General features: G+C 47.0%; 10 protein-coding genes and 2 pseudogenes across 12 annotated transcripts; 4 read left to right on the plus strand and 8 right to left on the minus strand.

Moving 5' to 3' along the window:
* The first annotated feature begins 5,194 nt into the window (after nucleotides 1-5,194).
* On the plus strand, nucleotides 5,195-10,717 carry LOC147992285 (uncharacterized). 2 transcript variants are annotated; one of them, XM_087528943.1, is made up of 6 exons: nucleotides 5,195-5,524; nucleotides 8,495-8,864; nucleotides 8,954-9,106; nucleotides 9,200-9,262; nucleotides 9,353-9,432; nucleotides 10,503-10,717. In XM_087528943.1, the coding sequence occupies exons 2-5, from the start codon at nucleotides 8,553-8,555 to the stop codon at nucleotides 9,425-9,427; spliced, it is 603 nt and encodes a 200-aa protein (XP_087385069.1). In that variant the 5' UTR covers nucleotides 5,195-5,524; nucleotides 8,495-8,552; the 3' UTR covers nucleotides 9,428-9,432; nucleotides 10,503-10,717. The 2 variants fall into 2 exon arrangements, with proteins under 2 accessions (XP_087385069.1, XP_087385063.1); XM_087528937.1 differs by having other exon boundaries at nucleotides 5,196-5,524; nucleotides 6,807-8,864.
* A 32,813-nt stretch (nucleotides 10,718-43,530) lies between these two features.
* Nucleotides 43,531-45,729, minus strand: LOC125537667 (calcineurin B-like protein 4). The gene is made up of 8 exons (XM_087528946.1): nucleotides 45,554-45,729; nucleotides 45,311-45,463; nucleotides 45,145-45,227; nucleotides 44,854-45,022; nucleotides 44,684-44,736; nucleotides 44,489-44,569; nucleotides 44,272-44,384; nucleotides 43,531-44,020 (listed from the first exon to the last, which is right to left on the minus strand). Exons 2-8 carry the CDS (start codon nucleotides 45,405-45,407, stop codon nucleotides 43,948-43,950), a joined length of 669 nt encoding a protein of 222 aa, XP_087385072.1. The 5' UTR covers nucleotides 45,408-45,463; nucleotides 45,554-45,729; the 3' UTR covers nucleotides 43,531-43,947.
* Nucleotides 45,730-59,444: 13,715 nt separating this feature from the next.
* Nucleotides 59,445-60,474, minus strand: LOC125537675 (small ubiquitin-related modifier 2-like). Its single transcript, XM_048700995.2, has one exon. The coding sequence runs from the start codon at nucleotides 60,276-60,278 to the stop codon at nucleotides 59,961-59,963; it is 318 nt and encodes a 105-aa protein (XP_048556952.1). The 5' UTR covers nucleotides 60,279-60,474; the 3' UTR covers nucleotides 59,445-59,960.
* Nucleotides 60,475-60,905: 431 nt separating this feature from the next.
* Nucleotides 60,906-63,792, minus strand: LOC125525929 (Acid phosphatase/vanadium-dependent haloperoxidase-related protein). The gene is made up of 2 exons (XM_048690935.2): nucleotides 62,968-63,792; nucleotides 60,906-61,516 (listed from the first exon to the last, which is right to left on the minus strand). Exons 1-2 carry the CDS (start codon nucleotides 63,775-63,777, stop codon nucleotides 61,355-61,357), a joined length of 972 nt encoding a protein of 323 aa, XP_048546892.1. The 5' UTR covers nucleotides 63,778-63,792; the 3' UTR covers nucleotides 60,906-61,354.
* A 7,031-nt stretch (nucleotides 63,793-70,823) lies between these two features.
* On the plus strand, nucleotides 70,824-88,991 carry LOC125525973 (protein DETOXIFICATION 16). Its single transcript, XM_048690979.2, has 6 exons — nucleotides 70,824-70,925; nucleotides 87,327-88,006; nucleotides 88,089-88,456; nucleotides 88,528-88,646; nucleotides 88,763-88,852; nucleotides 88,932-88,991. Exons 1-6 carry the CDS (start codon nucleotides 70,824-70,826, stop codon nucleotides 88,989-88,991), a joined length of 1,419 nt encoding a protein of 472 aa, XP_048546936.2.
* A 2,395-nt stretch (nucleotides 88,992-91,386) lies between these two features.
* On the plus strand, nucleotides 91,387-93,758 carry LOC125525939 (pentatricopeptide repeat-containing protein At3g60980, mitochondrial-like). The gene has a single exon (XM_048690944.2). The coding sequence runs from the start codon at nucleotides 91,626-91,628 to the stop codon at nucleotides 93,543-93,545; it is 1,920 nt and encodes a 639-aa protein (XP_048546901.2). The 5' UTR covers nucleotides 91,387-91,625; the 3' UTR covers nucleotides 93,546-93,758.
* A 119-nt stretch (nucleotides 93,759-93,877) lies between these two features.
* Nucleotides 93,878-97,722, minus strand: LOC125525950 (CLP protease regulatory subunit CLPX1, mitochondrial). Of its 2 annotated transcripts, XM_048690953.2 has the most exons (14): nucleotides 97,221-97,702; nucleotides 97,010-97,071; nucleotides 96,810-96,889; nucleotides 96,646-96,725; nucleotides 96,452-96,502; nucleotides 96,006-96,080; nucleotides 95,833-95,910; nucleotides 95,534-95,590; nucleotides 95,144-95,214; nucleotides 94,952-95,051; nucleotides 94,756-94,860; nucleotides 94,524-94,586; nucleotides 94,300-94,422; nucleotides 93,878-94,219 (listed from the first exon to the last, which is right to left on the minus strand). In XM_048690953.2, exons 1-14 carry the CDS (start codon nucleotides 97,416-97,418, stop codon nucleotides 93,941-93,943), a joined length of 1,422 nt encoding a protein of 473 aa, XP_048546910.1. In that variant the 5' UTR covers nucleotides 97,419-97,702; the 3' UTR covers nucleotides 93,878-93,940. The 2 variants fall into 2 exon arrangements, 1 of the variants encoding a protein (XP_048546910.1); XR_015608998.1 differs by lacking the exon at nucleotides 93,878-94,219 and having other exon boundaries at nucleotides 94,756-94,820; nucleotides 97,221-97,722.
* A 172-nt stretch (nucleotides 97,723-97,894) lies between these two features.
* On the minus strand, nucleotides 97,895-100,256 carry LOC125525979 (uncharacterized). Its single transcript, XM_048690990.2, has 3 exons — nucleotides 100,061-100,256; nucleotides 99,755-99,973; nucleotides 97,895-98,437 (listed from the first exon to the last, which is right to left on the minus strand). Exons 2-3 carry the CDS (start codon nucleotides 99,943-99,945, stop codon nucleotides 98,251-98,253), a joined length of 378 nt encoding a protein of 125 aa, XP_048546947.1. The 5' UTR covers nucleotides 99,946-99,973; nucleotides 100,061-100,256; the 3' UTR covers nucleotides 97,895-98,250.
* Nucleotides 100,257-112,031: 11,775 nt separating this feature from the next.
* Nucleotides 112,032-190,710, minus strand: LOC125533056 (NADH dehydrogenase [ubiquinone] iron-sulfur protein 7, mitochondrial-like; annotated as a pseudogene).
* Nucleotides 127,771-128,361, plus strand: LOC147992286 (uncharacterized; annotated as a pseudogene).
* Nucleotides 188,468-193,089, minus strand: LOC125531631 (uncharacterized). The gene is made up of 3 exons (XM_048695958.2): nucleotides 191,937-193,089; nucleotides 191,059-191,159; nucleotides 188,468-188,916 (listed from the first exon to the last, which is right to left on the minus strand). The coding sequence occupies exons 1-2, from the start codon at nucleotides 193,042-193,044 to the stop codon at nucleotides 191,107-191,109; spliced, it is 1,161 nt and encodes a 386-aa protein (XP_048551915.2). The 5' UTR covers nucleotides 193,045-193,089; the 3' UTR covers nucleotides 188,468-188,916; nucleotides 191,059-191,106.
* Nucleotides 193,090-258,235: 65,146 nt separating this feature from the next.
* LOC125528229 (uncharacterized) lies at nucleotides 258,236-260,532 on the minus strand. The gene is made up of 2 exons (XM_048692725.2): nucleotides 259,994-260,532; nucleotides 258,236-258,787 (listed from the first exon to the last, which is right to left on the minus strand). The coding sequence occupies exons 1-2, from the start codon at nucleotides 260,374-260,376 to the stop codon at nucleotides 258,553-258,555; spliced, it is 618 nt and encodes a 205-aa protein (XP_048548682.2). The 5' UTR covers nucleotides 260,377-260,532; the 3' UTR covers nucleotides 258,236-258,552.
* Between the last annotated feature and the right edge of the window lie 27,826 nt (nucleotides 260,533-288,358).

Raw genomic sequence — 288,358 nt, forward strand, 5'->3', positions numbered from 1 at the left:
TCTTTCAGTATGCCATTGAGAATAATTAACCATAATATTATCTAGGAGTTTAGTAGCATCTCCTAAAGTGATTTCCATAAAAGTGCCTCCCGCGGCCGAATCTAAAAGATTTCTAGAAGCAAAATTCAATCCGGCATAAAAATTCTGTATAATCATCCACAAATTCAAACCATGAGTAGGGAAATTACGTATCATTAATTTCATTCTCTCCCAAGCTTGTGCAACATGTTCATGATCAAGTTGTTTAAAGTTCATAATATCGTTTCTAAGAGAGATGATCTTAGCGGGAGGAAAATACTTAGAGATAAAAGCATCTTTGCACTTGTTCCATGAATCAATACTATTCTTAGGCAAAGACGAAAACCAAGCTTTAGCATGATCTCTAAGCGAAAAAGGAAATAGCTTCAATTTAACGACATCATTCTCGACATCTTTTTTCTTTTGCATATCACATAAATCAACGAAGCTATTCAGATGAGTAGCGGCATCTTCACTAGGAAGGCCGGCGAATTGATCTTTCATAACAAGATTCAACAAAGCAGTATTAATTTCACAAGATTCAGCATTGGTAAGAGGAGCAATCGAAGTGCTAAGGAAATCATTATTATTGGTATTGGTGAAGTCACACAATTTAGTATTATCTTGAGCCATCGCGACAAACAAGCAATCTAACACACGAGCAAACAAGAGCAAACGGGTAAAATAGGCAAACAGAGAGGGAGGATAGGGAGAGAGAGGGCGAATAAAACGGAAAGGGTGAAGTGAGGGAGAGGAAAACGAGAGACAAATGGCAAATAATGCAATGCGAGAGATAGGGATTGTAATGGGTACTTGGTATGTTGACTTTTTGCGTAGACTCCCCAGCAATGGCGCCAGAAATCCTTCTTGCTACGTCTTGAGCTTGCGTTGGTTTCCCCGAAGAGGAAGGGATGATGCAGCATAGTAGCGTAAGTATTTCCCTCAGTTTTTGAGAACCAAGGTATCAATCCAGTAGGAGGCCACGCTCAAGTCCCTCGTACCTGCACAAAACGATAGCTACTCGCAACCAACGTGATTAGGGGTTGTCAATCCCTTCACGGTCTCTTACGAGAGTGAGATCTGATAGATATAATATTTTTGGTATTTTTGATATAAAGATACAAATTAAAAAGTAAAGGCAAAGTAAAAAAGCAAAACAATATTAAAGTGATGGAGATTGATATGATGAGAATAGACCCGGGGGCCATAGGTTTCACTAGTGGCTTCTCTCAAGAGCATAAGTATTCTATGGTGGGTGAATAAATTACTGTTGAGCAATTGACATAATTGAGCATAATTATGAGAATATCTAGGCATGATCATGTATATAGGCATCACTACCGTGACAAGTAGACCGAAACGATTCTGCATCTACTACTATTACTCCATTCATCGACTGCTATCCAGCATGCATCTAGAGTATTAAGTTAAAAACAGATTAACGCCTTAAGAAAGATGACATGATGTAGAGAGATAAATTCATGCAATATGAAATAAACCCCATCTTGTTATCCTCGATGGCAATGATACAATACGTGCCTTGCTGCCCCTTCTGTCACTGGGTAAGGACACCGCAAGATCGAACCCAAAGCTAAGCACTTCTCCCATGGCAAGAACTACCAATCTAGTTGGCCAAACCAAACGGATAATTCGAAGAGACTTGCAAAGATAACCAATCATACATAAAAGAATTCAGAGAAGATTCAAATATTATTCATAGATAGACTTGATCATAAACCCACAATTCATCGATCTCAACAAACACACCGCAAAAAGAAGATTACATCGAATAGATCTCCACAAGAGAGGGGGAGAACTTTGTATTGAGATTCAAAGAGAGAGAAGAAGCCATATAGCTACTAACTATGGACCCGAAGGTCTAAGGTAAACTGCTCACACTTCATCGGAGGGGCTAGGATGATGTAGAAGCCCTCCGTGATGACGGCCCTCTTCCGGCGGAGCTCCGGAATAGGCCCCAAGATGGGATCTTGTGGATACAGAAAGTTGCGGCGGTGGAATTAGGTTTTTGGCTCCTGTTCTGATCGTTTGGGGGTACGTAGGTATATATAGGAGGAAGGAGTACGTCGGTGGAGCACCGAGGGGCCCATGAGGCAGGGGGGTGCCCCCACCCTCGTGACCTCCTCTTTGATCCCTTGCAGTAGGGTCCAAGTCTCCTGGATCACGTTCGGTGAGAAAATCACGTTCCCGAAGATTTTATTCCGTTTGGACTCCGTTTGATATTCTGTTTCTCCGAAACACTGAAATAGGCAAAAAACAACAATTCTGGGCTGGGCCTCCGGTTAATAGGTTAGTCCCAAAAATAATATAAAAGTGGAAAATAAAGCCCAATATAGTCCAAAACAGGAGATAATATAGCATGGAGCAATCAAAAGTTATAGATACATTGGAGACGTATCACCAAACTAATCCAAATCTGAAAGGTTGGGATGTCGTTTATGAAGTGCCGCCACGTTCTAGACTTTCTCCCCCAAAGGAAGAGGATTATGAACCTCACATTAACCCATACACATATGAAGGAGAATTCTTCCAAGAGACACGTCTTTCCAAAAAGCGTTTCAAGAACCGCTATACTTCACCCCAAAACATTGAAGTAGACACCGACAGTGAATCCGAAATCACCCCAAGAGGAGGAACAAGAAGAGCCGGAACAAGAAGAGGTTACTGATGCGGATGACCTGTCAATGCTTGACCGATTACGTCAAGGTGGCCTTGCACATGTTGATGCCACTGAACCCTATGAGCCCGTCATTGATTATAGTGATGATGATGATTATGCATTTATTGATGATACTGATCGAGATTATTAGTAGTGTCAGGTATTCAATTTTTTATGTTGTACTTGATGATGATACACTTAAGTGATATACATATTATTATTCATGTCGGTATTTTTTATGTTGTACTAATTTCGTTTATTCTTTGTCATGACAGGTGTTGAAAGATGGTGGGCGCTGGTCAGGAGCGCGCCGAGGCCCCTTCTTCGTCGACGCGTGGTGTGAGGTCTTCCATTCCACACGCACCTCTCCGTCGTGCGTTACTGGACAGTATGGCGACACCACCGGGCCCTTCTTCGTAGACCGCGGTGCCCAGCAGGGGACGAGGTAAGAAGAAGAGAGGAGGTGGAGCACGTGGGCACGGGAGAGGAGGTAGGGTGACTGCTACGGTGCCTTCCTCGCCGCCACCCCCAGTTGTTTCACCCGAGCACGTGACTGCTAGGGTGGACTCATCCTAGGAGGAGGCTACACGGACTCCGGTCCACGAGCCTCTGGTCCATGGGTCTTCGGCCCATGAGCCTCGGGTCGACGGGCCTTCGGCCCACGAGACCCCGGAGGAGCACACGTCTGGATGGGGTATCTGGCCGGATCAGCCTGAGGAGCCGAGTGGCCATGCTGATGATGGCGGGGAGCCGACTGATATTGAGGAGGAGGGGGGCACCATCTACCAGCGTGGTTGTACACGGCTCCCGTCCGTGCCGGCGACCCGCGAGCAGAGGTGGTTGATTTTCCCTGATGGGGAGAGGTAAGTGCATTTAATATTTTTGTACCTTCTGCATTCATGTTTCTTCAAATAACTAATGTGTTGGCCTTGTCATGCTGCAGGGGTTGGGACCACCATCATAGTGTCCGCCAGCCCAACTCCGTCCTTGGAGTTCTTTGTCGGCAAAACTTCCCAGGGTTTGTCACATTGCCTGGTGAGGGTCGGCTTCCAGAGCTTGGATTGAGTTGGGAGCACTACTTGGCTGCCTCGGCCCCACCGGGTGAGATTATCGACGATGTCTTGTGCAAGACGAGGGCAGACGTGGTGATCAAAAAGTTCTGGGTAATTTCTCCTTTACACAATTAAAAATCTTCAACTGGCTAGTTATTAATTATACTAATCAATATTGTCTCATTTGATTGCAGACATTCTACAGTTGTGAGGAGGGATACGAGGAGGAAGCGGCAAATATTATCGATAACGTCTGCAAGCGCCTACTACAGAACTTACGGCACGAGGCTCGGGTGCAGGCTGTTCGAGACTACTACGCCTCGCGTGGTATCAAGAAGACCAAGACGGCGTGCCACGAGAAGTTCTTGAGTAAGGAGCAGTACATGAAGGTAATTCTTAAGGCCTTGTACTTACTTCCTTCATTTAGTAATTCATAGCCGTAGCGCTCAAGTTTCTATTTGCTAACTTAGGCCCCTCCGAGATGGTGTGCGGATCGGATGGATTGTTGGGAGGTGTTGGTAAATGAGTGGTGCTCAAATGAATGGATAGCCCTCCACAACGAGGCCAAGGACAAACGTGCCCAAATGAATGGTGTGCCACACCATCAAGGCAGCTCCAACTTATTTCAGTTCGGGCGGAACTGGGTATGTGGTTTGCTTCATGATTCATGCAATTCATTCATCATGCTAGCTTTAACCCTTTAATTACTAATTAACTTTGTTTCTCTCTTTCAGGCACGCTACAATAAGGCAGATAAGGTGCCAGAGGTGTATGACCTGTATGTCATGGCCCACACTGGCCCTTACAAGAAAGTCAAGGCATTCTCTGCGTTTGACCTCAATGATTGTAACAACCCGATAATCATGCTACAGTAACCTCCTGATTATGACTGTCAAGTCATCACAATTATTTAGTTAATCATCACTTTGTTCCAAATCAAAACCAATTTCAAATTTAAGTTGCAAGAAAAAAATTTATTTCTTCAAACAGTAAAACAAAAATGTTCACTGTGTTGCAAATATTCAATAAGAAATATTGATAAATTAACCAACCTCATTTTAATTATTAAAATTCCCTTAAGAAATTAATAAGTGGTCCGACAGCACATAACTTGACCATTTTGAATTCTAAAAATAATTATATTTTCCAAATATTGTAGAGACTTGTGTATGGCTCAAGAATATTGCCCTGGATTTTTGTGCAAAGTTTTACATTCGACTAAATTCATTTGGTCACTCAATTAAGATGAAGAGTAGTAAAGAAAACAAAAAGGAAGAACTGGACGCACTGTTGGACTGGGATCTAAGTGCATATAATGCAGCCCAGCCCAACAACGGAGGCCTTACGAGCTCCTCCTCTTGTCGCGCGCACGCACAGCACGTGCCGGAGTCTGGACGTCGTCCCCGCCGAGCCAACTCGTCGTCCGCGTCGCTACAGTCGCCGAGGTGGGGATAAGAACTCCACCGCACACCCCAGGGACAACCCCAAGATCTTTTCCCTCTTCCCTCGTGCTCCCTCTCTCGATCCAGTAGCCACCCGTCGCAGCCGTCTCCATGGCCGACCTCGTCACCACGGCCACCAAGTTCCCCGCCGCATGAGATGTTGTCCGGAAGCCTCGTCGTCCTCATGTCCTTCGTCTCCGCTGCTGAGTTCGTCGTCGAACTGCTGCCAAGCTCGCCATCGACCCCATCTTCTCGCCTCGGCCGCCGCACGCCATCGCCGGATCCGCACCACCACGACCACCTCACGCCTCCCCGAGCCTCTCCCCGTCAATGATGTGAGCTGGCGCGCTTTTCTCCCTCTACATCCCCCTCGATCTGCATCCTCTAGCCATCGTGCTCGTCGTTGCCGTCCCGCGCTAGAAGTCTCCATGGCCGGCGCCCCACTCACCTCGCCTTTGCCTTGCTCCCTCACGCACACGCCCGCCCCAGGTCACGCCTCGGCTTCCCGCTGTCGCACTCGGTCGCGCCCTTCACCAGCGCGCGCGCCCGCGCCTGTAGCCACCGTTGCGCACACTCCCGTGCACCCGTCCTCGCTCGGGCGCCTCCTCCCGCGTGGCCTGCAGCTCCCCACTGCTCGGCCGCGCCTCCCCGGTCGCTTGCGCGCCCGCTTTCCCCTGCGTTGCCCGCGCGCGGGCCGGGCCTTGGCCGCGTTCGCGTGCCTACCGCTGCTTGCTACCTGCTGTTGTTCTTGCCGCTGTTGTTGGCTACCACGTACTGCTGATGCTACCGCTTGCTTGCCGCTGCTACTTCCTCCTGCTGCCGCTAATTAGCTGCTACTCATTGCGCTGCTTTGCACTGTCGTTGCTTTGTACTGCTGCTAGATACTACATATTTGCTGCTGCTACCGCTTCTTGGGCATGGCCGCCAAGTCCTCTGTACATGGCCGTGTGACTAGGTGTTGCTATGCATGTGTATGCACAGCCAAGTGCACGTATGTGTTCAGGCACATGGAGCCAATCCAATTAATTAGTGCTAATAGCCAATGACATGTGTGTCCCATCACTATCCAAACCTGTGAAGCACTTTAGTTAAATTATCAGCCAATGACAAGTTGGCCCGACCTTCATTATTCACACTTTGACCCAGGTCAACTTCGACTATTGACCTACTGGCTAGATGTTGACTTTGACCCTAGCCCTACTGTCATACACTGTGGCCAGAATAGCACTAGGTGACAAAAGTATATTTTGTTTTTAATTTGGTTTAATAATAATTCCAGAAAATGCATTAAAACTTTGAATAATCATATAAATTAATCCGTAATTTAGATGAAAATACATTGTACATAAAAGTTGCTCAGAACGACGAAACAAATCTGAATACGCAGCCCGTTCGTCTGCCACGCATCCCTAGCATAGCGAACATGCAACTTCCCCCCTCCGGTTCATCTGTCCGAAAACGCGAAACACCGGGGATATTTTCCCGATGTTTCCCCCTTCACCGGTGCCACCTCTTACCGCATTAGGGCACCCCTAGCACCGCTACTTGTCATGTCATGCATCGCTATGCATTTGTTTGCATTATATTTATTGTTTCTCCCCCCTCTTCTCTCGCTAGACACCGAGACCGACGCCGCTGCTACCCAGTACGACTACGGTGTTGACGACGCCTCTCTCTTGCCAGAGCAACCAGGCAAGCCCCCCCCCCTTGATCACCAGATATCGCCTACTCTTCTCTATACTGCTTGCATTAGAGTAGTGTAGCATGTTACTTCTTTCCTTAATCCTATCCTGATGCATAGCCTGTCCTTGCTACTACTGTTGTTACCATTACCTGCAATCCTAATGCTTAGTATAGGATGCTAGTTTATCATCAGTGGCCATACATTCTTGTCCGTCTGCCATGTTATACTATCGGGCCGTGATCACTCGGGAGGTGATCACGGGTATATACTTATATACATAATATATGATACTTGTGGTGACTAAAGACGGGTCGACTCATAGGACTACCCGCGAGTGATTCACGGATTGGGTCCGAAAAGACGTTTGTCCCGACGGCCCTCTGAGTGGATCTTTGTGGCGGAGTGACAGGGTAGGTTGAGACCACCTAGGAGAGAGGTGGGCCTAGCCCTGGTCGGCGTTCGCGGTTATTTCAAGATAACACATTTAACGAGATCTTGGTATTTGATCTGAGTCTGGCTACTGGCCTATACGCACTAACCATCTACGCGGGGACAGTTATGGGCACTCGACGTCGTGGTATCAGCCGAAGCCTTCGTGACGTCAGCGACTAAGCGGCGCACGCCGGATTGGACTGGAACGCCTGCTAGGCTAGGTCTGCTTCCGGCCGCCCTCGCAACGTGCAGGTGTGCAATGGGCGATGGGCCCAGACCCCTGCGCCATAGGATTTAGACCGGCGTGCTGACCTCTCTGTTGTGCCTAGGTAGGGATGCGACGTGTTGATCTTCTGAGGCCGGGCATGACCCAGAAAAGTGTGTCCGGCCAAATGGGATCGAGCGTGTTGGGTTATGTGGTGCACCCCTGCAGGGAAGTTAATCTATTCGAATAGCCGTGATCTTCGGTAACAGGACGACTTGGAGTTGTACCTTGACCTTATGACAACTAGAACCAGATACTTAATAAAACACACCCTTCCAAGTGCCAGATACAACCCGGTGGTCTCTCTCTAACAGGGCGGCGAGGAGAGGATTGCCGGGTAGGTTTATGCTACACGATGCTACTTTGTGAACTTACCATCTACTCTCTTCTTCTGCTGCAAGATGGAGGTTACCAGAAGCGTAGTCTTCGAAAGGACTAGCTATCCCCCTCTTATTCCGACATTCTGCAGTTCAGCCCACATATAATAGCCTTATTCCATTTGATACCAATGCATAAATATGTAGTGTAGCTTCTTACTTGCGAGTACTTTGGATGAGTACTCGCGGTTGCTTTGCTCCCTATTTTCCCCCTTTCTATACTCGATTGCTGCGACCAGACGATGGAGCCCAGGAGCCAGACGCCATTGTCGATGACGACTACTACTACTCGGGAGGTGCCTACTACTACGTGCAGCCCGCTGACGACGACCAGGAGTAGTTTAGGAGGATCCCAGGCAGGAGGCCTGCGCCTCTTTCGATCTGTATCCCAGTTTGTGCTAGCCTTCTTAAGGCAAACTTGTTTAACTTATGTCTGTACTCAGATATTGCTGCTTCCGCTGACTCGTCTATGATCGAGCTCTTGTATTCGAGCCCTCGAGGCCCCTGGCTTGTAATATGATGCTTGTATGACTTATTTTATTTGTAGAGTTATGTTGTGATATCTTCCCGTGAGTCCCTGATCTTGATCGTACACATTTGCGTGTATGATTACTGTACGGTCAAATTGGGGGCGTCACAATGATCCAAAGAACTTCACCAACATCTCCTCCCACGACAAGCTCATGCAATATAGAGATCAGGGGAAGGCGAGGAAAGGGGAGGACTTTAACCCGAGCCAGGGTCCCATTGATACAGAGCTGCTGATGATATCTGGTGGTGAGAGGTCCCATGGCTCCATAGCCATGGGAGATGGAATTATCCGTTGTCCTAGCACTCTCCTGGAGATCAAGGCGCGCCAGTCGAGCTCCGCTCCTGAGATAAGTCCTCGTGAACGGTCAGTCCAACTCGCCTTCAAGGTTAGTTATACGTACTCAGCTATCTTTCTCCATTACATTGTGTGTGCTTCCATCAATGATTACAAATGGTCATGTGAGTGGTGTTGCAGGCTGCTATACAGAGTGAGAGAGATAGAACGGAGAAACTTCTGGCGGAGGCGGCGGAGAGGCAGCGGGAGTTGGAGGAGAGGACGACAAAGATGTTGGAGGAGGAGAGGGCACGAAATGACATGCAGGCAAGGGCCATGTACGAGCTCCTTGTGGTATGTTTCTTCTGCAGATTAGCCAAAACATTCATGTAGTGTTTGTCTCATTACTAACTAGTATGACTGTGTTTGTCAAAACCAAATGTGCAGTCTGTGTGTGAGAAGTTCGGTCAGACCGCTCCGCCGATGCCAGTGATTGCTCCTGGGACCACGGTGAGTTTAATTTGAATGGACATTACTTGCTAGTCTTAACATTTGAGTGTCATCATGGTAACGAGACATTGGTAATGATCATTGGTGCAGCGTAACTCCAGACAAGCATCGTACGATCCTTCTCCAGCTACCAGCACGAGCCAGCCCGCTCCTACACCTCCATGATCACGGTAAGTTTCTCTAGTGTTTTGCTTAACAAATGCATAAAGACCTAGACTTAGCTTTATTTCCTCCAATATGCTTACCATAATGACCTAGAGTTAGCTTCTTTTTCTCCAAAATGAGTTAATAAGCTTACTGACCTCCAAAACCATCCATTTTACCTAAGTTAGCTCTAAAACGATTTGTACTTAGCTTACTTATGTCAAAAATTGGATAATTAGCTTAGTTAGCTCATAAACGATCCATTTTACCTAAGTTAGCTCTAAAATGACCCATTTTACCTTAGTTAGCTTATAAATGATCCAGTTTATCCAAGTTAGCTCTAAAATGACCCATTTTACCTAGATTAGCTCCTAAATGATCCATTTTACCTACCTTAGCTTTAAAATGACCCATTTCACCTAGGTTAGCTCCAAAATGACCCACCTTACCTAGGTTAGCTCCAAAATGACCCATCACACTTAGGTTAGCTCTAAAATGATGCTTTTTACTAAGTTAGCTCATAAACGATCCATTTCAACTAAGTTAGCTCATAAACGATCAATTTCACCTAAATTAGCTAAAAATGATCCATTTCACCTAAATTGGCTCTTAAATGATCCATTTCACCTAAGTTAGCTAAAAACGATCCATTTCACCTTAGTTAGCTCAAAAACGATCCATTTCACCTTAGTTAGCTCATAAACGACCCATTTCAACTAAGTTAGCTCATAAATGATCCATTTCACCTAAGTTAGCTAAAAACGATCCATTTCACCTTAGTTAGCTCAAAAACGATCTATTTCACCTTAGTTAGCTCATAAACGACCCATTTCAACTAAGTTAGCTCATAAATGATCCATTTCACCTTAGTTAGCTCATAAACGACCCATTTCAACTAAGTTAGCTCATAAATGATCCATTTCACCTTAGTTAGCTCATAAACGACCCATTTCAACTTAGTTAGCTCATATATGATCCATTTCAACTAAGTTAGCTCATAAATGACATATACTTCTTGTTCTAGTCTTCTTCTTGTTCTAGTCTTCTTCTTCTAGTCACCTATATATTTCTAACTTTCTTATTTGCCATTTTGCAGATTTCATTCACTTCATGGAAGCTAGCTTGCTATGATGGAGTGCTTGTTTTTTCTTTGATGAAACTTTGCGTTGTATCTAGCTTGCTATGATGGAACTTGCTATCTTGATGAAACTTTGCATTGTAATATGTATATGGATGGAACAATGTGTATGGATGGAACTTGATGGAACTTGCTTATGTATGAATGGATGAAACTTAATTATGTGCTGGATATGTGATATGTTTGCTGTTAAATAGCCTTGTGAAATATATCTATATGTGTCATATATATTTGCTGTGAAAATTGTTGGATTCAAAAAAAAACAGAAAAAGAGCCAATATGCAGGCTCTTTGCCGTCTGCCACCGACGGCAACGGGCTCTTTGCCGTCAGCCGCGGACGGCAAAGAAGCCACGTGGCAGCCAACTGTGCTTCCTGGGAGCTGACCCATTTGGTCAGTTTGCCTACAGTGGCAGACGGCAAAGAGTAAACAATTTTGCCGTCAGCGGCGGACGGCAAAGGCCTTTCGTGTAGTGACGTCTAGCTGACATCATACGGTGGACGACAAAGGCAGGACAAATTTTGCCGTCAGCGGCGGACGGCAAAGGCCTGCCGTTAGCCACCTAACGGAATAACAGCGCAATTTTTGCCGTCTGCTTTCTTTGCCGTCTGCTACTGATGGCAAAGGCCCCTTTGTCGTCAGCCGCGTAAAGCAGACGGCAAAGTAGCTCTTTGCCGGACCTTACTTTGCCAGAGCCTTTTGCCGTCCGCGGCAGACGGCAAAGACCTTTGCCGTCCGCCGTTCATGCCTTTGCCGTCCGCTGTGGCAGACGGCAAAGTAGCTGATTCCTGTAGTGAAATTGCCCTTGGCGAAGGAATCCAGATTTCACAAGAGAACCAAGCACATCAAGAGACGCTTCAATTCCATCCGGGATCTAGTCCAGGTGGGAGACATAGAAATTTGCAAGATACATACGGATCTGAATGTTGCAGACCCGTTGACTAAGCCTCTTCCACGAGCAAAACATGATCAGCACCAAGGCTCCATGGGTGTTAGAATCATTACTGTCTAATCTAGATTATTGACTCTAGTGCAAGTGGGAGACTGAAGGAAATATGCCCTAGAGGAAATAATAAAGTTATTATTTATTTACTTATATCATGATAAATGTTTATTATTCATGCTAGAATTGTATTAACCGGAAACATAATACTTGTGTGAATACATAGACAAACAGAGTGTCACTAGTATGCATCTACTTGACTAGCTCGTTGATCAAAGATGGTTATGTTTCCTAGCCATTGACATGAGTTGTCATTTGATTAACGGGATCACATCATTAGGAGAATGATGTGATTGACTTTACCCATTCTGTTAGCTTAGCACTCGATCGTTTAGTATGCTGCTATTGCTTTCTTCATGACTTATACATGTTCCTATGACTATGAGATTATGCAACTCCCGTTTACTGGAGGAACGCTTTGTGTGCTACCAAACGTCACAACGTAACTGGGTGATTATAAAGGTGCTCTACAGGTGTCTCCAAAGGTACTTGTTGGGTTGGCGTATTTCGAGATTAGGATTTGTCACTCCGATTGTCGGAGAGGTATCTCTGGGCCCTCTCGGTAATGCACATCACTTAAGCCTTGCAAGCATTGCAACTAATGAGTTAGTTGCGGGATGATGTATTACAGAACGAGTAAAGAGACTTGCCGGTAATGAGATTGAACTAGGTATTGAGATACCAACGATCGAATCTCGGGCAAGTAACATACCGATGACAAATGGAACAACGTATGTTGTTATGCGGTCTGACCGATAAAGATCTTCGTAGAATATGTGGGAGCCAATATGAGCATCCAGGTTCCGCTATTGGTTATTGACCGGAGACGTGTCTCGGTCATGTCTACATAGTTCTCGAACCCGTAGGGTCCGCACGCTTAAAGTTTCGATGACGGTTATATTATGAGTTTATGAGTTTTGATGTACCAAAGGTTGTTCGGAGTTCCGGATGTGATCACGGACATGACGAGGAGTTTTGAAATGGTCGAGACATGAAGATTGATATATTAGAAACCTATATTTGGATATCGGAAGTGTTCCGGGTGAAATCGGGATTTTACCGGAGTACCGAGGGGTTACCGGAACCCCCCGGGAGCTTAATGGGCCATAGTGGGCCTTTGTGGAGAAGAGGAGAGGCGGCCAGGGCAGGGCGGCGTGCCCCTCCCCCTCTAGTCCGAATAGGACAAGGAGAGGGGGCGCCCCCCCCCCTTTCCTTCCTCTCTCCCTCCTCTTTCCCCCTCCACTCCTAATCCAACAAGGAAAAGATGGGAGTAGGACTCCTCCTAGCGCGCCCCTCCTAGCCGGCCGCACCTCCCCCTTGCTCCTTTATATACGGGGGCAGGGGGCACCCTAGAGACACAACAATTGATCGTTTGATCTTTTAGCCGTGTGCGGTGCCCCCCTGCACGATAGTCCACCTCGATAATACTGTAGCAGTGCTTAGGCGAAGCCCTGCGTTAGTAGAACAACATCATCGTCACCACGCCGTCGAAGCCCTACCAGGAGTAGGATTCCCCCCTTCCCTTTGTTGGTTCTAGGAGAGAAGGAAGGAGGAGGAAGAAGGAAGGAAAGGGGGGACGGCCCCCCTCCCAATTTGGATTGGGCTTGGGGGGCGCGCCCCCTCCTTTGCTCCTTTTCCCTCTCTTCAACTAAGGCCCAATAAGGCCCATATACCTCCCGGTGCTCCGGTATACTCCTGATTTCACCCGGAACTATTCCGATGTCCAAACATAGGCTTCCAATATATCGATCTTTACGTCTCGACCATTACGAGACTCCTCGTCATGTCTGTGATCAAATCCGGGAGTCCGAACTACCTTCGGTACATCAAAACACATAAACTCGTAATACCGATCGTCATTGAACGTTAAGCGTGCCGACCCTACAGGTTCGAGAACTATGTAGACATGACCGAGACATGTGTCCTGTCAATAACCAATAGCGGAACCTAGATGCTCATATTGGTTCCTACATATTCTACGAAGATCTTTATCGGTCAAACCGCATAACGGTATACGTTGTTCCCTTTGTCATCGGTATGTTACTTGCCCGAGATTCGATCGTCGGTATCTCAATACCTAGTTCAATCTCGTTACCGGCAAGTCTCTTTACTCGTTCCGTAACGATACATCCCGTAACTAACTCATTTGCTACATTGCTTGCAAGGCTTATTGTGATGTACACTACCGAGAGGGCCCAGAGATACCTCTCCGACAATCGGAGTGACAAATCCTAATCTTGATCCATGACAACTCAACAAACACCATCGGAGACACCTGGAGAGCACCTTTATAATCACCCAGTTACGTTATGACGTTTGGTAGCACACAAAGTGTTCCTCCAGTATTCGGGAGTTGCACGATCTCATAGTCATAGGAACATGTATAGTTATGGAGAAAGCAATAGCAACAAACTAAACGATCATCGTGCTATGCTAATGGATGGGTTAAGTCAATCACATCATTCTCTAATGATGTGATCCCATTAATCAAATGACAACTCATGTCTATGATTAGGAAACATAACCATCATTGATTCAACGAGCTAGTCAAGTAGAGGCAAACTAGTGACACTCTATTTGTCTATGTATTCACACATGTACTAAGTTTCCGGTTAATACAATTCTAGCATGAATAATAAACATTTATCATGATATAAGAAAATATAAATAACAACTTTATTATTGCCTCTAGGGCATATTTCCTTCACGAGGTCCAGGCGCTTGAGGCCCAGGCACGCGCAGGTCCTGGGCAGCGGGAGGGGATCACGATGGGAGGGGATAGCGGCGGCGCATTCCTGGGTGGCAGGAGGGATCACGACAGGAAGGGATAGCGGCGACACAACGCCCTTCAGTCGTGGAGCTGCCGCCCGTCGAGGTGGTCGCCACGGAGAAGTAGGTGGGCGGCGGCGCAGCTCGCCTCCGCGCGGGCGGCACGGGTGGGCAGGGGCAGCGAAGGGGTTCGCAGCGGCATCACAGGTTGGCCGTCATTGCGTGTTGGGCCCGACGGTGGCTTGGGCGACCATGGTGCGGGCAGGCGACGAAGGAAGGGGGAAGAAGTAGAGGGGGGCTGATTAGCACGAGTTTAAAAGGTTGAAGTTGTTTTTTGCAAAATTGCAAATGAACTAAGGTTTGGACATTCTTTTCTGGACGGAGGGAGTATATGTTATATAACTCACATTGGGTTTGGTAGCTAAATGGACCGAAATTACCGATACAAAAAATTACCCGTCTTTGAGAAAATATCCAAATAAACACTTTATTTATAGATAAACATGTATATGTCACCCTCCAAAAAAACATGTATATGCCAACAACTTAAATCATCTTGGAAAGTAAAATAATAATAAATAAGAGTTGACCTTACAATGATCTATGTATACCTTAGAAAACTTCAACATATGTTTGCTTGCATACACGAAGAACATATGCATGGTGTTTCTTAGAATGAAGCATAGGTAATTCCGGTCTATTCAATCAGGACAAATTATAATTAAATTAGTATTTTTCAAATAATCACTTTTTTTGTGACACCAATGAAAGGACATATCCTAAAATTCTCATCCTAATGTGCATCATTCTCATAAAAACTGAATTTTGTTTCTGGACGGGATTTTTAGTTAGTAAATCTTTAATGATCACAAATATATAGCAAGTCTTGTCAAGGAAGTTGCTTTAACAAAAAAGTTTATGAAAAATGACATGCCAAGAATATGCAAAGTTAGAATAAAAGACAAACAAACACGATGGGATGTGGCTTGAGATCATCACCACCGTCATCTATTGGGTATGTTTTGAAAACAAGTTCATGCTCAAAGTTACCATAGTGTTTCTACATAAGTTATCAACTCCGTCGTGCGTAAACCACCATGCTATTCACACCGAAGTTACTGAAGTATGTTTCAACAATTTTTTCACCGAATCAAAAGTTATCACAATGTCGTACGTTAGATTAAAAAAAATCTGAAAAAATCGTTTAAAAATAAATACAAAATTGAAAAAAATCTCATGGATTAGAAAAAAGCTCATAAATTTCCACAAAAGCTCATGAATATGAAAAAGTTTCTGAATTTATAAAAAAGTTCTTGGATATTGGAAATAAGTCATGGATTTTTCAAAAAAATCATCATGAATTTAAATATATTCATGCATTTGAAAAATGTTTGTGTTTCTGAAAGTTCATGGATTTGAAATAAGTTCACTTGTTTCCAAAAAAGTTTGATGATTTTTTTTAAAATTGCATTTGAAATAAGTTCACCAATCTGAAAAAGTTCATGAATTTGAAAAATAACCTCACAATAATTTTTTAAAATCTCGAATTTAATATAAAAAACTTCACGAATTGAAAAGAAAGTTCACGAGTTTTTGTATAAACATTACAAATTTGAAAAAAGAATTGAATTTGAAGAAAATACGGGTTTGAAGAAGAATTGGATTTTTTTAAAAGTTAAAAAAGTAAATGCAGAAAATAAAAAGGAAACAAATATAAAAAAGAAAAGGAAAAGGAAGAGAAATAGAAATTAAAATGAAAAGGGAAAAAAGAAAAAAGAGAAGGGAAAAAGGAAAAGGAAAAGAAGAAACGAAAAAAAAGAAAAAAAAACTGGACAAAAACCAAGTGAAAACCGGAAAACCAAACACATAAAAACTGTTTGGGAAGCGTCCCAAAACTGGAGGAGGATCTTGAAAAACAGAATAAGAAGGAGTCTTATTTGGGCCTGTCCGTTAGGGACGACGAAGTCAGCGAAGGGGGGGCTCTGCTTACTACCAAAACATATCAGCCCCTTTTTACCCGCCATTCTTACAAAATCTGCATTCTGTTCCTTTTCATGTGTTTTTTACCAGGGATAAAAACGAGAAATATCAATTAATATTGAAAAGTTTAACTACGAGCAAAAGTTGGTAAATATTCATCGGCTCCTAGATTTTCAATTTGTTTTATCGATCCAAATTGGATGTCGGCAGAGCGTGTGCGCACATGGTAAGAGCAAGTACAATAGTGGGCTTACATGGCATTTTTGCCTATGTAAAAGAGAGAGATGTGAAAAATAAGGGGAGTGGACTCTCATGCAAGAGCCTAACTATATAAGGATCCCTATGTAAATGCAATTAATGTAAAGAAAGAGATAGAGAGAAGATGAAAAAAAAGTATACTGATGTAATAGCCAACCTTATAACCCACACTATTGTATGAGTGCGTATAGATAATGGCTATAGATGACATGGCGATTTCGTATAGCCATCAGTTGGCTATATTATTAACCATGCTCTAAATGAGCTAAACCAACCAACCAACAACCTTTCTGCCCATGATGGAAATTTCCAGTGCACACAAGTAAAAAAAGGTGAAGTGATACTAACTACACAGCTTTCTTAAAGCGAATGAAACATGCCACCACCTTCCTAAAAATGGAGGAACGCGTGCGTGCGTGCGTCAGGGCATCTCGTAATAGAAATTCGCTGCACAAGTCCAGCCGGTCTGCTGCTGCGCACCACCATCGTCCCTTTCGGAACAGTTGGGTAAAGAGGCAAGAACACGAGCACAAAAATAAATCAAGTTTTCCATTTTGGATGCGGAATAGAGAATTTTGTCCATTTGTTTGTTGTCGCTGGATTTGATTCCACATTTCTTTTAATTTGTCGGAGCTGTAAAATTCAGATCGGGTCTCGCTTGTGTGCCCTTGGTTTGGTGGTGGTGCAGGCGTGATGTGGTTCGAGGTGGACCTGGAGCGTAAGAAGGTGGTGGTGACTGGTGACGTGACGCCGCTGGAGGTGCTGGAGAGCATCTCCAAGGTTTGGGTAAGAGCATCTCTAGAAGATCCAATAACTAAGCCACTAAGCAACATATCAACAGGTTTGGGTAACTATATATATATATATATATATACATATATATATATGTGTGTGTGTGTGTGTGTGTGTGTGTGTGTGTGTGTGTGTGTGTGTGTGTGTTTCTAGTTAGTTTGGTTGATTTTGAGCGAGTTAAGGTGAGGAATACACGACACTTACTTATGGGGAGGAATTGCACATTCGTCTGGAGATTGAACCATGATAAAACCACCGTGTACAAATTTCCTTGCAAATAATACGATTCTATTCTACTAAGTGTCGAGTATGCACACTGCATATCAAACTTAGAAAAACAAAACTGAAGGCATTCAATACAAGTTGAATGATGTTATATTTCTAGAACAAATGTATACAATGTCGACAGATTGTTGAACCCAGGAAAAAACCAATGAATAAGCAACCCCAACAAATGTGAGAATAGATGCTTGTAGATATTTTGTTTACTCTAACATTATCCTTTCTAATTATTAACAATTTAAACCATGCACTCTAGTAACCTCTATCAACTTTAGTACTTTCTACTATAGTATTTAACGATGCTAAAATAGACACAAACAAATACATATAGATACACTTCATCCAAGTTGAATAAATTAGTCTATAAAGACGTGTGATTTTATTATTTTCTCTTTTCCCCTCATCTAGGAAATCCGGTTTAAAAAAAGACAATGTGTCTAAATAAAATAAAAGGTGCCATTTTATTTGTAATGTATGCCTTAAATAAATATTAGTGCATTTTTCAATATTGGCAGTATGCATAATAAAAACATTATATCTTATGATATGGCCACATTGTTATGTTGTTAAATTAACTAATAAAATAAAAATATTATTTATTAAAATTTTATGTCAAAAAATAAATTATTAATAAATGCAAAAGTTTAGTATAAATAAATATATGTTATATAACTCACACTGGGTTTTCTAGCTTGATGAAACGAAGTAATCAATACAAAAAATTATCCGTCTTACAGAAAATATTGACATGAATAATTTATTTACAAATAAATTTGTATATGTCAGCAACTTGAAGCATGTAAATAAGTAAAATAAAAATAAGTAGGAACTGACTTTAAAATGATTTATGTAGACTTCAGAAAACTTCAACATATGTTTGCTTAAATAAATGACTAATATGTTCATAATATTTTTTAGAACCATGTATAGATAACTCCGGTATATTCAGTCAGAACACAATATAATTAAATTAGTATTCTTAAGGTAATTACTATTCTTTATAACACCAATGAAAAATATTTCCTAAAATTCCGATCCTAAGATGCACCAATCTTTTAAAACCTGATTTTTAGTTAATAAAGCTTGATGATCACAAATACATAATAAGTCTTATCGGGCAGTTATTTTAACCAAAAAGTTTACAAAAGATGACATTTCAAGAATATGCAAAGTTAGAATAAAAGACAAGTAAACACAATGGGGACGTGGCTTGAGATTATACCTGGCCATGGGCCGGGCCAGGCCGGGCTTGGGCCGGGCCTAAAAAGCCCATGGCAGAAAATTGAGGTCCAGGCCCTACCATAGGGCCTACTTTTCAAGCCCAAGCCCGGCCCATCTAGTAAAAAGCCCTGAAAATGCCCTTAGGTCTTAGGGTCGTGGGCCGGGCCTCTTCGATAAAATGCCAATATGCCGAGCCCAAGCCCGTCCAGGCCTTGCTGGTGGGCTCCAAACGTAGGCCCAATCCCGGTCCACGGGCAAGCCCATCGGGCCTAGGCCCTGGATTTTAGGGCCGGGCCTGGGTGGGCTGGAACGGCCGGGTCGGAGATGGCCAGGACTACTTGAGATCATCACCACGTTATCTATTGGGTATGTTTTAAACAAAAAATTTCCATGGGTCAAAATTAACATAATACTTGTACATAAGTAACAATGCTACTCACACAGAAGTTACCGAAGTAAGTTTCAATAAATTTTTCACCGAATCAAAAGTTAGCATGGTGTTGTACGTTAGCTCATAAATTTGTGAAAATACAAATTTGGAAAATATTGATTTTTTAAACAAAATACAAATTTGTAAAAAAATCTCATGGATTTTAAGAAAGCTCATAAATTTCCAGAAAAAGTTCATGAATTTATGAAAATCTTATGGATTTTGGAAATAAATCACGGATGTTTTATAGAAAGTTCATGGATTTAATACATTCATGCATTTGGAAATTTTCACGGTTTCAAAAGTTCATGAATTTTTAAAAAAGCTCATTTGTTTCCAAAAATGTTTGATGAATTTATAATTTTTTTGCGCATTTTGCAAAAGTTCACCAATTTGAAAAAGTGCATGAATTGGAAAAATAACTTCATGAATTTTTTAAAAACTTCATGAATTGAAAAGAAAGTTCATGATTTTTTGTGAAAACATTAAATTTTTGAAAAAGAGTATATTTAAAAATAATAATTTTAGAACAGGGAATGCAAAAAATAAAAAGGAAGCGAAATAAATTAAAATGAAAAGGAAAAAAAAGACAAACTGGATAAAAACCAAGTGAAAACCGGAAAAACAAACACATAAAAAAAATTTGGGAAGCTTCCCAAAATTGGAGGAGGATTTTGAAAAACAGAACATGAAGGAGTCTTATATGGGCCGGTCCGTTAGGAGCGATGTGAGCGAGGGGTTGGGGGGGGGGGGGGGGGGGGGCTCTGCTTACAACCAAAACATATCGGCCCCACCTTTTTACCTGCCATTCTTACAAAATCTGCATTCAGTTCCTTTTGCATGTGTTTTTCACCCGGGGATAAAAATGAGTTATCAAATTGTATTATAAAGTTTAACTAGGGGCGACAAGTTTGTAAGTATTCATCGACTCCTAGATTTTCGATTTGTTTTGTCTATCCAAATTGGATGTCGGCAGAGCGTGTGCGCACATGGTAAATGCGCTGAACCAACCAACCAACACCCTTTCCGCACATGATGGAAATTTCCAGTGCACGGAAGAAAGGTGGAGTGATGCAAAGTACACAACTTTCTTAAAAGTGAATGAAACATGCCACCACCTTCCTACAAACGGGGGAAACATGCCTGCATGCGTTGGGGCATCATGTCGTGGAAATTTGCTGCACAAGTCCAGCTAGTCTGCTGCTGCGCACCACCAATGTCACTTTCAGAACAGTTGGGTAAAGAGGCAAAAACACGAGCACAAAATCAAGTTTTCTTTTTATCTATAATATGCAATAGGCAATAGAAAAAGGTGTCCATTCATTTGTTGGCGTCGGCTTTGACTCCACACATTCTTTTAAAATTTGTCGGCTGGGTTATGGTGTCGTGGTAAAATTCAGGTCTCAGAGTGTGCGCTCTTGGTGATGCTGCTGCAGGCGTGGCATGGTTCGAGGTGGATCCGAAGCGCAAGAAGCAAGAAGGTGGTGGTGACCGGCGCCGCGACGCCGCTGGAGGTGCTGCAGAGCGTCTCCAAGGTCAAACTCGCCCAGCTCTGGATGCCACCACAACCATGCTAACGTACGGGCTAGTCGACCACCCAGCCTAGCCATGATATGCAGCAGCCAGAGACCATTTTCTCCGACAAACAACCCTCCATTACCCTAGCATCTATATATGTATTCTCCTATCACAAAGGTGGATACCGACATTTGCCGAAAATGATGCTAACATGAGATCGATCACAAAGTAAGCCCTGGCCGCCCGCGTGCATCGATTTCAGTATGCAGAGGCCGGGAGTTGATACCAACATCTGTTGCGAGGATCGGCATTTTGTCTATCTATATTATTGTCGGAGTAAGTGACCACAGGTAGCCTAGTCGGCACTTCCTGTCCTTTCTGAAAAAATCACGAACCGATTCGGCTCTCAAGGATCCAAGACATGGGGCCGCCTTCCCCTGGCCGGCTATCTCCCAGGCCGGCTATTGGAAGGCGGCCCGACTTCAGCCCTCATGAAGAAAGCCGCGGGAGGGCCGGCTCCTAAGAGCCGGCTGCGAGAAGGCCGCCTCCAAGGAGCCGGCTCCCATAAAGCGATCAAGACCGTACCCTCGAAGTCTGCATCCACCTAACGGCGATGTGACGGGGCGTGGCTACAGTGAAGCCTGCCACCCCCGAATCCCGGAGCGCGCCTGGCACAGTGCGCCGTACGGGTGGCCATGACCCGTCCGGCGCAGCACTGTTGCCACGTTGACCCTGATGTCATCCACGACGGGCTACCAGTACGGCCCACGAGCGGTGGGCCCCTTCGGGCAGAGAGACACCCGAAGGCGGCCTGGCCTCTCCCAGTCGGCCCAAGACGGAGCCGGCTCTCTCCAGCCGGCTTGCCATCCCCTCGAAGGAGACGCCCCATTAAGGAGACAAGACGCGGTGAGGCTACAGTGGTCACCCGCCGGACGGCAGCACTGTAGCCACGCTTACCTCGGCGAAGCCCTCGTCACCAAGATTGAGCAACAGTAACCAGCCACCGACAAGGCCCTGGACAGTGGGGCCTGCCTGTCGACCAAGGGGCCGGCAGCCGGTGGGACCCACTAGCCGGCGGGCCCCAGCAGCCGACGCAGAAGCCGGAGAGCGTAGACACAGACGGCTGGGCCCCGCGCCCAGCCGGATTACCGTTGTACCCCCGGGGGGTAGGCCTATATAAACCCCCCAGGACACCCATGCAAAGGGTTGATCCCTGCTAGTTTTAGACACCACGTAGGGAGGAGAAGAGAGCAAGCAGAGCCCTTCTTCCTCCTCTCGCCAAACAGCTCAAGGAGCACCGTGTAGCTACTTGTTCATCGAGTGATCATGCGGAGACCCCGCAGAGCAGCACTAGGGGTGTTATCTCCACGGAGAGCCCCGAAGCTGGGTAAGATTCGCCGGCGTGCATGTCTTCGCCTCATCCCGTTTCCAGGCACCGGCGATGTTTTACTGGCTCCCACAATGATAAGCCACCCGTTGACATATGTCGCACCTACCACCCGACATTTGGCGCCCACCGTGGGGCTAGGTGCACCGTCGTCCGGAGACCTGTTCTGAACGGGAACCTTCTTCCTCCCCCGCGAGCGTAGCCAGCCCGGCACGCCCGATGGCGCTTGCCACGACGCGCTGCAAGGCGTCACCAACGCCTGCGTAGCGAGCAGCCTCGCCGATCTCCTCGACAAGACCCTCATCTCCGACGAGCTCGCCTCCGACACGGGCACCGACCACCTCGTCAACCTCCTCGGCCGGCTCCATGTCTCCGGCGAGCCTGCTGTGGACTTGGAGTCGGTTGGCTCCACCGATCCGATGCCTGTCGACTCCGACACGGCCTCATTCGACACCTTCCCCACCAACGTCACGATCTACAACGACCCGCTTCCCCGAGCCGATGGCTGCGACGCTGTCACCACCGAGGTGATGGTCATCGGCCACGACGGCGCAGCCGACGGGAGCGCCCACGACGCCCCGCACGCGGCGGTCCACGACTTGTCCATCCCCCTCCCGGCCGACGCCGACGCTGAAGCACTGGAGGCTCGCCGCCTCGCCCTCCTCGTGGAGGGCCGGAAGTTGGTTTCCATAAGACGCCTCGCTGAGGCCCACCGACGCGAGGCCGACCGCGCCTCCTTTGGCACGCCGCCCCCAGGCGGGCCTAGCCGGGCCGGCGTTGTCAGACAGCGCGGCGCTGTCGTTGCCGACACGTTAGGGGTCGACCGCCCAGTCTACGCCACTCCACTCAAGAACCTGCGCGCCGCCCAGGCGGCCGTAGACGAGCTAGACGAACTGGGGGCCGAAGAACTCCCCCACATGACCCGACGCATCCAGCAGCCGCGCAGCGGCACGAAGCCGACGCCCGCGCGGAAAGCCCTCCCCCGCGCCGAGATCACGACGCGATGTCCCGGACGCTGACTGCGGGTAGAGACCGCGCGCGGCGCGAGAAAGAGCCGGCTACCAGCCGAAGCCAAACCCGGATCTCCATCGAGCGAGACGCAGAAGGCCACCCTCGGGCCGTGGAGTGGCGAGGCAACCTGCCTCCGCCTCGGCCCCGTGGAGAGAGATATCCCACCCCGCCGCCTGTTGCGCATCTGACTCTCAGCGGCCGGCTAGGTCACCGCGAAGGAGTCGGCGAGAACGACGCCCGCCATCGGATCGACCGCCTGGCGCGATCCCTGGCGCTGGAAGAAGAAGCCGATGTCGGTCCGCCTTGCTTCGGCCCCCGCATCCGCGACGAGCCCTTCCCCAAAGGGTTCTCGCTCCCAAGAGACACGCCCAAGTATAACGGTTCCGTGAAGCCGAAAGATTGGTTGATCGACTACTCCACGGCGGTTAGCATAGCCAACGGCAACCGGCGCATTGCCGTGAAGTACGTGCCCCTCATGCCGCAAGGCACGCCGCGGACCTGGCTCAACAGCCTCAAACCACACAGCATCAACAGCTGGCTGCATTTCACAGAAGCTTTCATCTGCAACTTCACCAGCACCTACAAGCGGGCTCCCAAGCCCAGACGGCTCTCCTTGTGCGTACAAGGCCCCGCCAAGTCAACTTGCGACTACCTCACACGTTGGGCCAAGCTCCGCAACTCTTGCGAAGGGGTGCACGAGGTGCAAGCCACAGAATACTTCACTGCCGAGTGCCGAGAGGGCACCCTCCTCAAGCACAAGCTCATCTGCAACGAGCCGACTACCCTTGACGAGCTTCTGGACATAGCGGACAAGTACGCTACCGCCGACTCCTCAATGAAGACCAAGCTCCGGGTAGACGCGTCCGGAAAAGTACTCAACCCGGCGCCCAAGACGCCGGCTGGGGATTCCGGCCGACGCCCACACTCGAACGACCACAAGCGCAAGGGCCCCGCGCCGCCTCCCGTCAGTCGGCAGGTGGCCACAGTCGAAGACGTGCCGCCCGAAGGGCGGCCCGCGCCCAAGAAACCCAAGGGCGGCAGGCCGGCTTGGCAGCCGGCCTTCTCCTACGAGCAAACTCTCGACGCCCCGTGCAAGTTCCACAGCGGCGCGAAGCCGTCCAACCACACAACCCGGAAGTGCCATTGGCTCACCCGAATCTCCAAAGGCGAAGGGCTCGCGCCGCCTCCGCCTGCCGGTCCGCCGCCTCCGGCTCCACAGCCGTCGGCCGCTCGGCCCGCAGTCGGAGCCGTGCATGATGAGTTCCCCGACGAGCATGCCGCCTATATCGTCTTTACAAGCCAGCCCGAAGACCGGCGCAGCAAACGCCGAGAGAACCAGGAAGTCAGCATGGTTGCTGCCAACCCCGCCAAGCACATGCACTGGTCAGAAAAACCTATCAGCTGGAGCCGGGCCGACCACCCAGAGGTGATGCCATCTCCCGGCTCTTATGCGTTGGTTCTGGATGCCACCCTTGCAACGGATAGACGCGCCGCTCGCTTCTCCCGTGTGTTGATAGACGGCGGGAGTAGCATCAACATCTTGTACCGCGACACCCTGGAGAAGTTGAACGTCAAGACAAAGCAACTCATACCTACTCGGACAGTGTTCCATGGCATCGTACCCGGCCTGTCCTGCGCCCCCATTGGCAAGATCAAGATTGATGTACTTTTGGGGGACAAGGAGCATTTCCGCCGGAAAGCGATCTGGTTTGAAGTGGTGGACCTAGAGAGCCCTTACCATGCATTGCTTGGCCGACCTGCCTTGGCCAAATTCATGGCAGTTCCCCACTATGCATACCTCAAGATGAAGATACCAAGCACCAAAGGCGTCATCACCGTAGCCGGCGATTACAAGAAGTCCTCCGAGTGCGCAGCAGCCAGCAGCCGGCTGGCCGAGTCCCTTGTGATTGCCGAAGAGAAGAAGATGTTGGACCGGGTCGTGGCCATGGCCGGCAAGCAGTTGGCCCTGTCCCCCGATCCCAAGGAGCATGATGCCCAAGGATCTTTCCAGCCGGCCAAGGAGACGAAGAAGATACCTCTTGACCCCGAGCACCCAGAGAGGTTTGCCGTCATCGGGTCAAACCTAAACAGCAAATAGGAAGGCGAGCTCGCCGACTTCCTCCGTGAGAATAGGGACATCTTTGCATGGTCCCCCAAGGACATGCCGGGTGTTCCGAAGGAATTCGCCGAGCACAAATTACACGTCCGAGAAGACGCCAAACCAGTCAAACAACCCCTCCACCGACTGTCGGAGGAGAAACGCAGGATTGTGGGAGAGGAGATAGCCCGGCTTCTGGCAGCCGGCTTCATTATGGAAGTTTTCTTTCCAGAGTGGCTCGCCAACCTGGTCCTCGTGCTAAAGAAGAACAACAAGTGGCGCATGTGTATAGACTACACGAGCCTCAACAAGGCCTGCCCCAAAGATCCCTTTGCCCTGCCAAGGATTGACCAAGTGATAGACTCCACGGCCGGATGTGAGCTGTTGAGTTTCTTGGATGCTTACTCAGGGTATCACCAGATAAAGTTAGATCTGGCTGACCGCCTGAAGACCGCCTTCATCACGCCATTCGGAGCCTTCTTCTACCTGACTATGACATTCGGCTTGAGAAATGCCGGTGCCACTTTTTAGCGTTGCATGCAGAAGTGCCTCCTCAAGCAACTCGGCAGAAATGCCCACGTCTACGTAGACGACATTGTGGTGAAGACGGAGAAGCACGGCACCTTGCTGGAAGACCTCAAGGAAACATTTGAGAACCTACGCCGGTTCCAAATCAAGCTTAACCCCGAGAAATGCATGTTCGGAGTGCCAGCCAGCCAGCTCCTAGGCTTCCTGGTCTCCGAACGCGGCATCGAATGCAACCCAGTAAAGATCAAGGCCATTAAGAGAATGGCGATTCCCACCAAACTTCGAGACGTCCAGAAGTTTACCGGATGCTTGGCCTCCCTGAACCGCTTCATCAGCCGGCTCGGAGAGAAAGCTCTTCCTCTCTACCACCTCATGAAGAAGACCAACCACTTCGAGTGGAATGACCAAGCCGATCAAGCTTTTCACGAGCTGAAGAAGATGCTGGCCACGCCGCCTGTCCTGGCGGCGCCGACTGAGAAAGAGCCCATGCTCCTCTACATTGCCGCAACCAGCCGGGTGGTCAGCACTGTCATCGTAGTCCAACGCCCAGAAGAAGGCCGAGCCCAGCCGGTCCAGAGGCCGGTGTACTATTTGAGCGAGGTGCTGTCTACCTCGAATTAGAACTACCCGCACTACCAGAAGATGTGCTACGGCGTGTACTTCGCCGCCAAGAAGCTGAAGCCCTACTTCCAAGAACATCCCATCACGGTTGTATGCACCGCCCCCGCTGGCCGAGATCATAGGCAGCCGGGATGCATCCGGCCGGGCGGCGAAATGGGCCATCGAGCTGGTCCCTTACGCGATCTTCTACCAGCCTCGTACCGCCATCAAATCCCAAGCATTGGCCGACTTCCTCGTCGACTGGGCCGAGACCCAGTACCTGCCGCCGGCTCCCGACTCTACTCATTGGCGCATGCACTTCGATGGGTCCAAGATGCGCACCGGCTTGGGAGCCGGCATCGTCCTCACCTCTCCCAAAGGCGACAAGCTCAGATACACGCTGCAAATCCACTTTGCCGCCTCCAACAATGTAGCTGAGTATGAGGCGCTCATACACGGGCTCCGGCTTGCCAAAGAGCTCGGCATTCGCCGGATCCTATGTTATGGCGACTCGGTCTTGGTGGTCCAGCAATCATCCGGCGACTGGGACGCCAAGGACGCAAATATGGCAAGCTACCGCTTCCTCGTTCAGCAGATCAGTGGGTATTTTGAAGGATGCGAGTTCCTCCACGTACCACGAGCCGACAACGAACGAGGTGATGCTCTGGCTCGAATAGGCTCCACCCGGCAAGCAATACCAACCGGCGTCTCTCTACAACGCCTCCTCAAGCCATCTATCAAGCCGTCTCCAGAGTCCGATTCCATCTTCGTGCCGCCTGACCCCGACGCGGCCGGGTCCGGCTCGAAGAGCCAAGCAGGTGGCTCGGCGACTTCGATAGTCGGCCAGGGGGTATCAGCAGGCGGCTCGGGGACTTTCGTAGTTACGCCCGACCCGGGGACTGCCTCACCCGGCTCGGGGATTGCGGTAGTCGGCCCGGAAACTACACCAACACAACAGGCGGCGGCCGACTCCAGCATTTCACCGCCCAGCCCGCCCGCCCTGGTCGCAGTAGCCGTTTTGGCAATAGAAGAAGTCGCAGCTCCGTCATGGGCTCAATCCATCCTCAACTTCCTAATAAACCAAGATCTGCCGGTTGACGAAGTAGAGGCAAGACAAGTCCAACGCCGAGCCGGAGCATACACAATCGTCAACAGAGAGCTCGTCAAGCGCAGTGTCACTGGAGTCCTCCAGCGATGCGTCGAGCAAGAGAAGGGCCTTGCAATTCTCAGAGACATCCACCAAGTGTTGGGTTTCGTAGTAATTTCAAAAAATTTCCTACGCACACGCAAGATCATGTGATGCATAGCAACGAGATGGGAGAGTGTTGTCTACGTACCCACGCAGACCGACTGCGGAAGCGTTGACGCAACGTAGAGGAAGTAGTCGTACGTCTTCCCGATCCGACCGATCAAGCACCGAAACTATGGCACCTCCGAGTTCGAGCACACGTTCAGCTCGATGACGATCCCCGGACTCCGATCCAGCAAAGTGTTGGGGAAGAGTTCCGTCAGCACGACGGTGTGGCGACGATCTTGATGTACTACAGCAGCAGGGCTTCGCCTAAACTCCGCTACAGTATTATCGAGGACTATGGTGGCTGGGGCGCCGCACACGGCTAAGGAATAGATCACGTGGATCAACTTGTGTCTTTCTGGGGTGCCCCTCCCTCTGTATATAAAGGACTAGAGGGGGGAGGCTGGCCAGCCAAGTGTGGCGCGCCAGGAGAGTCCTACTCCCTCTGGGAGTAGGATTCCCCCCCCCAATCCTAGTTGGAATAGGACTCCTTGAGGGGGAAAGAGAGAGGGGGGCCGGCCACCTCTTCTAGTCCTAATAGGACTAGGGGAAGGGGGGAGGCGCACAGCCACCTTGGGCTGCCCCTTTCTCCTTTCCACTAAAGCCCACTAAGGCCCATATAGCTCCCGGGGGGTTCCGGTAATCTCCCGGTACTCCGGTAAAATCCCGATTTCATCCGGAACACTTCCGATGTCCAAATATAGGCTTCCAATATATCAATATTTATGTCTCGACCATTTCGAGACTCCTCGTCATGTCCGTGATCTCATCCGGGACTCCGAACAACCTTCGGTACATCAAAATGCATAAACTCATAATATAACTGTCATCGTAACCTTAAGCGTGCGGACCCTATGGGTTCGAGAACAATGTAGACATGACCGAGACATGTCTCCGGTCAATAACCAATAGCGGGACCTGGATGCCCATATTGGCTCCTACATATTCTACGAAGATCTTTATCGGTCAGACCGCATAACAACATACGTTGTTCCCTTTGTCATCGGTATGTTACTTGCCCGAGATTCGATCGTCGGTATCCAATACCTAGTTCAATCTCGTTACCGGCAAGTCTCTTTACTCGTTCTGTAATACATCATCCCGCAACTAACTCATTAGTTGCAATGCTTGCAAGGCTTATGTGATGTGCATTACCGAGAGGGCCCAGAGATACCTCTCCGACAATCGGAGTGACAAATCCTAATCTCGAAATACGCCAACCCAACATCTACCTTTGGAGACACCTGTAATGCTCCTTTATAATCACCCAGTTATGTTGTGACGTTTGGTAGCACCCAAAGTGTTCCTCCGGCAAACGGGAGTTGCATAATCTCATAGTCATAGGAACATGTATAAGTCATGAAGAAAGCAATAGCAACATACTAAACGATCGGGTGCTAAGCTAATGGAATGGGTCATGTCAATCAGATCATTCAACTAATGATGTGATCCCGTTAATCAAATAACAACTTCCTTTGTCTATGGTTAGGAAACATAACCATCTTTGATTAACGAGCTAGTCAAGTAGAGGCATACTAGTGACACTCTGTTTGTCTATGTATTCACACATATATTATGTTTCCGGTTAATACAATTCTAGCATGAATAATAAACATTTATCATGAAATAAGGAAATAAATAATAACTTTATTATTGCCTCTGGGGCATATTTCCTTCAGTCTCCCACTTGCACTAGAGTCAATAATCTAGATCACATCACTATGTGATTAACATCGATAGTTCACATCATCATGTGATTAACACCCATAGTTCACATCGCCATGTGAGCAACACCCAAAGGGTTTACTAGATTCGGTAATCTAGTTCACATCGCTATGCGATTAACACCCAAAGAGTACTAAGGTGTGATCATGTTTTGCTTGTGGGAGAATCTTAGTCAACAGTCTTTCACATTCAGATCCGTTATGTATTTTGCAATTTTCTATGTCTACAATGCTCTGCATGGAGCTACTCTAGCTAATTGCTCCCACTTTCAATATGTATCTAGATCGAGACTTAGAGTCATCCAGATCAGTGTCAAAACTTGCATCGACGTAACCCTTTACGGCGAACCTTTTTGTCACGTCCATAATCGAGAAACATATCCTTATTTCACTAAGGATAATTCTGACCGTTGTCCAGTGATCTACTCTTAGATCACTATTGTACTCCCTTGCTTAAAACAGTGTAGGGTATACAATAGATCTGGTACACAGCATGGCATATTTTATAGAACCTATGGCTGAGGCATAGGGAATGACTTTCATTCTCTTTCTATCTTCTGCCGTGGTCGGGCTTTGAGTCTTACTCAACTTCACACCTTGTAATACAGGCAAGAACTCTTTCTTTGACTGCTCCATTTTGAACTACTTCAAAATCTTGTCAAGGTATGTACTTATTGAAAAAACTTATCAAGCGTCTTGATCTATCTCTATAGATCTTGATGCTCAATATGTAAGCAGCTTCACCGAAGTCTTTCTCTGAAAAACTCCTTTCAAACACTCCTTTATGCTTTACAGAATAATTCTACATTATTTCCGATCAAAAATATGTCATACACATATACTTATCAGAAATGCTGTAGTGCTCCCACTCACTTTCTTGTAAATACAGGCTTCACCGCAAGTCTGTATAAAACTATATGCTTTGATCAACTTATCAAAACGTATATTCCAACTCTGAGATGCTTGCACCAGTCCATAGATGGATCGCTGGAGCTTGCATATTTTGTTAGCACCTTTGGGATTGACAAAACCTTCTGGTTGCATCATATACAACTCTTCTTTAATAAATCCATTAAGGAATGCAGTTTTGTTTATCCTTTTGCCAGATTTCATAAAATGCGGTAATTACTAACATGATTCGGACAGACTCAAGCATAGATACGAGTGAGAAGCTCTCATTGTAATCAACACCTTGAACTTGTCGAAAAAACCTTTTGCGACAATTCTAGCTTTGTAGATAGTAACACTACTATCAGCGTCCGTCTTCCTCTTGAAGATCCATTTATTCTCAATTGCTTGCCAATCATCAGGCAAGTCAACCAAAGTCCAAACTTTGTTCTCATACATGGATCATATCTCAGACTTCATGGCCTCAAACCATTTCGCGGAATTTGGGCTCATCATTGCTTCCTCATAGTTCGCAAGTTCGTCATCGTCTAGTAACATGACTTCCAGAACAGGATTACCGTACCACTCTGGTGCGGGTCTCATTCTGGTTTACCTACGAGATTTGGTAGTAACTTGATCTGAAGTTACATGATCATCATCATTAGCTTCCTCACTAATTGGTGTAGTAGTCACAGGAACAGATTTCTGTGATGAACTACTTTCCAATAAGGGAGCAGGTACAGTTACCTCGTCAAGTTCTACTTTCCTCCCACTCACTTCTTTCGAGAGAAACTCCTTCTCCAGAAAGTTTTCGAATTTAGCAACAAAAGTCTTGCCTTCGGATCTGTGATAGAAGGTGTATCCAATAGTCTCCTTTGGATATCTTATGAAGACACATTTCTCCGATTTGGGTTCGAGCTTATCAGGTTGAAGCTTTTTCACATAAGCATCGCAGCCCCAAACTTTTAAGAAACGACAACTTTGGTTTCTTGCCAAACCACAGTTGTGTCATCTCAACGGACTTAGACGGTGCCCTATTTAACGTGAATGCAGTTGTCTCTAATGCATAACCCCAAAACGATAGTGGTAGATCGGTAAGAGACATCATAGATTGCACTATATCTAATAAAGTACGGTTATGACGTTCGGACACACCATTACACTATGGTGTTCCAAGTGGCGTGAGTAGTGAAACTATTTCACATTGTTTTAAACTGAAGGCCAAACTCGTAACTCAAATACTCTTCTCTACGATCAGATCGTAGAAGCTTTATTTTCTTGTTACGATGATTTTTCACTTCACTCTGAAATTCTTTGAACTTTTCAAATGTTTCAGACTTATGTTTTATCAAGTAGATATACTCATATCTGCTCAAATCATCTGTGAAGATCAGAAAATAATGATACTTATCGTGAGCCTCAATATTTATCGGACCACATACATCAGTATGTATGATTTCCAACAAATCTGTTGCTCGCTCCATTGTTCCGAAGAACAGAGTCTTAGTCATCTTGCCCATGAAGCATGGTTCGCAAGCATCAACTGATTCATAATCAATTGATTCCAAAAGCCCATCAGCATGGAGTTTCTTCATGCGCTTTACACCAATATGACCTAAACGGTAGTGCCACAAATAAGTTGCACTATCATTATTAACTTTGCATCTTTTGGTTTCAATATTATGATTATGTGTATCACTATGATCGAGATCCAATGAACTATTTTCATTGGGTGTGTAACCATATAAGGTTTTATTCATGTAAACAGAACAACAATTTATTCTCTTACTTAAATGAATAACCGTATTACAATAAACATGATCAAATCATATTCATGCTTAACGCAAACACCAAATAACACTTATTCAGGTTCAACACTAATCCCGAAAGTATAGGGAGTGTGCGATGATGATCATATCAATCTTGGAACCACTTCCAACACACATCGTCACTTCACCCTTAACTAGTCTCTGTTTGTTCTGCAACTCCCGTTTCGAGTTACTAATCTTAGCAACTGAACTAGTATCAAATACTGAGGGGTTGCTATAAACACTAGTAAAGTACACATTAATAACATGTATATCAAATATACTTATGTTCACTTTGCCATCCTTCTTATCTGCCAGTCACTTGGGGTAGTTCCGTTTCTAGTGACCAGTCCCTTTGCAGTAGAAACACTTAGTCTCAGGCTTAGGACCAGATTTGGGCTTCTTCACTTGAGCAGCAACTTGCTTGCTGTTCTTCTTGAAGTTCCCCTTCTTTCCTCTGCCCTTTTTTTGAAACTAGTGGTCTTGTCTATCATCAACACTTGATATTTTTCTCGATTTCTACCTTCGTCAATTTCCGCATTACGAAGAGCTTGGGAATCGTTTCCGTTATCCCTTGCATATCATAGTTCATCACGAAGTTCTAATAACTTGGTGATGGTGACTAGAGAATTCTGTCAATCACTATCTTATCTGGAAGATTAACTCCCACTTGATTCAAGCGATTGTAGTACTCTGACAATCTGAGCATATGCTCACTAGTTGAGCGATTCTCCTCCATCTTTTAGCTATAGAACTTGTTGGAGACTTCATATCTCCCAACTCGGGTATTTGCTTGAAATATTAACTTCAACTCCTGGAACATCTCATATGCTCCATGACGTTCAAAACGTCTTTGAAGTCCCGATTCTAAGCCATTAAGCATGGTGCACTAAACTATCAAGTAGTCATCATATTGAGCTAGCCAAACGTTCATAACGTCTGTATCTGCTCCTGCAATAGGTCCATCACCTAGCAGTGCATCAAGGACATAATTCTTCTATGCAGCAATGAGGATAAACCTCAGATCACGGATCCAATCCGCATCATTGCTACTAACATCTTTCAACATAATTTTCTCTAGGAACATATCAAAATAAACATATGAAAGCAACAACGCGAGCTATTGATCTATAACATAATTTGCAAAATACTACCAGGACTAAGTTCATGATAAATTTAAGTTCAATTAATCATATTACTTAAGAACTCCCACTTAGAAAGACATCCCTCTAATCTTCTAAGTGATCACGTGATCCAAATCAACTAAACCATAACCGATCATCACGTGAGATGGAGTAGTTTTCAATGGTGAACATCGTTATGTTGATCATATCTACTATATGATTCACGCTCGACCTTTCGGTCTCCGTGTTCCGAGGCCATATCTGTATATGCTTGGCTCGTCAAGTATAACCTGAGTATTCCGCGTGTGCAACTGTTTTGCACCCGTTGTATTTGAACGTAGAACCTATCACACCCGATCATCACGTGGTGTCTCAGCACGAAGAACTTTCGCAACGGTGCATACTCAGGGAGAACACTTCTTGATAATTTAGTGAGAGATCATCTTATAATGCTACCATCAATCAAAGCAAGATAAGATGCATAAAAGGATAAACATCACATGCAATCAATATAAGTGATATGATATGGCCATCATCATCTTGTGCTTGTGATCTCCATCTCCGAAGCACCGTCGTGATCACCATCGTCACCGGCGTGACACCTTGATTTCCATCGTAGCATCGTTGTCGTCTCGCCAAGCTTGTGCTTCCACGACTATCACTACCGCTTAGTAATAAAGTAAAGCATTACATCGCGATTGCATTGCATACAATAAAACGACAACCATAAGGCTCCTGCCAGTTGCCGATAACTCGGTTACAAAACATGATCATCTCATACAATAAAATTCAGCATCATGTCTTGACCATATCACATCACAACATGCCCTGCAAAAACAAGTTAGACGTCCTCTACTTTGTTGTTGCAAGTTTTACGTGGCTGCTACGGGCTTTAAGCAAGAACCAATCTTACCTACACATCAAAACCACAACGATAGTTTGTCAAATAGACTCCGTTTTAACCTTTGCAAGGACCGGGCGTAGCCATAGTTGGTTCAACTAAAGTTGGAGAGACAGTCGCCCGCAAGCCACCTATGTGCAAAGCACGTCGGGGGAACCGGTCTCGCGTAAGCGTACGCGTAATGTTGGTCCGGGTCGTCTCGTCCAACAATGCCGCCGAACCAAAGTATGACATGCTGGTAGGCAGTATGACTTATATCGCCCACAACTCACTTGTGTTCTACTCGTGCATATAACATCAACATAAATAACCTAGGCTCGGATGCCACTGTTGGATTTCGTAGTAATTTCAAAAAATTTCCTACGCACACGCAAGATCATGTGATGCATAGCAACGAGATGGGAGAGTGTTGTCTACGTACCCACGCAGACCGACTGCGGAAGCGTTGACGCAACATAGAGGAAGTAGTCGTACGTCTTCCCGATCCGACCGATCAAGCACCGAAACTACGGCACCTCCAAGTTCGAGCACACGTTCAGCTCGATGACGATCCCCGGACTCCGATCCAGCAAAGTGTTGGGGAAGAGTTCCGTCAGCACGACGGCGTGGTGATGATCTTGATGTACTACAGCAGCAGGGCTTCGCCTAAACTCCGCTACAGTATTATCGAGGACTATGGTGGCTGGGGCGCCGCACACGGCTAAGAAATAGATCACGTGGATCAACTTGTGTCTTTCTGGGGTGCCCCTGCCTCCGTATATAAAGGACTAGAGGGGGGAGTCTGGCCGGCCAAGTGTGGCGCGCCAAGAGAGTCCTACTCCCTCTCGGAGTAGGATTCCCCCCCCCCAATCCTAGTTGGAATAGGACTCCTTCAGGGGGGAAAGAGAGAGAGAGGGGGCCGGCCACCTCTCCTAGTCCTAATAGGACTAGGGGAAGGGGGGAGGCGCACAGCCACCTTGGGCTGCCCCTTTCTCCTTTCCACTAAAGCCCACTAAGGCCCATATAGCTCCCGGGGGGTTCCGGTAACCTCCCGGTACTCCGGTAAAATCCCGATTTCACCCGGAACACTTCCGATGTCCAAATATAGGCTTCCAATATATCAATCTTTATGTCTCAACCATTTCGAGACTCCTCGTCATGTCCGTGATCTCATCCGGGACTCCAAACAACCTTCGGTACATCAAAATGCATAAACTCATAATATAACTGTCATCGTAACCTTAAGCGTGCGGACCCTACGGGTTCGAGAACAATGTAGACATGACCGAGACATGTCTCCGGTCAATAACCAATAGCGGGACCTGGATGCCCATATTGGCTCCTACATATTCTACGAAGATCTTTATCGGTCAGACCGCAAAACAACATACGTTGTTCCCTTTGTCATCGGTATGTTACTTGCCCGAGATTCGATCATCGGTATCCAATACCTAGTTCAATCTCGTTACCGGCAAGTCTCTTTACTCGTTCTGTAATACATCATCCCGCAACTAACTCATTAGTTGCAATGCTTGCAAGGCTTATGTGATGTGCATTACCGAGAGGGCCCAGAGATACCTCTCCGACAATCGGAGTGACAAATCCTAATCTCGAAATACGCCAACCCAACATCTACCTTTGGAGACACTTGTAATGCTCCTTTATAATCACCCAGTTACGTTGTGACGTTTGGTAGCACCCAAAGTGTTCCTCCGACAAACGGGAGTTGCATAATCTCATAGTCATAGGAACATGTATAAGTCATGAAGAAAGCAATAGCAACATACTAAACGATCGGGTGCTAAGATAATGGAATGGGTCATGTCAATCAGATCATTCAACTAATGATGTGATCCCGTTAATCAAATAACAACTTCCTTTGTCTATGGTTAGGAAACATAACCATCTTTGATTAACGAGCTAGTCAAGTAGAGGCATACTAGTGACACTCTGTTTGTCTATGTATTCACACATGTATTATGTTTCCGGTTAATACAATTCTAGCATGAATAATAAACATTTATCATGAAATAAGGAAATAAATAATAACTTTATTATTGCCTCTAGGGCATATTTCCTTCACCAAGGAGAATGCGGCCACCATGCGGCCTCAAGATCACTCGTCGCCAAAGCCTTCCGCCATGGTTGTCAAACATTGCAAAGAGTGCCAACTCTTCAGCTCCAAGCAACACATGCCGGCTTCAGCACTCAAGACCATTCCCCTCACTTGGCCCTTCGCCGTTTGGGGACTGGACATGGTGGGCCCATTCAAGACGGCGCGCGGCGGCATGACACATCTGCTTGTTGCCGTGGACAAATTCACCAAATGGATTGAAGCAAAGCCGATCAAGAAGCTGAATGGGCCGACTGCCGTCACATTTATCGCAGATATAACAACTCGGTACGGCGTGCCACACAGCATCATCACTGACAATGGCACAAATTTCGCCAAGGGAGCCTTGGCACGTTTCTGCGCGACGCAAGGCATCTGGTTGGATCTAGCATCCGTCGCCCACCTGCAGTCAAACAGCTAGGTCGAGCGAGCCAACGGCCTCATCCTTTCCGGCATCAAGCCCCGACTGATCTACCACTGGAGCGTTCAGCCGGCTGTTGGCTCAATGAGCTGCCGGCTGTCCTCTGGAGTCTGCGCACTACACCAAACAAGTCAACCGGCTTCACCCCTTTCTTCCTCGTGTATGGTGCCGAGGCGGTCATCCCAACTGACATCGAGTTTGAATCGCCTCGAGTAACCATGTACACGGAAGCGGAGGCCAAGGAAGCACGAGAATACGGCTCGACCTGCTGGAAGAAAGCCGGCTGTTAGCCCTCAGCCGGTCCGCCATCTATCAGCAGGGCCTGCGCCGCTACCATAGCCGGAAGGTCAAGCCAAGATCCTTCCAAGAGGGCGATCTTGTGCTCCGGCTGATCCAGCGAACAGCCGGCCAGCACAAGCTCTCGGCCCCTTGGGAGGGCCCCTTCGTTATCAGCAGAGCCTTAGGCTACGACTCCTACTACTTGATCGACGCGCAGAAGCCGAAGGCACGAAAGAGAGACGACTCCGGCAAAGAGTCGGAACGACCATGGAACGCCAACCTCCTCCGAAGGTTTTACAGCTGAAATGCAGTATGTATCACGCTAACTTTTGTACTAAGTACGAGACAATAGGGCCCCCGAGGAGAGCTCGGGGACTGCCATCTTTTGTCTATAAATGAAAAGTATCATGCTTATGGCCTTGTCATTGCATTCACTTTTTTCCGTCCGGCACCGGGTTCGACTAGTCGGCCCGGGGACTGGCCGCCTGGAGTTATATTAGAAGTCCTACCCCCAGTCAGACAAGTAGTGTGCTGGCTCCCAAGCCTTCTCTTGCTAAAAGTCACAGTTCGAAGAACTGGCTGTCCGGCTGACAAGAGTTAAGGGCAGGAACGGGTGCCCACACGAAAAACGGCTAGGGACTAACGGACTAATATAACAAAAGCCGGTTTTTCTCCCACCGCCGACCGGCTACCAGAGTAGCCGGCCGGCCGGCTTCCATTCACTTCACCTCAATCCAAGAAAGCTCGAGTACTTGCCTCCCCAAAAGGGGAAGGCGGCAAAGGAAACAGCCTAAGGATAAAAAGCATACGTGAATGGAAACCAAACATGCACAAGTTAATATTTACATAAAAGACCTTCAAAAGGCCAGCATTCAATATAGTTTGGATACACCCCCAGTGGGTGGAACTGCAGAAGCTTAATAAAATTGTTCAGAAGGCAATAGGCAGGAAAAAATAAGGACGACAGATTAAGCCGGCGGAGCGACTGACGAGCCGGGCAGGTCGGTGGAGACGGCAGTGCCGGCTGGAGGAGCGGCCGGCTGGCGAACCTCGGCATGATCACCGCCTCCCGCAGAGGGCGTGCTTGCGCGCGCCCCGTTGCTGGAGGCACGGTCAGGCTGAGGCTGGCTGGCTGTTCCACCGGCCGGCTCGACGTCTTCGCTTTCCTCCCCTTCGTCGTCTTCGCCTTCGTCGCTGGAGGCGATTTCTTCTGCCGAGTCTTCACCCGCCGCCGGGTCCAGCCCGAACCACTCCTCCGGCTGGGCAACGCCGTCATCATTAATCTCGGAAGCAAAGACGCTGATGTCAGTACACTCGGCGATTGTCGATGCGCGCTGGGCGATAGCCGGCCGCACCTCCGCTAGCTCTTCGTCGGCCTCCAGCCGCCAGGTGCGCAGCTGGTCCAGGTTCAGCCCCGGATACCAAGCTCGGACGAACTCTAGCGCCCGCCCAGCTCCAAGCCAGGCCGCCGACGCCTTCCAGGCCTCGAAGCGGCCAACCGCAACCTCCAGCCAGTCGGTAGTCCGACTCGGGGTGCGGGGAATCGTCTCGCTTGGCCAGAGGGCGGCCAACACCTGCGCTCCGGCGCGCTGGAGGCGGCGGAGCATACGATGAGCCGGCTGCAGCCGCGCTTGGACCACCAAGAGTTGCTCTTCGAGCGACCGACTCGCGTCCGGCGCGACTTCAGCCCCCGCCTGCCGGCGCGCTTCGCGATGGGCCTCGATAGTTTGGGCGGTGAAGACGGAGTAGTCAGGAAAGTAGTCTGCACAGAGAATAAAAAGCAGCTCAAGTCAGAACACAAGTCAGGCGGCAAGGGGCAGGCAAGGAGCGAGAAAGGCGGCTTACCGTCGATTAAATCCTCAATACGGCCGAAGCCTTCATTCAGCGCTTGCCTGGTCTCAGCCCAACCCGCCGCTTCAGTCTCGAACTCGGCCTTCAGGGTGGCTTCGTTATCCTGCGCCTTCTTTAGAGCCGCCTTGTGGCTCTCCTCCTGGTCAGCCAGCTTCTTGGCCAGGCGGTCACGCTCCAGGACCAAGGCGTCGTACTCGGTTTCCTTGGGGCGAAGGGCGGCCTGCGCCTCGCTGAGCTGCCCCCTTAAGTCGGCATTGGCTTTTGCGAGCATGAAAGACAAAAGAAAAACCAGTAAGGTGAAGTCGTCAGGAAAGATCTGACCCGACTGCTCAGCAGTCGGCCCAAATCTCGGGGACTACACCCAGTGGGTGCGCTGACGCGCCCCCACACGAGATGAATGAAACCAAGTACATACTCCGGCTGCTGATCAGGTCTTCGGCTCTCCAACCCAGCTCCTGAGCCTGGGAGTTGAAGGCGGCAGCGCGGAGGTTATGATACTCCTGGAAGATTAGACAGGAGACGAGAATAAGGTAGTCGTCAAGGAAGATCCGACCCGACTGCTCAGCAGTCGGCCCGAATCTCGGGGACTACACCCAGTGGGTGCGCTGACGCGCCCCCACGGAAGAAATCAAGAAAACAAAACAACCAAAGATAGAAGACTCACCCGGATGACGGCCCGTGTCGCAAGGAACTCCTGGGTGTATTGCTGCAGCGAGGCGGCTTGGGCCTGAAGCCGGTTCCGAACCTCTTGGGCCGCCACATTCAGCTCGCCCGTCCCGCCGCTGGGAGTCCAGTCGGACGTGCCGGTGCTGGCCGCCTCCAAGGCCTTCGCCGTCTGGCTGGCACCCGTAGCTCGGTGCGGCTTTGGCGCAGCGGTGCCTCCCCCTGCGCGCCGGCGCATTGCCGGCTGCACCTCGAGGCCGGCTCCTGCTTCCGGCTCACCCCCGGTCGGCTGCTCTGGCGCCGCAGCCGACTGGCCGCCTTGGCCCGCTCCGGTTGGCGCTGCCGGCGGCGCCCCCTCCACGAAGATCACGGAGTCCTCCCTCCGCTCCATCACCGGCGGTTCTTGGTCGACCTCCTCCAGCGGAGGCACAGGAATGTTGGGGGCCACGGCGCGGAGGGCAATGGCTAGCAGCGGAGGCTGGTTGTGCAAAGCCTCCGCCTCCGTCTCCGCAGCTGCCGCCTCCGCCCGGGCCTTGGCTGCTGCATCGGCCCGCTCCTTCGTCGCCTGGGCGGCCCTTCGCTCCGCCGCCTCCCGCTCCTCCCGCACCTCCCGTGCGTTCCGCTCCGTGGCCTCCCTGAGGTCGGCGCGGGGATCCACGCGGCGGGAGCCCGAAGACCCTCCAGTCAGCCCGACTACAGAGCCGCCCGGACCCCGCTCAAGGAAAAGCGGCGCCCTGTCCGGCGAGCAAAGAAAGGTTTAGAAGAGTTTTCAATCGAAAAGAACAACAAAAAATATGTGGCCAAGCATTCGACGACTTACGCTGAGATCGCCTGCGGCTGCTTCACCGCCTTGCGGAAGCGGGCCGCCTTCGCGGCCGCCTCATCTCGCTTGGTCGCCGCTGCGGAAGCCTTGGACTTCTTCGGCCGGCTGCCGAAGAGGATCGACACGGCCCGGCGCTTCTGGGCGCCGCCGCCAGTAGCCGGCGCGGCGGACGAGCTCGCGCCTTGATGATCAGGCGCCGGCTGGCGGCGCGGGGCGACTTCGACCTCGGCATCATCCGGCCAGTCCTCGAAGCCGGCCGTGAGCCCCGTGCCTCCGGCCTCGTCGCTTTCCCCCACAATGGCGTCTTCCATGGCAGCCGCTCCCAAGTCCGGGTCGTCGGCGTCGTCCACCGTGCAGTTAGGGACGAGCTGGCACTCTATCCCTACGGCCCCGGTCGTCGGCGGAAGGAGAGGATTCTACTAGGGGCAAACCGACTGATCAGAGGCCGGCTATCATGAGGCCGGCTACCAAAGGAAGAAAAGAAGAAAGAACTTACGGCAGGCGGAGGGTTGGCGCGGGAATACGGCTCCTTGCCGTATCGCCAATCCTCGGCGAGCTTGCAGTTGGAGATATAGTTCACCATGTAGGAGACCTCCACATGAGGCATCTCCCTGGTGCTCAGCCGGCTTGGGTCGAAGCGGCCGCTCATCTGACAAACCATGTGAGGCCGGCTTTGGAGGGGAAGAACCCGGCGCTCCACGAAGGCGGCCACCAAGTCGGCTCCGGTCAGGCCCTCCGACTGGATCATCACCCGAAGTCGGGAGACGGCTGTGTTCCCAGCCTGAGACAACGACCTGACCCGGTAGCTCCACGAAGGTCGCCTCCCAGCCGGCGGGCCGGCTTCATAAGCCGGCAGGTTGACGTAGTCGCCTTGCTGCGCGACATTCTTCATGTAAAAGTATGACTTCTGCCAGAGCTTCACCGACTGGATCAGCGGGATGGGCGGGAACGGCTTGTTCTCACTCGCCCGTCTCATGGCAATAAAGGCTCCGCAAGGGGCGGGCACGCCCGCGATGACGGTGCCGAGCTTGCTTTGGAAGAATTCCGTCCAGAGCTCGAGCGTGGGGAGGACCCCAAGGAAGCCTTCGCACAGCATGACGAAGGCCGACAGCAGCATCACCGCGTTGGGCGTGAGGTGATGCGGCTGGAGGTTGTAGAATTCGAGGAAGGCTCGGAGGAACCCGCTCGCCGGAAGGCCGAAGCCGCGCAGGCAGTGCGAGCGGAAGATCACCTGCTCGCCCTCCTCCGGTGCCGGCGAAATCTCCTTCTCCGGCGCTAGACGAACCCGAACGAAGTCCTCGCCGGGCAGGCGTCGCGTCTGGCGGAGGAACGCGACGTGGTCCTCATGGATGTTGGAGCCATCCCACGAGCTTGACAGCGCCATGGGGCAGCGCGGCGAGAAGCAAGACGATGCGGCGGCGGAACGAAGCGACGGCGGAACGGCGCGGCAAAGAGCTGCTGCGGGGAAGAGAAGGAGAAGGAGGGCGAGAAGGGGTGGAGTGAGGGAGAGCGCGCGAGCCTCTGCCGCTCCCCCTCCTCCTCCTACTTATAGACCGCGCGGCGGAGCCGAGGAGGCGCGGCGTTGGGGAACGTGGGGATCAACTGCGCCCACTCCCCCACGTCCCGCGATTATTGTGCCTTGATGGCAGAATAAAACCATCGCGGGAAGGCGAGCGGTCCATGTGGGCCGCGGAAGATCCGCGCTCGGACCGAGGCCTACGAGTGGCGGGCCCGGGCCTGCGGCGGCGTCCCGTCGCGCGCGTGCGTTGGCAGGATTTCCTCGCCACGTGGCCCGCGTTCCCGCCTACGAGAAACGAAGCTTTTCCGAAGACGGCGTGCACAAGCAAAGCCGGCCCCTCAGGATAGGAAGCTGACCAAGCTTCTCGTCCCTTTATCAGCCTCGAAGCTCGCCCAGCTTCGGGGACTACTGTCGGAGTAAGTGACCACGGGTAGCCTGGCCGGCACCCCCTGGCCTTTCTGGAAAAATTACGAGCCGATCCGGCTCTCAAGGATCCAAGACATGGGGCCGCCTTCCCCTGGCCGGCTATCTCCCAGGCCGGCTATTGGAAGGCGGCCCGACTTCAGCCCTCATGAAGAAAGCCGCGGGAGGGCCGGCTCCTAAGAGCCGGCTGCGAGAAGGCCGCCTCCAAGGAGCCGGCTCCCATAAAACGATCAAGACCGTACCCTCGAAGTCTGCATCCACCTAACGGCGATGTGACGGGGCGTGGCTACAGTGAAGCTTGCCACCCCCGAATCCCGGAGCGCGCCTGGCACAGTGCGCCGTACGGGTGGCCATGACCCGTCCGGCGCAGCACTGTTGCCACGTTGACCCTGATGTCATCCACGACGGGCTACCAGTACGGCCCACGGGCGGTGGGCCCCTTCGGGCAGAGAGACACCCGAAGGCGGCCTGGCCTCCCCCAGTCGGCCCAAGACGGAGCCGGCTCTCTCCAGCCGACTTGCCATCCCCTCGAAGGAGACGCCCCATTAAGGAGACAAGACGCGGTGAGGCTACAGTGGTCCCCCGCCGGACGGCAGCACTGTAGCCACGCTTACCTCGGCGAAGCCCTCGTCACCAAGATTGAGCAACAGTAACCAGCCACCGACAAGGCCCTGTACAGTGGGGCCTGCCTGTCGACCAAGGGGCCGGCAGCCGGTGGGACCCACTAGCCGGCGGGCCCTAGCAGCCGGCGCAGAAGCCGGAGAGCGTAGACACAGACGGCTGGGCCCCGCGCCCAGCCGGATTACCGTTGTACCCCCGGGGGGTATGCCTATATAAACCCCCCGGGACACCCATGCAAAGGGTTGATCCCTGCTAGTTTTAGATACCACGTAGGGAGGAGAAGAGAGCAAGCAGAGTCCTTCTTCCTCCTCTCGCCAAACAGCTCAAGGAGCACCGTGTAGCTACTTGTTCATCGAGTGATCATGCGGAGACCCCGCAGAGCAGCAGTAGGGGTGTTATCTCCACGGAGAGCCCCGAAGTTGGGTAAGATTCGCCGGCGTGCATGTCTTCGCCTCATCCCGTTTCCAGGCACCGGCGATGTTTTACTGGCTCCCACAATGATAAGCCACCCGTTGGCATATGTCGCACCTACCACCCGACAATTATTATATTAAAAAAACCGAATTAGGGATGACGGTGTGCCTGCCATCGTGTAATATAGACCGTCAGATCTATATCTGGCAGATAGAAAGCAAACTATGGCAATTTTGCAAAAAGATACCCGCATCTCTCTCCACACTTGCAGATAAGGACTTCCCTTGTTCATCTTTTTCTCTCATAAGATAAACTAATCATACAAATGTATCTTGATGTTCCGTGCAACACATGGGCATCTTGCTATTGTCTATATATATGTATGTTTGCAGTCAACAAAGGAGAAATGGTGTCCTCCACATAACCTTCAACAAAAGAGGTCTGTCAGGCCATTACCAGTTGACTACTTAGCACAATGAATCTATGGCCACTCGCTGGTCACAGCTTCGGTGAACTGTGCATATATACTTCACGCACCGTCGGTCATCTTCAACCGGATTTCCGTCTCTTGTCCTCCTATTTGAGTTCCAGACATTTCTGCTGCAGCTCACTCTTGAATGCGCTGCCTCCCAGCTCAGGACCAACGGATCATATGACACCGAAAATAAGTGTTAATTGTGCCTTATTTGCTGATTCCACTGTAGTCTTCGACTTCGGAATGCATTACAAAGCTCGGAAATGTCGTCGTAATGTCCCTGAATAAACAACCACAACAACAATAAGATCACGTGAAATGGAATGGGCAAAAAAAATTAAAAAATAAAAAGATCTCTACTCTCTAGCATGGCATAACTGATGGCACTCATCTAAATGCCGCATTTTTGTATCAGAAGAAGATTAAACTAAGAAATCGCAGGTGAAGCTGAACTACCAATTCTGAGAAATTAAAAGGAAACATCAGCTGTGAGCAGTAATGGAAAGTAGAGCAGCAGATGATGGTACTCACTGGAGATAGGGCAGTGACATGTTCCTCAGCGACGCTGGGTTCTTCTTGACAAACTCCTCCCATTCCTTGGGGTCTATCCTGCCATCACCATCCGAGTCTGCTTGACTGAACGTCTGGCAGTCCAAAAGGAGCAGAACAGCACAGAACATGTTAAGAAGGAAAACGGGAAAATACCTCCCATACATGGAGGGAAGTATCAATGTTGTTGATTACATACATTATGGACAATCTCCTCGACGGCGCTATCGGAGAGACATAGGTCGGACTCATCAAGAAGCGCCACCACCATCTCCCGGAGCTGTGCAGGCAATGTGTTGATTATATAATTTTTTAGAATTCAGAAATAACGCGTCGACATTACAATAAAGTGCGCCATGTGCTAGGTTGGATGCGGAAATGATTTAGTACTTGCCTCTTCTTTCTCGATGTAGCCTGTCCCCCTCAGATCGTACAGCTTGAATGCAACTGCAGGGAGGACGATGATGGAGACAAACGAAAGATTTTTGATTGGTTTCATAGGGAGGAGAGGACAAGAAGATGAATGGACGGCAAACTAGGAGCGAACAATGGACAGGAGCGTACACGCGGTCTTTTCAGATTCAGGCGCTTTGGGGTGGAAGATGCTGAGCGAGCGCACGAACTCGCCGAACTCGATCACGCCGTTGCGCTTGAGATCGAAGAGGTCGAACACCCTGTCCGCGAACAGGTTCGCCCCTCTGCTGGTCCTGAACAGAGCCAGCCGGAACTCCTCCTGACATGAACGAAACAACCAGCCACAAGTTCAGAACCCAGGGGCGAGATCATCGGACAAGATGATCATGGAGCTCGTGAGATGGATGTAAGGAGAAGCTGAGCTTCTTGTAGAGCTCGTACCTTGTGGATGAGGCCGTCCTTGAAGATGGAGAAGCTGAGCTTCTTGTAGAGCTCGTACAGCGCCTCCACCTCGTTCACCGTGACTGCACGCAAAGTTCAGTTGAGTCGGTTGCAGAGGAAAGGCAGAGGCAAACTTCTGGAGCTGGGAATGGGGGTGCTCACGCACAGGAGGTCTCGGCGGCGAGGACGGCGGGCTCCTCGTACCCTTGGGCGCGCTGCTCACGCTTCCGTGGCGACGGCGACGACGAGAACGCGCAGCCCATCTGTGGATCCTTCCTACGCCGGCCGGCCGGCGCCGCGGGGGGCTCTGCGCGCTTCTCTGCAGGCAGGGCAGGCGTTGACCTTCAACCGAAAGCCCAGCAAGAAGGAAGGGGAGCACCATCGACCAAACCGAAACACACAATCTGACCTGAGAGGCTGAGACCACCTCGCCGGCGGGGCCTTCCGCGGCTCCGCACAGCTGGCTCTGCTCCGGTGACGCTCGGCACGGGCGGAGAAATCTCCGGCCGGGGCCTCGAGGACGGACGGACGGACGCGGCTGTCTCCTCTTTCCGCTGCCGGGTCTGCGTCAGTCCGGTCTGTCCCCTCGCTGGACTCCTCCTCCTCCTCGGGCTCGGGGGCGGGCGTGATTTAACGAGGCGGGGCGGGAGGTCAAACGGTGGCACTATTTCCCGCTGCCGCGCGACAGCGACTGCGAGGCCGCGAGGCCGAGCGCGTGGACCGCCGGGTGGGGGCTTCGTACGCCGTCGCTGTCCCCCCAGATTTCGCCGCCAGTCACGCCCTATCCTCTCTCCGGCGAAGATTCGGCCGCCGTCACTGGGGCAACCAGTTCCGGCCGTTGAATTCTGCGTCCTCTGCCAATAAACTACCGAGTACTGAGCAGCCGCCCAAATTGCATCACCGCCGTCAGCTCGCACGCGAACGCGGAAGCGTCCCGCCGGACTTTTTCTTTCTACTACTATCTGCTACTGCTCCAGATGGTTTGATTCCCGTTGTTTTTCACATCGACACCTGCGCGCGCGCGCACGCTCCCGTCGCGTAGGCTGCGCGCGGCGCGGCACGCGGCGGAGCACGGCAGCGTGAGCGCCGGCGGCGGCGTCACGTACGTCAGGCGCTTTTCTTTGCCGGTTAGAAAAATGGGGTTCGCTTCCCCGCGCGTGGGATGGGCCGGTGGACGTGGCGATCGGGGACGGGCGTCTGGCCAGGTGCACGGTACACGGAGTACCAGGACTCGTGTAGCGCTGACCATGCCCAGAATAATGCACTATTTTTTGTCAGTGAAGTGATAATTCACTATATTAACAGGCTGGTACAGCCGGGACCGCACGGTAACTCGTTATATGCATGTTTTGTACTTCCTCCGTTTTTATTTACTCTGCATATTAAAATTGACTGAAGTCAAATTTCACAAAGTTTGATCAAGTTTATAGAAAAAATATAGACATTTATGATAATAAATCTATACGACGTGAAAGTACATTTAATAATAAATCTAATGTTGTTGATTTGTTATTGTATATCTTAATATTTTTGTATATAAACTTGATCAAAGTTTGTAAAGCTTAACTTTGACCAAAGCTAATATGTGAATTAAATAAAAACGGAGAGAGTATAAGACAGATTGCTTCGCATTCTTGTTCTTGTTATTGGCATCACATTTTTTTATAGAGCTTTCATTATGGACCACATATGGTTATATGTAAATGCATTTTAGAATGCTTAGAGCATCTTCAACGGGCGGGCTAAACAAGCACCGCGTCACAAATTTAGCCAATTTAGTGCGCGCAATCCGGCGGATGGCTCCAGCGGGCACGCAATAACCGCGCGCGCGGTATAAGAAGTTGGGTGCGCGGTCAGAATCGCTATCTCGCGTGGTGTATTTGGGGCGCCCGCTTCCGCGCGCGGCACAGTCGAGCGCTCGCGCTGCACTTTGTCTTCTCCGCCTATAGCCGCGACCCCTCCACCGCCGCCGCCGCCGCCGCCGCGCCGCAAACCCTAGCCCAGGTGGTGTTGGCCTCGCCTCCGCCGGAGCTCCTCCGACCATCGGCCTCGCGCGCGGCCTCTTCATGCCGCCGTGGATGACCTCGGCGGCGGGTGGCGTCGCGCCGGCGCCGGCCCGAGCCGCCGCCCCCTCCTCATCAAAGCTTCCCAATGCGGCGCGGCCAAAGAAGGGCAAGATATCGGCGAAGAAAAACAAGGCGGCGGACGGCTCCGGCACCTACAAGGCGGCGAATTTGGTTGGATGAACTTGTGGGCATGATTTTGAACTTGTGGGCATGAACTTTTCTTCATCAACTTGTTTGTGTGAAATTTTATATGTCATGTTCATTGCATTTTGAATGTTTCAACTTCATTTCGTGTTCAAAATGTGACATATATGCAATGCTGCGGCGAGTCGCGCGCTGCATTTTTTGCGCACTGCTGGAGCCAGCGCGCGCGCTGCATTTTAGCGCGGCTGCTGGAGCCAGCGCTGCGCGCCGCGTCAAAACAGTTTCTTGCGCGCGGCGCGTTCGGCGTCTGTTGAAGATGCTCTTCGTATATTAGTCTATAGTAAAATATCTATAAAGACTTGTATTTATGAATGGAGAGAGTACACCGTACGGTTGTTCTTTTTCTGGTTGCCGGCACCACATTTGTGAAAGACGACTGCTAGGCGTCAGAATCCTGGGTAAGGATCATTCACCTAGACAGACGTCCGATTTGTCGCTAGGCTTGAGTAGAGCCGCTCGGTTCCCCCTCAATCACCGTCTTTATCCTCATCTTTTCTAACACCACATGTAACACATCCTCAAGCGAGCAGCGTCGGATGGGCTCGCACAGCCCGCATGTAGCAGTAGTACCGCTGGTCGGCTCGCCACACCCACCGGACCCCGTAGCAACCCCTCACAACAGTCATCTTCCGCTTGCCACAACCACCACCTCAAAACAGTCATCTCCACGCAGCAACTATTAGCCGCATTGCAGCTTCCCGTCATCTGCGAGAACCATGGGTCATAGCACGACACACGTTGTGTTGCGGCTCTGCCGCCGGTGAGACCCACGAGCCGCGGCAGCACTCACACGTTTTAGTGCAGCTCCTCCGCCGATGAGATTAGTGGGTCGTAACATCACACTCAATGCATCGCAACTCTGTTGCGGGCGAGTAGCACCATGGATGTTGTGTTGCAGCTCCCCGCCACCATTGAGATCCGGGGTCCCAACACCACGCAGGTTGCATTGCAGCTCTGTCGTCGCAACACCTGAGATGGCGCCCTCCATGCATCTAGATGGCACCTACGTTATGGCTGCTCGGACATCCGCAAACCTCCCCATATTTGATTCTAGTTTATGAAAATTCGAATATGTGGACTGGTCCGTGGACGTTTGATGCATCGCATTGGATGACAAAAAATGTCTGGGCCGCGTTGTCCAAACATTTTGACGCACAACCTTGGAGATGCCCTTACACGATAAGAATCTTACATGTTTCGTAGTGAGATTTATAATGGAAATGTCAAACGGTGACCGAGCTCCATGGAGGTCTTAACTTGAAAACTTCAAAATTCAAACATTTCAAATTCAAAAAATTCTGAAAAGAATTACAGATATACCTAGCAACATAGTGTACGTGTACGTAATTTTTCAATTTGAAATATGTTAAAATGAGAGCTACACAAAAAACCTAATATGGGGATTTTTAGCATATGTAATGTGCAACATCAATGTCCATGATTTTTTTTGTGCAGCTCGCAATTCAAGGTATTTTATTCTGAAATTTTGCACACATACACATTACATCCTCATATATATACCTCCTTCGTTTCAAAATAGATGACTCAACTTTGTACTAACTTTGGTTCAGAATTTCTGAAACGAGAATTTTGAATTTTAAAATTATGAAAATTAAGGCCTTCATGTAGGTCGGTCTTCAAAATGCCCTACTTCTACTTGTATTATAATTTGTTTGTATAAATGTATGTGCAGATGGGTCCCTTGGCGGGTTTGGCCTGAATATGTGTCACCCATGTCCAGTGTAATAGATTTTTTTTCCTTCCACCTATGGGTTGTTTCTGTTGTACTCGTACAGTTGACGGCAGGTCGGCAGCGCAGAAGTCAAACGTCTCACAGTGCTCCGGATTTTGACGTTTTTGGGCTTGGCGAACGGCGATCGCGGGCTGAGCGGACTGCGGCCTCCGGAGAGGGAGACGTACAGGTGCATATCGTCTCTGTTCTGTGTTGAGCAAAAGCCTCGGCTCGTCCGTGCGTCCACGCCACAAACCGGATGAACCAGCGACGGTACGTGCGTCCACCACGGCAGCCTGGTTGTAGCCAAAAGGAGAGGAAAACAAGGCGATCTTCTCCCCGCTTTTGGCCGGTAGCCCCGACGCCGACGGCGAGCTCAACAGAAAGAAAGAGCAACGGCACGGGGTCCCTGTCTGTCATGACGAGATATTATTGCTTGGCAAGCTGCTTCAGTTAAACGTGTATTGTATGTTATCCTGCTGCGACTCAATTAATCAGTATTCTTTTTATGTAATCATTTTGTTGTTGTCCTGCTTACGCTAAATCAAGCACCCCGGACGGCGTGACCATGCCACACCGGCGTTTGTGAGCCGGTCCAAAGCGTCCGCGCTCCGTTGAGCGCACAGAGACCGAGTCACCCGTGCCGACCCTGAAACCTTTTTTTTTCGATGGTAAAAGAGTTTTATTCCATAAACATAGGGTTACAATCAAGTGGCAAGAGCTCCTCCACACACGAGGTCCCCGTCCACGCCATACAGCAGTAGTACTCTCTGTACGCCTATACGTAGCCAATCGATCTGCTACCCTATTCTGCTCTCGTTTAATTTTCGATGGAATAAACTTTCTCTCACCCATGAGATGACGAATCTCAGCTACTAAGTGACCATAAGCCGAGTGGGAAAGGCTCTCCCCTGTCATAAGAGGAGTCGGATTGGACGATGATGGGAAGATCACAATGCTGAATTGATAGTGCCATTCCTTGCATTATTGCATGTAGCTCCGCCTCCACCGCATCATTGCAGTTGAAGATACATCGATATGCGGCAAAAATTACCGTGCCTTCGTATGATCTTAGTATCATGCCAGTAGCTGCAGACCCATCCGATGAAGAAAACAATCTGTCGACCGAAAGTGCAGCTTGGCCTTCTGCCGGTCGCGGCCATGGCAGCCGCGGCGTCTCACCACGCGGCCGGACCGGATCCTCGTTGTGAACCACCATCTTCCCCTTGATAATCTCCTCTGTCGAGTGCTTCCTCACCAACTGTAGTGAGTGCATGTAACTCTGGAGGTACTCAGCCGTCGCCGCCGGAGTCGGAACATCTTTACCATGCGCCATGTCCGACCGCAACGACTAGATTCGCCAAATTAACATGATAGTACAATCCCGCATTTCATCAGAGCAATTCATCAGAATATTCAGGAGCCATTCCTTTCCGATGTCTCGAAGCAGTTGATGATCAGGAAGGTTCCAAACTGACCGCATTTGCGTCCACACTGCTCGAGCATAATCACAGGTGACCAGCGCATGGAAACTGGTCTCCTTTTCTGTACCACAGAGCGGGCAAGTATCTCGAGTTGAGATATGCATATGTTTCTTACAGTAGTTCGTTGCTAAAGCCCCTGGCACGGCCTTCCGCGCCATTATTCTCATTTTGAGTGGAACCCGCGCATCCCATACGCGTCTCCATATGGTTCTGTGGCCACTCGGGTTACTGCTAGATGAGCCTGCAGCGTGTTCCACATGGCTCTCGGCTGCCAAATGATATGCACTCTTGACCGTGAACACTCCACTCTTTTCTGGAAACCATGCCAGGAAGTCCTGACCTTGCCTTGGCGACGTTCTGATCTTCACTATCTCCCGGACGTCCATATCCCAGAAATATTTCTGTAGCAATTCCATATTCCATGCACCTGATTCCTCAAGGAAGTCCGCTACCCAATTATATCTGCAATTTCCTTTCGGAGTGATTGGCTTGAAATCATCTCTCCTCGGGATCCATGGACCCCTCCACGTTCTGATTAGCGAGCCATCGCCCACACGCCATGTTAGCCCTTTCTTCAAAAGCTCGAGACCGTACATGATTCCCTTCCATACAGCCGACGAACCAGAGGGAAAGGCTGTATCAAGAAGATTCCCATTGGGAAAATATTTAGCTCGTAGCACCTGAGCACATAAACTATCAGGACTTTCAAGCAACCTCCAGGCTTGTTTTGCAAGAAGCGCCTGGTTAAACGCCCTCATATCTCTAAAACCCATGCCTCCCATATCCTTGGGCAAGATCATTTTCTCCCAGCTGAGCCAGGCCATTTTCCTCTTTCCATTCTCTACTCCCCACCAATACTGTCTCATCATACGTGTTAAGTCATCACACACCGAGGCCGGTAGCCGAAATACACTCATAACATATGTAGGTATTGCTTGCGCTACAGCCTTGATCAAGATTTCTTTGTTGCCCGTTGAGACATATTGTTCACTCCAATCAATTAATCTTTTCCTCAACCTTTCCTGTAGTGATTCAAACTGTCCCTTGTGCACTCTTCCTTCCGGCACAAGAAGACCGAGGTACTTAGGTTCAAACACTTGATGTTTAAATTCCAGGATACTTTTGACATCATCAACCACCACAGGAGAGCAATTGTCTGAGAAAAGGATGGAACACTTCTCCGGGTTAATGAGTTGACCCGTAGCTGAGGTATAAGTGTTCAACAGCCCCTTGACAATGAGCGCCTGATGGCCCAAAGCCTCAAATAGCAGCATAGTATCATCCGCAAAAAGAAGGTGGGAAATAACCGGTGCCCCACCACAAATTGTCACCCCCTTTAAGGCACCTTCAGCCACTGACTTTGACAATAAAGCAGAAAGAGCATCAGCAACAAAGAGAAACAAAAACGGTGATAAAGGGTCACCTTGCCTTAGTCCTCTTGTAGGGAACAAACTCTCCAGCAATTGTCCATTGAATTTGACAGAGTATTTGACTGATCTGACACACACCATAATCCACGATATCCACTGTTTAGCGAATCCCCATTTGCGTAGTGCACTTTCCAAAAAATCCCAATCGACCTGATCATATGCCTTTGACAGATCAAGCTTGTAAGCACACGCCGCCGACCTGTTTTGTTTTAGTGACTGAATGTGATGAATGCATTCGAATGCAATTATAGAGTTATCAAATATGAGTCTACCGGGGACAAAGGCACTCTGATTCTCCGATATTAACTCCGACAGCATTGGCCTTAGCCTATTCACCAAACATTTTGAAACGATCTTATGAATGACATTGCATAGGCTTATCGGTTTAAAGTCCTTAAGTTCCTCGGGGAAGGGAATTTTCGGAATAAGAACAATAGCCGTATCATTGACACCATCTGGCATTGCACCTGACCTAAAGAACTCCAGCATAGTAGCTGTAATTTCAGCTTTCAACACTGCCCAATTCCGTTGAAAAAATCTCGCCGGCAGACCATCCGTCCCTGGTGCTTTAAGGGGACCGATCTGAAATAACGCATCGGACACCTCCTTCTCTGAGAACGGAGCACAAAGTATATCATTCATCCCTTGGGTTACTTTCGATGCAATACTCTCCAAAACGACCTCCGACGTCAAGGTTGGGTCCTTTGTATACACCTCCTTGAAATACGACGTAGCCATTCGCTGCATATCCATCGGAACCGGACACCACGTACCATCCGCACGCCGTAAACGTTGGATATAGTTCCGCCTAGCCCTCCACACGGCGCGACGATGGAGGTACGCCGTATTTCGTTCTCCCTCTTTCAACCATGTTATCCGAGATCTCTGAAGCCAAAGCATTTCCTCCCTATAGAGGAGTTCATCTAGTTGATGCATCTTCTGTTTTATCAGGTTTCTGTCAGCGTCGCGGAGCTACAGGTCCGCCAACTCCACGCGCAGCTTTTCCAGATCAGATATGACATGCCCAAAGTTCTCTTTGCTCCAAGATCGCAACTTGTTCATCATCTCTTTTAGTGCGTCATGGACCACACCAAGGTTCCCTGAAGGCCGGCTCCGCTCCCAACGTTCTGCCACAACCGAGGAGAGGCCCGGATGTCTCTCCCACATGATCTCATATCAAGATGCCGACCTAGTTCTTGGTGGTGATGAAGATAAGCGAACCAGTACCGGCGCATGATCCGAACAGGAAGTAGCAAGATGAATCACCTGCGTGAGGGGGAACAAGTCCCTCCATGCCTCGTCTGCACAAGCCCTGTCAAGACGGACCCGTACGTTTCTATCTCCAAACTGGCCATTATCGTATGCATTGTTGAGAAAATCGTTAACTGGTAACTGCTCGGTTGGCTGGCGAGTAAGGGATTAATAGGCTAATCGGCAAGTTAATCGGCCATTTAATTAATTAATCGAACGATTTATCGGTTAGTCGGCTACTCGGTGACCCTACGAATAAGGATTAATCCGCAAGTTAACTTGTTAAATGAACGAATTCTTGAACAGGGATCGTATGTGAACGGAACTCCACTAAAACCAAGATCCCATAATTCACATGCTAACAGGCAGTCACGAAACACTTGCATTTGACTTTCAGACCGCTGTGACTGAGAAAGTGCTCATGTTGCCACATAGCTTCATTAAAATCTCCACACACTAACCATGGTTCAACAGAAACTGCCCTAAGATCAGATAGAGCACTCCACATACGATGCCGATTCTCCACTCTCGGCTCGCCATACACAAAGGTTGTCCTTCAAGATTTATCGTTCGCAGCATCCACTATCCGCACGTCTATATACCGTGCACATGCATCCAGGACTGTAACTTGCAAACTCTCATCCCAGTAAAGGGCAAGGCCTCCACTAAGACCCTGACTTGACACTCCCGCAAAACCTTTCATCTGTAGTCTCCACTTAAGTCGCTCCATTTTATTTGAGGCTTGTCTAGTTTCAGAAAGGAAGATGAGCCCCGGGGAATTGGCTTTAGAGAGGGCCAAAACCTCGCGAACTGTCCGGCGGTCCCCCCCGGCAGTTCCAACATAACAGACTCATTGTGCCAGGCGGTCCTCCCTCAAGGAGGCCGCCGATTTTTCGCCCGTTGCACCGTCTGAACTAGTTTTTGCTCGCTTGCTTCCACTACTACTGCTAGGTGAATTGGTTCCATCATCCTCTCCCTTACCAAGGGTAAGCGCAGGAAAATCCTCCTTTGCTCTCTAGGTGCCAAGCACCTCTTCAGGGTTCACTCCATCCATAGCTAACCTTTTCCTGGCCGCCGGATCCACCTGCATGGAAGTACGACCAGTCTTTGAGGGGCTTGTAGATGTGTCCAGAATATCGGGATCAACCGCCCCCATGCCAGCCTTAGTCTGCTGGGGTGTAGCATCATACTGCCTTGCCCCTCCTCGCACCGGGTTTTCCTCCTGACGTTGTCTATTAGGGCCATCAGCATACAACCACACCCCGTATTTCTTATCCTTTTCCTCATAAATGCCATTGCCACATTCTTTGTACTCATGGCCAATCAAGCCACAGACGTTGTAAAATCTGGCCAATTTCTCATAACGCACCAGGAACACTTGCCTTTCATGGCCTCGAACAATGCTAACAAATTTTGTGAGAGGCTGGCTAATGTCATGGCGTATTCTTATCCTGATATAATCCCCTCTAGTATTTCCGTTCAGCCTCATCTCCAAGATCTTAACCGAGTTCCGAAGTAGATGTTGCACAATCTTCTCCTTGCAAAAACCTTCAGGAAGTTTGTGAATTTGAAGCCAGATTGGCATGAAGGTCATAGGTACCTCCTCTGCCTTTGTGAAACCATCATATGGGCACATCAACACGAGCATATTCCAAAACAGCCATGGTCCTTGATCAAGCATGCGCTCCCAGTCACCAAGACAGGAGGCTTGAACGACGAACAGATTCGGTCCAACCGGTCGAAACCTAACCGGCTGGGCTGCGTTCCACGCCGCGCGCATCTCCCTGTAGAAAGCAGTTTGGCTGAAAGACTTGTCCGTGTGAACCCTAGCTAGGGCAAGCCACCTGACGCTTTCGTTGATTTCAGGATCATCCTCATCGATAACAAGATCATCGAATTCCTCTTCTTCCAAGTTAAGTTGTTCCAGGAAATCTCCTAGATCCGACTTCATAGTGGCGCTACCCCCGCCGCTCGTTCCCGACTGGGCATCCGCCGCCGATGCCATCGCGATCGGATTGTGGGACAAGACAGGCCCAAGCCCTACGACGGGAGAGGTTTTGTAGATGCAACGGACTCGCTGGCGTTTGATTGCCAGGGAGGACGAGTTTGTGTTGGATAGGGACTCGCCGGCGATTAGATCGCTAGGAGGAGAGAAAACCCTAGCCGCAACCCTGAAACCTAAACATGAACCCTAAACCCTAACCCCTTTTTAGCTCTCATTAATAAAGGTGACAAGACCTCCTACGTGACGCCTGTAGGTGGCAAATGGGAGCTGCTATCGCAAATTCAAAAAAGGCCGTGACAAAAAAAAAGATGAATTCAAATAATATTTTTTAATTCAAAAAATATCAAAATTTTAAGAAATGTTCATGAATTTTAACGTTTTGCACAAATTCAAGAAATGTTCATGAATTTAAAAAATATTTGCCAATTTTAAAAGTGTATGTAAATTATCAAATATTCACCATCTTAGTTTTTCATAAATTTACAAAAGTATTGATGAATTTGCAAAAATGAAAAGAAAAAGAAGAAAGCAAAATGAAAAGAAAACCGAACTGAAGAACAAACCTAAAAACTACAAAAATTAAGAACTGGTCAAGAAAACCAGAAAAGCCAGATGAGAAACACACACACACAAAAATCAAATAAAAAAAACCATTTGAAATCTTCCCAGAACCGGAGGTGGAAGCTTCCCGGTCAGGTGAGGGGGCGCTTCCCCACTAACGGGCAGCCCACTAGAGGCGGTGCGTGGGCGACGCGTGTGATACGTAGCGATGGACGAAGTCACTAGTTGAGGAGTACTCGTTGCAAAGATCACTCTAACTTCTCAGACTGCGCCACTAGCAAAGATTACTCTAACTTCTCAGACTGCGACAAGTGACGCACATGCAGCGCGCCACTTGTTGCAACCTATGAGTTTTCCTTTTTTTTCATAGATTTGTTTATTTAAAACATTTTATCTCTTAAACCATGCGCTCAAATCTTAAACCGTTTTCACCATTGGATTTTCCGCATCGAGATCTTCAAAACTAGATTTTTTTTTTGCATCGATTCAAAACTAGATCTCATATTGATAAGTTTAGACGAACTTTTTTTTCACGAAAAAACCAAATGAAAAAACCGAATCGGGAGCACGGGTTTTTTTCCTTTCCGAGAAAGGCACGCCCGTTCCTCTCACGAAATTACAACCGTGCCTCTCGCGGAAGGACAAAAAACGTGTTTTTCTCCGTTTCCGAGGAGGCACGGCCGCGACTCTCGCGGAAGCACAACCATGCCTCTCGCGGAAGCAAAACCATGACTCACGCGAAAGAACAAAAAATAGAAAACGTGTTTTTTCGTTTTCGAGAGGCACGGCCGTGATTCTCGCGAAAGCGCAACCATGCCTATCGCGCAAGCAAAACCGTGACTCACGTGAAAAAAAAATAGAACACGTGTTTTTTTCGTTTTCGAGAGGCATGACCATGACTCTCGCGAAAGCGGAACAGTGTCTCTCGCGAAAAAAAATAACAGAAAAAGTATTTTTTCCGTTTCCGAGAGGCACGGCCGTGACTCGCGCGAAAGCACAACCGTGCCTGCCGCGGAAGCAAAACTGTGACTCTCGCGAAAAAAATAGTAAACACGTTTTTTTTTGTTTCCGAAAGGCACGGCCGTGACTCTCGCTAAAGCACAAATGTGTCTCTCGCGAAAGCAAAACCGTAACTCTCGCGAAAGAAAAAAAAACAGAAAATATTTTTTTTCGTTTCCGAGAGGCGCATCCGTGACTCTCGCGAAAGCAAACCCGTGCCTCCCGCGGAAGCAAAATCGTGACTCTCACGAAAGAAAATACGTTTTTTCGCGCCAATTATTTTTAGTTTTTTATCGAAAAGTTAAGGAAGACCGGTAAAAAACCAAAACGTCAAAAAAACCCGAAAAACCATTTAAAAAGCTGAAAACGCGTGCAGAAAAATAAAAAATAAAATCCGGAGGAAGCGTCCAGAACGCGACACATGGAGAATGGCTGAGAGCGCGCCAAGTGGCACTGATAGTTGCGAGGCTCCCGAATAAGCGCTCGTTAATTAGTTGCTCTCCGTGATGGAAGGAACTCTCGTTTGAAGGATTTTTCCCCTACCGTAGCTACTAGGTCGACCCAGTTCGTTAGTTTTTTTTCGCCCGCAGGCTCAGGAGATGACACTCGCTCGCTCGCTGTAAGTTTTGTCGGTTTTTTCTTCTTATGTCTGTCTATTGGTTGGACCGGTCCGTTTTAATTGATAGTTTTTCTTTCCTTTTTTGTGTTTCTCTTCGCCGTTTCCTTTGGTATTTTACGGTTTTTTTCATTCTTTCTATCTTCATTTTTCTTTGTTTTCTTCCTGGATTTCTTCACTTCTTTCTCGGTTTTCACCGTTTACATTCTTTTACATCTGTTTTTCTTTGTTTTTTCTTCCCGTTTTCATTGGTTGCTTTGTTTTCCTTTCTTTCCCTGCTGATTTCCACTCAATTGCATTGCTTTTCTTTGGATTTACACATTTTTTTTCGGTTTTTATTGTTTCTTTCTTAGTTTTCTTTGTTTCTATCTTAGATTTCTCCCTTTTTCTTTGTTTATTTGTCGAGTTACAATGACTTTTTTCTTTCTCTTGTTGTCTAGAGCTGGATTTTTTTAACACATGTCTACTTACTTCATCAGGCAATATACATTTTTCGTGTACACATGAGTCATTTTTTAAAAACATGTTGAACAGTTTTAATACACAATGTACATTTTTCTTGTCATATATAGTATTATGACTTTTTTTGTACATGGTCTATATTTTTTAAATAAACATTGAACAATTTTAGTGACATTAAACATTTATGTAGACTTTTGGGGATGAGAGCGACTACACTACATAATTGGAATTTGCCTTCACATAAATAGTTTTTTACTTTCTATAATGATTTTAAAAAATAACAGACATTTTAAGAAACACATGAATATTTATTTAAAATGCACTTTCGTTTTTTAATGTCATTAAACATATTTTTACCTAGGCAGTCTTTTGTTTACAATGTATAAACATTTTCCATGCCCATGTTGATTTTTTCTAAATACATGATTAACATCTTATATAGAGATATATTTTGATGTCAACTTCTTCCAAACATATTCCACATTTTACGTATACACCAGGACATTCTTTATATGCATGTTTAACATTTTTGAAAACTTATATATTTTTTGATGTCTGCCCTTTCCCATACATATTGTAAGTTTTTTTGTATACATCAGAAATATTTTTCATATACATGTCTAAATTTTTTCAACTAAATGATTAACAAATTTCAAACATATTTTTTGATGTCTACTATTTTTTCATACACATTTTACATTTTTTTGTATACATCGGGAACATTTTTCATATACATGTTTGGTATTTTTGAAATACAAATTAACATTTCCCAATATATTTATTGATGTTTATCTTTTCATACGCATTATACAATCATCATACACATTGCAAACATATTTCTGTAAGCATTACTAAGATTGTTCACATACGTGATTAACATTTTTAAGTTTATATTTAAACTGATTTTTATAACCAATGTAATTAGTATATTTCAAAATACAAGAATAAATAAATCAAAAAATGAAACTTAAAATGTAAACAAATGGATGAAAAAAGGAGCGCTGAAGGCCTATGGTCCAAAATGGACCAGCCCATTTTGTGGCTGCTTGAAGTGAGATGTACCTATTGTCTCGCGTGAAGCGAGACATAATCGCACCCGTGATACTCATCGCAGCAGGAGATACATAATTGATTGTTGGACATTTTAAACTGATCTAAATAAAAACCTTTTTTGAGAAATACTTATAAATGAATAAATAAAGTGTGCATTAGAAAAAAAACACTGCATACAAAAAATATTTCGTCATATACGACAAAAATATTAATTGTGTATTTGAAAAATGTTCACCGTATATTAGGAAAAATGTTCATCATGTATTACAAAAATTATAAAAGGCAGAAAAAAATAAAATTGTAAAGGAGAAAAAAACTAAACAGAAAAAGCACACAAGTTTTCTTTACTGAAAAAACCCAAGATCCACCGAACGAACAAAAAAATGCTAGGGAATAAATGACACCGAATGTCTCAGTGTGACCGATCCACGCCAAGGTTAGAGCCGCTACCACGCCACCGGCAGTTGTCCACACCCAACCGCGAACGCATGCTTCCAAGCCATGCGCGAGGTCAGTGTCGCCGCCCGTCCAAGTCGTCCTGTGCCGGATAGCCAAGAGCGAAGGAGAGGAACACCAGTCGCCGACCACCACGAGGGGCTTTGCCCTGGGGGTGGAGGAGAGAGGGGGGCAATGGCGCCGTGTGTGGTCTGCGGGGGATGACATAGGGGGCAGTTTTTTCTCCGGGTCAGGTTATGGCACAAAGAGAACTACTTCACAGCCGACCCTCCAAGTCACCATAAAAGAAACAAGGGCCTGTCTAGGCACATCTGACTCAATCGAAGTAGAAAAAAAAAACAAAAGAAATGCTTACACGAATCTTAGCGTAAAATCAAGACATAAACCATAATAATAACCGAGCGAATATAGTTTGAAGTACATCACGCAAGCCGCTCAACAAACCAGAAATTTTCCTCCTAAGAAGACCTAGAAAATTTCCCTCTCATCAATCCTGCCTAGTGCGCGGACATCGATCCAGCGACGAACGGCCCGCCGCCGTCCATGTGCTCGAAGAAGTCGATCATGTCCCCGTCCTCCATCTCGAGGTCCGCCGGGGTCTTGTCGCCGCGCAACCGCACGCCCTCGAAGAGGAAGACGCCGGTGCCGTAGGTCACGTCGGGCACCTTGCGGTACCACGCGTCCAGGAGGACCTGGAGCTTGTCCGCCCTGCTCATGGTGTGGCGGAGCACCTTCTCCTGGCTCACCACCTTGATCGTCACCATCAGGGGCTTCACCGCCGCCTTGGAGTCCCTCCCGCTGCAGGGCGGCGGCATGGCTTCCGCCGTGTGATTTTTGCGTGAGATCCGTGGAGTTCGGTTGCGTCGAACGGATGCCACGAGGTGGCCTGGCTTTATAAAAGTTCGCTTTGATTTGCTTCCTAACAACCGTTTCCTAATCTCAACTCCGACCAATGCGCCCAAGGGAAATCCCTTATTTGTGGGAAATAAAGTGGTTTGTTTCCAACAAATAAATGTAGTGGCAAACCCATTAGTTTCCCTGGCTAGCAGTGGCCTGCATGCAACGATCGACTAGGCAAAGTGCCTATCCTAAATATAAGCTTTTCTTTTGCATGGTAAATATAAGCTATTTTAGAGATTCTAAGGGCATGTATCATGGTTCTATCTTAAGAGTGTCACGTAAGATAAATGATGAGGTAGAGGAGAGAGAAATCATAAGAGAAGGCTTGTCTTATCTTATTTAAGAGAAGACAAGAGATGATCTCTTCGCACAATTTGTCTCACTATGTTTTTAGGAACAACTAATTATTGAAGATAAGGCTAAGAGATGACCCATTGTAGACATGTTTTTTTGTCATCTCTAATTTACATGCAAAACTTAAGATAAGACTATTTTATCAACCATTGTACATGCCCTAATACGGACTACGTAGGGAATAAAACGAGTGAAATACGTCTATATACATCCGTATGTACTTTGTATTGAAATCTCTAAAAGGTCTTATATTTAGGAATAGAGGGTGTACACAACACTGCCTTGCTGACTACTAAACAACCAGAATCAAAGATAGTATATACATAGAGAAGTGTCCGACTTTTAGCGCGCTCGTATACCAAAACATAGTCCTTTTGAGGCGTTGTCTCCTGGAAAACGGGGATATTGTCTCATCGAGTATCCGATCTGACCTTTGCCTTTTGCATCAGAAGGCTTTCTATTTCCCGGCAAAACTCAAATCAGACCAAAGTCTCGACTATGAATTGAGAAGTGGTGACACCATCCATGCAATTATGTACAGCCAACATTATCCCAAGAAAGCACCTATATGTTTTCCCCCAATGATGGTACAAAATGACTCCATTTTGAAGCAGTCAGGCATGCTACAACGGCAACGTCAGATGGCACCGATGCAGCCCTGGCAGCAGAACCAGGCCACCAGGATGCCCAGGAACGCGCCGGCGAAGACCTGCGACGGGGTGTGCCCTAGCAGCTCCTTGAGCTTCCTTTCGCTGATGGGGTGGCCTTGGAACAGGTCCTCAACGATCTTATTGAGCACCTGCATCATCATCAGTCATAGAGCATACATTTCAGGTATGTAATAATAGGCAAACAACAGACGCTCATCGGTGGGAAAGATGTAACCACGATCTTTGAAGGATGGGAGGTGCCAACGCAATGCAAGTTAGTCACTATGCTTGTATGTATCCAAAACCAAATTGAGAGACTTAGAGCGTGTTTCGTTGATACCCTGCAGTGCCAATTCAGTGTCATGAACTCGGAATGCGATAACCTACTCAGGTACCCAGGCAGCAGGGTTGCTCAAAGTTTTCGTGGTTTAATTGAGTTAGTTTATAAAAAACTGACTGACCCGAGCCCTATGTTATTGCAAGGTGAAGTGTTGTGTATCAGCAGAGCAATGGAATGGCACTATGGCAAAAGTTCAAATTTGAGCTGCTAGCTAGTCACTACAGATTTATGGAACTGTAAGTTACGAACAGCGTGTCGTAGCAATTACGACCCCTGAACATAAACCAACAAGCAAACTTATAAACTTGTGACCTGATCCATTATGGGTGCTAAAGTCCAAAGAACAGCATGTTTAGTCTTGTACACCAAAAGAGACGAGCCATGCATGAAACCTTTCAGAATTCGAGTCAAGGCATCAAACAACTGACTGACTTCTGCAATTTGGCTAACTTGACAGGATGTCCAATCCGAGCCCCTGAGACTGATCTTATCTAGCTATATATAAATAGATATGCAGTGCAATTGCACCGTAGTTAGTAAAAAAAAACTACAACCACATGTATACAGCCAGCATAGTTTCACAAAGATGGCAAATCATGGTCCGCATTCTGAATCCAGTTTCAAACTTTCAATTGTACTACACATATGAACAATCAGTTCTCATTTTTCAAAGGAGGGTGGTTAGACCTGTCTCACAATGAAAACACACAAGCAATCCGAATAAAATGAAAACTAGTCCTGGTTGTTACCCCACCAAACAATGGGATGAGAACTTGCTCAAATCTTAAGTACATTCAGAAAAATTTGATCACACTAAATCAACTAAAGCAGAGTAACAAGAACAAGAGTACAAGCCCAGTAACAGATTAGTGTCAATCTAGATCCTCAAAGGCTCAAACTGTGCACGCATTCACGCAATGTAACAACTGGTAGAACCCCCAAAAATCCTAGTGAATCTAGCATGAAACGGCATGTAGCACCATTATGGACTGAACATTTGACAGTTTGAAACTCATGGATGGCATGGATGCAGAAGAGTGAGCTGAGCTCAAACTCATCCATCAATCGACAGAACTGGAAAACATTCTACTCCCCAAACAACAATGAGCTCAAATTCATCCATCCTCTGAACTCTGCTTCACTTTATACAGTGAGCTCTGCTCATCTAACACCAGTACACAACATTTGCCAGAATAAAACATACCGTGCAACTAGATACTTAGATCACAGAATTGATAGAAGCAAGCAGCATGAGCTCACCTCGGCCTGCATCCCGGCGTGGCGCCGGACGCCGGTGGCGTCGTACATGACGATGAGGCTGAAGCCGAGGCAGACGGGGAAGAGCGCGTCGCCGACGCCGTGGCAGAGCGCGACGGAGGCGGTGAGCGCGGTGCAGAGCGCAGAGTGCGAGGAGGGCATGCCCCCGGAGCTGCACAGCGTCCGCAGGCTCCACCGCCGCTCCACCACGGAGGTGAGCAGGGCCTTGGCGGCCTGCGCCACCGCGAACGCCACCATCCCCGACACGAACGTCGGGTTCGCCGCCAGCGCCAGCAGGTACGGGCTCTCCCGCGCCTTGGTCACCGCCGCCGCCGTCGTGCTCATCAGCAGCGTCCCTATCCCCGCCCCGCCTCCGCCCGCCGCGGCCAGGCCGGGCAGCTCCCCCCGCGTGCGCCCTCCCCTCAGCGCGGCGGCCAGGATCCGGGAGAGCGACGGCGGCGAGGACGAGGGCGACGGCGCGGCGGCATCGGCGGGCGCGGAGGCTAGCGTCTGGAGACAACGGCGGCGGCCGTGGCGGTGGCGGCGCGGGGGATTCGGCGGCCTGGAGACGTGGTCGAGGAGGCTGGGGAAGGCGCTAGAGAAGCGGCTGGAGCTGAGCACCTCCATGGCTGCTGCTCCGCATCGCCGCCGGAGGACCCCGCGAGTGAGCGCGAACGGAGGAGCTGGTGTGGCCGTGGCGATTGCGTGGGGGCTCGGCACTGACAGACACCTCACTGGACGGAAGTCCGAAATGCCCCTGAAGTTTCTGGAGTCTACGCGGCGCGCGGCGGCGGGCAGTCTGGGGATTTCCATGGAGCACGCCGGAGCTCCAGTCGTCCAGTGGGCATCTTACCGCGAAGATTCTGGGACGAGGTCGCCGTCTTGAAACCGGCGCAGCCAATCCGACAGAGCCGCGTGCACAATTGCCAGAGCAAGCCGGGTCGTGGGACCTCCTTGTCGGAGAAGGTCCCGCTTTGCAACGTGGGAGCTCGTGGATTTAGGGCTCCTTTGATTCAGAGGGTTTAGGAAGCGTAGAATAGAAAACGTATAGGAATATGATGCACTGTCCACTGAAATCCTACGTCGTGTAGTAAATTAGAGGATTTTTTCCATAAAGTCCAATCTCATGCTTGTTTTTCTGTTTAAATGAACTAAGAAGTTCCTATAGAATTGGTTCCTGAGAAATGCAATCCTATGAATCAAACAACATGTAAGTGTGAAAAGTGTAGGATGATAATATTGTTGTGTTGTTGTATTGATCTGACCCTTGTGAGAGTATATATAAAGATACAATGGAGGGATAGAGACTTGAAGTAGAGGACAAGTTAAACCTATCCTATCTTTATCTCTTAACTCTATCTTAAATGTAAATATACTTCTAACATTCCCCCTTAGTCGTAGCGGGAGTGAAGCGGACGATTACGACTGAATTTAAAGACTTGTGCTCCTGTCGTCTTCTCCGTTGCGCCATCATCAACTGCGTCTCTGATGGGTTGGTACCTAGGGCGGTGACTGCGTCCCCTTCTGGTGCCTACCTTGTCTATCCTCTATTCCCTCCTGCAGTCACAGCGGGAGTGGCGTGGACGCTAGTGGCGACGCGGACGGTGTTGACTGGAGTTGTTGCTGATGAGTAGCTGTAGACGTAGCCATGTATGTCGATGTCGAGGTAACCGGTCATGGTGATGTAGCTGTGGTCGAGGTAGTCGTGGTCGATGATGTGGTCGCCGTGGATGATGAAGCCGCACAAAGCCGAAGGCGCAAAAAAAATGCGCTATGACGGAGCTGCAGACGTGGATGATGCACCTTGCGGATGTGAGAGGGTGCCGTCGGCGATGAGTCCATCGATTTTGCCAAGACCGGAGGAAGCCCATGGAGCACACATCGGTTTTGCCAGAACCGCGTGGCCGTGTAGGGTCGTCACTGTAGTGACGCCGTGTCGATGCAGTCGTGCCGTCGTGGATGATACAGTCGATGCCGTCGTCGTGACGTGGTCATTGCAGTCGTTGTGACGCGGTCATTGCCGTCGTCGAGGTCGCGTCTTGCAGAAAAGTCTGCCGGAGGACGTTAGGTGTTCATCCTGTGGACGAGGCGGCGACGGTGTGTTGACGAAGATGTTGCTGAAGACCACGGTGATGAAGACCTTGGTGATGTGGTATCGACGATGGCGTCGCAGTAGCGTGTCGGCGATGATGCCCTGTCATGCCGAATAAGTATGTTGCTCGTAACCTGGCGTAGTCGTACAACTCAGTGCAGGGATTCAGCTCAATGAAGAATATCTGGTGCAGATCAGTCGGTGTAGTCGTCCGGCTTGATGATGTGCTGGAGTCGCGCTCGCCTGGATCGAAGCCGCCTGGAGTCGCTCGTCAGTGTTGGAGTTAAAATCTCCCGTACGCGCGGACTGCATGGCCTCAGATGGAGGCTGTACATGCATGCCTGTATGCTGGGACGTGGACGTAGTTCGCCATGCATGGGACGTGGATGGACCCGCAGATTCGTCGATGATGGAGGCGCGTGTGCAGTGGCCGATGCAGGTGCGCACAGGTTTCTCCGTCCAGCGCTCCAGCGATGCGAATTTGCCGGCCGGCCAGGGGTGCTCGGAGTATCGCACGGGATCCGGCAGTGTAGATGGATGATTTTAACGCCGTTTTGTGCAGAGAATAATTCTTTCACCGGATCTGAGGGTGGTCGAGATTTATTCATGACTAAAGAAAAATTGATCTAAAAGAATTTCTGAAATTGATCTAATATAAGAAACCGATCTAGTCATTGATCCATCGGGTGCCGCACCCCCGGGGAGAGAAGATTAATCTCCCCGAGGGATAGAGACTTAGGATCGGCGTCCTAAGTCTTTATCTCTTAACTCTCTGTTAGCTTAGCACTTATTGTTGTGGTGGAATAATTTAGGATCGGTGTCGTGAAACTAACCGCTCTAATATCATGTGAAAGTATAGGATGATAATATTGTTGTGTTGTTGTATTGATCTGACACTTGTGGGGGTATATATAGAGGTACAACGGAGGGATAGAGACTTAGAATAGAGGACAAGTTAAACTTATCCTATCTCTATCTCTTAACTCTATCTTAAATGTAAATATACTTCTAACAGTAAGGGCCCGTTCAGAATGCAAGTAAGAAAAACATTGGAATAGTGTAAAACGTAGGAATGGGAAAGGAAAACATGTGTAAAACATAGGTTTGGAAAGCGTAGGGAAACTTTCGGCTGCTACTGTTCGGGACACAGGAAATTAACATACAAATTAAAATGCACTTATTAACTGGTTGAATAAAATTGATGGCATCTAGCCCAGCACGCCCATTTGCGAACATTGCCCGGATGGACACAGCTCACATGCACCATTTGTTTTATTTTCACTTGTCCTTTCCGTGGTCCATCCACATACGCAGATTCTGTCTGACAGGAAGACAGCGAGTTCAGTGTTGCAGCGTTGCCTAATCAGAGGAGGTGGTGGCCTTTCCTTTGGTTTACTGTTCAGGCTTTCCTATATACCGAACGCTGCTACAGAGCAAAAAAACTACAGGAACTCAAATCCTCCACTTTTCTCATGAATTTCCTTTAAACCGAACAGGGCCTAAAGGAAAAATTCTAGAGGGCGTCGATCCTGTAAAATTCCTATGCAAATCCTGTAAATCAAAGAAGGCTTTAGTCGTTTGAGGAAACTATGCAAATAATTCATCAGCATTTAGAGCATCCATATATCTACGGCCAGACCTAGCTAATTCGGCTCTAAAATGTTTGGGACCTAGCTAATTCGGCCCCTACACGTCTGTAGACGTGCATTAACTCATCCTAAGACAGTGACCGATCGCCTCTAATCTGTCCACATTCACAGTCTGATATATCGTCAGCAAATTCTCAAATCCATAGTCATATCCAATGTAAACTTACGATTCATTTGGTTACATGCGCATATGGGCCTGCCTGAGGTAATGCATGCAAAAAAAAAATATCATGTTTTGTACATTGTTTGATTGCCTATATATTGCCTCCCTTGCATCAGGGCAACAAGTTATGCGTTGTTTTTGGTTGCCTACGTATGGATGTTCTCATGCAAAGCACGCTCTTTGGTTGCACAGATAGAGTGGTTCTAATAATCTTGCAGAGTGGCGGACCCAGAAATAAAATGCAGGATGTGCACACTTCAAAAAATCAACATATGTTTTCATTGGCTTGAATGGGCCTTAAAAATCAACTAATTATTACATGGTAAAAGAACATTTTTCAAAATTCTGGGTGTGCCATGGCACACCTGGCACACCCCTAGGTATGCCACAACTTGCACCCTACTTGGTGAACCTATCATCTACCATCCTACCAAGTGCTCACTCTATTATATACGATCACATCGATGAATGAGTAAAATAGCACTAGAATCACTGCGAACTGGACGACGATGATGAAGTTCTTTAACCACAGAGCTTACTCTTTTGTCTTAAACCACCGAAGGCAACAACCTTGGGAACTTGTTCATTTTTTTACATACATGTTTCATGTTTTTCAAATACAAATTAACATTTTACAAATATATTTATTCATGTCTATTTTTTTCATACCCATTGTACAATTATTGTCTACTACATTACAAACATTTTTGTATACACGTCTAACATTTTTTTAATACGTAATGAATATTTTTAAAATTTGTATATAAAATTATTTTTGTAATAAGTATAGTTAGAATATTTCAAATACAAGCAAAAGAAAAAATAAAGCAAAAATGCGAAAAAGTGGATGAAAAAAGGAGTGTTGAAGTCCTATGTTCCGCGCTGGACCGGCCAATTCTGACGGCTGTTGGAGGTGAGACATAGTATTGTCTCGCGTTAAGCGTGACATAGTCGCACCAGTGATACTATGTGGCGGGCCGCAAATAAGGGTGGCGACGCACTGAGCGAATGACCCGGCCCACACCGATGTGAACATGAATCGAACTTTCATCATTCTGAGGCAGGTCCATCGTTGCCATCATTTCGTCGGCAGTTTACGTAGATACTACTCCCTCCGTTTTAAAATAAATAACCCAATTTTATACTAACTATTAAAATTAATATAAAATTAGGTAAGTTAGTATAAAATTAAGTCATCTATATTAACTTTAGTAGTTAGTATAAAATTGGCTCATCTATTTTAGAACGGTGGTAGTAGTACCTTCGGCAAAAAGTGGACTTCAGAGCATTTTCTGAACCATCCTGCTTCAGGTTTTCTATTTTCTGAACCTCTAACTTTGGCAAGGACCTTTTCTTAGCCATCCTTCATGTTCTCTTAGTCGTTCCACTTGCTAGTATAACATTTTCTTTTTTGCCAAGAAGGATACATATGTATTAAAGATTCATGGCTACAGTCTGTTTGGTGGAACGAGTGAATATTGTGTTTTTTTTACGGTTCTGCTATTTCTCAGTCGACTGAGAAATAGTGAAGTCTCAGTCGACTGTTTTAGCCACTGGATCATTTGTTGCTTCAAGATTTGCGCTGGAACTGAGTTGTCCTTGTTTCGGCCTGTGTAACGCTCTTTGTCCAGCCCGTTTGCTTTTTTTACCTTTGCCCCCGTCGGCCTTGGTCCTGTAGGGGCTAGGGAGTGTTTGTTGGGCTTAGTACGCAGGTGTTCGATGGGTCTTTTTCTTGTTTTTTCTTGTTTGTTTTTGGCGTGATTCAGAGAGGAACAGGCTGTATGTGTGCTCCCGTCGCACTATCGATGGAGATGGGCGAGGCTGCTGATGGAGTAATTTGTCTTCGTTATTATCCGTTCTTTTTTTGTCTTTTTTCTTTTTTTTTTCTGGTTCGAGTAGTTGCATGTCTTATAGCCTGACCGCAACTGAACATTTTTGTTCTGTTGAAGGGGGCGTCAGTAGAGGGGCGGGCCCGTTGCAAGCCCGACAACAACCCCACAACTGCAAGTGCCGCACCCGACCGCAACTGCATGTCCCCGAACATGGTTGCAACTAGACTTTCTTTTGTCGGAGGGGGCGACGGAAGAGAGGGTGGGCCGGTTGCATGTCTGATTTTAGGCATGGAACTGCAAGTGTCGCACCCGACCGCAACTGCATGTCTTCTAACCCGACCGCAACTGGAGCTTTTTGTTCCGTCAGAGGGGACGCCGATAGAGGGGGCGAGCCAGTTGCAAGCCTGACAATAGCCCCGCAACTGCAAGTGTCGCTCCCGACTGCAACTGCATGTCCCTCAGCATGCTTGCAACTGGGCTTTTGTTTTGTCAGAGGGGGCGGCGGGAGAGGGGGCGGGCCAGTTTGCATGTCCAACACTGGGCATGCAACTGCAAGTGTCACCCTCAACCACAACTGCATGTATTCTTACCTGACCGCAACTGGACTCTTTTTTGTCGGAGGAGGCGCTGGTAGAGGTGGTGGGCCAGTTGCACACACACACACACACACACACACACACGAGCCAGCCCAAAGCAATCAAGCCCAAAGAAAATCACAAACAAAAGACAACCGAGCCCACAAACAAGCCCAGCAAGCGAACAACACAGAACCAGCGACAAAACCAGCGATTAAACAGGCCGACCACATGTGGTGACGTCATTCGACTGAGACTTAACGAAGTCTCAGTTGATTGAGACGTAGACGGACCCTTTTTTAACACAATAAAGATGTAAGCGCTCATATAAACGCACATACACTCACCTCTATCAACGTACACATGCACACCCTACCTCTGTGAGCATCTCTGAGAGACTAAGTCAGCATATCATCTTGAGATTTTATGAAGTCATCATAGGCGCCTCGTAGTCGGCGGGAACGTCTCCTCCTACTGAACACGCATCGCCGAAAATCCTAAAATAAATCCAGGATAAATGCGAGCATCGGGATAAATGCTCTGTGTTTAGTACATGTCCACTCATATTTCATAATAGATCTATTTATAGTGATTTCATTTATATTTTTTTTCTATAACCAAGCCTAACTTAAGAAAAATTGACCTCAAACAAAAGTATTCCCTATGAACGAAGTATTTTTCAAGGACCCTGATAAATGTCATGGGTGTGGCATAAACACATGGCAACTCCAAATATTATGATAACAAATTTAGTGATGTGTGGATGACAAGTTTCAGTTTTTTAGGATTTTCTTTTCGGGCGACAACTTTAGTCATAAAAAATGCCAAAGTTAGAGTGCTTCGTGTCACACGTGTGGCATTTATCATTTAGGCCTCCTTTGGTTCATAGGGTAGGAAAATCATAGGAATAGAGAAGTCATAGGAAATGAGATACATGCATCTCAAATCCTATGAGTAGGAATAGGAAAGGAGATGTCTTTTGATTCACTTCATAGATTTTTTCCATTGAGTCTAGGCTAATATTTATTTTCCTATGAAATGTGGTGGATAGGAAGAATTCCTTCATAGGAATAGGATTCTATTCCTCCAAACCAAAGAGCTCTAAAGAAATTTTTTCTACAAAAGTTCAATCCTATGAAATTCCTACAAAAATCCTCTAAACCAAAGAAGGCCTTAGGTTTTTTTAAAAGGAGTTATCTATGCATGGATTGACTCTTTTTTATCATGGAGGGGACACTTATTCTGCAGAAGATTTTTTAAAGAAAGCAAGATCTGTGATCTCGCACGCCCAAACTCCCACGGAGTGTGCATCCGCCGAACAAACCAGAAAGGCTAAATTAAGATATGCTATTTTATGGTTGAAAACCATGTCTTATCTGTCAGAATTTTACTACCGATCATGCCCCACAAATCACACAAGCATTATTGCCATGCCCACCGCGAGGTTAATTTGCTGACTGACAATCTCGATTTGTTGGCTTCCCTTTGGCGCTCATTGACTAGCGTAGCTCATTCTTGCATTGTCCCATTTTTCCTGCAAAACAAGCCATGGAGGAGCAGCTTCTCGCCCTCGGCACCGGGAAGAAGGGAGACGAGGAGAGCCCGGTGCTGAGCGAGGTGAAGAAGCAGCTGCGCCTCGCCGGGCCCCTCGTCACTAGTAGAAAACAGGGTTTTGGTCTAGGCCGGGTCAGCCCATTAGTCCTGATTCAGTCTAGAACCGGGACCAATGTGGGCATTGGTCCCGATTCGTGAGTCCAGGGGGCCGGCCGGGCCAAGTGTGCCATTGGTCCCGGTTCATCTGGACCTTTTGGTCCCGGTTGGTGGGATGAACCGGGACCAATGGGCCTCGCTCCTGGCCCACCACCATTGGTCCCGGTTGGTGGCTTGAACCGGGACCAAAGGCTCCCCTTTAGTTCCGGCTCATGTCACCAACCGGGACCAATGAGGTGCCTATATATACCCCTCGCTCGCGAGCAGAGCACCTCAGTGCTCTATTTTTATCTGGCCGAGGGGGAGAGGGCTTTGTGGTGCTCTAGCTCACCTCCTATGCACATGAGGTGTTCGATGGAATGCCCGAGCCACACTACTTAAACTTTCTCCTCTCGAAGCTCGACCTCCAAGCTCCATTTTCCTCAAGATTTGTCTAGATTTAGCGGTCCGTCACGCCCCGTCCCCGTCTTCACCGCCGTCGATCACCCGCGCCGATCTTATCACCAACACCACCGTGGTGAGCCTCTTGTTCTTATCTTCTTTCTGAAAGGAAAAATATTCTTACTTGTATGTTTAGATAGATACTTGTATCATTTTCTTACATTTATTATTGCATCTTATATAGTGCGATGGTTTTGGTATCCGCCCCCGTCGGCCCTCGTCCTGTCTATGATTCGGATGTGGTATGTATATTATCTTTATAACTATTGGTTCATTTATTGTTTATGAAAATTATGCCGACCAACGTGACATAGATTTTATTTATCTAGGATGTATGTGAATCGGAAATGCCAACCGACCCTATTGTCGAGAGGTTAAATTTAGTTGAAGAAGAAAACAATTTGTTGAAGGAAAAAATAAAAAAAATTGAGGAGGAGAAGATGATATTGGAGTTGCATGTTGCGGATATCGTCGATGATCACAAGATCAAGATGGATGCAATGCGCTTGAAGATTAGAAAGATTAGAAAACATGCCATTCATACCGAGGCTTGGTATCATTATGCCGTTGGATCAATTGTTACCTTGGTTGCGATTATGATCGCATTTGTTTTCGCATTGAAATGTTTTACATAGTTTTAATGTATGGTTTAATTAATTAGATGCTCTGGAGAGCTATATGTTGTTAGATGAGAACTATGTATGCACTTTGGTTTTAATGTGATGATGAACTTCTATTAATTTGGACACTTAATTATATATAATGCACGTAGATGAACCGGCAATGGATGTACGGTGACAGACACACCCGCGAGTACATTAAGGGCGTGCATGAGTTTCTCGATGCGGCTGAGGCAAACAAGCAGAATGGTTTTATGTGTTGTCCATGCACTGAATGTGGGAATACGAGGTCTTACTCTAACCGGAAAATCCTTCACTCCCACCTGCTTTACAAGGGTTTCATGCCACACTATAATGTTTGGACGAGGCACGGAGAAAAAGGGGTTATGATGGAAGACGGCGAAGAAGAAGACTACGATGACAACTATGTGCCCCCTGAATATGGTGATGCTGCAACGGGGGGAGCTGATGAAGATCAAGAGGAACCAGACGATGTGCCCAATGATGCTGCAACGGGTGAAGCTGCTGAATATCAAGAGAAACCAGACGATGTGCCCGATGATGATGATCTCCGCCGGGTCATTGTCGATGCAAGGACGCAATGCATTAGTCAAAAGGAGAAGCTGAAGTTCGATCGCATGTTAGAGGATCACAAAAAAGGGTTATACCCCAATTGCGAAGATGGCAACACAAAGCTCGGTACCGTACTGGAATTGCTGCAGTGGAAGGCAGAGAATGCTGTGTCTGACAAAGGATTTGAGAAGCTACTGAAAATATTGAAGAAGAAGCTTCCAAAGGATAACGAATTGCCCGACAGTACATACGCAGCAAAGAAGGTCGTATGCACTCTAGGATTGGAGGTGGAGAAGATACATGCATGCCCTAATGACTGCATCCTCTACCGCGGTGCATACAAGGATCTGAACGCATGCCCGGTATGCGGTGCATTGCGGTATAAGATCAGACGAGATAACCCTGGTGATGTTGACGGTGAGCCCGCCAGGAAGAGGGTTCCTGTGAAGGTGATGTGGCATGCTCCTATAATACCACGGTTGAAATGTCTGTTCAAAAATGAAGAGCATGCCAAGTTGATGCGATGGCACAGTTGAAGGAATATGCCCTAGAGGCAATAATAAAGTTATCATTTATTTCCTTATATCATGATAAATGTTTATTATTCATGCTAGAATTGTATTAACCGGAAACATAATACATGTGTGAATACATAGACAAACAGAGTGTCACTAGTATGCCTCTACTTGACTAGCTCGTTAATCGAAGATGGTTATGTTTCCTAACCATGAACAAAAGAGTTGTTATTTGATTAACGGGATCACATCATTAGAAGAATGATGTGATTGACATGACCCATTCCATTAGCTTAGCACCCGATCGTTTAGTATGTTGCTATTGCTTTCTTCATGACTTATACATGTTCCTATGACTATGAGATTATGCAACTCCCGTTTGCCGGAGGAACACTTTGTGTGCTACCAAACGTCACAACGTAACTGGGTGATTATAAAGGTACTCTACAGGTGTCTCCAAAGGTACATGTTGGGTTGGCGTATTTCGAGATTAGGATTTGTCACTCCGATTGTCGGAGAGGTATCTCTGGGCCCTCTCGGTAATGCACATCACATAAGCCTTGCAAGCATTGCAACTAATGAGTTAGTTGTGAGATGATGTATTACGGAACGAGTAAAGAGACTTGCCGGTAACGAGATTGAACTAGGTATTAAGATACCGAAGATCGAATCTCGGGCAAGTAACATATCGATGACAAAGGGAACAATGTATGTTGTTATGCGGTCTGACCGATAAAGATCTTCGTAGAATATGTGGGAGCCAATATGAGCATCCAGGTTCCGCTATTGGTTATTGACTGGAGACGTGTCTCGGTCATGTCTACATTGTTCTCGAACCCGTAGGGTCCGCACGCTTAAGGTTTCGATGACAGTTATATTATGAGTTTATGAGTTTTGATGTACCGAAGGAGTTCGGAGTCCCGTATGAGATCGGGGACATCACGAGGAGTCTCGAAATGGTCGAGACGTAAAGATCGATATATTGGACGACTATATTCGGACATCGGAAAGGTTCCGAGTGATTCGGGTATTTTTCGGAGTACCGGAGAGTTACGGGAATACGTATTGGGCCTTATTGGGCCATACGGGAAAGAAGAAAAAGGGCCTCAAGGGTGGCCGCACCCCTCCCCTTGGTCTGGTCTGAATTGGACTAGGGAAAGGGGGCGCCCCCTTCCTTCCTTCTCCTTTTCCCTTCCTCTTTTCCTATTCCATATGGGAGGTGGAATCCTACTAGGACTAGGGAGTCCTAGTAGGACTCCACACTTGGCGCGCCCCCTCCTAGGGCCGGCCTCCTCCTCCCTTGCTCCTTTATATACGGGGGCAGGGGGGCACCTCTACACATAAGTTGATCTACGTGATCATATTCTTAGCCGTGTGCGGTGCCCCCTTTCACCATAATCCTCGATAATATTGTAGCGATGCTTAGGCGAAGCCCTGCGACGGTAGTACATCAAGATTGTCACCACGCCGTCGTGCTGACGGAACTCTTCCCCGACACTTTGCTGGATCGGAGTCCGGGGATCGTCATCGAGCTGAATGTGTGCTAGAACTCGGAGGTGCCGTAGTTTCGGTGCTTGATCGGTCGGGCCGTGAAGACGTACAACTACATCAACCACGTTGTGCTAATGCTTCCGTTGTCGATCTACAAGGGTACGTAGATCACACTCTCCCCTCTCGTTGCTATGCATCACCATGATCTTGCGTGTGCGTAGGAATTTTTTTGAAATTACTACGTTCCCCAACAGTGGCATCCGAGCCTAGGTTTTATATGTTGATGTTATATGCACGAGTAGAACACAAGTGAGTTGTGGGCGATATAAGTCATACTGCCTACCAGCATGTCATACTTTGGTTCGGCGGCATTGTTGGACGAGACGACCCGGACCAACATTACGCGTACGCTTACGCGAGACCGGTTTCCCCGACGTGCTTTGCACACAGGTGGCTTGCGGGTGATTGTCTCTCCAACTTTAGTTGAACCAAGTGTGGCTACGCCCGGTCCTTGCGAAGGTTAAAATGGAGTCTATTTGACAAACTATCGTTGTGGTTTTGATGCGTAGGTGATATTGGTTCTTACTTAAGCCCGTAGCAGCCACGTAAAACTTGCAACAACAAAGTAGAGGACGTCTAACTTGTTTTTGCAGGGCATGTTGTGATGTGATATGGTCAAGGCATGATGCTAAATTTTATTGTATGAGATGATCATGTTTTGTAACCAAGTTATCGGCAACTGGCAGGAGCCATATGGTTGTCGCTTTCTTGTATGCAATGCAATCGCGATGTAATGCTTTAGTTTATTACTAAGTGGTAGTGATAGTCATGGAAGCATAAGATTGGCGAGACGACAACGATGCTACCATGGAGATCAAGGTGTCGCGCCGGTGACGATGGTGATCACGACGGTGCTTCGAAGATGGAGATCACAAGCACAAGATGATGATGGCCATATCATATCACTTATATTGATTGCATGTGATGTTTATCTTTTATGCATCTTATCTTGCTTTGATTGACAGTAGCATTATAAGATGATCTCTCACTAAATTATCAAGAAGTGTTCTCCCTGAGTATGCACCGTTGCCAAAGTTCGTCGTGCCCAGACACCACGTGATGATCGGGTGTGATAAGCTCTACGTCCATCTACAACGGGTGCAAGCCAGTTTTTGCACACGCAGGATACTCAGGTTAAACTTGACGAGCCTAGCATATGCAGATATGGCCTCGGAACACGGAGACCGAAAGGTCGAGCGTGAATCATATAGTAGATATGATCAACATAACGATGTTCACCATTGAAAACTACTCCATTTCACGTGATGATCGGTTATGGTTTAGTTGATTTGGATCACGTGATCACTTAGAGGATTAGAGGGATGTCTATCTAAGTGGGAGTTCTTAAGTAATATGATTAATTGAACTTAAATTTATCATGAACTTAGTCCTGGTAGTATTTTGCAAATTATGTTGTAGATCAATAGCTCGCGTTGTTGCTTCCCTGTGTTTATTTTGATATGTTCCTAGAAAAAATTGTGTTGAAAGATGTTAGTAGCAATGATGCGGATTGGATCCGTGATCTGAGGTTTATCCTCATTGCTGCACAGAAGAATTATGTCCTTGATGCACCGCTAGGTGACGGACCTATTGCAGGAGCAGATGCAGATGTTATGAACGTTTGGCTAGCTCAATAAGATGACTACTTGATAGTTTAGTGCACCATGCTTAATGGCTTAGAATCGGGACTTCAAAGACGTTTTGAACGTCATGGAGCATGTGAGATGTTCCAGGAGTTGAAGTTAATATTTCAAGCAAATACCCGAGTTGGGAGATATGAAGTCTACAACAAGTTCTATAGCTAAAAGATGGAGGAGAATCGCTCAACTAGTGAGCATATGCTCAGATTGTCTGAGTACTACAATCGCTTGAATCAAGTGGGAGTTAATCTTCCAGATAAGATAGTGATTGACAGAATTCTCTAGTCACCATCACCAAGTTAGTAGAACTTCGTGATGAACTATGATATGCAAGGGATAACGAAAACGATTCCCAAGCTCTTCGTAATGCGGAAATTGACGAAGGTCCAGGTTTAGGTCCAGGTTTAGGTTTATTCTCTTGAGTAGCAACTTGCTTGCTGTTCTTTTTGAAGTTCCCCTTCTTCTTCCCTTTTCCCTTTTTCTTGAAACTAGTGGTCTTGTTGACCATCAACACTTGATGCTCCTTCTTGATTTCTACCTCCGCAGCTTTCAGCATTGCGAAGAGCTCGGGAATAGTGTTATTCATCCCTTGCATATTATAGTTCATCACGAAGCTCTTGTAGCTTGGTGGCAGTGATTGGAGAATTCTGTCAATGACGCAATCATCTGGAAGATTAACTCCCAATTGAATCAAGTGATTATTATACCCCAGACATTTTGAGTATATGCTCACTGACAGAACTGTTCTCTTCCATCTTGCAGCTATAGAACTTATTGGAGACTTCATATCTCTCAATCCGGGCATTTGCTTGAAATATGAACTTCAACTCCTGGAACATCTCATATGCTCCATGACGTTCAAAACGTCGTTGAAGTCCCGATTCTAAGCCGTAAAGCATGGCACACTGAACTATCGAGTAGTCATCAGCTTTGCTCTGCCAGACGTTCATAACATCTGGTGTTGCTCCAGCAGCAGGCCTGGCACCCAGCGGTGCTTCCAGGACGTAATTCTTCTGTGCAGCAATGAGGATAATCCTCAAGTTACGGACCCAGTCCGTGTAATTGCTACCATCATCTTTCAACTTTGCTTTCTCAAGGAACGCATTAAAATTCAATGGAACAGCAACACGAGCCATCTATCTACAATCAAGCATAAACAAGCAAGATACTATCAGGTACTAAGTTTCATGATAAATTTAGGTTCAATTAATTTACTTAAAGAACTCCCACTTAGATAGACATCCCTCTAATCCTCTAAGTGATTACGTGATCCAAATCAACTAAATCATGTCCGATCATCACGTGAGATGGAGTAGTTTCATTGGTGAACATCACCATGTTGATCATATCTACTATATGATTCACGCTCGACCTTTCAGTCTCCGTGTTCCGAGGCCATATCTGTATATGCTTGGCTCGTGAAGTATAACCTGAGTATTCCGCGCGTGCAACTGTTTTGCACCCGTTGTATTTGAACGTAGAGCCTATCACACCCGATCATCACGTGGTGTCTCAGCACGAAGAACTTTCGCAACGGTGCATACTCAGGAAGAACACTTCTTGATAATTAGTGAGAGATCATCTTATAATGCTACCGTCAAACAAAGCAAGATAAGATGCATAAACGATAAACATCACATGCAATCAATATAAGTGATATGATATGGCCATCATCATCTTGTGCTTGTGATCTCCATCTTTGAAGCACCGTCGTGATCACCATCATCACCGGCGCGACACCTTGATCTCCATGGTAGCATCGTTGTCGTCTCGCCAATCTTATGCTTCCACGACTATCGCTACCGCTTAGTGATAAAGTAAAGCATTACAGCGCGATTGCATTGCATACAATAAAGCGACAACCATATGGCTCCTGCCAGTTGCCGATAACTCGGTTACAAAACATGATCATCTCATACAATAAAATTTAGCATCATGTCTTGACCATATCACATCACAACATGCCCTGCAAAAACAAGTTAGATGTCCTCTACTTTGTTGTTGCAAGTTTTACGTGGCTGCTACGGGATTAAGCAAGAACCAATCTTACCTACGCATCAAAACCACAACGATAGTTTGTCAAGTTGGTGATGTTTTAACCTTCGCAAGGACCGGGCGTAGCCACACTCGGTTCAACTAAAGTTGGAGAAATTGTCACCCGCAAGCCACCTATGTGCAAAGCACATCGGGAGAACCAGTCTCGCGTAAGCGTACGCGTAATGTCGGTCCGGGCCGCTTCGTCCAACAATACCGCCGAACCAAAGTATGACATGCTGGTAAGTAGTATGACTTATATCGCCCACAACTCACTTGTGTTCTACTCGTGCATATAACATCAACATATAAAACCTAGGCTCTGATGCCACTGTTGGGGAACGTAGTAATTTCAAAAAAATTCCTACGCACACGCAAGATCATGGTGATGCATAGCAACGAGAGGGGGAGAGTGTGATCTACGTACCCTTGTAGATCGACAACGGAAGCGTTTGGTTGATGTAGTCGTACGTCTCCACGGCCCGACCGATCAAGCACCGAAACTACGGCACCTCCGAGTTCTAGCACACGTTCAGCTCGATGACGATCCCCGGACTCCGATCCAGCAAAGTGTCGGGGAAGAGTTCCGTCAGCACGACGGCGTGGTGACGATCTTGATGTACTGCCGTCGCAGGGCTTCGCCTAAGCACTGCTACAATATTATCGAGGACTATGGTGGAAGGGGGCACCGCACACGGCTAATAATATGATCACGTGGATCAACTTGTGTCCATGGGGTGCCTCTTGCCTCCGTATATAAAGGATCCAAGGGGGGGTGCGGCCGGCCCTAGTAGGAGGCGCGCAGGAGGACCACTTCGTCCAACAATACCGCTGAACCAAAGTATGACATGCTGGTAAGTAGTATGACTTATATCGCCCACAACTCACTTGTGTTCTACTCGTGCATATAACATCAACATATAAAACCTAGGCTCTGATGCCACTGTTGGGGAACGTAGTAATTTCAAAAAAATTCCTACGCACACGCAAGATCATGGTGATGCATAGCAACGAGAGGGGGAGAGTGTGATCTACGTACCCTTGTAGATCGACAACGGAAGCGTTTGGTTGATGTAGTCGTACGTCTCCACGGCCCGACCGATCAAGCACCGAAACTACGGCACCTCCGAGTTCTAGCACACGTTCAGCTCGATGACGATCCCCGGACTCCGATCCAGCAAAGTTTCGGGGAAGAGTTCCGTCAGCACGACGGCGTGGTGACGATCTTGATGTACTGCCGTCGCAGGGCTTCGCCTAAGCACTGCTACAATATTATCGAGGACTATGGTGGAAGGGGGCACCGCACACGGCTAATAATATGATCACGTGGATCAACTTGTGTCCATGGGGTGCCTCTTGCCTCCGTATATAAAGGATCCAAGGGGGGGGGGGTGCGGCCGGCCCTAGTAGGAGGTGCGCAGGAGGACCACTTCGTCCAACAATACCGCTGAACCAAAGTATGACATGCTGGTAAGTAGTATGACTTATATCGCCCACAACTCACTTGTGTTCTTCTCGTGCATATAACATCAACATATAAAACCTAGGCTCTGATGCCACTGTTGGGGAACGTAGTAATTTCAAAAAAATTCCTACGCACACGCAAGATCATGGTGATGCATAGCAACGAGAGGGGGAGAGTGTGATCTACGTACCCTTGTAGATCGACAACGGAAGCGTTTGGTTGATGTAGTCGTACGTCTCCACGGCCCGACCGATCAAGCACCGAAACTACGGCACCTCCGAGTTCTAGCACACGTTCAGCTCGATGACGATCCCCGAACTCCGATCCAGCAAAGTTTCGGGGAAGAGTTCCGTCAGCACGACGGCGTGGTGACGATCTTGATGTACTGCCGTCGCAGGGCTTCGCCTAAGCACTGCTACAATATTATCGAGGACTATGGTGGAAGGGGGCACCGCACACGGCTAATAATATGATCACGTGGATCAACTTGTGTCCATGGGGTGCCTCTTGCCTCCGTATATAAAGGATCCAAGGGGGGGGTGCGGCCGGCCCTAGTAGGAGGCGCGCAGGAGGAGTCCTACTCCTACCGGGAGTAGGACTCCCCTCCCTTTCCTTGTCCAATTAGGAGAGGGGGAAGGAAGGGAGAGAGGAGAGGGGGGCGCCGCCCCTCCCTCCTTATACAATTCGGACTAGGGGGAGAGGGGGCGCGCGGCCTGCCCTGGCAGCCCCTCCTCTTCTCCACTTTAGGCCCATGAGGCCCATTAACCCCCCGGGGGGTTCCGGTAACCCCCCGGTGCTCCGTCCCCGGAACACTTCCGGTGTCCGAATATAGCCGTCCAATATATCAATCTTTATGTCTTGACCATTTCGAGACTCCTCGTCATGTCCGTGATCACATCCGGGACTTCGAACTAACTTCGGTACATCAAACTCATAATATAACTGTCATCGAAACCTTAAGCGTGCGGACCCTACGGGTTCGAGAATAATGTAGACATGACCGAGACACGTCTCCGGTCAATAACCAATAGCGGAACCTGGATGCTCATATTGGCTCCTACATATTCTACGAAGATCTTTATCGGTCAGACCGCATAACAACATACGTTGTTCCCTTTGTCATCGGTATGTTACTTGCCCGAGATTCGATCGTCGGTATCTCAATACCTAGTTCAATCTCGTTACCGACAAGTCTCTTTACTCGTTCCGTAATACATCATCTCGCAACTAACTCATTAGTTGCAATGCTTGCAAGGCTTATGTGATGTGCATTACCGAGAGGGCCCAGAGATACCTCTCCGACAATCGGAGTGACAAATCCTAATCTCGAAATACGCCAACCCAACATGTACCTTTGGAGACACCTGTAGAGTACCTTTATAATCACCCATTTACGTTGTGACGTTTGGTAGCACACAAAGTGTTCCTCCGGCAAACGGGAGTTGCATAATCTCATAGTCATAGGAACATGTATAAGTCATGAAGAAAGCAATAGCAACATACTAAACGATCGGGTGCTAAGCTAATGGAATGGGTCATGTCAATCAGATCATTCAACTAATGATGTGATCCCGTTAATCAAATGACAACTCTTTGTCCATGGTTAGGAAACACAACCATCTTTGATTAATGAGCTAGTCAAGTAGAGGCATACTAGTGACACTCTGTTTGTCTATGTATTCACACATGTATTATGTTTCCGGTTAATACAATTCTAGCATGAATAATAAACATTTATCATGATATAAGGAAATAAATAATAACTTTATTATTGCCTCTAGGGCATATTTCCTTCATGTCCTAGTTCATCTAGTCGACGAGATTGTCATCCTGGGGCCCGTATTTCTACATAATATGTTCCCCTTTGAGAGGTTCATGGGAGTCCTAAAGAAATATGTCTGTAATCGCGCTAGGCCAGAAGGAAGCATCTCCATGGGCCATCAAACAGAGGATGTTATCGGGTTTTGTGTTGACTTCATTCCTGGCCTTAACAAGATAGGTCTCCCTAAATCGCGATATGAGGGGAGGAAAAAGGAGAGGAAAAAGGAAAATAAGAAGAGGAAGAAAGGAGAAGAAGAGGAGAGGAAGAAGGGGAAAAATAAATAAGAAAAAGAAAAAAAAGAAGAGGAGAAGAAGAAAGGAATAGAGGAGAAGAAGAGAAAATAGAATATATTCTATTTTCTCTTCTTCTCCTCTATTCCTTTCTTCTTCTCCTCTTTTTTTTCTTCTTTTTTTCTTCGATCTTCTCCTCTAGATATTGCTTTCTTCTTCTCCTCTTTTTATTTCAGGGTCGTCTAGGGGTCGAGGGTTCCAGGGTCGTCGAGGGTTCGAGGGGTCGAGGATCGCCGAGGGGTCGAGAGAGGTTTCCTAGTGTCAAAGTATTGAAGAAATCCATGGCTTCATCATTAGCCGGAAGTAACCAGGGCATGACGAAGTCCTCCAAAGTTATTTTGGAATGGTGTCCCGGATAGGATAATTTGCCTTTTTGTATGAATTTCAGCAAAGGCCTTCCAAATAACGATATTTGGAAGGTGTTGCTGAACTTTGTACCAAAAAGCGAATTATCTTATCTGGGACTCCGTTCCAAAATATCTTTGGAGAGCTTCGTACCATCATGCACATGTTACTTTCGCCTAATGATGAAGACATGGTTTTGTTGAATCCTTTTACACTAGGCAACCTTCCGACCCCTCGACGATCCTCTCGAACATGAGAGGAAGAACAGGATAAAAAAAGAAGAGGAAGAAGAAAAAAAGAGGAGAAGAAAGAATAGAGGAGTTCTTCTCCTCTATTCTTTCTTCTCCTCTTTTTTTCTTCTTCTTCCTCTTTTTTTATCAGGAACGAGGGTCGTCGAGGGACGTATAGATGTAGTGTCGTTGTTGTCGATATATACCCCCTCCCGATAGCTTCAACACGTGGGGGGGGGGTCAAGGCCACTAATTAATATATATGATTCCTTACTATGATTAGGTAGCTAGTTCTATGTTTGGCACTAATATATCCATCTGTCATGTTTGAATAATAATTGTCATGTTGTAAATATTTGTAGAAACTATGGACACCGCCCTAGACGAAGCAAAAGAAGCGTTGTTGAGGGACATAATCGCAGAAGGAAGTGATGCCGTCTCGTTGTTTCTCAACGACACCGATGGTCTGGAAGGAGAGGGTGAACAAGCTGGCTATGGTGACCTAATGCCGGTGCAAGAAGAAGAACATGAGGACAGCTCCGGTGACCCAATGCCGGTGCAAGAAGGAGACCGTGATGACGGCTCCGGTGACCGAATCGAGTCCGGCCAGGTATATATATTAGTTAAGCCTGTGCTGACTAGCTGATTGATGCATTCATTGTTTTGGTATGTACACATATTAATTAAGTCTTTGTTCTTTTTTCTAGCCCTCCGGATCGAGCACAACTTCGGTAAAGAGACGAGGCCCGAAGAAAAAGTTGAGCTCGGATGAAAAGTTTGAGATCATAGCAATCGCGCCTGACGGCCAACCGATTGAACCCATCCAAACAAAGAGCGCATTTGTTGCTCAGTGCGGGGTTCTGGTTAGGGACAAGATCCCGATAAGCATCCAGCAATGGTTTAAGCCGACTACAGAAGACCCTGAGGTGTCTTATGTCAATGATATGCAGAAAAGTGATCTTTGGACTGAGCTGAAGTCAAATTTCACCCTACCGCCAGAGGATAATCCAGAGAACCCAGTTAAAGAGCGAGTAATCAAGTCTTTTGCTTTTAAGAGGATGGCAGAACTATTCAGGGGGTGGAAGAAAGAGCTGAATAAGTTTGTCGAAAATAATGAGACACCAGAATTCAAGGGCAGATATGAGAAGATCAGAGATCACTGGCCCGCATTTGTGGCCCACAAGACATCGGAAAAGAGTAAGAAGATGTCGGCGACAAACAAGCAAAATGCTGCGAAGAAGATGCTTCACCATCGCACGGGGTCAGGTGGCTACCTCGTAGCCCGGCCTAAGTGGGCCAAGACTGAGAATGATCTGGTTGATAAAGGGATCGAACCGGAGACAATTAGCTGGCCAGACCGTTGCCGGACTTGGTTCTTCGGGGCTGGCGGAACCTTGGACCCTGTAACAGGGAAGTGCATTTGGACGAACGATCAAATGGACATACCAGTCAGGAAGCTTAAGCAGTATATCGAAGCACCGCAGCAAGGGAAGTTCTTTCCAGACAGAGAGAACGACGAGCTCACAATGGCCCTCGGGAATCCTGAGCACCCTGGACGGACACGAGGCACGCCAGGCTCCATTCCGTGGAAGGTTGGGTTTCCGGACGCAGGCGGTTACAAATCCCATGAGAGGAGGAAAAAAGTGCAGCAGACCCAAATGCAGGCGCTGCAAGAAAGGGTAGACGCGATAGAGGAACGAGAAGCAAATCGCAGCAAACGTACTGTCGAAGCCTCCCCCGAAGCTACCCCGCCATCTCAGCGCAGAAGCAGCGTGGCTTCCACCGAGCTGCTTCAGCCGGAGCATGCCTTGATGGCTCCTACCAGCTATCCCGTGGATGCTATCACGGAGTCTCAAAATTGCCACCTTATGACGCAATGGATGAATTTGAAGGTCAAGGCGGTTGTTGGCTCTGTTTATCCTACTGAACCCGGCGCAACTTTTCACTACCGGCCGATTCCAGAAGGATATGCTAGGGTGATGGTGGATGAAATAACGGAGGGATTTGAGGACCTCCAGCTTGACCACCCTACCGGTGAAGGGGAGACTCGGCTGGGGTCTGCTCTGAAGACTCCATGCCTATGGCGGAAGGAGCTCATCAACCTTCCGAACTGGACGCCTCCGCCTCCTCCTCCTCCTCCTCCGGCGAGTCAGGGCACTCCGCCTCCTCCACCGCCTCCTCCTCCGACGAGTGACGATCAGGGCCCTCGGCCGGCTCCTTCTCCGGCGCGTGGCGGCACTCCGCCTCCTTCTCCGCCTGCGCCGATGCGCCCGAGCAGCCAGCCTCCTCCTTCTCCGCCTCGTCAGCAAGGGCGGAAGAGACCTGCCGCCGCTCCAGCTGCTCCGGCGCGTCATAGTCCTTCTCCTCCGCCTCGTAAGCAAGTAAAGAAGACAACCGCTCCGTCTGCTCGGTCGGCGTCTAGTAGTACAACCAGAGGCGGGAGAACATACAGATTCGGTCCTTCTCTGAAGACTCCAGAGAAGTTACCATATGAGAGGACCCCGGAGGAGAACGCCGAGATCGCGCGAACCGAAGTGGATGACTGGTTTCAAGGGTTGAGAGCAAAGAGACATCCACCTCCGGATGAGAAGGTAGATCCGGTGAAAGTGAAGCGCACTCTGGCTGCTCTGGCAAAACCACCCAAGTCTCCGCCGAAAGGCAACTATGAGCGCATTATTGCAAAGACATGGGCCGAAGTGGAGCGGTCGGGAAGTACAGTCAGTGATCAAAGGCTGAAAGAACGACGAGCAGCTGGGAAACAAATTGCCCAGCTCGGCGAACAAGCGAAGCAATCGTGCCCCCCCTCAAGGTGCCTAGCGACATCGTCGATCCGAGGATGGTGCCCGGTTATGGCAATGTTGACGATTACCTGCCCGACGATGTACATTATGATACCATGGAGGTGCAGATACACAGATACGAGTACGGGAAGCCTCTCGTCAAAGATGAAAAATCTTTAACAACGATGATGCGAAGATTACATGATTGGTACTTGAAAATCTGCAGAGAGTCTGGGGGGAGGAGTACTTTGTATGCGAGAGTTAAACCGGAGCATGACCTCGTTGGAATTGAACTGTTGCCTATTCCATTTGAGGAGTTCTATCAGTTTTTCAATCAATTGGCCCTCGATAAAACAACGATCACCTGCTACTGTCTGTAAGTACTACTACTTCTGTCATTAAGTCTCTCTATATAGCTCATCTCTTTCATTGCATGTATTTATAATTATCCTCACTATATTATGCAGAATGAAGATCGCCGAATTGAAGAAAAGACAAATCGGTGATATTGGGTTCGTTAACACATATCTCATAGATGCAACTGAGGTTCAACATCGTCCCGGAGATACCGAGGCCAACTTGCTACGATCATTCAAAAAAATGAAAACAAAGATATAATACTCTTTCCTTACAACTTCAAGTGAGTGTTACTGTCTTGTGCATATTCGGTTTCCCTTATATATTAGTCCAGGTTATAGTAATGTAATTGATGAGTTATGCATGCGTGTGCAGTTTCCACTATATTCTCCTAGAGGTTAGGCTTGAGTAGGGAGTAGTAACCGTCTTGGACTCTAAACGAAAAGATCCCCAGGAGTATGCGGACATGACTGAAATCCTCAAGAAGTAAGTTAAATCGATCATTATCCACCATATCAGCAACTTTGTTCATTTCCTGATATCAAGTAATTGTTTTCTTTGTCCGGCAGGGTTTGGAGAAAATTCACCAGAAAAGTTCCGGGACTGCCGAAGGAGCTGGAATTTAGACACCCGAAAGTAAGTACTATAGTAGCATGTTCCGCGCATCTCCTAGTGATTCAAGCGCTACTTTCATCAATACCATTTAGCATTCTTGCTTATCAGTTTGATTGACCTCTATTTCTTGTAAAGTGGTTGTGGCAGGAAAAAGGGAATGATTTCTGTGAATACTATGTCTGCGAGTCCATCCGCCACACGACCTGTGAGCGGGGCGGGTACTCTGACGAACAATATGAAGTACGTAAATAACAACATTCACAATTTTATTTTATTACCATCATTTGTATTGAGTTTCATTCATTCATATATATATGTATTGACCCCCTTCTTCAAATTAGATGTTTCGGAAGCGGGATGAACTCCTAGCACCAGCTCGCATGCGAGCAATTCAAGAGGAATTGGCGGCATTCTTTCTTGACCAAGTGATTGCTGAAGACGGAGAATACTATGTGGACCATGAGTCCGTATGATTATATTTGTAAGAGATAATTATTGTATATATGTAGCCAGTAGTGTCGGATAGATATACGAGAACTTGTTGTTCGACCAATCTCTCGGAGAAGGAGAGGTGGTCGATATCACTTCTCTCTGTATACATATATGTTCATGACGATCTTCTGTTTCCTTCGTTTGCTTACTAGCTAACTAGCGTGTCTAGTCCTCTCTATACGTATGTATAGTACGTAGCGATGACCAAGCACGGACATAAGGGAGGACACTTCTCTCTATTAATTATAGCTAACTAACACAATATATGAAACACCTAAATTAAACCCCCAAAACCCCCAACCCCCCCTTCTTTCAAAAACAAAAACAAAAACTCCAGCCACAGAAATGCTGACGCGTGGATGCCTATTGATCCCGGTTGGTGCCACCAACCGGGACCAAAGGGTCTCCTGCCTGGGCTCTGCGCACTACCCACGTGGAGGCCCATCAGTCCCGGTTCTGGATTGAACCGGGACTAAAGGTACAGGGCATTAGTACCGACACTTTAGTCCCGGTTCAGGAATCGGGACTAAAGACCCTTACAAACCGGGACTATAGGCCCTTTTTCTACCAGTGCGTCGTCGGCTGCCTCCTGCATAACGTGGTCCAGATGATCTCCGTCATGTTCGTCGGCCACCTCGGCGAGCTCGCGCTCTCCGCCGCCTCCATGGCCACCTCCTTCGCCAACGTCACCGGCTTCAGCTTGCTGGCCGGCATGGCGTGCAGCCTGGACACGCTGTGCGGGCAGGCGTACGGCGCCGGCCAGCACCGCATGCTGGGCGTGTACAAGCAGCGGGCGATGCTGGTGCTGACCCTGGCGAGCGTGCCCGTGGCGGCGATCTGGGCGTACACGGGCCGGATCCTGCTCCTGCTCGGGCAGGACCCGGAGATCGCGGCGGGCGCCGGCGGCTACATCCGGTGGATGATCCCGGCGCTGCTGGCGTACGGCCCGCTGCAGCGCCACGTCCGGTTCCTGCAGACGCAGAACGTGGTGGTGCCCGTGATGCTCAGCTCCGGCGCCACCGCGCTGAGCCACCCGCTGGTGTGCTGGGCGCTGGTGCACGGGCTCCGCATGGGGAGCAAGGGCGCCGCCCTCGCCAACGCCGTCTCCTTCCTCACCAACCTCTCCATCCTCGCGCTCTACGTCCGGCTCTCGCCGTCCTGCACGAGCACCTGGACCGGCTTCTCCCGCGACGCCTTCCGCGGCCTCGCCGGGTTCCTCAAGCTCGCCGTGCCGTCCGCTCTCATGGTCTGGTGAGAACTGAGCCCAGCAAGCCTGGCATTGCACGATGCGCTTGATGATCTGAAATTTACTAGGCTCAAATGGTCGATGCAGCATGGAGTGGTGGTCGTTCGAGCTGCTGGTGCTGCTCTCGGGTCTGCTCCCCAACCCCAAGCTGGAGACGGCGGTCCTGTCCATCTGCCTGAACACCAACTCCCTGGCGTTCATGGCGCCGCTGGGGCTCCGCGGTGCCATAAGCACGCGCGTGTCGAACGAGCTCGGGGCGGGGCGGCCGGCGGCGCGCGTGGTGATGCTGCTGGCGCTGGCGGTGGGCGCGTCGGAGGGGCTGGTGATGCTGCTGGCGCGCAACGTGTGGGGGTACGCCTACAGCAACGAGGCGGAGGTGGCCGGCTACGTCGCCCGGATGATGCCCGTCCTCGCCATGTCCGTCGTCTTCGACGGCCTCCAGTGCGTCCTCTCAGGTACAAACAAACAAACCAACCAACCATTAGACCATCAGTACGCATTCTGTTGTTGCCTACTTTGGCTGCAGGCGTTGTCAGGGGCTGCGGGCAGCAGAAGATGGCCGCGTTCGGCAACCTCGGGGCGTACTACCTCGTCGGCATTCCCGCGGCCTTCTTCTTCGCCTTCGTCTTCCACCTTGGAGGAATGGTAGTGCCTCTCTCCCTCTCTGTTTCATAAACCTATTTCGTCTTCCATTTTTACAGTAATTAAAAGATGTACTCCAGCTTGGAGTAAAACTATTTCGTCTTCTGGATCTGGATCAGGGGCTGTGGTTCGGGATATGGTGCGGTCTGGTGGTGCAGATGCTCTCGCTCCTCGCCATTTCCGAGTGCGCGACCGACTGGGACAAAGAGGTAGGCCTGCACCTGCATTCTGCACGGCGTTTGCTCTGGTTTCTTCATCTTGTTCTGAATGCCAGCACTGCGTTTGCAGGCGGTGAAGGCAAATGACAGAGCCTTCACTTCTTCGCTGCCTCAAGATATGTCAACGTGAGAAGCTCGGATTCTGGATTTTCACACGCACACATCTAGTAAATAGAGTGTCAAAAAACATCTTACGTTATCGGACAGAGAGAGTAAAAGATTAAAAAGCTACTAGCTGCATCGTTTACGTCTAGCATCAAAGCTTCACATCCAACACAAAGAAAAGACGTCAAACTCGACAAGATTTGACTTCGCCCTTCCCCGCCATGACAAGTCGGATTTAGAGGTAATTTTTGTCTTCTCAGCCTGTCGTCGCCGCCGTCAAGGCCATGGTCTCTCCGCGGCAAGAGGGGCCGAGAGTGATCGACATGGAGAAGAGGAGGAGCGGAAACCACACTTTGATGTTGTTATTAACTCAGAGAATCAAGATTTCAATATGGTTTTTGTAATCAAAACACCTCTTCAGTAGATTTTTCTAGAAACTTACTAAGCACATAACCTTACTAAATACTCCCTCCATTCCATAATGTCTCTACTCTTATAAAAAACCGAGTTGGTGATGATGGTGTGCCTGCCATCTTATAATATAGACCGTCCGATCTACATCTGACGGATAGAAAGCAAACTATAACAATTTTACAAAAAAAAACCCGCACATCTCTCCACATTTACAGATAAGGCCTTGCCGAGCAATTAAAAAAGGAAGTCTCTGAAACAATCTGGCATGGTGGCCGCTGCCGGCGCCGTCCATCCCCATGCCTCCGCCCAGTCCGACCACCGGTCACCACCACGCCCCACTCCTCCTCACCTTATCTCTCATCTTTCTCGAGATATCATTTTTTCGATGAAATTCTCGAGATACCATTTTTCCGATAAAATTCTTGAGATATCATTAGTTTTTACACATGGAATTACTCTTGCATGGCTCAATCACAAACAGGTGTTTTGTAAAAAAAATGCATCTTGATGTTCCGTGCAATGCACGGGCATCTTGCTAGTAGTGCCTATAGATTTTTCTGAAAGTCAAACTTTGCAAACTTTGACTAAGTATATAGAGAAAGTTGTCTACGTCTACAATATCAAACAGGTACAATCTGAAAATATAACTCATTATGTATCCAATGATGTGCATTGGTATTCTAGATGTATCTATTTTTCTTCATAAATATGGTCAAAGTTTGTAATGTTTGACTTTATTAAAAATCTATAGGCACTACATTATGAAATGGAGGGAGTATTTAGTAAGGTCATGTGCTTCATCATTTGATGCACGATCCTCAAAATAAAGTACAAACGGCTATAAAAATGATAAATGATTTGTGTCGACCAACCGGTCTCGCATGAGATAGGTTGCCTTGCCACCCACTCGCCACGCATCTTCGTGAGCTTGCCACGTCGTCTGGTGAGACCCACACAAGAGCGTCCCTCTATTGTATCTTCTTTTCTCTCCTTTCCATGCCCCATGACGACCACCTCCCGTTTTCCTTCTCTCTTTTGTCGTGCGACCCTACCTTTCCTTCTACCTAGCTCCCGCGTCACCACTGCGCTCACTCTCCTTCCACCCCATAGCTCGTGTCTACTTCTGATGCTGTGATGGACGGGGAGTTTGCAAGCGGTGACTGCGTGACGGCTTCAGTGGGATGGCCGATGATCTCACCCCATCATGGGGTGGATTCAGGCAATGTGTCATGCTATAGTGGTGGATGGAACCCCCAAGGAGACCACTGGTGCGGGAGACTGTTACCAGCCACGACTGCAACCTCACGGGTAGTGTGAGCATAGGACGATGGGCCACGGGCCGCGCCCGATGGAGACAGTTGCTGGGACCAGCGACCATGGATGTTGCAACCGGCGATCAAAGTTGCTAGAACCAACAACCACGGTTGTTGGGATCAGCAACATCAGCGCTCCAAGCGTTGATTAAATGTTACGACCCGCCGCGAAGTTTGCTGGAACTGTCTGGCTTGCCTCAACGACTGCTAGGAAGGGCTAGCACAATTGTTGTAACTGGTGGCCATGGTTGCCGGGACGATGACGGGATGCAGCAACCTACAATGACGACTGCTAGGACTGATTGGCACAATTGCTGGAACCGACGGCCAAAGTTGGGATACTACGGATGGGATGAGTGTAACTCTGCATTCGATATATGGTTTACATGGTTCGATTAAATAGGTTTTCCGATTTTTGCGAACCAACTTGTGGTTATATGGTTAGAAGGACAGTGGTATTCTCAACCCACCAGGGTTCAAGTCCTGGTGCTCGCATTATTCCTGAATTTATTTCAGGATTTCCGCGCGATGCGCTTTCAGTGGGAGGAGACGTTCCAGTCGACGACGAGGTGCCTACGGTGACTTTGTAAATCTCAAGATGATATGCCGGCTCAATCTTCCGGAGGTGCTCATAGGGATAGAGTGTGTGTGTGCGTTCATAAGTTTGAGTGTGTGCGTGTATGTACTGTGCTGTGTTAAAAAAATAGGTTTTCCGATTTTTACGGTATTAATATTTCGGTTATTAGAATTTGGTTATATCATGGACCAAGTACAGTAAGTAGCCGATCGAGCCTCACATCGTGTCAGGTAGACACCCGCTGCAAAGTGCCAACTCTGTTCCTTCCGGCCCTCCCAGGCCCAACAGGCCCTAAACTAAACCCTCGCCTCCTTCCGCGCCCGGCCGCCGCACCGGAGCCCCTTCCCCGCGGGAGATGTCGCTCTCCAAGCCGCTCGCCGCGCGCCGCCTCGTGCCGGCGCTCTTCCCGCTCGCCCACGCCGACGCCGCCTCGGCCGCGGCCTCCCGCCGCGCCCGCCGCCGGGGCGCCTTCGCCGCGACGCCCCCGGCCCCGCCGTCCTCCCCGAGCTCCGTGCGCCTCGCGGAGCCGCTCCCCTCGCTCGCCCCCTCCCGCCTCGCGCTCCACAACCGCGTCCTCGCCCTCCTCTCCCCCACCGCCGCCGACCTCGACGAGGCCGCGCTGCTCACCCGCCACGCGCTCCACTCCAACTGCCGCCCCTCCTCCTTCACCTGCGTCGCCGTCCTCGCCGCGCTCCTCCGCGCGCGCCGCCTCGACGACTTCTTCGCGCTCCACCGCTTCGCCCTCCAGGCCGCCGTCCCGCCCACCGCCGCCACCCACGCGCTCTACCTCTCCGCCCTCGCCGCGCGCCGCCTCCCCGACGCCGCGCTCCTCCACCTCCGCCTCATCGCCCGCCCCGGATCCCCCGTGCCACCCTCCCCGACCGCCTACCGGGTCGTCGTCAGGTGCCTCGTGGCGGACCACGGCCGCCTCGCGGACGCCGTCGCGCTCAAGGACGGGATGCTCGCCTCCGGGTTCGTCGGGCCCGATCCCCATGTCTACAGCCTCCTCATGGCTGGGTTTGTGGAGGCCGGGGATGGGGCCAAAGCAGTGGAGCTGCACCAAGAACTGCAGGACAAGCTTGGCGGCGAGCCGGTCCTCGATGGCATCGTGTACGGGAGCCTCATGAAGGCCTACTTCCTTATGGGAATGGAGGAGAAGGCCATGGAGTGCTGCAAAGAGCTGCTCGCTCCGGAATCGGAGGTGAGGTTCGGGACCGAGAGCTATACTCAGGTGCTCGACGCGCTTGGGAAGAATGAAAGGTTAGAGGATGCACTCAACCTGTTCGACAGAATGCTTGGGGAGCATGACCCTCCATTGAGGATTACAGTTGATGTCAGAAGCTTCAGCGTGATGGTGGATGCCTACTGTGCTGCCGGAAGGTTTGAGGATGCGATTGCGGTGTTCCGGAGGATGGGAGAGTATAAGGTGGCACCGGATGTAGCAGCATACAACAATCTGATTCGGCATCTCGGGCTTAATCGGCTGGCAGATGAGGCAGAGGTGCTCCACAAGGAGATGGGCGAGCATGGTCTTGTTGCAGATGAGGAGACATGTGTGCTGCTCATGGAGGCGTGCTTTAAGGCTGATCGCATCGACGATGGTATCAGCTACTTCAACAGAATGGCTGAGCTGGAGTTGAAGCCTGATGCATCGCATTATCATAGGATCGTCGACGGCTTGGTTGGTTTAAGCTTGCTCGACAAGGCTCATGAGTACTTCGATCAGATGAGGGAGAAGGAAATTCACCCAAGCACTGCAACCTACGAGACACTGCTAAAGGCGTATGTTGGCGTTGGCGCGACGCGGTTGGATGATGCAGCCAAAGTAGCGAAGTGTATCCTTTTGGATGAGAATGTGGTTTTCAGCGATGAGATGAGGGAGCTTCTTGAAGGCGCGCTCCGTGGAGAGGGCAGGGAAGATGACATAGCAAAGCTGTATGAAGACGTGGAGAGGGAGAAGGCTGAAGCAGTTCTGCGGGCGGAAGAAGAGAAGGCGAGGGCAGAGGCACTTGCCAGGGAAGAGAGGGCGGCGAGGAGGGCAGAGGCCGCTGCCAAGGATGAGGCTGCAGCAAAAGCTAGTGCTGCTGCCATTGAGGCTATCATTGGCCATAGAAGGAAAACTGAAGGTGAGACAGCAGAACCTGCATCTACTCCAAACGCTCTCGACGGCGGGCTTCTCAGCAGGCTTGGCCTTAGTTCACCTGGAGAAGGTGCGCCTCAAGACACTCCAATAATTAGTACCGAAACAAAAGGAGATGGGCAGGAGCAATTTTGATGGCCATGAGCCTTCTTGTCCTGCATTTTTCTGAGCACTAAAATCACAGGCTGGCCTGCATTTTTCGTATCGATTCTAGGAGCATCAATCTGTATGAACTCTGATGGCTACAAAGGTTTTTAGCTTTCGACCACATCTCCGGTTGAGACCTTGTGTAACTGTGATTGATGCATAGCTATAGAGCGATAACAATGAGATCTTGATGATTTGTCATGGATAGTATATTTTTCCTATTTGTTCAGTATAATGAAATTGTAAACCAGTTGTATTTCCGGTTGGAACTGCAACACGAACTACGGACGAGAGCAGAATGTGAGACTCAGCCATACTACTATCTGAAATCGTGTTGTACTTCATTCTGTGAAAATGTTTGCCTTACACAGGATCAATATAATTCACGTGTATATTGACGAGAAACAATCAAATGTATGATAAAACCATAGCTTAGCTGCTGAAAAAGCTACCAGAAGGCACAGCCGGCAAATGATACTGCATTTTGGCCTCTGAATCAGCCCAGGCACCCTGATATTGTTTTGGTAAACATATAGTTCTAGGGTTCCATCGTCTCGGAAAATCTTGGCTCCGCAGCCTAGACGGGTCGGTGTCCCTACTGATTCTTCATCAACAAGAACAGCAATTATCTTCTCTTTCCCCTCTCCTGCGTCATCGGGGATCTGCAAGTGTAAGGGCCAAATTGACGTCAGTCTCGGTTACCCACAGTCTCATGGCATGCCGAAAATAAAGTACAAACCACCTCAAACATTGCTTCTGTCAAAATGCCCTCCATTATAGATCGTAGGCCTCTCGCCCCAGTTTCCCTCACAGCTGCTTTCTTTGCTATTAGCCTCAAAGCGTTTTCAGTAATATGCAATTTTACCTTGTCGAGGAAAAAAAATGAACAAACACATTTCTTGTTATAAATCATCAAAGAAGGAATTCTTTATTGAAACTTCTGACACGAACAAATCACAGACTAACATCATTCATCTTGAACAACTTCTTGTGTTGCTTGCCTATTGCGTTCTTGGGCTCTCTGAGAACCTGAAAAGATAAATTAGCTAGGTTTTCAAGTTGTTGACAAAATGCACAGCTATGCAGAATATAGTAGACTGGACTACAAAGCAAACCTTCTGGAAGTAATGATTATAATAGAGATGATCCCAAATAAAATAGTCAGGAAGGAAATAAAAATGCGCAAAATGTTTGCTACCTGAACCAGTTGATCTTCAGTGAGATGAGTCAAGCCAACTATTATTGGCAACCTCCCAATAAATTCTGGTGTCAGGCCATAGGCAATCAGATCATCATTCTCGATCTAAATAAGGAGTTATCAAATATTATCTTTTCTATCAATGTGGGCATTAATAACAACTAAAACGTGTCACAAAACCGGTAACTAAGCTTACCTCTTCAAGCAACCTTGATTGTTCAAGAGCATTCGTCAAAGCATAGTCCCCCAATTCATGACGTATTGGTGTTCCGAAACCAAAAGGACAGCGGTGAAGTCTTGCATAGCACACAGATACTTTCAGACATGACATGGAGGTTATATATAAAAGAAGAGTAGGGTAGTTCCAAAAGGTAGAGATCTGAATAACCTTTCTGAGATAATCTTTCCCAAGTCAGAGAAGGCACCTCCACAAATGAAGAGTATGTTTGTTGTATCAACCTGCAAAACAAATTAAACATATCCCCAACTCGTCATTGTAATGCAAGGTACTGATTACATTTTTGTAGTAAATTTAGTTCGTACTGCCAACTGCCTGAAACAAAAAGAATAGCAGCCATCTATGAGGTTCAGTTAACCACATGTCACTCATGCAAGCAACAACCACATATTGAAGATTATGACTATCAAAGTCATAGCACCATTCAATAGTTTGGAGCTTTTGGTGCTAAACTGTCGAAATACGGCTACTGAGCTAGGTAGTAGGCACTAGGCAACATAAAGGTATTAGTAGCCTGTAAAAATTCTCAAAAACAATTACCTCGACACAACCATGAGACAGGCCATTTTGACTTCTTTTCCTTGGCACACTGATCACCTAAGAACACAAAAATGGAATCGTTCTTGTTTAGAAACGAACAAATCGAATACGGTGAGGGACAGAGAATAGGACCACTTAGATCGAAATAGCATTCACAGAAATGTTCTAACATAGTAGACTCACATAAAGATGTGAGTCTGGAGTCTATCCACTAGGGAAACTAGAAATCTTTTTGTAGTTTATGAAACCATGCACTCTTCTAAAGAGCATACAACTACAAACATAACATAGCCACTTACCGTTCCTTCAAACATCTTTAAGAGTGCTTGCTGGACACCCTCTCCAGAGACATCCCTCCGCTCCTCCTGGCAACCGACCTGAATGTACCAATGTATCATATTAGCGTACATGTAACGCGCTCCAGTATATATCACGGTAGTGGTAATAATGATCAGAAATGCTTTACAACAACCTTCTTTGCGAGCTTATCAACTTCATCAATGTAGATGATGCCACGCTCTGCAGCTTCGACATTGAAGTCAGCAGCCTAAGAGGCAGAACACATCAGAATCCAACATGTTAGTTGTCAGTGTGATCTAGTGCATATTAAAAGGGACAGTTCCTGTGGGGACCCAACGAATCACCAAGGACAGAAAGTAGTATTGAAGTCAGCAGCCTAAGAGGCAGAACACATCAGAATCCAACATGTTAGTTGTCGTGTGATCTAGTGCATAAGGGACAGTTCCTTTGGGGACCCAACGAATCACCAAGGACAGAAAGTAGTTGGTTATAACAAAATTGCTGAAATGCACCGACGCTCTGTTTTAACACAATGGTAGTAGTATAAAACTAGTGGCACCACATAGCTAAACGCGGAGTGAACAAACAGTCAGAGCAGATTCATAGTCTGATAAGTACCACTAGAAGTTTGTAGACGATTGATTCCACATCTTCCCCGTAGTACCCAGCCTGAAAGAGCAGTCTATTTGTAGCATCAGAAAGAAGAAAGAAGCACTAAAATCAGCTTCCTGATTCTTCTTGCCACGATAAGCATGAAGGACCAATGCATCAAACAGAGCTTTCTGGTGGCATGCGACACAAGCCATGATTACCTGTGTAATTGCTGTTGCATCAGCAATCACGAAGGGCACATACGCAAAGCGAGCGAGCGTTTTTGCCAGGAGTGTCTTACCTGATCCAATTGCATCACATCAGCAAGCAAACAACATGACATTGGAACATCCAAGTGGTAAAACACATGCACTTTCTAAAGCACCTGATCCAGTTGGCCCAAGCAGAAGGATGTTACTCTTTTCGAGCTCAGTATCATCATCGGCCGCCGAGGCTTGCGATGAGCTAGGGTTGAAGGTTGATGACCACCACAACCACAAATGAAACTCTCAGTCAGAACCTATCGGAGGGCTCACTGTACACGAACCACCAACAAATTCAGCCGCCGGATGGGAGGAATCTAACCTGTTGGTGGAGGGCTCGCTGTATATCCTCTTGTAGTGGTTGTGCACGGCGACGCAGAGCACCTGCACAGCCAACCCCCCTGCTGAATCCGTTCATGCTTGCACTACTAGAATTCTGCTCTGTTCTAGCAGAAAACTGTGCACAAAACTAGCACAATCCTGCTAATTCTGCAGTAAACTGTGCACAAAACGGGACGGTCTCTGAGGTTAACCTTTTTGGCCTTGTCTTGGCCGACGACGTACTGGTCCAGGCCCCGGCGGATCTCCTTGGGCGTGGGGAACCGCGGCGGCGGCGGCTTGGACTGCGCCGCGGAGTAGCAGGAGGGCGCACGCGAGGCCACGGGGGGCGCCCGCGCGGTGGCGCAGGCGCAGGCGCGGGTGGAGAGGAGGCGGCGCGCGGCCGCGTACATGAGGACACGGTCGCCGGAGCAGCCGCCGTCGATCGGCTACCTATGCTCGGCTCTTCCTCGGTTTTTAGTGGGGGAGGGAGAGGGGAGGTCGCGGTGGCTTTGGGGCTTTACTCGTGCGCAACGAGTTACACTATGCAATTTGACTTGCCCGTCATCGACCGGTGATCATCCGGCAAACCGTGCCGCAGCCGCCGCCCGGCGGCGGGAGAGCAGCAGGGAGAGCGCCGGTGTGTGGCCGAGCAGCTACTCCGGCAGCAGCTTTGCACCGGCGTTACAACTGTCGACCAATCACCGGTATGAACTGGTGACATGGTTATGCAATCGCTTTGATTAAGATTTACAAACTCAGCGTGACAAAAGAACACATATATCAACTCAATTTAGATGCTGGAGCAATGAAATGGGGAGATCATTGCCTTGATTTTGGTATGCAAGCAAGGCAAACATCACAGATAAATTCATCCATCCAGGATTCATTCAACCAAGTGAAATGGGGAGATCATTATTATACTACCTCATCACCAAGTCAAATTCATTTCATCATTTCTTCTGGAAGAGCCTAATTTGCCCTGACTTTAGCAAGCAAGCAAGGCAAACATCAGTCACAGACATTTCATCTGTCCAGGCTTCAGTCATTCAACTAAGCGTGCGACAAATTATTAGACCTCATCGACGAGTCGAATGGTGTACTTTTTTCACCAGCATCAAGAATAGTATTTTTTTTCAGAAAACCAAAACTTCGCACACGCATCACGAGAAACTGATTGGCTAACAGAGTCTTCAGCTCTTAATCGATGACGATCGCGTGAAGGTACTCGTGGAAGGAAGGCGCTCAGACGCTGTAGCCCGTTAAGGTGAAACCCCGGCCAGCGATCTCGCCGACGCAGAACCACCCGTAGAGCTCAAGGCCGAACAGAGCGATGATGCCCGCGTGCTCCACGTTCAGATCTTTCCTATTTTTCCACAGCTGCTTCACTTGGTCCGCCTCCTTCCAGAATGCCTCATAGCGGCCGGGGAGGCTGCAGGAGACATGCATGTGTCAGTGCTACAGATACAGTGAATAGTCAAGCTGCGGCCAATGAAGTACAGCATTTCGATATGAAACTATGACAGGTAAATGTGATGAGTAGCTAGCTTTTAAAGACAGTCTTATGGTTGGAACTACAGAAGGGCAATATGCAGGTATTCAGTTCTAGGGCATGGTTCAGGAAATTGCATATGTAGATTTAGGTTGATGACTTGATGTATTCACCAAAACTTCTGCAAAGTACAACTATTCAAGAAGTCATAATGACAGTACCCCCTCATATATAGACCAATATACCATAGTATCAAAACAAAAAAACCCTTACAAAAGGTATAACTAGAGCACATTCTATTACGCTATGAAATCCAAACAGAAGTCTATAGTAACCTTCCCAAAGGAGAAATGAAGAAATAACTATTAACAAACTTACTGAAAATCAGAAAAGGAGCTTTTTGACATGATGAAGTTAGTTAAATCAAGCAGAAATCCTAATTTCATCTTAAATTGACATGAACTAGAAACACATGAACATATAAAAAACAGCAATTTATCTATTATTACATCTTCGTTTACAGAGAACTTAGAAAAACTCTCAGCCAACACTTGGTGTTCCAATCTAAGGACTTACGGTCAGAACAAGACCAATTGGGAATGAGCCAGTGCCCCGCGATGGAATTAGAGTTACACACTAACAATCTGTGCAGCAATCTGAACCATCCATTAATAAAACATGGGTCATCATTTTCATTCTTGTAAATAGGATAGCATCGCGACATTTCAGAAATACAGTTTCATAGTTTCTTCAATCAGAACACTTCTAGTAATGCACTAGTATTACTAGTTTATATCTAGAATCCACGAATCAAACAAAGAGGCAACCTAAATTAGGTTCTATGAATAGCCGGCAATTTATCTATTGGTGTTCCATTTCTTGCAGATAAGATAAGATCACCGCATCACCCCATTTTCATAACATTGTTTCATAGTTTGCTCAATCATAACACTTGCATAATGTAGTATTACCGCATTTCATTCATCAAGCAGCCACAAGTCAACAAAGATGCAATGCGATATAAATTAGGTTTTACCAAACAAGATATGTTAACAGTATACCTAGGACACTGTCTATCTGACAAGTCACGCCAAGAACAGCAGTTCCAATCACGAACAAAACGATAGGTTTGACAGATGGCATCAGCGACTGCATCGATCGAGATCATGCACATCGAGGACCGCGCAATCGATCCGCCACCGGGCACGCCCAGACAAGGACCGCGGGGAGGTATAGAGAGGGAGATGGGGAATGGACCTGGCGATGCGGGTGTAGAAGAGCTGCTTGGAGAGCTCCTGGCACTTCTCGACGGTGGGCGGCTGCACGACGAACTGCTTGTTCTTCTCCATGAGGGTCTTGTGGTAGGCGCACCCGTTCCTGGCCACGAACCGCGTCGCCTCGCAGGCCTTGGCCTGCAGCTGCGCCAGCTTGGACCCCAGCGCCGCCATGGACGGATCTGCTGCGACGCGACGGCTCCTGGGAGAGGGGGAGCCGCGGGAATGCGGCGAGGTGAGATCGCGGGAGGGGATCCGGGATCGGGCGGATGTGGGGAGGGGCGCTTACCTTGGGGGATCGGAGGGAGATCGGCGGCGGCGGCGGGGGTGTGGGTTGGTTGTGCCTGCTGCGCGTGTGGTTCTTTCTTTGGGAAGGGGACGGCTTTTGGGAGGGCAGGAGGGGAGGGGAGGTTGGAGAGGGCTTTTCTTTTTCCTTGGCTTGGAGAAGAGGTCAATGCTGCTGGTTCAGTTGGCCCGAATGGCTCATGCCGGGTTTGCTTCAAGATTTGCAAACTTTTAATACCCTTTCGTTCTGAAATACTCTCGTCGGAGAAATAAGAAATAAATGTATCTAGACATATTCAATTTTATCCATTTCTCTAGATACATTCATTTTTATACATTTTTCCGAAAGTTAATTGCACTATTGGTACATAAACTTGCAGCACAGGTACAAGCTCATACAAAAACTTACAAAATGACTCAAATTAGCCCCTAAACTTGCTTTACGGGAACAAACTGATACAAATTAGTCAAAACCTGCCACGTCGGCTCTAGAAACTTCGCCCACGTCCAGGTTAATTTACAGGAACCCCCGCTATATGATGTAAATAGATCCCCGAGTAGCCTAGCCAGCCTCTCTGTTCGCCATGCACCAGCCAAATCCCTAGCCGTTCTTCTCTGTTCTTCCCGCAAATTCACACTCGACCGAGGCAACCTTCCTCTCAAGCCAAATCCCTAACCCTTGACAGTAGCAACGACGCGACAAGGATGGGAGAAGGTGGCTTGCCATGACACGGCGTCCTCGTTAGCGGATATTCAGCCCCTCCTCGTGGGCGCATGGCCCATGGGCGGTGGCGGTGGCAATGTCGGTCCCGGCGGCGGCCTGGGTGACGGTTGTACTGAAGAATGGTGGGTGACATCTGAGCTTCATTTCGACTCAAAAAAAGTGCGGGGGTGCTTTTCTATTCGTAATTTCTCGTGTCCTACAATATGTGACTTTGAGCAGAACTCGACATTTTTTGCGGAGTCAAATGCAAACGGTCACTAAGTATGATTTTGATGGGTTTATTCCACCATTTGAGTATTGCCCTAACTTTTGTGACATTGAGAAGGAGAATTGTGGGCATTTTCGTAGCCCTGTTCTTAGAGTGTGTACAGAAGGATTCGGGCGTAGGTTTCTAGCCTGTTCATCTGAGGTATGTAAATAGTGGTAGTGAAAAGATTTAAACGACACATGTTTTAGGGCATCTCCAGCCGTTGGCCCCCCAGGAGGGGCAAAAAATCGCCCCCTGGGGGCACATCGGCGCTAAACCGCGCACTGGGGCCGTGATACCCCCCAGTCGCGGCCCCCCACGGGTTTTTAAAAAAGTCAAATATGGCGCAAACACGACTCAAATTTAACGCAAATATCGGCGAGTTCGTTCAAATTTAAACATACTTTACAAAAAAGGGAAAAACTACCGCGGGCTACCCCACCGTCTCCCTCGCCGCCCGCCCACACAGTTCTACATGCCGAGGAGGCGGTAGAACCGCGTGTAGTCACCGCCGCCGTCGTCGTCGTCGTCGCCCCCGTCGACGCCTCCGCCGTCCCTGCTGCATCCCTCCCCCGGTTGGCGCGGCGGGTTGGACGGTCCGGGGGCATCGTCGTCGTCGTCGCTGAGGACCACGACGCCGTGCTCGTCCTCGCGCCCACGCTTGCGGGCGACGATCTCCTCCAGGGCCCGGCGCTGCCGGACCATCTCGTCGCGGAGGTAGTCGTCCCGCGCCCACCGCAGGGCGTCCTCGTCGGAGAAGCCGCGCCGGGCTATCTCCTCGTACTCCACGGGGAGGCCGGGCTCCGGCTTGGGCTCGACGAGGACCAAGCGGCCGGTGGGGGAGGCGTTGTCGCTGATGCGGACGCCGGAGCTGCGGGTGCGCGCGCTGACAGGCGCGCCCTGGGGCTCCGGCTTGACGGGGCGGAGGTGGAGGCAGGGGGAGCCGCCGGACGAGGAGGAGGACCCCCCGGTCTCCATGCGCCTCGGGGTCCAGGAGCTTCCCCGGCGGCGTGTGAAGGACGGGGGAGCGGGGTACTCGAGGCGCGGCGTGTTGCCGCCCTCGATGTACTCGAGGATGGCCTCCAACGTGCGCCCGGGCACGCCCCACCATCGACGCCGGCCGACGGCGTTGAGCCTGCTGGAGGGCTCGACGCCATTGGTGGCCTCGAGCTGCTCGGCGTGACGGTGGCGGAAGTAGGGCTCCCAGAGCGGGCTGTCGGGGACGTAACGTGGCCCCTCCCTCGCCGCACGTGGCAGGGACGAGCGGATGCGTGCGATCTCCGCACGCCGCGCCGCGCCGGTGGGTATCGGGGGCACCGGCACGCCGCCGGCGCTGATCCTCCACGCCCCGGGTACCCGCATGTCCGGCGGGACCGGGTACTCGGCCTCGAAAAGGAGGCGAGCCTCGCTCTCGTGAAGATGTCGGCGGCCGAAGCCGTTCGCCGCCGCGCCGTCGCCTGGGAAGCGCTCGACCATGGGTGCTGGAGACGGCGAGAGAGAGGAGAGGGAGGAACGACGACGACGAGAGAGAGGAGAGGGAGGAACGACGCCGACGAGAGAGTACGAGTTGCCGAGTGCGCTGGGGCTTGTCTTATATAGGACGAGGCGCCGCCCGTGCGCGAGCCGCCGTGAGTACGCGTGGCGGTCGAGGGAGGGCGAGGGACGCGCGTCATCCGGTTTTCACTGCGCCGCCCGTGAGGCATCAATGGTGTAGGCTGACCGGCGCGGCAGCGCGGCAGCTTTGGCATTGATTCGCTGCGGAAAACGAGGCGATGAGGACGACTAAGGGGCGAGAAAAGGGTAGAGTCGCTGACGCGGCGGGCCCGCGGCTGTTTCGCGCCAAAACAGTTCGCCCAAGCCGGCGAAAATCGGGCTCCTGGGGCGCGACTGGGCCGATTTTTCGGCGCCGGCGCAAAAAAAACGCCTGGGGAGGCCTTCCTGGGGGCGCGGCTGGAGATGCCCTTAGTCACAAAACTATGAAAGTAAACACATCACAAGATTATGAGCACACAACAACAACTCCACTTTAGTAGAACACTACTTTCTGCAACTCTAAACATCACACCCAACACTGATTTCAGTAAACAATGACAAGCGGGCGGAAATACGCCTTTCATCTACCGACGCCTGATTATTAACCATACGCACCACAAAAAACCACATGCGGGTGAATATACCACTGATCAAACCGGATGAAAACCCTAGTGATAAGAGACGCAGATACAGGGGGGACAATCCAACATAGAAGAAGGAAGGTGATTTCATACCGTAGTCCGGCAGAACTCGCCAATGTCGCGAGGACGCGGCTCCATCCAACGTCAATCTCGTTCGCGGCGACCATCGCACCGGCGGCAACGAGAAACAGAAAGGGAAGGGCCGATGTGAAACGAAAACCAAAGTGACTGGTGTGTGCCTCTCATCCGGGCAGGTTTCGAACTAATTTGTATCAGTTTGTTCCCGCAAAGTAAGTTTAGGGGCTAATTTGAGTCAATTTGCAAGTTTTTGTATGAAACTGTACCCGCGCTGCAAGTTTATGTATCAGTATTGTAATTAACTCTTTTTCCGACAAGCGTTCGGGGCGGAGGGCGTATATCTTAAAAATAAAAGATTTGTGAATCCAAAATAAAGTAAGACAAGGTTAAGATGAGATGGACATGAAGAAAATTTGAGCGGAACAGGTATAAACTGGATGGTAGGGTACGTCTCAGTCGGTCCAGATATGAAAAATCTTAAAACTCAACTCCCGGGAGAAGAAAACTTGAGGCTCGGTCCAGATCAAAGAGGAAAACTATTATTGTTTTACAATTTTGTATTATCAACTTTTGTACTGATAAAATGGCTTTTGCTTAATTTTAATGAAGTTAACCGACGGCCTGACATTAATTACTTACAACTCGGCATCAATTAATTTATACCTGAACATATTCAAATATAAATATACATGTTCATAAAGTGGGTGTTTATAGTACTATTATACTTCACCTAATAGGCATCAAATGATGCTTAGTTTTTTTTCCGGTGATTAAAAGATGCCTTTTTGCCCATGGTCAAAAGATTCCTTCAACAAAGCAAATTGGTTACTAATCCAAAGATGTATGTGTGCAGTATCACGAAAGTGCTTTCCGCAAAAAAAAGGTATTACGAAAGTGCTACTGCCACATGATCATTGTGAAAAGATCTAATGCTGAGTATGCTCGGATTGGGCAACCGGCTATCTATGTCGCACAAACTAGAGATAATCACATTATTGTGTTTTGGAAAGAAAGAGATATAAGGGCTACATTTATTATTCAAAATCTATGTGCATACATGGAATAAAAAGGGCAAGTACATTTTGTGAGTGATGTCATCTGAAAAAAGTGAGTGATGTAGAAAAACTAAAAGCATATTTTCAAATAAAAAGCACAACTCTTTTTTGAATGTGGTTTATGTAATATCGCGTGGTGTTCAACCAACTAGCGAGGAGTGTCATGATATTTAGGTCCGCTGCATTAGCAACAACCTCTGTTAAATGTTGAAAAGTCGATCGGGCCATGTAATACGGCCCTCGCCCCTCGCGTCGCCCCCGCGGGCGACCCGGGGGAAAACCCTAGCCGCCGCCCCTCGAGTCTCCTCTTCCTCTCTCCCTCCTCGCCGTCGTCCACAGCGCCGCCGGGCGAAGCCTGGCCGGCTGGGCGGCGGCGGGGCTTCTCCCCATCCTCTCCGTCTTGGCTGGCGCGGGACAGCGGGATCCAGAGGAACGCCGGGCGAACGTGGGGTCCGGTGACGCGGCGGACGGGTCTCCCATCGGCGTCGTGCGCGGCACGGCGGTGGCGACCTGCGTGTCGTGAGGTGGTGGCTGCGTTGGCCTGACCGGTGGTCGCGGGTGCCGCCGGATCCAGATCGGATCCATCTGGATCCTATCTTCGGACTCCGTCGGCCGCCGCGGGGTGGTGATGATCGTCGCTGGCCACGTCGGATCGTTGGATTCGGCGTATGAAGATCTACGAGGAGTTCTTCTCGATCCTCCTTTCTGGTGGGTTAAGCCCCATGACTCTTTCATCTTCGCGGGTTTCGGATCGTGGCTTGCCGGATCCGGAGTACACGGAGGTTTGGTGGCATAGGATGGGGACCGGAGGAAACTTTGGTCGGCGTGTTCGGCCCGACATCGGCGACGTCACTTGACGCTGTTACCCTTCCTGGAGGCGAAGCCGAGGTCCCCCTATCCACTCCTGAACCCCTCCCGAACGAAAGTCCAAAATTCAGTCTGGATTGGGCGGCGGCGGCGTCCTGCGCGTCGTATCCTCCATGGAGGCGCCATCTTGGGAGGAGCTGTTCGGGAGAGAGATGTTGTGGATGGCGGGCTCCGAGTAGCTCCAGCAGTGGCGATGGTGCGGAGGTTGCTAGGTGGTGCGGCGTTGTATCTACCGCGTCATTTGCGACGAGTGTTGGCGGCATGGTGCAGCTGCATTTCGATGACGGATGCGGCTGGATGGACGAGCGCAGGGTGGTCGAGCTGTCTGGCGCCATGGTGGCGTCGACGGCAGGCCTGGCAAGGTTTGTGCGTCAGTGCCTGCTCTGGAGATGGATCGGTGGAAGAAGGTGGCGGCAGCCTCGGTGAGTGCGCCGGACCGGTGTGTGACCCAGTCCCGGTATGTGGCTAGGATGGTGTATCCGGCATTAGATGTTAGGATTTGGTGCGATGTCTGTTTGGTATTAGGCTCGGATATTCGGCACCACTGCATCAAGGGGATAGGAGTAGCGACAGATGTTGCCTAGATGGTGGCTTCAGGCTCACTGATGTACTACTTTGTAACGTCTTTTGTGCTTAATAATTAATAAAGTGGTCGTATGCATCGTCGAGATGCAGAGGCCGGAGGTGCATCCTTCTTTTCTAAAAAAAAGAAATGTTGAAAAGTATATTGTCAAATTGGTTATCATAAAAGCTATTTAGGTTAAAGTAGATGAAAATGGAACCCATGCTAATATCTCCATAACATGTTTTTACCTTTCGGCGACATATTTATACAAAAATAATGGTGAAATACATTATTTCAAGACGAGAGAGACAAATCACATTTAGGAGGTATCTCACGACCCGAGGCTCAGATGTTGCCGACTCTATGTTTGTGGGATCCACCTGATCATGTGTTTTGAACTTCCATGGACTACTGGACTAGTAGCGCTTGTGTCTCGGCATATACATGCAACATATGTTTCTGATTCATCTCATTCCCATGGAACAAGACTCTGAACTTGAATTGTCTTCTTCCGTTGCTCTTTGTCTTCTAGTATTCGGCTAGCTACTGTGTCTCTTCTATGCGATGGGTTTCTGGAGCAACATTGGGAAGCAAGGTGACATCCTCATGCATTGAGTAAATAGTATAAAACTATCATTTTTCATTTTATGGTTTTAAAAAATTACCGAAAATTTGTTTGTGACTAATAACTACCACTTTTGACGTCGTCTGTTTCAAAAAACCCAAAACGCACGTTGCTAGGAAACTAAACCGGTTTATGACAGGTCGGGCCCACACCTAAATGAACCGTCAGTTTGACCATTTGTTTGACCGTTAGCTGACACGTGGGCCCACATGACAGTGTCTCTTCCTCATTTAAAAGCAATTGGGTCCCTGTAAATGTTTCAAAAACGCAATCGGGTCCCTGTAATCTTTTGAAAAAAAGCAACCGAGTCCCTATATCCGGCAAGTCAATCCCGCCGGCCATCCCCGCCTCGATTCCGCAGGCCATCTCCATACTAGGTCGCCGCCGCACGCCATGGCGCTGCCTGGAAACGCTGCAGCAAGCCATGGGTCGCTGCCAACCTCTTCCTCTCCCACGGGGCCGGCGAGATCCGGCACAGGCAGCGCCGCCGCGCGCTGCTCCCTCCTCATCGCTCCGGCCCTCCACCACCGTGCGGGAGGTCGTGCTCCGGCCAGAGAGGCACCGCCGCACGCCATGAAGGGGCGCACCGCCGCTGTTCGGGAGGCCGTGCTTCGGGCAGAGCGGCGCCGCCGCGCGCTGCTCCCTCCTCACCCGCTCCGGCCCTCCACCAGCGTCCGGGAGGCCGTGCTCCGGCCAGAGGGGAACCGCCGCACGCCATGGAGGGGCGCACCGCCGCCGTTCGGGAGGCCGTGCTCCGGGCAGAGGGCGCCGCCGCGCGCGGTGCGGGGGTCCGCGCCTGGAGGCCGAGGTCCGCGCGGAATTAGGCCGAGCGCCATGGTGGATGGCGGCTCTGGTAGGGGTGCAGTAGGAGGGACGACCGGGGGGAAGGGAAGATGGGACGGGGAAGGAGGAGGCCGGTGCATAGAAACGGGAGAAGAGGAGGAGAAGAAAGAGAAGAGGAAGGAAGAGATAACTGACATGTGGGCCCCGCATGCCAGTTAACAGTCAAACAAACGGTTCGGTTAGATGCGGGCCCGAGCTGTCATAAACCGGTTTATTTTCTTAGCAACGGGCAATTTGGGTTTTTTGAGACAGCCGATGCCGGTTTTGGTAGTTATTAGTCACAAACAAATTTCTGGTAGTTTTTTGAAACCCTAACACGAAAAATGGTAGTTTTATACTATTCACTCTCATGTATCACGAGCTTCGGAGTGAATTAATACTATGTGAACGTGAGACCTGCTATCCTGTAGGGTGCATTGCTACCTCACCCAATACATCATGGACACCTATTAATGTTAAATATACGCCATGTGCGCGGACAAGCGACCATGTGTCTTTTGTCAGTTTGGCCGATCTTTCCTTCGCCGACTGGGAACACGGTATGCTCTCCTGATCAAACACAAGCTTGCCACGTTTCTAAATACAACATACTACATACCAAAGGGGACACTGCCAAAACAGAGGTTGTTGCGCACTTTCCCCGCCAGTGCACTGCTGAGAACCATGCATTTGTTACATTATAGTGTTTACAACAGGATGTTACTTCCATGAATGTTTCGACTTTCACGCGATCCACTAGATTTGATCCATACAACTCCCCTTCACAACCAATGGACTACGTTGCTGGATAGCCTGGTCACATCTAATGTCCAAATCCCTTACACGAAAGCGACAACATATTTAGCATATACACGAAACTCAGACAACATGTGTGTTTTTTATCCCTCTCACTCCTATCGACAATACTCTGAACTTGCGTTATCTTCTCCTAGACTGCTCTTTGTCTTGTGTTTCGGTTGTCTACCTTCTCTTTCATGGATGGGATTCAACCGGCTACTTCCTCTTGCATGGATGGGATTGGGAAATTTGATAGGGGGGAAGCAAGGCCACATCCTCATATATAGCATGAGCTTAGCAAAATTAATACTACATGATATAACATGACACCTGCTATCATGCAGGGTTCCGCACCTAATATATCATACACACAAACAAGTATGATATGTACACCACTGCCTACTCGAGTACCAAAATTTGATTACTACTTCTCCATGGCGCTTCATTGATATACTCAAGTGGTTTCAAAAGCAGTCTCAGACTACTGAAGCTTAGGGCATCTTCAGCCGTTGGCCCCCCAGGGAGCGCCTAAAATCGCCGCCTGAGGATGAGCCGGTGCAAAAATTAGGTCTGGGGGCGAGTTGGTCCCCAGCCGCCGGCCCCAGGGCCGCCCCAGGCACGTTTTAAAATAAAAGAAGTTCGGCGAAGTTCGGCTTAAACACGATAAAATTCGGCCAAACACGATAAATTTCGGCCAAACACGATAAATTTTGGAAATTTTGGTGAAGTTCGCGGATTTTCATTACATAGCACATATACATAAACTAATCTAAAGAAAAAACTGGCTGAAGTCGCTGCCGTCGCCGCCATCGTCGTCGTCGGCCTTCTCCTCCTTGACGCGGGCGCCCCTGCTGGACCCCTGCCCGGCATCGCCATGGCGGACTGGTGGCGGCGCATCATCGTCGTCGTCGTCGCTGTCGCAGATGACGACGACTCCGCCTTCGTCGCGGCCGCGTCAACGCTCCGCGAAGCGAAGCAGGGCGGCGCGCTGGCGCTCCTTCGCCTTCTCCATCGCTATGGAGTCCCTGCGCGCCCATTTCAGGGCCACGTCGTCGTCGTCGAGCTCCGTCGTCACCGGCGCGGCCGGCTCCTTCTTCACCGGCGCGAGCCCCGGCTCCGTCTTCACCGGCGCGAGCCCCGGCTCCGTCTTTGGCTTGACGAAGCGCGGAGGAGGAGCCGACGAGGAGGCGCGCCGGCCGCCCTCGTTGATGACGATGCCGGCGCTGCGAGTGCGCTGGCCGAGCGGCGTCTCCACCGCGGGCTCGGCCTTGACGCCGAGCAGGGCCGGAGTGCCGGAGGAGTGTGATGAAGATCGGGAGGAGGAAGAAGAGGAGGAGGACCCGAACCTCCTTGGCGCCCATGGCCCGGCGCGTCGGTGCTGCGCCGGGGCGGCCGCCCTCGTTGGGTACGCCAACGGCGGGTCGTTGCCGCCCTCGAGGTACGTCAGCACGCCCTTGAGTGTGCGGCCGGGGACGCCCCACCACAGGTGGCGCCCTTCGCTGTTCTGCCGGCCGCCAACCACCGGCGCGCCGTTGATGGACGCCAAGCGCTGCTGCTGGCGGCGCTTGAAATACGCCGCCCAAGCCGCGTGGTTGTCGGCGGCGTACTGGGGGAGGGAGAGTTGGGTGTCGGTGAGGGAGGCGCGCACGACCTCGACTTCCTCGGCGAAGTACGTCGACTTCGCCACGGCGTCGGGCAACGGGGGAATGGGCACTCCCCCGGCGCTGAGCCTCCACCCCGTCGGCCCGGCGCGCATGTCCGGCGGCGCCGGGATGTTCGCCTGGAACAGGAGCCAGGACTCCTGTTCGCGGAGCGAACAGCGGCCGAAGCCGTTGGCCGCCGCCTCGTCTCCGGGGTAGCGTTCCGCCATGGCGACGGGCTCGGGAGAGGTAGAGAGATAGAGGGAGGGGCTGGGCGGCGGCGCTCGGGAGAGGTAGGGAGAGGGAGGAGCTGGGCGGCGGCGATGGGCGGGGCTGGTGTGGGCACAGGCGAGTGCAGGCCACCGGCTATATAGCCGCGCCGCACCCGTGTGTACGCGTGCGAGTGAGGGAAGGCGTCGGCGCGCCGTCCCGTGACGCGCCGCCCGTGAGGAATCAATGACAAGGCTGACCGGCGGCAGCCTTGGCATTGATTCCCCGCGGAAACCGAGGCCGTTGGGGGAAGACGAGGCGCCGTGTCGCTGACGTGGCGGGCCCGCGGCTGTTTCACGCCAAAACAGTTCGCCCGGCGCCCCCGGGCGCCCCAGCGCGCCGGGTTCGGCCTGGGTCCGCCGGCGCTGTTCACTAGTAGAAAACAGGGCTATGGTTCAGGCCGGCTTAGCCCATTAGTCCCGGTTCATCTAGACCTTTTGGTCCCGGTTGGTGGGATGAACCGGGACCAATGGGCCTCGCTCCTGGCCCACAACCATTGGTCCTGGTTCGTGCCACAAACCGGGACTAAAGATTAGACCTTTAGTCCCGGTTTGAGGCACGAACCGGGACTAATGGGGATGAGACCTTTAGTCCCGGTTCGTGCCACGAACCGGTACTAAAGGTCCCATTTTCAAACTCTACCCCCCCCGGTGGACTGCCTTTTCAGTTTTAAAAAAAATAAAAGAAAATGATGAAAATGTCAAAAAATAAAAGAAAATAAGTTTCACATGTGATATGTGGTCTAGTTCTTGGGAAAATTTACAAATATGAATTTCGACTTTATTTACAAAATCTCTCTGGAATTTGTAAAATGGGCATAACTTTTGCATACGAACTCGGATGAAAAAGTTTTTTATATGAAAAATCATCTACTCGAAAAGTTACATCCGATGGAGACGGCCTACGGTCTGTTTGCAAATTTCTAGAATCCTCAAATTCCAAAAGGAAAAAAAGTTATGCTCAAATTTCAGTTTTTTTAAATTTTTAGTAAATCTGGTCAAACTATGGTCAAACTACTTATTCAAGAAGTATTAGTGTTACTAAATAATTATTCAAGAATATTAGTGTTATTAAATAATTATTTCACCTTTTTTAAAATTTGGTCAAATCTGGTCAAATTATGGTCAAACTGTGGTCAAACAATGGTCAAACTACTTATTCAAAAACGATTTCACCTTTTTAGAACAATAGTTTTAAACTCAAACAATGAAATATGTGACTTCATGCTCAAGCTAAATTCCTGAGGGTTAATAGGATTGACATCTTACTATTGTCAGGAAAACAACAAGTGCAGACTTGGAAACGATGGAGAATAGAACCCGAAAGTTAAGCGTGCTCAGGCTGGAGTAGTGAGAGGATGGGTGACCGTTTGGGAAGTGAGATGATTTGGAATGATGAGGGGTGATTAGAGATTAAATTGAGCAGTGATGATGGGTGATTAGAGATTAGAGGTTAAAATAATTCAGAAATTTGAAAATAAAAAAAATTCAAAAAAAAATTCAAAAAAAAAATCAGGAAATTTCCTTTAGTACCGGTTGGTGTTACCAACCGGGACTAAAGGTGGACCGGCCACGTGGAGGGCCTTTAGACTAAAAGCCCTTTTTCTACCAGTGGTTTTCGGCCCAGACCGGCGAAAATCGGGCTCCTGAGGGCTCGACTGGGCCGTTTTTCTGGCGCCGACGCGAAAAAATCGCCTGGGAAGGCCTTTCAGAGGGCACGGCTGGAGATGCCCTTAGATCGTAGTGCTAAGCAGTCACAACTCTCAGTCGGCGGTCTTCTGACCTGCGTATTTATTACACACAACTACATCAATGTACGTCGTCACAATTCCATGTGCATATCAATTCCAACACATGTGCCACACAGATATACAATACCAGTACAAACTAGGGTAACCACTAGTACGTTCATGAACTGTGAAGAATGGTAATTAAGAACCCACAGAGGACACACCAGCTACTTAATTACCCATTACCATGACATGTTTTCTGATCACGAAGCACATGCTTCGCTTATTTCACCAAACAGAAAAGAAAGCAAGAAAGGAAGGACACAAAGTCCGAGCGATATGTACAAGAACTGCATGAATCATGTGGTCCGAAGTACTGATTCACTTCTTCCCCCAGTGAAGGAAATCCTTACGCATGTTGATCTTCTTTTGCAACTGGAGAATACCGTACAGTAGAGCTTCAGCGGTTGGAGGGCATCCCGAGACGTAGATGTCCACAGGGACGATTTTTTAAATAACCATTAAATTTGTGATTTTTACTAGACATTTAGTTTCATGGACATTTTTTCATAAATATTTTAATTAATGATTTTTTTAATTGTGCACACATCACAGATTTGGTGTATCTTCTTTTAGGGGAAAACCTACCGCCGCTTTATTAACTAAATAATGTTTGAAATGTCATCCGAAATTACATCTAAAATGAAGTCTGGAGGAGATTCAAACCATAACTCGGATCTCTCTTCACCTACACCTACTCTTGTAATCTTATGTGCGGCAATGTTGCTAGACCTCCGAACCCACAAAACTCTGAACTATAACACAGAATTGAGCATCCCCTTTGATTTCCTGAAGCCATGGCCCTGCCGCAGACAAATTCTTCTCCGTTTGTTTGATCATTTGCAGCACCGCTTGGCTATCCAACTCCATATGGATCTTCTCCGCGTTCCTGTCAATTGCTAATTGAATCGCGCGCCTACACATGAGGATCTCCGCTGCTTTCGGGCAGCAATGTGTGGGAAATGATGACATAATCCTCCCATAAAGGCGCCCACACCACATGGTCTCTGATTACTGCATCATCACCAGCACTGTCGCTATGTTTTAAAGTGGCACCATCCGAGTTGATCTTCAGCCAGCCCTTGTCAGGAGGCTTCCATCTCTCAGTTATCTTGGGCAGAGGCAAACGCACCTTGGGAACATGTACTGATCGCTGGTGTTCGGTTCAAAAAGAAAGAACAACATATACAACTACAACAGAAAATAATGTTCTAGGTGGTACTTTGTTCATGTGCACAAAGCCCACATCACACGACAAACATTTCTTTTGGCTATTACTCCCTCCGTCTGAAAAAGCTTGTCCCTCAAATGGATGTATCTAGCACCAACTTAGTGCTAGAGACATCCATTTTAAGGAAAAAGCTTGGCACAAGTTTTTTCGAACGAAGAAAGTATATGCTTTTTGGCTTTTTTAGGAAGTGCAGATGTATAGGGGGAAGGTATATTTAGATGAGCCTGTAGGGGTGGTGGTTGGAGCGTTGTTTGTGGGCTGGGCAGTGCGCCCACGGCAAAACAATAAAAAAATGAGACAAACAAATAATAGGGCAGGTCTAAAAAACCAAATAATAGGGCGGACAGTTTGTTTATCTGATGTTGGATGATATCTCATCTAGATCCCTAAACAGTCCCATACAGAATACTGCTATGATTCTGTTCACTACACACAATAATACATGTACAAAGGTGAGCTAACCACGTTAGCGAGCTCAACGTTTTAGCTACAAAGTGTGGCAGGACGTGCGCACTGGACACGGCGTTAGCGGGCCGGGCGTGCGTCCCGTTGCCGTGGCGAGCGCGTAGATCAGGATGGATCCCGGTGACTCGGTCAGGTTTGTTGTGGACGAGACGACGCAACGGTGCTTTCCAACAGCATGGTCACATTCCAGATCCCATACGATGAAGTCGTCATTGTCTCAGCATATACATTCAACTAAGTCAGCATGTGTTTCTGATTCCTCTTATTCCTATCGACAAGACTTTAAACTTGATGAATAATCTTCTCCTGGCTCTTTGTCCTGTATTTTGGTTGGCTACCATCTGTTCACTGGATGGCCATGAGAATTGACGAGAAGAAAACAAAGCCACGTCCTCATACTATATCACGAGCTTCTGAGTAAATTTATACTACATGCCATACCATGAGACCCGGTATCCTCTCGGGCTACCTCACCCAATATATAATAAGCAACTATTGATGCTATATCATAAACACACATTGATGCTGCCTACCCAAGTAGGCAAAATTTAATTTTGTACTTCATGGTATTTCAAGTAGTTTTCGAAATATTGTTAGACTACTGAAATAAAGATCGAAGAGCTCGGCGGCCACAACTCTTAGTTTATTAGCGGTCTTTGACCTATTTGTTACACACAATTCCAAACAAAATGTGTTGACAGAAGTGTTGATTCACTTTTCCGACCAGTGAAGGAAATCACTGTGCATGTTAGTCTTCTTTTGCAACTGGATAATGCACACACTACAACTTCAACGGTTCCCTCAAAAAAAAAAACTTCAACGGTTGGAGGGCATCCTGCAATGTAGACTTCCACGGGAATGATCTATCACACCCACAAACGACAGAGTATGAGTGATGGTAGTATCCACCACCATTGGTGCAACTTCTCATTGAGATCAACCATCGAGGCTCTGGCATCAACCTTGAGGAGAATTTTTGATGTCTAAATTGTTGGACACACATATCACTACAATTTTTTTCCTTACAAACCCATAAAGGGTTGGGTTCCACTATCAGAGAGATAATGGAACCACAAGGTTTGAAACAACATGCCAACGTTCCACAACACTACAACTTAACTAACACTGACCACAAACCTATGCGAGCTCGCTAACATCCACATGGAGAATTCTGCTATAATGCCCTTAAAGGGATAGGCAGACAACAAAGGACACATCAAGGCGGGTGTTGCATCTGGCAACGAGCAAGGCGATTTGCAGTCCACTGACAATTCGACAACAGCGCCAACCAAGCAATTTTATATTATCTCTGGACACACTTAAGAGGTCTACAATTCCTTTGCGCAAAGGAGCAAACTCACGACCAAAGAAGAAAGGCATGCAGTTCGAGCCAAAAATCTGTCATCTGAAGATACCTGGTATCAGAACATGTCCGATGTATCCGATAATCTAAGAAAGAACCTGCTCCGGTTGTAGTGTAGACCACAACATAAGGAGTACAATGATAACCGGTGCCGAAAGAGTGCCACTAATATGACACACTAGTCAGTAGGTAAGGCATCCGCCACTTGCCGTCGCCTAGCACTCGCACCAACTGGAACATATGAGGCATAGTATGTGCCACGCTACTCCCTCCCAACAATCAGCCAGTCCAGAAAAGAGGACATTGTTCGTCCCCTAACATGCACCTTATGGAACTAGCACTGAACAAACCGTTGCAACTGAATCTACAGCCCCAGCCAATGGCTTGCCGTCCTTCATTTTCTCAAGCCAACACCACTTGGTCAAGAACCATGTACACATACATTGAACACAACCAGCTTATGTTTCTGATTTCTCCCATTCCTATCAACAAGATTTGGAACTTGAGTTATCCTCCTCAAGCTTGCTCTTTGTCCTCTATTTCGGCTAGCTACTGTCTCTTCTATGGATGGGGATGAGGAGTGACGAGGAAATCAGGGCTACATCCTCATATATCATGAGCTTCCCAGTGAAGTAACCAATACTGCATGTGAACACATGAGACCTGCTATCTTGCACACTAATGGTGTATGCACGCCACTGCCTACTAGAGTAGGAAAAATTTAATTAATATTTCGCAATAGCTCTTCATTAATACTTAAGTACTTCTGAAAGGAGTCTCAGACTACTTGGAAGAGCTCAACAGTCACAATTCAGTCATCAGTATTCCGTCCTATTTGTTAAACACAAGTCCTATAGTGTACATCTGCACATCAGAAATGCATGTCAGTTCCATCATATGCGCAATACATATATACATTACCATTACAGACTGGGTACACCATAAGCACCAACTAGCCAACCACTAGTATGTCGGTTGTTTCATGGCATGTGAAGCAGTGAAGGATGGTGGTAGGAACCCACGTACCCAGTAGCTAGCACACACCGGCTTACCTTTTTTAGTAAAGGAGGTTGAAAGCCTCGGCCTCTACATCAAAAGATGAACACAACCATCTTTATTAAATTATTCAACAAATGTCAGGCAAAGATTTACATCAACAACCCGAAGCCATCACTCAACACCTACAAACTCGGCAATGGGGGATGCCATGGCAATGCCCCACCATCTAGAACCGGGGCCATCATCGAGCCACCTGCATGGCGTACCGAGAGCACACATCCACACACTGGTTTACATACCGTTTACCATAACATGTTTGTTGACCATGGAACACATGTTTCACTTATTTCACCAAATAGAAAAGAGAACAAGAAAGGACACAAAGTTCCAACAATACGTAGAAGAAATGCATGAACCCCATGATCTCAAATTGTGTTATTCACTTCTCCCACCAGAGAAAAAAAAATCCTTGTGCATGTTGATTTTCTTTTTCAACTAGAAAACACAATACAATAGAGATTGAACAGTTGGAGGGCACCCAGTGATTTAGATGTCTGCGAGAATGATCCGGTTGCATCCATGCACGACGGACTATGAGTATTGGTAGTACCCACGGGCAGTGACGCAACTGGTCATCGAGATCACCCATCGAGGCTTTGGCATCTAGTCATAAACCCGGATGAGAGTAGATGAAGCTCAGAATGTCAGATTTGTGTAGATATTCTCCGGTTCTCCCTAGGTCAAAATAAAATTATGTATGTGTACGTACAAAACATTTTTTTAATAAAAAATTCAGTTACCACCAGAAAATACACAATGTTTTAAGCCAATTTGTATTCTTATGGTCAGTAATTAATATACTTGAATCAAGCAGCCTCGAGAGATTGCAATGAAAAACCATGACTATGCTATTTCAAGAAAACTGCCATCTCCATTCATTGGCAATCAAAACAAAGTCATAGTAGGATAAACAAATGTGAAAACTGCGACGGCACCCATGTCATTCTGTTGGGGTTTCTTATTCTCTAAAAGCTATGAAGATAGTAGAAATGTTATTTAGAGCTCAAGCGACATTGAGCTGTTATCACTGCCGAGCGTTCGCCTTGTGATCCTTCCTCCAAGCGAGCTGGCAGCATGTGATGTCTACTACACAACCTTCTTCTTATAAACGTTGTTGGGCCTCCAAGTGCAGAGGTTTGTAGGACAGTAGCAAATTTCCCTCAAGTGGATGACCTAAAATTTATCAATCCGTAGGAGGCGTAGGATGAAGATGGTCTCTCTCAAGCAACCCTGCAACCAAATAACAAAGAGTCCCTTGTGTCCCCAAACACCCAATACAATGGTAAATTGTATAGGTGCACTAGTTCGGTGAAGAGATGGTGATACAAGTGGTATATGGATGGTAGATAAAGGTTTTTGTAATCTAAAAATATAAAAAACAGCAAGGTAACTAATGATAAAAGTGAGCACAAACGGTATTGCAATGATAGGAAATAAGGCCTAGGGTTCATACTTTCACTAGTGCAAGTTCTCTCAACAATAATAGCATAATTGGATCACATAACTATCCCTCAACATGCAACAAATAGTCACTCCAAAGTCACTAATAGCGGAGAACGAACGAAGAGATTATGGTAGGGTACGAAACCACCTCAAAGTTATTCTTTCCAATCAATCCGTTGGGCTATTCCTATAAGTGTCACAAACAGCCCTAGAGTTCGTACTAGAATAACACCTTAAGACACAAATCAACCAAAACCCTAATGTCACCTAGATACTCCAATGTAACCTCAAGTATCCGTGGGTATGATTATACGATATGCATCACACGATCTCAGATTCATCTATTCAACCAACACATAGAACCTCAAAGAGTGCCCCAAAGTTTCTACCGGAGAATCACGACGAAAACATGTGCCAACCCCTATGCATAGGTTCATGGGCGGAACCCGCAAGTTGATCACCAAAACATACATCAAGTGAATCACGTGATATCCCATTGTCACCACAGATACGCACGGCAAGACATACATCAAGTGTTCTCAAATCTTTAAAGACTCAATCCGATAAGATAACTTCAAAGGGGAAACTCAATCCATTACAAGAGACTAGAGGGGGGAAGAAACATCATAGGATCCAAATATAATAGCAAAGCTCGCGATACATCAAGATCGTACCACCTCAAGAACACGAGAGAGAGATCAAACACATAGCTACTGGTACATACCCTCAGCCCCGAGGGAGAACTACTCCCTCCTCGTCATGAAGAGCACCGGGATGATGAAGATGGCCACCGGAGAGGGATTCCCCCCTCCGGCAGGGTGCCGGAACGGGTCTAGATTGGTTTTCGGTGGCTACGGGGGCTTCTGGCGGCGGAACTCCCGATCTATTGTGCTCCCGGATGTTTTTAGGGTATATGGAGATATATAGGCAGAAGAAGTACGTCAGGGGGGCCACGAGGGGCCCACGAGGGTGGAGGGCGCGCCCAGGGGGTGGGCGCGCCCCCCTGCCTCGTGGCTTCCTCGTTGATCCTCTGACGTGCACTCCAAGTCTTCTGGGCTTCTTCTGATCCAAAAATAAGTTCCGTGAAGTTTCAGGTCAATTGGACTCCGTTTGATTTTCCTTTTCTGCGATATTCTAAAACAAGGAAAAAACAGAAACTGTCACTGGGCTCTGGGTTAACAGTTTAGTCCCAAAAATCATATAAAATAGCATATAAAACATCCAAGGTTGATAATATAATAGCATGGAACGGTAAAAAATTATAGATACGTTGGAGACGTATCAGCATCCCCAAGCTTAATTCCTGCTCGTCCTCGAGTAGGTAAATGATAAAAACAGAATTTTTGATGTGGAATGCTACCTAACATATTTATCCATGTAATTCTTTATTGTGGCAAGAATATTCAGATCCATAAGATTCAAGACAAAAGTTTAATATTGACATAAAAATAATAATACTTCAAGCATACTAACCAAGTAATCATGTCTTCTCAAAATAACATGGCCAAAGAAAGCTATCCCTACAAAATCATATAGTCTGGCTATGCTCCATCTTCACCACACTAAATATTTAAATCATGCACAACCTCGATGACAAACCAAGCAATTGTTTCATACTTTTGGTGTTCTCAAACTTTTTCAATCTTCACGCAATATATGAGCGTGAACCATGGACATAGCACTATAGGTGGAATAGAATGGTGGTTGTGGAGAAGACAAAAAGGGAGAAGATAGTCTCACATCAACTAGGCGTATCAATGGGCTATGGAGATGCCCATCAATAGATATCAATGTGAGTGAGTAGGGATTGCCATGCAACGGATGCACTAGAGCTATAAATGTATGAAAGCTCAACAAAAGAAACTAAGTGGGTGTGCATTCAACTTGCTTGCTCACGAAGACCTAGGGCATTTTGAGGAAGCCCATCATTGGAATATACAAGCCAAGTTCTATAATGAAAGATTCCCACTAGTATATGAAAGTGACAACATAGGAGACTCTCTATCATGAAGATCATGGTGCTACTTTGAAGCACAAGTGTGGTAAAAGGATAGTAGCATTGCCCCTTCTCTCTTTTTCTCTCATTTTTTTATTTTTTATTTTTTTATTTGGGCCTTCTATTTTTATGGCCTCTTTTTGTTTCTTTTTTTATTTTTCGTCCGGAGTCTCATCCGGACTTATGGGGGAATCATAGTCTCCATCATCCTTTCCTCACTGGGACAATGCTCTAATAATGATGATCATCACACTTTTATTTACTTACAACTCATGAATTACAACTCGATTCTTAGGACAAAATATGACTCTATATGAATGCCTCCGGAGGTGTACCGGGATGTGCAATGACTCATGAGTGACATGTATGAAAGAATTATGAACGGTGGCTTTGCCACAAATAGGATGTCAACTACATGATCATGCAAAGCAATATGACAATGATGAAGCGTGTCATAATAAACGGAACTGTGGAGAGTTGCATGGCAATATATCTCGGAATGGCTATGGAAATGCCATAATAGGTAGGTACGGTGGCTGTTTTGAGGAAGGTATATGGTGGGTTTTATGATATAGGCGAAAGTTGCGCGTTACTAGAGAGGCTAGCAATGGTGGAAGGGTGAGTGCGTATAATCCATGGACTCAACATTAGTCACAAAGAACTCACATACTTATTGCAAAAATCTATTAGTTATCGAAACAAAGTATTACACACATGCTCCTAGGGGGATATATTGGTAGGAAAAGACCATCGCTCGTCCCCGACCGCCACTCATAAGGAAGACAATCAATAAATAAATCATGCTCCGACTTCCTCACATAACGGTTCACCATACGTGCATGCTACGGGAATCACAAACTTTAACACAAGTATTTCTCAAATTCACAACTACTCAACTAGCATGACTCTAATGTTCACTATCTCCATATCTCAAAACAATCATCAAGTATCAAGCTTCTCTTAGTATTCAATTCACTCCATATGAAAGTTTTTATTATATCCCTCTTGGATGCCCATCATATTAGGACTAGTTTCATAACCAAAGCAAATTACCACGCTGTTTAGGACTCTAAAAATAATATAAGTGATGCATGAGAGTTCATCTATTTCTATAAAATAAAACTACCACCATGCTCTAAAATATATAAGTGAAGCACTAGAGCAAATGACAAACTACTCCAAAAGATATAAGTGAAGATCAATGAGTAGTCGAATAATTATGCAACTATATGAAGACTCTCTAACATTTAAGAATTTCAGATCTTGTTATTTTATTCAAACAGCAAGCAAAACAAAGGAAAATAACGCTCCAAGCAAAACACATATCATGTGGTAAATAAAAATATAGCTCCAAGTAAAGTTACCGATGAACGAAGACGAAAGAGGGGATGCCTTCCGGGGCATCCCCATGATTAGGCTCTTGGTTGTCCTTGAATATTACCTTGGGGTGCCTTGGGCATCCCCAAGCTTAGGCTCTTTCCACTCCTTATTCCATAGTCCATCGAATCTTTACCCAAAACTTGAAAACTTCACAACACAAAACTTAACAGAAAACTCGTAAGCTCCGTTAGCGAAAGAAAATAAATCACCACTTCAAGGTACTGTAATAAACTCATTCTTTATTTATATTGGTGTTAAACCTACTGTATTCCAACTTCTCTATGGTTTACAAACTCTTTTACTAGCCATAGGTTCATCAAAATAAGCAAACAACACACGAAAAACAGAATCTGTCAAAAAGAGAACAGTATGTAGTAATCTGGATCAAACGTATACTTCTGGAACTCATAAAATTCTCAAATAAATTTCTGGGCCTGAGTATTTTATCTATTAATCATCTTCAAAAATAATTAACTAAATAGAACTCTCCAAATAAAAATGGCAGCAATTCTCGTGAGCGCTAAAGTTTCTGTTTTTTACAGCATGATCACAAAGACTTTCCCCAAGTCTTCCCAAAGGTTCTACTTGGCACAAGCACTAATTAAAAGCATAAAACCACATCTAAACAGAGGCTAGATGAATTATTTATTACTAAACAGGAACAAAAATCAAGGAACAAAAATAAAGTTGGGTTGCCTCCCAACAAGCGCTATCGTTTAACGCACCTAGCCAGGCATGATGATTTCAATGATGCTCACATAAAGGATAAGAATTGAAACATAAAAAGAGCATCATGAAGAATATGACTAGAACATTTAAGTCTAACCCACTTCCTATTCATAGGGATTTTGTGAGCAAACAACTTATGGGAACAATAATCAACTTGCATAGGAAGGTAAAACAAGCATAACTTCAAAACTTTAAGCACATAGAGAGGAAACTTGATATTATTGCAATTCCTACAAGCATATATTCCTCCCTCATAATAATTTTCAGTAGCATAATGAATTAATTCAACAATATAACCAGCACCTAAAGCATTCTTTTCATGATCTACAAGCATAGAAAATTTACTACTCTCCACATAAGCAAAATTTCTTCTCATGAATAATAGTGGGAGCAAATTCAACAAAATAATTATCATGTGAGGCATAATCCAATTGAAAACTAAAATCATGATGACAATTTTCATGGATATCATTATTCTTTATAGCATACAAGTCATCACAATAATCATCATAGATAGCAACTTTGTTCTCATAATCAATTGGAACCTCTTCGAAATAGTGGATTCATCACAAAATAAAGTCATGACCTCTCCAAATCCACTTTCATCAATATAATCATCATAAATAGGAGGCATGCTTTCATCATAATAAATTTGCTCATCAAAACTTGGGGGACAACAAATATCATCTTCATCAAACATAGCTTCCCCAACCTTATGGCTTTGCATATCATTAGCATCATGGATATTCAAGGAATTCATACTAACAACATTGCAATCATGCTCATCATTCAAAGATTTAGTGCCAAACATTTTAATGCATTCTTCTTCTAACACTTTGGAACAATTATCGGAATCCTTATTCTCACGATAGATATTAAAAAGATAAAGCGTATGAGGCAAACTTAATTCCATTTTTTTAAATTTTCTTTTATGAACTAAACTAGTGATAAAACAAGAAACAAAAAGATTCGATTGCAAGATCTAAAGATATACCTTCAAGCACTCACGTCCCCGGCAACGGCACCAGAAAAGAGCTTGATGTCTACTACACAACCTTCTTCTTGTAGACGTTGTTGGGCCTCCAAGTGCAGAGGTTTGTAGGACAGTAGCAAATTTCCCTCAAGTGGATGACCTAAGGTTTATCAATTCGTAGGAGGCGTAGGATGAAGATGGTCTCTCTCAAGCAACCCTGCAACCAAATAACAAAGAGTCTCTTGTGTCCCCAACACACCCAATACAATGGTAAATTGTATAGGTGCACTAGTTCGGCGAAGAGATGGTGATACAAGTGGTATATGGATGGTAGATAAAGGTTTTTGTAATCTGAAAATATAAAAACAGCAAGGTAACTAATGATAAAAGTGAGCACAAACGGTATTGCAATGATAGGAAATAAGGCCTAGGGTTCATACTTTCACTAGTGCAAGTTCTCTCAACAATAATAGCATAATTGGATCACATAACTATCCCTCAACATGCAACAAATAGTCACTCCAAAGTAACTAATAGCGGAGAATGAACGAAGAGATTATGGTAGGGTACGAAACCACCTCAAAGTTATTCTTTCCAATCAATCCGTTGGGCTATTCCTATAAGTGTCACAAACAGCCCTAGAGTTTGTACTAGAATAACACCTTAAGACACAAATCAACCAAAAACCTAATGTCACCTAGATACTCCAATGTCACCTCAAGTATCCGTGGGTATGATTATACGATATGCATCACACAATCTCAGATTCATCTATTCAACCAACACATAGAACCTCAAAGAGTGCCCCAAAGTTTCTACCGGAGAATCACGACGAAAACGGGTGCCAACCCCTATGCATAGGTTCATGGGCGAACCCGCAAGTTGATCACCAAAACATACATCAAGTGAATCACGTGATATCCCATTGTCACCACAGATACGCACGGCAAGACATACATCAAGTGTTCTCAAATCTTTAAAGACTCAATCCGATAAGATAACTTCAAAGGGGAAACTCAATCCATTACAAGAGAGTAGAGGGGGGAAGAAACATCATAGGATCCAAATATAATAGCAAAGCTCGCGATACATCAAGATTGTACCACCTCAAGAACACGAGAGAGAGAGAGATCAAACACATTGCTACTAGTACATACCCTCAGCCCCGAGGGAGAACTACTCCCTCCTCGTCATGGAGAGCACCGGGATGATGAAGATGGCCACCGGAGAGGGATTCCCCCCTCCGGCAGGGTGCCGGAAAGGGTCTAGATTGGTTTTCGGTGGCTACGGAGGCTTCTGGCGGCGGAACTCCCGATCTATTGTGCTCCCGGATGTTTTTAGGGTATATGGAGATATATATGCAGAAGAAGTACATCAGGGGGGCCACGAGGGCCCCACGAGGGTGGAGGGCGCGCCCAGGGGGGTGGGCGTGCCCCCCTGACGTGCACTCCAAGTCTTCTGGGCTTCTTCTGATCCAAAAATAAGTCCCGTGAAGTTTCAGGTCAACTGGACTCCATTTGATTTTCCTTTTCTGCAATATTCTAAAACAAGGAAAAAACAGAAACTGGCACTGGGCTCTGGGTTAATAGGTTAGTCCCAAAAATCATATAAAATAGCATATAAATGCATATAAAACATCCAAGGTTGATAATATAATAGCATGGAACAGTCAAAAATTATAGATACGTTGGAGACGTATCAGCATGTCTTTGGTTGGTACTCTATGTATTGTTTGATATCTCATTTTATATAAATAGCAATGGAACTCAACAAATAGATATAATACACTAAGAAGCATAGCAAATCACATCAACAGCTACGCCAATTGTCTGCTGCACCAGAGGTGTGCATGCTCGACTGGCCATGGCAAGTAGCAAAGATTGCGTCGTCGTGAGAGCTTGAGGCACCGAGGCTAGCATTGAGGCCGATGGATTGCCTCCTCTCATCATGATGGCGCTCCTCCGATGCTTGTCATCTATAACTTGGAGGACTGCCTAATAGTACTCGTTGGGCGGGGATCTCATGCAGCCCTCCCCCACCGCCATGTTGCTGGCGCAGACTTCGTCTGGATGTTGGCCGGCTGCACGTGCACTGTGTCCGCAGTCATTCATCTCAATGGACAGCTCTTTACGAGGCCCTTCCTTGATGTGTTGATAGTAGGAGCAGTGCTGGGCTCCTCGGGCATCGCTCCAAGGATAGCACAGTCCCAGTAGATAATCACAGTCTAAGTCGATAATCACATAACTTTTGTGCCATCACAGTATCTAGAATAAAGGCAGATAAAATAAATATAACTAGTCATTTGTTTATTGGATGATTTTGATTTTGGTGAAGCACCTTCGTAGTTTGATTTTAGCACTAGTTTATGTTACCTCAATAGGTCTGGAATTATAACTATTCTCAAGAGAGAGAATCATTGTAACTATAACTTGTTGGTCATATACATGCTATGTACCTTCTTATGCATGCTTGAGAGACTGGTTAGTAGCATCAGTATGAGCTACCGACCAAGTCATATTATCAGTAGCTCATATTCTGTTGGTCTCTTAGTTATGCCTTTCTTCTCGGTTTGTACAGTGGTTAACTTTTTCTTCTTCTTCTTCATTGTAGCATCCAACAAAATATCCATTACATTGTATCCATTGCGCCCTATAAACTGTACTTACTATTTTGCCAAATACCATAATTCAGGTAATCAAGATTTTGTTGAATGCTACCATGTCAATATATATTTGTATGTACTGTTTGCTGGAATTTTTTTTCTATTTTGGGCCTAGCCCAATAGCAGTTTCAGAAATTCCTAATAAATCCTAGAGGCCCACGCAGCCCATCCGTGCAAGGCAAGAGGTGGAACAAAAGTTTAGTCCCACATTTCTAGCTTAGAGGGAGTTGGACCTCTTTACAAGGGAGGTTCTTTCACCACATGTATGAGCATGAGAACAAGAGAGACATCCACGCGCGCTCCTCCTCCGCCGCTCGCCTCTCCACGCCACGCCACGCCTCGCCTCGCCTCGTCACGACGCGCCGCGGGTTGCGGGAATGAGCCGATCCGATGTCTAAATTTTTGTTATTTTCATTTTCTCATCAGATAAGATCCAGGAGACTTGGACCCTCCTTCAAGAAAGCCACGAGGCGGCCACGAGGGTGGAGGGCGCACCCCCTACCTTGTGGGCCCCTCGAAGCTCCACCGACGTACTTCTTCCTCCTATACATACCTACGTACACCCAAACGATCGGGGACGGAGCCAAAAACCTAATTCCACCGCCACAACTTTCTATATCCACGAGATCCCATCTTGGGGCATGTTCCGGAGCTCCGCCGGAAGGGGCATCGATCACGGAGGGCTTCTACATCATCATCCAAGCCCCTCCGATGAAGTGTGAATAGTTTACTTCAGACCTATGGGTCCATAGTTAGTAGCTAGATGGCTTCTTCTCTATTTTTGGATCTCAATACAATGTTCTCCCCCTCTCTTGTGGAGATCTATTCGATGTAATCTTCTTTTTGCGGTGTGTTTGTTGAGACCGATGAATTGTGGGTTTATGATTAAGTCTATCTATGAATAATATTTGAATCTTCTCTGAATTCTTTTATGTATGATTGGTTATCTTTGCAAGTCTCTTCGAATTATCAGTTTGGTCTGGCCTACTAGATTGGTTTTTCTTGCCATGGGAGAAGTGCTTAGCTTTGGGTTCGATCTTGCGGTGTCCTTTCCCAGTGACAGAAGGGGCAGCAAGGCACGTATTGTATCGTTTCCATCGAGGATAACAAGATGGTTTTTTATCATATTGCATGAAACTATCCCTCTACATCATGTCATCTTGCTTAAGGCGTTACTCTGTTTTTAACTTAACACTCTAGATGCATGCTGGATAGCAGTCGATGAGTGGAGTAATAGTAGTAGATGAAGGCAGGAGTCGGTCTACTTGTCTCGGACGTGATGCCTATATACATGATCATACCTAGATATTCTCATAACTATGCTCAATTCTGTCAATTGCTCAACAGTAATTTGTTCACCCACCGTAGAATACTTATGCTCTTGAGAGAAGCCACTAGTGAAACCTATGGCCCCCGGGTCTCTTTCTCATCATATCAATCTCCATCACTTTATTATTGCATTGCTTTTACTTTGCTTTTACTTTTTTACTTTGCATCTCTATACCAAAAATATTATTTATCATCTCTATCAGATCTCACTTTCATAAGTGACCGTGAAGGGATTGACAACCCCTAAGCGCGTTGGTTGCGTTGAGCTATTGTCTTTGTGTAGGTACGAGGGACTCGCGCGTAGCCTCCTACTGGATTGATACCTTGGTTCTCAAAAACTGAGGGAAATACTTACGCTACTTTGCTGCATCATCCTCTCCTCTTCGGGGAAATCCAACACAGTGCTCAAGAGGTAGCACTCCCTTCGTTGCTTCACCTCCCGCCGCTGCCTCTTCGCGTCCTTCTCCTGTGCCTATATAAGAGAGGTCACTCCTCTCCAGAGAGACAACAGAAGCTCCTCTTCCTCTCACCACAAAGTTCCGACCACTGCGCTGCTGCTACGTTCTTCCCCATTCCGTCTTGCGACGTGCACCGCAGGTCGGGACAGTAGGCCTCCGGAACCGCACCTTTTGAGTCCTGTACGGGAGAAGGGTGATAAGGTTTTTGGGGAGCGCTCCGCGCGACTACTGGCTTCTTCATCATGGACTCCGATGACTACTTCCCCGACGACGACTTCTTCCCCGACGTCCACGACCTCCTCGATGACATGGCAGGCGAGGATACCGACCCCAAGTCCAGCGCTTCTGCTGCTGCTGTCCCGTACGTGTTCTTCTCCTTTTTGTTAGAGGTCCTGCTACAGTTCCCTGTTCTACGTACTATTTGCTCTAGATATGTTAGACTCTTCTTCATATATGCAACTTGCTATACTGTCTACTCTTGATATGTTTAGTTACAGTTCATATATGAAGATGTTGTTTACCTTCTCTTTGTCAAATCGCATGGCTTGTTTTGTCACTGTTATATTAGTCATGCTTTATCTAGTATTTCTGCTAATAAAATCATTTGGTAAATTGCTGATATTTCCAAAAATCCAAAAACCTTACTATAGGAAATTTACCCCGAGTGGTTTTGCTGCTTCCATGAGACCTCCTATGTTTGAGGGTATCCACTATAAGAGGTGGCGCGTGAGAGCAGTCTTATGGTTTCAAACCATGAGTTGCTATGACGCCACTCTTGGCAAACCTGAAGGAGAGCTTGATGCTCAACAGGCACAAGCCTTTCAGAAAATGGATACTCTGTTTAAGGCTGCTCTCTTGAGTGTTCTTAGTGAGAACATAGTTGATGCTTATGTGTCAATTGATAATGGAAAAGATATGTGGGATGCACTCGAGGCCAAGTTTGGGGTCTCGGATGCTGGCACTGAGCTGTACATCATGGAGCAATTCTATGATTACAGGATGACTGAAGAGCGCTCTGTGGTTGAGCAAGCTCATGAGATACAGTCATTTGCTAGAGAACTTGAGCACTTCGGTTGTATGCTACCGGACAAGTTTGTTGCCGGAGGTATCATCACTAAGCTTCCTCCTTCATGGAGGAACTTTGCTACCTTGCTGAAACATAAGAGGCAGGAGTTTTCCGTCCTGGATCTCATTGGCACTCTTGATGTGGAAGAAAAGGTGAGAGCAAAGGACACACGTGCTCGAGGTATTGAGGGAGGATCTAGTGCCAATGTGGTACAGAAGCAGAACTTCCAGCCCCACAAGTTCAAGAACAAGGGCAAGTTTGATGGTAAAGCAAAGTTTGATGGGAAGAACAAGGCAGTCCAGCACAAGAACTTTAAGAAGAAGAATGACAAGAAGAAAGGTGTCTGCCATGTGTGTGGGGATCCTGATCATTGGGCTCCTAGTTGACCTAATCTCTATGACAAGTGTCATCCTGGGAAAGGCGGCAAGACCGCTAATGTTGTCATTGGAGACATTGATATGAAGGATGCTGGACCACAGGGACTTCAACCGTGGTGATGGGCAACAGTTCAGGTGCTTCTGTTCGTGGTGTTGGCACGGTCGATTTGAAGTTTACTTCGGGGAAGATTGTGCGGCTGAAGAACGTGCATTATGTCCCCTCCGTCAATAAAAATCTTGTTAGCAGATGTCTTCTGTGTAGAGATGGCTACAAGCTTATCTTTGAGTCGAATAAATTTGTAATATCCAAGTATGGAACCTTTGTTGGTAAAGGTTATGAGTCAGGAGGCCTGTTTCGTTTATCCTTATCAGACGTTTGCAATAAAGTTGTTAATCATATTTGCAACAATAGTGAATCAAATGTGTGGCATTCACGTCTTGTCATGTTAACTTTGGTTGCATGTCGCGACTAGCGAAGTTGAACTTAATCCCTAGTTTCACCACTGTCAAGGGATCTAAGTGTCAAGTGTGTGTGCAAGCTAAGCAACCTCGTAAGTCTCACACGACCGCGGAAATACATTCAGATCTATGTGAAATGAATGATGTTTTGACAAAAGGTGGAAAGAAATATTTTATGACATTAATCGATGACTCCACTAGATACTGCCGTGTGTATCTTCTGAAGTCTAAGGACGAGGCTTTGAACTTTTTCAAGATCTATAAAGCTGAAGTGGAAAACCAACTTGATCAAAAAATCAAGAGGCTTAGGTCCGACCGTGGTGGAGAGTATTTTTCCAATGAATTTGATGCTTTTTGTGCGGAACATGGTATAATCCATGCGAGGATGCCTCCCTACTCACCTCAGTCAAATGGGGTGGCCGAAAGAAAGAATCGTACTCTAACTGATTTGGTTAACGCCATGTTAGACACATCGGGTCTCTCCAAGGCATGGTGAGGGGAGGCGATATTGACAGCATGTCATGTCCTAAACCGAGTCCCCACAAAGAACAAAGAGATAATTCCATTCGAGGAATGGGAGAAGAAAAGGTTAAAACTCTCTTATCTGCGAACATGGGGTTGTTTGGCGAAAGTCAATGTTCCAATTTCAAAGAAGCGGAAGCTTGGACCAAAGACTGTGGATTGTGTTTTTCTGGGATATGCTTTTCATAGCATTGGATATAGATTCTTGGTTGTAAAATCTGAGGTACCTGACATGCATGTCGGTACGATCATGGAGTCGAATGATGCGACTTTCTTTGAAGATATCTTTCCCATGAAGGATATGGCTACCTCATCTAATCAGGAGATGCCTAGTTCATCGAATCAGGAACCAGTTACAATTACCAAACCTACCATTTCGATAGAACACTTTGAAAGTCCTGTGGAGGAAAACAATAAAGTTCCTACTAGGAGCAAGAGACAGAGGAATGCAAAGTCCTTTGGTGATGATTTTCTTGTGTATCTCATAGATGACACTCCCAGTTCTATTTCAGAGGCTTATGCATCTGAAGATGCTGACTACTGGAAGGAAGCGGTTCGTAGCGAGATGGATTCCATCTTAGCGAATGAAACTTGGGAGATAACTGATCGTCCTTATGGGCGCAAACCTATAGGATGCAAATGGTTATTCAAGAAGAAGCTTAGGCCTGATGGTACTATTGAAAAGTATAAGGCTCGGCTCATGGCTAAGGGTTATACCCGAAAGGAAGGTGAAGACTTCTTTGATACTTACTCACCTGTGGCTCGACTGACCACTATTCGAGTTCTACTTTCACTAGCTGCCTCGCATGATCTTCTCGTTCATCAAATGGATGTTAAGACTGCTTTCCTAAATGGAGAGTTGGACGAGGAAATTTATATGGAACAACCGGATGGGTTTGTAATAGATGGTCAGGAAGGGAAAGTATGCAAGTTGCTGAAGTCTTTGTATGGACTTAAGCAAGCACCCAAACAGTGGCATGAGAAGTTTGAGAGAACTTTAATAGCTGCAGGCTTTGTTGTAAACGAAGCTGACAAATGTGTGTACTATCGCCATGGTGGGGGCGAGGGAGTTATCCTTTGCTTGTATGTTGATGACATACTGATTTTCGGAACAAATCTGAATGTTATTAAGGAGGTCAAGGATTTCCTATCTTGTTGCTTTGAGATGAAGGATTTAGGAGTGGCTGATGTCATTCTGAACATCAAGTTGTTGTGAGACGATGATGGTGGGATTACATTGCTTCAATCTCACTATGTGGAAAAGATCTTGAGTCGCTTTGGCTACAGTGACTTCAAGCCCTCTCCAACACCATATGATGCGAGTGTGTTACTTCAAAAGAATCGAAGAATTGCTAGAGATTAATTGAAATATTCTCAGATCATTGGCTTGCTTATGTACTTAGCCAGTGCTACAAGACCTGACATCTCTTTTGCTGTTAGCAAACTGAGTCGGTTTGTCTCAAAACCAGGAGATGTGCATTGGAAAGCTCTAGAAAGAGTTTTGCATTATTTGAAAGGCACTGCGAATTATGGAATTCACTACACCGGGCACCCAAAGGTGCTTGAAGGGTATAGTGACTCAAACTGGATCTCAGATGCTTATGAGATAAAGGCCATGAGTGGATATGTATTCACTCATGGAGGTGGCGCTGTTTCTTGGAAGTCTTGCAAGCAGACCATCTTAACGAGGTCAACAATGGAAGCAGAACTCACATCACTAGATACAGCTACGGTCAAAGCAGATTGGCTTCGCCAGCTCTTGAATGACTTGCCGGTTGTTGAGAAACCTGTACCGGGTATCCTTATGAACTGCGACAATCAAACTGTGATCACGAAAGTGAGCATATCAAAGGATAACATGAAGTCATCAAGGCACGTTCAGAGAAGGTTAAAGTCTGTCAGGAAAGTGAGAAACTCCGGAGTTATTGCATTGGATTATATTCAAACGACTAAGAATCTGGCAGATCCTTTTACTAAGGGTCTATCACGTAATGTGATAGATAATGCATCGAGGGAGATGGGTATGAGACCCACAATATGAGTTGTTCACAGTGGTAACCTATTCTTTGTGATCGGAGATCCCGTGAATTAGATGTGGAAGACAAGCTGTTGGTCAACTGAGAGGAGAGTATCCTTACTATCAACAATACCACTCCATAAAGATGCAATATTCTCCTAATCTGCATGGCAGGTTGATGTATATCTTAATGTGTTCTAAGTGGCTCATTGAAGCAGAGATGTCGTCCTGCAGAACATCTTTTGAAAAACACACCTATATGAGTCTGATTGTCAAACGTCGCAATCTATGAGAGTAGGGTTCTCTCTAGTAAACTCATGAAAGGTCTCGGAGTATGACGCATAAGCTCCACCCGTAGGGAAGACCCACGGTAGCCACGTATCGGTCAAGGCTTTATGTGAAGCTAGATTCGCAGAAAACTTGCAGTTTAAGGCCCAGTCCACTGTTCAAGTTGCTTACTAGTGTAGCATAGTGTTCTAGGTGGAAGTTCAACTTAACAGTCTCCACTGCAGTACCGGTATATAAAACAGTGTTTTGGAACCAAAGGCAAATTTTGTGTGCCTCTGGGATCTGGTGGGGGATTTCTGGAATTTTGTCTATTTTGGGCCTAGCCCAATACTAGTTTCAGAAATTCCTAATAAATCCTAGAGGCCCACGCAGCCCATTCGTGCAAGGCAAGAGGTGGAACAAAAGTTTAGTCCCACATTGCTAGTTTAGAGGGAGTTGGACCTCTTTATAAGGAAGGTTCTTTCCCCACATGTATGAGCATGAGAATAGGAGAGACATCCACGCGCGCTCCTCCTCCGCTGCCCGCCTCGCCACGCCATGCCTCGCCTCGCCTCGCCTCGACGCGCCGCGCCTTGCGAGAATGAGCCGAGCCGATGTCTAAATTTTTGCCACACACGACGGGTATACGAAAGGTCACGTGGGAGTTGAAACGTTTCTTCGGCCGCTGCCTGTTCTCTTCGTCTCCCTTCGTTGCTTCACCTCCCGCCGCTGCCTCTTCGCGTGAGAAGCTCCTCTTCCTCTCGCCACAAAGTTCCGAGCACTGCGCTGCTGCTACGTTCTTCCCCATCCCGTCTTGCGGTGTGCACCGCAGGTCGGGACAGTAGGCCTCCGGAACCGCACCTTTTGAGTCCTGTACGGGAGAAGGGTGATAAGGTTTTTGGAGAGCTCTCCGCGCGACTACTGGCTTCTTCATCACGGACTCCGACGACTACTTCCCCAATGATGACTTCTTCCCCGACGTCCACGACCTCCTCGACGACATGGCAGGCGAGGACACCGACCCCAAGTCCAGCGCTTCTACTGCTGCTGCCCCGTACGTGTTCTTCTCCTCTTTGTTAGAGGTCCTGCTACAGTTCCCTGTTCTACTATTTGCTCTAGATATGTTAGACTCTTCTTCATATATGCAACTTGCTATACTGTCTGCTCTAGATATGTTCAGTTACAGTTCATATATGAAGATGATGTTTACCTTCTCTTTGTCAAATCGCATGGCTTGTTTTGTCACTGTTATATTAGTCATGCTTTATCTAATATGTCGGCTAATAAAATCATTTGGTAAATTGCTGATATTTCCAACACTGTCCATGTGAATGGAAATCATTGTAGGAACCATATAAATTCAGATGTTCTTTGCCTTTATATATATCATGATGTGAATTCTACTCTATTGTTTTGCTGTGCAAGAAACTTTTGGATTAGATATGCATCTGCTTGAGAATTAGACACATAAATCCTATGTTTTTAGTAGGAGAAGATGGAACAAGGTATGGGGCTGTTGATCAAATACTGTTACGTTGTCCACCCTCATAGATTTGAAAATTGTGTTTCATGTTTGATGAATTGGTGAGGATTGGAGCATGGGGCATTGTGTCGAGGACAAATATGAGACCTCTTGTATGACGTTCGTGGGCGTCAAACAACAGAGGTCACGCGTGCATGCAATGCAAACGGCGTGCCCACTCCGACGCAAAAGTTGTATGTTGTTTTTTTCTCTTTGTTTTTCTAGTCAGATGCCCCCCTCCCCCCCCCCCCACACACAAACCGACTGGTGTTTTACGGACGTAAATATGTAACAATATATTTATATTTTTTCAATATGAGTTTAAAAAAGTTAAGTGTATATTAAAATTATATTCATTGTATATTTAAAAAGTTCACCATATATTAGAAATTTTTTTGGTGTATTAAATAAATTTTAGTGTATAATAAAATTTATACAACGTTCACCATGTATTAAAAATATGCATTGTATATTATAAAAATATTCATTGTATATCAATAAAATGTTCCATTGTATATTACTAAAATTGTCACTGTATATTTATAAAAGGTTCAACGTGTATTACAAAAAAGTTCACTTGTATTAAAAAACATTCTCTACATATGAAAATATGTTCATCATGTATCAATAAAAATAAAACTAATAAGAAATTTAAAACAGAAATAAAAACATAAAAAACCAAAAAAATCCTGAAGAGAACCAGAAAAGAAACAACAAACAAAAAAGCAACGAACAACGCACAACACTTGTTGTCGTGAACTGGAACGGCCCATATGCGGGTGCTGTGGGTGGCATATAGAATCCACCATCAAATATGTCAGGGCTACTTTTCATCCTTTTGAGAAAATGTCACTGCTACTTTTCTAACGGGTCTTTACGTGAAGTGAACGATCCAAGAATGGATGGGCCAAGGAGAAGCCCTGTTACCCGCAGAAAAAAGGAGAAGCCCTCGTGCCCAAGTGTTGCGAGGGAGCACTTAGAAGGCAAAGGTCTGACAAGTGCCACATGTGGACACTTGTCACAACCCAGGAGTTTTGACTTTTTTCACATATTTGTTTTATTTATATTTTACTTTTTTGAACTATGCGTTCAAATTACGTACCGTTTTCACCCTTGGGTTTCTCTCGTCGAGATCTGCGAAACTAGATCCCATATTAATAGGTCTGGATGAGTTTTTTCACGAAAAACTTGAAAAAGGAAAAATAGAAAATAGAAAAAACCAAAATAATATTAAAAAACTTGAAACAAAAAAGAGAAAAAAGTTAAAAAAACTGTGAAGCATAATTGTGTTTTTTTCATTTTTTTGGAAAGCACACTTGTGCTTTTCACTTTTCCGGAAGCACATGTGTGCCTCACGCGAAAGCATAGCTATGTTTAATTGTGAAGCACACATTGAAGGAAATATGCCCTAGAGGAAATAATAATGTTATTATTTTATTTCCTTATATCATGATAAATGTTTATTATTCATGCTAGAATTGTATTATCCGGAAACATAATACTTGTGTGAATACATAGACAAACCAAACATCACTAGTATGCCTCTACTTGACTAGCTCATTAATCAAAGATGGTTATGTTTCCTAACCATAGACATGTGTTGTCATTTGATTAACGGGATCACATTATTAGGAGAATGATGTGATTGACATGACCCATTCCATTAGCTTAGCACCCGATCGTTTAGTATGTTGCTATTGCTTTCTTCATGACTTATACATATTCCTATGACTATGAGATTATGCAACTCCTGTTTGCCGGAGGAACACTTTGTGTGCTACCAAACGTCACAACGTAACTGGGTGATTATAAAGGAGCTCTACAGGTGTCTCCAAAGGTACATGTTGGGTTGGCGTATTTCGAGATTAGGATTTGTCACTCCGATTGTCGGAGAGGTATCTCTGGGCCCTCTCGGTAATGCACATCACATAAGCCTTGCAAGCATTTCAACTAATGAGTTAGTTGCGAGATGATGTATTACGAAACGAGTAAAGAGACTTGCCGGTAACGAGATTGAACTAGGTATTGAGATACCGATGATCGAATCTCGGGCAACTAAAAATACCGATGACAAAGGGAACAACGTATGTTGTTATGCGGTCTGACCGATAAAGATCTTCGTAGAATATGTAGGAGCCAATATGAGCATCCAGGTTCCGCTATTGGTTATTGACTGGAGACGTGTCTCGGTCATGTCTACATTGTTCTCGAACCCGTAGGGTCCGCACGCTTAAGGTTTCGATGACAATTATATTATGAGTTTATGAGTTTTGATGTACCGAAGTTAGTTCGGAGTCCCGGATGTGATCACGGACATAACGAGGAGTCTCGAAATGGTCGAGACATAAAGATTGATATATTAGACGGCTATATTCGAACACCAGAAGTGTTCCGGGTGATTTCGGAGAAAACCGGAGAGCCGGAGGGTTAACGGAACCCTACCGGGAGAAGTAATGGGCCATATGGGCCTTAGTGGAGAGAGAGAGGGGCAGCCAGGGTGGACGCGCGCCTCCTCCCCCTGGTCTAAATTGGACTAGGAGAGGGGGGCGGCGCCCCCCTTTCCTTCTCCCTCCCCACTTCCTTCCCCCTCCTACTAGGAGGAGGACTCCTCCTGGCGCGCCAATAGGGGCCGGCCGGCCTCCTCCCCTTGCTCCTTTATATACGGGGGCAGGGAGCACCCCTAGACACACAAGTTGATCCACGTGATCATATTCTTAGCCGTGTGCGGTGCCCCCTTCCACCATAATCCTCGACAATATTGTAGCGGTGCTTAGGCGAAGCCCTACGACGGTAGTACATCAAGATCGTCACCACGCCGTCGTGCTGACGGAACTCTACCCCGACACTTTGCTGGATCGAAGTCCGGGGATCGTCATCGAGCTGAACGTGTGCTAAAACTCGGAGGTGCCGTAGTTTCGGTGCTTGATCGGTCAGACCGTGAAGACGTACGACTACATCAACCGCGTTGTGCTAACGCTTCCGCTGTCGGTCAACAAGGGTACGTAGATCACACTCTCCCCTCTCGTTGCTATGCATCACCATGATCTTGCGTGTGCGTAGGAAAATTTTGAAATTACTACGTTCCCCAACACACATGTGGTTTTCACTTTTCGAAAAAGCACATGTGTGCTTCACACAGAAGCACTGCTATGCTTTACCGTGAAGCACACCTGTGCTTTTCACTTTTCGGGAAGCATAAATATGCTTCTTGGTGGACATCTGTCTTTTTCACTTTTCGTGGAACAAAACTGTGCTTTTTCATGAAGCATGATACGTCTCCAACGTATCTATAATTTTTGATTGCTCCATGCTATATTATCTACTGTTTTAAACATTATTGAGCTTTATTTTCCACTTTTATATTAATTTTGGGACTAACCTATTAACCGGAGGCCCAGCCCAGAATTATTGTTTTTTGCCTATTTTAGGGTTTCAAAGAAAAGGAATATCAAACGGAGTCCAAACGGAATGAAACCTTCGGAAATGTGATTTTCTCATCAGATAAGATCTAGGAGACTTGGATCCTCCGTCAAGAAAGCCACAAGGTGGTCACGAGGGTGGAGGGCGCGCCCCCCTAGGGCGCGCCCCCTGCCTCGTGGGCCCCTCGAAGCTCCACCGACGTACTTCTTCCTCCTATATATATATATATATATCCACGTAACCCCAAACGATCGGGGACGGAGCCAAAAACCTAATTCCACCGCCACAACTTTCTGTATCCACAAGATCCCATCTTGGGGCCTGTTCCGGAGCTCCGCCGGAGGGGGCATCGATCACGGAGGGCTTCTACATCATCATCCAAGCCCCTCCGGTGAAGTGTGAGTAGTTTACTTCAGACCTACGGGTCGATAGCTAGTAGCTAGATGGCTTCTTCTCACTTTTTGGATATCAATACAATGTTGTCCCCCTCTCTCGTGGAGATCTATTCAATGTAATCTTCTTTTTGCGGTGTGTTTGTTGAGAACGATGAATTGTGGGTTTATGATCAAGTCTATCTATGAATAATATTTGAATCTTCTCTGAATTCTTTTATGTATGATTAGTTATCTTTGCAAGTCTCTTCGAATTATCAGTTTGGTTTGGCCTACTAGATTGGGTTTTCTTGCCATGGGAGAAGTGCTTAGCTTTGGGTTCAATCTTGCGGTGTCCTTTCCCAGTGACAGAAGGGGCAGCAAGGCACGCATTGTATTGTTGCCATCGAGGATAACAAGATGGTTTTTTTTATCATATAGCATGAAACTATCCCTCTACATCATGTCATCTTGCTTAAGGCGTTACTCTGTTTTTAACTTAATACTCTAGAGGCATGCTGGATAGCGGTCGATGAGTGGAGTAATAGTAGTAGATGCAGAATCGTTTTGGTCTACTTGTCTCGGACGTGATGCCTATATACATGATCATACCTAGATATTCTCATAACTATGCTCAATTCTGTCAATTGCTCAACAGTAATTTGTTCACCCACCGTAGAATACTTATGCTCTTGATAGAAGCCACTAGTGAAACCTATGGCCCCCGGGTCTCTTTCTCATCATATCAATCTCCATCACTTTATTATTGCTTTGCTTTTACTTTGCTTTTACCTTTTACTTTGCATCTCTATACCAAAAATACCAAAAATATTATATATCATCTCTATCAGATCTCACTTTCGTAAGTGACCGTGAAGGGATTGACAACCCCTAAGCGCGTTGGTTGCGTTGAGCTATTGTTTTTGTGTAGGTACAAGGGACTCAAGCTTAGCCTCCTACTGGATTGATACCTTGGTTCTCAAAAGCTGAGGGAAATACTTATGCTACTTTGCTGGATCATCCCTTCCTCTTCGGGGAAATCCAACGCAGTGCTCAAGAGGTAGCAAGAAGAATTTCTGGCGGCGTTGCCGGGGAGTCTGCGCAAAAGTCAATATACCAAGTATCCATCACAATCCCTATCTCCTGCATTACATTATTTGCCTTTTGCCTCTCGTTTTCCTCTCCCCCACTTCACCCTTCGCCCTCTCTCTCTCTATTTGCCTCTTTTGCCCGTTTGCTTTTTGTTTGCTCGTGTGTTGGATTTCTTGTTTGTCGCGATGGCTCTACCTAGATTTGGTGATCTTCACCTTAAAAGGTTAGAGGAGATCGAAAACAATGTCAGGAAGTTTATGGTTTTGCAATTTGAGCATAATAATTTCTTTAGAAATGAGCTTAAGGAACAAAAAAGTTTCATGAATTATATGAATAAATAGCTCGATGATATGTCTAAATAATTTGATGGTATAAGATCCCAAATTGCCCATCTTGAAAAATTAACTGCTGAAATTTTGGATATGCAAGCTACCTTAGTCAATAAGATGGCCGCTAAACCGGATTCCTATGAAAATAATGATGAAGATATAAAAGTTATTGATGTATCCCCTATTAAATCCTTGTTTTGCAATATGAATCTTGATAATGATGGGACCGAATATAATCCACCTTTACCTAGAAGGCGTTCTAAGAATTCGGAATTTGTTGATCTTGATGCCAAGTTTGATAAAAGTGGGATTGAAGAAATTAAAACCCTAGATGTTGCTAAACCCACTATTATGGATTTTACGGAATTTAACTATGAAAATTGCTCCTTGATTGATTGTATTTCCTTGTTGCAATCCGTGCTAAAGTCTCCTCACGCTTATAGTCAAAATAAAGCGTTCACTAAACATATCGTTGATGCCTTGATGCAATCTTATGAAGAAAAACTTGAATTGGAAGTTTCTATCCCTAGAAAACTTTATGATGAGTGGGAACCTACTATTAAAATTAAAATTAAAAATTATGAGTTTTATGCTTTGTGTGATTTGGGTGCTAGTGTCTCTACTATTCCCAAAACTTTGTATGATTTGCTAGATTTCTGTGATTTTGATGATTGTTCTCTAAACTTGCATCTTGCGGACTTCACTATTAAGAAACCTATGGGAAGAAATAATGATGTTCTTATTGTTGCTAATAGGAATTATGTGCTCGTAGATTTTATCGTTCTTGATATAGATTGCAATCCTTCTTGCCTTATTATTCTTGGTAGACCTTTCCTTTGAACGGTTGGTGCAATTATTGATATGAAGGAAGGGAATATTAGATTTCAATTTCCATTAAAAAAGGGCATGAAACACTTCCCTAGAAAGAAAATAAAATTACCATATTAATATATCATGAGAGCCACTTATGGATTGCCTACCAAAGATGGCAATACCTAGATCTATTCTTGCTTGTTATGCCTAGCTAGGGGCGTTAAACGATAGCGCTTGTTGGGAGGCAACCCAATTTTATTCCTTACTTTTTGCTCCTTTTTAGTAATAAATAAATTATTTAGCCTCTGTTTGGTTGTGTTTTTTGTGTTTAATTAGTTTTTTTGCCAAGTAGAACCGTTGGGAAGACTTGGGGAAAGTCTTGTTGAACTTGCTGTAAAAAACAGAAACTTTAGCGCTCACGAGAACTGCTGTAATTTTTATTTGGAAAGTGATATTTAGTTAATTATTTTTGCAGATGATTAATAGATAAATTCCTCACGTCCAGCAATTTATTTTAGAATTTTTGGGGTTCCAGATCTTGCGCTATCTACAGATTACTACAGACGGTTCTGTTTTTGACAGATTCTGTTTTTCGTGTGTTGTTTGCTTATTTTGATGAATCTATGGCTAGTAAAATAGTTTATAATCCATAGAGAAGTTGTAATACAGTAGGTATAACACCAATATAAATAAATAATGAGTTCATTACAGTACCTTGAAGTGGTATTTTGTTTCTTTCGCTAATGGATCGGAGCTCACGAGATTTTCTACTTTAAGTTTTGTGTTGTGAAGTTTTCAAGTTTTGGGTAAAGATTTGATGGGTTATGGAACAAGAAGTGGCAAAAGCCTAAGCTTGGGGATTCCCATGGAACCCCCAAGATAATCTAAGGACACCTAAAAGCCAAAGCTTGGGGATGCCCCGGAAGGCATCCCGTCTTTCGTCTACTTCTATCGGTAACTTTACTTGGAGCTATATTTTTATTCACCACATGATATGTGTTTTGCTTGGAGCGTCTTTTATGATTTGAGTCTTTGTTTATTAGTTTACCAAAATCATCCTTTCTGTACACACCTTTTGAGAGAGCCATACATGATTTGGAATTTGATAGAATACTCTATGTGCTACACTTATATCTTTTGAGCTTTATAGTTTTGCTCTAGTGCTTCACTTATATCATTTAGAGCACGGTGGTGGATTTGTTTTATAGAAACTACTGATCTCTCATGCTTCACTTAAGATTATTTTGAGAGTCTTAATAGCATGGTAATTTTCTTAAAATCCTAATATGCTTGGTTTGCAAGATTAATAATAAAACTTTCGTATGAGTGTGTTGAATACTAAGAAAAGTTTGATGCTTGATGATTGTTTTGAGATATGGAGGTAATAATATCAAATTCATGCTAGTTTAGTAGTTGTGAAATTGAGAAGTACTTGTGTTGAAGTTTGCAAGTCCCGTAGCATGCACGTATGGTAAACATTATGCAACAAATTTGAAGCATGAGGTGTTATTTGATTGTCTTCCTTATGAGTGGCGGTCGGGGACGAGCGATGGTCTTTTCCTACCAATCTATCCCCCTAGGAGCATGCATGTAGTGCCGAGGTTTTTGATGACTTATAGATTTTTGCAATAAGTATGTGAGTTCTTTATGACTAATGTTGAGTCCATGGATTATACACACTCTCACCCTTCCATCCTTGCTAGCCTCTTCGGTACTGTGCATTGCCCTTTCTCACATTGAGAGTTGGCGCAAACTTCTCCGGTGCATCCAAACCCCATGATATGATACACTCTTTCACACATAAACCTCCTTATATCTTCCTCAAAACAGCCACCATACCTACCTATTATGGCATTTCCATAGCCATTCCGAGATATATTGCCATGCAACTTTCCATCATTCTGTTCATCATGACACATTCATCATTGTCATATTGCTTAGCATGATCATGTAGTTGACATAGTATTTGTGGCAAAGCCACCATTCATAATTCTTTCATACATGTCACTCTTGGTTCATTGCATATCCCGGTACACCGCCGGAGGCATTCATATAGAGTCATCTTTGTTCTAGTATCGAGTTGTAATCATTGAGTTGTAAATAAATAGAAGTGTGATGATCATCATTATTAGAGCATTGTCCCAAGTGAGGTATAAAAAAGAGAAAGGCCATAAAAAAAGAGAAGCCCCCCCCAAAAAAAGAAAGGCCATAAAAAAATAGAAGGCCCAAAAAAATGAGAGAAAAAGAGAGAAGGGACAATGTTACTATCCTTTTACCACACTTGTGCTTCAAAGTAGCACCATGATCTTCATAGTAGAGAGTCTCTCATGTTATCATTTCATATACTAGTGGGAATTTTTCATTACAGAACTTGGCTTGTATATTCCAACAATGGGCCTCCTCAAGTGCCCTAGGTCTTCGTGAGCAAGCAAGTTGGATGCACACCCACTAGTTTCTTTTGTTGAGCTTTCGTACATTTATAGCTCTAGTGCATCCGTTGCATGGCAATCCCTACTCCTTGAGTTAACATCAATCGGTGGGCATCTCCATAGCCCATTGATTAGCCTCGTTGATGTGAGACCTTCTCCTTTTTTGTCTTCTCCACATAACCCCCCTCATTATATTCTATTCCACCCATAGTGCTATGTTCATGGCTCGCGCTCATATATTGCGTGAAAGTTTATAGGTTTGAGATTACTAAAGTATGAAACAATTGCTTGGCTTGTCATCAGGGTTGTGCATGATGAGAGCATTCTTGTGTGACGAAAATGAAACATGACTAAACTATATGATTTTGTAGGGATGAACTTTCTTTGGCCATGTTATTTTGAGAATACATAATTTCCTAGTTAGTATGCTTGAAGTATTATCATTTTTATGTCAATATAAACTTTTGTCTTGAATCTTTCGGATCTGAATATTCATACCACAATTAAGAAGAATTACATTAAAATTATGCCTAGTAGCACTCCGCATCAAAAATTCTGTTTTTATCATTTACCTACTCGAGGACGAGCAGGAATTAAGCTTGGGGATGCTTGATACGTCTCCAACGTATCTATAATTTTTGATTGATCCATGCTATATTATCTACTGTTTTAAACATTATTGGGCTTTATTTTCCACTTTTATATTATTTTTGGGACTAACCTATTAACCGGAGACCCAACCCAGAATTGCTGTTTTTTGCCTGCTTTAGGGTTTCTAAGAAAAGGAATATCAAACGGAGTCCAAACGGAATGAAACCTTCGGAAACGTGATTTTCTCATCAGATAAGATCCAGGAGACTTGGACCCTCCATCAAGAAAGCCATGAGGTGGTCACAAGGGTGGAGGGCGCCCCCCTAGGGCGCACCCCCTTGCCTCGTGGGCCCCTTGAAGCTCCACATACGTACTTCTTCCTCCTATATATATATATATATATATATATATATATATATATATATATATATATCCACGTACCCCCAAACGATCGGGGACGGAGCCAAAAACCTAATTCCACCACCGCAACTTTCTGTATCCACGAGATCCCATCTTGGGGCCTGTTCCGGAGCTCCGCCGGAGGGGGCATCGATCACGGAGGGCTTCTACATCATCATCCAAGCCCCTCCGATGAAGTGTGAGTAGTTTACTTCAGAGCTACGGGTCGATAGCTAGTAGCTAGATGGCTTCTTCTCTCTTTTTGGATCTCAATACAATGTTCTCCCCCTCTCTCGTGGAGATCTATTCGATGTAATCTTCTTTTTGCGGTGTGTTTGTTGAGACCGATGAATTGTGGGTTTATGATCAAGTCTATCTATGAATAATATTTGAATCTTCTCTGAATTCTTTTATGTATGATTAGTTATCTTTGCAAGTCTCTTCGAATTATCAGTTTGGTTTGGCCTACTAGATTGGTTTTTCTTGCCATGGGAGAAGTGCTTAGCTTTGGGTTCAATCTTGCGGTGTCCTTTCCCAGTGATAGAAGGGGCAACAAGGCACGTATTGTATTGTTGCCATCCAGGATAACAAGATGGGTTTTTTATCATATTGCATGAAACTATCCCTCTACATCATGTCATCCTGCTTAAGGCGTTACTCTATTTTTAACTTAATACTCTAGATGCATGCTGGATAGGGGTCGATGAGTGGAGTAATAGTAGTAGATGCAGAATCGTTTCGGTCTACTTGTCTTGGACGTGATGCCTATATACATGATCATACCTAGATATTCTCATAACTATGCTCAATTCTGTCAATTGCTCAACAGTAATTTGTTCACCCACCGTAGAATACTTATGCTCTTGAGAGAAGCCACTAGTGAAACCTATGGCCCCCGGGTCTCTTTTTCATCATATCAATCTCCATCACTTTATTATTTCTTTGCTTTTACTTTGATTTTACTTTTTACTTTGCATCTCTATACCAAAAATACCAAAAATATTATTTATCATCTCTATCAGATCTCACTTTCGTAAGTGACTGTGAAGGGATTGACAACCCCTAAGCGCGTTGGTTGCATTGAGCTATTGTTTTTGTGTAGGTACGAGGGACTCGAGCGTAGCCTTGGTTCTCAAAAGCTGAGGGAAATACTTACGCTACTTTGCTGGATCATCCCTTCCTCTTCGGGGAAATCCAACGCAGTGCTCAAGAGGTAGCAAAGCACAATTCTGCTTTTCAGTTTCTGGAAGCACATATGTGCTTCACCATGAAGCCCACCACTGGAAGTACATCTGTGCTTTTCATTTTTTCCTAGAAACAGAACTCTTGGAAGCACAATTGTGCTTTTTCGTGACGCACAACTGTTCTTTTCACTTTTGGGAAGTATAGTTGTGCTTCATCATGAAGCATACTGCTATGCTTTGCAATTTTTGGGAAGCACATTAGTGCTTTATGTGTTTTTCACTTTTCAGAAGTACATATATGCTTCACATTAAAGCACAAATGTGCTTTTCACTTTGGGAATCACAACTATGCTTCACCGTGAAGAACAACTGTGTTTTTTCACACGGTGTGCTTTTGTGAGAAAAAAAATATCATGAAAACCTAGAAAAAAACCAAGCACAATCCAAGAACCACAAAAAATCAGAAACATATGTAGAATAAAAAACATGTTTCTTACTGGTGCGCCCAACGCACAATACGTGGCGGTACTGGGCCACACCTGCGCACCACATGGCGCAATGGGAGCGCTCTGATGCGTAAACAGTGCCCCCTAAGGGGTACCCGCTAATTAGGTGCTCCTCAGTGGGCGCGGATTCTCTACCTTGCCATGGGCCTGCCATGGGCAAGGCAGGGAGCTACAATGCTCTACCTTTGTCCGAGAGACATTGGATCAAAAGTTGGCGGTCCAACTCGAGCAAAGATTGTAGCGAATGCACTGTAGCAGGCGCACTTTTTAACGTTCCTGTTTAGATCATTGTTTCGGATATTGTAGTGAGTCTACTGTTGCGTCAGATCTGGGCGGTCTGTTCTCAATCCAATAGACGAAAGAAGAGGAAAGGTAGATGAGTAGCTCTCTGCCTTGCCCATGGCAAGGTAGAGAATCCATAGCCCTCCTCAGTATGTGGAGTGGTCTCAAACTCGGTGAATCTTTCTTGAAAGCTATCCTACAGATTCTTGATTTCCTTCGGGGTGTTATCGAGAAAACTCATTTGACGATACGTAGTACTAGTGTTTAGAATGGGGATGCATGAATGTTCCAATTTTCATGCAGTCCACTAGATTTGTTCCATACCACTCTCCATCGCAACCAATGAACAATGTGTTGCTAGTCACTGAGACTGATGCACTTCTGGTAGTGTAAGGCCTCATCAAACATTTGATAGACTATCCATGGAGGCCCAAGTGATCGAGGATATCAACGTCCAGTCTAAGTTGTCATTTTTTGAATGCATGATTGTCCACTGTAAGCAAGAGTATACTAATTCTTCTGCTCATGCTCTAGTGCAACTTGGCCTCAATGCTCCATATGATTTAACCCTTGCATGGGATGATAATGTACCATCACACATTGCTAGAATTGTATGGGCAAACAGTGCCTATAGCGTTTCGTAATAAAGCGTATGCTTTCCCAAAAAATAAAATATAAACTATGTGCTGCTGGATCGCATGGTCACATCTAATGTCTAAATCCTGCATATCCAAAGTGTTGTACAGATAAGAGAGATGTTTCTTCACATAGACACAGAACATAGTCAACATGTGGTTCTGATTCCTCTCACTCATATCGAGCAAGACTATTGCCTTGTATTTGGGCTAGCTGCTTTCTTTTCCATGGATGGGGATGGGAAGTGATGGGGGGGGGAGCAATGCCACATGCTCATATAACATGAGCTTTTGAAAAACAATCAATGCTACATGTTACTACATGAGATCTGCTATCCTGTGTAGGGATAACTCACAAAAATAAATCAGCCGTGGCGCTTCATTGGTACTCAAAAGTTTTTGAATCAGTCATGAACCACTGAAGTTAAGTTTGAAGAGCTCAACAACCACAACTTGCAGTCAGCGGTCTTCCGACCTATTTGTTACACACAACTCAAGAAGTGTACAACATCACAATTGCATAGAATGCATATCAGTTCCATCACATGTTTAGCATAGATAACTAGTATAGTACTACTATCCGAGTACAAACTGGGGCACACCATAAGCAAAAAATGTCCAACCAGTGATCTAGCTCACTGATAAAGCCAGAAACAGCTACTATGTCCACAACCCTCGCGTCGTCCTCTCGAGGGTGACTCTGGGGCGATTAGGGTTTCCCCCAGCGCTACCACCCCTTCAATCCCTCCCCCCTCCTGGACGCCACCTAAGGGGATCGACGGGCAAGCTTGGTCGGTCATCGATGAAGGTGGAAGTGAGGTCCTGCGTCACTTCGTGCCACCGCGAAGGACCTGAAAGCCGGGGCGGCGGCCTCGGACGGCGAGGCAGCACTGCCTCTACAACTGGCGGCGCGTGCAAGAAGTGGTGGCCGACATCCTTGGCTACTCGAGCAGCGAGGATATGGTGGGCGGTCACAGTGCAGATTCCCCTCTGCCCCAGATCTGAAGGTCAGGCACCCTCCTCCCCTACTCTCTCCTCCCCGTCGGTCGTGCCCTTGTGTGACTTTGGTCATCGGATCCGGTGCTGGCGGGGTGTAGGTGCTCAAGTTTGAGCCCGGGGGAAACCCTTGGCCAGTCCTCCGGCCACGACCGTGGTGGCGCGTGTGCATGTCATGTACTTCCCTGGAGGCATTGTTGAGGGCTCTCCTCTTCACCCTCGTCCCCGACCCTGGGTGAAAACCCAAAACCCGTCTCGGGTTGGCCAGCGGCGGCGCCTAGCACATGGCATCCTCCTTGGAGGCGCCGTCTGGGGTGTCTGGTGATGACCCACAAGTATAGGGGATCTATCGTAGTCCTTTGGATAAGTAAGAGTGTCGAACCCAACGAGGAGCAAAAGGAAATGATAAGCAGTTTTCAGCAAGGTATTCTCTGCAAGTACTGAAATAAGTGGTAACAGATAGTTTTGTGATAGGATAAATTGTAACGAGCAATAAGTAACAAAAGTAAATAAAGTGCAGCAAGGTGTCCCAATCCTTTTTCAGCAAAGGACAAACCGGAACAAACTCTTATAATAGGAAAAGCGCTCCCGAGGACACATGGGAATATCGTCAAGCTAGTTTTCATCACGTTCATATGATTCGCGTTCGATACTTTGATAATTTGATATGTGGGTGGACCGGTGCTTGGGTGTTGTTCTTACTTGAACAAGCATCACACTTATGATTAACCTCTATTGCAAGCATCCGCAACTACAACAAAAGTATTAAGGTAAACCTAACCATAGCATGAAACATATGGATCCAAATCAGCCCCTTACGAAGCAACACATAAACTAGGGTTTAAGCTTCTGTCACTCTAGCAACCCATCATCTACTTATTACTTCCCAATGCCTTCCTCTAGGCCCAAATAATGGTGAAGTGTTATGTAGTCAACGTTCACATAACACCACTAGAGGCTAGACAACATACATCTTATCAAAATATCAAACGAATACCAAATTCACATGACTACTCATAGCAAGACTTCTCCCTTGTCCTCAGGAACGAACGTAATTACTCACAAAGCATATTCATGTTCATAATCAGAGGGGTAATAATATGCATATAGGATCTGAACATATGATCTTCCACCAAATAAACCAACTAGCATCAACTACAAGGAGTAATCAACACTACTAGCAACCTACTAGCACCAATCCCGGACTTTGAGACAAGAATTGGATACAAGAGATGAACTAGGGTTTGGAGATGAGATGGTGCTAGTGAAGATGATGATGGAGATTGCCCTCTCCCAATGAGAGGAGCGTTGGTGATGACGATGGTGATGATTTCCCCCTCCCGGAGTCTGGGAGCAGATTTAACCGAGTAGATACTTGTAAAGGAAACGGCCGGATTGCCTGATCCGTTTTTCTTCCCGGACATTTTTCGCGTGGGTGGCCTCCAGCGTTCACTCTTGCTAGTCGGACAGCCGCTCTGCGGTCTGTGACTGAGAGTGGGCCTTTGGTACCGCGCACGGTACTAAGCCGTCTGCGGGAACTAACGTCTCAGGCCAAGCGGCCAGCCCCCGGGCCAACTCTGGCTGGCGCCGGGGCGAACAGTGATGCTACTGTAATAAAATGCGGAGACAGCCCCCGAGCATCGCTCGGGGTTATTCGTGCTTGCGTGGTGCAAAAAATATGCGGGTGAGGAGCTCACATTGATTTTCGTGTAGTCGAGACGGAGGTTGAGCCTTCGGGTGCTCGAAGGGGTTCCGGCCGGTCAGGCTCGACCGGCCAGGCGGCGATGCATCTTGCAGCGCCTATCTTCTTCTTTTTCTGCCGGCTGCTGGCAGCCGGGCAAAACTCTTCTCTTGTCTGCAATCTTCCATGGGGGCGCACCAGTGCACCCACTGGGAGTAGCCCCCGGGATTCGGGCCGACTGCTGAGCAGTCGGGCCGGATCTCCCGGCAACTACCTTGTCTTCTTCTTCGCGATGGTGATGATTTCCCCCTCCCGGAGGGAAGTTTCCCCGGCAGAACAGCTCTGCCGGAGCTCTAGATTGGATCCGCCAAGGTTCCGCCTCGTGGCTGCGGAGTCTCATCCCGAAAAGTTCCTTCTTATTTTTTCCTCATCGAAATACTTCATATAGGAGAAGATGGGCGTCAGAGAGCCACCAGGGGGGCCACGAGGTAGGGGGCGTGCCCTAGGGGGGGCGCCCCCACCCTCGTGAGCACGGTGTGGGCCCCTGGCCTTCATCTTTGGCGAGGATTTTTCTTTATTTATTTTAAGACGTTCCGTGGAGTTTCAGGAATTTTGGAGTTGCGCAGAATAGGTCTCTAATATTTGCTCCTTTTCCAGCCCAGAATTCCAGCTGCCGGCATTCTCCCCCCCTTATGTAAACCTTGTAAAATAAGAGAGAATAGCCATAAGTATTGTGATATAAAGTGAAATAACAGCCCATAATGCAATAAATATCGATATAAAAGCATGATGCAAAATGGACGTATCAACTCCCCCAAGCTTAGACCTCGCTTGCCCTCAAGCGAAAAGCCGATAACAATAAATATGTCCTCATGTTTAGAGGTAGAGGCGTCGATAAAAATAAAATACGGACATGAAGGCATCATGATTATTCTCATACAGCAACATATATAGATTTTGTCATATGATTACTTATGTTCAAGTGATGATCTATTCACAATGCAAAAGTATAAATCATAAACCTTATTGGGCTCCAACAAACTATAATTCTTAGTCATTGAAGCAATTGCAATTTATCATAACATCGGAAAGAGTCTATGTCAGAGCTAAAAAGCAAGTCCACATACTCAACTATCATTTAGTCCTCCGTAATTGCTAACACTCACACAATACTTGTGGTTACAGAGTTTTAATCGGACACAGAGAAAGATAGGGGCTTATAGTTTTGCCCCACAACCTTTTACCTCAAGGGTAATGTCAACAATAATGGTTCATGCTCCCCTACATCCAATTAGATATATATATATATATATATATATATATCATGTTCTTTCCGACATGCTGAGCTTGCCAAAGGATAAAATGAAAAATAAAAGGTGAAGATCACCATGAATCTTGCATAAGGTAGAAGATAATAATAAAGGATAGGCCCTTCATAGAGGGAAGCATAGGTTGCCATGCGCTTTTATGGTTGGATGCATAAAATCTCAATGCGAAAGAACGTCACTTTATATTGCCCCTTGTGAAATGAACCTTTATTATGCAGTCCATCGCTTTTATTACTTCCACATCACAAGATCGTATAAAGCTTATTTCTCCCACACCAATCAATCATACATATTTAGGGCCATTTTTATTGCTTTGCACCGATGACAACTTACTTGAAGGATCTTACTCAATCCATAGGTAGATATGGTGGACTCTCATGGCAAAACTGGTTTAAGGGTGTTTGGAAGCACAAGCAGTATTTCTACTTGGTGCTAAGAATTTGGCTAGCATGAGGGGGAAAGGCAAGCTCAACAAGTTAGAGGATCCATGACAACATACTTTATCTCGGATATAAGAAATACATAACTCATTATGTTGTCTTCCTTGTCCAACATCAACTCTTTAGCATGTCATATTTTAATGAGTGCTCCCAATCATAAAAGATGTCAATGATAATATATCTATATGTGAAAACTTCTCTTTCCTTATTACTTCCTATTAATTGTAACAATGACCAAAGCTATGTCTGCCAACTCCCAACAACTTTTAATCATCATACTCTTTCTATGTGAAGTCATTACTCTCAATAAGATCAGTATGAACTTTTTGTTTCTTTTTATTCTTTTTCTCTTTTTCTTTTATTTACCCAAGATCATGGCAAAATAATCAAGCCTTTGACTCAACACTAATCTTTATTATATATATCTCACGGACTTGATGACATAGAGGGATCATAAAGCAAAACTCAAGACTAGATCATGCCATAAACTTTATTCTACTAGATCAAGATACTACTAATAGGATCGAACTAAGAAAAAGGTAAAGATGGGAGTTGTGATTGTGATACGATACCGGGGCACCTCCCCCAAGCTTGGCAGTTTCCAAGGGGAGTGCCCATACCCATGTGATTATATCTCCTTGGTTGGTGAAGAAGGTGGTGGTGATGTTGGCTTAGTTGATGGCTTGGGCTTCTCCCTTAATTTGTGCTTGAGGACGGAATTTTGATCCCTCAGATCATCAATCTCCCACTCCAGGGTTAATATCTTTTTGCATAGGTCCTGCTTATTTTCCTGCAAGAGACGAAAAGGGATAAACTCGAACTTGGGTTTCTTTACCCTATCAGGGAGACTTGACTTTTTGAACTCCACGTGCATGTCCCCAGGTTGAGGTAATGGTGCTTCATCTTCATCTGAGCTCGTCTCCTCCTTCCCCTTGGGTTCATAGTCCTCTTCTTCCTCCGTGGTCCATCCATCGTGTTCCACATCTCCATAGACCTTTGGATTTGCTAAGTAATCATCCACATAGCTTTCTCCTTCCGAATCCTGGGAAGACATGTTGATTTAATCTGCAACGGGATAGCTCGACACGAAAACTGAGGATATTTGCGTGATACGGGAGTCAAAACCTTCGGGAGAATATATAATGAATTTTTACCGACCAAAATACGTAACGTGCAAGAAAACGGAGTCCGGAAGGCATACGAGGTGCTCACGAGGTAGGGGGGCGCGCCCACCACCCTCGTGGGGCCCTCGTGTCCTTCCCGGACTGCTACTTATTTTTCTATTTTTCTAAATATTCCAAAATGGAGAAATATTGCCTTAAAAATTGTTTTGGAGTCGGTTTACTTACCGTACCACATACTGATACGTCTCCAACGTATCTATAATTTTTGATTGCTCCATGCTATATTATCTACTGTTTTGGACTATATTGGGCTTTATTTCCCACTTTTATATTATTTTTGGGACTAACCTATTAACCGGAGGCCCAACCCAGAATTGCTGTTTTTTTTTGCCTATTTCAGTGTTTCGAAGAAACAGAATATCAAACGGAGTCCAAACAGAAAAATCCTTTTTGGAACGTGATTTTCTTCTCGGATAAGACCCAGGAGACTCGGACCCTACTCCAAGAAGTACCGGAGGCGGTCACGAGGGTAGGGGCCCCCCCTACAGGGCGCGCCCCTGCCTCCTGGGCCCCTCGGTGCTCCACCGACGTACTCCTTCCTCCTATATATACCCACGTACCCCCAAATGATCAGAACAGGAGCCAAAAACCTATTTCCATCGCCGCAACTTTCTGTATCCACGAGATCCCATCTTGGAGCATGTTCCAGAGCTCCGTCGGAGAGGGCCGTCATCACGGAGGGCTTCTACATCATCATAGCCCCTCCGATGAAGTGTGAGTAGTTTACCTCAGACCTTCGGGACAATAGTTAGTAGCTAGATGGCTTCTTCTCTCTTTTTGGATCTCAATACAATGTTCTCCCCCTCTCTTGTGGAGATCTATTCGATGTAATCTTCTTCTTTTGCGGTGTGTTTGTTGAGACCGATGAATTGTGGGTTTATGATCAAGTCTATCTATGAACAATATTTGAATCTTCTCTGAATTCTTTTATGTATGATTGGTTATCTTTGCAAGTCTCTTCGAATTATCCGTTTGGTTTGGCCAACTAGATTGGTAGTTCTTGCCATGGGAGAAGTGCTTAGCTTTGGGTTCGATCTTGCGGTGTTCTTTCCCAGTGACAGAAGGGGCAGCAAGACACGTATTGTATCGTTGCCACCGAGGATAACAAGATGGGGTTTATTTCATATTGCATGAATTTATCTCTCTACGTCATGTCATCTTGCTTAAAGCGTTACTCTGTTTTTAACTTAATACTCTAGATGCTTGCTGGATAGCGGTCGATGAGTGGAGTAATAGTAGTAGATGCAGAATTGTTTCGATCTACTTGTCACGGACGTGATGCCTATATACATGATCATACCTAGATATTCTCATAACTATGCTCAATTCCGTCAATTGCTCAACAGTAATTTGTTCACCCATCATAGAAAACTTATGCTCTCGAGAGAAGCCACTAGTGAAACCTATGGCCCCCGGGTCTATTCTCATCATATCAATCTCCATCACTTTTATATTGTTTTGCTATTTACTTTGCTTTTACTTTTTACTTTGCATCTTTACATCAAAAATACCAAAAATATTCTATCTATCAGATCTCACTCTCGTATGTGACCGTGAAGGGCTTGACAACCCCTAATCGCATTGGTTGTGGGTAGCTATCGCTTTGTGCAGGTACGAGGGACTTGAGTGTGGGCTCCTACTGGATTGATACCTTGGTTCTCAAAAACTGAGGGAAATACTTACGCTACTCTGCTGCATCATCCTTTTCGGAGTCTGAAACGTTCCGGAAAGTGTCCCTTATGTATTCCTCCGGGGTTACGGTTTCAATAATATTGGTTTCAACATATATGGGATTACCTGAGATATAGTGTGTGGGGGATATTACTACTGGGCGTAAACCGGCCAGGACAGGCCGGGTTAACTTCATCAGTAGTTGAGTATGATAAAAGCCCATGAGGGCAGATGAGGGCTAAAGGCCCATAATCGGTTTAAGGCCTATAGCTATAAACCGGCGCCGGTATGTAACTTGTGTTATAAGTTAGGAATAGTGGAGACCGAACCGGACGCATCTATGAGCCGGTATCGGGACTCTGTAAACCGACGGGCGTCACCCATGTATATAAGGGGATGACCCGGCGGCGGTTCAAAGAGACAACAACTCGAGACATAGGCGAAGCTTATTTGCTCCCTAGTCATCGAAACACCCACCAATTCCATCACAACTAGACGTAGGCTTTTACCTTCATTGAAGGGGCTGAACTAGTATAAACTCTCTTGCGTCCTTGTGTCCGCTTTAACCCCTTCAAGCTAAACCGTAGCGATGGCTCCACGACTAAGTCCTTTCTCTAAGACATCTGCCGTGACAAAACCACGACAGTTGGCACCCACCGTGGGGCTATCGCACGATGGTTTCCGGTTCTTGGAGGGCCGCTTTGAAGGACTTGAGGGCTACGCTGTAGGCCGGATGACTAAGAGTCGTCGTGGCAAGCTCTACATCGACGACGCAGGCTGGGGCCCCGAGGCTGGCTCAATTGAGTACGGGTACCGGGTCCCCTTTGGTAGCATTCACGTTTTCATTAGCAAGATCGATGAACTGGGCCCTGAGCCAGACATCTGCACCGACCTCGTCGAGACGGCTCAGCGTGCGCGATCCGCCCAGGTTAAACCAGCCATGAAGCATGCCTTCGTGGGGATGATCCATAGAGGGAGTTATGAGGATGGATCGGAGCTTCGCGGGGCGACTGCCGTTCGTTCCGGTGACGAATCTTCGACCGGAGAAACCGAATCTCTTTATCAGCTACGAGATGGCCGGATTGAGAGCTGTTCCGATGGCGATAGTATTCCGGACCCCTCTGATCTGCCTAACCGGGTTGGAATATTCATGACCGGAACACAAGCAGCGCTTCACTCTTTGACAGCCACGGCAACGATCTCCGGTTCAGCAGCGGCAACGGTTGCCGGGGTGGGAGGCCCTGTGCGCCCACCGGCTCAGGTTCTATCAGAACTATTTGATGCGTTGGCTGTGCTTATGGTAGAAGTTAATCCGCCAGATCAAGACGCTCACAACACGGAGATTGCAAAGGTAAAGGGACAAATCACCCAGGCCAAAACGGATCTGGCGGCTGAGGACACTAGGATGGCCGCAGAGCGGGCCGCTTTAGACGCATAGGCCTACAGGCTTATGTTGGATCAGAGCGCGTCGCATGAAGTCATGAGGAGGAAGCACCGGTCCCGCTTACCCCTGGTTTTCGAGGCCAGAGACCTTTTCAACACTCCAGGACCAAGAGCCAGTAATCCGCTGGAGGGGAACCGGGCAGAAGCCCCTGGGACCGGTGCACCGGTTCAGCCCCGTCAGATGGACCCGCCTTGTCAAAACACCGTTATACCTCGAGATCCTTTAACACCTCCGGGTCACTACTCCAACCCAATGGACAATCTTGTTGCCGCTGCTGCACGACTGGAGGCCATTCCAGTTGAAGGTGACTCGCCGTAGGCAGTAGAGATGCGACGGGCCAAGGAACTTCTGAGGACAGCTTTGGCCCAATAGGAGGCGTACTCGTACAGCCGCGACCGGATCCACTCGACCCCCCGTCCAAGCCGGAGCTATAGCAGACATATGGATGAACCAGCAGTGTCGAGTAATGAACGACGTGGAGCACCCCGTGGTAACAACCCGACGGGTGGTGCTGATGACGCTCAGGAAGTGGTGAACCGGGCTCGAGCGCGTAGGGAGGCCGAGTTAGCCGCACAGCATCAGGCTCGGCAGCTCACGCCGGTTCGTCCAACCATTTCGATCGAACCTGGTGTTACTTCTAGTTCTTTGGGGGTGCCTTGCCTCGTCCCCGCTTTACGCAACGTGCGCCTGCCCAAGGATTTCAAAGGCCCACGCAAGGTACCAAATTATACGGCGGATCAACCACCAGAGACATGGGTAGAGAGCTATGAGATGGCCATGGAGATGCTTGATGTGGATGACACGGCGTGTGCGAAATACTTCACCATGATGCTTGAAGGAACGGCCCGTACTTGGTTAAAAAGCTTGCCCGCTAATTCTATCAGTTCAGGGGCCCAATTACGAGCCCGGTTTATCAACAATTTCAAGTATACCTGTAAACATCCTATGTCGATAGTGGACTTAGCTGCATGCGTCCAGGAGGAAGGAGAGTCAACGACTCATTGGGTACGCCGGGTTTCACAAGTGTTGCACTCCTCAGACCGCATCAACGCTGACACCGCAGTATTAACCCTAGAAGGCAACTGCCGGTTTGGGCCCCTGAAGTTGAAATTGGGACGGATGAAGCGTCATTGCACCGACATGGGGACCCTCATGGCTGCTTTGGTAAAATATGCTGATTCTGATAGTACCAAGGATCCCGAATCTGATGATGACAAGACAGGGAAGGGGAAGAAGAACAACAGCTCCAAAGGTCAGCAGCATCACTGGGTAGGCAATGGCGGAGGAGGCAAGCGTAAAGCGGATGGCAACATGGATTTTGTGGCTAATACCAACATACAGGACAATGGCCAGCGGCGCAAGGGTAGGCCGAAAAATCGTAGTGGAGCGCCCAACCCCAACCCAAACCGCCTGAACTATCTGCTAAGCCAGCCCTGTCCAAGACATGGGACGAAGGAGGAGCCAGCAAACCACCTTTGGAAGGATTGCTTTATTATGCAGGAGTTCAAGAATTCTAATAATTTCCGGTATGATCACGGATCTGGCGGTGGCTCAGGGTCCGGGCCGGGTTACGGTGGAGGAAGTTCCGGTTCAGGACTTAATGGTAATCTGGGCGGACATAATGGTCAAAATAGTCAGAACAACCAGGGTGGTTACAACCAACAGCAGCAACAGTCAGGTTACCAAAGCAACCCAAAGAAGTTGAGTAATGGGCAGTACCATGTCTTTACCACTAGCCTGGACAAGCGAGACCGGAAGGTTCAGAGGCGGGCAGTCAACTCTGTTGAACCGGCCACACCCCGTTATCTACGTTGGTCTGAACAGCCAATCATATGGAGCAGAGAGGATCACCCACTCCAGGTTGATAATCCGGGTCAGTTGGCTCTAGTGGTGGCGCCTCAGGTGGGAGGTTATAAGTTCACCAAGGTGCTCATGGATGGAGGGAGCAGCATTAACATCCTATACTATGAGACCTTCCGTCGTATGGGACTAACAAATAAGAATCTCAAACCGTCCAATACAATATTCCACGGTGTAGTGCCTGGCAGATCAGCATATCCCGTTGGTAAGATAGCTCTTGAAGTGGCCTTTGGGGATGATCATGATTCCAGGTCGGAGACATTAACGTTTGAAGTGGTGAAAATCCAAAGTCCATATCATGCCCTGTTTGGGCGTCCGGCATACGCCAAGTTTATGGCTCGGCCCTGTTATGTGTATTTGCAGCTTAAGATGCCGGGTCACAAGGGGACAATAACGGTTCACGGAAGCCGCAAAATCACTTTGGAATGTGAGGAAGGAGATGCGGCTTATGCAGAGTCGGTTCGTGCCACCGAGGAGTTGAAGTACTATAAAGACAATGTTGATCCGGCGGACATGACTCCGATGAAGAAGCCAACTACGGAGCATGATCCGGACCTGAAGTTCAAATCGACAGCAGAAACTAAGCTTGTTGAATTCGTACCTGGCGATTCGTCCAAGCAGTTCAGCATTAGTGCCAACTTGGATCCGAAATAGGAAAGCGCGCTCATCGAGTTCATCCATGAGAATCGGGACATTTTTGCATGGAAGCCCTCTGACATGCCAGGTGTACCGAGGCAACTCGCTGAGCACACACTTAATGTGGATCCTAAATACAAACCGGTGAAACAGTTCCTCCGCCGGTTTAATGAAGAAAGACGCAAGGCGATTGGAGAAGAGGTAGCCAGGCTCTTAGCAGCTGGTTTTATTGTTGAAGTTTTTCACCCTGAGTGGCTCGCCAATCCGGTGCTAGTCCTTAAGAAAAACAGCACCTGGCGTATGTGTGTGGATTACACAGATCTTAATAAGGCTTGTCCAGCAGATCCCTTTGCCCTCCCCCGTATTGATGAAATCATTGATGCTACGGCGGGTTGTGAGCGTTTAAGTTTTTTGGATGCATATTCTGGCTATCATCAAATCAAAATGGCAGTTAAGGACCAGGAGAAGACGACATTCATAACTCCCTTTGGAGCCTTCTGCTATGTGTCTATGCCCTTTGGGCTCAAAAGTGCCCAGGCAACTTATCAACGGTGTGTACAAAATTGTCTTCACAAGCAGATTGGCCGTAATGTACATGCTTACGTGGATGATATCGTGGTTAAATCCAGGGAGAAGGAGACTCTGGTTGATGATTTGAAGGAAACCTTTGATAACCTAAGGACGTACAAGATGATGCTTAATCCGGACAAGTGTGTCTTTGGTGTACCGACGGGCAAGTTATTGGGTTTTCTGGTGTCCAACAGGGGAATTGAGGCTAATCCGGAGAAGATCACAGCCATCACCTCCCTGGCTAAACCGAAGTGTATCAATGATGTTCAGCGCCTGGCAGGCCGGATTGCCGCGTTAAGCCGGTTTATCAGCCGCCTTGGTGAGAAGGCGATCCCTTTGTATCAGATGCTGAAGAAGACGGATCAGTTCGTTTGGAGTTCTGCTGCTGATGAAGCATTTGAGGACTTAAAGCGGCAATTGGCCAATCCGCCTGTGCTTGCCGCTCCCATTGACAAGGAGCCGTTACTGCTATATGTTGCTGCTAATGCTCGTGCGGTCAGCGTGGCTATTGTGGTGGAACGAAAGGAGGCAGGTAAGGAGCATCCGGTTCAACGTCCGGTCTATTATATCAGCAAGGTACTCATTGAGTCCAAACAAAGGTATCCGCACTGGCAGAAGCTGGTGTATGGAGTTTTTATGGCAAGCCGGAAGCTTAAGCAATACTTCCAAGGGCACCCAATTACGGTGGTCAGTTCTGCTCCTTTGGGAGATATCATCCAGAACCGGGAAGCAACTGGCCGGATTGCAAAGTGGGCTATAGAGCTGGGGCCGTACGGTTTGAAATATGTGCCTCGGACAGCGATTAAGTCTCAAGCACTTGTTGATTTCATCAATGATTGGACGAAAATGCAAGCACCTGAAGAAAAGCCAGATCATACGTATTGGACCATCCATTTTGACGGATCCAGGCAGTTGGAAGGCTCGGGGGCTGGAGTCGTATTAACTTCCCCATGAGGTGATAAGTTTTGTTATGTTCTCCGTTTAATGTTCCCTTGTACTAACAATGCAACTGAGTATGAAGCCTTGCTCCATGGTCTTCGGATGGCTAAGGAGATGAATCTAAGTCGAGTTAAGTGCTTCGGTGATTCGGACCTCGTGGCCCAGCAAGTGTCTGGCACTTGGGACTCCAAGGACCCACTCATGGCAGCATATCGTCGTGAGGTGGATATTGTTATAGGTTATTTCAGAGGCTATCAGGTGGACCACGTGGACCGGCGGAAAAATGAAGCGGCGGACGCTTTAAGCCGGCTGGGCTCTCAGCGCAAACCAGTCCCACCCAATGTTTTTCTAGATGTGCTGCACAACCCGTCGGTGAAGATCCCTGGTGAAGAGGATTTGGCCATTCCTGATCCGGAGGCTCAATTGGTGGCAGTTCTTCATGTTATTCCGGATTGGACGCTTCCTTACCTTGTGTACAAAAACCGGGGCGAGTTGCCAGAAGATGAGATTCTGGCCCGGCAGATAATCTGGCGATCCAAGTCCATGGCTGTCATCAACGGTGAGTTGCATCATTGCAGTGTATCAGGAGCTTTTCAACGTTGCGTGTCTCCTGAAGAAGGCCATGAAATTTTGCGTGAGATCCACGAAGAAGATTGTGGTCACCATGCCGGTTCAAAGTCTCTGGTGGCTAAAGCGTTTCGCCACGGTTTCTATTGGTTAACTGCTCATGCTGATGCGAAGGATCTGGTCAGACGATGTGATGGTTGCCAAAGGTTTTCAAGACATGCTCATGTACCGGCTCAAGAATTGAGGATGATTCCAATTACTTGGCCGTTTGTGACTTGGGGGCTAGATATGGTTGGGCCTTTCAAAAGGTCCAAAGATAAGAAGACCCACCTCCTGGTGGTGGTGGACAAGTTTACAAAGTGGGTGGAGGCAGAACCTGTTAGCAAGTGTGATGCGGCCACAGCGGTTCAGTTCATCAAAAAGGTGATTTTCTGGTTTGGCTTTCCGCACAGTATTATCACAGATAATGGTACCAATTTGTCCAAAGGTGCTATGAAGGAGTTCTGCGAACGGGAGCACATCCGGCTCGACGTTTCATCAGTGGCACATCCACAGTCCAATGGTCAAGCAGAAAGAGCTAATCAAGAGATCTTGAGAGGCATCAAGCCCCGGCTCATGGTTCCTTTGCAGAGAACGCCGGGTTGTTGGGTAGAAGAATTACCATCTGTGTTATGGAGCATCAATACAACACCCAACAGATCAACAGGATACACACAGTTCTTCATGGTTTATGGAGCGGAGGTGGTTCTTCCCAGCGATATCCGTCATGACTCACCTCGTGTCACGGCTTATGTAGCTGTTTGGAAGGGCGTCGCCAGGCCACAACTAGACTATAAAGCCCTTCACGGCCTGTTCGGCCGCCTTGTGCAGCTCGACCAGCTGCTTTAGCTGGTCGCTCAGAGGCATCGGGTGTTCGGTCCCAGTATACTGAGACCAGAACACCTTCTCCGTTGAGCTTCCCTCCTCGGCCTGGTAAAACTGTGCGGCATCCGACACGCTGCGGGGCATATCTGCGAATGCTCCTGGAGAGCTCCGAATTCGGGTAAGTAATCGGTAATTTACTTTTACATGCTTTCTTTGCATATAGAATGCCTTACCCGCCGCTATTTTCTTCATTGCATCAATCTCCTGGAGGGCCTTCTGGGCATCAGCCTTGGCAATTTTTGCGCTCTCAAGGGCAGCGGCAAGCTCAGACTCTCGCGTCTTCGAGTCAAGCTCCAACGTCTCGTGCTTCGTCACGAGAGCCTGGAGCTCTTGCTGCACCTCGCCCACACGAGCCTCTTGCTTTTCCTGCTCGGTGCGCTCCTTGGCCGCTTTATCTTCGGCCTTGGTTAGCACTTGCTTCAGGGTTGCCACCTCGGTCATGGCCCCTGGCAAATATATGATGATCCTGTCATTTTGCAATCGCGTCTTCTTTTATATATACATATCCATAGACAGGGTATTACTTACCCTTGTTCTCCTCGAGCTGCCTCTTGGCAAAGCTGAGCTCTTTCTTGGACCCCTCGAGGTCCTGCTTCAGTGAGGCGACCTCCGCAGTCAGTGCGGCTGAGGCCAGCAGCGAAGCCTGCGTATGCATATTGACATACTTAAATTAGACTCCTGCGATATTGTTTGATCCTCTGTTCGGCTTTTCTTTGTGAACACCAAACAGAGCATCAGGGGCTACTGTCTATGCGGTAATATTTTCCTATATTTTAAACACTTGCCTCAAAGCCTGTTAGAAGGCTGGCACAGGCTTCAGTCAATCCGCTCTTGGCGGACTGAACCGTCTGGACCACCGCACTCATAATAGTACAGTGCTCCTCGTCGATGGAAGCGCTGCGAAGCGCTTCCAGCAGATTGTCCGGCGCCTCTGGATGGACAGAGGTCACCGGCACAGGCGTCTTGCCCCTCTTAGAAGGAGGCCGCCTGCCCGAGTCCGGAACCGCTAGAGGTTCCGGCGCCGTGTTCGGCTGAGGGCCGAACTTGGGGCCCTCAGGGGCCTTGTCCCCTTGGCTCCCGGAGTCCGGGAGGCCGCCTTGAGGCGCCTCCGGGACTGTCTCTCCTCGACCCGGTGCCTCGTGAGACAGCACCTCGGCGTTGTCCGCAGGATGAGGGGAGGTGGCGGTCGGGACGGGATCGCTATCCATGTCCGACGAGCCCAGGGAGCCGTCCGATGATACATCGATACTGGCTCGTGGCGGCCTGCATAATCATGTTCGGCGTTAGGGAAAGCAGTGCGACAAAGGAATACTATGAGTTACTCTAGTATCCTAATACTTACGATTTCCCCAGGGGCTTGGCCCTGGGCAACCACTCGTCTTCGCCTTCGTCGGTGGCGATGGAACTGTTCGGAAGGATAGTCCTTCCCTTCTTGGACTCTTCCCCCCCCCCAGTTGGGACGGCCTTCCTTTTCTTGTCTCCCCAGTCGGGAGGGGAGCATCTTCTTCTGCCTCCTCGTCTTCGGGGGAGGATTGCGCCGTAGAGTCCTCGGACGATGAGTCTGATGACGCCTGGCGTCGGGAACTCTTTCGGGTTCCCTTGGCCTTCTTGGTCTTCTCTGGCACCGTATAAGGAGCCGGAGTCAGCATCTTCGTTAGAAGAGCGTCTGCTGGGCCTTCGGGCAAAGGAGCCGGACAGTCGATCTGTCCGGCCGTCTCCTGCCAGTCCTGTCAAAGGTACGGGAGTTTAGATCCCGCATGGAGTCAATCTATGAAAAATAAGTACCCTGTAAGAGGTAAAGCAGCTTGCCGCGTTGGCTTGGCGCTTCGCGCTGAATCCACGATCCTCAGTAATGGGTGGGGGGACCTCGGTGCCCTTGAATAGCACCTTCCAGGCATCCTCGTGTGTTGTATCGAAGAGCCTGTTTAGAGTTTGGTGCTGCGCCGGGTCGAACTCCCACAAGTTGAAGGCCCGTTGTTGACACGGGAGGATCCGGCGGATGAGCATGACGTGAACTACGTTGACAGGTTTGAGCTTCTTGTTCACCATGTTTTGAATACATGTTTGTAGTCCGGTCAGCTCTCCCGAACTACCCCAGGACAGGCCCTTCTCTTTCCAGGAGGTGAGCCGCGTGGGGATGCCAGATCGGAACTCGGGGGCCGCTGCCCATGCAGGGTCACGCGGCTCGGTGATGTAGAACCACCCCAATTGCCACCCCTTTATGGTTTCCACAAAGGAGCCCTTGAGCCATGTAATGTTGGGCATCTTGCCCACCATGGCGCCTCTGCACTCCGCCTGGCGGCCGCCCACTACCTTTGGCTTGACATTGAAGGTCTTCAGCCATAAGCGGAAGTGGGGCTTGATGCGGAGGAAGGCCTCGCACACGACGATAAATGCCGATATGTTGAGGATGAAGTTCGGGGCCAGATCATGGAAATCCAGGCCGTAGTAGAACATGAGCCCCGAGATGAATGGGTGGAGAGGGAATCCCAGTCCGCGGAGGAAATGGGTAAGGAACACTACCCTCTCATGGGGCCCGGGGGTGGGGATGAGCTGCCCCTCATCTGGGAGCCGGTGCGCGATGTCGTCGGGCAAGTATCCGGCTCTCCTTAGCTTCTTAATGTTTCCCTCCGTAACGGAGGAGACCATCCACCTGCCTCCCCCTCCGGACATGGCTGGAGAAGGTTGAGGTGGGAAGTGCGGACTTGGGCGCTAGAGCTCGAGTGTGTGAAAACGGATGAGCAAAGGAGGAAGAAGGCGTGGATGAAAAGGTGAATCCTTATCCCTTTGTATGGGCGGACGAAACTATGCGCCCCCACTACCCTGGTAAAACTCGCTTATCCCCCAAGCACCGTAATCGATGGCGCGGTTGGGTTACCCACGCCCATATTGATGAGAATCCCGTAATAAGGGGACACGATCTCTGCTTCGATAGACGTGTCGAAAAACTGCCTCGCGTTATGTGCGGGGCTAGTTAAAGGAAACGGTTCGAATAATCACCGGGCCACGACATAATGTTGTGCTGCCAAAGCAAGTTAGCAAATTAGATTTGTGAAAATATTATTCTCTCTACGGTGATATGTGGAACTTATTTTGCAGGGTCGGACACTATCCTTGTATTCAAATTCTTCCATGATATATTCGGAGGAGGAACCCGCCTTGCAATGCCGAAGACAATACTGCGCGCCGGACTCATCGTCATTGAAGCCTGGTTCAGGGGCTACTGAGGGAGTCCTAGATTAGGGGGTCTCTGGATGGCTGGACTATCTCCATTGGCCGGACTGTTAGACTATGAAGATACAAGATTGAATACTTCATCTCGTGTCCGGATGGGACTCTACTTGGTGTGGAAGGCAAGCTAGGCAATACGGATATGTGTATCTCCTCCTTTGTAACCGACCTTGTGTAACCCTAACCTCTCCGGTGTCTATATAAACCGGAGGGTTTTAGTCCGTAGGACACAACAACTACAACATACAATCATACCATAGGCTAGCTTCTAGGGTTTAGCCTCTCTGATCTCGTGGTAGATCTACTCTTGTACTACCCATATCATCAATATTAATCAAGCAGGACGTAGGGTTTTACCTCCATCAAGAGGGCCCGAACCTGGGTAAAACATCATGTTCCCTACCTCCTGTTACCATCCGCCTTAGAAGCACAGTTCAGGACCCCCTACCCGAGATCCGCCGGTTTTGACACCGACAACTAGCTTGACGATATTCCCATGTGTCCTCGGGAGCGCTTTTCCTTATATAAGAGTTTGTCCAGGCTTGTCCTTTGCTACAAAAAGGATTGGGCCACCTTGCTGCACTTTATTTACTTCTGTTACTTGTTGCTCGTTACAAATTATCTCATCACAAAACTATCTGTTACCACTTATTTCAGTACTTGCAGAGAATACCTTGCTGAAAACAGTTTATCATTTCCTTCTGCTCCTCGTTGGGTTCGACACTCTTACTTATCGAAAGGACTATGATAGATCCCCTATACTTGTGGGTCATCAAGACTCTTTTCTGGCGCCGTTGTCGGGGAGTGAAGCGACTTTGGTAAGGGAAAATTTATATAGTGTGCTGAAATTTACTGTCACTTGTTACTATGGAAAGTAATCCTCTGAGGGGCTTGTTCGGGGTATCTTCACCCCGACCAGTAGAGCAAAGAGTTGCTCCTCAACCTACTGAACCTATTGAAAATGAAATTCCTTATGAGTATCCTTCGAGTATGATAAAAAAACTGCTAGCTAATCCTTTTACAGGAGATGAAACAAAGCATCCTGATGAACACCTAATATATGTGGATGAAGTTTGTGGATTATTTAAGCTTGCAGGTATACCCGATGATGTTGCTAAGAAGAAGGTCTTCCCTTTATCTTTGAAGGGAGACACATTGGCATGGTATAGGCTATGTGATGATACGAGATCATGGAACTATAGAAGATTGAAATTGGAATTTCGTCAAAAGTATTACTCTATGCATCTTGTTCATCGTGACCACAATTATATATATAATTTTTGGCCTAGCGAAGGAGAAAGCATCGCTCAAGCTTGGGGGAGGCTTAAATCAATGTTATATTCATGGCCCAATCATGAGCTCCCAAGAGAAACAATTCTTCAAAAAAATTATGCTCGGCTTTCTGAAAATAATCGCACCATGCTCGATACTTCTTGTGCTGGCTCTTTTATGATGAAGACTATTGGATTTAGATGGGATTTATTGGATAGAATTAAACGCAACTCTGAAGATTGGGACCTTGACAATGGTAAGGAGTCAGGTATGACACCTAAGTTTGATTGTGTTAAATCTTTTATGGATACCGATATTTTCCGTAAGTTTAGCACTAAATATGGACTTGATTCTGAGATAGTAGCTTCTTTCTGTGAATCTTTTGCTACTTATGTTGATCTCCCTAAGGAGAAGTGGTTTAAATATCATCCTCCCATAGAAGTAAAAGTAGATGCACCTATTAAAGTTGAAGAAAAGACTATTACTTATAATGATCCTATTGTTCCTACTTGTTATGTTGAGAAACCACCTTTTCCTGTTAGGATAAAGGATCATGCTAAAGCTTGAACCGTGGTTCGTAAAAGCAATATTAAAACATATACACCTCCTAAGCAAGTTAAAGTAGAACCTAATATTGCTATTGTTAAAGACCTCTTGTCTGATAATATTGATGGGCATGTTATTCAGTTCTGTGGTGAAACTGCTAGAATTGCTAAACCTTGTGCTAAAGATAAACATAGACCTGTGGTAGGCGTGCCTGTTATTTCTGTTAAAATAGGAGAACATTGTTATCATGGCTTATGTGATATGGGTGCTAGTGCTAGTGTTATACCTTATGACTTGTATAAAGAAATCAAGCATGAAATTGCACCCGCTGAGTTAGAAGATATTGATGTCACAATTAAACTTGCTAATAGAGATACTATTTCAGCAGTGGGAATTGTTAGAGTGTTGAAGTCCTGTGCGGGAAAACTAAATATCCTGCTGATTTTCTTGTTCTTAGTTCCCCACAAGATAGCTTTTGTCCCATTATATTTGGTAGACCCTTCTTGAACACTGTTAATGCTAAGATAGACTGCGAAAAGAATGTTGTTACTATTGGCTTGGATGATATGACTCATGAATTTAATTTCTCTAAATTTAGTAAACAACACCATGAAGAACAATTGCCTAGTAAGGATGAAACTATTGGTCTTGCTTCTATTGCCGTACCTCCTAGTGATCCTTTAGAACAATATTTGCTAGACCATGATAATGATATGTTTATGAATGAAAGAAGGGAAATAGATGAAGTATTCTTTAAACATGAACCTATTCTGAAACATAATTTGCCTATTGAAATCCTAGGGGATCCCCCTCCACCTAAGGGTGATCCCGTGTTTGAGCTTAAACCGTTGCCTGATAATCTTAAATATGCTTATCTTGATGAAAAGAAGATATATCCTGTTATTATTAGTGCTAACCATTCAAAGCATGGAGAAGAAAGATTATTTAAAACTCTGAAGAAGCACCATGCTGCTATTGGATATACTCTTGATGATCTTAAGGGCATTACTCCCACTCTATCAATATAAAATAAATTTGGGAAGCAGATGCCAAACCAGTTCGTGATCCTCAACGACGTCTGAATCCTAAAATGAAAGAAGTGGTAAGAAAAGAAATAATAAAGCTTCTGGAGGCAGGTATAATTTATCCCGTTGCTGATAGTCAGTGGGTAAGTCCAGTTCATTGTGTCCCTAAGAAGGGAGGTATTACTGTTGTTCCTAATGATAAAGATGAATTGATTCCACAAAGAATTATTACAGGTTATAGGATGGTAATTGATTTCCGCAAATTAAATAAAGCTACTAAGAAAGATCATTACCCCTTACCTTTTATCGATCAAATGCTAGAAACATTATGCAAACATACACATTACTGCTTTCTAGATGGTTATTCTGGTTTCTCTCAAATACCTGTGTCGGCTAAAGATCAATCAAAGACTACTTTTACATGCCCTTTTGGTACTTTTGCTTATAGACATATGCCTTTTGGTTTGTGTAATGCACCTGCTACCTTTCAAAGATGCATGATGGCTATATTCTCTGACTTTTGTGAAAAGATTTGTGAGGTTTTCATGGCCGACTTTTCCATCTATGGATCTTCTTTTGATGATTGCCTGAGCAATCTTGATCGAGTTTTGCAGAGATGTGAAGAAACTAATCTTGTCTTGAATTGGGAAAAGTGCCACTTCATGGTTAGTGAAGGTATTGTCTTGGGGCATAAAGTTTCTGAAAGAGGTATTGAAGTTGATAAAGCCAAGGTTGATGCTATTGAAAAGATGCCATGTCCCAAGGACATCAAAGGTATAAGAAGTTTCCTTGGTCACGCCGGATTTTATAGGAGGTTCATTAAGGACTTCTCAAAAATTTCTCGGCCTCTGACTAATTTATTACAAAAAGATATACCATTTGTCTTTGATGATGATTGTGTAGAAGCATTTGAAATACTTAAGAAAGCATTAGTCTCTGCACCTATTGTTCAGCCACCTGATTGGAATTTACCCTTTGGAATTATGTGTGATGCTAGCGATTATGCTGTAGGTGCTGTTTTAGGGCAAAGAGTTGATAAGAAATTAAATGTTATCCATTATGCTAGTAAGACCCTAGACAATGCTTAAAGAAATTATGCTACTACTGAAAAGGAACTTTTAGCAGTTGTATTTGCTTGTGATAGGTTCAGACCTTATATTGTTGATTCTAAAGTAACTATCCACACTGATCATGCTGCTATTAAATATCTTATGGAGAAGAAAGATGATAAACCTGGACTTATTATATGGGTTCTCTTGCTACAAGAATTTGATTTGCATATTGTTGATAGAAAAGAAGCTGAGAACCGCGTTGCAGACAATTTATCTAGGTTAGAGAATGTTCTTGATGACCCACTACCTATTGATGATAGCTTTCCTGATGAACAATTAAATGTCATAAGTACTTCTCGTAGTACCCCTTGGTATGCTAATTATGCTAATTACATAGTTGCTAAATTTATACCACCTAGCTTCACATACCAACAAAAGAAAAAGTTCTTCTATGATTTGAGACATTACTTTTGGGATGACCCACATCTTTATAAAGAAGGAGTAGATGGTGTTATTAGACGTTGTGTACCTGAGCATGAACAGGAACAGATCCTACGCAAGTGCCACTCCGAAACTTATGGAGGACACCACACGGGAGATAGAACTGCACATAAGGTATTGCAATCCGGATTTTATTGGCCTACTCTCTTCAAGGATGCCAGTAAGTTTGTCCTATCTTGTGATGAATATCAAAGAATTGGTAATATTAGTAGACGTCAAGAAATGCCTATGAATTATTCACTTGTTATTGAACCGTTTGATGTTTGGGGCTTTGATTATATGGGACCTTTTCCTGACTCTAATGGATATACATATATTTTAGTTGCTATTGATTACATTACTAAGTGGGTAGAAGCTATTCCAACTAGTAGTGCTGATCATAACACTTATATTAAAATGCTTAAAGAAGTTATTTTTCCGAGGTTTGGAGTCCCTAGATATTTAATGACTAATGGTGGTTCACATTTTATTCATGGCGCTTTCCATAAAATGCTTGCTAAATATGATGTCAATCATAGAATTGCATCTCCGTATCACCCACAGTCCAGTGGTCAAGTAGAATTGAGCAATAGAGAACTCAAATTAATTTTACAAAAGACTGTCAATAGGTCTAGAAAGAATTGGTCCAAGAAACTTGATGATGCATTATGGGCCTATAGAACTGCATATAAAAATCCTATGGGTATGTCTCCGTATAAAATGGTATATGGAAAAGCATGTCACTTACCTCTCGAACTAGAACATAAGGCATATTGGGCTACTAAAGAGCTCAACTATGATTTCAAACTTGCCGGTGAAAAGAGGTTATTTGATATTAGCTCTCTTGATGAATGGAGAACCCAAGCTTATGAAAATGCTAAGTTGTTTAAAGAAAAGTTTAAAAGATGGCATGACAAAAGGATACAAAAGCGTGAGTTTAATGTAGGTGATTATGTATTGCTACACAACTCTCGTTTAAGATTTTTTGCAGGGAAACTTCTCTCTAAATGGGAAGGCCCCTAAGTTATCGAGGAGGTCTATCGTTCCGGTGCCATAAAAATCAACAACTTCGAAGGCACAAATCCGAAGGTGGTAAACGGTCAGAGAATTAAACATTATATCTCAGGTAATCCCATAAATATTGAAACCGTAACCCCGGAGGAATACATAAGGGACACTTTCCAGAACGTTTCAGACTCCGAAAAGGAATAGGTATGTGAAGGAAATATGCCCTAGAGGCAATAATAAAGTTATTATTTATTTCCTTATATCATGATAAATGTTTATTATTCATGCTAGAATTGTATTAACCGGAAACATAATACATGTGTGAATACATAGACAAACAGAGTGTCACTAGTATGCCTCTACTTGACTAGCTCGTTGATCAAAGATGGTTATGTTTCCTAACCATAGACATGAGTTGTCATTTGATTAACGGGATCACATCATTAGGAGAATGATGTGATTGACTTGACCCATTCCGTTAGCATAGCACTTGATCGTTTAGTTTGTTGCTATTGCTTTCTTCATGACTTATACATGTTCCTATGACTATGAGATTATGCAAATCCCGTTTACCGGAGGAACACTTTGTGTGCTACCAAACGTCACAACGTAACTGGGTGATTATAAAGGTGCTCTACAGGTGTCTCCGAAGGTACTTGTTGGGTTGGCGTATTTCGAGATTAGGATTTGTCACTCCGATTGTTGGAGAGGTATCTCTGGGCCCTCTCGGTAATGCACATCACTTAAGCCTTGCAAGCATTGCAACTAATGAGTTAGTTGCGGGATGATGTATTACGGAACGAGTAAAGAGACATGCCAGTAACGAGATTGAACTAGGTATTGAGATACCGACGATCGAATCTCGGGCAAGTAACATACCGATGACAAAGGGAACAACGTATGTAGTTATGCGGTCTGACCGATAAAGATCTTCGTAGAATATGTGGGAGCCAATATGAGCATCCAGGTTTCGCTATTGGTTATTGACCGGAGACGTGTCTCGGTCATGTCTACATAGTTCTCGAACCCGTAGGATCCGCACGCTTAAAGTTCGATGATGGTTATATTATGAGTTTATGTGTTTTGATGTACTGAAGGAGTTCGGAGGCCCGGGTGAGATCGGGGACATGACGAGGAGTCTTGAAATGATCGAGACGTAAAGATCGATATATTGGACGACTATATTCGGACATCGGAAAGGTTCCGAGTGATTCGGGTATTTTCGGGAGTACCGGGGAGTTACGGGAATTCGTATTGGGCCTTAATGGGCCATACGGGAAAGGAGAGAAAGGCCTCAAAGGGTGGACGCACCCCTCCCCATGGGCTGGTCCGAATTGGACTAGGGAGGGGGGGCGCTCCCTTCCTTCCTTCTCCTTTTCCCTTCCCTTTCCTTCCCTCCTACTCCTACTACTTGGAAGGGCTCCTAGTTCTACTAGGAAAGGGGGAATCCTACTCCCGGTGGGAGTAGGACTCCCGTAGGGCGCGCCATAGAGAGGGCCGGCCCTCCCCCTCCTCCACTCCTTTATATACGTGGCCAGGGGGCACCCCATGGACGTAACAATTGATCTCTTGATCTCTTAGCTGTGTGCGGTGGCCCCCTCCACCATAATCCACCTCGATCATATCGTAGCAGTGCTTAGGTGAAGCCCTGCATCGGTAGAACATCATCATCGTCACCACGCCGTCGTGCTGACGAAACTCTCACTCAACACTCGGCTGGATCGGAGTTCGAGGGACGTCATTGAGTTGAACGTGTGCAGAACTCGGAGGTGCCGTGCGTTCGGTACTTAATCGATCGGATCGTGAAGACGTACGACTACATCAACCGCGTTGTGCTAACGCTTCCGCTTTCGGTCTACGAGGGTACGTGGACAACACTCTCCCCTCTTGTTGCTATGCATCACCATGATCTTGCGTGTGCGTAGAATTTTTTTTAAATTACTACGTTCCCCAACAGTGGCATCCGAGCCTAGGTTTTATGCGTTGATGTTATATGCACGAGTAGAAAACAAGTGAGTTGTGGGCGATATAAGTCATACTTCTTACCAGCATGTCGCACTTTGGTTTGGCGGTATTGTTCGATGAAGCGGCCCGGACCGACATTACGCGTACGCTTACACGAGACTGGTTCTACCGACGTGCTTTGCACACAGGTGGCTGGCGGGTGTCAGTTTCTCCAACTTTAGTTGAACCGAGTATGGCTACGCCCGGTCCTTGCGAAGGTTAAAGCATCACCAACTTGACAAACTATCGTTGTGGTTTTGATGCATAGGTAAGAACGGTTCTTGCTAAGCCCGTAGCAGCCACGTAAAACTTGCAACAACAAAGTAGAGGACGTCTAACTTGTTTTTGCAGGGCATGTTGTGATGTGATATGGTCAAGACGTGATGAGATATAAGTTTTTGTATAAGATGATCATGTTTTGTTGAAGTTATCGGCAACTGGCAGAAGCCTTATGGTTGTCTCTTTATTGCATAAGATGCAAGCGACAAATAATTGCTTTACTTTATCGCTATGCGATAGCAATAGTTGCAAGAGCAATAGTTGGCGAGACGACCATGTGACAACACATTGATATAGATGAAGATGATGGAGATCATGGTGTCATGCCGGTGACGATGGAAATCATGACGATGCTTTGGAGATGGAGATCAAAGGCACAAGATGATGATGGCCATATCATGTCACATATTTTGATTGCATGTGATGTTTATCTTTTATGCATCTTATTTTTCTTAGTTCGACGGTAGCTTTATAAGATGATCTCTCACTAAATGTCAAGATAAAAAGTGTTCTCCCTGAGTATGCACCATTGCCAAAGTTCGTCGTGCCCAGACACCACGTGATGATCGGGTGTGATAAGCTCTACGTCCATCTACAACGGGTGCAAGCCGGTTTTGCACATGCAGAATACTCGGGTTAAACTTGACGAGCCTAGCATATGCAGATATGGCCTCGGAACACTGGAGACCGAAAGGTCGAGCGTGAATCATATAGTAGATATGATCAACATAATGATGTTCACCATTGAAAACTACTCCATTTCACGTGATGATCGGTTATGGTTTAGTTGATATGGATCACGTGATCACTTAGATGATTAGAGGGATGTCTATCTAAGTGGGAGTTCTTAACTAATATGATTAATTGAACTATAATTTATCATGAACTTAGTCCTGGTAGTATTAGCATATCTATGTTGTAGATCAATAGCTCGCGTTTAGCTCCTCTGTTTTATTTTTGATATGTACCTAGAGAAAACTAAGTTGAAAAATGTTAGTAGTAATGATGCGGATTGGATCCATGATCTGAGGATTATCCTCATTGTTGCACAGAAGAATTATGTCCTTGATGCACCACTAGGTGACAGGCCTATTGCAGGAGCAGATGCAGACGTCATGAATGTTTGGCTAGCTCAATATGATGACTACTTGATAGTTTAGTGCACCATGCTTAACAGCTTAGAATCGGGATTTCAAAGACGTTTTGAACGTCATAGACCATATGAGATATTCCAGGAGTTGAAGTTAATATTTCAAGCAAATACCCGAGTTGAGAGATATGAAGTCTCCAACAAGTTCTATAGCTAAAAGATGGAGGAGAATAGCTCAAGCAGTGAGCATGTGCTCAGATTGTCTGGGTACTACAATCGCTTGAATCAAGTGGGAGTTAATCTTTCAGATAAAATAGTGATTGACAGAATTCTCTAGTCACCATCACCAAGTTAGTAGAACTTCGTGATGAACTATAGTATGCAAGGGATAACGTAAATGATTCCCGAGCTTTTCATGATGATGAAATCGATGAAGGTAGAAATCAAGAAAGAGCATCAAGTGTTGATGATTAACAAGACCACTAGTTTCAAGAAAAAGGAAAGGGAAAGGAAGGGAACTTCAAGAAGAACGGCAAGCAAGTTGCTGCTTAAGTGAAGAAGCCCAAGTCTGGACTTAATCCTGAGACTAAGTGCTTCTACTGCAAAGGGACTGGTCACTGGAAGCAGAACTGCCCCAAGTATTTGGTGGATAAGAAGGATGGCAAAGTGAACAATGCTATATTTGATATACATGTTATTGATGTGTACTTTACTAGTGTTTATAGCAACCCCTCGGTATTTGATACTGGTTTAGTTGCTAAAAGTAGTAACTCAAAACGGGAGTTGCAGAATGAACAGAGACTAGTTAAGGGTGAAGTGACGATGTGTGTTGGAAGTAGTTCCAAGATTTATATGATCATCTTCGCACACTCCCTATACTTTTGGGATCAGTGTTAAACATAAAATAAATGTTATTTCGTGTTTGCATTGAGCATGAATATGATTGGATCATGTTTATAGCAATACGGTTATTCATGTAAGTTAGAGAATAATTGTTGTTCTGTTTACATGAATAAAATCTTCTATGGTCATACACCCAATAAAAATGGTTTGTTGGATCTCGATCATGGTGATACACATTTTTATAATATTGAAGCCAAAAGATGCAAAGTTAATAATGATAGTGCAACTTATTTGTGGCACTGCCGTTTAGGTCATATTGGTGTAAAGCGCATGAAGAAAATCCATGTTGATGGGTTTTTGGAATCACTTGATTATGAATCAGTTGATGCTTGCGAATCATGCCTCATGGGCAAGATGACTAAGACTCCGTTCTCCGGAACAATGGAGCGAGCAACAGATTTGTTGGAAATCATACATACTGATGTATGTGGTCCGATGAATATTGAAGCTCGCGGCAGGTATCATTATTTTCTGATCTTCACAGATGATTTGAGCAGATATGAGTATATCTACTTGATGAAACACAAGTCTGAAACATTTGAAAAGTTCAAAGAATTTCAGAATGAAGTGGAGAATCATCGTAACAAAAATAAAAGTTTCTACGATATGATCGCAGAAGTAAAATATTTGAGTTATGAGTTTGGCTTTCAGTTAAAATAATGTGAAATAGTTTCACTACTCACGCCACCTGGAACACCACAGTGTAATGGTGTGTCCGAACGTCGTAACCGTACTTTATTAGATATGGTGTGATCTATGATGTCTCTTACCGATTTACCACTATCGTTTTGGGGTTATGCATTAGAGACAGCTGCATTCACGTTAAATAGGGCACCATCTAAATCCGTTGAGACAACACCGTATGAACTATGGTTTGGCAAGAAACCTAAGCTGTCGTTTCTTAAAGTTTGAGGTTGCAATGCTTATGTGAAAAAGTTTCAACCTGATAAGCTCAAACCCAAATCGAGTAGTGCGTCTTCATAGGGTACCCAAAAAGAAAATTTTGGGTACACCTTCTATCACAGATCCGAAGGCAAGATATTCGTTGCTGAGAATGGATCCTTTCTAGAGAAGGAGTTTCTCTCGAAAGAAGTGAGTGAGAGAAAAGTAGAACTTGATGAGGTAACTGTACCTGCTCCCTTATTGGAAAGTAGTTCATCACAGAAATATGTTCCTGTGACTACTACACCAATTAGTGAGGAAGCTAATGATGATGATCATGTAACTTCAGATCAAGTTGCTACCGAACCTCGTAGGTAAACCAGAGTGAGATCCGCACCAGAGTGGTACGGTAATCCTGTTCTGTAGGTCATGTTACTTGACCATGACGAGCCTACGAACTATGAGGAAGCGATGATGAGCCCAGATTCTGTGAAATGGCTTGAGGCCATGAAATCTGAGATGAGATCCATGTATGAGAACAAAGTATGGACTTTGATTGACTTGCCCATTGATCGGCGAGCCATTGAGATTAAATGGATCTTCAAGATGAAGACGGACACTGATAGTAGTGTTACTATCTACAAAGCTAGAATTGTCGCAAAAAGGTTTTCGACAAGTTCAAGGTGTTGACTATGATGGGAGTTTCTCACTCGTATCTATGCTTAAGTCTGTCCGAATCATGTTAGCAATTGCCGCATTTTATGAAATCTGGCAAATGGATAAACAAAACTACATTGCTTATTGGATTTATTAAAGAAGAGTTGTATATGACGCAACCAGAAGGTTTTGTCAATCCTAAAGGTGCTAACAAAATATGCAAGCTCCAGCGATCCATCTATGGACTGGTGCAAGCATCTCGGAGTTGGAATATACGCTTTGATAAGTTGATCAAAGCATATAGTTTTATACAGACTTGCGGTGAAGCCTGTATTTACAAGAAAGTGAGTGGGAGCACTACAGTATTTCTGATAAGTATATGTGAATGACATATTGTTGATCGGAGATAATGTAGAATTATTCTGCAAAGCATAAATGAGTGTTTGAAAGGAGTTTTTCAAAGAAAGACCTCGGTGAAGCTGCTTACATATTGAGCATCAAGATCTATAGAGATATATCAAGATGCTTAATAAGTTTTTCAATGAGGACATACCTTGACAAGATTTTGAAGTAGTTCAAAATGGAACAGTCAAAGAAAGAGTTCTTGCCTGTGTTACAAGGTGTGAAACTGAGTAAGACTCAAAACCCGACCACGGCAGAAGACAGAAAGAGAATGAAAGTCATTCCCTATGCCTCAGCCATAGGTTCTATAAAGTATGCCATGTTGTGTACCACACCTATTGTATACCCTTCCCTGTGTTTGGGAAGGGAGTACAATAGTGATCTAGGAGTAGATCACTGGACATTGGTCAAAATTATCCTTAGTGGAATAAGGATATGTTTCTCGATTATGGAGGTGACATAAGGTTCGTTGTAAAGGGTTACGTCGATGCAAGTCTTGACACTGATCCAGATGATTCAAAGTCTCAATCTAGATACATATTGAAAGTGGGAACAATTAGCTAGAGTAGCTCCGCGCAGAGCATTGTTGACATAGAAATTTGCAAAATACATACGGATCTGAATGTGGCAGACCCATTGACTAAACTTCCCTCACAAGCAAAACATGATGACACCTTAGTAATATTTGGGTATTAATCACATAGCGATGTGGACTAGATTATTGACTCTAGTAAACCCTTTGGGTGTTGGTCACATGACGATGTGAACTATGGGTGTTAATCACATGGTGATGTGAACTATTGATGTTAAATCACATGGCGATGTGAACTAGATTATTGACTCTAGTGCAAGTGGGAGACTGAAGGAAATATGCCCTAGAGGCAATAATAAAGTTATTATTTATTTCCTTATATCATGATAAATGTTTATTATTCATGCTAGAATTGTATTAACCGGAAACATAATACATGTGTGAATACATAGACAAACAGAGTGTCACTAGTATGCCTCTACTTGACTAGCTCGTTGATCAAAGATGGTTATGTTTCCTAACCATAGACATGAGTTGTCATTTGATTAACGGGATCACATCATTAGGAGAATGATGTGATTGACTTGACCCATTCCGTTAGCATAGCACTTGATCGTTTAGTTTGTTGCTATTGCTTTCTTCATGACTTATACATGTTCCTATGACTATGAGATTATGCAAATCCCGTTTACCGGAGGAACACTTTGTGTGCTACCAAACGTCACAACGTAACTGGGTGATTATAAAGGTGCTCTACAGGTGTCTCCGAAGGTACTTGTTGGGTTGGCGTATTTCGAGATTAGGATTTGTCACTCCGATTGTTGGAGAGGTATCTCTGGGCCCTCTCGGTAATGCACATCACTTAAGCCTTGCAAGCATTGCAACTAATGAGTTAGTTGCGGGATGATGTATTACGGAACGAGTAAAGAGACATGCCAGTAACGAGATTGAACTAGGTATTGAGATACCGACGATCGAATCTCGGGCAAGTAACATACCGATGACAAAGGGAACAACGTATGTAGTTATGCGGTCTGACCGATAAAGATCTTCGTAGAATATGTGGGAGCCAATATGAGCATCCAGGTTTCGCTATTGGTTATTGACCGGAGACGTGTTGAGCTTTCCTTTCCCCCTCATGCTAGCCAAATTCTCAGCACCAAGTAGAGATACTACTTGTGCTTCCAAATACCCTTAAACCAGTTTTGCCATGAGAGTCCACCATATCTACCTATGGATTGAGTAAGATTCTTCAAGTAAGTTGTCATCGGTGCAAAGCAATAAAAATTGCTCTAAATATGTATGATTAGTGTGGGAGAAATAAGCTTTATACGATCTTGTGATGTGGAAGTAATAAAAGCGACGGACTGCATAATAAAGGTTCATATCACAAGGGGCAATATAAAGTGACGTTCTTTCGCATTAAGATTTTGTGCATCCAACCATAAAAGCGCATGGCAACCTCTGCTTCCCTCTGTGAAGGGCCTATCTTTTATTATCCTCTACCTTATGCAAGTGTCATGGTGATCTTCACCTCTCCCATTTTCATTTTATCCTTTGGCAAGCCCAGCATGTTGGAAAGAACCTGATATATATATATATCTAACTGGATGTAGGGGGGCATGAGTTATTATTGTTGACATTACCCTTGAGGTAAAAGGTTGTGGGGCGAAACTATAAGCCCCTATCTTTCTCTGTGTGCGATTAAAACTCCGTAACCACAAGTATTGCGCGAGTGTTAGCAATTATGAAGGACTAGATGATAGTTGAGTATGCGGACTTGCTTTTTAGCTCTGACATAGACTCTTTCTGATGTTATGATAAATTGCAATTGCTTCAATTACTGAGGTTTTAGTTTGTTGGTTCTCAATAAGGTTTCTGATTCATACTTTTGCATTGTGAATAGATCATCATTTGAACATAAGTAATCATATGACAATATCTATATATGTTGCTGTTATGAGAATAATCATGATGCCCTCATGTCCGTATTTTATTTTTATCGACGCCTCTACCTCTAAACATGGGGACATATTTATTGTTATCGGCTTTCGCTTGAGGACAAGCGAGGTCTAAACTTGGGGGAGTTGATACGTCCATTTTGCATCATGCTTTTATATCGATATTTATTGCATTATGGGATGTTATTTCACATTATGTCACAATACTTATGGCTATTCTCTCTTATTTTATAAGGTTTACATAAGGAGGGAGAATGCCGGCAACTGGAATTCTGGGCTGGAAAAGGAGCAAATATTAGAGACCTATTCTGCACAACTCCAAAAGTCCTGAAACTCCACGGAATACCTTATAATAAATAATGAAAAATCCTCGCCAAAGATGAAGACCAGGGGGGCCACACCCTTTTCACGAGGGTGGGGGGCGCGCGCCCTACCTCGTGGGCCCCCTGGTGGCTCTCCGATGAACATCTTCTCCTATATGAAGTCTTTCGTCGAGAAAAAAAGCAACCTTTCGGGACGAAACTCCGCCGCCACGAGGCAGAACCTTGGCGGATCCAATCTAGAGCTCCGACAGAGCTGTTCTGCCGGGGAAACTTCCCTCCCGGAGGGGGAAATCATCGCCATCGTCATCACCAACGCTCCTCTCATCGGGAGAGGGCAATCTCCATCAACATCTTCATCAGCACCATCTCATCTCAAAACCCTAGTTCATCTCTTGTATCCAATTCTTGTCTCCAAGTCCGGGATTGGTGCTAGTAGGTTGCTAGTAGTGTTAATTACTCATTGTAGTTGATGCTAGTTGGTTTAATTGGTGGAAGAACATATGTTCAGATCCTTTATGCATATTATTACCCCTCTGATTATGAACATGAATATGCTTTGTGAGTAGTTACGTTTGTTCCTGAGGACAAGGGAGAAGTCTTGCTATTAGTAGTCATGTGAATTTGGTATTCATTCAATATTTTGATGAGATGTATGTTGTCTAGCCTCTAGTGGTGTTATGTGAACGTCGACTACATAACACTTCACCATTATTTGGGCCTAGAGGAAGGCATTGGGAAGTAATAAGTAGATGATGGGTTGCTAGAGTGACAGAAGCTTAAACCCTAGTTTATGCGTTGCTTCGTAAGGGGCTGATTTGGATCCATATGTTTCATGCTATGGTTAGGTTTACCTTAATACTTTTGTTGTAGTTGCGGATGCTTGCAATAGAGGTTAATCATAAGTGGGATGCTTGTTCAAGTAAGAATAGCACCCAAGCAACGGTCCACCCACATGTCAAATTATCAAAGTACCGAACGCGAATCATATGAACGTGATGAAAACTAGCTTGACGATATTCCCATGTGTCCTCGGGAGCGCCTTTCCTTATATAAGAGTTTGTCCAGGCTTGTACTTTGCTACAAAAAGGATTGGACCACCTTGCTGCACTTTATTTACTTTTGTTACTTGTTGCTTGTTACAAATTATCTCATCACAAAACTATTTGTTACCACTTATTTCAGTACTTGCAGAGAATACCTTGCTGAAAACCGTTTATCATTTCCTTCTGCTCCTTGTTGGGTTTGACACTCTTACTTATCGAAAGGACTACGATAGATCCCCTATACTTGTGGGTCATCAGGTGCTCGTTCCTACAAGTGTCCTTCTTCCCTTTGGAATGGCTTCTACGACGACTTAGGCGTGGCTGTGTCATGGCGGTTTTCCGCCGGCAAGCCAGGACGGAAGGGGATATGGTTCCCTGTCCCTGATTCACGTCGAGCGCCACAGAAGCATGGGCCTTCTTCTGCGGACATTGGAATGGGACCTGGTGCTCCCCTGCTTCGCCTCTTGACCTCTGCAGCTTTCTTCTTCGACAACCTCCCAACTTTTATCCTTGTACTCTTGGTTGTTCAGGTCAGGTGGCAGTGTAGCTGTGGTGTCTACCAGCGGCGTGGCGAGGGTAGTGCAACTTGTCTGCGGTGGGGATCCAGTTGGCGTCTGCTATAGTTCTCGGGTGAGCGCCAACGATCCGACAGTGCGCCACCTTCGAGCCTAGGCGAGAGGAAAGGGTTCCTCTTCGGTGTTGGGAGCGATGTTCTTCCCTTGTTCATGGGTTCAGACTGTTCACAACTTTCTCTGGCTATTGGCTGATCACTCAGGCTTCTCTGTTGCTCCTCTCTCTGCTGACTATGTGCAGTAGGCTTCGACATTACTAGCAGGGCTCTTCATGTATTTTTCTTTCTATCGTAGTGTGTGTTGCATTGTTAGTTGTTCACACAGCTCCATTTTATCTTTCGGTCGCTCTTACTTGGTGGCCTTGTGTAATCCTGGTCGGTTGATGGCTTCGTTAATTCAAAGCCGGGCTCCCCTTGAGCCTTCATTCTGAAAAAATGTTCAGCCAACAATACTTAGCTTGCTCATGGCATGTGAAGGATGGTAGTAACCCACCGAACGCACACCATCTACTTACAAATTACCCCGACATGTTTGCTGACCAGGAAGCACATGTTTCACTTATTTCAACAAACATAAAAGAATGAAAGAAGAGAACACAAAGCCCTAGTGATAAGAATTGCATGAGCCTGTTGATCCAAAGTGCTAATTTCATTTCTCCCACAAGTCAAGGAAATCTCTCTGCCTATTAATCTTCTTTTGCAACTGGAGAACACCGTAGAGTAGAGCTTTAGTTGTTGGAGAATTTTTTCCATAGGATTATCTTTTGTATTACATTTTGGAGAAAAAATTACTTGATATAATTTCTTTGTTTTTCATGTGCTATCAAACACTAATTCATCCAAATTCCTGTAGTTACACTCTATTTATGTGTTTTTCCTATGTGTTTTGACATCTTACCAATCAAAGAGGCCCCGAGTGTTCAGTTTCAGCCAGGGTAAGGGAGTGTGGGTAAGCGGCCATGTGTCTTCTATCAGTTTGTCTGGTCTTTCATCGGCCCGGAACACCGTAAGCTCATGATTGAGTATGAACTTGCCACGTTTCCAAATACAATAACATACGACATACCAATCCAGGGACACTATTAAAACAGAGGTTGTTGCGCACTTATCCGTTAGTGCACTGCTGAGAATGATGAATCTGTTACATGATAGTGTTTGCAACAGGATATTAGTTCCATGAATGTTCTGATTTTCACGCTATCTGCTAGATATGATCCATACAACTCCCCCTCACAACCAATGAACTATACATTGTTGGATCGCATGGTCACATCTATGATCCATGATCGTTCTTAATACATACAGCAAACTTAGATAACACGCGTTTCTGATTCCTCTCACTCCTACCGACAATAATCTGAATTTGGATTATCTTTTCCAAGACTGCTCTTTGTCGTGTGTTTCGTCCGAGGTAATTGTAGATATCAAAGTGCAGGCTAAGCTGTGGTTTTCTAAGTGCGCGATTGTCCAATGTAAGCAAGATGCCAATTCATGCTCTAGCGCAACTGGGCTTGAATGCTCGGTCTGATGTAACACTTGCATGGGATAATGATGTACAACGGACATTGCTAGGATTGTAAGGGCCGATAGTGCCCATATCGTTTCCCTGGGGGAAAACTAAACTATGTGTTGTTTCATCGCGTGGTCACATCCAATGTCCAAATAAGGTATCGACCAATCATGTACATAAGTATCACCTTGTTCTTAGCATATACACTAAACTCAGACAGCATGCGTTTCTGATTCCTCTCAATCCTATCGACAATACTCTGAACTTGGATTATCTTCTCCTAGCCTGCTTTTTGTCTTGTGTTTTGGCCGGCTACTTTCTCTTTCATGGATGGCTAGCAAAGTGACAAGGGGGAGCAAGGCCACATCCTCATATAGCATGAGCTTCGGAGCAAATTAATATTGCATGGTACTACATGAGATCTGCTATCCTGTAGGGTTACCTCAGTAAATTTTAGCTTCATTGTTACTCAAAGTTTTCAAATCAGTATTAAACTACAGAAGTTAAGATAGAAGAGCTAAGCAGACACAACTCCCAGTCAGTTGTTTGATTAGTATAGAATGCATATGCATTCCATCACATGTTTAGTATAGATATACAATACGACTATACAAGTACAGAATTTGGTACACCATAAGCATCAACTGGTCAACCACCAGTATGTAGGAACCAACCCAGCAAACACTAGCTACTTACCTTGCCATGACATGTTTGCTCACCAGGAAGCATATGCTTATCTTATTTCACCAAACAGAACAGAAAGAAGGAAAAGAAACACAAAGTTGTAGTGATACGTAGAGAACTGCATGAACCTGATGTTCCAAAGTGCTAATTCATTTTCCCACCAGTGAAGGAAATCCCAACGCCTATCGAACTTCCTTTGCAACTGGAGAACGCCATATAGTAGAGCTTCAACAGTTAGAGAATATTTTTTCCATGGGATTGTTTTGTACTACATTTTGGAGAAAAATTTCCATCGACTCAAATTCCTGTAGTTTTATAATCCTACAGAATACAAGAGGACATGACCCTAGTCATGCGTTTTTTCCTATTTTTGTGTTTTGAGAATCGTGCTATTCAAAGAGGCCCTGAGTGTTCATTTTCCGCCACGCGCAAGAGCGCAGACAAGCGGCCACACGTCTTCCGGCAGTTTGGCCGGTCTTTCCTTCGTCGGTCGGGAACATTGTACCCTCCTGATCGAACACGAGCTTGCCACATTTCTGAACACAACATACTACATACCAATCAAGGGGACACTGTTAAAACAGAGGTTGTTGCGCACTTTCCCACGAGTGCACTGCTGAGAACCATGAATTCGATACATAATAGTATTTACAGCAGGATGTTAGTTCCATGAATGTTCTCACTTTCACGTGGTCCACTAGATTTGATCCATACAACTCCCTTTCACAACCAATGGACTACGTCGCTAGATCGCATGGTCACATCTAATGTCCACATCCCTTACACTGAAGCCATGAGTGCAGCGTTTCAGTGCCCAGGTTCGTCTGCACCTGGTCAGAAAAAATCACAATTCAAAACAAATCAAAAAATTCAAAAAAAATGCATGGTAGAAAATTTAGTGCGTGAGATCTGCTCGAATTTTCAAATCATTTGGACATCTAAGCAGCTCAAAAGACAAATCAGGTCAGAACAGTACATGAATAGTAAACCTTTTTACAGAACACGAATTTATCTTTTTTGCCAAGAGCTGCTCCAAATGATTTGAAAATTGGAGCGGACCTCATGCATCAAATTATCTATCATGCAAAAAATAAATTTTTTTTTTGAATTTTTCTAGTATTTTTTTTTGATTTGTTTCGTCAGGGCGGGTGCAGATGAGCCTGGACTCAGAAGAGGATTTTCGCGAAGCCATGGCATACTTAGCATATACACCAAACTCAGACAAGATGTGTTTCTGATTCCTCTCACTCCTATCGACAATACTCCGAACTTGCATTATCTTCTCCTAGACTGCTCTTTGTCTCGTGTTTCGGTTGGCTTCTTTCTCTTTCTTGGATGGGATTCACCTGGCTACTTTCTCTGACATGGATGGGATTGGGACATTTGATAGGGGGGGAGCAAGGCCACATCCTCGTATCATCCATAACACTAAGCTCCCTAATTTTTAAGGGCTCACAATCAATTGAGGTCTCCAACTGAAATTGAGTCATCCAATTTTGACCGCGTCAACTATTTCTCAGAAGTTCTCTCACTATATTCTTTTATACTATACACTATGCTTCTTAATTTTTAAGGCCTCACAAATAATTGAGATCTTCAATTTAGAATTCGGGTCACCTAATTTTAACCGGGTCAATAATTTTTCAAGGTGCTCTTCCATTCATTTCTTTTAATTCACCATGTCCTGTAATTTTGAAGCTCTTTCATTCAATTAAGGTATTCAATTTTGGATTTGATTTACAATATTGATCAGGCCAATGATTTTTCAAATCAATCAACCACCTATCTATAAAACCATACTAATGGTTGGGGCCCGCTATTGTGGGCCGCTTGAGAGGAAGCTATGCGCACCTCACCATTATCTAGTTGCAAAAGAAGACTAACATGCACAGTGATCTGGCCGGAGAGGGTTGAGTTGGAGGAGCTGGAGGAAGCCATGGTAGGAGGTTTGTGGCAATGGAGAAACTAGATGAGATGGAAAAGGTAGGCTCTGATTACCATGTGAGAGAACGTCGTACCCACCTAGGGCGACAGCTTCGTGTTTATATAGGTCGGGGCGCAACTCTCGCACAGCGTACAAAGATGGATTACATTGTTGAGATCCTTAACTTGGGATCCAAGAGATAGACTAGAGAGATAGGGATAGTTACAAAAGATAAAAGAGAAACACAACTACCCTAGTCTACAGTTGATCTCGATGGACTCCTGGTCGGACCTGACCTGTGTACGCACCTGAACTCTGTTGCTTAACAGTGATAAGCAATCAATCTATTTGCAAACAAATTTGTGTTAGGACATAGTTGTTAGGATATTTGAATCAATTAACCTTAAGAAATCGCAATGAACCATCATGACTTGCGGAGCGCGGGCGCCATCTTGTTGGTGAGGGTGCCGGCGACGATCATGCAGTCGGACTGGCACGACAAGGGGCGGAAGTTGACGCCGAAGCGGTCAAAGTCGTATAGGGAGGCGCCGGTGTGCATCATCTCCACGGCGCAACAGGCGAGGCCGAACGCCATGGACGAGATCGACCCTCACCGCGCGCAATTCATCAGGTTGTCCACCTTGGACACCACGAACTCCGCAGCCTTCGACCTCCGGGCCGGCACCGCCGCCGTATGTTGATGATCGACGGAGTAGGCCCGCAGGGCATTGGAGAGGTGCGTAAGTCGCGCCATGTGTCATCCGTCTGTCGGCCTATGGGCCGATATGCCGACGACTACAGATTTGCCAACGGTTTCCCTAGGAGTGGAAACTATATGCCGACGGCCAGAGCTTTGCCGACGGTCACGATCGGCCTCGCCCCAGCTTTGCCGCCGGCCTTGTTTTACCAACGGTTTTAAGTCGACCGTCGGCGTAGTATGCCAACCCGATAAAAATGTTGTCGGCATCTACGTCGTTTCCTGTAGTATCGTGTGGGGAAAATTTTGAATGGTGGCAAAATGTGGAAAGAATCTTTAAATCGGTGATAACTTTTTGACAAAACTCCGATTTGTGATGTTCTCTGTCACAAGCGTGAATTTTGGCGATAAAAAATGGAATTAACTCTAAAGCCACCTGATCGTATCTTCTCCGGATTCTTCGGATAGTGTGTGTTGAAGTACTGTAGGAGTGTAGCACTTGTGTTGCAGCATATACATCCAATCCAACACACCGGTCATGTGTTACTCATTCCTCCCTTTCCCATTAAGGACAGTAAAACTGAGCCACTTCTCTGCCCTCTCACGACCTCAGCGATTTTGACCATCAGATCTTATGTATGGAGCGTTTTCGGTCGTTCGATCTGCATTAGGGTAAAAGTCAAACCCACTGTCCTATGGGCAGCTATTCTGGTGGAAATTTCGGAGGCCTGTGGTGAACTGGGCCTTGTCTTCCACGTAAAGCCCATTTAGGCAGAACGCTTGGAAAAAATCCGTAATTCTTCCTCTCCCGGCGTATCTAATCTGCCCGTTCCTCTGCGCCTGCGCCCGCCCCCGGCGCCGCCATGCGTGGAGCTGAATCCAAGCATCGCCCGTGTTGCTAGGTCTGGGCGAAAACCCTAGCAGCGGCGCTCGCGCCTGACTGCGCCCTTTAAACTCTGTAAGAACACTTGTGGGACATAGGATGACGCCTCCGCCGAGGTCGCCACGATGAATCCCACGGGCGCAAGCTGCTGCTGCTCGTCGACGATCTGGTTATCCGTTCACCCCACTTGGCCTTCTTCTACTCGCTCCAGGCCCGCGTGCTCGATCCGGAATCCCTCCTCGCCGACGACCCCAACTCTCGGCCCACCGCTATAGCAGTACCTCTACGACGGCCTCATCCTCTTCGCCCCACGTAATTAGTCGACTCCTCCCTCCGTTTTAGATCTCACTCCTCACGTCGAATCAGTTGCACGTTCATTTGATTGTTCCTGCTCTGATTTGTGGCTATGTGGAATTGTAGTGGTTTTGTGGCAGATTCAGTTGATAGATCGGAACTCTGGGTGAAGAGTTGGTCGTTCGTGTGATACAATCTGTGGCGTTTGAGTAGTCTATTATTGGAATTATGTGATATAGTTTGGCATATACAACTTTCAGGACTTTGGATATAGAATTATGGATGTACCGAACAATGTTCATTTGACGTTTATGTACAGTTGTTTAGCTTAAGTAGAAAATGGGACTGTGGGTATCAATTGTTGTCAATTGCTTATTTTGACGTTTTTTCATGGGATAATCGAGTACTTCTGATTCAGCATTATTGGTTCTTAATGGTAGTATTTGCTCTTGACAGGTTTTGGTGGATCAGTGGACGTAGTAGGTATGTTTTCTTTCTTGGATTCATAATTTTGTTTACTTGACTGAATCTATCAAGTGAAGTGATGAATATGCTCTTTTCTGAACAGTACGCTATCCGATGGTGCATTGCCTGACACTATGGAACCTGCTGTTACCCAAAATACTGAATAGAACTCTGAATTGCCATTTCCTGATACACATGTTGAGGTTTATTTATCTTGCACATTTTCCCTGTCAAAAGGCTAGCACCTTCTGCTCTTGCAAGAATCAGTGTGGCAGAATCAATGTTATAGGGCTCCAGGTAAGTACTCTAGATGCTTTATTCCCTTTTTATTTTGTCTGTACATAATTAGGATTTAGGAACCAACTGATGGACCAATTGTGATTGTGAAAAATGTCATTTTAATTTGGAAGATACGGTGCTCATTATTGGGAAATTTTTGTTTTTGTCACTCTAGATTTTGCCAATTTTCCTTATGCCACTCTAGATTTTGACATTTCACTTTTGCCACTCTTAGTTTTTGACAATTTTCACAAATGCCATTCCCGTGGCAAAAGCAAAAATTTCAGAGTGGCAATTGTGATACATTTCAAAAGTTAAGAGTGGCAAAAATGAAATAAAATTATTTTGCTTTTGCCAAGAAATGGCAATTATGATAATTTCCAAAAGCTAAGAGTGGCAAAAGTGAAATGTCAAAATCTAGAATGGCATAAGGAAAATTGGCAAAATCTAGAGTGGCAAAAACAAAATTTTCCCCTCATTATTAGTATGAGAAGATATGTTAACTTAGTACAGTTACACTGAGAAAATTATCAAATTTAAAAAGAGAAGAAGACAATTATCGATATATCATATATGCACTGAAAAATGGAATGATTCATACCATCCAACAGTCAATACTAGGCTCTGTATTATCATTTACCAATGATGTTAGTACTTGGATGTACTTTTTTTTCCTGTAGGTCTTCCCATCCTAATAAGGACCAGTCTGTAATAAGGTGCCAATAAACAAAGTAATTTTTATTTTCCACAATATATTTCCATTTTAATCCTCAGATTTTAATTTTGTTGTAAACTCAGGATTATTTATGATGGTAGCCTGCAGTGTAATGTTTTCATCAGTGCTACACTTTAGACCTTCTAAATCGTACTATCTTAAGTCTGAAGTTTCTTTTTCAAGGTTTAGTAGCTGCATTGTAAATCTGAAGTTTCTTTTTCAAGGTTTAGTAGCTGCATCATGCTTATGCACTCATAAGCTCACTCACTTGCAGCTCTCCAATTCTTTCATTTTTGAAAGCATCAGGTACAGAAGGAGAAAATATATTATGTATTCGATGAGTGGGGAGCAGCAGGACTACTATATCTCTAAAGTGTTTTTTCTTACAATTTGTGTTCTGGGAATGATCTGAATTAAGAGATTAGAATGCAAATCCTCAACGCCTTTGTGCGGTGAAGCCGCCAAGAGGGTCCATAAAACCATAATCTTCGGGAGTTCTAGAAGTACCTCAAAATTGATATTGTTAGTGCAATAAAAACACAAGTATACCAGTGTCGTCGTCCTTGCATCTCCGATCTACTATATTTAGGAGGCCTTCACCTGATGGCACCACCCAGATGTACGTGTTTGTTAATTCTTTTATAATATTATGACTGCATGATTCTCATATATCCAGGTGCACATATTGCTACTCTTTTATATGGCATGTCATGTTAGGGTGTTACCACTTAGTGTTGCTATGTCAGATATTACTTCATTTTTTATTGCTAATGTTGTTTGTCCGGTTTTGTATCTTGTACGCTCGAGTGGTGCAATACTTTTTAACTATTTGCAACTTCTATATTTTAATAAAATGAATTATAACCATCTTTTGACACTTCATTTATGCTTATCAATTCTGAAAAATCCAATTATTTTATTGTAAAATAGACGGGCGCGGCAACGCGTGCCATCAACGATCTAGTAATAAGATCATTGCCACACCACAATAGAAAGAAACAACAGTAGAGCTACAAGGATGGAAAGATTTGCCGCTTGCAATCAAAAATCTCGTCGACACAACCAATATGGAGGGGGGCTTCAACTTCCATCTTCATCTAACCAAGCAAGGCCGAGGTTCGTCGTCTAGTTACCACACGACAACATCCTCAAGGAGGTGGAAGAGTATTGATAGGGAATGAAGGGATCCAAGGTGGGTCACGGCCTCGCTAACCCAGATTTAGAAGAGCATCAGGCTCTTCACAAACTTAAACTTGGTCGGACGACAAGACCAATGCGTACCCCTCAGCAAGAAAACACTAGGAGAAAACACAACCATCATCCCTCACCATCGCCAACTACAAGCACATACCTCAAACCAGCCAACCACACTCCAACCAAGACGTCAAAACAAGCAGGGTGTGATTATTGACTCCACAATGATGCCTCCAAGGAGGTTACGATATCTAGGCTCTTCACAAACTTAAACTTGGTCGGACGTCAAGACCAATGCATACCCCTCGGCAAGAAAACACAACCATCATCCCTCACCATCGCCAACTACAAGCACATACCTCAAACCGGCCAACCACACTCCAACCAAGACGTCAAAACAAACAGGGTGTGATCATTGACTCCACAATGATGCCTCCAAGGAGGTTACGATATCTAGGACATGGTCGTCATCTAGTCCAAAAGTTGGATCTAAGGCTTTTGCCTGGAGAGCACATAGATGGGACAAGTGCGAAAGATCCATGACTTCGCCTTTAAGAAGGGCAACGGTGCCCTAGGGCAACGTCTTCGTTGGTGTCGGAAGCCGGAACATGGCTTTCGTCCGCAACAACATACCTCGCCGCCCCGACTAAACCACACTTGTCGCCGAGTGCGGTAGCAGCATAGCACGAGACCTCATTGGCTATAGGTTGGTGAGTATATTTTTGCACTCATGTTTAAACAGTACTTCCTCCGTTCCAGAATATAAGGTGTATTGGTTTCCTTGCAAATCAATCATTTGAATGTTTGACCAAGATTATAGAATAAAATAACAACATCTGCAATACCTAATAGATAAAATATGAAACTACTTTTCATGATGGATCAAATGATATAAATTTTGTATTGTGGATATTGATATATTTTTCTGAAAACTCGGTCAAACGTGCACTTGTTTGACTTTTGAAAAAACAAATACACCTTATATAAAGTAACGAAGGGAGTATAATGTCATATTTTCCAAGAGAAACACTTCAAGTTGATTGTTAATGACTAATGAATGTAAAAGATTGCAAATCTTTTTTGTTTAGTTTGTTCCCTAACGATTGGACTATTTTAGGTGCAAGACAAAGTTATAAATGGAAGATAATAAGGGTGGAGATCAATCCCGATCAACAGGCAACGCACAACAGATTGGACTATTTTAATGACTATAATACCTTAGCAAATAGCACCAGAAAAAGATAAGAATTGAACAACAAAGAAACACTCCACATGGGACATGAGCATAAATTCGACATCCAAATCTCCGGCCTGACAACATGGAACATAGTCAGATAGAAACACTGAGAGGACGGGCACACACACACACACACACACACACACACACACACACACACACACACATTGCAAGCAAAGACCATCAGGCCATCAGCTAAGCTTGCTAATTGTGTCAGTGGAACATTAATCCAGGCAAGTCACTCTATCTTCATCATGCCAGTTGGCCAACTGTATTTAGAAATTAGATAACAGCAGAGAGAGAGAGAGAGGGGGGGGGGGGGGGGTGGTCAAAAATAAAACAATGAACTCGTACAATTCGACTTCCCACTTGACCGGTGCGTGCTACATAGAGGGTCCATCTCCTCGCAAAGCCCATTCCTCAATCTCAGCAACCAGAATACAATTCTAGACACCTGTGGAGATATCAATCTCATTAGTCAACAGATAATAGCAATAGGTAACCTGCACGTAGTGGCGATAGACAATTTGTAGTGTTTCTCTATTATCTTGCCAATTTGATCTCAGCGGAGTCTAAGAGATCAGTGGTTCAAAACTTCAATACTCTTTGTTATTATGGACACAAATGCTATACCGTCTAGCTTATGAAAGCATTAATATTCTTTGTTATTATGGACATATGAGGGGCTCATGGAGTAGAAATACATAAACATCTGGTTTCCAGTCATAGCCATATCTTTTAGAACTGTACAACAAATAAAATTTAATCGGATATGTGCCATAAAGCCTCAAGCATGAGATGGTACATCATCTTATTAATTGTACTTCCTTCTGACCAAACAAGATGCCAAATTTTTACACTATAAACAGCATCATAAACAACACTTTGATCACTACTAAAGATACTAGGTTAGCAAACATAAAAAATGTAGTAATACACAACATGAAGTATAGCTACATGTAGTTTAGACCAGACAAACTATACTAGTGGCTAATGGCCAATTACATATGCAAGTTATACTGAAAACAATGGATACTGAGAAATTTTTAACCAAACCACACAACAGTAGAAAGCTGTGCATAAATCTACAATAACTGCAAGTGAAATCATAGGGATATTTTTCCTCAATATCTAATGAAGACACGTTCTTCAAATATTGTGAAAATCATTAGTTCATTGTGTACCATGACAATCCAAAATGAGCAGCAATGCAGAATGGCATAGTTATAAGCACGTATAAATAAAGGATGTTTGAAGGTTGCTCAACAAGTCACGATAGGACTTGATAGGTCATACCCAAAAAATATCAACCAAAGGCAATATAGAAATAGGTAAAAGTAATTAAAAAAAGGTCCACTGGGCACAGGAATGGGGAAGTACTTCATTCTGCTACTACTTAACATGGCAGCATTCTCATATATGAGCAGGCACAAAGATATGCACAAATAGCTAATGAGAAGGGCCCTCCTAAGTCATCGGTCATCTGAGGTGTAAGGGAGAAGAACCTGCACCACCAGAGGAACCAGAGAGGAGGGGGGGGGGGGGGGGGGGGGGCTAAATAGGAAAACTGAACACAAGGAGGTAGCTGGGTGAAAGCATGGCGAAAGGAATGGATTGCGGATGAGGAAGCAAAGACAGAACCAACAGTACAAAGAGAGAAGAGCAGTAGGAAGACAGTTAATTTGTAGGGGCACACTTCCAATTTCTCAGGGTCTTTTTGGCTACATCTAGTCTCAGTAGAGCCTAAAAGGTTAGTGGTTCAGATAACTCCATTAGAACATTTCCTAGCTTGTCAAATCTTGTGAAACTTTCTTTCTTATCATGGACATATGAGGGGCTCATGGAGAAACAGAGCACAAACATTTGGTTTTTCTAGTTCATCGGCATACTCTTTAGAAATGACGAGCTAGATAATATAGAATTTAATCAAATTTATCCAGTGGAAGATCATGAATCATTATATTCATTGATACTTCCTTCCGACCAAGTAGACGACACCCTTTTTTTACTCTGCACGATATCAAAAACAAAACATTGGCAACAGACAACTACTCCTGAAGAGAGCTGTGTTCAATATGAATCTAGTCATGCCATTTCTATTATGCGTTCAGTACAAAAATTGTTGAACATCTATAATGACCGAAATTGAAGAAATCAGATTGCACACAAACCACAACAGCCAACATGTAGTTTGGATCAGACGAACTATACTGGAGATTATGGGAGTTAGACTGATAAACAGAGACATGTTGAGAAAATACGTAACCAGTCCACCTAAGATTAGCATAACTGTACAATAACTGTGAGTGCTAATTACATATGATAATGATTCTGCATCAGCAATAGTGTGAAATGGTTTCCCTAAAAAGAGCTATATGTGAAATGGCAAGCGCATATTATTAATAAAGGAAGTTTGAAGCCAAGTGCTGAGGTGCTGTTAGTTATCAACTATTTTGCATTGATGGAACAACAAACAAATCATCCTCGAACTTGATAGACCCATAACCACGGGAAAAAAATCAATGCAATGTAGCAAACAGCAAAAGTAAAAGGAAAGGGAAAAATATTCCATTCTGCTACTAGTAACAGATAGTACCTGCTCAATCATTACATCACGATAGCATGTCTATCAGGAGAAATCAGCTTACATATTGTGCAATACTCTAGCTCCATATGGTCCACCACCAATGCCCCCATCTACAATAGTATGTCAAGGAACCAATGAGATTCCAACGAACAGTCAAATAGGTAGATAAACACCATGCTGTATTTTGAGAAAATAATTCATATCTGATGCAACATTAGGAATAGATAAATTAAAGTAGCAGACAGGAAAGGAGAAGTATATAAAATTACACTTAAGTCGGTACATGCCACATTGGATAAAATGGAATATACTCATACTAATAAATGCTAGCAATAAAAGTGATCATGACTATTCATATTAAGATTATCTTTAAATAAATTTAGCCTGAATTCTCTAGCAAATGAATATGTCACTTCCAGCAGGACTCTTCTAAAAGTGAAAAACTACTTTGTGAACATCAAACCTGGTCGTTATTGGGGATTTAATATTACTAGCAAGATCGACAAAGATAACCATACTGAATGGAAGGAATACAACCAGCTTTAAGCTTCAGAATGTACCAATTGAGCAACCTCTTTGACATTTCAATTGGTTCAAGCAAGTTTTTCATGCAACTGTCTTCAATTTCAAAATACTGTGTATCTCATCTTGAGAAACATTTGCACTGCAGCGATGCACTAATACCACCATTATGAAATCCTTGAGTACGTCTAGTGGCCCGCAACAAAATTTTAGTTCAATTAATCTACATAATATTTGCTGATCCACCTCAGATATATTACTTCTACAAATCTTTCCATTGTTTCGTTCTATGCACGACCCAAAGTAAACAGGTAAAACGAAACAATAATAATCCAAGAATATCAAATAACTTGGTTTCTTTTTACCTGCAGTATAGACACCTTCAAATGGATAATAGCTATACCAGGGGTTGGATTTAATAACTTTCTTGAAATGCAATAGTTCAAACTGGACCATGAAGATGCCTCTAAGTGTCCCCAGTAAAACCACATTATTGACCTCAGCAAACCCGAGTATCCTTGGGCGCTCTATCTGCTTCTCTGAATTCAGGGAAAGTAGCTTATCCAATTCAACAGTTCTTCCGAGTAACCATGAAGCAACACCCTTGCAACTGGTCCTCCTCTTCCATAATTGCGCACGGAAGCCTCTCAGAAAGACGAAACGAAGGCCACCACCCTCTGCCGGCATAACCCAAATATTGCCATCTCTCATGTCTCCAGTGTTTCCCATTGGCATGGGTATCAAAGCTAGTCTCCGCTTATCCAAATCAAATTCAAGGATTCCTTGTGAATTCCCATAAAGCAACCAATAAAACGAACCCCCAACCATCACAGCAGGCATTCCCGGGTAAACCACGGTGGGAACACCAGAATTCTCGGACGGAAGCGGCGTTGAGATGAGCTTGTCCCAAACTCCAGTTGCTGACGAGTAAACAGAGGCTACTGCTTGTGTACTTTGCACGTCGCTGTTGCCTACCAAGACCACCTGGAAATGGTGTAAATCTCCCGGAGCACGACGCACCGCCGCGTTGATCCAGGTTTGCTTGGCGAACCCCCGGGGAATGTCCAGGCGGTGCTGGTCACCGGTGACGGGGTCCCACACCAGGAGCTGCTTCTGTGAGTCGTGCAAGATGAGTACGAGGCCATGGCGGCATCCGAGGATCCGGAAGCGGCCGCTGGCGGCGATTGGGACGGGGAAGCTGGATTGCGGGACGCGATTGGGGCGCTCCAGGATAGGCTGGAAGCGAACCTGGCAAAAATCATCGACGAGGCAGACAAGGAGGGGAGGGTTTCGGCGGTGGTGCGCGCGGAAGCGGCGGGAGAAGCCAGGGTCGGAGGCGAGGCTGCGCCACAATTTGCAGACGGCGGAGACGCGGGGGAGGGAGGAGGGCTGCGGGGGGAGGCGGAGGAGGATCTCGGCGAGCAGGCCGTGGTCGTCCAGCGGCGGCGCCGCCGACGAGCGGGGGCCACTCATCTTCTCGCGTGCCTCACCGATGCGGGGTGGAAAGGTGAAGTGAGGTGCAGCAGGCTCTCAAGTGGGCTGTAGACTGAAGCCCACGAAGATATGTAAAGCGGATTTGATTTGGTGCACCTCTTCACGGTTTTTGAAATGTGCGACTTTTCAGATAAAAACCTCAAAACCCGTGTTCTTAAAAACATGACACTTTCATGATCCAGAACTTGGGTTTATTTTGTTTGAGAACATAGCCCTTTTTCTAGAGGGGAACGTCTGTGGCCGGTGCGGCAGCTGAAGATTGGGTCGGTCGCACGCGGGACATACATGGAAGAGATCTAACGCTACTTGTTCCTTTCACGACTACGTGTTCTGTGAGACCTGCGCACCGCCCCCTCCCCCCTTCTTATCCATCCACGCACTCATCTATCCTTTCCCTCCTCTGTTTCTCCCCCTCCTCAATCTCGCCTCCTTCTCTCTGTCTCTCTTCCCCTGCAGCAGCCATGGCTTTGCCTGCTCCACCGCCTGTGAGTTCGCTGCCATGTAACAGCTCCGAGCCCGCTGTTGAGAACACCTAGAGCCACCACAAAAAACACGAGCTCGCTGTTGGGCATGGCCCCCGTTTTGCAACTCCGGCGACCCCCCTCCCCCTCCCTCGTGCAGTAGCCATGTTGGTGGAAGATCTCACGATTTTTTATGCCAACCGGTTGTGGCTTTTTGGATCACCGGTGGTAGCTTCTGCTAAACCGGTTGCTTCTTTTTAAAATTATTATGTTCAAGCTTTTTCTTCAAAAAAAATTATTGCATCTCTTTCCTGAAATCACCGGGTCCAGCTTTTAAAATCACTGCTTGTAGCATTTTGTTCAGCTGGTTGTAGCATTTTGTTCATGAATGCTACCACTGAAGTTCGTCCTGTTGGACCAGCGACACTTTTTGCTACAACCATAGCCTATTTTTGCTGCCACCGATGAATTTTTTTTGCTACATGCATGCACGACGGTGTTGGTCGACGGCGACGATGCTTTTTGTTGCTGCAACCATATTGGAGTTTGCTGGAATCGGCGCCCAAATTTGCTACCATCACTTTGCTGGAAGGAACCGCCTAAAATGCTTCCACGTGATTTGGTTTTTGCTGGAACCCTCTCCAAAGAATGCCACCACCGGCCTTTTTGTCTACGAGCCATGCCGTTTTCTTCCATTTGATGCTACAACCGGGAGCGGGTGTGCGGTTTGGCATCCATTGTGCGACGAGCTACAACCGAGGGTCCGCAACAATTTTTGTTACAACCGTCATCGATGTTTGCTACAACTGACTACGGAATTTGCTGCGATGACATTGGCCAGGCGTTTGCGACCAGCAAGGCGTCTTCCTCCGCATGGCGACGACGAGCCCGGGGTGGTCGCCAAGCGCACGGCGGCCGAGGGCGATCGTGGCGGCCATGCTCCCTTTGTGATTTGTCATACGGAAAGGATACGTCAAGGAGGAAAGAGGTGTTGACTCAGATCCAACAGTACTTGGAGATCGCATCTCATGCATGGCCAGTTGAGTCGGGTTGGAGGTGGTCACTGCGTCCTGGATTAGGGGGGTGCACACCACGTTGGCCCACCATTTATGGGGCCAAGCCGAGGACCCGCTGAAGGAAATATGCCCTAGAGGCAATAATAAAGTTATTATTTATTTCCTTATATCATGATAAATGTTTATTATTCATGCTAGAATTGTATTAACCGAAAACATAATACATGTGTGAATACATAGACAAACAGAGTGTCACTAGTATGCCTCTACTTGACTAGCTCGTTGATCAAAGATGGTTATGTTTCCTAACCATAGACATGAGTTGTCATTTGATTAATGGGATCACATCATTAGGAGAATGATGTGATTGACTTGACCCATTTCGTTAGCTTAGCACTTGATCGTTTAGTTTACTGTTATTGCTTTCTCCATGACTTATACATGTTCCTATGACTATGAGATTATGCAACTCCCGAATACCGGAGGAACACTTTGTGTGCTACCAAACGTCACAATGTACCCGGGTGATTATAAAAGTGCTCTACAGGTGTCTTCGATGGTGTTTGTTGAGTTGGCATAGATCGAGAATAGGATTTGTCACTCCGAATGCCGAAGAGGTATCTCTGGGCCCTCTCGGTAATGCACATCACTATAAGCCTTGCAAGCAATGTGACTAATGAGTTAGTTACGGGATGTTGTACTACGGAACGAGTAAAGAGACTTGCCGGTAACGAGATTGAGTTAGGTATTGAGATACCGATGATCGAATCTCGGCCAAGTAACATACCAATGACAAAGGGAACAATGTATGTTGTTATGCGGTTTGACCGATAAAGATCTTCGTAGAATATGTAGGAACCAATATGAGCATCCAGGTTCCGCTATTGGTTATTGACCGGAGACGTGTCTCGGTCATGTCTACATAGTTCTCGAACCCGTAGGGTCCGCACGCTTAAAGTTCTGTGACGATCGGTATTATGCATTTTTGTGTTTTGATGTACCGAAGGTAGTTTGGAGTCCCGGATATGATCACGGCCATGACGAGTAGTCTCAAAATGGTCAAGACGTAAAGATCAATATATTGGACGACTATGTTCAGACACCGGAAGTGTTTCGGGAGGTTTCGGACATATACCGGAGTACGGGGGGTTACAGTAACCCCCCAGGGAGTTTATTGGGCCTATTGGCCCCTAGTGGGAGAAGAGGAGGGGCGGCCAGGGCAGCCGCACGCCCCCTCCCCCTCTAGTCTGAATTGGACAAGGAGGAAAAGTAGGACTCCTCATGGGGCGCGCCATAGGGGGCCGGCCCCTCCCCCTCCTCCACTCCTTTATATATGGGGAGGGAGGCACCCCTTGGAGACACGATAATTGATCATTGATCTCTTAGCCGTGTGCGGTGCCCCCTCCACCATAATCCACCTCAGTCATATCATAGCGGTTCTTAGGCGAAACCCTGCGTTGGTAACTTCATCAACACCGTCACCACGCCGTCGTGCTGACGAAGCTCTTCCCGGAAGATCTACTGGATCATGAGTTCGCGGGACGTCATCGAGCTAAACGTGTGCTGAACGTGGAGGTGCCGTACGTTCGGTACTGAGGATCGGTCGATCGTGAAGACGTACAACTACATCAACCGCGTTGTCATAACGCTTTCGCTTAACGATCTATGAGGGTACATGGACGACACTCTCCCCTCTCGTTTTTATGCATCACCATGATCTTGCGTGTGCGTAGGAATTTTTTTGAAATTACTACGTTCCCCATCAGTGGCATCCGAGCCAGGTTTATGCGTAGATGTTATATGCACGAGTAGAACACAAGTGAGTTGTGGGCGATACAAGTCATACTGCTTAGCAGCATGTCATACTTTGGTTCGGCGGTATTGTTGGATGAAGCGGCGCGGACCAACATTACACATACGCTTATGCGAGACTGGTTCTACCGACGTGCTTTGCACACAGGTGACTGGCAGGTGTCAGTTTCTTCAACTTTAGTTGAACCGAGTGTGACTACGCCCAGTCCTTGAGAAGGTTAAAACAACACTAACTTGACAGAATATCGTTGTGGTTTTGATGCGTAGGTAAGACGGTTCTTGCTCAGCCCGTAGCAGCCACGTAAAACTTGCAACAACAAAGTAGAGGACGTCTAACTTGTTTTTGCAGGGCATGTTGTGATGTGATATGGTCAAGACATGATGATATATTTTATTGTATGAGATGATCATGTTTTGTAACAGAGTTATCGGCAACTGGCAGGAGCCATATGGTTGTCGCTTTATTGTATGCAATGCCACTACAAGAAATATGTCAACTTGTGACCCTTACTATTGGCCGCTGAAAGTTCATAGTTTTTCATTTGCGACCTTTTTGTGACCAAAAACAGAAGGTCAAAACCTGGCGACCGTAAACTGAAATTAACGACCTTCTCATAGAAGGTCGTTGAACCCATGACCTTTTATTTTGTTCACTGGCTGTCTGCCCAGGCCACGTCGGATCTAACGTGGTAATCTGACGTGGCAAAATTGCGACCAATTGAAAAGGTCACTGACAAGATTCAGCCCGGTCTGATTCGGTGTTTTACATGGGCCGAGCCCATTAATTCAGCCTTTTTATATTTTTTTTTTGTCAATTTTTGATCAGCTTCATGGGCCAAGCCCATTATTGCAGTCTTTTTAATCGTTGGGCCGTGGCCTTTTTAATCCATCGTTTCTCTAATTTCGGGGCCGTGGCCTTTTTAATCCATCGATTTTCTAGTTTCGGTCATTGTCGGTGTCAAAACTGGCGGATCTCAGGTAGGGGGTCCCGAACTGTGCGTCTAGGCCGGATGGTAACAAGAGGTAAGGGACACAAAGTTTTACCCAGGTTCGGGCCCTCTCGACGGAGGTAAAAACCTACGTCCTGCTTGATTAATATTGATGATATGGGTAGTACAAGAGTAGATCTACCACGAGATCGGAGAGGCTAAACCCTAGAAGCTAGCCTACGGTATGATCATTGTTGTGTATGTTGTCCTACGGACTAAAACCCTCCGGTTTATATAGACACCGGAGAGGGTTAGGGTTACACAAAGTCAATTACAATGGTAGGAGATCTACATATCCGTATCGCCAAGCTTGCCTTCCACGCCAAGGAAAGTCCCTTCTGGACACGGGACGAAGTCTTCAGTCTTGTATCTCCATAGTCCAGGAGTCTGGCTGAAGGTATAGTCCGGCTATCCGAACACCCCCTAATCCAGGACTCCCTCAGTAGCCCCTGAACCAGGCTTCAATAACGACGAGTCCGGTGCGCAGATTGTCTTCGGCATTGCAAGGCGGGTTCCTCCTCCAAGTACTTCATAGAAGATTTTGAACACAAAGATAGTGTCCGGCTCTGCAAAATAAGTTTCCACATATTGCCATAGAGAGAATAATGTTTACACAAATCTAATCTGCTGACGTATTCCGTAGTGTGACACACCACGGCCAAGTCTTTATCTGAGTCGTTTCATTATCGCACCTCAGCGCGTCATGCGAGGCGGTTTCCTTGACACGTCTTGTTAAAGCAGAGATCGTGTCCCCTTATTCCGGAATTCTCAATAATACGGGCGTGGGTAACCCAACCGCGCCATTGATTACGGTGCTTGGAGATAAGCGAGTTTTACTAGGCTGGTGGGGACACGTAGTTGCATCCACCCATATAAGGGGATAAGGATCCATCTTTTCACCTACGCCTTCTTCCTCCCTTGCTTATCCATTCTCGCACACTCGAGCTCCAGCGCCCAAGTTCGCACTCCCCACCTCAACCTTCTCTAGCCATGTCCGGAGCGGGAGGCAAGTGGATGGTCTCCTCCGTCATGGAGGGACACATCAAAAAACTAAGGAAGGCCGGATACTTGTCTAACGACATCGCGTACCGGCTTCCCGAAAAGGGGCAGCTCCTCCCCACCCCAAGGCCCCATGAGAGGGTAGTGTTCCTTCCCCACTTCCTCCGCGGACTGGGCCTTCCGATCCACCCATTCGTCCGGGGACTCATGTTCTACTACGGCCTAGATTTCCATGATCTAGCCCCAAACTTCATCCTCAACATCTCGGCGTTTATCGTCGTGTGCGAGGCTTTCCTCTGCATCCGCCCCCATTTCGGCCTTTGGCTCAAGACTTTCAATGTCAAGCCGAAGGTGGTGCGCGGCAACCAGGCGGAGTGCGGAGGCGCCATGGTGGGAAAGATGCCCAATGTCTTATGGCTCGAGGGCTCCTTTGTGGAGACCCTGAAGGGGTGGCAATCGGGGTGGTTTTACATCACCGAGCCGTGCGACCCTGAGTGGGTCGCAGCCCCCGAGTTCCGGTCCGGACCCCCAACGCGGCTCATGTCCTGGAAAGAGACGGGCCTGTCGTGGGGCAACAAAGGAGAGGTGACTGGACTGCAAACATGCATCCAAACCCTGGTGGACAACCCGCTCAAGCTTCTCAATGTAGTCCAGGTTATGCTCATCCGCCTGATCCTCCCGTGTCAACAACAGGCCTTCAATCTGTGGGAGTTCAACCCGGCGCAGCACCGAACTCTGAGAAGGCTCTTCGACACGACGTACGAAGATGCCTGGAAGGTGCTTTTCAAGGGCGCCGAGGCTCCCACATCCACCACCAAGGATCGCGGATTCAGCGCGCAGCATCACGCTAGCGCGGTAAGTTGTTTGTACCTTTTACAGGGTATTAGTTTTCCATAGTTTAACTCAATGTGGGATCTAAGCTCCCTTACCTTTGACAGAGTTGGAAGGTGAAGTCCGGACAGATCGACTGTCCGGCTTCCTTGCCCGAAGACCCAGCCGATGCCCGCTTGGCGAAGCTGCTGGTTCCGGCACCCTATGTGGTGCCGGAGAAGATGGCCATGAAGAAGGCCACGGGGACTCGAAAGAGTGCCCGGCGTCAGGAGGTGTCGGATCCATCATCCGACGGTTCCAAGGCGCATTCCTCCTATGAAGATGAGGAGGAAGAAGAAGAGACCTCTCCCCCTCCAGCGGGGGGAGAGAAGAAAAGGAAGGCCGCCCTCTCTAGGGAGGCCGGAGGGTCCAAGAAGGGGAGAACCCTTCCTCCGGACTACTCCACCGATGCCGACGACGGCGGAGAAGAGTGGCCACTCAGGGCCAAGCCCCTGGCGAAATCATAAGTATCTGGATACCAGAGTAATTCATAGTATTCGTTTATTGGACAGCTTTCCCTTATGTCGAATATGTTTATGCAACCCACCCAAAGACCGGCTCGATGCGTCATCGAGCGGCTCACTTGACTCGTCGGATGTGAACTCGCTTCCGACGGCTTCCTCCCCCGCCCTACGGACGACACCGAAGTGTTGTCCCAACAGGTTCCAATCCGGGAGGAGGTGGTCCTGGAGGCGCCGCGAGGCGACCTCCCGGACTCCAGGAGTAAAGGGGATGAAACCCCCCAGGGCTCCAAGTCCGGCTCTAGGCCGGACACCACTCCGGAATCTTCAAAGGTTCCAGAGTCCGGCGGGGGACCTCCTTCCAAGAGGAGTAAGCCCACCGTGCCGGTGACCCCCGTCCAACCGGAGGCGCCGGACAATCTGTTGGAGGCGCTCCAAGGCGCCTCCATCGACGAGGAGCACCGCACCATTATGAGTGCGGTGGTCCAGAAGGTTCAGTCCGCCAAGAGCGGACTGACTGAAGCTTGTACTAGCCTTTTAACAGGCTTTGAGGTAAGTAAAGAATGTGTAAATAATATTACTGCATAGACAGTAGCCCCTGATGCTCTGTTTGGCGTTCGGGAAGAAAAGCCGAATAGAGGATCAAATAAAATTCGCAGGAGTCTAACAAAAAGGAGTCAATATGTGTATGCAGGCTTCTCTGCTTGCGTCCGCCGCACTGACTGCGGAAGTGGACACGCTAAAGCAGAACCTCGAGCGGTCCGAGCAAGAGCTCGGGCGTGCCAAGAAGCAGCTCGAGGACAATGAAGGTAAGAAATACCCTGTTTAAATATATATAAAAAGGTGCAATTGCAAAAAATGACAGGATTATCGTGGCTATTGTAGGGGCCACGTCTGAGGTGGTGACCCTTAAGCAAGCGCTGGTCGAGGCCGAGAAGAGGGCGGCCACGGAGCGCACCGAGCGGGAGAAGTACGAGGCCCATGTTGGCAAGGTGCAGCAAGAGCTCCAGGTTCTCATGAAAAAACATGAGAGTTTGGAGTTTGACTCAAAGACGCGAGCGTCCGAGCTCGCAGCGGCTATTGAAAATGCCAAGTTTGCCAAGGCCGAATCCCAGAAGACCCTCCAGGAGTTGGATGAGGTGAAGAAGATAGCGGCGGCTAAGGCATTCTTTATGCAAAGCAAACACATAAACGTGAGTTACTTGTTACTTACCCGAATCCGGATCTCTCCAGGAGCGTTCGCATATCTTCCCCGGAGTGTGTCCGATGCCGCCGCATTCTATCGAGCCGAGGAGGGCAGCTCGACAGAGAAGGTGTTATGGTCTCAGTATGCTGAGGCCGGACACCCCGTGCCCCTGAGCGACCAGCTGAAGCAACTGGGTCGAGCTCCACAAGGCGGCCGAACAGGCCATGAAGGGCCTCATAGTTCGGTTGTGGCCTGGAGAGGCTCTGCCTGGGAGCTATTTCGGGCTGGTGCGGCGGCTGGTGGAGGCCTGTCCAAGGCTCGAAGTCATCAAGCGCTCCGTCTGCATTGAAGGTGCCCGTAGGGCCCTTGCCCGTGCTAAGGTGCACGGGGGCAAGCTGGATGTTGAGAAGCTTGTGAAGGACGGGCCACCGCCGGGGAAAGAGCATCGCAAGCCCGAGAATTATTATAAGGATGTTCTGAAGCGTGCTTGCCTTGTGGCGGATGAATGTTCTAGGGATGTAATTTTTGAGTGAAACTTGCTTGTTTTGTCCTGTGCGCTGAAAACTTTGTTCATATGCGCTAAGCAATGCTGTTGGAATTTAAAATATTACCTTTTGTGCGGCTGTTTATCAATTCTGAGAGATGGCGAGTCGTCGGCTTCTGCCCCCGTGCCGCTAGTGCTGGGGTGTTCGGGGATAAACCTGAGTGCTCTTTTTCCCATGTTTGGGTCCTTCGAGGGAGGCGCTCAGCCCAATGAACAAGGCAATCAGACTATAATGCGTGAACACTCTCACTTAGCCATAGAATTCTATAATTTTAAATTTCGGCGAAGCCCCTGGTATTCGGAAGACCGAGTTCGGGGCGCTATCCACGCCTTGGCCGGACAGAGCCGACTCCTCGCTCTAAGCGGCACAAGTCTTTAGGGACTCGAAAAACCTCTCGAACAGCGACCAGCTCTCGCTTCATGATGACAGTCAGTTTTAGCTTTCTCCACTTAGGTGCTCGACCCAGCTCAACTGGGGCACAATCGCAGTGGTTCTCCTAGTGCTACCTTAGCCGATATAGCGGAACGTAAGGCACCAAAACATAGGAGCCGAGCAAACCCAACTATTAACCCAAGACATGATTCGGAGCCGATGCATATAATGCTATAAGTTCGGGGTGCCGCACTTGGTAAAGTGTTCAGACTTCTCACACCATGTTGAGGGGTACTGAAGCCCCTGGCGTATTTCGGCCGTACCAAAGTGTACGGGTGCAACATGTTGTTAAGGAACATATATAAAAAAAGGTAATGCAAAAATAGACAAATGTTATGCATTGTTTATTAAAGAGGGCTGCGATCAAAGCAGAACGATACAAATAATGCGATAAGCAAAAGGTTGGACTATTTAACATGTCCGTTCCAGGGGCAAGCTGCGGAATAATATGTGAAACAGGTATACTGCTCGTGATAGAGACCACCTGGGAGTTCCGTAATGCGGCGTGGCTTGTCTGATTCCCTGATTCTTGCATCATTTGTGCGGCAATTGAACTGCCGAACAGGCCTTCCGAAGAATGGAGTCCTGAAAGTAAGAGAAAATTAAAAAATCGGCAGCCCCTGGTGCGGTTTAAGCCGTGCTTCGGGCGTGCCGTGATGGTGCCCCTCCCCCTGTATGCATGGTATTTCTAGAGCATAGTTATGTATGCGAAGCACTGGCGTCGCCTTTTTGCTAGGGCTGGGGTTGGGGCCGCATTGCTACGCCTGCTCGGATCGTGCCAGGCGGTCTTGTTGTAGGTTACTCTGGGCGCGCTTGACGGTGTCCGGTCGTTTAGTGGCCGGACTGGAGAACTGCCTGGAGAGGCTGCTTTGTACTTCTGCTGCAAGGGCCGCCGTGTGCTCCTCCATTCGGAGGGAGCGTTCGGTGTTTTCATTGACCGTAATTACTCCTCGAGGGCCTGGCATCTTGAGCTTAAGGTATGCGTAGTGCGGTACCGCATTGAACTTGGCAAATGCGGTTCGCCCGAGCAGTGCGTGATAGCCACTGCGGAATGGGACTATGTCGAAGATTAACTCCTCGCTTCGGAAATTATCCGGGGATCCGAAGACCACTTCAAGTGTGACTGAACCTGTACAGTTGGCCTCTACACCTGGTATTACGCCTTTAAAGGTCGTTTTGGTGGGTTTAATCCTCGAGGGATCTATGCCCATTTCCCGCACTGTATCCTGGTAAAGCAGGTTCAGGCTGCTGCCGCCGTCCATAAGGACTCTAGTGAGATGAAATCCGTCAATAATTGGGTCTAGAACCAATGCGGCGAATCCGCCATGACGGATGCTAGTGGGGTGATCCCTTCGATCAAAGGTGATCGGGCAGGAGGACCATGGGTTGAACTTTGGGGCGACTGGCTCTACCGCGTATACGTCCCTTAACGTGCGCTTCTGCTCCCTCTTGGGGACGTGGGTTGCGTATATCATGTTCACCGTCAGCACTTGTGGGGGAAAACCCTTCTGTCCACTGTTGTTCGGCGGCCGGGGCTCTTCGTCGTCATCGCTATGCAGCCCCTTGTCTTCGTTTTTGGCATTTAACTTGGCTGCCTGCTTGAACACCCAACAATCCCTGTTGGTGTGATTGGCCGGCTTTTCGGGGGTGCCGTGTATCTGGCACAAGCGGTCGAGTATTCGGTCCAAACTGGACGGGCCCCTAGGATTCCTTTTGAATGGCTTTTTCCGCTGACCGGATTTAGAGCCTCTGAATCCGGCATTAACTGACGTATCCTCAGCATTATCGCTGTTAATGCGGCGCTTCTGCTTGTTACGACGCGACCTGCCACTACTATCCCTGGTATCCGAATTACCAGGGTTCTTGGTCATATTGTTGCTACGAGCAAGCCAGCCGTCTTCTCCCGCGCAAAAGCGGGTCATGAGTGTCGTGAGTGCTGCCATAGACTTCGGCTTTTCCTGTCCAAGGTGCCGGGCAAGCCACTCATCACGGATATTGTGCTTGAAGGCTGCTAGGGCCTCAGCGTCCGGACAGTCGACTATTTGATTTTTCTTTGTTAGGAACCGTGTCCAGAATTGCCTGGCCGATTCCTCTGGCTGCTGAATTATGTGACTTAGGTCATCGGCGTCTGGGGGTCGCACATAAGTGCCCTGGAAATTGTCGAGGAATGCGGCTTCCAGGTCCTCCCAACAACTGATTGATCCTGTTGGCAAGCTGTTAAGCCAATGCCGAGCTGGTCCTTTAAGCTTGAGTGGGAGGTATTTGATGGCATGGAAATCATCGCCGCGGGCCATGTGGATATGAAGGAGATAATCCTCGATCCATACCGCAGGATCTGTTGTGCCATCATATGATTCGATGTTTACGGGTTTGAAACCCTCGGGGATTTGATGATCCATTATTTCGTCTGTGAAGCATAGTGGGTGTGCGGCGCCTCTGTACTGGGCTATATCACGACGTAGCTCCAATGAGCTTTGTCTACTGTGTTCGGCCCTGCCGAATTTGTGGCCGGCGTGATGGTTACCGTCTCGAGTCGTGGGGTGCCCACGCGATCCATAGATCGATCTTGTTTTCCTTGCCTTGTCCTCCAACATATCTCGCAGGTCCGGTGCATTTTCCCGTGCCTTGGTACGGGGTGCGTCTTGAGTGGAGGGCCGAGAGGCCTCTCTGTCGCGACCACGAGGTGGCCGATCAGCCGTATCGAGTGCAGGTGATGTAGGTTTAAGTGCTTCCTCCTCTAATCGGGGTAGCAACCTGCACTTTGGGTAGCTCTTGGAGGGGCGTTCGAGTTTACGCTCTTCGGCCGGAAGGACTTCAGTCCATCTGTCGACTAGCAAATCTTGATCAGCTCTTAGCTGTTGCTGTTTTTTCTTGAGGCTTCTTGCCGTGGCCATAAGCCTGCGTTGAAAACGCTCTTGCTTGACGGGATCCTCTGGCACGACGAATTCATCGTCGTCGAGGCTTGCCTCGTCTTCGGAGGGAGGCATATAATTATCGTCCTCAACCTCTCTGTCTACCTCTCTCTCATGAGGGCTGGTTTCTCCATCCTCCTGTGCTAAATCTTGCTGGAGGGGTTTTCTTCGGCACTTTCCGGAGTATTATTATCTCCCGTGCTGGAATCACCGTATTTGTTTTGGCGGGATTTTGAGCGGCGCCGCTGACGCCGGCGCTTAGGCTGTTTCTTGGAGGGGTCATCCTCCACTGTTCCATCGCCATCTCCTTCTTTTGGGGTGTCCACCATGTATATGTCATATGACGAGGTGGCTTTCCAGGGCCTGATAGGCGCTGGTTCTTCATCGTCTCCTTCATCGGCGTCCATACCGTCGATGTCTTCGGAGTCGAAGTCGAGCATGTCGGTTAAATCGTCGACAGTGGCTACAAAGTGGGTGGTGGGTGGGCTTTGAATTTCTTCATCGTCCGTATCCCAACCTTGCTGACCGTAGTCCGGCCAGAGCTCTCCTGATAAAGAGAGAGACTTCAGTGTCTTCAGAATATCGCCGAAAGGCGAGTGCTGAAAGATGTCCGCGGCAGTAAACTCCATGATCGGCGCCCAATCGGATTCGATCGGCAGGGGCGCGGAGGGTTCGGAGTCCGGAGAGGAGTCCGACTCCTTGGAGTCACGAGTCTCGCAGAGTGCGGGGCTGGTGTTCGGCTTGATCGCCGTTGGGATCGCAGCCCCCGAGGCGGCGTCCAACCACCCATCCTCGATCGGCGCAGTTGGCTCCGAATTAAGGGTCGAAGCCGATGCGGGTGCAGCCTCCAGGGCACTGTTCGGCGGCAGAGCTAGATCATGCTTGCCGGGGTTTCTGATCCACGGACACCTATGGGACCGGCGGACCGGGTCTCTTTTGGTTCGGCGGGGGGCGGAGGTCGCGCAAAGAGCAGATCGAGGCGAAGCACGCGAGCGGAGAACTGATCGAGACGAAGCACACGGGCGATTTACCCAGGTTCGGGCCGCACGGATGCGTAAAACCCTACTCCTGCTTTGTGGTGTGTATTGATTTCTGGCTCGGGAGCGCGGAGTGCTACAGTATACTCCAGCGACTAGCAAGACCGAGCAAAGGCTCTCAGAATGGCCGACCCCCTCCCTCCGTTGCACTCGGGCCTCCTTTTATATGCTCAAGGGGTTACCGACATAGGGCAACGGGAGTTATGGGTAAAAATGGGAAAGGCGCTGCAGTAGGGGCAGCTAGGTGCTGTAGCAGGCACATCTACCTGCTACAGTGCTATCATACCTAACCCTGACGGCAGGGGACAAGGGCATTAAATGCCCGTCTGTGTCGCCTGAACAGTACCGAAAGGGGCTTGCTAGAGAAGCCACCGTTGCCACGGTGGTTATCTTGTCAGCACCTGCTCGCCACCTCGCACCCCTAGCTGCGCGACCTCCTGCCACGTGTGCTTGGGGGAGGCCCCCAGAGCGACACGCGGTGGTTGCGCTGGGGCGCGGGCTCGGAGGGGCGGTTCCCGCGGCAAACTCATCGCCGCGGTCGTCGTCTTGTCGCGTCCGGGAGCTTGTCGCTCACCGGGTCTTGCCGGGGCGCGTGGCGCGCCGCGGCAGGTCCTCTGGGAATGTCTTGAGTGGGGCCTTGCCGGGACGCGTGGTGCGTCGCGGCAAGTCCCTTGAAAATGCCTTGAGTGGCCTTCCCGGCAAGCTCCTCTTGCCGGGGTCTTGTTTCCTTCCCGGCAAGCTCCTCTTGCCGGGGCCTTGGTTTGAGTACTTTGTTCTTGAATGGTCTTCAAAGTAGCCGTGGAGGGTCTTGGCGGTCACCCGGCAAGCCTTGCCGCGGGGATGCTGCAACTGCCCGTGCACAAGTTCGGGGTACTAGGGTACCCCTACCTTAGTACACCGATAGGAGCCCCCGGGCCTGGGCCAGACACGGTGTCGAGCGCTGTTGGGCCAGGCCCAAAACAGTGCACGGGCACGCGCGGCCTAGGTCACGCCGAATATCTCTCCGCTTCCGCCGCGCACGTCCAGAACGGCACGCGTCAGACGCGGCGTCGTGGGTGACGTGGGCGGCGTGCGCGGGGCTAAGCCCTGCGAGCATGCGTCGGGCCATGATGAGGGGAACGGTTCGCGCCCTCCTCCCTTAAACGGGGGTAGGTGTGGAGGCGTGGTGCGTTTACTGAACGGGGCTGGAGCGCGGTTTCCAAGGCGCCCACTCCCCCCGATCACGGGGTGGAGTGAGGCCGCCTCATTCGTCGCCCCGGTTCCGCATCCTCGCCACGCGGCTCCCATGCGCTTGGAGTCGCGGACGGTGAAAGTGGGAAGCTGGGCCGCCGCGAGCAGAGGCAGCGGGTTGGCCCCGACCCCCTGCTCTTCTCGCGCCCTGATTCGCCGAGCGGGGCGGCTGGGCTCCCACTTCGCTCCTTTATAAGGAGCGGGAAGGGAGCACCGAAGCCTGCACCCTCTCGTCTCCTCCTCTCTTCAGCTTCTGCTCCCCTTTCTCTCATTCGCCATGGAGAAAGGGAACCCTGGGCCTTCATCAGTGGCGGCGAGGGTCGCTGCCAGAGAGCGCACCCTCCCCTCTTCCTCGCTCGTGGTGGCAGAGCCAGCCGTAAGGGGAAGGGGGAGGGGGCGAGGTCGTGGACGAGGTCGAGGACGAGGTCGAGGCGCTCGGGGAAGAGGCGGGCGGGGCGACGCGCCGGCTTCGCCCCCGCCGGCGGCTCCTCCCCCCGTGGCGGTCCACATAGGGGACAACCCTTGCGAGTTCTTCGTCAAGCTGCACCGGGCGCCTCGTCGTCGCCTCCGGCTTCCAGCTCCGTTCGCGAGCGCGATGGAGTCGGACCCGCCCAAAACTCTGAGATTACACATGAGGGGCTGCGGGATCAGCGGCACGCGAGTCCGCGTGGTGTTCCCAGCCCCTAGTGTGATGTATCTCGATCTAGGGTGGAAGACGTTCGCCCGCATCCACAGCCTGATGGAGGGGTTCACCCTCCATTTTAAGCTGGAGGAGGGCGATCTCCTTTCCGTCAAGGTCTTCGGGTGCTTCGGCACCCGAGCGAAGTGCTGCGTGGACAGCTCCTCCGATAGCGAAGGCTCCTCCTCGAGCGAGAGTGACGAGGAGGAGAGCGGCAGTGATGGTGAGGGTGGCGGGCGGCAGGATGGCGGCTCCGACTAGGTGTCGGGCGCCGTCTGGTGCGGCACCGGCGAACCCATCATCCGCGCCGCCGGCTTCTTGAACTCCCCGGGGGCATCTCCTTGGGCGGCTGGCGTAGGGAGGCCGCGGAAGGGGAAGAGGGCTGGCGACAAGGCCGTCAGGTCAGAGTACGAGGGCGTGGTGCCCTCGACAGCGTGCTGACGTCCTGCCGCCCCTCCTTCGCACCCTTCTCCCGGCGTCGCCATCACTGTCCGGCCCCCGGGATGTTCTCTTGGTGTCTTCTGGCACCTGTAGCTCGCCTTGGCGCCCCTTTCCCCTTTTCTCCTCCTTGACCTACCTCCTAAAGAGAGGGACAGGAAAAGGGATTACGGGCATCTTATCTTTTCAATCGTAAGCCCTCGGGCCTTAGCTGTATAAAAACTTGTAGTCCTCTCTTCCATGTTTTTTATCCTCTATGGACTGTACCTGTGTGGGATGTTTTTTAATGAAAAGGGGATGTTTGCCGGGTTATTTGCCTCGCGGGTCGAACCCACGCCAAGGAGCGAATCCTTAGTATCCCTCGGACAGACATTCCCGGCAACAGGCCCTGGCGCCTTCCCACGTCGCTCGACCTTCCTCACGTTTTAGACGGAGGCGGGAACGAGGTGGGTGCGGCCTCCTTGTTTCGTCCCTTTGCTGTCGCGGCTACGACCAAACTTCGCCCCGGGAACGCGCTCCAGGGCCTAAAGTCGGGGGAGCACGGCAGCTTTCGGGAAGAAACGCGGTTTCATATTCCCCAGTCCATAAGAGGGTGCATGAAGAGGGACGAAATACTTATCTGATATCGCAGCCCCCGGCCACTCTGGCTTGCCGGGGACGGATCTTGGCACTCGCAGCCCCCAGCGACGCTGGCTTGCCGGGGCTCAGGTGCCGGCGCGCCCTTCTTCTCCTTTTCGTCTCCAGGTGGCCTGGCCAGGACGTGCGAGCCCTGCGAATGAAGGAAAAGCAAAGGGACGGACACTCGACCTCTAAGTTAGGGGTTAGGCACTGTTAGGCACTATCGACCCTAACCAAGGACGAGACTCAGCCTAGCATGCATGCTATAACCCCGGGGTATGCAGCGCTTCATTTTCTGGTGCTCAGGGTCTGCGCCTGGCTCTGTACAAAGGATTACATGCAACAGCGGCAAGACTTGTACAGAAAGGTGGTTGCCGGGCGGGGCCCGACAACCGCGCCTTACGGGTAAAACTTACGAAGATGCTCGATGTTCCAGGAGTTGCTCACTGGAATGCCATCTTCGGTCTCAAGGCGGACAGCGCCAGGCCTTGTGACTCGTTTCACCCGGTAAGGGCCTTCCCACTTCGGCGTCAACTTGTTGGAATTCTTGGCCGACTGAACGCGCCGAAGAACAAGGTCGCCTTCCTCGAGACTCCTGGCGTTAACTCTGCGGCTGTGATAGCGGCGCAGAGCTTGCTGGTAGCGAGCAGCTCGCACAGCAGCCTGGAGACGATCTTCCTCGAGGAGCAGCGCGTCATCTTGCCGCAGCCGCTCTTGCTCAAGCTCATCGTAAGCGAGCACTCGAGGTGACCCGTATACGAGTTCCGTGGGGGTAACTGCCTCTGCTCCATAGACTAGAGCAAAGGGTGTCTGTCTAGTGGCTCGATTTGGCGTCGTTCTGATCGACCAAAGAACCACTGGTAGCTCCTCGATCCAGTTTCTTCCGCACTTGTGCAGCCTGTCGAAAGTTCTGGTCTTGAGCCTGCGTAGCACCTCGGCGTTTGCCCTCTCCGCTTGACCGTTGCTTTTTGGGTGAGCAACAGAAGCGAAGCAGACCTTGGCGCCGAGATCTTGGACACACTGCATGAAGGCGTGGCTCGTAAATTGTGTGCCGTTGTCGGTGATTATCCGGTTAGGGATCCCGAAGCGGCAGACAATCGACCTGAAGAACTTGACGGCTGACTGTGCGGTCACCTTCCTCACTGGTTCCACTTCCGGCCACTTTGTGAACTTGTCGATTGCGACGTACAAGTACTCAAAGCCCCCGACAGCTCGGGGGAAGGGGCCGAGAATATCGAGCCCCCAGACCGAAAATGGCCAGGATAAAGGGATCGTCTGGAGAGCTTGAGCTGGCTGGTGTATCTACTTGGAATGGAACTGGCACACTTCACACTTGGTTACTTGTGCAGTTGCATCCTGGAGGGCTGTTGGCCAGAAGAAACCTTGCCGGAATGCTTTGCCGACAAGTGCTCTTGCGCCAATGTGGTGTCCACATATGCCTCCATGTATCTCTGCCAACAGCTCTTGTCCGTCTTCCCGGGGAATACACCTCAATTTCACACCGTTGAGTCTTCTTCTGTACAGTGTCTTGTCGACGAACTGGTACATACTTGACTGCCGGGCTACTCTTTCGGCTTCTTCTTGCTCTTCGGGAAGTTCTCCTGTCTGAAGGAAACGGACAATCTGCTGCGCCCACGTTGGAGCCTGTGGCTCGACAACAAGGACTAAAGGCAACTCTGCTGCCGCGGGAACATCCGCTTCTATGGCGAGAAGCTGCATCTTTGCCGGAGCTTGACGTTCCCCGACAAGCTTGCCGGGAGCTTCAGCTTCAACGGAACAAACCCTGGGGCTTGCCGGAGCATCTTGCTCCCCGGCGCTCTTGGCGTTGATCTTGGGGATTACTGCGGGAATATCTGCTTCTACGGCGAGAAGCTGTGTCTTTGCCGGAGCGCGACATCCCGCGACAAGCTCGTCGGGAGCTTCTGCTTCAACGGAACAAGCCCTAGGGCTTGCCGGAGCAGACTGCTCCTCAGCGCCTTCGGTGTTGATCTTGGGGATCTTCCTGGCGGCGGCTTCGGGAAGCTCTGCCGGCAGGTAGTCACCAGGAATCAACTTCCTCTTCTTGCTTTGTCCAGTTGATGGTGTTACGGACGGTTGAGTCAGCTTGAGCACAAAGGTCCCTGGTTCCACAGGTAGCTTAAGTGCGGCGCACTTTGACAGGCCATCAGCAAGAGCGTTCTGAGATCTCGGAACGTGCTCCATTTGTAGGCCGTCAAAGCGCTCTTCTAGCTTCCTCACTTCGTCGACGTAAGCTTCCATCAACGGACTCAGATAATTCTTGTTTACTTGGCGGACGACAAGCTGTGAGTCACCCCTGACAAGGAGCTTCTTGATCCCAAGGTCTGCCGCGATCCGGAGACTGGCAAGCAAGCCTTCGTACTCTGCAGTATTGTTTGTTGCTTGCTCCTTTGGAAAGTGCATCTGGACTATGTACTTGAGGTGCTCTCCGGTGGGTGCGGTAAGCAGCACACCAGCGTCGGCGCCTTGCAGCGAAAAGGCACCATCAAAGTACATCAGCCACTCTTTGCTTGCCTCCTTATCGGGGATGCTCGTTTCTGGAATTTCTTCATCTGGTGTTGACGTCCATTCCGCTATAAATTCTGCCAATGCTCTGCTCTGGATAGTTGAAGTGCTTTCAAACTTGAGGCCAAAGCTTGACAGTTCCAGTGCCCACTCAACAATCCTGCCTGTCGCTTCTGGATTCTGCAGTATCCTCTTGAGCGGAAAGCGAGTGACCACTGTGATCTCATGTGCTTGGAAGTAATGGCGCAGCTTTCTCGAGGCCATGAGAAGGCCGAAAAGCAATTTCTGCACACCAGAGTACCTTGACCTAGCCCCCTGCAGGAGGGAACTGACAAAGTAAACTGGGCACTGCACCATTTTCTTCCGCGTCTCCGCACGCATCTGCGCAGATCCATCTTCGTCGGGACCAGAGCTTGTCGGGGAAGCCCCCTGCTTGTCGCTGGATGTGCTTGCCGCGGTTGCTGGCTCATTATCTGCCTCCCTCTCTGCTACCAATGCAGCACTAACCACTTGATTGGTTGCCGCTATGTACAGCAACAACTTCTCTTGTGGTTTAGGCGCGACAAGTATTGGGGGGGAGGATAGGTATTTCTTCAGGTCTTGCAGCGCAGCCTCCGCTTCCGGAGTCCATTTCATTGGACCTGCCTTTTTCAATAATTTGAAGAACGGCAGGGAGCGCTCAGCAGACCGAGAAATAAACCTGCTGAGAGCAGCCACGCAACCGGCAAGTTTCTGTACATCCTTGACGCGCTTTGGTGCTTCAATTTGCTCAATGGCCTTGATCTTGTCGGGGTTGGCTTCAATTCCCTGCTGAGACACGAAGAACCCGAGAAGCTTGCCGGAGGGAACTCCGAACACGCACTTCTCTGGGTTGAGCTTGAGGCTGATCTTGCGCAGATTTGTGAAGGTCTCGTCCAAATCTTGAACCAGGGTGGCTCTGTCCTTGCTCTTGACCACTATATCATCCATGTAGGCTTCCACATTTCTGTGTATTTGTGGCTCAAGAGCAATATGGACTACTCTTGCAAATGTTGAACCAACATTTTTTAATCCGAAAGGCATTCGTACAAAGTAGTACGTGCCACATGGAGTAATAAATGCGGTCTTCTCCTCATCCTCTTCTGCCATGAAGATTTGATGATACCCTGAGTATGCGTCAAGAAATGAAAGCAAATCACATCCGGCTATGGAGTCAACAATCTGGTCGATGCGCGGCAAAGGGAACGGGTCTTTGGGACAAGATTTGTTAACATCGGTGAAATCGATGCAAAGCCTCCATTTCCCGTTTGCCTTGCGCACGACTACAGGATTGGCCAACCACGTGGGATGGAGCACTCCTCTGACGAGGCCTGCTGCTTCCAGTTTCTTGATCTCTTCTGCAATGAATTCTTGGCGCTCCATTGCCTGCTTCCTGACTTTCTGCTTGACGGGCCGCGCGTGGGGACAAACGGCAAGGTGGTGCTCAATCACTTTCCTGGGAACACCGGGGATGTCAGACGGCTGCCATGCAAACACGTCGACATTCGCCCGCAGGAAAGTAACGAGCGCGCTTTCCTATTTAGGGTCAAGCGTGGCACTGATGGTGAAGGTACCACCAGCGCCGTCCACCTTGGCGGATACCCTCTTTGTCTCTGGCGGAGCTGCCATCGCCTTCTTGCACTTGCCGGTAGAGCTCGATGGTGCGTCCTCGACAGCAGCGTAGCACTCCGAAGAGGCGCGCTTGCCGGAGTGGGCACCAGAGCTCTTGCCGGGCTTGGTCCTCCTGGAGCTCGATGGTGCGTCCTCGACGGCAGCGCAGCACTCCGAAGAGGTGCGCTTGCCAGAGTGGGCATCAGAGCTCTTGGCGAGCTTGGTCCTCCTGGAGCTCAATGGTGCGTCCTCGACGGCAGCGCAGCACTCTGAAGAGGTGCGCTTGCCGGAGTAGGCACCAGAACTCTTGGCGGGCTTGGTCCTCCTGGAGCTCGATGGTGCATCCTCGACGGCAGCGCAGCACTCCGAAGAGGTGCGCTTGCCGGAGTAGGCACCAGAACTCTGGCCGGACTTGGTCTTCTTGGTTCCGGGAGCTTCAGCGGCAAGTGGATCGCGGTCCGCCGCGGCTGCTACTTCCCGGTAGATCTTGTCGGCACATATAAGAGCATCCTTCTTGTCGCCAGGGACAGAAATGATGCTTACCGGGCCTGGCATCTTCAGCACGTTATACGCGTAGTGAGAGGCCGCCATGAACTTGGCGAGTGCTGGACGGCCAAGTATCCCATTGTAAGGCAACGGGATATCGGCAACGTCGAATGTGACCCTCTCAGTCCTGAAGTTTAACTCGCTGCCGAATGTTACCGGTAGCATGACCTTCCCCTTCGGCTTGCTCCTTCCCGGAATGATTCCTTGGAATGTGCCGGTCTCTTCGAGCTCGCTGTCAGGGATCTGGAGTTTTCGGAGTACAGTGGAGGAGATCAGGTTTAAGACGGCCCCGCCGTCAACTAACATCTTGGTGACTTTGAGGTTGCGGATAGTTGGCGAAACCAACATCGGCAGACACCCGACCGCGGTGGTGCGGTCAGGGTGGTCCTCAATGTCAAAGAAGATAGGCGTGCTGGACCACTTCAGAAGCTTGCGCGATTCGATGGGTGGTTCTGCCGCATTGACCTCCCGCACCCACTGTTTGAGTTGGCGGTGCGAGGTATGCAGGGAAGCGCCCCCGTTAACGCACAAGACCTCTGTGGCTTTCTGAAACTCCTGCTCACTGGTCTCAACGTCATCCATGTCTTCATCCTCATCGTCTCCTTGCCGCTGCTTGTCCTTGCCGCGGCGTCCTTCCTGGCCGGTGCGCTTCTGGCCAGGTTTCTCGGCACCCCCTTGGGCTCTCTCCTTGCCGCGCCGCTCGTACTCAGCCCTCTGTTGCTGGACGAGCTGCTCGACCTTCTTGCAGTTTTGGAGGGCGTGGCCCTTGGTGCGGTGAATCTTGCAATATTGCTTGTCGGAGCCGTCCCACTTGTCGGCGACCGCCATGGCCTGACAGTTGGTGCACGCGGCAACTTCCTTGCCGGGGCTACCAACTGCAGCCTTCTTGGCGCCACCTTCATCGCCGGACTGCTCAACGACCAGCACCTCGTTGCCCCTCTTCTTCCTGTTGCGCCGCCGGCTTTTCTTTGCCGGGGCGGCGTCCTCACTGTCAGATCCTTCTGCTCCAGTGCTTTCTCCGGGGAACTTCCTCCCCTCCTCAGCGCGCGCACACCTGTCGGCCAGGGCATATAGCTCGCTGACGTCCCGAATCTTGCACATCGCCATCTCCTCCCGCATCCTGCGGTTACGCACGTTCTGATGGAACGCGCTGATTACCGCGGCGGGGTGGATATTTGGGATGTTGTGGTGTACACGGCTGAACCTCTGGATGTACTGGCGCAGGGGCTCTCCTTCCTTCTGGACGAGCAGATGAAGATCGCTCTCTTGGCCATGAGGTTTGTGGCCGCCTGTGAAGGCGCCAACAAACTGATGGCACAGGTCAGCCCAGGAGGATATGGGGTTGTCCGGCAAGTGCATGAGCCAGGACCTGACGTTGGGCTTGAGCACCAACGGGAAGTAGTTGGCAAGGATCTTGTCATCCCGTCCCCCAGCAGCCTGCACCGCGATGGTGTAGATGCTGAGGAACTCCGACGGATGCAACTTGCCGTCGTACTTCTCTGGTACATCTGGCTTGAAGTTCTTCGTACTGGGCCACTGGACTTGCCGCAGCTCACGAGTGAACGCAGGGCAACCTACCGGGTACGGCAATTCGCCTGGTTCCCCTGGCGCATGCATGTCTACAGAGGGCCCAGCGCGCTAGTCCGATTGACGTCGCGCTTCTCTTCGACGCTCAATGCGGGTACGAGCGTCCTCCCGCTGCCGTTCTTGAAGGACTTGGCGCTGATCGCGGCGAGCTCGGGGATCTGACGACGCGGTAGAGTCGCTGTCGAGGTGGATCCGGCGAGTCGGCGACCTCGGCCTTCGGGGTGGGGAGTGCACAGTAGTTGCACCCCCACCAGTCTTGTCACCACCGGCTCGTACCTGGCTGACCCGCTGCGGCTGCGACGCGCTCGGCTGCCGAGGAGTGTCGCCGTTGGCGAAGCCGATGAGACTCTGGATAGTGGCCCTCCAGTCGTCGATCTTGTCCGGCGCCGGGGGGTAGTCAAGGAGCAGCTGAGCTTGCGCCAAAGCTTCTGCTGCAGTGGCGGGCGGCGGTAGCGAACGGTGCGAGGAGCGGGACATGCTCGGACTTCTAACCACGTTAGAAGGAGCAGCGTCCCGTCCAGGCGACCGTATGTCGCTCGCGCCAGCGGGTTGACGTGCATGGTGGTCTGGAGCGCCCCGAGATCCACCAGCCCGGTCCGGATCCAGCGAGCGCATGGTACCGTGAGTACCATGACGCTGCCGGTCCCACGCCTCCTGAGATGGGCGCGGTGCAGGCACGGACGCCGAGGTCTTGGAGTGCGCCCGGTCGTTGTGGGAGCCGGCTGCGCCGCCGATAGGCAGCGCAGCCTTGCCCTGGGACCTGGCGGCACCGCGAGTTCCCTCGTCGACGCATCTTCCTCCGCCGGCGCCTGCCCCACCGGCCGTTTGCTCCGGCGGTGGCTGGCTCGGTGCGGACGGAGCAGCTGCCTCCGAAACTTTCTTCTTCGGCGGCATGTTGATGAAGAAGACGAAGATCTAGCTCGCGAGAACGCCGGATCTGATGTTGATGAAGATGAAAAAGATCTAGCTCGCAAGAACGCCGGATCTGATTCACGCAACTTCGACGCCCCCTACCTGGCGCGCCAGAGATGCCGGGGTTTCTGATCCACGGACACCTATGGGACCGGCGGACCGGGTCCCTTTTGGTTCAGCGGGGGGCGGAGGTCGCGCAAAGAGCAGATCGAGGCGAAGCACGCGAGTGGAGAACTGATCGAGACGAAGCACACGGGTGATTTACCCAGGTTCGGGCCGCACGGATGCGTAAAACCCTACTCCTGCTTTGTGGTGTGTATTGATTTCTGGCTCGGGAGCGCGGAGTGCTACAGTATACTCCAGCGACTAGCAAGACCGAGCGAAGGCTCTCAGAATGGCCGACCCCCTCCCTCCGTTGCACTCGGGCCTCCTTTTATATTCTCAAGGGGTTACCGACATAGGGCAACGGGAGTTAAGGGTAAAAATGGGAAAGGCGCTGCAGTAGGGGCAGCTAGGTGCTGTAGCAGGCACAGCTACCTGCTACAGTGCTATCATACCTAACCCTGACTGCAGGGGACAAGGGCATTAAATGCCCATCTGTGTCGCCTGAACAGTACCGAAAGGGGCTTGCTAGAGAAGCCACCGTTGCCACGGTGGTTATCTTGTCAGCGCCTGCTCGCCACCTCGCACCCCTAGCTGCGCGACCTCCTACCACGTGTGCTTGGGGGAGGCCCCCAGAGCGACACGCGGTGGTTGCGCTGGGGCGCGGGCTCGGAGGGGCGGTTCCCGCGGCAAACTCCTCGCCACGGTCGTCGTCTTGTCGCGTCTGGGAGCTTGTCGCTCACCGGGTCTTGCCGGGGCGCGTGGCGCGCCGCGGCAGGTCCTCTGGGAATGTCTTGAGTGGGGCCTTGCCGGGACGCGTGGTGCGTCGCGGCAAGTCCCTTGAAAATGCCTTGAGTGGCCTTCCCGGCAAGCTCCTCTTGCCGGGGTCTTGTTTCCTTCCCGGCAAGCTCCTCTTGCCGGGGCCTTGGTTTGAGTACTTTGTTCTTGAATGGTCTTCAAAGTAGCCGTGGAGGGTCTTGGCGGTCACCCGGCAAGCCTTGCCGCGGGGATGCTGCAACTGCCCGTGCACAAGTTCGGGGTACTAGGGTACCCCTACCTTAGTACACCGACAATGCTCGTCGTGACAGTGCGGCGCGCTCGGCAGTGGCTCGAATCCGTCGAAGATCAAGTCCCCGCGGATGTCAGCCGTGTAGTTTAAGCTTCCAAATCTGACCTGACGGCCAGGGGCATAGCTTTCGATCTGCTCTAGATGGCCAAGTGAATTGGCCCGCAGTGTGAAGCCGCCGAAGGCGAAGATCTGTCCGGGGAGGAAGGTCTCACCCTGGACTGCATCGCTATTGATGATCGTTGGGGCCATCGAGCCTGACGGCGACGACACAGAGGAACTCTCAATGAAAGCACCAATGTCAGTGTCAAAACCGGCGGATCTCGGGTAGGGGGTCCCGAACTATGCGTCTAGGCCGGATGGTAACAGGAGGTAAGGGACACGAAGTTTTACCCAGGTTCGGGCCCTCTTGATGGAGGTAAAACCCTACGTCCTGCTTGATTAATATTGATGATATGGGTAGTACAAGAGTAGATCTATCACGAGATCGGAGAGGCTAAACCCTAGAAGCTAGCCTATGGTATGATCGTTGTTGTGTATGTTGTCCTACGGACTAAAACCCTCCGGTTTATATAGACACCGGAGAGGGTTAGGGTTACACAAAGTCGGTTACAATGGTAGGAGATCTACATATCCGTATCGCCAAGCTTGCCTTCCACGCCAAGGAAAGTCCCTTCCGGACACGGGACAAAGTCTTCAATCTTGTATCTCCATAGTCCAGGAGTCCGGCTGAAGGTATAGTCCGGCTATCCGAACACCCCCTAATCCAGGACTCCCTCAGCCATATATATTTGAGCTGGGCCCACTAGTCCGACAAACACCACATATCATAATCTCATACATAATGCTAAAAAATAATCATAATCTCATACATCGGTCCCACACGTCAGATATTTCAACATTGCTCAGATTATTTTGGTAAGTGGATCCCACTAATCAGGTTTCCATTTCACAAATTTTTAAATCACTATTTCAAAAAAAAACAAAACAAACATATTTTATCAAATCTGTTACAATGTCACAATCTCTACAGCCTATTACAGTCAAACACAAACAAATCACTGGCATCATGGCTTTGCACTTGGCTTCATGGCTTTGCACTTCAAATTTGTCCTGGTGCTCCTGTAAAAGAGTGAACACAAATACTTCCAGCATTAATGTACTGCTACTGGTCAGAACCAAACAAATGCAATGGCAACAGAAATGTAAGCAGGAAAGTACTAGAAAGGGCAAATAAAACAACAGCCTTGCATAGTGAAATGTTTGCTTTTACAAATCTTATAGAATAATTTGTATGAATTATACATTTAATATAGGCTTCATGAAGATGGGTAGAAAAAGAAGGTACTTCGACCACTTTGCACAACAAGATCACAAGCAGGAAACAATGAGGAGACATTACAAAGTTTGGGGTGGAGAACATGTGTAGCTTCAGCAGCACCATGCATGTCCACAAGCAATATGTTCCTAATAGATATCAGCTCATCTCAATTTACTTTCTTAAGTTTCTAATACTTGACGATAAAAAGAGACCATTAAATCATGTTTTTTCTTGACTAGGCCACAATTAGAATTCACAAGCAATATGTATAATTTCAGGCAATGGTGTTTATGTAGACTTTCACTTGTCACTATATTGTTGAATGGGAATCAAAAGCATCCATTTTAGTAAACACAAGTTTAAGTTGTTGCATGATCATGGACAAGTTTAAGTAAACACAAGTTTAATTTGCTGCATAATCATGGACAAGTCACACAAAATTTCAGTAAACTATAGATGCTCAAAATTTCAGTGAACTTTGCATAATTTTGCATAAATATTACTACTGCTGGTCAGTGATTGTTTGTTAAAAGTGAAAAAGAAATAGAATTCCATGGCAAACTGCTTGTAGTTTACACTATGCAAAAAATGGCATTCAACATCCAATTCAAATTCAATGAAGTTTAACTAAATGTGCAGTTTCACCATAGACCAGTTTATACAACCCCAAGGTCAGAAGTTTACCTTAAATACAACCCCAAATGAACCAGTTCCAACAGTGACCTACCAGCATAAGAGTTGACAATAAGATTTCTCATTTCGAAATATGCAAGGAGTACAAATTAAGTTTAGTTTGCAAGGAAGCAAATTCAGTTCAGATTGCTTGCCTGCAACCAAACTGTACAATTTCGGCGTACTACTTCTTGCAAGCAAACATAATGTACATGAGAGCAAGCAAGAATTTAAGTTGCAAGGAGTAGAGCAAAGATTCTGTAAGCAACTAGAACAACATGAAGGTACTGAGCACATACAACTGGCTCTAGTATACCGCCATGCATGAGCACTTGTTAATATTTATATTCATCACATCAACATATAACCACCTACTGAAATCCTAGGTCACAAACCCGATATATCGCATTGACATTGTGTGTGCCATGATTTGGCTAAAAAGTGCAAACAACACGAAACACCTACTGTAGCACAACTAAGAACAGCACATGCCATCGCAGTAATGTAACCAGTCAAGGGCTACTCTAAGCAAGCATAGTTGCACATGCAAATTCAACTATCTAGTTAAATGCTCTACAAGTCTTCTAAATTGCTCAACAGATAAAAACAATGCAAAATACTTCATGAAAGCACGAAATCATTACATTGTACTAGTACTGAAACAGAAACAGGAACAAATCAAGCATCGGCTCCCACGCAGATCGGGAATACAGCAATACAGTATCAAAAATAAACTACTAGAATAGATAGAAATTCCTTGCAGATGAGTAATTCCATAATATAGTTTCTTTTTTTTGAAGAGTTGCATATCACAATAAAAATAGATACAATGTTTAATTTCCCTAGGCCAGAACAGTATAGTAAAGAAAACAGAACATACAAGGCATGGATCTATCTAGCAAACCATTTTAAGAACAAATCACATCAAGACATGGACAGTAAAGGCAATCATTTTAGAAGGCTTGGACTGCATATACAAGTTGATCATGGAAGTAACAGAGTTGGCAGACATAAATAACAGAGTTAGCTTATGCGCAATGGTCCCAAGGTTGTTGACGAGGTCCGACTTGGTCATGCCAATGCCGCTGTCAATGATCGTTAGCATGGTGGTCACCTTGTCAGGAATGATGTGGATGAAGAGCTCAGGCTGTGCATCGGTCTTACTCTTGTCCGTGAAGCTCTCGAACCTGATCTTGTCCAAGGCCTGCAAAAATCACACCTGCTAATTATTGTCTGCTCACCTAAGTTAGTTTCATTGTCTATCCATAGCATGACCAACTGTGTGTAGCTAAGGTGTCCAGCTAATTGTTTTTGGGCCAATTTATGATACTTCTCCACTTGGATTTTATAGAGGAACAGAGCAGGCCAGCTTGAAGAATTCTCCTCAGTCTATATACTACTCCATCATGCAGCGACAACCCAGCGAGTAAATATACGGATCGATTAGTACTAGAATTGCTAGTAGTCTGTTCTGACCTAACTAGTAAGATGCGATCTCAGAGAAGAAGAAAAACTACTAAAGATGCGGGAGGATTAGTCGTCGAGTGAGGAAGGAGTTTTTGTTTTCTTACCAAACTGTTATTGGTTGCCAGCGACGACACGTTGGCGGACGTCGTCACCATCTCCATGAACCCCAGCGCCGCGGCTGCTCCGGCCGGCCGCCACTCCATCTGGCCGGCGACGGCGAGGCCCAGGAACAGGAAGAAGCCCCTAGATGGCTGCAACAACAACATGAACAATAACGAGAGTCAGATCACAAGCAGGGGAACATAAACTAGAAACCAGAACCAGAGAAGAAGCACATGACCTTGGAAGATGGAGCATCAGGCGGATCTGGAAGCCGACGCCGTGGAGGAGATCAACTCCAGGTCCAGCCACCTCTGGCCTCACCATCGTCGCATGTGGCAGATCCCGACGAAGTTAAAGTGGCGGCCGAAACCCTAGCCACGGGTGAGATTGCGGGCTTGCACTAGAGGGTGCGAGAGACGGATCTAACGGGAGGGGGGAAGAGCTGCACGAGGGGAGCCCAAGGTGTGCTGCGCCCCGGCGAGAGCCGCCTCAACTCACCGGAATCGAGTGGAGCAGAGGAGTCATGGGAGGGAGAGAGAGAGGACTCGCGGGGGAGAAGGGCGTGGGGGAGGCCATGGACGACGGGGAGGTGGAGGTGGCGATCTAGAAAGGAGGAGGTGGCGGCTGCGATCTGGAAGGGAGGAGGTGGTGTGCGGGGGAGAGAGGGGCTAGGGTTCGCTGCACGGGGGAGAGGGGAGAGGATCTGAGGGGGGAGGGAGAGAAATAAAGAAAGAATGGAGGCGGCGGTGGGTGGAAAATGTCCATGAGGACAGACCTAGGGTTTCGGCTCGGGTGGGTTTGGGCCGTTGGATCCGGAAGCATCCGACGGTGGTTGATGCGTGATCCGCGTGATATTCTCATGGTCCAATCAGAACGCAACAAACCATTTGATGACCTTATGACCATATAAATTGGTCGTGATTGATTCAAGATAAAAAATTTCATTTCATTTTTCAGTGCTCAAAATGAGTATTTTTGTGAAAGTCCTATCAAATATTTGTTCAAATGATATCATATTTTGCACAAGTTACAATCATGGATTTGCAAACAATATTGACAAAGGGAGTTTTTATTTCCTTTGCACAAAAAATCACTTTTCCATTTTTCGAGTGCCCAAAATAACTTTTTTTGTGAAGGACCTATAATATATTTGTTGCAAAATTGGACCAAATCATTTTTCTAAAATACTAGGCCATATTTAATGCACAATTGACCAAATGGTTGGGTGTAAAAAGTTTTGATCCACCTCTCATGAAAAAGACAAATTTCCGTCGATTCAGTTGGAAGCGGGTCAAATTTGAACTGTAACTGCCTTGTAGTTTGCTCTTTATTTTTTCCAAAAATCATTTCTAGGTACATAAGTATCTATTTAATCAGAGAAACATCAAAATAATTCGAAGATTCAACCACTAGCTTGGAACGGTCATTCCCGCTGTTTTGACCGCATTTTGAAACGGGCATAAAAAATTCAAAAAAAATCAAAAAATTGGGAAACCTTCGCATTTGTGTCATTATATGTGGCCAAGTTCCCAGGAAAAATAATAAACTTGTAATAAGGCAATGATTTTTAAAAAAGTGTTCTCAGAAACGAGCTATCACGTGTGGAGATCAATGGCTTTCAAGCCAAATGATCAATCTTATGACCACATTCATGGCAGAGTTTGTTCAAATGATCTCATATTGTGCACAAGGGTGTTGGAGAACGTTGCAGAAAACAAAAAAAATTCTACGTTTTCACCAAGATCCATCTAAGAGTTCATCCAGCAACGAGTGATCGGATGCATCTACATACCTTTGTAGATCGCGAGCGGAAGCGTTCAAAGAACAGGGATGAGGGAGTCATACTCGTCGTGATCCAAATCACCGGAGATCCTAGCGCTGAACGGACGGCACCTCCGCGTTCAACACACGTACGGTAAGCATGATGTCTCCTCCTTCTTGATCCAGCAAGGGGGAAGAAGAGGTTGATGAAGATCCAGTAGCACGACGGCGTGGTGGTGGATGCAACAGTCATCGCAGCAGGGCTTCGCCGTTCTTCTGCGAGAGGGAGAGGTGTAGCAGGGGAGAGGGAGGCGCCAAGACTTCAGGGTGCGGCTGCCCTCCCCCCCTTTATATAGGCCCCCTAGGGGGGTGCGCCGGCCCTAGGAGATGGGATCTCCTAGGGGGGCGGCGGCCAAGGGGGAGGAGTGCCCCCCAAGGCAAATGGAGGCGCCCCCTCCCCTAGGGTTCCCAACCCTAGGCGCATGGGGGGCCCAAGGGGGGGCGCACCAGCCCACTATGGGCTGGTTCCCTCCCCACTTCAGCCCATGGGGCCCTCCGGGATGGGTGGCCCCACCCGGTGGACCCCCGGGACCCTTCCGGTGGTCCCGGTACAATACCGGTGACCCCGAAACTTTCCTGATGGCCGAAATAACACTTCCTATATATAATTCTTCACCTCCGAACCATTCTGGAACTTCTCGTGACGTCCAGGATCTCATCCGGGACTCCGAACAACTTTCAGATTACTGCATACTCATATCTATACAGCCCTAGCATCACCGAACCTTAAGTGTGTAGACCCTACGGGTTCGGGAGACATGTAGACATGACCGAGACGACTCTCCTGTCAATAACCAACAGCGGGATCTGGATACCCATGTTGGCTCCCACATGCTCCTCGATGATCTCATCGGATGAACCACGATGTCGAGGATTCAAGCAACCCCGTATACAATTCCCTTTGTCAATCGGTATTTTACTTGCCCGAGATTCGATCGTCGGTATCCCAATACCTCGTTCAATCTCGTTACCGGCAAGTCACTTTACTCATACCGTAATGCATGATCCCGTGACCAGACACCTTGTCACTTTGAGCTCATTATGATGATGCATTACCGAGTGGGCCCAGAGATACCTCTCCGTCATATGGAGTGACAAATCCCAGTCTTGATCCGTGTCAACCCAACAGATACTTTCGGAGATACCCGTAGTATACCTTTGTAGTCACCCAGTTACGTTGTGACGTTTGGTACACCCAAAGCACTCATACGGTATCCGGGAGTTGCACGATCTCATGGTCTAAGGAAAAGATACTTGACATTGGAAAAACTCTAGCAAACGAACTATACGATCTTGTGCTATGTTTAGGATTGGGTCTTGTCCATCACATCATTCTCCTAATGATGTGATCCCGTTATCAATGACATCCAATGTTCATAGTCAGGAAACCATGACTATCTGTTGATCAACGAGCTAGTCAACTAGAGGCTTACTAGGGACATATTTGGTGTCTATGTATTCACACATGTATTACGATTTCCGGATAACACAATTATAGCATGAATAAAAGACAATTATCATGAACAAGGAAATATAATAATAATCCTTTTATTATTGCCTCTAGGGCATATTTCCAACAGTCTCCCACTTGCACTAGAGTCAATAATCTAGTTACATTGTGATGAATCGAACACCCATGGAATTCTGGTGTTGATCATGTTTTGCTCTAGGGAGAGGTTTAGTCAACGGATCTACTACATTCAGGTCCGTATGTAGTTTACAAATATCTATGTCTCCATCTTGAACATTTTCACGAATGGAGTTGAAGCGACGCTTGATGTGCCTGGTCTTCTTGTGAAACCTGGGCTCCTTGGCAAGTGCAATAGCACCAGTGTTGTCACAGAAGAGTTTGATCGGCCCCGACGCATTGGGTATGACTCCTAGGTCGGTGATGAACTCCTTCACCCAAATTGCTTCATGCGCTGCCTCCGAGGCTGCCATGTACTCCGCTTCACATGTAGATCCCGCCACGACGCTCTGCTTGCAACTGCACCAGCTTACTGCCCCACCATTCAAAATATACACATATCCGGTTTGTGACTTAGAGTCATCCAGATCTGTGTCGAAGCTAGCGTCGACGTAACCCCTTACGAAGAGCTCTTCGTCACCTCCATAAATGAGAAACATTTCCTTAGTCCTTTTCAGGTACTTCAGGATATTCTTGACCGCTGTCCAGTGTTCCTTGCCGGGATTAGTTTGGTACCTACCTACCAAACTTATGGCAAGGTTTACATCAGGTCTAGTACACAGCATGGCATACATAATAGACCCTATGGTTGAGGCATAGGGGATGACACTCATCTCTTCTATATCTTCTGCCGTGGTTGGACATTGAGCTGAGCTCAATTTCACACCTTGCAACACAGGCAAGAACCCCTTCTTAGACTGATCCATATTGAACTTCTTCAATTTCTTATCAAGGTATGTGCTTTGTGAAAGACCTATGAGGCGTTTTGATCTATCTCTATAGATCTTGATGCCTAATATATAAGCAGCTTCTCCAAGGTCCTTTATTGAAAAACTCTTATTCAAGTAGGCCTTAATGCTGTCCAATAGCACTATATCATTTCCCATCAAAAGTATGTCATCTACATATAATATGAGAAATGCTACAGAGCTCCCACTCACTTTCTTGTAAACGCAGGCTTCTCCATAAGTCTACATAAACCCAAACGCTTTGATCATCTCATCAAAGCGAATGTTCCAACTCCGAGATGCTTGCACCAGCCCATAAATCGAGCGTTGGAGCTTGCACACCTTGTCAGCATTCTTAGGATCGACAAAACCTTCCGGCTGCATCATATACAATTCTTCCTTAAGGAAACCATTAAGGAATGCCGTTTTGACGTCCATTTGCCATATCTCATAATCATAGAATGCGGCAATTTCTAACATGATTCGGACGGACTCCAGCTTCGCTACGGGTGAGAAAGTCTCATCGTAGTCAACCCCTTGAACTTGTCGATAACCCTTAGGGACAAGCCGAGCTTTATAGATGGTCACATTTCCATCCGCGTCTGTCTTCTTCTTAAAGATCCATTTATTTTCTATGGCTCGCCGCTCAATGGGCAAGTCAGTCAAAGTCCATACTTCGTTTTCATACATGGATCCTATCTCTGATTTCATGGCTTCCAGCCATTTGTTGGAATCCGGGCCCGCCATTGCTTCTTCATAGTTCGAAGGTTCACCGTTGTCTAACAACATGATTTCCAAGACAGGGTTGCCGTACCACTCTGGTGCGGAACGTGTCCTTGTGGACCTTCGAATTTTAGTAGGAGCTTGATCAGAAGTATCTTGATCATCATCATTAAGTTCCTCTCTAATTGGTGCAGGCAACACAGGAACATTTTCCTGAGTTGCGCCACTTTCCAGTTCAAGAGGTAATACTTCATCAAGTTCTACTTTCCTCTCACTTACTTCTTTCGAGAGAAACTCCTTCTCTAGAAAGGATCCATTCTTGGCAACAAAGATCTTGCCTTCGGATCTGAGGTAGAAGGTATACCCAATAGTTTCTTTAGGGTATCCAATGAAGACGCATTTTTCCGACTTGGGTTCGAGCTTTTCAGGTTGAAGTTTCTTGACATAAGCATCGCATCCCCAAACTTTTAGAAATGACAGCTTAGGTTTCTTCCCAAACCATAATTCATACGGTGTCGTCTCAACGGATTTCGATGGAGCCCTATTTAAAGTGAATGTGGCAGTCTCTAAAGCATAGCCCCAAAATGATAGCGGTAAATCGGTAAGAGACATCATAGATCGCACCATATGTAATAGAGTGCGATTACGACGTTCGGACACACCATTACGCTGAGGTGTTCCAGGCGGCGTCAGTTGTGAAACTATTCCACATTTTGTTAAGTGTGTGCCAAATTCGTGACTCAAGTATTCTCCCCCATGATCTGATCGCAAGAACTTGATTTTCCTGTCACGTTGATTCTCAACCTCACTCTGAAATTCCTTGAACTTTTCAAAGGTCTCAGACTTGTGTTTCATTAAATAGACATACCCATATCTACTCAAGTCATAAGTGAGGGTGAGAACATAACGATAGCCACCGCGAGCCTCAACACTCATTGGACCGCACACATCAGTATGTATGATTTCCAATAAGTTGGTTGCTCGCTGCATTGTTCCTGAGAACGGAGTCTTGGTCATTTTACCCATGAGGCATGGTTCACACGTGTCAAATGATTCGTAATCAAGAGACTCTAAAAGTCCATCTGCATGGAGCTTCTTCATGCGTTTGACACCTATGTGACCAAGGCGGCAGTGCCACAAGTATGTGGGACTATCATTATCAACCTTACATCTTTTGGTATTCACACTATGAATATGTGTAGCATTACGCTCGAGATTCATTAAGAATAAACCATTCACCATCGGAGCATGACCATAAAACATATCTCTCATATAAATAGAACAACCATTATTCTCGGATTTAAATGAGTAGCCATCTCGAATTAAACGAGATCCTGATACAATGTTCATGCTCAAAGCTGGCACTAAATAACAATTATTGAGGTTTAAAACTAATCCTGTAGGTAAATGTAGAGGTAGCGTGCCGACGGCGATCACATCAACCTTGGAATCATTCCCGACGCGCATCGTCACCTCGTCCTTCACCAGTCTCCGCTTATTTCGCAGCTCCTGCTTTGAGTTACAAATGTGAGCAACCGTAGCGGTATCAAATACCCAGGAGCTACTACGAGTACTGGTAAGGTACACATCAATTACATGTATATCACATATACCTTTCGTGATGCTGGCCTTCTTGTCCGCTAAGTATTTGGGGCAGTTCCGCTTCCAGTGACCACTTCCCTTGCAATAAAAGCACTCAGTCTCGGGCTTGGGTCCATTCTTTGGCTTCTTCCCAGCAGCTTGCTTACCGGGCGCGGCAACTCCCTTGCCGTCCTTCTTGAAGTTCTTCTTACCCTTGCCTTTCTTGAACTTAGTGGTTTTATTCACCATCAACACTTGATGTTCCTTTTTGACTTCTACCTCTGCTGATTTCAGCATTGCAAATACTTCAGGAATGGTCTTTTCCATCCCCTGCATATTGAAGTTCATCACAAAGCTCTTCAGGCTCGGTGGAAGCGATTGAAGGATTCTGTCAATGACCGCGTCATCCGGGAGATTAACTCCCAGCTGAGTCAAGCGGTTATGTAACCCAGACATAGTGAGTATGTGCTCACTGACAGAACTGTTTTCCTCCATCTTACAGCTGAAGAACTTGTCGGAGACTTCATATCTCTCGACCCGGGCATGAGCTTGAAACACCATTTTCAGCTCTTCGAACATCTCATATGCTCCGTGTCTCTCAAAACGCTTTTGGAGCCCCGGCTCTAAGCTGTAAAGCATGCCGCACTGAACGGGGGAGTAGTCATCGGTACGTGTCTGCCAAGCGTTCATAACGTCTTGTTCTGCAGGGAGAGCAGGTGCTTCACCTGGCGGTGCTTGTAGGACATAATCTTTCTTGGCAGCTATGAGGATGATCCTCAGGTTCAGGACCCAGTCCGTATAGTTGCTGCCATCGTCTTTCAGCTTGGTTTTCTCTAGGAACGCGTTGAAGTTGAGGACAACGTTGGCCATTTGATCTACAATACATGTTGTAAAGATTTTAGACTAAGTTCATGATAATTAAGTTCATCTAATCAAATTATTCAATGAACTCCCACTTAGATAGACATCCCTCCAGTCATCTAAGTATAACATGATCCGAGTTAACTAGGCCGTGTCCGATCATCACGTGAGACGGAATAGTCAACATCGGTGAACATCTTCATGTTGATCGTATCTTCTATACGACTCATGCTCGACCTTTCGGTCTTCTGTGTTCCGAGGCCATGTCTGTACATGCTAGGCTCGTCAAGTCAACCTAAGTGTTTGCATGTGTAAATCTGCCTTACACCCGTTGTATGTGAACGTTGGAATCTATCACACCCGATCATCACGTGGTGCTTCGAAACAACAAACTGTCACAACGGTGCACAGTTAGGGGGAACACTTTCTTGAAATTATTATGAGGGATCATCTTATTTACTACCGTCGTTCTAAGTAAACAAGATGCAAAAACATGATAAACATCACATGCAATCAAATAATAGTGATATGATATGGCCAGTATCATATAGCTTCCTTTGATCTCCATCTTGGGGCTCCATGATCATCTTGTCACCGGCATGACACCATGATCTCCATCATCATGATCTTCATCATCGTGTCTCCATGAAGTTGCTCGCCAACTATTACTTCTACTACTATGGCTAACACGTTTAGCAATAAAGTAAAGTAATTTACATGGCGTTTCTCAATGACACGCAGGTCATACAAAAAATAAAGACAACTCCTATGGCTCCTGCCGGTTGTCATACTCATTGACATGCAAGTCGTGATTCCTATTACAAGAACATGATCTCATACATCACATATATATCATTCATCATTCATCACAACTTTGGCCATATCACATCACAAAACACTTGCTGCAAAAACAAGTTAGACGTCCTCTAATTGTTGTTGCAAGTTTTACGTGGCTGCAAGAGGGTTCTAGCAAGAATGTTTTCTTACCTACGTTAAATCCACAACGTGATTTGTCAACTTCTATTTACCCTTCATAAGGACCCTTTTCATCAAATCCGCTCCAACTAAAGTGGGAGAGACAGACACCCGCCAGCCACCTTATGCAACTAGTGCATGTCAGTCGGTGGAACCGGTCTCACGTAAGCGTACGTGTAAGGTTGGTCCGGGCCGCTTCATCCCACAATACCGCTGAAGCAAAATAAGACTAGTAGCGGCAAGAAAGTTGACAACATCTACGCCCACAACAAATTGGGTTCTACTCGTGCAAAGAGAATTACGCATCGACCTAGCTCTAATACCACTGTTGGAGAACGTTGCAGAAAACAAAAAAAATTCTACGTTTTCACCAAGATCCATCTAAGAGTTCATCCAGCAACGAGTGATCGGATGCATCTACATACCTTTGTAGATCGCGAGCGGAAGCGTTCAAAGAACGGGGATGAGGGAGTCGTACTCGTCGTGATCCAAATCACCGGAGATCCTAGCGCCGAACGGACGGCACCTCCGCGTTCAACACACGTACGGTCAGCGTGACGTCTCCTCCTTCTTGATCCAGCAAGGGGGAAGGAGAGGTTGATGAAGATCCAGCAGCACGACGGCATGGTGGTGGATGCAGCAGTCACCGCAGCAGGGCTTCGCCGTTCTTCTGCGAGAGGGAGAGGTGTAGCAGGGGAGAGGGAGGCGCCAAGACTTCAGGGTGCGGCTGCCCTCCCTCCCCCCCTTTATATAGGCCCCCTAGGGGGGTGCGCCGACCCTAGGAGATGGGATCTCCTAGGGGGCGGCGGCCAAGGGGGAGGAGTGCCCCCCAAGGCAAGTGGAGGCGCACCCTCCCCTAGGGTTCCCAACCCTAGGCGCATGGGGGGCCCAAGGGGGGGCGCACCAGCCCACTATGGGCTGGTTCCCTCCCCACTTCAGCCCATGGGGCCCTCCGGGATGGGTGGCCCCACCCGGTGGACCCCCGGGACCCTTCCGGTGGTCCCGGTACAATACCGGTGACCCCGAAACTTTCCCGATGGCCGAAATAACACTTCCTATATATAATTCTTCACCTCCGGACCATTCCGGAACTTCTCGTGATGTCCAGGATCTCATCCGAGACTCCGAACAACTTTCAGATTACTGCATACTCATATCTATACAACCCTAGCATCACCAAACCTTAAGTGTGTAGACCCTACGGGTTCGAGAGACATGTAGACATGACCGAGACGACTCTCCGGTCAATAACCAATAGCGGGATCTGGATACCCATGTTGGCTCCCACATGCTCCTCGATGATCTCATCGGATGAACCACGATGTCGAGGATTCAAGCAACCCCGTATACAATTCCCTTTGTCAATCAGTATTTTACTTGCCCGATATTCGATCGTCGGTATCCCAATACCTCGTTCAATCTCGTTACCGGCAAGTCACTTTACTCGTACCGTAATGCATGATCCCGTGACCAGACATTTGGTCACTTTGAGCTCATTATGATGATGCATTACCGAGTGGGCCCAGAGATACCTCTCCGTCATATGGAGTGACAAATCCCAGTCTTGATCCGTGTCAACCCAACAGATACTTTTGGAGATACCCGTAGTATACCTTTATAGTCACCCAGTTACGTTGTGACGTTTGGTACACCCAAAGCACTCATACGGTATCCGGGAGTTGCACGATCTCATGGTCTAAGGAAAAGATACTTGACATTGGAAAAACTCTAGCAAACGAACTATACGATCTTGTGCTATGTTTAGGATTGGGTCTTGTCCATCACATCATTCTCCTAATGATGTGATCCCGTTATCAATGACATCCAATGTTCATAGTCAGGAAACCATGACTATCTGTTGATCAACGAGCTAGTCAACTAGAGGCTTACTAGGGACATATTTGGTGTCTATGTATTCACACATGTATTACGATTTCCGGATAACACAATTATAGCATGAATAAAAGACAATTATCATGAACAAGGAAATATAATAATAATCCTTTTATTATTGCCTCTAGGGCATATTTCCAACAAAGGGTGCATATTGGAATGGTAAGCAATGTTGCCTAAGGAAGTTTTCACTTTCTTTGGATGAAAAAACCATTTTCCATTTTTCCAGTGCCCAAAAGGAGGTTTTTTGTGAAAGACCTCCCAAATAATTGTTGCAAAATTGGACCAAGTTATTTTTATAAAATAATAGGCCATAATTAATGCACAATTGACCAAATGGTTGGGTGTAAAAAGTTTTGATCCACCTCTCGTGAAAAAGACTAATTTCCGACGATTCAGGTGGAAGCGGGTCAAATTTGAATTGTAGCTGCCTTGTAGTTTGCTCTTTATTTTTTCCAAAAATCATTTCTAGGTACATAAGTATCTATTTAATCAAAGAAATACCAAAAAAAATTCCAAGATTCAACCACTAGCTAGGAACGGTCATTCCCGCCGTTTTGACCGCATTTTGAAACGGGCATAAAAAATTCAAAAAAATCAAAAAATTGGGAAACCTTCGCATTGTGTCATTATATGTGGCCAAGTTCCTAGGAAAAATAACAAACTTATAATACGGCAATTATTTAAAAAAAAGTGTTCTCAGAAACGAGTTATCACGTATGGAGATCAATGACTTTCAAGCCAAATGATCAATCTTATGACCACATTCATGGCATAGTTTGTTCAAATGATCTCATATTGTGCACAAGGGTGCATATTGGAATGGCAAACAATGTTGCCTAAGGAAGTTTTCATTTTCTTTGGATGAAAAAACCATTTTCCATTTTTCGAGTGCCCAAAAGGAGGTTTTTTTGTGAAGGACCTCCCAACTATTTGTTGCAAAATTGGACCAAATCATTTTTCTAAAATACTAGGCCATATTTAATGCACAATTGACCAAATGGTTGGGTGTAAAAAGTTTTGATCCACCTCTCGTGAAAAAGACAAATTTTCGCCGATTCAGTTGGAAGCGGGTCAAATTTGAATTGTAGCTGCCTTGTAGTTTGCTCTTGATTTTTTCCAAAAATCATTTATTGGTACATAAGTATCTATTTAATCAGAGAAACACCAAAAAAATTCCAAGATTCAACCACTAGCTAGGAACGGTCATTCCCGCCGTTTTGACTGCATTTTGAAATGGGCATAAAAAATTAAAAAAATGCAAAAAATTGGGAAACCTTCACATTGTGTCATTATATGTGGCCAAGTTCCCAGGAAAAATAAAAAACTTGTAATACGGAAATTATTTAAAAGAAGTGGTCTCAGAAACGAGCTATCACGTATGGAGATCAATGGCTTTCAAGCCAAATGATCAATCTTATGGACACATTCATGGCATAGTTTGTTCAAATGATCTCATATTGTGCACAAGGGTGCATATTGGAATGGCAAACAATGTTTCCTAAGGAAGTTTTCATTTTCTTTGGATGAAAAAACTATTTTCCATTTTTCGAGTGCCCAAAAGGAGGTTTTTTGTGAAGGACCTCCCAAATAATTGTTGCAAAATTGGACCAAATCATTTTTTCTAAAATACTAGGACATATTTAATGCACAACTGACCAAATGGTTGGGTGTAAAAATTTTTGATCCACCTCTCGTGAAAAAGACAAATTTCCGCCGATTCAGTTGGAAGCGGGTCAAATTTGAACTGCAGCTGCCTCATAGTTTGCTATTCATTTTTTCCAAAAATCATTTCTAGTAAACTAGATTATGAACCTTAATTAGGTACTCCTAGCTTTCTCTTTATGTTGTATTTCGGCTAACTACTTTCTCTTTCATGGACTAATATGGTAAGTGATAGGGGAAAGCAAGAGCACATCCTCATTTTTTTCGACAAAGGGTATTTTTTTATTGACTCATAACGTAGCATCAAGCGATACAATTCTAATGAGCACCCACCCGACCTCTGCATAACCAGGATGCACACAGCCAACACTACGCACGCACACAAAAATCACACTGGCAGAAGCAAAGTCATGTAAGATCGAAGCTATGCCTAGGCGAAGAAAAAGAAAAAAAACTGAAGCGGTCGAAACAGCGATCGGTGATGTACAACAATGACCATAGACACCAATCATCTTTTTACAACATAAGGACTAGGAGAAGGTTTATCCGGAAGCAACGCCTTCAAGAAGGAAATGACGCATATTCGCCGTCGTGCCAGATCCACCACTGAAGGTTAGATCGTGGGTTTTCACCCTGGTGATCAAGTCCGAGCAAACTCTAAGAAATGCCTTCAAAAGGGTAACGGTGTAAAAACACCGCCATTGCCAGGTATAACCATGTAAGGTCAGACCTAGGATCTTCATCCCAGAGCTCAAGATCGTGTACTTGAGAAGCACCACCCTATCGAAAGTCATCCTATGCTATCTTCTCCACTTTCCACGATTCTGACAGCTTGACGAGGGAGGACGGTCACATGCACATTCAAATCCCGAGTTTGGGACGATCTTGCGTACCCGTGCCGTCCTCACAAGTGGCAGTGGATGACCGATCTGCATGAGACAACATCACCACATGCCGCCACTACCATCGTCGTCGTAGCACGTAGCAGCAGAGTACACCGGGTGGAGTACACGGTCGTGGTCAACCTCGCAGGATCTGAAGGCCCATACCAGATCGGGACGTGATGGCCGTGGCAACTACGACCGATGCATTCCTGTCGGCAGCGTGGGCGTCGGTCGCCGCATCTGATGCATACCCACCGCCACATCTTGGATACCTTCTGACCTAAGAGGCGCCTTGGAGAAGCGCTAGCCTGGCTCAGAGAGCGGGTTCTCCAGATCGAGGGACATGGTGGCGTCCCGCCTCCCTTCACTTTCCTCCATGGCCTGGGTGGGGCGCTTGCTGCATGCCGATGCCGCCAGGGATTGGGAAGGTACTCTGTTGCATCTGCTCAGCCATGAACGCTGCCACTCCTGCACCATTGCCGTCCTAATTGGGTCAAGTCGTCACCAGGACATCGCCAAAGGCCGCAAAGGAACGGAGCCCCGCCGCCGCCGTCGTCCGTGCGGGCAAGCCCGACGGCGACTCCGGGCGGCGGTGAGGGAAGGAAGCTCGAGAAGAGGGCTGCCTGAAAAGGAGGATCTGCTCGCCGCCCGTGTCGCCCAGGCAGACGACGCGGGGGCAGTTGGGTAGTCAGTTAATTTGTCCAAGAGCACATCCTCATATATCATGATCTTGTGAGGGATGGTCTAAATAAGTGGTGTAGCAGCATAGTTGCACGGCCACAACTTTCCATTGCATCTTCCTAAAATCTTAAAAATGCACACGCACTATCTGGCGAGACCGAGCAGCCGCGCTACACAACAGCCGGCGACCTCACACGCTCGTCTCATCTCTTCACTAAAAAAGGAAAAACAAATCTTATCCATCCGGAGCCCCACGACCTTCCTCGTCCACTAACCACCGCCGCCACGCACTCCGCCTCCTTCCTCGTGACGCCTCCTGATGACGCCAGCTCGCCGTCGCCGACCTCCCATTGCGGTTACCCAGCGCCACCCCAGCAGGCCTCGCGTCTTTCACGCCACCATGAGCCGCCACAGGAAGCATTCCCCAACCTCGGGTGCTGCCGCGACTCATCTTCTACCACGGCCCACGGGCACACGCAGCTCCGTGGCTCCGCGGCTGTGAATCCATGCACTGAGCCGCGAGGGCTCCATCGCCTATGCAAGTGCCATCACATGCAGGTAGTATTCCCCTTCCTTCTCTCCACTGATCTATCTCTCTCTCTCCCCGCCAAAACACTCTCCCTGATCTCTCTCTCTCTCTTCACTGATCACTCTTTCTTCAAGAAGATTCAGCCGTGAACTTGTTTGGATTTACAGGAATGGACGTTGTTGGATCTAATTCTGGTTAATACTAGTAATCTCCCTTTGCTGTCATTTTCCTACTTCATAAATTTACTCTAGAAAGTTCATATATTTAGTAGTCTGGGCTCAGGAAATTTAATTGCAATGTCGATTCAACTTGGGTTTTGTATGTCAGTTGAAGTAGAAAATACAAATTTTGTATTGTAGCTTAACAGTTGCAATCTAATCTACCAGATATTGATGGGAGCAATCAGACTTTTGATGTTTGTGCAGTTCATCTACATGTTATGGATACTTTTTTCATTCAGTCATCTAATCCACCTCCACTTATGGTGTGTCTAGTCTGCTACCTTACCCAAATAGTACTAGTACTGAAATATTTACAACATTTTCATTTCCACAGATTGTCAACTCAACCCCTTCTAGTTTTTTAAGGAAATGTAGTCAAATTCATTGTACAGATGCATCACTTTTGTGATCCTTCTAGTCAATTTCTAGTATGATGCTTGGAATATTGATGATTGGAATGTTGATTTGTACAGGAGTTTTGGCATCTTTCTCAAGGAGCTACAGAAATTAGGATTAGTGGTGGGTTGTACGGCGATTAGGATTTTAATGGTGGGTTTGAGTTGGATTTTCAGGGCAAGCTGTTTTGATTTTGTCTCTATTGGCATGGTTCAGGATCCTATTTTGATCCATCTATTCTTGCCTACCTGCAATTGTCTGGTTGAACATGACACTCTTTGTAGAGCTACATTACATTATGTACCTTTGTTTTTCTCGTAAGTGCATCCATGTGGTCTCTGTTTTCTTGTAAGTTGGATGTATATAAGTAACCAGTTGGCTAGTTTGTTGTAATAGTTGCACATGAACACAAACGTAGTTGGATGACGCATGTAAATATCTCACTTGGCTAGCCAACTTTTGAAGTTGCATAGTGAGGCCTAACCAGCTGCACAATCGATGGTATTCGAGTAATTGACAAAAACTACCACATTTCACGTATCTGTCCAACAGAACTACCTGTTGGGGAACGTAGCAGAATTTTAAAATTTTCTACGCATCACCAAGATCTATCTATGGAGTCATCTAGCAACGAGGGAGAGAGGAGTGCATCTACATACCCTTGTAGATCACGAGCAGAAGCGTTCAAGAGAACGGGGTTGATGGAGTCGTACTCGTCGTGATCCACATCACCGAAGATCCTAGCGCCGAACGGACGGCACCTCCGCGTTCAACACACGTACGGAGAGAGGACGTCTCCCGCGCCTTGATTCAGCAAGGAGGAGGGAGAGGTTGAAGAAGAGGGCTCCAACAGCAGCACGACGGCGTGGTGGTGGTGAAGCTGCAGTACTCCGGCAGGGCTTCGCCAAGCTCTTATGGAGGAGGAGAGGTGTTGGGGAGGGGAGGGGCTGCGCCTTGGATGTTGTCTGCAGCCCTCCCCTCACCCCTCTATTTATATGGGAAGGGGGAAGGGGGCCGGGCCCCTCTAGATGAGATCTAGAGGGGGGCGGCGGCCAAAGGGAGGGGGGCTTGCCCCCCAAGCAAGGGGGCGCCCCCTTTAGGGTTTCCCCCAACCCTAGGCGCATGGGCCCTAGGGGGTGTGGCACCCCAGCCACTTGGGCTGGTTCCCTTCTCCATACAGCCCATAAGGCCCTCCGGAAGAGGTGGCCCCTCCCGGTGGACCCCCGGAACCCCTCCGCTGGCCCCCGGTACAATACCGATATGCCCCCGAACCTTTCCGGCGACCGTATGACAACTTCCCATATATAAATCTTTGCCTCCGGACCATTCCGGAACTCCTCGTGACATCCGGGATCTCATCCGGGACTCCGAACAACATTCGATAATCACATACAAGTCTTCCTAACAACCCTAGCGTCACCGAACCTTAAGTGTGTAGACCCTACGGGTTCGGGAGACATGCAGACATGACCGAGACGACTCTCCGGTCAATAACCAACAGCAGGATCTGGATACCCATGTTGGCTCCCACATGCTCCACGATGCTCTCATCGGATGAACCACGATGTCGAGGATTCAATCAATCCGTATACAATTCCCTTTGTCAATCGATACGTTACTTGCCCGAGACTCGATCGTCGGTATCCCAATACCTTATTCAGTCTCGTTACCGGCAAGTCACTTTACTCGTGCCGTAATGCATGATCCCGTGATCAACCACTTGGTCACATTGAGCTCATTATGATGATGCATTACCGAGTGGGCCCAGAGATACCTCTCCATCATACGGAGTGACAAATCCCAGTCGCGATTCGTGCCAACCCAACAGACACTTTCGGAGATACCTGTAATGTACCTTTATAGTCACCCAGTTACGTTGTGACATTTGGCACACCCAAGGCACTCCTGTGGTATCCGGGAGTTGCACAATCTCATGGTCTAAGGAAATGATACTTGACATTCAGAAAAGCTACAGCAAACGAACTACACGATCTTTGAGATATGCTTAGGATTGGGTCTTGTCCATCACATCATTCTCCTAATGATGTGATCCCGTTATCAATGACATCCAATGTCCATAGTCAGGAAACCATGACTATCTTTTGATCAACGAGCTAGTCAACTAGAGGCTCACTAGGGACGTGTTGTGGTCTATGTATTCACACATGTATTACGATTTCCGGATAACACAATTATAGCATGAACAATAGACAATTATCATGAACAAAGAAATATAATAATAACCATTTTATTATTGCCTCTAGGGCATATTTCCAACAGTCTCCCACTTGCACTAGAGTCAATATTCTAGTTACATTGTGATGAATCGAACACCCATGCAGTTCTGGTGTTGATCATGTTTTGCTCTAGGGAGAGGTTTAGTCAACGGATCTGCTACATTCAGGTCCGTATGTACTTTACAAATCTCTATGTCTCCATTTTGAACACTTTCACGAATGGAGTTGAAGCGACGCTTGATATGCCTGGTCTTCCTGGCCTCCTTGGCAAGGGTAATAGCTCCAGTGTTGTCACAGAAGAGAGTCATCGGGCCCAACGCATTGGGTATGACTCCTAGGTCGGTAATGAACTCCTTCACCCAGACTGCTTCTTGTGCTGCCTCTGAGGCTGCCATGTACTCCGCTTCACATGTAGATCCCGCCACAACCCTTTGCTTGCAACTGCACCAGCTTACTGCCCCACCATTCAAAATATACACATATCTGGTTTGTGACTTAGAGTCATCCAGATCTATGTCGAAGCTAGCATCGACGTAACCCTTTACGATGAGCTCTTCGTCACCTCCATACACGAGAAACATGTCCTTAGTCCTTTTCAGGTACTTCAGGATATTCTTGACCGCTGTCCAGTGTTCCATGCCTTGATTACTTTGGTACCTTCCTACCAAACTTACGGCAAGGTTTACATCAGGTCTGGTACACAACATAGCATACATGATAGACCCTATGGCCGAGGCATAGGGGACGACACTCATCTTTTCTCTATCTTCTGCCGTGGTCAGGCATTAAGCCGTGCTCAATCTCGTACCTTGCAATACAGGCAAGAACCCCTTCTTTGACTGATCCATTTTGAACTTCTTCAATATTTTGTCAAGGTACGTACTCTGTGAAAGACCAATGAGGCGTCTCGATCTATCTCTATAGATCTTGATGCCTAATATATAAGCAGCTTCTCCAAGGTCCTTCATTGAAAAACACTTGTTCAAGTAGGCCTTTATGCATTCCAAGAATTCTATATCATTTCCCATCAACAGTATGTCATCCACATACAATATGAGAAATGCTACAGAGCTCCCACTCACTTTCTTGTAAATGCAGGCTTCTCCATAAGTCTGCATAAACCCAAACGCTTTGATCATCTCATCAAAATGAATGTTCCAACTCTGAGATGCTTGCACCAGCCCATAAATCGAGCGTTGGAGCTTGCACACCTTGTCAGCATTCTTAGGATCGACAAAACCTTCCGGCTGCATCATATACAATTCTTCCTTAAGGAAACCATTAAGGAATGTCGTTTTGACGTCCATTTGCCATATCTCATAATCATAGAATGCGGCAATTGCTAACATGATTCGGGCGGACTTCAGCTTCGCTACGGGTGAGAAAGTGTCATCGTAGTCAACCCCTTGAACTTGTCGATAACCCTTAGCGACAAGCCGAGCTTTATAGATGGTCACATTACCATCCGCGTCTGTCTTCTTCTTAAAGATCCATTTATTTTCTATGGCTCGCCGATCATCGGGCAAGTTAGTCAAAGTCCATACTTCGTTTTCATACATGGATCCTATCTCGGATTTCATGGCTTCCAGCCATTTGTCGGAATCCGGGCCCGCCATCGCTTCTTCATAGTTCGAAGGTTCACCGTTGTCTAACAACATGATTTCCAAGACAGGGTTGCCGTACCACTCTGGTGCGGAATGTGTCCTCGTGGACCTACGAAGTTTAGTAGTAACTTGATCTGAAGTTTCATGATCATCATCATTAACTCTCTAGTCGGTGCAGGCACCTCAGGAACATTTTCTTGAGCTGCACCACTTACCGGTTCAAGAGGTAATACTTCATCAAGTTCTACTTTCCTCCCACTTATTTCTTTCGAGAGAAACTCTTTCTCTAGAAAGGACCCATTCTTGGCAACAAAGATCTTGCCTTCGGATCTGAGGTAGAAGGTATACCCAACAGTTTCTTTAGGGTATCCTATGAAGATGCATTTTTCCGACTTGGGTTCGAGCTTTTCAGGTTGAAGTTTCTTGACATAAGCATTGCATCCCCAAACTTTTAGAAACGACAGCTTACGTTTCTTCCTAAACCATAATTCATATGGTGTCGTCTCAACGGATTTCGATGGAGCCCTATTTAAAGTGAATGCGGTAGTCTCTAAAGCATAGCCCCAAAATGACAGCGGTAAATCGGTAAGAGACATCATAGATCGCACCATATCTAATAGAGTGCGATTACGACGTTCGGACACACCATTACGCTGAGGTGTTCCAGGCGGCGTGAGTTGTGAAACTATTCCACATTTTCCTAAGTGTGTGCCAAATTCGTGACTCAAGTATTCTCCCCATGATCTGATCGCAAGAACATGATTTTCCTGTCACGTTGATTCTCAACCTCACTCTGAAATTCCTTGAACTTTTCAAAGGTCTCAGACTTGTGTTTCATTAAGTAGACATACCCATATCTACTCAAGTCATCAGTGAGGGTGAGAACATAACGATAGCCACCGCGAGCCTCAACACTCATCGGACCGCACACATTAGTATGTATGATTTCCAATAAGTTGGTTGCTCGCTCCATTGTTCCTGAGAACGGAGTCTTGGTCATTTTACCCATGAGGCATGGTTCACACGTGTCAAATGATTCATAATCAAGAGACTCTAAAAGTCCATCTGCATGGAGCTTCTTCATGCGTTTGACACCTATGTGACCAAGGCAGCAGTGCCACAAGTATCTGGGACTATCATTATCAACCTTACATCTTTTGGTATTCACACTATGAATATGTGTAGCATTACGCTCGAGATTCATTAAGAATAAACCATTCACCATCGGAGCATGACCATAAAACATATCTCTCATATAAATAGAACAACCATTATTCTCGGGTTTAAATGAGTAGCCATCTCGAATTAAACGAGATCCTGATATAATGTTCATGCTCAAAGCTGGCACTAAATAACAATTATTGAGGTTTAAAACTAATCCCGTAGGTAAATGTAGAGGTAGCGTGCCAACGGCGATCACATCGACCTTGGAACCATTCCCGACGCGCATCGTCACCTCGTCCTTCGCCAGTCTCCGCTTATTCCGCAGCTCCTGCTTTGAGTTACAAATGTGAGCAACCGCACCGGTATCAAATACCCAGGAGCTACTACGAGTACTGGTAAGGTACACATCAATTACATGTATATCACATATACCTTTCGTGTTGCCGACCTTCTTGTCCGCTAAGTATTTGGGGCAGTTCCGCTTCCAGTGACCACTTCCCTTGCAATAAAAACACTCAGTCTCGGTCTTGGGTCCATTCTTTGGCTTCTTCCCGGCAGCTTGCTTACCGGGCGCGGCAACTCCCTTGCCGTCCTTCTTGAAGTTCTTCTTACCCTTGCCTTTCTTGAACTTAGTGGTTTTATTCACCATCAACACTTGATGTTCCTTTTTGACTTCTACCTCTGCTTATTTCAGCATTGAATATACCTTAGGAATGGTCTTTTCCATCCCCTGCATATTGAAGTTCATCACAAAGCTCTTGTAGCTCGGTGGAAGCGACTGAAGGATTCTGCCAATGACCGCGTCATCCGGGAGATTAACTCCCAGCTGAGTCAAGCGGTTATGCAACCCAGACATTTTGAGTACGTGCTCACTGACAGAACTATTTTCCTCCATCTTACAGCTGAAGAACTTGTCGGAGACTTCATCTCTCGACCCGGGCATGAGCTTGAAAAACCATTTTCAGCTCTTTGAACATCTCATATGCTCCGTGTCTCTCAAAACGCTTTTGGAGCCACGGTTCTAAGCTGTAAAGCATGCCGCACTGAACGAGGGAGTAATCATCAGCACGTGACTGCCAAGCATTCATAACGTCTTGGTTCTCTAGGACAGGTGCGTCACCTAGCGGTGCTTCTAGGACATAATCTTTCTTGGCAGCTATGAGGATGATCCTCAGGTTCCGGACCCAGTCCGTATAGTTGCTGCCATCGTCTTTCAGCTTGGTTTTCTCTAGGAACGCGTTGAAGTTGAGGACAACGTGGGCCATTTGATCTACAAGACATATTGTAAAGATTTTAGACTAGGTTCATGATAATTAAGTTCATCTAATCAAATTATTCAATGAACTCCCACTCAGATAGACATCCCTCCAGTCATCTAAGTATAACATGATCCGAGTTAACTAGGCTGTGTCCGATCATCACGTGAGACGGACTAGTCAACATCGGTGAACATCTTCATGTTGATCGTATCTTCTATACGACTCATCCTCGACCTTTCGGTCTTCTGTGTTCCGAGGCCATGTCTGTACATGCTAGGCTCATCAATTTAACCTAATTGTATTGCGTGTGTAAATCTGGCTTACACCGTTGTATTCGAACGTTAGAATCTATCACACCCGATCATCACGTGGTGCTTCGAAACAACGAACCTTTGCAACGGTGCATAGTTAGGGGGAACACTTTCTTGAAATTATTACGAGGGATCATCTTATTTAAGCTACCGTCGTTCTAACCAAATAAGATATAAAACATGATAAACATCACATGCAATCAAATAGTGACATGATATGGCCAATATCATTTGCTCCTTTTGATCTCCATCTTCGGGGCTCCATGATCATCGTTGTCACCGGCATGACACCATGATCTCCATCATCATGATCTCCATCATCGTGTCTTCTTGAAGTTGTCTTGTCATCTATTACTTCTACTACTATGGCTAACGCTTTAGCAATAAAGTAAAGTAATTACATGACGTTTATGTTGACACGTAGGTCATAAATAAATAAAGAAAACTCCTATGGCTCCTGCCGGTTGTCATACTCATCGACATGCAAGTCATGATTCCTATTACAAGAACATGATCATCTCATACATCACATATATCATTCATCACATCCTTTGGCCATATCACATCACAAAACACTTGCTGCAAAAACAAGTTAGGCGTCCTCTAATTGTTGTTGCAAGTTTTTACGTGGCTGCTATAGGTTTCTAGCAAGGACGTTTCTTACCTATGCCAAAACCACAACGTGAATTGCCAATTTCTATTTACCCTTCATAAGGCCCTGTTCATCGAATCCGATCCGACTAAAGTGGGAGAGACAGACACCCGCCAGCCACCTTATGCAACTAGTGCATGTCAGTCGGTGGAACCGGTCTCACGTAAGCGTATGTGTAAGGTTGGTCCGGGCCGCTTCATCCCACAATGCCGCCGTATCAAGATAAGACTAGTGACAACAAGATTATTGACAATATCGACGCCCACAACTTCTTTGTGTTCTACTCGTGCATAGTAACTACGCATAGACCTAGCTCTGATACCACTGCTGGGGAACGTAGCAGAATTTTAAAATTTTCTACGCATCACCAAGATCTATCTATGGAGTCATCTAGCAACGAGGGAGAGAGGAGTGCATCTACATACCCTTGTAGATCACGAGCGGAAGCGTTCAAGAGAACGGGGTTGATGGAGTCGTACTCGTCGTGATCCAAATCACCGAAGATCCTAGCGCCGAACGGATGGCACCTCCGCGTTCAACACACGTACGGAGAGAGGACGTCTCCCGCGCCTTGATCCAGCAAGGAGGAGGGAGAGGTTGAGGAAGAGGGCTCCAACAGCAGCACGACGGCGTGGTGGTGGTGAAGCTGCAGTACTCTGGCAGGGCTTCGCCAAGCTCTTATGGAGGAAGAGAGGTGTTGGGGAGGGGAGGGGCTGCGCCTTGGATGTTGTGTGCAGCCCTCCCCTCACCCCTCTATTTATATGGGAAGGGGGAAGGGGGCCGGGCCTCTCTAGATGAGATCTAGAGGGGGGCGGCGGCCAAAGGGAGGGGGGCTTGCCCCCCAAGCAAGGGGACGCCCCCTTTAGGGTTTCCCCCAACCCTAGGCGCATGGGCCCTAGGGGGTGTGGCACCCCATCCCACTTGGGCTGGTTCCCTTCTCCATACAGCCCATAAGGCCCTCCGGAAGAGGTGGCCCCTCCCGGTGGACCCCCGGAACCCCTCCGCTGACCCCGGTACAATACCGATATGCCCCCGAACCTTTCCGGCGACCGTATGACAACTTCCCATATATAAATCTTTGCCTCCGGACCATTCCATAACTCCTCATGACGTCCGGGATCTCATCCGGGACTCTGAACAACATTCGGTAATCACATACAAGTCTTCCTAACAACCCTAGCGTCACCAAACCTTAAGTGTGTAGACCCTACGGGTTTGGGAGACATGCAGACATGACCGAGATGACTCTCCGGTCAATAACCAACAGCGGGATCTAGATACCCATGTTGGCTCCCACATGCTCCACGATGATCTCATCGGATGAACCACGATGTCGAGGATTCAATCAATCCGTATACAATTCCCTTTGTCAATCGATACTTTACTTGCCCGAGACTCGATCGTCGCTATCCCAATACCTTGTTCAGTCTCATTACCGGCAAGTCACTTTACTCGTGCCGTAATGCATGATCCCGTGATCAACCACTTGGTCACATTGAGCTCATTATGATGATGCATTACCGAGTGGGCCCAGAGATACCTCTCCGTCATATGGAGTGACAAATCCCAGTCGCAATTCGTGCCAACCCAACAGACACTTTCGGAGATACCTGTAATGTACCTTTATAGTCACCCAGTTACGTTGTGACGTTTGGCACACCCAAGGCAGTCCTACGGTATCCGGGAGTTGCACAATCTCATGGTCTAAGGAAATGATACTTGACATTCAGAAAAGCTACAGCGAACGAACTACACGATCTTTGAGCTAAGCTTAGGATTGGGTCTTGTCCATCACATCATTCTCCTAATGATGTGATCCCGTTATCAATGACATCCAATGTCCATAGTCAGGAAACCATGACTATCTTTTGATCAACGAGCTAGTCAACTAGAGGCTCACTAGGGATGTGTTTTGGTCTATGTATTCACACATGTATTACGATTTCCGGATAACACAATTATAGCATGAACAATAGACAATTATCATGAACAAAGAAATATAATAATAGCCATTTTATTATTGCCTCTAGGGCATATTTCCAACACTACCACATTTTGAAAACTAACCAAAAACTCCAGATTAGTACTAATTCTATGACAAAAAACTACCACTTTCACAAAATGTCCAGTTTAGACGATTTAAACACGTTTATGATAGGAGGGCCCGTTTGTCAGGGCTGACGTGGCGGAAATCGTCAACTCCGTTTATTTTGACTGTCATGTTGACCGTGATGACAGGTCAGGCCCACATATCATTCTTCTTCTTCCTCCTCTTTCCCTGTCTGACATTTTAACAAACACTTCATGTGCTCCCCTACACCATCATCTGGAGCAGCATCCCGTGCGTCGCCGCTCCTCTGCCGTCACATACACCCAGCCCGTCGCCGGAGTGGTCCATCCATGCCAAAGACCTCCTCCTCCGCGCGAAAGAAGACGGCTCCGGCGCCCTCAGGCCAGTGCTTGCCCGCGCCGCACATGGGCACCTCCTCTCCTATGCTCCACGCTCTCCTCCTCGTTCTCTTCTCGGCGGCTGGCGTCCACGACGCGTCCAGCGGCGTCACGCCCTATTTGATAGCCCTCGGACGGGTGGCCGCGACCGAAGCACGCATCGGTGGGGGCAAGGCGAGGCGCAGGGGTGCGGCGCGGGCACGGCCAGAAGAAGGCGAGCGCGGGCGGCAATGGTGCTCCGGCCATGGTAAGCATCAACGACGGCGAGAGCGCAGCAGTGGGCGGAGCTAGCGGGGCGTGGAGGGGCGCAGCGGCAGCGGCGCCAGGGCAGCAACCGTGCATTAGTAGGCAGGGGCGCTGTCACTTAACAGGGAGCAGGGAACAGGAGGAGCAGGAAGAAGGTCGCCGGTGCCACGGGCTGCCGTTGCTCACCGGCGTCGATGCATCAGCACGGTGGTGCTGCCCGATGCACATAAGGGGCTTGTTGAAATGTCAAACAAAGAAGGAGGGGAGGAAGAAGAAGGTTGATGATGACGTGTGGGTCCCATTTGTCATAACGGTTAACTTCACGGTCAAAATAAACAGAGTTGACTTTGCTGCCAGTCCCACATGTCATAAATAGGTTTAAAATCATAAAAACGATCATCAACTCAACTGTAGTTTTTTGTCACGAAATTAGCACTAATCTGGAGTTTTTGATCAGTTTTCAAAATGTGGTAGTTCTGTGGGATGGATACGTGAAATGTGGTAGTTTTTTGTCAATTACTCATGGTATTCAGATGAATACACCGTGTCAGTGTGTGTGTGGTGTTTTTGATTGCACACTCATGTGTGCCCTGTTAAGGATATGCGTTTGTACATGAGTTTACAGATAAAAACAATACATATCCTAGTTGGCTTGACCATACTTATGCCGTTGCACATGCAAGGGCTATCTAGTTGCACGGTTGACGGCTAGTCTAGTTTTGGCTCTAGTGCCTAAATCAGGTTAGGCAGTGTGTATGCTGATTTTTTTATTGCACGCTCAAGCGTGCCCAGTTGGTCAGTGCATCAAGTTGCACACATTTTTTTTGTTTTGTAGGTCTGTTTTGAAAAATTATCATGAGTTGCTTACCTCAAGGCATTTTTTATATAAATTGTTTTTTCTCATTTTTTCTTCTATGCATTTGGTTGCTTCGACTAATTTGTTTGTTTGCTCTTTTTCACATACCAAAAATGGTTGTAAAAGGAGATGCAACTCCTAGTGAACGAGAGGTATCCTCAACTTCTATAGATGCATCCTGTACTTTTATAGTTGCACAACAATCAATTAGGATTGGGTATCCTCAACTTTTCAAATAGTTGCACAACAATATCATACGAGTTGGCATCCTCAACTTTCATAGTTGCACTAGAACCATTGCCTCAACTTTTTAAATAGTCCCACAACAATACCACATGAGTTGGCATCCTCAACTATTTTAGTTGCACAAGAACCAATCAGGAGTTGGCATCCCCAACTGTTTTTAATAGTTGCATAACAATGTCACATGAGTTGGCATCCTCAACTATTTTAGTTGCACAAGAACCAATAAGGAGAATCCCCGACTTTTTTTAATAATTGCACAACAATGTCGCATGAGTTGGCATCTTCAACTCCTTTAGTTGCACAAGAACCATTCATTAGTTGGCATCCTCATGTGTTTACATGCATTTGATTTTCTAGGTTTGCACATGCACTTGAATGTAGTTGCACTACTTATTTGGAAGATTATAATCTTTTAAACTTCACTATTTTTTCCATTTCTTTTTTTAAGACATGCCAAATTCATGATGTTCATCAGTTCAAAATTCATTACATACTTGCACAAACATCCGACATGGATTGCATGCAGGAGTACTTGCAGTTGCAGTTGCACAACAACCAACATAAGTTTTTTTTGGAATTTTGCGTACATAATTTTTAGCTAAACCAAAACGAATAAGAAATTATATGAGTTGGCATCTTAAACTTTCATATGTGTTCAAGATGCCAACTACTAAAATTCAAAACCCCACAAGTAGAATGATATGGGAGTGTTGTCAATTGCACACTTGTCCTGGTTAAGATGCATAGATACAACCCAGGGTTGGTTATTTTTTCTCAGACTTCTTTTTTTGCATCATGTGCAGGTTATGGGGGTGGAGGAGCTGTTGTACATTTCTGCACATAGTTCTCGGCTACAAAGTCACATATACTTTTGTGTGGAAAGATCAAAGGACAAAAACACCCGCAGACCATATTTTTGTCTAGTTGGTAGTTATGTTTCACAGTACCTACAACATACTTTTCTCTTTTTCTTCTTCTTTTTTTTGCTACATGGACATCGGTTCTTCTGCATTATGTGTGATATAAGACATTCTATGTGCTCTCTCCTATATAATTACACATTTTTTGGGTTTTGTTGCACATAGTGCTGCAAATGTTGGCTTGTCCCATGATATAGTTGCACAAAAATAAGTTGAAATTGCACAAGTACAAGATCTCCCCTTTTCTATCTCTGTTTATGCTCTCTTCAGCTATGGAGAAGCTATTTTTGTAAAGAGAAATTTGGTGAGTAGGAAAGGGAAAGTCAAGGAGGGGGGTCTGAACAGGAGGAGAAAAGGATCATCTCTTTTTTCACCCTTGTTGGCGCTACCTAGTAAGTTCTGATCTGTCCTCACTCTTTCTTCTTATTTTTCATAGCAAATTGTTCCAGATCCACTGTTAGTAAACTTTGATTCATCTGTCATGGTAGCTCTGGCAATGGAGATCCTGACCTAGGAAACCATTTGTTTTGAAGAAGAAGGTGGGAGCAGGTAAAGGCGTGGGAAGAAAAAGTTGGTGGCCAGGGGGCATGATGGCCTGGGGCTGGGGACCGCGTCCATCGCGTGATTTGTTGGCTTGACGCGCGTCTGTTGCTACCGGGGGAGGGATTTCCTTTTATGGGATCGGGGGGACCAATTCTTTCCTTTCCTGGCGGCCCCTCAGGAGTGCTAGCGGGCCAACGGCCGCCCGCTAGATGGGTCCTTGAACCTTTGTCTTTTTTGTGTAGCATTTTGCTGTTTGTTTGGAAGGAAATGTCATCAATGCGACACCGACCTATTGGTAGTACTGATTTTGAGGATGTGGCCCATTTTGGGTGAGTAACAAGAATAACTCGGTGTTGAATATATGATTTCTGTTGCCGTATTATGGTGTATAGGGAAACCCTAAAATGATATACGCTTTGGCAGATGCATATGATCTGATCACATGTATTTTGGCATCAACTAGAGCAGACTCTCGGGAGCTGGCGTTCACTCCGACCAACAACCAAACTGCCAGTCCTGGACCAATCTTTGCTGGCCCTGGAAAAGATGGCAGCGGCAGCCCCGACACTGGCCTGCTGAAAAGTGGAAGCTTATGTTGGCGGTGGAGTGGCCACGAACCCCTGAAGCATTTTCTCGGCGACTGACGAAGGCGGCACCGAACTTGAATGCATCTATTGCTCATCAATGCTCCCAGGCCTGTGTGCCAGAATTTGTTGTTTTCCTGATGCTTTAGCAGTGTAGGAGCTCTTCTTAATTATGTCTTCCTGATGTTGTTTTCTTGTTGCTTTAGGAGTGTAAAGCACTCTTTATTGTAATGAACCTTGTAACACCGGTTAGCTCTGGTTTCATTTTCAATGAAAATGGAACAGGGCTTGAGGGCTTTTTGATCTAAATTGAGCTTCATGTATGATGAATCGGTGGGGATTGGAGTATGGAGCCTTGTGCAGAGGTCAAACATTTCAGGGCTACTCACGGGCCTTTAGGTGAAGTGGACGATCCATGAGTGGATGGGACATGGAGAACCACTCGTGACCGCAAGCCCGTCATGAAGGGCCGAGAGGAAGTTATGAGTTGCCTGTATATGGGGTGAGAGTTTTCTACCTCCTACCTGTTCTTTTGCTATCCCCTCCCAAACTCTCTGAATATTTGTATCAAAGCTATCCTATAGATTCTTGATTCTTTCGGTGTACTGCTGAGAAAACCGAGTCTACATTACATAATACTAGTGTTTAGATAACAGGAATACTAGTGTCGAGAAAACTGATTCTTACGATGTTAGTTGCATGGATGAATGTTAATACAATTTTCACGCAGTCCACTAGATTTGTTCCATAGTTCGGCGCCACTCCCCTTCACAACCCCCCACAACCAATGAACTATGTGTTGCTAATAAATTGAGACTGATGGTGTGCAAGCCCTCAACAAACATTCGACGGACTACTCCAAGGAGGCCCAGATGATCGAGGATATCAAAGTGAAGGCTAATTCTACTACTCATACTCTAGCACAGCTGGCATTAAATGCTCCTTCTGATGTAAACCCTGAATGGGATGATGATGTACCAGCGGACATTGCTGGGATTGTAAGGGCCGATAGTGCCCATATCGTTTCCCTCGGAATTGTTTTTGAACTACGTGTTGTTGCATCGAATGGTCAGATATAATGTTCAAATGTTGTATGTCCAAATTCTGTACGGATTAGCATCAACATCCTTACCATATATGCTGAACTCAAACAACATGTGTTTCTAACCCCTCTCACTCCTATCGACAAGACTCTGGACTTGGAGTATCTTCTCCTAGCCTGCTTTCTCTGTCTTGGATTTTTTGCTAGGTACTTTCTCTTCCATGGATGGGTAGTAAACTGCCTAGGGGGAGCAAGGCCACATCCTCATATAGCATGAGCTTCTGAGCAAATTTTTACTGCATGGTACTACATGAGATCTGCTATCCTGTAGGGGTTTAACTCACCAAAAAAAATCAGCTGTGGTGCTTCAATGGTACTCAAAAGTCTTTTAATCAGTCATTAACTACTGAAGTTAAGATCGAAGGGCTAAGCAGCCACATCTCTCAGCCGGCAGTCTTCCGACCTAGTATTACACAACTCTAACAATGTATTGGGTACAACATCACAGTTGCATAGAATGCATATCATACCCATCATATGTTTAGTATAGATATACAATACGACCATATGAATACAAACTGGGGTAAGCATCAAATGTTCAGCCACCAGTACATAGCTTGTTCATGGCTTGTGATGGATGATAGTAACCCACCGAACACATACAATCTAAACTCTTCGCGTCAGTCACTTATGCTTTAAACCATCAAATCTATATCCAACGGTTAGAAACGCGCCGCCACTATTTATCTTCTTCCTTCTGCACCTAGCCTGCCCCACCCGAACTGTCGGCCTCCATCACCCGCGGTCGGCGAGCACTACTGCGCACTTCAAGGAATAGAACGTGTATTACAGTATGTGTACAACATATTTAGAGAGCCATCACTCTGGAATGTGTTTGAATTTGCGGGAACACGATATTTTATTCGTAAAGTTGTCTTCTCGAATTAATTTTGAGTTCCAGAGGTGATGCATTAAAATGTAGGGCTATCGTAAGCATGCACATTTATCTGCAAGAAAAAAATGTTCTCTCGGAATTTTGTCCTAACAGTTTTGACCTCGCGGAATTATCACAGTATATGTCATGGTAGAACGGATTACAACAAAAGCCACGTGATACCCATTCACACAAATAACAAATAATAAGGTGGAATCTCTCTAGTTAACTTAACGAATAACAAGTGAAAAGTATCAGCTTCTTCCAAAAGAATGGAACACAATTTCTGATTGATCAGAAGTATTAGCCTTCTTCCAAGAAAAACAGAACGGTGAATTAACATTACATAATAGTGTTTAGAATAGGGTGTTAGTTGCATGAGTGTTCCAATTTTCACGCAGTCAACTAGATTTGATCCATACCATTGCCTTTCGAGACCAACGAACTATGTGATACTGGATTTCATGGTAAGATCTAATGTCCAAATGTCATGCCCCAAAATTACGTACAGAGAAGCCACATTTTTCTTAGCATATACACCGAACCCAATCATTATGTGTTTCTGATTCCTCTCACTCCTACCGACAAGACTCTGAACTTGGATTATCTTCTCCTAGCCTGCTCTCTGTTTCGTATTTTTGCTGGCTACTTTCTCTTCCATGAACTGCAAAGTAGGGAGCTTCTGATCAAATTAATACTGCATGGTATTACATGATATCTGCTATCCTGTAGGGGTTAAATCACCAAAATAAGTCAGCCAAGGCGCTTTTTCAAGCCAGTACCAAGCTACTGAAGTTAAGATCGAAGAGCTAAGAGCCACAACTCTCAGTCAGCTGTCTTCCGACCTATTTATAATTGAAAGACAGGTAGAGCCACACATTTCCGTTATACGCCCCCGTCTCAAAATAACTATCTCAACTTTACACTTATTTCGGAATGGAGGAAGTATTTATTACACACAACTCCAACAGTGTACATTATCACAATTGCATAGAACACATACAATTCCATAAGCATGAACTGTTCAACCACCAGCATGTACTGTGCAGATATACAATACCAGTACAAACTGGGGTAAACCATAAGCATCACATGTTCAACCACAACCACCAGTACGTAGCTTTTTCATGGCCTGTGAAGCAAGGTAGGAACCCACCCAGCACACACAAGCTACTTACTTACCAATTACCACGGACCAGGAAGCACATGCTTCGCTTATTCCACCGAACAGAAACGAAAGAACCCAAAGTCCCGACGATATGTAGAAGAGTTGCATCTTCACGAACCTGATGGTCCAAAGTGCTAACTCGTTCAGTGCTTTTTGCAAAAAGTTTACTGAATGTGCGATGTTTTTTGCAAAAAATTAGTAAGCTCATGGTTTTCTGCAAACGATGCGTCAAATATGATGGTTTTATGCAATTAACTCCTTGCTACAATAACCATACGAATAAACTTGTAACTGTGAAGGTGCCTATATCACTCCCTTTGTGTTACTTATTTCACAAAAGCAAATCAAGATAGCATGTTAAACAGAAAACTAGTCTATCAATCTCAGAATAGTCAAACTAGACATCAAGAAATAGAACGAGTATTTTTTTAAGATTAAATAGAACGGGTATTACAGTACTGGGACCGGAACCAAAGGGGTCAGACAAACCGGGACCAATGTCCCCCAAGGCCCGGCCGGCGCCCTAGCCTCACAAATCGGGACTGATGCACCCTTTGGTCCCGGTTCGTGAGTGAACCGGTATTAATGCCCTTACCCAAGCCTCAACCAAAGTCCTATTTTCTACTAGTGAGTATGTGTACAACATATTTAGAGAGCCATCACTTCGGAATGTCTATGAATTTGCGGGAATATGATATTTTATTCGTAAAGTTTTCTTTCTTGAATTAATTTTGAGTTCCAGAGGAGATGCATTAAAATGTAGGGCTATCGTTTCAACAGAGGCAGCAGTGTGTAAATCAGTAAGCATGCACATTTATCTGCAAGAAAAAAGTGTTCTCTCGGAATTTTGTCCTAGATTTCCATCATTCAGAGTTCATAGGGTGTTTTGACCTCACTGAAATATAACAGTATACATCATAGTGAGATTACAACAAAAGCCACGTGATACACAATCACACAAATAACAAATACTTCCTCTTCGTCCCATAATATAAGAGCGTTTTTTTACACTAAATAGTGTCAAAAAACGTTTTATTATTATGAGATGGAAAGAGTAATAAGGAGTCTCGTCCACTAGATTTGTTCCATACCACTGCCCTTCAAAACCAACGAACTATGCGTTGCTGGATTTCATCGTCACATCTCATGTCCAAATGTTGTGTCCCAAAATTACGTACAGAAAAGCCACATTTTTCTTAGCATATACACCAAACCCAGTTATTATGTATTTCTGATTCCTCTCACTTCTATCTGTTAGATGTGTATAGTCCTATTTCGGTACATCTTTATTGTATAAGGATTTCTTGCACTTTACCACACATGTATATGTATTGGCCTTTAGCCTCTCAGTAAAGTTAGTTGCTCACTTATTTAACATGGTATCAGATGCTAGGCTAGTCCCTCTTCCAAACGATGCAACTCCGTGCATGCTCTATCCTAGTCGCCGCCGCTGCTAGCCTCCGTCCTAGTCTCCGGCCGTCCTCTACTTCCATTCGTCCCCGTCAGGACCATTACTCTCGCTGCTCGACTCCATCTCGCGCAGGCGCTCCTCTCAGCTCCCGTTACAGCCCGAGGCCGGCCGTGCTTGGCCTTGTTGGTTGTTGCGCCTAGCTGCTACATCTCCCGCTGATTTCCAGCTCCCTTCGGCCTTCGCCGCCGCCCAGTTTGGCCGCTACCGCTGCTGCGTTGAGGCCGCCTCGACTAGCCACTGCCGCCGCCCTGTTCGGCCACTGCCGTTGCCGCCCGGTCCGGCCGCCGCCTGGTCTGGCACCGGGTCTCCTCCAGGTCGTCACCGCCCCCTTCCCCACTGGCTGCAGTCGATCTCTATGGTCTCGTTCGCTTCCTGGTTCGAGCGATTCCCTCGATCCAGATCGAGTTGAGGGCCCATTAACCAAAAAAATAGAGAAGCAGAAGGGAGACTTCCTCGTGTCTTCTTCGGAGTATGTCGCTGTCCCTCGGTGCTCGGTGATCTTCGATGGCACCAATTATGCTGAGTTTGCGGGGTTCATGCGTATCCACATGCGTGGTCTTCTGCTATGAGGCGTTCTCTCTGGCGAGGTACCGTGTCCACCCTGCCCTGTTGCTCCGGTGGCTCCTACCCCACCGGCACCGCTGGTACTTGCTGCTGATGCGTCTCAGGCTGATCGGGATGCAGCCAAGGCTCTTGATGATGCTGCAGTTGACGTTTATGATCAGCAGGTATCCGCCTATACTGATGCTCTTTCTGCCTATCGGGATGATCTGTCTGTTTACACTCGGTGGTGCAATGATGATGCTCGAGCTGCTGCTATTTTCACTACGACCGTCCTTCCTCAGTTTGCTTCGAAGTTCATGGGACTTGGCACAGTTGCAGCGATGTGGTCTTATCTCTGTCAACACTATCAGCCATCTGATGATGCTCTCTACCTATCTATGGTGCGTCAGGAGCACGCACTCCAGCAAGGTGATTCCTCTGTTGATGAGTTCTACTCCCGGTGCTCTGCCATCTGGCGTCAGCTTGACTCTCTTCGGACAGTTGTTTGTGGAACTTGTCGTTGTTGTTAGACTACATGGTCCGATTTGAAGTTTCAGTGGGTTCATGAGTTCTTATCTCGTCTTCGCTCTGAGTTTGAGCCTCGACGTGCCCACCTGCTTGCTCGTGGCCGTGTTCCTATCTCGGAGGTGCTTGCTGAACTTCGTGCTGAGGAGACCCGCCTTCGCTCTGCTGGGTTACTTGTGGTTCCCTCGGTGTTGGCCGTACGAGCTCCTGTGTCATTTGCTCGTCTTACCGCTCCACCGTTCCTGCCCACTCCTTCAGTAGGGAGGGTGACTCGCCATCCTTATGATGAGAAGGGTCCGTCACGTCATGACACCTTTTATGGTTACTGCTCACGATCAGGTCACCCAGAGTCTGATTGTCGCCAGAAGAAGCGAGATCAGAGGCGCTCCTCTTCCAGCGGGACTCCAGGGTCTTCCTTGGCTCTGTCACTCACTGACCAGGACATTGTATGCCTCAAGCGTCTACTTGCTTCCTCTGACTCCTCGTCGACTGGTTCAGCTGCTGCTGTGACTGCATCCACTTCTCCACCACCGCAGGCATCTACACAGTCAGGTACATCTTCGTGGGTTCTGGATTCTGGAGCCTCTTTTCATATGTCTTCTAATTCTTCCGTGTTGTCTTCTCTCCGACCTCTTGATTCGCATGTTAATGTTCTTACCGCCGATGGCACACCTCTTCCTGTTGCTAGTCGTGGTATTCTTTCCACTCCATCTTTTTCTGTTTCTAGTGTTTCACATGTTTCTCGCCTTACCATGAATCTTTTTTTCGCTGTCCAACTTACTGATTCTGGTTGTCGTGTCATTCTTGATACCGACTCTTGCTCCATTCAGGATCGTCGCACCAAGGCTTTGGTTGATGCTGGCCCCCGGCGCCGTGAGTCAGAGGGCCTTTGGGAGGTTGACTGGCTTTGTGTTCCTTCCGCTGCCACCACTTCTGCCAGCTCTCATGCCCTTGTTGCCTCTTCGTCTGCGTCCTTCCAGTAGTGGCATCATCGTCGTGGTCACATCTATGGCTCTCGCTTGTCCTCTTTACTTCGTCAGGGCCTCTTAGGGTCTGTATCTGGAGATGTTCCTTTACATTGTAATGGTTGCAGACTTGGCAAACAGACCCAGTTACCTTATCCTACCAATGAGTCGGTATCTCAGCGTCCTTTTGACTTAGTTCATTCTGATGTTTGGGGCCATGCTCCCTTTGATTCGAAAGGTGGTCATCGCTACTATGTTCTGTTTATTGATGATTTCTCTCGCTACACTTAGCTCTACTTCATGAAATCTCGTAGCGAGGTTCTCTCTATATACAAACGATTTGCTGCCATGGTTCACACCTAGTTTTCCACGCCCATTCGTACTTTTCGTGCTGACTCCGCTGGAGAGTATATCTCCCACCTGTTGCGTGGTTTTCTCGTGGAACAGGGTACTCTTGCCCAGTTCTCATGTCCCGGTGCTCATGCTCAAAATGGCGTTGCCGAATGTAAGCATCATCATCTGCTTGAGACAGCTCGTGCGCTGATGATTGCCGCTTCTCTTCCACCCCACTTTTGAGCTGAGACTGTTTCTGCATCCACCTATCTCATCAACATTCAGCCATCAACTGCTCTGCAGGGTGGTATTCCTATGGAGTGTCTCACTGGTCGCTCTCCTGACTAGTCAGCTCTTCGTATGTTTGGATGTGTGTGCTATGTTCTTCTTGCCCCCCGAGAATGCACCAAACTGACTGCTCAGTCGGTTGAGTGTGTTTTCCTTGGCTACAGTGATGAGCACAAGGGCTCTCGTTGTTGGGATCCTGTTGGTCGTCGCTTACGCATCTCGCGTGATGTGACTTTTGATGAGTCTCGTTCTTACTACCCACGTCCTTCTTCCTCGACCTTCTCTATGGATGATATTTCCTTTATTCTCCTTCCCGATACACCCCGCTATGTGCCTCATGTTTCACCTCTTCCTCCAGCACCGCTCATTCACTCTCCTTCACCACCGACCCCCTCTTCCCCATCCTCCTCCTCCACCTCTCCATCGTCATCTCCAGTCCATCGCCCTCTCTCATCGTTCCCTCTTCACTATACTCGACGCCCTCGTCCTGAGGATGCTTCCCCCGATGCACCTTCCACCTCTGGTGTGCCTCTCCTCACGCCTCTCCCGGTTCATAACCTCCGGTCTCGGCCTCGCCCCCCACCTGATCGCTATTCACCTGATCGGTACGGTCTCTCTGTTAGTGCTGAGCCCACTTCCTATCGGACTGCCACGACTCAGCCTGAATGGCAGCTTACGATGGTTGAAGAGCTTGCTGCCCTTGAGCGCTCTGACACATGGGATCTGGTTTCTCTCCTTTCCGATGTTCGTCCCATCACTTGCAAGTGGGCCTACAAGATTAAGACTCGCTCCAATGGTTTCCTTGAGTGTTACAAAGCTCGTCTTGTGGCCCGTGGTTTTCAGCAAGAGCAGGGACGCGATTATGATGAGACATTCGCTCCTGTGGCCCACATGACCACTATCCGCACCCTCCTTGTTGTGGCTTCTGTTCATCATTGGTCTATCTCTCAACTTGATGTCCAGAATGCCTTTCTCAATGGCGAGTTACGTGAGGAGGTTTATGTGCAGCCACCACCTGGATACTATGCTCCTGATGGTATGGTCTGTAGACTTCGTCGCTCCCTCTATGGTCTTAAACAGGCCCACATGCCTGGTTTGAGCGCTTCGCCTCTGTGGTGACTGCTGCTGGTTTCTTGCCTAGTGATCATGATCCCGCGTTGTTTGTTCACACGTCTCCTCGTGGTCGGACTCTTCTCCTTCTCTATGTTGATGACATGATCATTACTGGTGACGATTCTGACTACATTGCCTTTGTTAAGGCTCGCCTTCGCGACCAGTTCCTCATGACTGATCTTGGTCTACTTCGCTATTTTCTTGAGATTGAGATCTCCTCGACCTCTAATGGCTTCTACATCTCCCAGGAAAAATATATTCAGGATCTTCTTGATCGCGCTGCTCTCGGTGATGAGCGCACTATTGTGACTCCTATGGAGCTCAACGTTCAGCTTTGTGCCTCTGATGGTGATCTTCTTCCTAATCCCACTCGCTATCGTCACCTTGTTGGCAGCCTTGTCTATCTTGCTGTTACGCGTCCTCGCATCTCCTATTCTGTCCACATCTTGAGTCAGTTTGTTTCAGCCCCCACCTCTGTCCACTATAGCCACCTCCTCCGTGTTCTACGGTATCTTCGTGGCGCGATCTCTCAGCGTCTTTTCTTTCCCCGCTACAGCTCTCTTGAGCTCCAGGCCTACTCTGATGCTACCTGGGATAGTGATCCCTCTGATCGGCGCTCGCTGTCTGCTTACTATATCTTTCTTGGTGCCTCCCTTATTGCCTGGAAGACAAAGAAACAGACTGTAGTTTCTCGCTCGAGTACAGAGGCTGAGTTGCGAGCCATGGCTATGTTGACGGCTAAGGTGATCTGATTATGATGGTTACTTGAGGATTTTGGTGTGTCTGCTACTTCCTCGACTCTCTTACTGTCAGACAGTACCGGTGCTATTAGTATTGAGCGTGACCCGGTGAAGCATGAGCTCACCAAGCACATCGGTTGGATGCCCACTTTGTATGTGCTGCTGTGCAGGATCAGATTCTTGCTCTCCACTATGTGCCCTCTGAGTTATAGTTGGCGGACTTTTTCACGAAGGCACAGACTCGCGCAGCATAGTTTTCTTCTCTCCAAACTCAGTGTTGTTGATCCACCATAAGTTTGAGGGGGGGTGTTAGATATGTATAGTCCCGTTTCGATACATCCTCATTGTATAAGGGGTTTCTTGCACTTTGCCACACATGTATATGTATTGGCCTTTGGCCCCTCAGTAAAGTTAGTTGCTCACTCATCTAACACTATCGACAGGACTCTGAACTTTGGTAGCACATCATGATATATAGCATGAGCTTCTGATCAAATTAATACTGCATGTTACTACATGATACTATCCTGTAGGGGGTTAAATCGCCAAAATAAGTCAGCCAAGGCACTTTTTCAAAGCAGTATCGAACTACTGAAGTTAAGATCGAAGAGCTAAGAGCCACAACTCTCAGTCAGCTGTCTTCCGGCCTATTTATATTCGGAAGACCTGTAGAGCCACATCTTTCCCTCGTACTCCCTCTGTCAGACACTTATTTTGGGAATATTTGCTACACACAACACCGACAGCGTACATTATCACAATTGCATAGAATACATACAATTCCATAAGCATCTACTGTTCAACCACCAGCATGTACTGTACAGATATACAATATGCCAGTACAAACTCGGGTGCATCAACTATTCAACCACCAGTACGTAGCTTTTTCATGGCCTGTGAAGCAAGGTAGGAACCCACCCAGCACACACAAGCTACTTACTTACCAATTACCACGGACCAGGAAGCACATGCTTCGCTTATTCCAACGATACATAGAAGAGCTGCATCTTCATGAACCTGATGGTCCAAAGTGCTAATTCACTTCTCCCACCAGTGAAGGAAATCCTTGCGCCTGTTGATCTTCTTCTGCAACTGGAGAACGCCATACAGGAGAGCTTCAGCTGTTGGCGGGCACCCAGGGACGTAGATGTCCACGGGAACGATCCGGTCGCACCCACGCACGACGGAGTACGAGTAGTGGTAGTATCCACCGCCGTTGGCGCAGCTGCCCATCGAGATCACCCACCGAGGCTCTGGCATCTGGTCATAAACCCTATCGAGAGTAGATCAAGCTCAGGATATCAGCTAGATCTAGATAAAGTAAAATTCCATATGTACAAAATGGTTATTTAAAATGAAAAAAAAAGAACTCAATGACCCCTGCAAAAAGAACACAAGGTTTTAAGCTAATCTGTATTTTTGTGGCTCGGTTCTTGGGATATCTGAATTTATAAACCTTGATAAATTGAAATGAACAGTCATGTCTATGCCGTTTCAAGAAAATTGGCATCAACCAAAAGCAAGTCATACAGGACAAAAGAACCTTTCTGTTCCACTTACTACAGTAACCATACAATCAAGGCGCATATGTCACACTATGTTTGTGTTCCTTTCTTATTCCATAAAGGCAAATCGAAAATTCGAGATAGTATGTCGGGCAAAAATAAGTCTCTGTAATCTGGAAATAGACAAATTGGACTTCAAGGACTAGAACAGGTGCTACATCATGTTTAGAGAGCCACCAACCACAAGTGAAACAGCTTAGAAAAGAGTAATGACGTGCAGGAGTGCGAATATTTTACTCGTAATTAAGGTTTGATCTTCTCGAATTAATTTGAAGTTACACAGGAGATACATATAAATGCAGGTCTCCCATTTCAGCAAGGAGGCGGTAGAGTGTAAATTACTCCCTCCGTCCCATAATATAAGAGCATTTTTGTCACGACACTTATATTATGGGGCGGAGGGAGTAGTAAGCATGCACAGCTATCTGTATGAAAAAGTTCTCTCAGAGTTCTGTCCTAGCTAGGTTTCCACATGCAGAGTTCATAAGAGCTCACTGAATTGTAACAATACACGCAATGGTATGGCTGATTTCAGCATAAGCCTGTTGTAGAGCAGACTGACATACAGGACAAACAAATAAGGGGCAATCTCTCTGATTAACTGAACAAATAACATGACAAGAGTATTAGCCTTCTTTCAACAAAAACAGAACACATTTTGTGATAGGCCATATTTGCAAAAAAAAAATGTGATGTGCAGTCATGACGATCAGACCAACATGTACGTGCACAAATGCTCAGGATGCACAGCATATCGCACACGATTCATCGGGGAACATGACCTAAATCATGAGGAAACATTCGTGCGCAAAGCAAATTCGTAGGCTAGAAATGTTCGTCCCCTGCTTACGATGATCGAAGTGCATCAATCAAGAGAAGAAATGGGCAGACGGAGGTGACACGTAAATACGTACTTGCGGAGCGCGGGCGCCATCTTGTTGGTGAGCGTGCCGGCGACGATCATGCAGTCGGACTGGCGCGGCGAGGGGCGGAAGATGACGCCGAAGCGGTCGAAGTCGTAGCGGGCGGCGCCGGCGTGCATCATCTCCACGGCGCAGCAGGCGAGGCCGAACGTCATGGGCCAGATCGAGCCCCGCCGCGCCCAGTTCATCAGGTCGTCCACCTTGGACACCACGAACTCCGCGGCCTTCGGCATCGGCGCCGGCGCGGGCGCCCCGCCGCCGTACGGCGCTGGCGCCGTTATTCCCGCTCCCGCCGCGCCGACGGTGGAGGAGTAGGCTCGCCGGCCGGCAGGGAGGAGCGCGAGCCTCGCCGTGCGGGGGAGGAGGAGCGCCATGGCGAACTGGGGATGGTCGCCGGAGACCGGAGACGCACGATGGTGGCCGGGGACAGGTGTGGGCTGTGGCTTCCCGAAGGTGGCGGGGGATGGCGTGGTACGCTGGAAAGGGTCGGCAAATGCGCAGAGCGGTGCGCGCCGCCTGAAGCCTTGTGCGGTTGGCCCTGGAGACACGTATACTTCTCTGTTTTTCCCCTCTGTTTTTAGAAATTGGACTATCTGTTTACAGTTAGATTATTACTCCCTCTGTCCTAAAATATAAGAACGTTTTTGACACTAACTACAAACATTCTTATATTTTAGGACGGAGGAAGTATTTTGCAAAAAATACAATTAGATTTTTCAATATGACTGTAATCATTTTATGGAAAACTAAAACTTCGTTAGTATTTTTGACACAAAATGTCTAAAGTGAACAAAGTTCGTGGATTTTACAAAGAGCTCATAAATATGAACAGGGACTCGTAGCTCTGTTAAGAAATTCATGATAAAGGAAATTTTAAGTTAGAATGGAAGAAATGTAAATATGATTTAAACCAAGGACTTGTAAAAAAGGAAAAATCATAAATATTTCGTGATTTTTTTTAAACCAGGTTAACTAACACGTAAGTTATCACATGGCACATGTGGTAAGCAATTCAAACTATTTAAAAACAAAATAAAAAGACACGCAAGTTACGAACAACAAGGAAACATCACTAGCACGGTTTTAGGTTCATTTATGATATGCCTTCACTTGACAAGTACTTACCAGTGTTACTAACACAGTACTGGAAATTTGACCATAAAGAGTCAAGCCATTAGCAATATAACTAGCACCGAGTTTGAGATTTAGCTCGGTTAAGAGATAGTAAATTTCAAAAAAAAAACATAAGTGACTGTAAACACCAGCAAAATTCAACCATGATGAATAGAACATCTGGGACACATGAATTTCTAGAAAGGTCTAGAACTAAATCAAAAGGTACCAAAGAAAATAGTAAGCCACCAAGAACTCTAAAATATGAAAGAGAAAACAAGTAATTTCAGAACAATTTAAGGTCAGCTCATCATGAACAAATTGAAGTAGCCATACATCAGTGTAAGCATGCACCCATTTCCTAGTCATAATAAATACTCACATAATCATCAATATTCACAACTAAAGCATTTTCCGACCTTAGGCGACCAACCCATCCCCGACATAATTTAGATAACCCCAAGTAATCAAGGTAAAACCTTTTTGCTTGAAAGATATCATGAACAAAATTTTGAGTAAACAAGACTTGTGATCGATCCTTATTGTGTTGATTGATGTTTGGTTTAGAAAATTTAGAACAGTAAAACTGGGCACCATAGGATCTCTCTCACACCATTAGCCTCCAGAGCCGCTCGATTTCAGGTTTTAGTTGTCGTTGGCCTTTAGATGCACATGGATTTTCTTGAACGCTACCAGCCAGGAACTTCCTAACCGTCAACTGCCTCTAGCACAAGTTTCCGGCGAGTGGGCATTTGGATGCGAACGCTTAAGCAAAATTTTCCCTACCCAGGCCTAATATCCTAAAGGCAGCTATTTCCGTATCCTTTGGATGTTCTTTAAATGATTTTTTTCACTACTTTTGCATCTCTTTTTCTTTGGCTTTCTTCCTTTTTTTATTTTGCCATTTTTTCATTTGATTTTCTTCATTTATTTTCATACCTCGGGTTTACCGGTTTCTTCAGTTTTTATCTGTATTTTTATTATTTTTAGTCTTTTTTCATCCACATTGTATTCTTTGTATACCTCAGGAACATTATTTTATACACATTTAATTTTTTAAAATACAAATATATTTTTTAAACATATTGTTTATGTCTAATTTTTTCATACACATTATACATTTTTGCATACATCTAAAACATCTTTATATGTGTTTAATATTTTTAAAATACTTATATGATACCAAACATTATTCAGATACACAATGCGAACACTTTTCTTACATTGGATAAATTTTTTTTTAGTGTCACCAATATTTTGTTTGGAATGTGTGAACATGTTTTTAAATGTAACATACGATTTCTTTTTGGATTGTAAAAAACATTGTTTTTCACAATTACACAAACTTTCCTTTTACATTGTACAACATTTTTTTTGGAAAATGTATGTATAATTTTTAAATGCATGATCATTTTCTAAATGTCGCATACAAACATTTTCTAAAAGTTAGGCCATCAATTTTTTACACTGCATTTATATTTTCTAAATGTGCGGTGAACACTTACAAAAAAAACTAACTAAAACGTTTTTTCTTAGTATATGTACTTGTTATTTTCAAAATGTAAACGAAAGTTCCATTAAAAAGTACTCCCTCTGGTCCTTTTTATTCTGCATATTAGGTTTGGCTGAAGTCAATCTTATCCAACTTTGACCAAGTTTATACAAAAAAAATATTAGCATTCACATAACAACACATTTATTATTAGATCCATCTCAGAATATATTTTCATATTATATTTATTAGATGTTATAGATGTTAATATTTTATAATATAAATTTGGTCAAACTTAGCAAACTTTGACTTCAAACAAAGCTAATGTACGGAGTAAAAAGGTCCAGAGGAAGTACAAACAAAAGTAAAAAAAATGTGACGTCACCTTGACGAGACCACATGGTTACTGGGTTGGCCCACTACCGGCTCCCTGCAGACGACTGCAGGCCTTCTTTCTCGCATAAAGTAACACATAGACTCGCCCCATATAGACCATGTAATTCTTTCCTTCTTTTTGAGTTGGTCGTCCAATTAATTCTTAGATCGAATCCAAACACCACCATAATTTTGTAGTCTAGCCTGGTGTCATTTAAATAAATAAACACAGCCCAGCTCTTATGCCCTTCCCCAACACACTCACAAGAAGAGAAAGCTCATCACATGTACAATACGACAAATCAGCTCAAAAAATTACTGAGAGATATACATATTATTAGTTAATGCCAATTTAAACAAAGAAAAAACCCTTATGTATATTTGCACCAATCCCTAACATTACGGTGTAAAATGCAGGAATGTGTGTCATCAACGATCTAGTGGTATTTATAAGTGAGAGCAGGGAACCATCAATTTTGCTTAACTCATCATGGTGTTAGGCATCTTTTTTTACATCAACTCATATCAGAGTGAGTTGGCGCCCATACATGTACATACAGAGAGACTAGATCTAGGTTTAACTGTTCTAAGAAACAGGGGATATATTAGAGTAGTTTCATGTAATCATGCCTAAATAATAAATGGAGAGAAAGGTTAGAGACCTTAGTAATTAGATAATAATCATGGTCAGAGAAAGAGGAAAATGATACACGTACAAACTGTTTCCCTGTTGATGTGAATACACGTACAAACTGAGAAGATATGAACTAGTTAATGATGGCATAGAACTGATGTCATGACTCTTATGTAGATAAATGCTTTGTTGCATGCTGAAGTCGGACGTCATGCATGTAGAATTGATGTAGTTCAGGAAGAAACGGACACACAAAAGTGTAACTTCTTCTTGTCACACCATCTAATTTGACCATGAGAGGGCCCTTTATATGTCCGTCTACATCTTTGTCTATCGACAATGTGGGACTAAACTCACATATGTCTTCCACTCCTTTAACTCTTCACATTTTCTAAAATTAATTGGGCTAAGGCTCATGTACTCTGGTCCTGGCTCTTTCTCAGCATATACATCAAACACACTCTGCATGTGTTTCCGATCCCTCTCATTTCTATCGACAAAAGTCTGAACTTGAATGATCTTCTCTCAGCTCACCCATATCTTTTATTTAGGCTAGTTTTCCCTTCTATAGACGGGTATTGACGGAAAGCATGGCCACATACTCACATATCATGAACTAGGTTGAGAACTGGCATGGTGAAAAGAAAGCTCCATACTCATATATTGTGACCTTCTGAATAAATTAATACTACATCTATAACATGAGACCTACTGTCCTGCAAGGTTACCCCACCCAACAGATATATATTAAGGTTACATCCTCATGTATCATGAGCTTCTAGGCAAATTAGTGCTACATGTTATAACTGCTATCCAGTAAGGCCACCTCACCTAATATACCATGAACACATATTAATGTTATATGTGTGCACCAGTGCATGCTAAAGTAGGCAAACTTTAATTATAGTTTTTAGTGGCGCTTCATTGATTCTCAAGTAGTTTGCTAAGCAATTTCATATCACCACAGTAAAGATCGAAGATCATATCAGTTAGAACTCTAGATTAGTGGTCTTTAACCTATTTGTTAAACAAACCTCGAATGTATGCAACTTCACAATTGCATAGAGTGCATATCAGTTCCATCACATGTTCAGTACATAGATACAATACCCGTACATATTGGGGTACACCAAAAGCATCAATTGTTCAACCACCGATACATATCTTATTCATGGCATGTGAAGCAAGGTAGGCACCCAAGAAACACCGGTTACTTACCAATTACCTTGGCAAGTTTCCTGACCAGGAAGCACATGCATATCTTATTTAATTTCACCAAGCATAAAAGAGAAAGAAAGAAAGAGCACAAAATCACATAGATGCGTCGAAGAAATGCAAGAACACAGTGATCCAAAGTGGTGATTCGCTTCTCCCATTGGTGAATGAAATCTCTATGCCTATTGATGTTCGATTGCAACTGAAGACACCCAAAAATAGAGCTTCAATGGTTGGACGGCACCCGTGGACGTAGATGTTCACATGAACAATTAAGTCACACTACACACAACAGAGTATGTGGTAGTATCCACCACCGTTGGCACAACTACCTATTGAGATCACCCATGCATCAAGGCATTTGGTAATAAAACCTACCAAGAGTATAGATGAAGCTCAAAATGTTAGGGGCAGTAGTGTGTAAATCAGTTAGCATACACATCATGTGTTATTACACGATTACTGCCACAATGATCGTCTGGTTTAGTCATCTTCCTTGTGTTCTTCAAACCATTGTTTCATCTTGTGGCCTCGTTTTCAACGGTGCTCCACCACCAAATACCTTTGGATTTTTTTACTTTTATAAAATCAAACAATACTAATTCTTGGCCCCACCTAAGATGGTAATGACCGATAACATGAGGGATGCGGCAACCTAGTCACTACATAAAAGCAGAGAATTAAGAGAGAAAATGATTAGAAACAAGGAAATGCTGACAAAGGTCAAATGAAATATTATGAAAAGTTTAAAACAAAAAAATTACCGTAAAATTCATGATAAATATTTCTAATTCAGAATAAAGGATTGAAGAATATAATTTTAACCCAGAACTGTTAAAATGGAAAATCCTAAATATTTCAAAATAAAATGAAAAATCAGGTTAACTTGCATATAAGTTAGAAACAACAAAGGAAAACATAATGTGTGTTTTTATGTGCGAATTTTCACAGTTTTTTTCTTGGATCCTTGATTTCTTTATAATATGTGTGACTTTGTTTCATATTTTGAAGAAAACTAGTAATATACGCCCTCTGTAAAGAAATATAAGAGCATTTAGATCACTATTTATATTTCTTTATAAAGAAAGTATCAATTTATCAATCTCCACCTTTTTAGTAACTTTTCCAAAGAACTAATTGTATAAATAGATTGATTCTCATTCTAGTTTTTGTGGGTTTGTGGGTGTTTTTATTTTCGGATTTTACATTTCCCTCCTGATCTTTCCGGGTTTTTTACTTATTGATTAAGTTGACTGAAAATAGATATAAAATCATCCAATCTTGAAAGTGGAGCCTGCAAATTAAATGAGTGATGCTGGACTTAAGCGACCAAATCTAAAATCAACTAATTAATAACCAGACATACACTTATACCTTATCCTTATGAGGTTTCATTACTACAGCAGTCACGCGGCCAAATTACAATTATAACCAAGCAACGACAGAAGTACGTACTGAAGTAATGCCACAAGTTACTACTCGGCGGGCGTGCATCCGTCCACGGTCCACCGTATGTACCACATCGATCGGTACACACGATGAATGGCACCGTGCATATGAATATCCGTGTAGCTAGGGGTTGGCCTGCGGCATCGACCCGCAGTTGGTGTAGTAGGAGTGTGCCCTGCCTTGTTGCACGGGATCTGGTTGCCCTAGCTGATGTGCTTGGCGTTGGCGGTCGGCTTCCGGACCAGCTCCTGTTCCTCCGCCGCGCACAGCGCGCGCCAGCGCCGTCGCCCCGTCACAGCTGCTACGCTGGCGCACAGCGGCTGGCAGCAGGCCACCACGACCAGTAGGAACAACGGTGCTCACGGCGATGCCTGCTGCTACAGGGCGAGGCGCCATGGATTGATGTCAAACGTCCTGGATATATGCTTCTTTCTGTGAACTGTATTACACCAGCCCAGTACTGCAATCTACTCCCTTTGTTCCTGAATTAAACTATCAAAACATCTTATATTTAAGAGCTGAGGTAGTAGCTACGAATGATCAAAACAGATCGACTCACCCGGTGGATTTATGTAGGCCGGACGGGTGAGAAACAGTAATGCATGGCGGTGTGAGAAGAGATCTCGAGTAAGCCAATTAATGGTGGCACGGGCGTGCATGATCTGTTTGGCACCCTCGCTCGCTAGTCAGCCGGAGCCAACAACCACACTGATGTAGAGGGGAGCTAGCCCCATCAAGGCCGGTCCTGACATTTTGAGGGCCCGGGGCGAAAGTAAAACCGGAGACCCTTGATTTCAAAATGTCTATGTACATTTAGGTAAATTTACAAGCACAACTTGGATTCTCCTTTTAAATATAAACTCCAAAGCACTCATATACAAATTTCTAGCCTATAAATATTGATCGAGTCTACCAAATAAAGAAAAGAAGCAAATCAGGATGTTCAACAGGAAGTTATCTACCTGTTTCATCTTGTAATCAAAAACTGGTTACGCCTAAAAAATAGACTAGTTCTTGCAAAATAGAAATCTCATAAAATTTGCTAAAAAATATATACTGAACTTTGAAAGTACTTGTCCATCAGCAGTGACCTTGTGATACCTCAACAACAATTAATCCAAACTAAACAAATTGGGTTCGATGGGAATGAAATCCATAAACATTACAAATTTGATTGTTGTGTCGTCTCAAAATTAAGCACAAATAATGTGGTTTTCAAAGGACTAATCCGATCCAATTATCTGATTATCAAAAACAAATCTCGGCATCAACTTTAATTAACAAGAAACAAATTTAGGAAAGGGACTACCAGAAAGGTTACCTTCGAGCTGTAGAACATGGATTTAAAATTGTTTTCTGATTGATTGTATGCAGCACTCGTCTGCTCTTGTCACTTGTTCCTGGCTGCTGCTGTGCATGTAGGTGATATTGTGATAAGGCGAAGCGAAGGCGCGACGTGACGATCAGGTGATGGCAAGGGTGCTCAGCGCGAGGGAAAATTCATCCATCGGCGCGCTGCTTGCATTTTTCTTGCCAAGAGATCTGATCTGATCTTTTTTTTAGGGAAAGATCTGATCTAATCTAATCTGATCGATCAGCCATACTGCATGCGTTTTTCTTTCCGAGATATCAGAGATCGTGCGTGTATCACGTCTTAGATAGCCCAGCAACCAACTTGGGCCAGATCAGAATTTTTCTGTACATGTAATAGGCCTGAAGCCTTGCTACTCTGGGCTACTAACGTACGTACGTGCCTGCTGAGAGGGGGCCCCTGGAATTGGGGGGCCCGGGGCGGCCGCCCCCCCCCCCCCCCCCCTAGGGCCGGCCCTGGCCCCCATTGTGTCACCCCGGCATGCATGTTCGGTTTGCCCTTTCTTTTACAAGCCATGTATTTTTTTTTTACATCAATTTTCTCGTTCCTTGAACATTTGCATCTGTCACCTTGGGGGTTGGGACACTGAGGCTGGTCATAGTGGGGTAACTTATACTAGTGTCATGCATATGACATTAGTCTAGCCTAATCTTAAGATCGTTGCATATCTGGAAGATTAAGGTTCCTTTACAGATAATTTTTTTATGTGGTTTGTCCACAAGCAAGTTATTATCACCAAGGACAACCTAATTAAGAGGCGTTGGATAGGTAGTTCACGTTGTTGTTTTTGTGATCATGATGAAATAATACAACATTTATTCATTGAATGCCCAATAGCCAAATTGCTTTGGAGAACGATTCATATAGCCTTCAACATTAATCCTTCAGTTGACATTGACTCGTTGTTTGGAACGTGGTTAGCTGGGGTTGAACATACTATTGCGGCTCGCATTCGGATTGGAATATGTGCACTTTTGTGGGATATATGGAACTGTCAGAATGATTTTATTTTTCACAGGCAATACAATTTAAATTTCTTGCAGGTTATCTTCAGAGCTCCGACTGGAGTCCCGTATCGCCAGCGCCACAAGCTACCTCGCATGCCTGAAGGAGGTTGTCTCTCGAATCGACTCGACGCTTTGGCCGGGGGCGACGCTTCAGAATGATCTGGAATTTCTGATGACTCGTCTGAACGAGATCCCTGACCGAGTGCAAGAATGGAAGAAATCCTCCACCCCGTGTGGTGTTGATGTGGCGCTGTCCTTGGTGCGATTACATTGCAAGGAGGCTAGTGAAGACAAGCTGGCTGCGATCAAAGTTGCTAACACCAAAAAGCACGACTTCCAGTCCTTCATGGAGACTTTCATTGCTGCCGCCACTCGGATCGCTGATGGGATCGATCTGGACTCATTCGTGGAGCCTGCCAGCCCTCCTCCGGCCGAGTGAACAATCTTATGAAACTTGGATACGCTTTAAATTTGCCTCGGAATGCCGAGTGGTTTCTGTAACCGTTAAACTCCTTCGGTCTTGGTGCCCGAGTACTTTTGATTCGCTGCTTGGAACCTTTTAGGATTTATTTGAATTTGGTTTATCTCCGAATGTGCTTGTGTTTGCCTCCGGATGGACTTTGCTCACTGCACCTCGTCGCCCTTGCGGATAGGGATGGAGCGGATGTTGTATTTGTGCCACAGATCCAAAGGAGAAGGTTGCAGTCGACCTGCACCTCGTCGTCCTTGCGGATGGGGATGGAGCGGACGTTGTATTTGTGTTGCAGCTTCGAAGGAGAAGGTTGCAATCGATGTGCACCTCGTCGTCCTTGCAGATAGGGATGGAGCGGACGTTGTATTTGTGCCGCAGCTCCGAAGGAGAAGGTTGCAGTCGACCTGCGCCTCGTCGTCCTTGCGGATAGGGATGGAGCGGACGTTGTATTTGTGCCGCAGCTCCGAAGGGGAAGGTTGCAGTCGACCTGCGCCTCGTCGTCCTTGCGGATAGGGATGGAGCGGATGTTGTATTTGTGCCGCAGCTCCGAAGGAGAAGGTTGCAGTCGACCTGCGCCTCGTCGTCCTTGCGGATAGGGATGGAGCGGATGTTGTATTTGTGCCGCAGCTCCGAAGGAGAAGGTTGCAGTCGACCTGCGCCTCGTTGTCCTTGCGGATAGGGATGGAGCGGACGTTGTATTTGTGCCGCGGCTCCGAAGGAGAAGGTTGCAGTCGACCTACATCTCGTCGTCCTTGCAGATGGGGATGGAGCGGACGTTGTATTTGTGTCGCAGCTCCGAAGGAGAAGGTTGCAGTCGACCTGCACCTCGTCGTCCTTGCGGATAGGGATGGAGCAGACGTTGTATTTGTGCCGCAGCTCCAAAGGAGAAGGTTGCAGTCGACCTGCACCTCGTCGTCCTTGCAGATAGGGATGGGTCTCAAACTTAGGCGAGTACTGGACTGCAGCTAAGCCCCTGAGTGGGAGGATTGCTCTCCACTTGGTAGGATTTCTTCAAACTTAGGCGAGTGATGGACTGCCGTTAAGCCTCTTAGTGAGAGAACTTAGGCGAGTACTCGACTGCAGCTAAGCCCCCTAGTGGGAGGATTGCTCTCCACTCGGTAGGATTTTTTCGAACTTAGGCGAGTGCTGGACTGCCGTTAAGCCTCTTAGTGAGAGAACTTAGGTGAGTACTCAACTGCAGCTAAGCCCCCGAGTGGGAGGATTGCTCTCCACTCGGTAGGATTTTTTCAAACTTAGGCGAGTGCTGGACTGCCGTTAAGCCTCTTAGTGAGAGAACTTAGGCGAGTACTCGACTGCAGCTAAGCCCCCGAGTGGGAGGATTGCTCTCCACTCGGTAGGATTTTTTCAAACTTAGGCGAGTGCTGGACTACCGTTAAGCCTCTTAGTGAGAGAACTTAGGCGAGTACTCGACTGCAGCTAAGCCCCCGAGTGGGAGGATTGCTCTCCACTCGGTAGGATTTTTTCGAACTTAGGCGGAACGGATTCGCGACTAAGCCCACCCACTGTGGGATTTCAGAAGTAAATAAGAACAACACAATCGAATGAGAGAACCGTAAGCTCTTGTCTTTGATAAACGAATTACAAAAGGTGTTGCTTATTACACTTTATTCGAACGAGTGTTTAAGTATAAAAGGGGCGGAGCAGCTCCGCGTTCCAAGCCCGTGGCTCATCTTTCTGATGCTCGATACTGTAAAGATGGTATGCTCCGTTGTGGAGAACTTTGGTGACGATGAGGGACCTTCCCAAGTTGGAGCGAGCTTGTGTGGTTTCTGCTGATCCACTCGAAGAACCAAGTCTCCTTCTTGAAAGGCTCGACCCCTCACATTCCTGGCGTGGAATCGACGCAAATCTTGTTGATAAATGGTTGAGCGGATCAAGGCCATCTCTCTTTCCTCCTCTAAGAGATCGACTGAATCTTGCTGGGCCTGCTCTGCTTCCGCTTCGGAGAAGAGTTCAACTCAGGGTGCATTGTGGAGCAAGTCACTTGGCAGAACAGCTTCGGCTCCATAGACTAAGAAGAAAGGAGTTCTTCCAGTCGACCAATTAGGAGTTGTCCTTAAACCCCACAGAACTGACGGAAGTTCATCAACACAAGCACCTGCTGCGTGTTTGAGATCACGCATCAGTCGGCGTTTCAGTCCTTTGAGAATTAGGCCATTGGCTCTTTCTGCTTGTCCGTTCGACTGCGGGTGAGCAACAGAAGCATAGTCGACTCGAGTGCCCTGAGAGGCGCAGAAAGCTCTGAACTCATCGGAATCAAAGTTTGATCCGTTGTCCATGATGATGCTGTGTGGGACTCCATATCTGAATGTCAATTCTCTGATAAAACTGACAGCGGTGCTAGCGTCAAGGTTCTTGATAGGTTTAGCTTCGATCCATTTGGTAAACTTGACGACTGCAACGAGCACGTGAGTGAAGCCGCTTTTGCCGGTTCTCAGCGGTCCAACCATGTCCAGTCCCCAAACAGCGAATGGCCAGACGAGGGGGATGGTCTTCAGGGCTGACGCTGGCTTGTGAGACATGTCGGAGTAAAATTGACAGCCTTCACATTTGTCGACTATATCTTTTGCCATCTCATTCGCTCGTGGCCAATAGAATACAACTCGGTATGCTTTAGCCACGATGGCCCGAGAGGACGCATGGTGACCACAGGTCCCCGAGTGGATGTCATTGAGGATCATTCGACCTTCTTCTGGTGTTATGCACTTCTGACCGACTCCAGTCACACTTTCTCTGAACAGCTGCCCTCTTATCACAGTAAAGGCTTTGGATCAACGGACGATCTGTCGAGCTTCTTCTTCATCCTCTGGGAGCTCTTTCCTGAGGATGTACGCAATGTAGGGCACCGTCCAGTTGGGAGTAATGGCCAGAACCTCCATGATCAGGTCGACCACAGCTGGGACCTCGACTTCAGTCGGATCCGTGGCGCTCTTAGGTTGCGGAGGCTCTTCAGTAAAATTGTCTTCCTGAACTGTCGGCGTGTGAATATGCTCCAAGAACACAATGCTGGGAATGGCTTCTCTCTTGGAACCTATCTTTGCCAATTCATCGGCTGCTTGGTTTTTCAATCGGGGGATGTGGTGGAGTTCTAACCCCTCGAACTTCTTCTCAAGCTTTCTCACCGCGTTGCAGTAACCAGTCATGGCTGGGCTTCTGACGTCCCACTCCTTCATCACTTGATTAACTACCAAATCTGAGTCTCCATAGACCATGAGGTGACAGACGCCGAATGAGATGGCCATGCGCAACCCATACAGGAGTGCTTCATATTCTGCTTCATTGTTGGAGGAATCAAAGTGGATCTGGAGGACATATCTGAGCTTGTCTCCTCGGGGGGATACCAGAACTACTCCAGCACCAGAACTGTTCAACATCTTGGATCCGTCAAAGAACATGGTCCAGTGCTCAGAGTGAACTTGAGTCGGCAGTTGCTGTTCGATCCACTCGGCGAGGAAATCTGCTATTACTTGGGACTTGATAGCTTTCTTTGCCTCAAACTTGATATCCAAGGGAAGGAGTTCAATCGCCCATTTTGCCACTCGACCAGTTGCATCTCTGTTGTGCAGAATCTCTGACAATGGAGCGTCGCTGACGACTGTAACAGAGTGATCTGAGAAGTAGTGTGCAACCTTCTTCGTGGTCATGTAAATTCCATAGACAAGCTCTGCTTTGATGGGGTCAAGACTTCAGAGATATAATAAACTGGGCGTTGGACTTTGTACGCTTTTCCTTCTTCTTCCCGCTCGACCGTAAGTACTGTACTGACGACTTGTCCAGTGGATGCTATATAAAGCAATAGAGGCTCTTTGCTGATTGGAGCAGCAAGCACCAGCTGGGTGGAAAGCAGGGCTTTTAGCTCTGTAAATGTTGTATCAGCTTCTGGAGTCCACTCGAACTTATCTGATTTCTTCATCAGTCTGTAAAGAGGCAGTGCCTTTTCACCGAGGCGAGAAATGAATCGACTTAGGGCGGCCAAGCAACCCGTGAGCTTCTAGACATCATGCACACGCACAGGGCATTTCATTCGGAGTATAGCACCTACTTTCTCTGGGTTAGCATCGATTCCTCGTTCGGAAACAAGAAAACCGAGTAACTTGCCGCCTGGAACTCCAAATGTGCACTTTGATGGATTGAGCTTGATATCATACCTTCAGAGGTTGGCAAAGGTTTCAGCGAGGTCGGTCAGCAGGTCGGAACCTTTACGTGACTTGACCACAATGTCATCCATGTATGCTTCCACATTCCGACTGATCTGAGTAAGCAGGCACTTCTGAATCAGCCGCATAAATGTGGCTCCAGCATTCTTCAAGCCGAATGGCATTGTGACATAACAGAAGCACCCAAACGGGGTGATAAAAGCTGTCTTTATTTCGTCAGGTCCGTACAGACGGATCTGGTGGTACCCGGAGTAGGCATCCAAAAATGACAAACGCTCGCACCCAGCAGTCGAATCGACTATCTGATCGATGCGAGGGAGAGGGAAGTGATCTATCGGGCAGGCCCGATTGATATGCTTGAAATCGATGCACATGCGGAGTGTGTCATCTTTCTTTGGGACCATGACAACATTGGCTAACCACTCGGAGTGGTAAATCTCTCGGATAAACTCAGCTACCAAAAGCCGAGCCACCTCTTCGCCGATTGCTTTTCTTTTCTGGACGGAGGACCGTCGGAGATGCTCTTTGACTGGTTTCACTTTCGGGTCAACTCGCAAACGATGCTCAGCCAGTTCCCTGGGAACACCTGGCATGTCAGAAGGCTTCCATGCAAAGATGTCCCAGTTCTCACGGAGGAACTGGATGAGCGCTTCTTCCTATTTGGAGTCGAGTGTGGTTGAAATGTGGGTCGGAGCTGCATTGGGGTCCGTCGGGTGAATGTGAACAGACTTCGTCTCGCCAGACGACTGCAATGTTGAATCCGTGGCTGGCTTCTTGGCTCGCAACAAGTCACTCGGGTCTGCATTTTTCTGGTATTCTTGCAATTCTACCACGGCCATCTGGGCATCGGCGATCTTTGAGCCCTTCTGGAAACAGTCTTCCGCCTTTTTCCGATTACCAGAGATAGTGATCACTCCTCTGGGACCAGGCATCTTCAGTTTGAGGTACACGTAACAAGGTCGAGCCATGAATCGTGCATAAGCTGGCCTGCCCAGAATTGCATGATACGCACTCTGAAAATCCATGACTTCAAACGTCAACTTTTCTTTGCGGTAATTTTTGGCATCACCGAAAACCACGTCGAGTGCGATCTGACCGAGGGACGCAGCCTTCTTGCCTAGGATGACCCCATGGAAACTCATATGGCTTTCACTGAGTCTGGACATTGGAATGCCCATTCCTTTCAACGTTTTTGCATACAGAATGTTCAGGCCACTGCCACCGTCCATCAGGACCTTTGTCAGTCGAGTGCCTTCGACCACCGGGTCGACCACCAGCGCTTGCCTCCCAGGGGTGGCGATGTGCGCTAGATGATCAGACTGGTCAAACGTAATGGCAGTCTGCGACCATTTCAAGTAACTGGGTGTCGCCGAAGGGACCATGTTCACTTCTCTGTTGATGACTTTCAATCGACTCTTGTTTTCAACATCAGCAAAAATCATCAGAGTGGAATTCACGTGAGGATAACCATCATCATCTTCTCCTTCACTCCCAGCCTTGTCTGCCTCCTTCTCCTTTTCCTTGGGCTGTTTCTCTCGGAACTGCTGGATCAGGAGCCGACACTGTCGAGTGTTATGCTTTGGGTAAATGAAATTACCTTCTTCGTCTTTTTTGGTGTGGATATGGCACGGCAGATCCAACATGTCATTTCCATCTTGATCTTTTACTTTCTTGGGGTTCCACGGCCCTTTGGGCTTCCCCTTGAACTTTCCTTGAACCACAACCAAGGCCTCACCTGGAGCAGCTGGTTCGGCCTTGCGTTTTTGTTTCCGACTGGAGTTTCCTCCTCCAGCTTCGTGGGCGACTGCTTTGTGCTTGCCGCTCCGCAGTCGCTCTTCCTCTTCACCATTGGAATACTTGGTGGCAATTTCCATCATCCGAGTCAGAGTCATGTTTCCTGTCCGACCGAATTTCAGATTCAACTCCCGGTACCTGACGCCTTCCTTGAAAGCACAAATTGCCTGATGGTCAGACACATCTTCCACTGTGTGGTGCATGGTGATCCACCTCTGGATATAATCTCTCAAAGTTTCATTCGGTTTCTGGATGCAACACTGTAATTCTGTCAAACCTGCTGGCCGTTTGCAAGTACCCTCAAACGTTCTGACAAACACTCGGGCGAGATCTTCCCAAGTATAGATGCTGCCAGGTGCCAACTGATTCAGCCACGCTCTAGCCGAGCCCTCCAACATCAGAGGAAGGTGTTTCATGGCCACCTCATCATTGCCGCCACCAATCTGGACAGCCACTCGGTAGTCTTCCAGCCAGGTGTCAGGCTTGGACTCTGCGGTGAACTTACTGACTCCAGTCGCCAACCTGAAGTTGGGGGGAATCACTGCAGCTCTGATAGCTCTACTGAAGCACTCTGGGCCAGAGACATGCACCCTATTGTTGGTTTGCGGGCCTCTGTCATGGCCATCTCGGTGAGCTCTGTTTCTATTGACCAAGCTGTAACACCCTCGATGCGACTATATCTCCCACGTGTCGAGGCACGACTTAGAGGCATAATCGCATTGCGGGCATATGTCGCAAGTGAGGTAATCTCCACACAACCCATGTAATATAATAAGGGAAAGAGATTACATAGTTGGCTTACAATCGCCACTTCACACAATTACAGGAATAAAGCATTACAACAACCAAATACAATCAGGGCCCGACTATGGAGCCAAAATAAAAGAAGAACCCCAAATGCGACAAAGGTCCCCGATCGACCCCAACTGGGCTCCACTACTGATCAACTAGAACGAAACACCTCAAAGGACAAGATCTTCATCGAGCTCCTCCTGAGCTTGGTTGCGTCAACTGCACGGTCTCATCGGCACCTGCAAGCTGGTTTTGGAAGTATCTGTGAGCCACAGGGACTCAGCAATCTCGCACCCTCGCGATCAAAACTATTTAAGCTTATGGGTAAGGTAAAGGTATGAAGTGGAGCTGCAGCAAGCGACTAGCATATATGGTGGCTAACATGCGCAAAAGAGAGCGAGAAGAGAAAGCAAAGCACGGTCGAGAAACTATGATCAAGAAGTGATCCTAGAACAACCTACGTCAAGTATAACTCCAACAACCATGTTCACTTCCCGGACTCCGCCGGAAAGAGACCATCATGGTTACACACGCGGTTGATTCATTTTAATTAAGGTCGACTTTAGGTTTTCTACAACCGGACGTTAACAAATTCCCATCTGCCCATAACCGCGGGCACGGCTTTCGAAAGTTCAAATCCCTGCAGGGTGTCCCATCTTAGCCCATCACAAGCTCTCACGGTTAACGAAGGAATAGACCTCCACCTGAGACATTCCGATCAGACTTGGTATCCCGGTACAACAAGACATTTCGACAGGGTAAAACTAAACCGGCAACACCGCCCGAATGTGCCGACAAATCCCGATAGGAGCTGCACATATCTCTTTCTCAGGGCACACTCAGATTGTCCTAGGTACGGGTAGGCCAGCCCAGAGTTGCCCCTGGTGGCCACCGGTAGCTGACAGGCTGGACCAACACTCAGAGGAGCACTGGCCCGGGGGGGTTAAAATAATGATGACCCTTGAGCCGGCCGACTCAAGGGAAAGAAAATGGCTAGGTGGCGAATGGTAAAACCAATGTTGGGCATTGCTGGAAGAGCTTTACTTAAGGCGAACTGTCAAGGGGTTCCCATTATAGCCCAACCGCGTAAGGAACGCAAAATCAGGGAACATAACACCGATATGACGAAAACTAGGGCGGCAAGAGTGGAACAAAACACCAGGCATAAGGCCGAGCCTTCCACCCTTTACCAAGTATATAGATGCATTAATTAAATAAGATATATAGTGATATCCCAGCAAGTAAATAAATACCCCAACAAGGAACGGCCTCCAATCTTCACCTGCAACTAGCAACGCTATAAGAGGGGCTGAGCAAAGCGGTAACATAGCCAATCAACGGTTTTCTAGGACATGGTGGGTTAGAGGTTTGGCATGGCAATTTGGGAGGTTGGCCAGCAAATGGTAGGCATCGTAGCAATGGCATAGCAAAAGAGCGAGCAAACTAGCATAGCAAAGATAGTAGTGATTTCGAGGGTATGATCATCTTGCCTGAGATCCCGCAAGGAAGAAGAACGAGTCCATGAAGAAGATAAACGGACGACGTTGAACGGATCCTCACAAACGCGACGTTATCGGAACCAACCCGAAGAAGCAACACCGGAAAGAAGCAAACAATCATGGTAAACAACCACCACATAATCATGGCATGATGCACAACCAAGTATGATGCATGTCCGGTTTAAGTATGCATGGCATGGCAAAGTGCACAAACAATCCTACAAATTAAGTGGAGCTCAAATATGCAACGAGTTGCATATTGCCGGAACACCACGATAAGTTATTTAGTTTGATCCCGTTTATGTACCCAACAATATTAAATGTTGTTAAACATGGCAAGAGGGTGAAGCACAACAAAACTACCTATCTAGGCAAGTTTAAATGAGGCCGGGAGCAACGAACAACAAATCCGGAAACTCCTCATGAGCATAAATTAGGTTTGGTACTGTTCTGCCCTAAACATAATTTTAGAGATGTTAAGCATGCAAGATGAGTGCACCATGTTAAACTAGACAAAATTCTACCCCAATTACATATAAAATTTATTAAATTCCGAGTTACGGTAATTTAGTTATGAATTAAACCATTTTAGCATGACATAGGAGCAAATTAATGCAAACAACATTTTAAATATTTTAAAAATGGATGAAAGTTGTATATTATTAATCTACACAAAATTCTGAACAAGTTTCATATATAAATCATTTTAATCCGATGCACGGTTAGTGAGTTATTAAATGCATGAACTAGGGGGACTATTCTGCAAAACTGGCAATCTCTGGAATAATTAGGAAAAATCCCAGGCGCTGAAAAAAAACATCACGGGCCGAAATGGACTAGCCCAACAGCAGGAAGGAAAAAAAAAGAGGCGGGGCGCTGGGGGTGTCTCACCCCTGGGCTGCGGCCCGTGAAGGAAGAGGAGGCAGGCCGGAAGGGCGGCGCGGATCTGGAGCTGGGCCGGGGAAGCTGGAGAGATGGGCCGGCCCACGAGGCACAGGTGAGCGAGAGCCCCGTCGTGCTCCTCCTGAGCTCGAAGCCGAGGATGGCCATGGCGGCGGTGCGGCGGTACAGGGACTCCGGCGAGGGCTGCGAAGGCCGGGGGCGCGCGGGAGGCGCCGGAAACGGGTAGATCGGCGAAGGGGCAACCGGATCTGGGGCGGAGGACGCCCAAGGACGACGGGGAGGCCGGGTTCGACGAGAGGGCGGCAGCTCCGGCGAGACCCGTCCACTCCGGCGATGAGCACGAGGCATGGGACTCCGGCGAGGACCCCTGGGGAGAACAGAGAGAGGACGCTCATGAGAGAGAGAAGCAGAGAGGAAGAGGATGGCGGCGCTGGTGACCTGGCGAAGCGGCTGGGCGAAGCTCCGGCGATGGCCGGCAAAGGGGCGGCGGCGGCGCGCCGATCCGGCAAGGCGAAGGGGAGCCGGGCGCTCCTGTGCGGCGGCGGCGAAACTGGGCCCGCGCGGGCCCCGGATGGGCTCCGCGGGCCGACGGCGAAGTGGGGCGGCGCGGGCGCTGACATGGCGCGCTGTGGTTGGAGGAGAGTGGCGGCGGGGCGATGTGGCGGCTTCTGATTGGATAGTGTGAGGTGGAGGCTGGACGCGTCCGGCGGGCGCGGACATGTCCGGCGGCGGAGTGGGAAGAAGCTAGGGTTTGGACTGCGCGAAAAATCAGGGAGAGCCACATATTTATAGGTAGAGGGAGCTAGGAGAGTCCAAATGAGGTGCGGTTTTCGGCCACGCGATCATGATCGAACGCTCTAAATGATGGAGCAGAGTTAGGTGGGTTTTGGGCCAAATTGGAGGGGTGTTGGGCTGCAACACACACGAGGCCTTCTCGGTCCCTCGGTTAACCGTTGGAGTATCAAACGAAGTCCAAATGGTACGAAACTTGACAGGCGGTCTACCGGTAGTAAACCAAGGCAGCATGACAAGTCTCGGTCCAATCCGGAAATGTTTAATGCCCACACACGAAAGAAAGGTAGAAATGACCACCGGAGGAGAACGAAGCGTCGGATAGCAAAACGGACAACGGGGAAAATGCTCGGATGCATGAGGCGAACACGTATGCAAATGAAATGCACATGATGACATGATATGCAATGCATGACACGCAAGCAATGACAAGGCAACAACAGCGAATAACAGGAAGACACCTGGCACATCGGTCTCGGGGCGTTACACAAGCCCTGCACGAGAATAGATATCGCATCAAAGCCTGGCTCCCTGGGGTCGACTAGAATACCTCTTTCGACGTTGTTAGGGCGCCTGTCTTCATGTGGCCGCGGCACGTATGACCCACTCCTTGGAGGAGGCGTGGGCACTCGACGGCGACCATCGCGATCGGCTCGACGATCATACTGCTCCTGGTTTCTGTACTGATCACGACGCTCTCCACGTCCCTCATGCCTCGGGGGCGATCTCGGGCTATGGGCCGACTGGACCATATCTGCGACCACAGATCTGCTATGGATCCTATCCCGCGACTGAGACACGGCCGTATTCTGCTCTCCTGCTGCCCGGAGCAAGGCTCTGATCTGCGCCAGACGTCGGCCAGCTTCTGACTGGGAAGGTTGAATCGACTATGCTATCCGGGCAGCAGCTGCTAGGTTTTGGATCGGTGTTCGGTATACCTGAGCCGGAGGTGGAAAAAGTTGGTGTCAGCTAGACTCAGGAGCACGTTGACGAGTGCGATCATCGAGTGCGCGCTGGAGGTTCTCCAGCCGAGTGCGCTCAGCCAGATTGGCCAGGCGAGCCTGCTCCAAGGCCTGGGCCTCGGGTGTATCTCCAACTATAGGAGTATACAGGGCATTCCTGTTTTGGCGACGAAGTTCTTCTCTCTGCTGCGAGGAGAGAGGCTCGGGGCGGTACTCCTCGTGAACGCGCGACGGATCGCCGTTCCCATCACCTCCGTCTTCACGATTGAAGCTAGGAGGACCACGTGGTCCATTGACCATCAGGACTTCCGCTGCCGAGTCATTGCTGCCGCACTCGGATGCAGTCTCTACGGAGCCAGTCGACAGATCGAACAGGCCGTTGAGAGACTCATCGGGCTCGATCGCCGTGACTTGAGGGGTGGCCGACTGGCGGGCCACCGCATGCTTCACCCACCGTTGAATCCTCGACCGGCCGGTGCGCTTGCTCCGGCGGGTCGCAGGGAGGGGGAAAGCCGTTGGAGTCGACTGGTACTGGGTCGACGGTTGTCGTAGGAGGACGCCACAGACGCACGCGTGAAAGTGCATCGCCCCACGGGCGGGGAGCGTGTCGACGTCGAGTGGTGCCTCCTGAAGCCAAGCGGAGTCGTCAGCGACAAACACGAGCGCGCCGAGACGGATCTCGCGGCCCTCAGCTAAACCTCCGTCTGGAATCATGATGATGGGGATCGGAAAAATTGCAACTTCTCCAATAAGTCGCTAAGACACCTACCCCAAGGTGGGCGCCAACTGTCGTGGATCTAACACTGACAGTAGAATGGGGGGTAAGTATGAGGAGGCAAGATCTTAGCTATGGAGGAGTTGTACGCACGAGTTTTACGAGTTCAGGCCCTTCTCGGAGGAAGTAACAGCCCTACGTCTCGGTGCCCTGAGGCGGTCAACTGGATTATATGTGTGTGTGAGTTTACAAAAAGATGTGAACCCTTGTCCCAGAGGAGGGGGGTGGCTTATATAGAGTGTGCCAGGACCCCAGCTCCCCTCCGTTACACAGGGTTCAATGCTCATAAAGGAAAGGCGTTACTGGTAACGTCTACAGTAAAGAGTCATAAATGCTCATAATGCTATGGTTTAAATCCTGACCGTTGCAGAGTGGAAGGTTCCTCATCTTCTGGTGGTCGAGTGTCTTCAAGGTGGTCGAGTGAGTGCATCTCCACAGTCGAGTGGATGACGGTTTCTCTTCGACTGCTTCTGATTCTTTGCAGAGATGTCCTTGGGGAGGGTATGCTGGACAGGTGTGTGACCCTACCCTAGGTACATAGCTTCATCAGCCGCCGCCCGCGCCACCCGGCGACCGTTCCGGCGCTTCCCCGGCCTACCCTCACGCTGCGGCAGCTTCCTCCGCCTCCCTCTAGTCATCACCGCCCCTCGCGCGTGGCGGTCCTTCGACGAACAGTGTGCGGCCTTTCGCTGCCGCTCGGTGCCCGCAAGGTGTTCGACAAAACCTCCGCAAGGTATGTATTGCTCAAACTTCATGAATTTTGATGCATGTTGATTGTAGTTTTTATAGCCTAGTATTGAACATTGTAGATGAGTTTTTCGTATGATTCTTCCGAAGAAGAATTTGATATGGAAGAGGAGGAGGATCTTGCAATGATCCTAGCTATGCACATCAATAAAAAACCGAAGCACGGTGGTTCGGTTATGGGTCGGCAGAAAATTTGGAGGGATAGGATCGATGCCAACAATAGATTGATCAGGCATTATTTTGTGGAGAATCCCACATACCCTGAGTCATACTTTCGTTGCTGGTTTAGAATGAGAACCGAGTTGTTCAGGCGCATTGCAGAGAAACTAGCGAGGCATGACCGGTTCTCTCAGCAAAGGAGGAATGCCACCGGAAAGCTCGGGCATAGCACCTTTCAGAAGGTGACATCTGCTTTGCGTATGTTGCCATACGGTATCCCGACTAATCTAGTTGATGATCACTTGGCTATCGGTGATAGCCAAGCCATCATGTGTGTCAAGCGTTTCGCAGTCGGAATTGTCCAAGTGTTTGGCCAGGAGTATTTGAGATCTCCCAATGCTAAAGACGTCGCAAGGCTATTGGAGATGAACAAAGCTCGCGGCTTCCCAGGTATGCTTGGCTCAATAGATTGCACGCATTGGAGTTGGAAGAATTGTCCAAAGGCATGGCATGGGCAATTCCACGGCCAAAAAAAGGGTTTCACTATAATCCTTGAAGCGGTGGCCGATCAAGAGACTTGGATTTGGCATGCTTTCTTTGGAATGCCTGGATCTTTGAATGACATCAATGTTGTCAACCGGTCACCATTGATGAATAAGATTGCAAATGATGATTTGCCACCGGTGAAGTTTGTAGCAAATGGTTGTACATACAGCTATGGCTATTCTCTTGCGGATGGCATCTACCCAAAGTGGAAAACATTTGTGAAGCCGTTGAAAAAAACGGAAGATAAGAAAAATCTTGATTTCCACAATGCTCGGGCGGTGGCTAGAAAAGATGTGGAGAGAACTTTTAGGATTTTGCAAGCCCAATTTGCTATTATGAGAGGCCGGCTAGAGTTTGGGATCAAAAAACGCTTTGGTACATCATGCACGCTTGTGTGATCATGCACAACATGATCATCGAGAATAAGCGTGGCCAAGATGTAGACTACTCTCAGTATGAGCTCTTGGGACATCCCGTGTGAGTGCAACGGAGGGCTGAAAGGGTAGCCCGTTTTGTTGCCTCCTATCATGCCATTTGATGTCCCGCAGCGCATGATGATCTTTAGAAGGATCTCATTGAGGAGTGGTGGGCATGGAATGGACGACAAAAAGCATCATAATTTGTGCGTTCGATGTTGTATTGTTGAACTATTTGTTGTATTGAACGATAAACTATTTGTTTGAGTTCTAATAACGGAATTAAACTATTTATTGTTGATTTGTTTTGTTTGTGTTTGGAATGCATATGTTGTTTGTGCGAGAGTCGCGCGCTGCTGAGCTGCGCGCGCTACATTTTAGCGTGGCTGCTGGAGCCAGCGTTATCCGCCGCGCCAAACCAGGCGATGGGCGCGCGGCAAAAAAAAAATTGTGCGTCACGCGTTCGACGGCTGTTGGAGATGCTCTAACGATTGAGTTTCTCTTTCTTTGCGGATGACCTAACAATTGAGTTTCAGAGTAGCTAGTTACACTAGTAGAAAAAGGGCCTATTGTCCCGGTTCGTAAGGCCTTTTGTCCCGGTTCCTGAATCGGGACTAAAGGGTCGGTACTAATGCCCTGTCCCTTTAGTCCCGGTTCAATCCAGAACCGGGACAGATGGGCCTCCACGTGGCCTGTGCGCAGAGCCCAGGCAGGAGGGCCTTTGGTCCCGGTTGGTGGCACCAACCGGGACCAATAGGCATCCACGCGTCACCATTTCTGTGGCTAGGGGTTTTGTTTTTTTGAAAGGGGGGGGGGGTTTGGGGGTTTTGGGGGGTTAATTTAGGTTTTCATATATTGTGTTAGTTAGCTATAATTAATAGAGAGAAGTGTCCTCTCTTATGTCCGTGCTTGGTCGACGCTATGTACTATACATATGTATAGAGAGGACTAGACACGCTAGCTAGCTAGTAAGCAAACAAAGGAAACAGAAGATCGTCATGAACATATATGCATACAGAGAGAAGTGATATCGACCACATCTCCTTCTCCGAGAGATTGGTCGAACAACAAGTTCTCGTATATCTATCCGACACTACCGGCTACATATATACAATAATTATCTCTTACAAATATAATCTCCTAACATACGGACGCATGGTCCACATAGTATTCTCCGTCTTCAGTGATCACGTGGTCAAGAAAGAATGCCGCCGATTCCTCTTGAATTGCTCGCATGCGAGCTGGTGCTAGGAGTTCATCCCGCTTCCGAAACATCTAATTTGAAGAAGAGGGTCAATACATATATATATATATGAATGAATGAAACTCAACACAAATGATGGTAATAAAATAAAATTGTGAATCTTGTTATTTACGCATTTCATATTGTTCGTCAGAGTAGCCCCGCTCACAAGTCGTGTGGCGGATGGACTCACAAACGTAGTATCCACAGAAATCATTCCCTTGTTCCTGCCACAACTACTTTACAAGAAATAGAGGTCAATCAAACTGATAAGCAAGAATGCCAAATGGTATTGATGAAACTAGCGCTTGAATCACTAGGAGATGCGCGGAACATGCTACTATAGTACTTACTTTCGGGTGTCCAAATTGCAGCTTCTTCGGGAGTCCCGGAGCTTTTTTGGTGAATTTTTTCCAAACCCTGCCAGACAAAGAAAACAATTACTTGATATATCAAGAAATGAACAAAGTTGTTGATATGGTGGATAATGATCGATTTAACTTACTTCTCGAGCATTTGAGTCATGTCCGCATAGTCCTAGAGATCTTTTCGTCTTGAGTCTAAGACGGTTACTAGTCCCTGCTCAAGCTTAATCTCTAGGAGAATATAGTGGAAACTGTACACGCATGCATAACTCATCAATTACATTACTATAACCTTGACTAATATATAAGGGAAACCGAATATGCACAAGACAGTAACACTCACTTGAAGTTGTAAGAAAAGAGTATTATATCTTTGTTTTCATTTATTACCAACGATCGTAGCAAGTTGGCCTCGGTATCTGCGGCATGAAATTTAACCTGAGCTGCATCTATGAGATTTGTGTTAATGAACCCAATATCACCGATTTGTCTTTTATTAATTCGACGATCTTCAATCTGCATAATATAGTGAGGATAATTATAAATACATGCAATGAAAGAGCTGAGCTATATAGAGAGACTTAATGACAGAAGTAGTACTACTTACAGATAGTAGCAGGTGACCGTTGCTTTATCGAGGGCCAATTGATTGAAAAACTGAAAGAACTCCTCAAATGGAACAGGCAACAGTTCAATTCCAACGAGGTCATGCTCCTTTTTAACTCTCACATACAAAGTACTCTCTGCAGATTTTCAAGTACCAATCATGCAATCTTCGCATCATCGTTGATAGAGATCTTTCATCTTTGACGAGAGGCTTCCCATACTCGTATCTTTGTATCTGCACCTCCATGAAATCATAATGTTCATCGTCGGGCAGGTAATCTCCAAGATTGCTATAACCGGGCACCATCCTCGGATCATTAGCGACGATGTCGCTAGGTACCTTGAGCGGGGGGCACGATTGCTTCGCTTGTTCGCCGAGCTGGGCAATTTGTTTCCTAGCTCGTCGTTCTTTCAGCCTTTGATCACTGACAGTACTTCCAGACCGCTCCGCTTCGGCAAATTCCTTTCCAATAATGCGATCATAGTTGCCTTTCGATGGAGACTGGGTGGTTTTGTCAGGGCAGCCAGAGTGCGCTTCGCTTTCACCGGATCTACCTTCTTCTCCGGAGGTGGATGTTTCTTTGCTTTCACCCCTTCAAAGAAGTTCCTCACTTCTTCTCGCGCGATCTCGGCGTTCTCCTCCGGGGTCCTCTCGTATGGTAACTTCTCTGGAGTCTTCAGAGAAGGACCGAATCTGTATGTCCTCCCGCCTCTGGCTGTACTGCTAGACGCCGGCAGAGCAGACGGAGCGGTTGTCTTCTTTACTTTCTTACGAGGCGGACAAGAAAGACTATGACGCGTCGGAGCAGCCGGAGCGGCGGCGGGTCTCTTCCGCCCTTGCTGACGAGGCGGAGAAGGAGGAGGCTGGCTGCTCGGGCACGCCGGCGCAGGCGGAGAAGGAGGCGGAGTGCCGCCACGCGCCGGAGAAGGAGCCGACCGAGTGCCCTGATCGTCACTTGTCGGAGGAGGAGGTGGTGAAGGAGGCGGAGTGCCCTGACTCGCCGGAGGAGGAGGAGGAGGCAGAGGCGTCCAGTTCGGAAGGTTGATGAGCTCCTTCCGCCATAGGCATGGAGTCTTCAGATCAGAACCCAGCCGAGTCTCCCCTTCACCGGTAGGGTGGTCAAGCTGGAGGTCCTCAAATCCCTTCGTTATTTCATCCACCATCACCCTAGCATATCCTTCTGGAATCGACCAGCAGTGAAAAGTTGCGCCGGGTTCCAGTAGGAAAAACAGAGCCAACAGCCGCCTTGACCTTCATATTAATCCATTGCGTCATAAGGTGGCAATTTTGAGACTCCGTGATAGCATCCACGGGATAGCTGGCAGGAGCCGTCAAGACATGCTCCGGCTGAAGCAGCTCGGTGGAAGCCACGCTGCTTCTCCGTTGAGATGGCGGGGCAGCTTCGGGGGAAGCTTCGGCAGTTCATTTGCTGCAATTTGCTTCTCATTCCTCTATCACTTGTACCCTAGTGTGCAGCGCTTGCAGTTGGGTCTGCTCTACTTTCTTCCTCCTCTCGTGGCATTTGTAACCGCCTGCGTCCGGAAACCCAGCCTTCCACGGTATGGAGCCTGGCGTGCCTTGTGTCCGTCCAGGGTGCTTGTCGTTCTCTCTGTCTGGAATGAACGCCCCTTGCTGCGCTGCTTCGATATAGTGCTTAAGCCTCTTGACTGGTATTTCCATTTGCTCGTCCATTCAAATGCACTTCCTTGATACAAGGTCCAAGTTTCCGCCAGCCCCGAAGAACCAAGTCCGGCAACGGTCTGGCCAGTTAATTGTCTCTGGTTCGATCCCTTTATCAACCAGATCATTCTCAGTCTTGGCCCACTTAGGCCGGGCTACGAGGTAGCCACCTGACCCCGTGCGATGGTGATGCTTCTTCTTCGCAGCATTTTGCTTGTTTGTCGCCGACATCTTCTTACTCTTTTCCGATGTCTTGTGGGCCACAAATGCGGGCCAGTGATCTCTGATCTTCTCACATGTGCCCATGAATTCTGGTGTCTCTTTGTTCTCGACAAACTTATTCAGCTCTTTCTTCCACCTCCTGAATAGTTCTGCCATCCTCTTAAGAACAAAAGACTTGATTAATTGCTCTTTAACTGGCTTCTCCGGATCATCCTCTGCCGGTAGGGTGAAATTTGACTTCAGCTCAGTCCAAAGATCATTTTTCCGCATATCATTGACATAAGACACCACAGGGTCTTCTGTAGCCGGCTTTAACCATTGCTGGATGCTGATCGGGATCTTGTCCCTAACTAGAACCCCGCACTGAGCAACAAATGCGCTCTTTGTCCGGAGGGGTTCCATCGGTTGGCCGTCGGGCGCGATTGCTATGATCTCAAACCTTTCATCCGAGCTCAACTTTCTCTTCGGGCCTCGTCTCTTTACCGAAGTTGTGCTCGATTCGGAGGGCTAGAAAAAACAACAAAGACTTAATTAATATGTGTACATACCAAAACAATGAATGCATCAATTAGCTAGTCAGCACAAACTTAACTAATCTATATATACCTGGCCGGACTCGGTTCGGTCACCGGAGACGTCATCATGGTCTCCTTCTTGCACCGGCATTGTGTCACCGGAGCCGTCCTCACGGTCTCCTTCTTGCACCGGCATTGGGTCACCGGAGCCGTCCTCACGGTCTCCTTCTTGCATCGGCATTAGGTCACCGGAGCCATCATAATCATAGCCAGCTGCTTCCAGACCATCGGTGTCATTGAGAAACAACAAGCATACGGCATCACTTCCTCGTGCGATTATGTCCCCCAACAACTCTTCTTGTACTTCGTCTCGAGCGGTGTCCATAGTTTCTACAAATATATACAACATGGCAATTATTATTCAAACATGAAAGATGGATATATTAGTGGCAAACGTAGAACTAATATTAATTAGTGGCCTCGACGCTACTTCTCTAGGGTTTGGGGAGGCCTCGACAACGCTTCAAGGATAAAAAAGAAGAGGAAGAAGAAAAAAAAGAGGAGAAGAAAGAATAGAGGAGAAGTCTCCTCTTTTTTTTTTCTTCTTCCTCTTTTTTTATTGGGAACGAGGGTCGTCGAGGGTCGCCGAGCGGTAGAGGAAACCCTAAATAGCAAGTATCGTGGGTGTGAGATACATGTGGCCGTCGGTGTCGGACACTACATCCACGTCCCACAAGTGATGTGGGCGTCGGGTCGTCAAGGGTCAGGGTCGCCGTCAGTGTCGGGAGGGGTATATCGACGACGACAGACCCGATAAAACATAAGAAAACGAAGAAGAAATAAAAAGAGGAGAAGAAGAAAGGAATAGCTAGAGGAGAAGATCGAAGAAAAAAAGAGGAGGAGAAGAAAGGAATAGAGGAGAAGAAGAAAAAATAGAATATATTCTATTTTCTCTTCTTCTCCACTATTCCTTTCTTCTTCTCCTCTTTTTTTTCTTCTTTTTTCTTCTTCTTATTTATTTCTCCTCTTCTT

The sequence above is a fragment of the Triticum urartu genome, chromosome 1A, assembly GCF_056163025.1.
Source record: "Triticum urartu cultivar PI428250 chromosome 1A, HENAU_Tu73, whole genome shotgun sequence".
Classification (NCBI taxonomy): domain Eukaryota; kingdom Viridiplantae; phylum Streptophyta; class Magnoliopsida; order Poales; family Poaceae; genus Triticum; species Triticum urartu.

Bases quoted from the DNA above. Each gene is read 5' to 3' on its own strand.
- LOC125525939 (XM_048690944.2), top strand. From the start codon at position 91,626: ATGTCGCTCTCCAAGCCGCTCGCCGCGCGCCGCCTCGTGCCGGCGCTC.
- LOC125528229 (XM_048692725.2), bottom strand. From the start codon at position 260,376: ATGGCGCTCCTCCTCCCCCGCACGGCGAGGCTCGCGCTCCTCCCTGCC. The intron at 258,788-259,993 runs GTACGTATTTAC...TACTCTCGATAG, and splicing joins ATGGCGCCCGCGCTCCGCAA to GGTTTATGACCAGATGCCAG.
- LOC125525979 (XM_048690990.2), bottom strand. From the start codon at position 99,945: ATGGCGGCGCTGGGGTCCAAGCTGGCGCAGCTGCAGGCCAAGGCCTGC. The intron at 98,438-99,754 runs GTCCATTCCCCA...TGTCTCCTGCAG, and splicing joins TTCTACACCCGCATCGCCAG to CCTCCCCGGCCGCTATGAGG.
- LOC125537675 (XM_048700995.2), bottom strand. From the start codon at position 60,278: ATGCCGCCGCCCTGCAGCGGGAGGGACTCCAAGGCGGCGGTGAAGCCC.
- LOC125537667 (XM_087528946.1), bottom strand. From the start codon at position 45,407: ATGGGCTGCGCGTTCTCGTCGTCGCCGTCGCCACGGAAGCGTGAGCAG. The intron at 45,228-45,310 runs GTGCGTGAGCAC...CTTTGCGTGCAG, and splicing joins CCTCGCCGCCGAGACCTCCT to TCACGGTGAACGAGGTGGAG. The intron at 45,023-45,144 runs GTACGAGCTCTA...CGTTCATGTCAG, and splicing joins AGGACGGCCTCATCCACAAG to GAGGAGTTCCGGCTGGCTCT.
- LOC125525973 (XM_048690979.2), top strand. From the start codon at position 70,824: ATGGAGGAGCAGCTTCTCGCCCTCGGCACCGGGAAGAAGGGAGACGAG. The intron at 88,457-88,527 runs GTACAAACAAAC...CTTTGGCTGCAG, and splicing joins CCTCCAGTGCGTCCTCTCAG to GCGTTGTCAGGGGCTGCGGG. The intron at 88,853-88,931 runs GTAGGCCTGCAC...CTGCGTTTGCAG, and splicing joins CGACCGACTGGGACAAAGAG to GCGGTGAAGGCAAATGACAG.
- LOC147992285 (XM_087528943.1), top strand. From the start codon at position 8,553: ATGATTACTGTACGGTCAAATTGGGGGCGTCACAATGATCCAAAGAAC. The intron at 8,865-8,953 runs GTTAGTTATACG...GTGGTGTTGCAG, and splicing joins CAGTCCAACTCGCCTTCAAG to GCTGCTATACAGAGTGAGAG. The intron at 9,263-9,352 runs GTGAGTTTAATT...TCATTGGTGCAG, and splicing joins TGATTGCTCCTGGGACCACG to CGTAACTCCAGACAAGCATC.
- LOC125531631 (XM_048695958.2), bottom strand. From the start codon at position 193,044: ATGAGTGGCCCCCGCTCGTCGGCGGCGCCGCCGCTGGACGACCACGGC. The intron at 191,160-191,936 runs GTAAAAAGAAAC...ATACTATTGTAG, and splicing joins TGAAGGTGTCTATACTGCAG to ATGGGGGCATTGGTGGTGGA.
- LOC125525929 (XM_048690935.2), bottom strand. From the start codon at position 63,777: ATGGAAATCCCCAGACTGCCCGCCGCCGCGCGCCGCGTAGACTCCAGA. The intron at 61,517-62,967 runs GTGAGCTCATGC...ATGATGATGCAG, and splicing joins ACGCCGGGATGCAGGCCGAG to GTGCTCAATAAGATCGTTGA.
- LOC125525950 (XM_048690953.2), bottom strand. From the start codon at position 97,418: ATGTACGCGGCCGCGCGCCGCCTCCTCTCCACCCGCGCCTGCGCCTGC. The intron at 95,911-96,005 runs GTTGTTGTAAAG...TGGTACATTCAG, and splicing joins TTGATAAGCTCGCAAAGAAG to GTCGGTTGCCAGGAGGAGCG. The intron at 94,587-94,755 runs GTAGCAAACATT...TTATCTTTTCAG, and splicing joins CTGAAGATCAACTGGTTCAG to GTTCTCAGAGAGCCCAAGAA.